At 43.5% G+C, this 288,358-nt stretch overlaps 4 protein-coding genes and 1 long non-coding RNA gene across 21 annotated transcripts; 4 read left to right on the forward strand and 1 right to left on the reverse strand.

The window, feature by feature from the left end:
- Positions 1-31,590: 31,590 nt before the first annotated feature.
- FSD1L (fibronectin type III and SPRY domain containing 1 like) lies at positions 31,591-95,418 on the forward strand. 3 transcript variants are annotated; one of them, XM_084628664.1, is made up of 14 exons: positions 31,591-31,712; positions 39,784-39,879; positions 40,921-41,052; positions 46,706-46,807; positions 51,536-51,558; positions 68,959-69,080; positions 74,405-74,614; positions 75,113-75,211; positions 78,788-78,917; positions 80,995-81,027; positions 86,265-86,365; positions 86,991-87,242; positions 88,433-88,521; positions 90,228-95,418. In XM_084628664.1, the coding sequence occupies exons 1-14, from the start codon at positions 31,698-31,700 to the stop codon at positions 90,348-90,350; spliced, it is 1,527 nt and encodes a 508-aa protein (XP_084484790.1). In that variant the 5' UTR covers positions 31,591-31,697; the 3' UTR covers positions 90,351-95,418. The 3 variants fall into 3 exon arrangements, with proteins under 3 accessions (XP_084484790.1, XP_084484791.1, XP_084484792.1); XM_084628665.1 differs by lacking the exon at positions 80,995-81,027; XM_084628666.1 differs by lacking the exon at positions 80,995-81,027 and having other exon boundaries at positions 86,268-86,365.
- Positions 64,171-99,331, reverse strand: LOC311520834 (uncharacterized protein). Of its 6 annotated transcripts, XR_014711709.1 has the most exons (5): positions 98,091-98,660; positions 97,195-97,435; positions 71,765-71,809; positions 65,649-66,589; positions 64,171-64,695 (listed from the first exon to the last, which is right to left on the reverse strand). XR_014711709.1 is itself a non-coding variant. In XM_084628673.1 (4 exons), exons 1-3 carry the CDS (start codon positions 98,527-98,529, stop codon positions 71,803-71,805), a joined length of 687 nt encoding a protein of 228 aa, XP_084484799.1. In that variant the 5' UTR covers positions 98,530-98,660; the 3' UTR covers positions 65,560-66,589; positions 71,765-71,802. The 6 variants fall into 6 exon arrangements, 2 of the variants coding, with proteins under 2 accessions (XP_084484799.1, XP_084484798.1); XM_084628673.1 differs by lacking the exon at positions 64,171-64,695 and having other exon boundaries at positions 65,560-66,589; XR_014711710.1 differs by lacking the exons at positions 64,171-64,695; positions 65,649-66,589; positions 71,765-71,809 and adding exons at positions 80,627-82,660; positions 96,681-96,764.
- FKTN (fukutin) lies at positions 98,846-180,688 on the forward strand. Of its 8 annotated transcripts, XR_014711706.1 has the most exons (12): positions 99,345-99,455; positions 103,806-103,995; positions 106,701-106,760; positions 114,835-115,038; positions 119,847-120,124; positions 123,443-123,575; positions 125,845-125,974; positions 127,211-127,344; positions 128,486-128,613; positions 133,837-134,291; positions 135,259-135,426; positions 180,523-180,688. XR_014711706.1 is itself a non-coding variant. In XM_084628671.1 (11 exons), exons 2-10 carry the CDS (start codon positions 103,891-103,893, stop codon positions 133,523-133,525), a joined length of 1,254 nt encoding a protein of 417 aa, XP_084484797.1. In that variant the 5' UTR covers positions 99,345-99,455; positions 103,806-103,890; the 3' UTR covers positions 133,526-133,564; positions 133,837-133,968. The 8 variants fall into 8 exon arrangements, 5 of the variants coding, with proteins under 5 accessions (XP_084484795.1, XP_084484797.1, XP_084484793.1 ...); XR_014711707.1 differs by lacking the exon at positions 135,259-135,426; XR_014711708.1 differs by lacking the exon at positions 180,523-180,688 and having other exon boundaries at positions 135,259-141,970.
- Positions 180,689-182,954: 2,266 nt separating this feature from the next.
- On the forward strand, positions 182,955-186,479 carry LOC311520835. The gene is made up of 2 exons (XR_014711713.1): positions 182,955-183,060; positions 186,284-186,479. It is a non-coding gene; the product is annotated as an uncharacterized lncRNA (long non-coding RNA).
- Positions 186,480-221,731: 35,252 nt separating this feature from the next.
- On the forward strand, positions 221,732-271,820 carry TMEM38B (transmembrane protein 38B). 3 transcript variants are annotated; one of them, XM_084629224.1, is made up of 6 exons: positions 221,732-221,883; positions 241,399-241,555; positions 253,290-253,474; positions 262,202-262,289; positions 264,500-264,617; positions 268,926-271,820. In XM_084629224.1, exons 1-6 carry the CDS (start codon positions 221,778-221,780, stop codon positions 269,133-269,135), a joined length of 864 nt encoding a protein of 287 aa, XP_084485350.1. In that variant the 5' UTR covers positions 221,732-221,777; the 3' UTR covers positions 269,136-271,820. The 3 variants fall into 3 exon arrangements, with proteins under 3 accessions (XP_084485350.1, XP_084485349.1, XP_084485351.1); XM_084629223.1 differs by lacking the exon at positions 221,732-221,883 and adding an exon at positions 237,214-237,430; XM_084629225.1 differs by lacking the exon at positions 221,732-221,883 and adding an exon at positions 240,975-241,080.
- The last annotated feature ends 16,538 nt before the right edge of the window (positions 271,821-288,358 follow it).

The following is a 288,358-nucleotide window of genomic DNA, read 5'->3' on the forward strand; positions in this document are numbered from 1 at the left end:
TAGCCACCTGTATTCTCAAGCTACTTTCCTTTATGGATAGATTAGAGAGGGCTGGGGTCTCAACTGTTTTGTTTGTAGCCTGGGATGTGTTCTGGAAAACATTGACAACTGTTAGTGTACCATAGTGCTGCAAAGTTTAACTTCAATGTAGCAAGAGAATGCAACCAAGCCAAAATGATTTTCAGTGACTTTCTAAAATCATGAAAATACTTTCCTATTCACATTAAGCTATTTGACTCAATTTATTTTTTCAATGGATTTAGCCACCTAACATTCTCTTTAAAGAAAGAAATAGCTTTTGAACAATTAAAACCCTTTGGGCAAGTTTTCGCCCCAAAGGGGAAAACATGCAAATTATAATGCTCTGACTATACCTGTTCTCTACAGGAAATTTCAGAGGAATTAGAACAGATGGTTGTCTGGAATTTCCATAGTGAATCAGCGAAAATCCTATAAAAATAGTTGGTAGAAATTCTATTAAAAAAAAACAAATGACCAAGTACTATGGGATCAAAACCTGTTTTGTCTTACTGCTGAAATTGGTTCCAATTGATGTTCAAATAAGCCAAGCAGGATTTGATCCTTTGGTAGATTCTGTAGAAATGTGGATATACCTTAACAGGGAACTAAGACTGCTGCAAGGTTTTAAAGCAGAACCACCACCAGTCTTGAAAACTGAACTGCAATGCTTTAAATAAATTCAAAGAATGCTTTGGTCTCTGAAATATTTGACGGAAGACATAGGTAGATTAAATTACAAGCAGCAAACAATTTAAAACTACCTTAAGGTTGTTTTCTCTGCAGCAGTTAAAGGCAGCACCGACCCCTAGAACAGCAATGCCTGCAGTACAGGTATTAACTTGCACAAGATGAGACAGTGCTTCTCTTGGCAGGTAAAAATGTGTGTTGCTGGGATTTTCAGAAGAGTTTAGGAACGCAATTCCTGTTGATAGTCAGAGGGAGTTCCACGCCTCCTTTGCTCCTAATGCAAAAATACTTCACTTACTATAATGTTGGGATGGGGTAGATCTTTACCAGGAGAGTGAGAGCCCAGGTGTAAGGTAGGGGATCTACTCAGCAGAAAAAGGCCAGAGAGGCAGTCAGCAAGGTCTCTTTGCTGCGGAGTAATATATTTCTAACAAAGCAATGCAAGTTAACATGAGCAGAATAAAAAGAAGCCTCCAACCCTCCTTCCCTGGAACATCTGTGCAAAGAGAGGGGGAAAGAATGGGAGTTTCACCCTTAAATGTACTGTGAGCAGACCAGGCTCTTACTCCACCACATGCTGTCTCCTGGGTGAGTGGTACATTGTAAAGCAAATCTGAGTGGTGCTTGGTTTACAAGAACTCTTGTTTCCTTCCTGCCATTTTGAAGGAAGTTCTCTTTGTAATAGACTCATTAGACCAAGGCTTTGGCTGAGTTACTGAAGTCCTCAAATCACAATTTAAAGACTTCACATTATAGAGAATCCACCATTTACTGTAGTTCAAACACAAGTGCCCTGTGCTGCCAAGGAAGGGGTCTCTGCCAATCTGACCTGGGGAACAATTCCTTCCCAACCCCAAACATGGCAATGAGTTAGACTTCAAATGCTTATCTATTTTACAAGCTGGAAGCCCTAGAAGAGATGAGCTGAGAGAACGGATGGTAAAACGTAGATACACCCGAGCACAGTTATGTCACAAGTGATCCCCTCCTGCACCAAGAAGATTGGGAATCACTAGCTGGCTGGTGGACCTCGCTGAACTGCTCAGGGTCTGAGATGGGTCTCAACCACAGCTCTTTGGCCACAGTAAAGTAGGGAATACATCTTGCTTCAACAGGGCTGTAGGTAATGACCTTGATTTTTAACAGGTAAGGAAACAAGATGACTGGTACATGTTTAATTTTAGGGGTGAGGCGAGGTCTGGGAGAAAATAGGGGAAGGGGAGGCTCTCTGCGAAATAGTACTGCACTTACATTTGCTAACGCTCATTCTTACAGGGTCAGATCTGCAGCTGGTGTAAATGTTGCTCTCAAGACAATGGTGTTTCACTGATGTACAGCAGCTGAGGATCTGGCCCACAGCGCTGTCCACTCCCACACTCAACATGTAGGCTGCAGGTGTTGCCCTCCTGGCTTCACTGTGATTAAAACAAGCATGTCTGTGATCCAGGAGCAGAGAGTGATGGTAGAAAGTCGGTAGCTGGGAAGGGACATGTCTCCAGAACAGCAGTGGATTAGAATGACACATGGCCCAGATCCACAACTTAGCTACCTCCTTCCTCTCCAAAATAGCCTCCAGTTTCCTTCCTCAAAGCCTGAGTAGTGTGTGCCATGCACCCTGGCTAAACTGGGGTTTCACAGCATCCAGCCCCTTCCTGTGTCCACCTTCCCTTCCATAGTTGTGGGCCCCAAGGGGGCAGACTGGACCCAGCATGTGTCTAGGAATCCTACACTGGCAGTAGATGGCAGCCATTAGATGAGTGCTCTGCTGCTTGCTGTCCACTAACTCCTTGGTGCCCACCCCCAGTATTGCAAGGGGCCTGCCTTAATCCTTCCCTGCTACCTAAACAAACCAGTCAACAGGATTTTACTTACTTCTGCAGACCAGATAGGCATTGACAAAAGTTTCCTGGAGCCCTTCACAGCTGAGTTTCATAGGCATAAAGAGGTCAGACCCTTCTTAGTGTCTCAAAGCATATATATATATACTCTTGCAGTTTGGCAAGTGTTGGTTTTCCTCTTTTATGGTCTCTTAGCAAGTAGGCAATAAGGAAGGTGCAGCCGTCTACCAGCAGATTGGCATTATTTTTGTACTGTTTGGATTGTATCACAGAGAGTTACTATATTTGATACCAAAAAAGCAGGGAGTCAAAATCTGTTTGGAAATACTGGTTTTACAGACCAAACATGGCTTAAGTACTTGCAGATGGCGTTGTTACAGTCTTTACCACTACTTCATCCTGGTGCAGGCTTTTCATCCAGATCACGCATACTTCTAATAAGGGGATCAAACCCATGGAGTGTATTAACAATTAATGTTGAATCTTGCTGGTCCATTTACTAAGAAGTGCGCTTCTTTCCAATGGAATGCCACCTCCTTTTGGAATAAAACTAGTTAACGTGATGCTGTTTATTGTTGTCTGAGAACCTGAAATGTGTTGTAATGAAAATTTGTAAATGGTGGAGGGAAGGGAAATTAACAGTTCTGATCTAATATTAGATTTTCTGTGTAAACTGACTGTGGCAGAATACTGATGCAAACTGTATTTTAGTCTAACAAATGTATAGAATTTTTTTATGTATCAGAATAAAGTTTTATAGGAAAGACTTTTGTGTCTATTCTGTTGGCTCATAAGATGCTGTCCCTTACAGGGTGGCTTAGTAGAGAGCGGGACTGGGCTTGATGGGCAGATTTTGGCTCTAGATTAAACTTCCCCTGATGGTATATGTAATAAAGAACTACAATGTGGTCTATCCCCACTTGGATATTAAAATGTGTTAGCCATCATGTTTCTTATATGCACACCTTTTTTTCCTTATATAAGCAGGAAACAAATATGTTCAGATGTCTGTCCAGTTCCTCTCTATCTGAAATAACACGTTTGCAAGCAAATATGCATGAGCATGTTATTCTAATGCCCCCAGGCTTAAAAAGGCATCTCTAATATTAGACCATGCTCCTCATAGTAATACCTCATTACTACCAACAGTAGTACCTAGAGCTCAAAAGATCGGTATTCCATTGTGTTAGGTGCTGTACACGGACAAAGACATGGTCCCCACTCTGAAGATTTTACAATCTAAGGCCCCAGTTCTTCAGTGCTTTATACATGTGCTTAACTTGGAGTCTCATGGCACATTTTTAAGCTCTTTCAGGATCAAAGCCCAAGAGGACAAGTAGCAGAGCAAGGATGGGAGTGCAAAGAGGCAGCATACTTCTGTGGATAGGAAACTGGACTCAGGAGGCCTGCGTTCTCTACTGCAGCCTGCAATGTGACCTTGAGTGAGTCTGTGCCTCCCTTTTCCCATCTGTAAAATAGGGTAATGTTACTTGCCCCCAGAACATGAGTGGGTAGTAAATGGGACACCCACTTTAAGTTATTTGAGATCAGATGAAAGATGTTCTATAAAAGGTAACTTATGAGATCATATCTGAGCACCTCACTGCGGCCTAGTTCAGTGGGATCAGAGAGCTCCCCTCCTTTTTCCCCGCATGATAGCTATAAATTTCCTCTCGTTACTGCCGGTTTCTCAATGGACTATAACAAGCCATGCAGAGCGGTGTTTTCTCCCCGTTATCCTTTATTTCCTGCAAATGCAATGCTTCGGAGGCTTTAATTTAACTGGAAGCTATTGCCAACTCAAACCTTGACGTTAAAGCCATTGTGAAGAATCCCTAAATACAATTAGGAGGCATAAAGGACTGATCAGCCAATCAGAACATTGGACTCCTGCATACAGATGGGGCCTCATGTGGTGGAACTAACTACCCCTAAATTAGTCCATTTTAACTGGGAAATTCCATTTTAAAGTGACACCAAGGGACCAAACATCCTCAGTTATAATGCTGTGTGTGCGTGCGCTGGCAAGCACCAACCGTGTGCTAGGTGTTCTACGGACAGGTGAGACAGCTCTGCCTGCCTGCCACTCCACACAACGCGACCTAGCTTGCCTTTGGGCCTCAGTGCGTTGTAATGTCTCTGATGGTGCCCCAAGGCCACGTCCGTTTGGCTCAGAGTATCTCATTCACAGTTTGTCAGCAATTAAGCTGCTCAGCTTGGCTTCATGGTGGTTACGGCCTGGGACCAGCATGGAACTGCATGCTCACACTGAGGTCATTCGGAACTCAGCTGGCTCCTGTTGAGCTTTGCAGGTGTAAAGACTTCAGGAAAAGGCCCTGAGACCGTCACAGGCCGGCTCCCCATCTGCCTCAACTCCCTCTGTGGCATCGCTGCTCTGAGGCCCCCAGCGCTGCCTTGGGAGCAGCATTGACTCCTTTTTTTTTCTGAACCAAAATTGACTTGCACCTCTGTGGGGAGAGGAAAAGGGAAGGCGTAGAGGATGGGCCTGGGGAGATCTGGACAGGGATAATGGGGATGGGGGTTGGAAGGGAAGAACAAGCTTGGAGACCTGAAATGGAGCTTGACCTGGGATGGCTCAGAGGGAAGCCTGTGATGAGCATGCAAAGAGAATGGGAACCAGCGGGATAGAACTAAGAAGATGAAACCCAGGGAAATAGATGGAAGGGTGGACAGGAACCAGAAGTAGAGGAGAAGGAAGATGGATGAGGTATTAGGTACAAGGAAGAGGAAAATGGTTTAGGGAAAGAATGAGAAGAGGGTAAGGGAAAACCAAGAGAGAGCACCAGGAAAATATTAACAGGAGGGAAAGTGAGAGTATGGAATAGAGAGACGTGAAACGTAGGAGAGGAGAGCACAAGAAATGAAAAAGCAACAACACACACAACTGCGTCATTCTGGAACACACAGAATTCCACAGTCAAGATCGTCAAAGTGCAATAATCAGTGTTTAACCCTGGGTCACATTGTCTGCAAAACAACCCACATGGGACCAGCTCTGGCACTGACAAGTCGAGACTATGGGGCAAAAAGTTTATCCTGACGATTGATTTTACCAATAAACGCATGTTGCAGATTTGGCAATATCAAGACCAAATCTGTACCTCTGGTCTTAAAATCTACAAATATCTGACTCACTAGAGTAGCTCATTAAATGTCCATGTAGTGCTCAGGGTTGCATTTGGTACCCTGACAAGGCATCAAAGGAAAGACAAAAGTATAATTACAAAATAGAAGTCACAGAAATGTAGGGTTGGAGGAAACCTCAAGAGGTCATCTAGTCCAGCCTGTATGCTGGGGAAGATTAAGTATACTTAGACCATCCTTGACAGGTGTTTATCTTGTTCTTAAAAACCTCCATAGTTTTACCTTCTAAAAGAAAGCAGGGATTTATGAACTACCCTAAGAATGAAAATACCCAGCGACTATTGTTCCCCCGGAAAAAAAAACCGTGAACACTTTTCTCTACTAAAGTCAGACGTACAAAGAACTTGTTCCCTGTAGACAAACCCTGGTGAAATTCAGTGTAACAGCCTTGGCAGCAAACCAGCATCATGGCTCTGAGATACCTTTTCTTTTTCCTAGAGTGACTAGCCAAGCCGCGCAATCTGGGTCTGATCCCTTGACTACCCAGGTCAACTGGAGGCTTTTTTCCCTCACTTTGAGTTTATACAGAGCCTTAGGTCTACCTCTCTTTCTAGCTCAGGAGTCTCTCTTTGCTGTAATACCTGAGCACCTCACAATTTTTAATGTGTTTATCTACACAATCCCCCTGTGTGCTGGGGAAACGAGGCACAGAGAGACCAAGGCCCAGAGCCTCAACTGATTGCCATGGGAGTGAGGTGCCTTTGCAGATCTGGGCCTAAGTTACTTGTCCATGGCCATACAGGAAGTCTGTGGCAGAGCGGAGAAGAGCTGATTCACAGGGTAGTGCCCTGTCTGCTGGCCATCCTTGCTGTCTCCCATGTTCTAACTGGGAGGCCTTTAGATTAAAGCCAGAGCATGACTTGGGACCCACATTTGAGCCTGAGATTTGGAGAGAAGCAACCAGACCCATCCCATCCACTTCCATCGCTGACATCAATACCCAATATACATTTTGTTGCCCAGAGTTTTTATTCCTCTAGGACTTTGCATTTAAAGTGGGGACTCTGATGTCTAAAACCTGTCAGAAACGTAATTTAAACAGAAGGGCCTTTTGTCATTATTTCTGGGATTGTGGCTGACTCAGGGCTGTGATTTCATGTCCAAGGCATTCTAGTGTGAAATACCTGTTCAACCATTTATTTGTCTCCTGCCTGATTACTGTCAGTTCGGGTGGCTGGATAAATCAACCCAGAGGGGTCTACCTTATGCTTTATTTAGGGCATGTAAAGCTGTACTGGGCTCAAAGATCTGTCCCAACATTGTATTTTCTTAAATTTTATTGCATTCAAGGTAAACAAGGAACAATTAGATGACAAATGAAGAGTATGAAATACATCAGATGACAGCAATACAAGGAAAGTAGCACTGCGCAGCTAGGTGCTGGTCCATCATGGGGGCTTCTCAGCGCTACGGTTATACAAATGATAACAAGGGGGTGTTTCTTTTTTGCAGTTTTAAAAAGAAGCAAACCCATACTAGAAATGCAGGTCTGAATTATCTGGATTTACACTGCAGCCAACTTGAAAGTGAACCCTGATTGAAAATGGAAGTGATAGTTACACTGTGCAGAAACTGTTTCATTTTTTGTTCACATCTACACTATTGCCAGCTCCATGTGGTCCACGATCATGGATCAAGCTCCCCAGGATCATGAGTTTGGCTTGTCAAACAGCTCGAACATGTGAGGACAACATGCAGGTGTACAGCAAAGAATATTAAGTTTAAATAATTGAGCTTTTCTCGTTCCTTGCCATGCGCATTCGCTCAGTCTGGTTGTCAGTGATGCCGCCAAATCATCTAAAAATGCCGTTTCATATTTTACCACAGTGCAAGCAATTTACAACTTTTTTAGTGCTTCCACACACCGCTGGGCAGTCTTGAAGAAGCATCTTGAACAAAAACTTAAACCTCTAAGTCAAACTAGATGGGAAAGCAGGATAGACGCTATTAGACCATTCCAATATTCATCAGGAGAGATTTACGATGCACTATTGGAAATAAGCCAGGACTTGTCGTATGATCCTTTATTTCGACATGAAGCTGAAACATTGGCTCAGAAAATGATGCAGTTTCAATCTTCATGTTGCACAGTTCTTTGGCATAATATTCTAAATCAAATTAATTTGACTAGCAAAGTTATGCAGAACATAACCATAGACATATCCGAGGCAAAAATGATTTTGAATAAAATGCTGGAATATTTTAAAAAATACCGTTCAGATGAAGGATTTGAAGAAACTGTCAAAGAAGCAACAACAATAGCAGAGGATCTTGATTTTGAACTGACATTTGCACCTCAACAATTCATTCATCCTCAAAAAAAACCAAGACAGTTTTGTTACGAGGCTCGTGATGATCCTATTCTTGATCCAAAAGAAAGGGTTAAAGTTGAATGTTTCTATTGTATTTTGGATGTAGCTGTAACATCCATTGAAGAAAGATTTTATCAGTTGCATGGTCATTGGGAAACTTTTGAATTTTTATATGATATTGGAAATATTAAAAATCAGTTTTCCAAAGATGACCTGAAGCACTGCCAAGACCTGCATTGAGCACTCAGTACTGATAACGCTGCTGACATTGATGGAGTAGAATTGTGTGATGAATTAATAGCGTTATCTGAGCTAATAAGTCCTAAAACTTTCTCCTCCTAAAAGTATTAGAATTTATAGCGAGAAATGATTTTTTCACTCTAAACACTGCTCTAGCATTATGCATTCTTTTAACATTACCAGTATCAGTGGCTTCTGGTAAGCGGAGTTTCTCAAAACTGAAATTACTAAAGAATTATGAGTCCACCGTGTCTCAAAATCATTTGTCAGGACTCGCATGAATTTCAATTGAAAGGACCATTGCAAAAAATTTAGATTTCACTGAATTATTAAAAGACGACACAAGTATAAAAACCAGAAACATTCAGTTGTTATAAATTCTTTTAATTTATGAGAAACTGGGTGCACTGAAAGACGCTAATGTTTTTCATGACAGTGTATAGTTGAACCCAAATTGTTTGTAATTGTGATTTTGTTAAAATTAAAGGAGTACACGAGTAGGAAATTGTTTTATTTCACTAACTACAAATTTTCTGTTTTAATTTTTTTTAAATTTTAAACAGTCAAAAAAACAAAACAAAAAAAAACTGCAAAGTGCAAACGTGTAAAAGCCACAAAAAAAAGGGGGGGGCGGCCAAAAAATGTTTTGCTTGGGACAGCAAAAAACCTAGAGCCGGCCCTGCCCACACCCTCACTTTGCAGGTCATCTTTAAAGGAAAGAGAGGTGGAAGAAGTGACCAAAGGCTCCTTTGCAGAAGCAAAACAGCCAACCTCAAAGAATTCTAAGTTAAAGGGCGTTTACACAATCTCCAGGGTTCACACTTTTCTAACCAGCTCGAACGCATAAGCCTTTGCAGATGGGACTGTAGGGGACATGGAAATGGCACTAAGCAGCAAGACATGACACAACAATATAAGAAGGGGGCTAGAGTAATTGTGGGCAATACAGAGATTTAAGGTGATGGGAGCGGTGCTGATAGGACTCTTGGGTGTCTTACCTTGCAAGAGGCCCTGCAACACCCAGAGCCAATGCTGGAAAAGAAGGGAACTGATGCCAGATCCATGAACAAATGTGTGTGCAAATTGGGCACACAATTACTGCACTAGTGCAGCTAATACAAAGTTACATGTGGAATTACACAAGCAAGTTAAGCTCTCGACTGTACGTGTCTAGTTAGAAAAGCTAGCAGAGTCTTGGGGGTAGCAGTGACAAATATCTTGCAGTGAAATAGTCTGTGGTTTATTTAGAAAAACAGCCCTCCCCTTTGCTGAGTGAGACGGTTAATTGTCCGTACAAAATACCAGCTCCAGTCTCCATCCTGCAACCTATGTACTGCCAGCGTGTGTCAGCCTGAGGGCAAAGCCCATGACAAGGGACGTACAGCATTGTGTTTCTAGAGCTTTGCCGCTTCATCTATTATCATTTCCTTGCTCCTGTAATCACAACATGCAATGATCATAAAAAACCTGGCAGGAATTAAAAATATTCCAACTAAATAGCCAATTAGCCAGCCACTGCTTTGCAACTTGGCCGTGAAATAAATAGCCTTTGGCTAGCAAGGGCAATTGAGAAATAAAATTGGTGCTACGATAAAGTGCCATTCTGAAAAGGTTTCTGAACTACTGAGCCTGGCTCCAGCATAGCATCGCAGAAACACCCCTAAGCACCAAATCCATGTTTCCTAACATATGGACCATGTGTTCATCTAAACAACAGTTAACACACACTAGTAATTCATTTTCCTTGTGGCCCAGATTATCGGTGTGAAGGAAATGGCCGTGCTTATAAAGAAGCAATGTTGTCTCTCAACTACCTTGGCAGGGCATTTACTCAATTTAACATCAATCCGCAAGGCACTCAAATACGCTCCTAGTCCCCTTGGCTTCACTGGAGTTTCACGTTATGCATGTGTGTGCTGTCTCTGCTGGACCTTTGTGCAGAGACATGCAGAGGGAATATGGACACACACTAATGTTTGCATCCACAGCGGATGCACCCTTATTTACTTATACAAGAGTTTCCATGGCCCTGTTAATGTAGCAGCTGGGTGCCCCACATCATTAACATCACAATCTATATGCCTGATGGGCAGCGGTCTCCTTCCCTTACTCCGGCAAAACTCCCACTGACGTGACTGATAGGAGGAAGAGTTTTGTCTGACTGAGGTCTGCAGCATCAGGCGCCACGATGCATCCCGACCCACTAGTGTAAATTAATGTTTTCATGGGGGCTCAGGTAAAAAAAATCAATGTGGCTTTAAACACTTGTTTGTGGGAAGAATACGAGTAGGGTTTTCCCAATTTTAGATTAGCTGATCCTGCCCAAATGAGAGTCAACAACAACAACAAATGTTTGTGGGGTACTACGCAGACTGTCTGTGCTGGGAAGTATAAACCCTACGCTGGCAGTGACAGGGTTAAAGGGAGCTGGAGAGCTCAAATAGCCCATTCTGTGGTACCTGGACGGGAGACAGGTAATGAAGGATTGGCTGCAACAAGGGAGGATCAGACTGGTTGGTTCCTAAAGGAAGGAGTGCAGGGTGATACAAGGGAGATAGAGAGTTGTAGGCTAACGGCTCTGAAGGGAGCCTGCAGTAAGAGGAAAGGCTCTCCTATCGGGAGAGAAGGTCCAGGAGAAGGCCAAGCCCTAAGGCAGACAGCCTGGGGGGAGACTGGGAAAAGGCTCCAACCTGAGGATGGGACTTCAGGGAGAAACCTCATGGCCACCTGGCTGGAGGAAGAGCCAGATGACTAGGGAGATAGCCATGAGAGGCAGTGCTCTGTAAGGAAGCCAGAAAGAACTAAGCCCACTTTTATTTGTTGGGGTTTATTTTGGACTTTGGAGTACCTCAGAAGGGGCAGAACCACAGTGTGACCTAGCTGGAGGGCCACTGTGCAGGCCACTGGAGTCCAGAGGAGAAATGGGGACGAGTTGCTGCAACAGCAGGTCTTGCCACAAGGGGGTGACTCTGAGATGGGAGAAGTCTGAACACTGCCCCTTGGACAGAGTATCACAAAAAGCTTTGAAGTGACTCAAATCTGAATGGCTGTGACCAGACGGATAGATATGGATGTTTAATGTATTGACTTCGAACCCTATGTCAAAAGAATATTAAGGTTGCAAAGTCAACCACTCAAGTTAGGAAGTGCCGGAATTAAGGTGTGCGTGCATTATCATATAGTCTTTAATTACATGATCCCATACTAATTAGTCCCCCTCCCCCCAGGATTGCTTCCTGGAGTTGAAATGAGAAATTACAGAGAAAATCCTGCTCATGCCCTGCAGCCCGGAGCTGGAACATGCTCAGTACTGTCGGCATGTAGGAGATGTGTAGGTGGAGCATCTCAGTGTACACGGACTATTTGGAGACTAGCTGCCAGATTCTACTAAGCCCCTACTGCGTGTGTGCAAATGGCATTTTTCAGAGGCCTTTCATTCTGCCAGACTTGGGTAGACTTTCACAGAGGTGACAAGGGGCAACCTTTTGGAACCATGGTGATCCACCTGTCCTGTCAAATGTCAATTCCTTGCTCTGAAGCATTAGAGGCATTAGAGCATCTCAGCAAAACGGTTGCCAGAATTTAACAAAGCCAAAATAACATCCTTTTCCTTCATCGTGGAAGCAGCTGAACCGTTTTTGCCAGAACTTTCCAACATCATCCTGAGGTAGATATCTGGCATGGATTCTAGCTGCCTGCCTGCCTAACACTCTGGCAGAGTTCTGGACAGTTGAGACAAGGGACTGCTAATGGAATGTACTAGGTAAAGCTGGGAAATACTTTATTTTTACTGAAATTTCTTTTGTCAAAAAGTTCAGATTTGGGTTAGCCAAAACACTTAGTTAATTCATGTCAAATTTGCTGAATTGTTTTGGTCAAATTCTCCTCTGCCCCTCCCCACCCCCTGCCAAAAAAACCCATTATATTCTGATAGAGTCAAAAGTTTTTTGTTTTGAAAATGTCGAAACAAAATGTTTTTAATTTTCAGTTCAAAATAACTACTTCAAAATTTTGTTCAGTTTTAATTTTAAAAGTAAAAGTTTGAAATCAAAATATTTCAAGTCAAAAGAAATGTTTAGTTCAACCCCAAACAAAATTTTTCTGACTTTTTAAAATTTGCAAGAAAACTAAAAAAACGATATTAGCCCAGCTCTAGTGTTATGCAACCTTACCTACAAGAATCTCTGCTAACTTTGCCTATAACGGAATGCACTGAGTGAAATTTATCCCTGTTCAGAGAGCCAGCTCAAGGCCTATGCACAAAATCTCATAATTAAGTGAATTAAAAAAAGAATTCAAATAAAACAAGGAGTTACACTAGCTGATTAATGGGAGTAATGTTAAATATTGTCACCAACTGAAAAGCCTTCAAATTACTCCGTTGCAATTATTTTCATCATGGGTTTTTTTTTTTAATAACTAGGAGTTAGGAATTTTCTAATTGCTGGACTTGCTGGGGTCCATTTCAATGGGTTTGTCCTGTCTGCACGAGCACAAATTGTCTCCAGTAGCAATTCAGCACTTCTCAGGCACGGTTCTGTTTCCTAGCACAAGACGGGGCTTTAGATACCAGCCAGGAAAGACTGAATACTGATAGTGGAGATACAGTGCAAGTAGCCACGGGGATTTGAAGGGACAGACAGAGATGACTTTTCCAATGCTTCTCAAGTGCAGCGGGGCTGGAACAATTTTTATAGTAGAGGTGCTGAGAGCCACTGAACCAAAGTGTAAACCCTGCCTCTACTGGAAACCCCTTCACGACAAGGAGAGCTGTACCGCTTCTCGGTCCCGCGCCGGTGCAGAAGTGATCCATTCATTTCTGCAGACACTGAGGTTTCTTTTTTATAATTCTGTGTCTAACTCTGGCCATGGTGGAGATACCTTTCCAACATTCACTAAGGCAACACCACCTTAGACCTCACACACATTCCAACTAGTAAGTCAGGACACCCTAACTACAGTTCTCCGCAGACCCCGTTACAACTGGTTTACAGCTTCAGGATAGACCAGACCTAACTGGCCCCCATAGCCAGCCGAAAGCCTTGGACTGAGCTGGGTTTTAACATGATCATAAGGACATGGCTGGGCCCCATCTACATGAGCGCATTGGCTGCGCTGGTGGCCTTACTGAGTCTGAAACTACAAGGGGAGGAGTCAACAGCATCCAGTTCTTACCGTGGATGTTCACTCTGAAACCCAATGACATATGTTTAATGCCCTGATTCTGCAAAGAGCTGTGCATGGTCGGAAACCCCTACAGAGCCACACGGACTCCACTGGGAAATTAACTATCTCGAGCTAACTGCGGAATCAGGACCAAAATGTCACTGTTGTCTGATTACTTTAAGACATGCAGTGAATAGGGGTTCCCGGTGCTGTTGGATCTCATTAGTGATGAGAGAGCTGTCAGGGTGCCTAATTCATCCTCCTGGCATTACAAGATTGTTCCTACAGTACATCTCAGTGTTTTGTCCAATCCAGTTTTGAACCTCCCAAGCAATAAGGGAAGTCACAGAACGCTGAGATACTATTCTCTAGACTAACACATTGTCAGGCAGCTGCCTGATATTTTTCCTCACTGAGTTTTCCTTTAAAAAAGAAATTCCTCCTCTTATTCCTGGGTGTACTCCAGGTGCTAAACAAACCACCAAGGGGAGTGGAATAGCAGCTGCTTCTGGAGAGCTGCCACCAGTAGGCTTTCTCCAGAACCAGTTCCTGATTCCACCCTGCTGGCAGTGTTAAGTCATAAGCCCCCAAACTAAATTTAAACACTCGTGAGACTCGCTGTCAGCACTCATGTATTACAGCACCATTGCTGGCAGAGGGTGCCCTGAAAAGAGCAAAAACTTCCCAGAGCACCCGCTGGGGTTGGAAAGGAGGGATGGTGCGGTCCTTCTTTGCCAGCACCACTGCTAACCCCCTGTGCCGCTGATACCATTATTTCAGCACCTGCTCCATTGTTCTAAAGCCACGCGTGGGACCCCTGGACGATGCAGTTAGGTAAGCTTGCTGCATTGCAGTGTCACCTGGAATGCTCAACGCCAAGATTTAGGTTCCAGTTTGTCACAATCAAGTTTCTATTTTTTAAATTTCCTGCACAGTAAATCCCTGAAATCATTAACTGGCCCTATTCCCCCCTCCCATCTCAAAAGAGTCAGATTGTCAATATTTGTTCCCCACTGCCTGTGGTCCGGGCGCCTGACCTGATCCCCATGCCAGATGTGCCAGGGCCTATGAGAGCTGCAAACCATGTTAGCAGATAAGAAGCTTGTCTTTGACTGGCTTAGCCCAAAATCAGGCGAGAAAGCACCACTGTCCCCTCGATGGCTTTGCTGGGACATGACCTGACCCCTGTTTCTGTCCTTGCCTATGTCATTTCCCCTCTGGTTACCTAAATTAACATGCCGATTATTGTGCTCCAAGACGCGGCAAGAAGTTAGCCTTCCAGATCTAGGCTATCTGTCCCCTTTATGCATGAATTAGATTCAATCTAAAACATTTCTGATAGTCCATTAAAGAGTTCTCCATCACCACACTTCTACGGAAACCCAGGAGTCAGTGTGTCCAAGTGTTTATCTTGTACCCTGCTTTCTTCTGCTGTTGAGCTCCGCTTTTGTTTGTGCATCATGCTATCTAAGGATATAGCAAGTTAAAGGCTCAGTCCTTCAGCTGAATGGCTCCTGAGTCAGCCCTGGCCTCTCGCAGGATCAGACCCTAAAGAGGTCCAAAAAAATTACTTTTCTGTGTGCTAAGCCACACGTTGGCACTGCCTCTGCCTTCTCTAAACAGGTGCACTGACAACCTGAGCCCCCCTCACCTTTTTTCTTTTTTTAAACTAGAAAGGAAGTTTAATGGAGATTCTCCAGTACATTCCAATCTGGCAATATACACTGAGCTGACATCTTGATTTCTGCTGCGCATCATACAAACGCTCTAATAGCACTGAAGGGCCACATCTTGCTGGCAACAGACTCAGTGTTTTGTGGAGAAGGGGAGCCACACAAACATACCTGCCTCACCTCAGGCATTTGGCCTCAGACTCAGGTTTTTTGTGGGATTTCTCAGGCTCCAGAAGCAGCTTCCAAAATCCTGTTAAAGGAATATACAGTGGGGAGGGAACAGACACATGGAGTCTGGTTAGGAAGGCTGCAAAGACAAGTCTTGAGACCCAGTGTTGTACAATGACATTTACATATGGAGACTATTTCATTTTCCTGATGGAAAAAAATGCATTTTTTTCATGTCACTCTTTTGGGTCAGATAGTATAAAGGAGCTTCAGGGGCCAGAGTGTGACCCACCAAGATGAAAAATCACAGTCTCTTAAATTTGCCACTGTTAGGCAGATGTCCTCAAAAGCACATGAGCCAACTGTGTATACCGAAGCAGCTGTTACTGCAGTGATCTCACAGCACCCTCTGCTGGACTTTCCACAAAGAGATTTGGAGGCAAAGAATGGCACTAACGATTTCTGGTGAGTAGGAATGAGATGAGATAGTGAAACAATTGGAGAACAAAAGGAGTTATTGTAACACAGGAGAGAACCAAAGGGACATGCTCATAAGTTCAGACTACCATGCTGTGGAAGGCACTCCTTTATCACAGTGATGGGCATAGTCTGAATTCTGGGGTAAACCTGATAACCATTAAAATTGTTTGTTGTACATTTGCAAAATTAGCTAAAGGACAAGCACAAGTTTGTTCATTTGCCCTGTGCCAGGTGATTCCTATTTTTAGAGATACATTTTCCTTATAGTTTAAAGTACAGGGTATAGGGTATAATTATGCCAAGGACAAAAAATGTGTATTCCCCTGATAAGCGGAACCCCTTCATTCACAACTGATGGGTTGTGTGGCTATAATGAAGGCACTGGTATCCAGGACCGACAAAGCTGGTGTTCTCTATGTTGTCTACTCAGTCTATAGAATGGTGCAATTAACAAATGCTTCCTTGTGTGGTTGGCTTTGCAACAGGTGAACCTTTATTTTTCTGAAAGTCTAAGGGGACCCCCAAAACATTCAATAAAACTGGAGTTTTGCAGGCTCAGCCGGGATACACAGTTGCCTGCGATTAGACAGAGACACATTTTGGATAAGAGCGAGTATTTGTATTTTATGATTGTGAGCCAAGAAGGGGCAGTGTGTGAACTGCGCTGCCCCAGGACAAAGTTGTGACACAAACTCACAATTCCTCCCTTGCTGCCCTCTTGCTTAGGGGAGCAAGTGACTTCACCCTTTTCTATGGAGCAGCTTTTTCTTCCATGTGCCCCAATTGGCGATTCTGGGTAGAGGTTAGGGGAACCAGGGTTCCTCATTCTCTTCCCACCGTTTGGCAGAGGTAAAAACCATGTTGTTTTCTCAGATATTCAGTACAATACTTGGGACAGTGACTCTTCAGTAAGAGTCAGTGGTTCCCATTTCAGACAATAGCTCAAGCCCTGAAGTCCACCCCAGTGGCAGGGTTATCCACAGCTTTGGTGTCGCTAAGTTACCGGAGGTTACTCAGTCAGTTTTCATCTCATCTCCAACCTCTTACAGACTTCTCACATAAACTCCCTGTGGCTCTGGTTGGCTGCATTTCCCTGTGCATTTTGCTGTGCTCGGTGGAAGGGACACCCCTATGAGCTCTGGCAGGGATGGGGTTAAAACAGCTCCCCAAATTGCCAGTCTCCTATGCACTCAGCTAGCCAGCAGGTCGAATGGTTGGTGCTGCAAGCAATGAATGTCTGTGCTTCATTAGCAGCAAGCCAGCCAGTTCCTTGCGTTCTGAGGTCTGTAAGCATACAGGCAAGGGCATGCACACTGCAACAGAGCAGGGGCTCTTGCAAAATCCCGTCTTTGGGCACGTCTCTTTTGGGCAGAATTGTAATCTTTGTACTGGGGACTTCCTTTGAGAGAGCCACCCTCTGGCTCAATCATCATCTGGTGTAAATCTGGGTAGCTCCATTAATGGAGTCTTGTCAATTTACACCAGCCAAGCATCTGGCCTGTTTTGTCTTTCAGCTATGTCTGTATGCAGCTTGTTGTATTTATTTCTGCTGGGTATTAACGGTGTAGGACATTGTTATGTTTGCTATGGTTTGCTGTTCCAAGCCTTCTCCGTGGGCCAGATTCGTTCTTTCACAACCATCAACTGCTCTCTAACAGGAATATGGCCCCGTTAGCCTATCGGAATCCCATGTCCGGTCCCCGGTCTCCATACCACCCATGTGACAATTGTGTTCCCAGTAAGTTTTCAGGCCCCAGCCTATAACTCAATAAGTGAGGCTTCACTGCTTGCTGTACTAAACAGAGGGCACATAAGAAGCTTTGAAGTTACAGCACTTGTATATTGGGCGTATTCTACATACATTAACCCATCTGCATCATCCTACTCTTCAGGCCTGTGGTTCTACAGTGCCATCTGCTGAGCTTTTGCAATAATCTGAGTTACTAAAGCTCAACCACCTTCACCAGTTAAAGGTAATGGGTTCAGGTAAGCCAGGCCTCGAAAATCTTTGTTGTTATATTTGAAAGACTCTGATTCAATAGATCAGCTGCAGACAGAATAGCGACCAACGTGCATAATGCAAATAAATGTCCATTCTCACTTTTTTTGACGAGGGTAACAAAACAGTCTGCAGCACAAGACCAGGATTAGAATGTCTTGAGCCTATTAACAGGACAGTGGATAATCCTCATTAAGAAATGGCTTTAGGAAAGCCTGCATTCTCATTGGTTCAATAGCCACAGCCTAATATCCTGGTTAACCACCAGCAGGCACAACCAGTTTGGTACTGAATTAAGTCAGATAAAAGCAGTGCCCCTTCAGCAGCAATTGGGCATTGAAGATGCAGGGTTCCGTTTGTGAAATGTTTAGAGAGCCTTGGATAAAGAGATAGAGATATGCAGATTGCTATTGTTTATTAATAGCAACTTTGTAACATTCCTTGATTTCTAATCAGCGGAAAACACAGCCATGTATACAATGCATTTTTCTAAAAAAATCAAATGTCTATGTTTTTTAAAAAACAATATGGATTACTAACCATGGTCTCTATTTTGCAAGCTTCAGAGTAACAGCCGTATTAGTCTGTATTTGCAAAAAGAAAAGGAGGACTTGTGGCACCTTAGAGACTAACCAATTTATTTGAGCATGAGCTTTCGTGAGCTACAGCTCACTTCATCGGATTCATAAAGTGGAAAATACAGTGAAGATGTTTTTATACACACAGACCATGAAAAAATGGGTGTTTATCACTACAAAAGGCTTTCTCTCCCCCCACCCCACTCTCCTGCTGGTAATACATGGTCTGTGTGTATAAAAACATCCTCACTGTATTTTCCACGTTATGCATCCAATGAAGTGAGCTGTAGCTCACAAAAGCTTATGCTCAAATAAATTGGTTAGTCTCTAAGGTGCCACAAGTCCTCCTTTTCTATTTAGCAAGCAGCTCCCTGCTGGTAAATCTCTGCAGAGATGTCTGCCTGCACAGGATCAGGGCCCATGTTTGCGCTCATCTTTTCCTACCTGCTCCTCCCCCATTGTCGATTTAAATGTAATTTATAACCTTTTTAAAAAAAATCCTTCCCAGAAGTCCTTGCTTCTCTGAGGCAAAGCTCCTCTCCTTTCTCTCACTGCCCTGTTATCTCCTTGTCTCTCCCCTGCTTTTCTCTCTCCTCCCCTATTTGTGTCTCTTCTCCCCTTCTTTTCTCCTGTTTCTGCTCCTGGCTGCAGGGCATTTCAAAAGGTTGTTTTAAAATGAGAAGTGACTGCTCTGCTGGGCTACATGGCTTAAGGCGAAGCCTTCAATGCCGAGGAAACTAGATTCAGAAGTATTTTTTTCAGCATAGGTCAGCTTGTTCCAATATGAACTTCTCCGTCTAAAAGAAGTGGTAGGTTTAAAAATCGTGTTGATTTTCAAAGCAGTCGAGGGGACACAGCTGGATTTGAAGATAGCCTCTATCCTGAGAGAGAGAATTCCTTAGCTATATCACTGGCGCACACAAACCACTTTGGGTTATTACTGTTTTTTGGTGCTTGCGTCACTTTCTAGTCAATTTCCTTCTGAGCCTCTCCAACAGTTGCCTAATGATGCAAGATTTGGGTTGCATACATAGTAACTAGGACGCATGTTTGTGTGTTTAAAAATTGTTTCCTCTAAAGTTTAAACAAGTCTTTGTTGATTGTCAATGGGATTTAGGCTCCTAAGTGCCTAAATCCCATTTGAAAATTATATTTAGGGGTCTAAATCAGCTAGAGGTTGCGACACTGAACACAGCAATGACTAAATACTTTTAAAAACCTGTGCCCCAGTGCACATCCCATTATCGGAGTGAATTCCACAGTCTTTTCAGTATGGGATATGACTCTTTCCTCTGTCCCTCATTTTGGTCTTTGTTACACATTGCATCCAGTTGAGAGGTATGCCCAAAGAGCTTACAAATTTAGCATCTGAGAGAGACAAGAAGTGGATACAACAAAGAGAAAGGGAGGACAAAATAGTCGTGAAATAATCAAATTTGCTGGTTTATTATCATAAGCAGTAGTGACAGCACACCATGCTTAGTCACCTGCTTGGTAGTTGTCACAGCAGAAGTGGTAATTGAATCTAGCGATGTGTGAGCACTACTATCCCTAACTCTCAGCTCACCCAGGACAATCTCTGGATAGCTTTATAGATGACCTGAGAAAACATCACACTGCCTTTTCCTCAAGCAGAATGCCAGAAGGAGATAGATTAATTTAAGACTAATCAAAAGGCTTTTCTGGAACTTCCCCCTTCCTTCACTCTCCTTCCACGAGGAGATTTGGGCACCATGTATACTGTGCAACCTACTGGGTATCCTGTGTCTCATACTTAAAGGTGGTCAATATTGTCATAAAACAGTTCATTCTTGCCTGTGTGAGTGGATCCAGTCTGTTATTTTAAAACCATATAAATGAACAGCCTTCTAGACCTGGTCTTTATTCAATAAAAACTGTGTGCAATAAGCCACTTGCCTTACCAAGCCTCATGTCCCCCCCCCCCACACACACACACACACATGAATTGTTAAGGGCTGGCCCTATCTGTTTTTTTGATGTTGCCAGGCTCTGTGGCATTCCCTACTCAGTGAGGTGTGTGGATGTCACCTACCTCTCCAACACCCAGAAGCATCACTGGCACCATTTCCCAGTAGTCCATGGACTGGTGGGTGCTCTGGTGTTTTTGACTCTGCTCAAAGAAAGAGCACCAATCATAAAAGCTCTTGGTCAGTAAGGCCTTGGCTGGACAGACATAGTTATATGGTGTGACGGGGCAAGGCTGGATGGCTATAGAAAAGTAGTGGGAGATAGATATATTAGCTCCAGTCTAAACAAATCCCTGGTACCAGGTTAAGTGAAATGGAAGCTGCTCCAGGTCAATTAAGACACCTGGGGCCAATTAAGAACTTTCCAGAAGGCAGGGAGAAGGCTAGGTTGATTGGGACACCTGAAGCCAATCAGGGGCTGGCTGAAACGTCAGTCAGGTGAGTGTGCATGTCAGGAGCTGTGGGAGGAAGTTGCGCTGTTGGAGAGGCTGAGTAGTACACACCATATCAGGCACAAGGAAGGAGGCCCTGAGGTAAGGGTGAAGTGGAGCTTGAGGAAGTGAGGGCTGCTGTGGGGGAAGTACCCCAGGGAATTGTACGTGTCATGTTTCTAAAAGGTCAGCTACCATAGCTGATACTATTAGGGTCCCTGGGCTGGAGCCCGGAGTAGAGGGTGGGCCTGGGTGCCTCCCCGCACCTTTGCCCCCTGATTAATCACTAAGACTGGGAGACAACAGATTCTGTGCAAGGAAGGATAACTTCTCCTCACCTCCCTCGCTGGCTTATGATGAAAATGGCTCAGTAGACTGTGACCCTTGTCTCTAGAGAAAGAAGGGTTATGTGGAGGGTCACAGTGAGCCTCTGAGGCTAGCAAAATCCGCCAGGAAACATGGGACCCATGGAGGCAAGGACAGAGCTTTGTCACAATGGGTGCAAGTTTGTTTTAATTCACGCCTTTGTTGCACAATGGGTGCAAGTCTGTGTGGATGCTCCCCTTTTGTAGCAAGGGATCTGATTTCAATTTTGGTTAAGCTGACTGGGTTTTTTTAATAAACTACACCAAAATAAGACACTTTATTTCAAAATAAGGGCTTGTCTCTAGGGAAACTTAGTGAGCAGCAAGCCAGGGTGTGACTGTAGAGCGAACTAGCCTACCAAGCATAAGCTGGTCATGTGGGCTCTACTACTGCAAACTAAAACTTTCCTAAAAAGAAAATGAGTACTTGTGGCACCTTAGAGACTAACCAATTTATTTGAGCATATGGTCAAATAAATTGGTTAGTCTCTAAGGTGCCACAAGTACTCCTTTTCTTTTTGCAAATACAGACTAACACGGCTGTTACTCTGAAACCTAAAACTTTCCTAGTGAGCCCTGACATACTGAAAACAGCAGAAGGTCAAAGCACACTGTGGAATTTCTAATCACAGAATCAATCATAGAATATCAGGGTTGGAAGGGACCTCAGGAGGTCATCTAGTCCAACTCCCTGCTCAAAGCAGGACCAATCCCCAATTTTTGCCCTAGATCCCTAAACAGCCCCCTCAAGGATTGAACTCACAACCCTGGGTTTAGCAAGCAAATGCTCAAACCACTACGGCTTGGTCTACACTACAAACTTACTTCAGTATAACTAAGTCTCTCAGGGGTGTGAAAAATTGACATCCCTGAGTAATGTAGTTATACCAACCTTAACCCCCTTGTGTAGATAGTGCTATGTTGACAGGAGAGCTTCTCGAGCTGACATAGCTACCGCCTTTCAGGCAGGTGGAGTTATTAAACCGACAGGACAGCTCTCTCCCATTGGCTTAGAGCAGTGGTTTTCAAACCATGGAATGGAAGGGACTGGGTCATGGCGACTCTGGTCAGCATTGCTGACCAGGCCATTAAAAGTCCCATCGGTGGTGCTGCCTGGCTAAGGCAGGCTAGTCCCTACATGTTCCGACACCGCACTGTGCCCAGGAAGCGGCCAGCAGCAGGTCCGGCTCCTAGGCAGGAGGGCTACGGGGTTCTGTGTGCTGCCCCGAGCACCAGCTGCACACTCCCATTGGCTGGGAACTGGCCAATGGGAGCTGGGGAGGGGGCGGTGCCTGCGGGTGAGAACCACGCAGAGTGACTTGCATACCTCCATCTAGGAGCTGGACCTGCTGCTGGCTGCTTCCGGGGTCCAGCGTGGTCTGTGGTGTCAGGACAGGCAGGAGGCCTGCCTCTGCACCCCCACTGCGCTATTGTCTGGGAGCCACCTGAGGTAAGCCTGTGCCCCAATCTCCTGCCCCATCCCTGAGCCCCCCCAAAGCCTGAGCCCCTTCATGCACCCCAAACCTCTTATCCCTGGCCCCACCCCAGAATCTGCACCCCCAGCCCAGAGCCCTGACTCCCTCCTGCACCACTGCCCCAGCTCAGAGCCCCCTCCCACACCCTGAACCCCTCATTCCCGGCCCCACCCCGCAGCCTTCACCCCCACATACCAACCCTTTGCCCCAGCCCTGAGCCCCTCCCATACCCCAAACCTCTCATCCCCATCTCCATTGGATTATAAGCATCAACAATTTTCTTCAACTGGATCACCAGAAAAAAAGTTTGAAAACTACTGGCTTACAGGATCTCCACTAGATACGCTACAATCTGTAAATTTGTAGTGTAAACCTGCCTTAAGTCTCCATAGAGACACGCCCTAAGTGTTCACACAAAGACTTACACGGAAAGAACAAGAGGTGTGGATTCAAGCAAGCCCTTTGGGGCAGGGGTTGTCTTTTGTTCTGTGTTTGTACAGCACCTAGCACAATGGGCTCCTGGTTCATGGTTAGGGCTCCTAGGCACTACAATAACACAATAATAAAACAGAAGTAATTAGTTCAGTGCAAGTTTGCAGATAAACCAGCTCTGAATTCTTTCACTTACTCACAGGTGGCTTCTGCTTAACCTGATTGCCACTCACCATAATGTGCAGCTGAGATATAGGGAAGCCCAGTCCTTCACTCTAGACCAGGAACAAGCCCCTAGACTCTGCATACAGAGGAGCAGCTACCTGTTCTAGCTTCCACAGGCTACTTCCCACCATGACCCCTTTGCCATCTCTCTCTCCGTCAGCTGCTCAACACCAGGCCTACCTACACCCTAGTTACACTCACATCCAGAAGCCCAACAGCTGGCTCTCCCATCCTCAGACTGAGGCAGGGAGCTTTTATGTCTTACTCTGGGTCCAGTCAGGGGCTCCTTCTCAGTACCACACCACCCTGAATGCCTCGTTTTGAACTTAAGGGGCTGATAACTCGTAGCAGTGGAACAGGCCTGGCTGTGCCTATAAAGGGCCCACATTCCCTGGTACAGTGGGGATTTCATATGAAATTAGAGAATGAAAAATATGTATTATGGAATACCCGACACCAAAAAGTTTGAAAACCATTTTCTTTGTCCGTGTCCCCTCTCATACTTTAGATTGATTATCCAAACCAGACTCTCTTATACGACAGAATTCTAAAGCAATATTGATCTTTCTTGTTTTCTTTCAGTGTCCACCTTTTTCAGAGATCTTATTTCATTCTATTCTCATTTGAAATCAGCTTCAATAGTTACTATGAAGTTTTTCAAATTGTTCCTGATGGTGAGAGAGAGCGCACTTTTGCAGAAAATGGAAATGCAGAGAGTTTTGATCCATATGCAGTGTATACTCCTTTAGCATGCCATCTCTGGCTCTTCTCGGAAGATCAGAGCAGAGCAGAGCTGTTGAAAGACTTTTTCTCCCCTAATCTTTTTTTTTTGGATTTCTAATTTGTCACTGTGAAAAAAAGAGAATAGGCACAATACTGGAAACATGACCTGGAAGTTTACCTGTCAAGTATTTATCTTTTAGATTTATGTCAGTAGTGGGCAACCTGCGGCCATCCCATGCAGCCCATCAGGGTATTCCGCTGGCAGGCTGCCAGACAGTTTGTTTACTTTTGCATGGCTGCCCACAGCTCCCAGTGGCCACGGTTTGCCATTACAGGCCAATGGGAGCTGTGGGAAGTGGCAGCCAGCACGTCCCTGCGGTCCGCGCTGCTTCCCACAGCTCTCATTGGCTGGGAATAGCGAACCGTGGCCACTGGGAGCTGCGGGTGGCCATGCAAATGTATACAAACTGTCTGATGGCCAGCCAGTGGAATACCTTGATGGGCCACATGCAGCCCGCGAGCCGCAGGTTGCCCACCACTGATTTATGTATATAACACCTATAAAAGGCTCTAAGCTCCCCATAAAGGTATACAGTTTAATCCTCACCTTGAGCATAATTTTGAAGTGGGAAGGCAAGGGCTGGATTATGACATTGTGAGGCCCTAAACTATGTCAAGTGTAAGTGGCCCCACACCATAAAAAGAAAGTATTTATTATTTTCACAAAAAGGACACTGAATATATAAACATGAAAGCTTTATATTTGTGTATATACAAAAGCGAAACTGTAAAAATAGAATAATAATCTTCATTTTCAGCAGCCCTCTCTGTAACAATGGCATCATGAGAGAAATAAATTTTAGACACATTCTTTGAACTAATTGCGCATGTAAGTAAAGTGGAAGTAAACAATACAATATAAAAAATAAAAATAATATAGGAAATAATACAATTTACTAGAATAGTTCTCAGGAAATTTTTCTTTTCTGTTGGGGCATCTAAATTGTGGAATTCCTTGTCTGAATACGCAATGACACTCTTGTATCCTCTATTGACATCTTCTATCCTCTGTCTAAGAGGCAATAGAGGATATAGGATGCAGATCACCCACAAGCTTAAAGCTCAACTATTACTTATATTGATATGAATTACACCCAGGCAATAAGCAAACCATCAGTAAATTGTATGCGGGTTGTATTGTTCCAACAAATTGATTTGTTTTGTTTTTATAGGAGGTTGTGCTTAAATACCTAATATTGATATTAAAATTAGTAGCAGAAAGTTTTTATTGAAACCAATAAAAATAATTGTATATTATAAATATTGAGATGTATATATCTATACAACAAATAATATTTTTATTCATATATATATGCCGAAAACCTGTGTTATTTTACCAGGATATTTCTGTGAAAGTTAGTGCTATTTTGTCTATGTTCTCACATGAAAACAAGAGAGGATATATAATTTTTTTTACACCATGAATAAGGAAAATTATCCTTCTTTGAATAAATGAAAAAACATTTGATTAATTTTGTTAGGGAAATACAAAGTGTATCCAGACTATATATAAAATATATTTACAAATATTTATTCTGATTTAATTTTCGCTACGAAACAATGAATTGTTGGGATTTTTCTTTTGCCATAATATAAAAATACAATGTATTATGCATATGATATGTAATTTATAAGTCTATATAAGAATTTTTACAGAGCATACTACCAATAATAAAATATTATCTTGTGCGCTCCAAACCCCCCGAGCAGAAAATCCCAGTCTTTTCTCTAGGCAGACATCTCTCTTCATGTTCTCTTCTCTATCCTCTGTCTCCCCCAAGACCACTAATAATCTCGAGTAAAAACCTCAGACAAACAGAGTGACAACAGGCTGTATGTGCGAAAGAGAAAGAAAGAATTTACCAGAAAAAAGACTGGTAATCTCGAGACAGGCATTGAGAAAGTGAGAAACACTAGCCTATATTCAAGCAAATATAATGAATATTATAAGCTTTAATAGCCTATAAATCACATATGCACATAGTTTCAAATAACTTGCTCACCAAGTACTCAAAATATTTTGATATATATGTATATCTTAGAATCAGAGAATTATAGAAGATTAGGATTGGAAGAGACCTCAGGAGGTCATCTAGTCCAACCACTTACTCAAAGCAGGACCAACCCCAGCTAAATCATCCCAGCCAGGGCTTTGTCTTCCTTCACTTCTCTCAAAACCCTCTATTTATCCCCTCGTCAGCACTCTCTGATATTTACTGTGAAGGTTCCCAAAACTGACGGAGGGGAGCCAACAAAAATGTATCCTCCTCAAGATCCACTCGACCCAAGTCCATGTGAAGCATGGATAGCGCATGACGCAGAAAGTGGCGTGCGCACTAAAATACACTATTGTCCGTATGTACAGGTCAAAAGGAGAAAGAACACGCTAACATACAAGTATGAGCTACGCAGGACGGCTTCACGACACTGCCATCTCTGACTTCACATTTTTCCCGATTTTATCAGCAGTGAGATTATTTATTTATTTAAATAAACTGTGAGGGCACGGTCATAATTTTACCAGTAGCAGCTGGCCAACAAAACACTGCCTTAGGAGACTGCTAACAGACTTACTTGTAGAAATACTAATTTTACAAGTGCAATTGTCGTTTTTTTTCCCTCAGCCCTGGCCTCCCGCCTGTCAATAATGAACAATTAGTGAAGGGTAAGGGTAGGGTAAGGGTATTTGTGTAGCCAGATGTGTATATTTTTGTCAGATTTGAATGAAAATGTCTATATTTAGAGAGAATCTTTTTTTTCCCATATCGCCTTTATCAACTGATCTTGATAAAATTTTTAATGGATTCTGTTTTTTCTGTTTTAGAGGCCCCTCCTATTGCGATGACCTAAGCTGTAGTTTAGTTAGCTTATACCTTAATCCGGCACTGGCGAAGGCACATGCATCTGATGGTTTGTGCTTGAATTTAGACAAAGCATTCAGACCCTGAGTCGGGGACTGATCAAAAGCCCAATGAAATCAATTACAAGACTCCCTTTGCCTTCAGTGGGCTTTGACCCAGGCCATTTGGACCCCAAACTGTCCCCCTTCCTGGGATTTGGTTTTACTGGTAACTCATAAAAAATAAGGCAATATAAACTTTAGCCTAAGGCTCCTGATTGAGCTTAGGTGTTGCCCTCCAGTGGCCTGCTGTTTGAACTCCTGGATTCCCTCTAGCTCCAGCAAAAAGCAGATTTGATTTTTAAACTCCACTGACTTTTATTATTTGGTTTTGCACTGTTTGGGAAAAAGACGGTTGATAACCCTTGTTATCAGTGATTATGGGCACAATGGATCTACAGATTCAGAGTAACCTTTAAGAAGTTGTGCACAGAAGTGTTAAGTACTGCATTTATTTTTAAACCCATAGTTGTATTATCAGTCTTCGTTCTAACTACAAGATACATAGCTTTATCATTCTTTAGCCTTCATAAAGATATAATGCGCATATACAGTTTAAAATACAAAGTCCCGTTCTAAAGGGCATCATAATTAAGGAGATGAAATACCTGAAGAACACATGGAATGAGAGAAAGCGGCATGTGCAGATCGCTCTGTAACAGTTACAATTATGATGTGTTTCTAAATCTGTTTCATGTTCCCACTAATAGGCTGTGTCCTCAGATGGTGTAAATTAGTGTAAAATGACTTCAGAAGATCTACTCTGATTTGTACCAGCTAAAGCCCTGGCCCGCTAGCTTCAAGAGAGTTCCAGGTTTTGGTCAAAATAGGGTTAATTTTTTTCTGTGTAGGAGTGACAGATTGGCTGACAGAATAGGAGGGTATGTAATACTGAACCAATCAACTGAACTAATCACTGTGCAATGGAACGTCAGTGATAACACCATTTCCTAACAGTGGCATGTGAACTTTTCTGTACAGCAGAGTAGATTGCAACCAGGAATGCAGAAAGTTCATATTTAAGAGAAAAGGGATTGTTGCCGCCTACATTATGAACTGACGCATAACATACAAACTATTTTATACGGTTATACTGTTTTACAGGATGAATGTCCACATTCTGCAGTAAAACAATCTGGGACACTTTGAATGAGCGTATTGTATCTTCACTGCTATTGTTGCAATAAAACAAATCAGGAGAGTGTAGTCAAAGGCACAGATTCTTTGGAACTCATCACTCGAAGTGTGGTGTGTTCAAACAGACTCCAGTTTAAAGATGTTCTTGCTCTCCTTTATATTTCAAATGAGGGTTACATTTTTTTAGGATTACAAAATAAATCAAGAGAAATTAAGTGGAAACAAATGGCTATGTAAACTGGTATGAGCCACCAGACTCTGCAATAAGAAAAAAAGCAAGAGTTGTCTCCAAGACCTTAGTGTTTCATTTTCATGTGCACAGGTTCTTTATCTTTAGGTTACATGAACATAAAGGGACTTATTTTCACAATGTTTGCAGCGTTGTTGTAGCCGTAAGTCCTAGCATATTTGGTGGGTGAGGTAATACCTTTTATTGGACCAACTTCTGTTGCTGACAGATACAAGCTATCGAGCTAAACAGAGCTCTTCTTTGGGTCTCTTTACTTATATGGTGACATGCACAATCACATGGCTAATCTCAATGCAAAATTACTGCTTTTGAATGGGCAACTAGTCAATTGTCTATTAGATTTGCTCAAACTAATATTCTTTTTTGCTCACACGGTCATGGTAATTATGTGCACAGTTGTGTGTGTGTGATTTGGGGGGAAAAACAAAACACAGACCCTCAGAATCATACAATAAAACAGTTCCAGCCCTTGAGAGGCAGCATAGCCTGTTACATGAGGCATGAGGCTGCAATCTAAGAACAGCCAGACTGGGTCAGACCAATGGTCCATTTAGCCCAGTATCCTGTCTTCAGACAATAGCCTCTGCTAGATGCTTCAGAGGGAGTGATCGGAACAGGGCAGTTTATTGGATTATCTGTCCCCTGTCATCCAGGCTCAGCTTCTGGCAGTCAGGGCTTTAGGGAAACCCAGAGTATGGGGCTCCAGCCTTGACTATCTTAGCTAATAGCTATTGATGGATCTATCTTTCATGAATTTATCTGATTCTTTTTTTAACCCAGTTATACTTTTGGACATCACAACATCCCCTGGCAATGAGTTCCACAGATTGACTGTGCACTGTATGAAGAAGTAGTTCCTTGTGTTTTTTTTAACCCTGTTGCCTATTAATTTCATTGGGTGACCCTTGGTTCTTGTGTTATGTGAATGGGTAAATAACACTTCCTTATTCGCTTTTTCCACACCAGTCATGATTTTATAGGCCTCTATCTTAACTCCTGCTAATGCCTCCTATTAGAGTATCAGAGTTGGAAGGGACCTCAGGAGATCATCTAGTCCAACCCCCTGCTCAAAGCAGGCACACTCCCCAATTTTTTTTTTGCCTCAGATCCCTAAATGGCCCCCTCAAGGATTGAACTCACAACCCTGGGTTTAGCAGGCCAAGGCTCAAACCACTGAGCTATCCCTCCCCCTCAGACATCAATTTTCCAAGCTGAATAGTCCCAGTCTTTTTAATCTCCCTTCATATAGAAGTGGTTCCATAGCCTTATCATTTTCAGATTTAGGAGACCTAAACTGTATTTCTGGCTCTGTTGCTTGGTCCTGTGTGACACTGGGCCAGTCATTTCACCTCTCTGTGCCCATTTCCCTTCTCACCCTTTGTCACATATTTATCATTGTAAGCTCTTTGAAGCAGGGCCTGTCTCTTGCTATGTGTTTTTACAGTGTCTAATACAATGGGGTCCTGATCTCACAAATCTTAAACAATACTAATAACAAAAGGGTGTGGAGTTCTACCTCACCAGAGAATTCATTTCCTCCTGTTACTAGGTATCTAGTTTTATAAAATTTCCTTTGAATGCCTGATTGACTCTCATGAAGGTAGGAAGTCCGTAACACTTTAGAAAAATCAATGATACTAAGGAAAAATGGGGGTTCATCCCTAAATAAATAAAGCAAACCGAGGCCAAAATTGGCTTAATAAATCCTGTTTACCTTTAAGTGGTGATGTTGTAGTAGTGAAGGTAGTCCTGGAGAGTTACCATAATGCGGTTTTCTTTTCTTTTACTTTGCAACCAGAGTTTATACTATTATCAATCAATTACATTACAATAATGCCAAAGCCCCAATCAAGAGTGATACGGTCAGATACTCTCAAATACTGTGAATGTTTTTATAGTTATATATTTGTAAAACGTCACTGATGTGAAGAGTTACCACACATTTCAAAAGCTGTATGACACTTTTTATTCTGTGGGTCAGAAGGCTCTGAAGTACTACAAAGCTTGTTTACAAGTATGGCAAACTAAATACATATTAGGTTTAGGGGGAAGATTCCTAATGTGTAAAGTTTGACTGCTGTATACAAGACAAAGCACCAAAGTGGGTGAAAACCTTAGAAAGTGGATACTTATCCTGAAACATTCAGAAATATGGTGATGTTCACAGGTGTACCCACAATTATCATTTCAAAAGCACTGGTAATGTGCTTGAGCCTCTGTCAGGCTCAGGGGCCCAAACTTTTCAAAAGTAATTAGTGATTTTTATGTGTCCAACTTGAGATGCCTTATAAGGGCCTGATTTTCAGAAAGTGCTGAGCACCTGCTCTCTAGAAATGAGGTCCCTTTGAGGCATCCCAGCCGGACATACAGAAATGGAGGCAATCCAAAATCCAGTGTTGCCAACTCTTCTGCTTTTATTGCTAGTCTTGAAATATTTGCTGCTTTTCTTAAAGACCCAGCTCCTGTAGGCATCTCAGTTTTCACTAAAATAAAATTACTTTTTTTTTTTAGCCCTCCTGGATGTGGAAAAAAAGCTTAAAGCCATGAGCCAAGTGTGCCCTACAGGCTCTGAAAGCAAGAGGAAAATAAAATAACTAAAAGTTTAAGATTTTTTTAAAAAATGTCATGATTTGGGGGGCCTGACTCATGATTTCTTTAACACCTTGGAGCTGCTGGCCAGTGAAAATCATTGGTCACTTGTCAACTCAGGCCAGAACAAAAATGGCTTCTGCCCCTGAGGGGGCGGCTATGGCGTGGATACAGACTCCACTGCTGGCCTTTGCCAGGTCAATACACCCTCCACTCCCCTGTGCCGTGGGAATAGCCCAGGCCTGGCTGGGCCTGAGTTTGGTTCCTGCACTGGGCAGAGCATGCGCGCCGGCTGGACGCGAACCGGCGACTCCGGGGCATGTGGGGAAGCCTCGTTCCTTTAGCGTGAGACGCCCGCAGGCCAACCCCCGCCCGAGCCGCCGGTGTGCAGCACGCCCACTACGCAGGCGCCAGGGCTGCAGCTCCTACCTCCATCTCTCTCGCCTTTCCCCTCCCGCCTCGAAGTAGACGTTCCTAGTCACGCAAGGGACCGAGGGAGGGGGGGGAAGGGCGGGGCGCCCTGTCAGACAGGCCCGGGAGGAGGCGGTGCCTGGTCGAGGCGGTGCATCTCTATTGGACGAGCAAGGAATGGGGCGGTGCGTCCTGCCCGGGAAAGGGCGGGCACGTTGGGCGGGGATGGAAGGGGTTTGTGGGGGACAGGACAGCGCAGGCGCAGAGGTGCCGGTCGACGCGCGCTGAGGGTGGGAGAGTCAAGCCTCTCTCCCGCAGACGACTTTCATTAGCGGGTGGGCTGAGCGATAGGGTGTCTTCCGCGCGCGCCTGCCGCAGCCTCGCTATGGATGCCCAGAAAGTGAGTGGGCGCGCGGGAGACTGGTGTGAGGGAGTGTCGCTGGGGGAGAGGGGGGGGCTGGCTCCCGCCCCTCGCGCGTCCCCCCTCCCCGCCCCTCGGGCGGTAACGGGCCGCGCCCACCCTCACGGGGGGGGGCCTCCCCGGCAGGTGTGAGGAGGTAGCGGGAATGGCTGCGGGGAGGCAGGTTGGGGTGACTCGCTCTTTGCCCGAGCCGTGGGGTGGGTCCGGGGGACGCGGCGGGGGTGGGGGGGGCTGTCAGAGGCTTTTGTTCAGCTTTGTTTTGCTGCAAGGCAAAGCTGAGTTGCCGCCGGGGGAAATTGCTGGGTATCGTCGGCGGGCTCGCTGAGCGTGGCGGGGCAGGGCTCGCTTGGGAGCTGCCTTCAGACGAGAGGGCAGCGTTAGGATGCCTGCAGCCGGCTGGGTCCCGTGGGACCTGTTGCTAGAGGCAGGGGGGATGCTGAGGTGGAGTGTAGCTGCCCACTAAACGTAGCTTCCATTAAGTGCGTCTAATCTTCATGTGAGAGGGAACCCATCCTTCTGTCTGTGCGCTCTCCATCTCTCTCTCTCTCCTTTGCCGTTTATTCTAACTTTTGTAGCTTTGGAGGAGGCTTTTTCACAGGGAGGTTGTATGAAAACTGTGTAGTATAGCTGAGAAGAAACTCCCTTGCGACGTACAGGGGAGGAGAGCGGAGCAGCATAGGTGCGCAACAGTTCCTGGGAAGTAGCAGGTTTCCCTAAGGGATTTGCCTGTACTAGTGAGAAAATAGGACAGTGTTTCAGCAGTGGAAGAAAAATTCTTATCAGTAATTTGGTATACTGCAAAATGATCAAGTGTAAGAGAGAGCTACTAGGAAAAAATGCTGGGAAAATAGATGGAAAGCGTTCTGCAATATTGGTCTGATCCCTCCTACGAGAGGGATGTAAAGGGGTTGTAAACCAACAAATGTAAATCTTGAGCTAAACAAAAGACTTAGTATCCTGCTTGTTGGGATGCTAATGGTATGTTATAAAACACCAGTCTGGAATAGATCTCTCTTATTGTGCATTTTGGCCACCAGTAATTAGATTGTTGACATAGGTGAATCCCTCTGTTTACTGTTAATGTGAAACTGCATTGAAGGGGACAAATTAATTATATTTCTTGTATGTTTTTAAAATGTGGCTGTTGGCCCACGTTCCCTTCTGTCTCCTTCCTTGCCTGTCCCCCACCCAATCAAATTATTGACCTGCAGAAAAGTGGTTGGGTTAGGAGACTGCGCCAACAGGAAAAAGTTAGCATCGGCTCTGCAAGTAATCTTGACCCAACTTTGTGGGTCCCTGGCCAGGTATCAGGAAGGATTTTTCCCTGCCTCCTCCTTTAGGATCTCACCTAACTACTGGCAGTAGCCCAGAAACACTGGAACTATTGTTAGCTATGAGTTGTACCTTGATTTTTTGGGGGCTTGAAAAACTTCACACACCTATTGTCTGGATGACTAAGCTTACTACTTTGAAATATGCAGATGAGAAATGCTACCACATAACTGGTTGTTAAGCCAGCTCTGTGGTAGACTCTTGTCGGGGTGCTCTCACGGGGGCCTTTCGGTTGAAGAGGTAAGGGGGTGAACTTCTGTAAGTCTTCCTCATTAAATGTTGTATAAAATTGAACCTCCATCCACCTTTAGTTGCTGGAAGAGAAAAGGAATTATTCTCTTCTCCCCTCCCCCAAGTGGTGGGAGTAGGGGAGAGGGCCTCTGCTATTCTACTGATTCTCCCAGTCTTAAGTAGTGGCTTCTGCTTTACCCTTTTCTGGAGCCTTTTTATTTTGGGTGGTCCTCTCCAGTGCCTGTCTCTGCTAGTCAGAGCTTTTCCAAACAGTAGCATTCACATGATTTCTAAGTTTCACTGCTGCCCCATGGGGTTCTGCATAGTATCCTTGAAACTGACCATAGGTGGTATTAATCTCCCTTCCGTGCTGCTTGGAGAAGCTATGAACAGTAGCAGAAATATTACAGCTATCTTCAGACTTAAAGAGGGCAGTAGCTTGGTTTATGCTTCGTTCACATTTGGAAAGTTACCTTTGAAATCGTAATGTCTTGAAACCTCATTCTTAAATGAAAGGTTTTGCAGAGGCTCAGACTCAGAGCTAGACCCATACTTGCTAGGGCCAAATGAATAACCTTATGTATATTTCATTAATATTTGAGGTGTTCAGTTGCTATGTGAGTGCCATAGAAATGCATATAAATCAAGTGTCATTTAGGAAGGGACATCTTGTGTATCTGTAAACTTACAAAAAATCTTGTCATGTCTATTACTGTATATTTGTAGTGTAGTATGACAGACTTGCTTGTGAAACTTTAGATACACAAAATGTATTGTCTTTTTGTTAATCCCATCTAATGGAATCCGCTTTACGAGTCCTCTCTCTCTCCAGAGTGCTCTGTTCAATGCTATGTCCTCTAGTCTATTACACCACATTCTAATGTCTTCTTTTATGATATTCCACTGTGATGCTTTGGAGTTTCACCTAGACCAGTAAAGTGTCGCCTACAACCTTACCTGCTTCTGTACTGTGCAACTTTGACTCAGAGGCCTGACACCAGCCACCTGTATACAGCACAGTGACCTCACTCTGGCTTCCACCAGCCTGGTTACTCCATGCAGGGTGATACTAACTGCCCCTATGGTCCTGTGTCTACCTAAAACTGTCTCCCATGCAGTGCTCAGCCTTTCTCTAAAGGACCAGCAAATTTGATAAGGTTTTATGAGTGCTACAATGAGAAGACCATACACAGCATCAGCCTGTTAGTTTGACTGTGGATTTTACTCTTTCAGTTTAAAACGCTCCACTGAGATTCCTTATTAACAAAGGGCAGATACTTAAATGATACCAAACAGAAGGAATTGGGATAGAAAAGGTTCCAAATAAACAAAAGTGAAAATATGTTTGTGATAAATGGGGGGGGGGGGAGGGTAGCTCCCTTTTGTGGACACTCAGTTGGCTATGGAATCCCTCTTGGTGGTGGTTCTCTGCTTCCTTTACCTGTAAAGGGTTAACAAGCCCACAAGTAAAAGGAAAGGAGTGGGCACCTGACCAAAAGAACCAATGGGAGGGCTAGAACTTTTTTGTCCCCCCCCCCCCCCCCCCCCCGCATTTTAAAAACAACCCACAACCTTCCCTTTGTCTAGGTGTTGTGATTCTCTGGGGCGAAAAAGGGAACAGGGAGCAGTTATGCAGTGAGAAGCTTAAGCCAGATATGAAAAACCATCAGATAATACCTAGAGATTGCTTATCTGAAACCCCAGATATGTAAGTAAACTAGGGAATGTCTAGAAAAACACGATTAGGTTTATTTATTTGTTTTAGTATTGGCTTGTGGACTCCTCTGTGCTAACCCCAAATACTTTTTGTTTTGCTTTTAACCTTTAAGCTGGACCTCAAGAAGGTTATTCTTGAGGTTTAAATTTTGTAAGTGGGTTTTTTTTTAAATCTAGCAAAAGCCTAAGTTCCAGATGTGTTTTTTTTTTGTTGTTTTTAATAAAATTTACCTTTTTTAAGAACAGGATTGGATTTTTGGTGTCCTAAGATGTTTGTGCATATGTTCTTAAATTAGCTGGTGGCAACAGCTGATTTCCTTTATTTTTCTTTCTCCGCTCTTCCCCGGAGGCGGATGAAAGGGCTTGAGGGTACCTCACAGGAAGGAATTCCGAAGTGTGCCTTTCTGATTTCAAAGGATGTGTGTGTTTTGCATTTGGGTGGTGGCAGCGTCTATGTATCCAAGGTCAGAGAAACTGTAACCTTGGGAGTTTAATACAAGCCTGGAGTAGCCAGTATTAATTTTTAGAATCCTTGCAGGTCCCCACCTTCTGCACTCAAAGTGCCAGAGTGGGGAATCAGCTTTGACAGTGCTTCTAATGCTAAAAGCCAATTTAACAAGCTGGAATCTTTGATTTTTTTCACCATAGTCCATTTTAACAAGTCTTCTAGCAGGGCTGGCTAGGATCCAACTCTGATCTCAAAGTGCTTGATATCTTTGTTTCTTCAGGTGAAGAATGCCAAAATGGCTTGTTTTCTCCATTCATATTCTCAAGGTTCATCCTTGTTTCCAGGGGGCTCAGCTTGCTGTGTCCACCAGAGAGCTGAAGCCATGTGTTTCTGTTTGTTTTGTTGTCTCCTCCTCTTTGATGGCTTTGTTTACATTTTATGTAAATGTACTTCATTGCCTCTCCTTGATCAATTTACATTGGAGACGATACAAGCCAGTGGAGCCACGTTCCTTGGTCTAACACAGGGGGCCTTAAGCCCTACCACATTTTAAAAACATTTCCAGCACATTTATAGTTTTTATATTAACAATACATAATCTCACAAGAATACTAATCGGTGAGTTGCTAGTTTTTCAATGATATATTACAAGACATCCTTTAAATCAATATAATAAGTATGTGGGGTGCACTGAGCTGATTGGGTCAGCTGAGACTCACTGCTACATATCAGAAAGCCCAATGCCATCTTCTCATGAGGGTAGGTTACAGTTTTGCCAATCGCTTCTTGGGTTGGCCTCTTTTTCCTTCTATCTTGATGAGTTGATCTTACCCACATAGTTGTCAGGACTGTGCTTTACACAACCAAACCATTTGAGCCTGCACTCCCTCAATACAAAATGTATCCAATCACATCATGTAACTCATGGGCATTAATGTGCTATTCAGAGGCACTAAATCTAATTCTTAAATTACACTGTAATTAATTTGCTATGAACAGATTGTTAGCATACAATACTAACACATCTAAACCTTATCTTAGGACTTCAGTGACTCCATGAACATGTACTAATTGGGGTACTAAGCCTACTAGCCAGAAGGAAGTACAAAAATGAACGGGCTCACCAATGACATCCAGGACAATGCCTGATAAACACAATGCTTACCTTCTGTGCAATGTTGTTTGAATCCCCTTCTGTGGGGAATTAGCCAAGGGGCTTCCCTGCAACTTGCTTGTTAGGCCATTCTCCGATGGGATGTAAGCCTCTACTTTTGCTTATAGCCAGGTCTACATTAGAAACTTGCATTGGTATAACTATGTTGCCCAGGGCTGTGAAAAATCCATACCCCTGAGCGACACAGTTAAACCAACCTAACCCCTGATGTAGACAGTGCTAATTCTCTCATCAGCATAGCTACTGCCTCTGGGGGAGGTGGACTAACTGTGTCAATGGGTGAAGCCCTCCTGTTGGCATACTAGATCTTCACTGAAGATCTTCAACTGTGCCACAGCAACCTTTTAAGTATAGATTGGTCCTCTGTTTTCCTACAATTCATCTTAATGAAATTATGGACAGCAGAAGAGAGGCTGGAGCTGCCAGCCTTCGGAGATGAGCTGCAGTCTGCTTCATCTTGCATTTTACTATTCATTTGGACGATTATTTGCAAACAAAATACTAGCTGCTGACTTCTAGCTCTTTTTTATTTGAAATTGATGGCTTGGGCCCCAACACCTGCCAAGGAAAGCTACTCACTCCATTAGTGGATTTTTCAGCCTTTACCTTTTTTCACCAATATGAGGAAAAATATATGGTTAGGATTAAAGTTAGCTGAACTTCATGGTATTCCTTCCTGCTTGATGAAACTGAAACTGTAGCCTTGAAAGTTTTATGTACTATTTCTAATAGTCTTGCCGATCCTTGTTTCTCCTCCTGTTCCCTCTCCCCCCATTAGTCCTAACTCTAGGATCATTGGCACAATCTTGTTTATGTTGAGACAACTGTTAGCAAGTAGAAAATGGGAGTGATACATTGTTTGTATTTTAGGAGTGGCTGTGCAAAGGACTTTATTTGAATGTTACCTAGATAGACCTTTGCCTTCAGGTAAATTCAGACTTTATTGTACATGGCTATAAAATGTTTTTCAAACGGCAGAACCAACGGGATCTCATAAATCCAAGTCAAGAGGATTGGGAGTTTTCTGACTCATCCATACTGATGGTTATGCTTATAGGATCTAAGGCTTAGCTGTGGGCTTGTCTGACACAAGCATAATTGCTCCTGGTCAGTAGTGAACCAGAAAGCAGTTGGTAGGATTAGACTGTCTGAGCGAATAACTTAAAAACAACTTTGTCCATAATACTCCTATATAATATTTTAATCAATGGGAAACCTTCTATTCTAAACCAAGTGGTGGAAACATTCATAACAGTAATTTGAGGGAAGTAATGGATCCTGGTACACATCACCATAGCAATTTGACTGTCCTTATTGAAGAGTAATAAAAATTGGAAAGATTTGTCAACTGTATGCAGTTGCACACAATTAACCAGAATAGTATTGCATGACTACCTCATGCCAACTCTTGATAGGTGTAAAGGTAAACTTACCTTCCAATTTCAAGTTTGGAATCTTTTCCTAAGGGCCTTCTGGCAGGAAGCAGGGACTGTAGATAGCTTGCTGATTTTTTTTCCACTGAAACACTGATCAGTGATGTATCTCATTAAAATCCTTAGACTGCAGGTAGGTGGATACTAGTATAATTCAGTTCTTAGTGTTCTCCATAGCTTACCTTTCAATATTCTATTGAACTGGATGTTGGCATACCCTCTAGAGATAGTGGACAGCATCCCACCAGTTTTAGTTACCTGAGTGCTATACCACAAGGTTGATCAGCTGACTTGTTTCTAGGCAGTTACCCAGTTCCAAGTTTTTTTTTTTAAATATTTCTGAGCAACTGGAGAATCATACACACACTTTATTTGTGAGATCAGAAATAATAAATTTTCCTGTGATGAATTTATAGAATGAATTAAGGATGGGACTAGGAAGAAATGTTAGTTTAAACACAGTTGCTTATATACCAACTTCTGTTAACAGCCAAGCCAAAAACACTGAAGTTTTAGCCACGCTTTATACAAATTACATGATCAAATGTGTAAAGGAGTAGAAAAGACTTCTTAAAATAAGGAAAAAGCCATATACCTTGGTGGAACACCTCTTAGATAGCGTTTCTCAATGCGGCAATCGTGGCTGCATGCTGCTACTAGGGGCTTTTTGTGTGTCCCCAGCCTCTCCTGGGTGGTAATATGGGAGGGCGGGGGGATAAAGCAACGGCCCCTCCTAGGGCTGCCCGTAGGGGTTGGGTCCTGTCCCCCTCTGGGGCCACAAATGTTGGAAGAGCAGGCAGGCGGCAGGGCTCGGGTTTCAGATTTGGGGTGGCCAGGCAGTAGACTCCAGCTGTGTGGTGGCGGGCTTCATCCCCTAGCCCCAGGCTCGCCCCCAGCCATTGCTCAGGGCTCCAGTCCCTGGACTCACCGCCACATAATCCCTGACCCTGAGCTGCCTCCCTTCCCACCTCCACATCCAGGGCTTAATTTGTCCCCCAGCTTGCCAGGGCTGAGTAAGTCTGTTGTGAAAAATATTTGTATGTCTGTTAATATCACTTTTCGCTGCCTCCTTGCTAGCTAGCAAGTCTGCTGAAGTGATGGTAACAAAATACAAATATCTGTTTTCACACAGACAGACTTGCTAGTCTTAAAAAAAAAAAAGCAACCACATAAAGCAAAAGAAACAACAAAAAGGGACAAGAATATGCAAAACACATTATTTGTTTCTATTCTGTTGAGGTCTAGTAAAGAACAGAGAAAATTGTACATCATTTTTATTTGAGTCTGCAAAAAACCTACATAAATATGCACATATATGTCCAAATTAACTTGAGGGGAGGAAAAAAATTACAATGAAGTATTTTAGGAAAAATTTGCAGAGCGGCTACCAGCAATAGTTGGTGGCCACACGCTGAGGGCACCAAAAAATTTCTTGTGAGAACCCCTGTCTTAGATCTCACATCTTTGACTGTTTTGGGCCTTCCTGGCTTTAACAAAACGTTGTCGTTTTGAAACAAAACTCTAATTTCACATTAGGACTTGAATCCATGTTTGTATTTGGTGTTGCAGTGGGAAGTGGTGATAGGCAGACAAGGTTTTCATTCAGTAATAAACATTCTTTGGGGTAGCAAACTATTTAAAATTGCTCACAAGATGAATTATATATAATCCTTTTACAAATATTGAATTCGCTTTTGAATTTCTTTGTAATCCCAGGAAGCTCTACAAAGGATTATCTCTACTCTGGCGAACAAAAATGATGAAATCCAGAACTTTATCGACACACTGAGCCATACGTTAAAAGGTGTTCAGGTACATGTGTTAATATCGGCAAATCATTATATTTGCAAATGTGATGAAGTTGAGGGGTGGGAGGTCAGTCAGACTTGGATTATTGATGCTCACTTAAAAATATTCTTGGTGTCTAAAGAGCTGCTATTGACAATTCTTAAAACCAAAAAGGAAAGCTGTTGTGGTGGTTTTTCTGTTTATGGGTGATTTTACTGAAAGTAAAATGCAAGTATAAATTTCAATTCTGAAACTGAAAAATCCCTGTTTTTGTGAAATGCTGAGACTGGACTCAACTATAGGGAAGAGTCTAAATGATTTTGAAACTTCTGCCACCTTGTGTGAAGTGGTAGTTGTGTGTGAACTTTTTTCCTAGTTAAATCCAGATCACATTCTTCTGAAAAGTCAATATTCATGTGGCATGTTGAGATTTCTTTGGTCTGAGCATCAGCACTTGTCTTGCTTTTCAGGTTAGTGCTTTTAAATCAGTAAATTGGAAGATAACAGACTGTCAGACTTGTGTTGTATCTTTACCCCTTCTCTCAGTCTAAAACAAGGATTAATTTTTTTCTAATTTATCTACTGCCTGATGCTTATACCTCTGTGCTCTTTGCTCAGCATTGGTATGTCTGTAACACTGTAAATCTAAAAGCAAGTTTCTTAAGTAGTGGCAAATAAAACCAATTGCTGCTCATAGAACTAGGTAATTACATTTGTGTGTGAGAACTACTAGTTTTTTGTGTGTGAGAGCTTGAGACTCATGACAATGAGAGGTTTGTGCTATTGGATAACTAATGTTTACACATACCTGTGTGCTGTGCAGGATTCTGTTTGTAGCATTGCTGACATAACCAACTGGTGGCCTGTAATATTCTAAATTCTCTAATCTGCTTAAGAGAGGCCTACCATACAAATTGCATCATGACTAGCAAATTTTTATGAGATGGGGTAGCATGACAACATGCAGAGTAATCATTGCAAATTGTAGTTGGGGGGCAGGGGCACTCTAGAAGACTGCATCACTATTCTTGCACAACTGAAACACAGTTACGATTCTCTTCTCAGGCTAATTCTTCTAATGTAATTGCTGAGCTGGATGAGGAATTTGATGGTCTGTATTCTATACTGGATGAGATGAAGGAAAGTATGACCAACAGTATTAAGCAAGAACAAGCTCATAAATCTCAAGAGCTACAGGTAATTACATACATCTGAAAGTTTTTGAAGTACTAAGGATGTAATTCTTGACTAAAACTAGCTAATTTGTCAACGCAAAATGATTTTTGCAGCAAGTATTTATAACAAATGTTTACTCCTAGCTAAGGTGTGTGTTCTATCTTAATTACTTACATGGCTTTCATTGCATAAGTCCCTCAAATTTTTAAATATATTTAACTCACATGGATTTTGAGTATAAGGAAGTGCTGTTCCCCCATTTTACTGATGGAACAGAGAAGCTAAGTGACATGCTGAGGGCCACACAGGCAGATTGTAACAGACCTAGGAATTGAATCCAGGTCTCAAGTCCTAGGCTAGCACCTACTTACTGATCCATACTTCCTCCTCCTTGCTCTTTACACATAAGGAGTTATCTGTCCTCCACTGGAAAAGTATGAGGTACTTGTTGCTACACAGTTCCCAATACTTATGTTTTTCTGAAGTGTTGGATATAAGAACAGGTATTCTACAGTTAAACCCTGTGTAGGGGACTATCTTTGGGAGTGGGAGTGTGATGACATATAAACAAAACAACTGACTTTCTGAACTGGACATCAACTTTGTATCCATGACAAACTATTGGAGAAAATAAAGTGTAGCTTTTGGAAAAATAAACATTGCCATATGTTGCAAGGGACTGTGAATCTTATCTTTTTAATTGCTGTTCCTCTAGTTAAAAAAACAAACAAAAAAAAAAAAAACACAAACCACTAGGAGTAAGGGGAGCATATCCTTTCAGAGCAGGAGGGTGAAGAGAAAAGGTAGACAGACATTTTCACAATAAAGGAAAATAAGAATACCATTCCATCCACATTGGAGTCCTCCTTAAAGCAAATTCAATATTAAACACAATAAGGTTTTTTAAGTCCTAGACAGTTTCTCAGAACAAATTTCCATGGCTCCTTTAGGGGCCTGTTCACTAGTAATATCCATACTCAAAGGCTTGGCAGCTAAACTTGGATTAAATTTCACAAAACAGTTTCCAGAGTACACAGGAAAGAGACATTTTCTGGCTTTATTCTTTAGCACCCCTATGAAATAATAGGGCTGAAAGACCGTTGCGGTCGTTTGCATCTCAATACCCACATCAGCCGCTCAACTTTTGTTCCAGAATTCCTGCAAATAGACTCTGACTAAGGCACTTGATGTGCTTTCTTGTCTTTACTCATTATACTCTTCTAGCTCCCTCATAGCAGTGCTGGTGTTGGAGCTCTGGGACCAAGCCAAGAGGTTTTAACATACAGGTTTTTCCTATATCCTTCTTAAGCAAGAACTGTAAATTTTATACCAAATAGAAGAGCTAGTATTGTCATTTTAGATTTTTTTAGTCTTAAAATAAGTTTAGTTACTGAAGTTCCAGTCAAGAGCCTAATTACATTTATGTAGTGTTTGACTGAGAACAAAGGGTTTTGAAACTGGCCTGGCTGATATTCTTTAGAAAGAGGCAAGTTCTGTATTCTGCAAACTTTTTAGCTTGCTACTCGAGGCTTTTAAGGTCAGAGGCTAACATTTACCCACTGTACAGCATGAGCAGATCTGCTTGGCACTTAACTCTGCCAGAGACTTCCTATAGAACCTTAGGCAAGTCACTTTTCTGTGCCTCAGATTCCTGTCTTAAAAAATGGGGATAATCCTTGTTACTTCACATGTGTGGGTGAAATCACTAATGTTTTTAAGGTGTTCAATATTTTAATGGTTGGGGTGGGGTAGCTGTGGAAGCAAACAGCATGTATACCTAATAGGAGTTCTGGTATTTAATTAGACCAGTGCTTTATTTAGACATGTATCACGTCTGATAGTGGCCAGTACCAGTTGCCTCAAAGGAAGGTGCAAGAAATCCCTAACTGGGCTGTCATTGCTCAGATCATGATCTGAAGCAGGAGGGTTTAAATCCACAGTTATGATCATACCATATAGAAAACTTAATTTAAGGAACTTAATTTCATGACCTAACAGAGGGCTTGACATTCTGAAAGCTTGTCTGTCAGTGTCGTACAGTTGAACCAACAACTGTTACCTGAAACCTATGTATTGTATGACTGCACTGCCACTTCTTGAAATCCGAAGGAAAAAAGAGGGCCCGTGGAATGTTACTGGTGACTGAATACTTGCAGGTTTTGTCAGCTTGCCTTTCAGGGAAGGTTGTTATAGCTACCAGCCCTGGAAATGTTTATTTTCTTAATCTTCAAATTTGATCACCTTCAATGTCTCATGATTCAAGGAATTCCATGGTACTCTTTTGGAGGGGGATGGAGAGGAATTGTGTTTCAGAATAGAACTGCACTTTATGAATCTCCAAAGGCCTACTAAAAGCAGATAAAGGATAATATTGACTATTCTAGATGTACCTTAATTGATAAATCAAATTTTTAGTCAAGACTGCATGCTGGACTCCTTGTTGGCTAACAATGCACTATATAGGTCAACTGTACAAAAGTATAGCTGAAATAATGAAGCTTAGTCTAGGGTAGCAGTTCTCAACTTTAGCAACCTGAGGACCACCACTTTGAAATTTTTCACGGACCCCCCAAGCCCTCCACTCAGCCTAAGGCCCCATCCCACACCTTCCCCTCCCTCTCAGTGCCTCCTGCATGCTGCTGAACAGGTGTTCTCCAGTGTGCAGGAGGTGCTGGGAGGGAGGGGGAGGAGTTGAATTGATCAGCAGAGCCTGTTGACCCCCTGGAGTACCCTCACAGACCCCAGTTTGAGAAACGCTGGTCTAGAGTTTAACTGGGTGTGACTCTTGATTGGAGTTGAGGAAGCAATGTCTCCTAATTTTACTGTCACCAGGAAGTGTTTGTGCTGTATTTACGCAGGCAGTCTTCCTGATACTGTCTGGATTGGAAAACTACCTATTCCATGCCTTTAAATGGGAAGAACTTGTAAGTTGTACAGTCATGTCTGTATAATTAGTAGATTTATAACAAATCTACCAGATATTGTAATGTGAGTGATTTTAATTAACTCTCTAAAGTTGATGTCCTCTCACAAGAATATTGAACTCTTCTATAGGCCCATGCTTATAACTGGAACCCACCCTTTAAAACCTGTGTGAGGCTGGAAGAAACACTACTTATTTGTGGGGCCATCTATCCTAATTACACTTGTTTACAACTGACATGACTCCTTCTGTTCCCAAATACTGATGCATCCATCCAGAATGCTAATGCTAGTGTCTGTCTGCTGTATCTTTGCAAATTGTTTAGAGATGCCCTTAGCTAAACACTGCTATTGAGATATCTGCTTCTATGGCAATATTATGCAATGTTGTGAAGTGTGTATCAAAGCTGATATATCAAGAACAGTCACATGTGGGTCAGTGGACAGAAGCTACATTGACTGGCTTGAGGGAAGTTTGCATTAATTCAGTCAGAAATCACAGAAAATTGATATAAACTTTGAGGTCTCAAACAATCTTTTGCTACTAAAGACAGTTACTTAGATCCTAAACTTTTTTTAAGTCTTACCTAAAAAGTCTAGATGGATTCAACCTCTCACTGAACATCACTCTGCAAAAACTAGTTACATTTATGCAGCATTTGAGATAGGGGTGTAAAATGTTAACTAGTAAGCATTAGGCTTGCTGTTAATTGACCTTAACCGTTAACCCTGGTGGACCAGCTGCAGCTGGCCAGAGGGACCTTGGTTAAAGGTTTATCAGTTAAACAATTAAAATTATATAGTTTTTAAACAGATATTTACATCTCTAGTTTTGAGAACAAAGGGCTTTGAAACTGGCATGAGTGTCACTCTTTAGAAAGAGGCAAGTTTTGTATTGTGCAATTTTTTTGGTTTGCTCCTGGAAGCTATTCAGGGAAGAGACTTACATTTATTTGCTGTACAGTATCAGCAGATCTATTGGGCACTTGCAGTGCTGTATCCCTAGATCTCAAGGGTGAGTAAGCAGCACATTACAGAAAATTGATGCAGATTAAATGACCTACACTGCAACAAGTTGATGGCAGAGCTGGGACAAAACTCATGTCTCCCTTGCCCTACCCTTTGGCCTGCAGTTAAGATATTGTACACAGTACTAAATTACATTTGAAGGGGTATCTCCATAATATTGAACTAAGATTTTTAAAACTGGAAAGCATGGTTCAAGCCATACTGAAAGCTTTTTAACCATATCTGCAACATACACTTTAATTTATTTGGCACACTCTGTAAAATGTTTACAATTTTTAGTATGTTAAGAGCAGTAGACTGCAGTTATACATTCATCGGGCCTTACGGGTGCCATCTAACTAATTATTTGCTCCTTAGTTTCATAGGGCATAGTACACATCCTTAAGTTTCAGCTGTAGAAACTTACTTAGCTAAGACGATGTGTCCTGCCAAGAAGGATGCCAAAACCTTTGGGTGGCAGAGCTGATACTCAGTAACATTTATAGTGCAGCTGGGATGAATGTCCAAATTCTGCTGTTCATACTAGTACTCACTGTTGTGAAACCCTGGCACCCCAATATTCACCACTATCTTGTAATTAGGATATGTTTTGTACAAAATGTGCCTTGTGAGGTATCATTCTAAAAGTCTTCATCTGCTAGACAGTAATATGTCATTGGATTGTATGTGCTATTGTCATATGTGAAGTTATGAAGTTTGGTTATGTAGGTGTTACTGAACCATGTTGTGGAGGTTGAAAACCTCCACAAACAGTCTTTCAGGTAAAACAGTAAAAAGGCCAAACAATATTAATAGCTAATTGAGAAAATGTGCACAAGGATTACCCCCGGAACTGTGTGCAGTAGAAACCTCCTGAGATATCGTTGCACAGTGGGAACTGTTTGACCCAGGTCACAGCAAAAGAGCTTTCCAGCAAGTGGGAAGAAGATATACAAGGGGGATAATGACATGATGGTACCTCTCTCCCTACAACAACACACCTGGAAACACCTGAGAGCTGAGGACTGAACTGGGGGAAGTGATGGTCCCAGGCTAGAGGGATTTTTAGCCTGTGTATGAACCTGGGAAAGCCAAGGCAGCTTGTGCCTTAAGAATCTGCCAGCCTGTTTATCACTCAGGGTGAGAATTTGCTAATTCATATCCTACCTAATTTAGTGTGTTTAAGATCTGTTTGTGGTTTTGTTTATTTACTACGGTAATCTGCTTTGATCTGTTTACCACTTAAAATCTATCTTTTGTAGTTAAACTAGTTTTGTTTGGTCTAAAACCACTACGTGTGGAAGTTATAATTTGGGGCAGAAAGCTGTTGCATATCTCTTTATACATTGAGGGAGAGGGTGAATTTTATGAGCTTATACCGCGCAGTTCCCTGTGCAGCACAAGATGGTATAATTTTGTGTTCACACTCCAGAAGGGGGTGCGTGCCTTAGCAACTGGGAGGTGCTTTAGTTCAGCCTTCCCATGCAGAGCTGATCTCCGCATCTGTGTGTGAAGCTGCAGCTCGGTGTGTCCCTATCTGTGTGTATGATGGTGAAAGAGCAAGCTCAGAGAGCTTGGCAACTTATCACAGCACCACAGTATGAGAGGGAGTCCAGGCCGGTGGGTCAGGCAGGCTCACTTGTACCCCAGTTCCAAGTGGCACCCCGGAGGGAACCTGTCAAAACTATCTTACCAACTCTCCAAATTTTAATATTTGGAACTCTCTCCTGTTTTCTGACCCTAGAATCAACTTAGCCAATGTAGTAATGCCTTGGAGAATTCTGAAGAACTACTAGAATTTGCTGCACGGTCACTGGACATAAAGGACCCTGAGGAATTCTCAAAGGTAGAAAATTAAACTGCTGTGAATAAGGAAAACACAGTTCTGTTTTCTTAACTTGAATGGGATTTTATCATAAATCTGTCATTACAAACCGCTTAGCGTAACAGTAGTGTAAGAGGAGAGGAATCTGGAAAAGGAGCTAGTGCCTCGAGCCATAGTGCCAAGTTGGCTGTTAAAAGGTGAAAAATCAGTAGCTATATTGGTATATTTTCATTCCAAACTACCCTAGTATTGCTTTTTGTTAACTCCTGGTTTTGATGGGTTGTAACCATGACAGCTGCTATAGCCATTTGATTTAACTGCTGTTTAAAATCTTACATTAGCATCTGTAAGCTCCTCAGGGCAGTTTTTACCATATGCCTTGCAGGCCTTCTAATGTCTGGGTTTTTTGTACAAATTTCCAGCCCAATGACAGTCCAGAGACTGTTTGAGTGATTCGGTGTAGCTAATACAAACAATATATGTACGTTACCATTAACAAACTTACAATTGAGTGGGGGAAATGCACCAAGGGAAAGGTAGAGGAGTGGAAACACAATACAACTGGTAAAATGCTGGCAATCCAGTTACTGCAGCTTCAGATCTATTACTAGGATATCCCACATTTGACTTTGTCAATGTCACATACCATATTTGTTTTGTACTAACAATGCAGTGAGCCACATCAAATCCAAAACCCAATTACTTGTATTTTCTGCCATTTTAATTTTCACTTGATAACAAGGATACTGGAAATGTTCTAGTAAATAGGACAATCTTACTCTTAAAGTGACAGTGTGAGTTCTTGCTTTTTCCCTCTTGAAACCTGTTTGTTTAATTTTTTTCCCCGAAGGACTGACAAGTTAAAAGCTAAATATCTATCTAGTACTTAAAATTTAGGGAGCCTAATACATGATGGCTTATGACTTGTCATTTCTTGACATGTTAAAACTGGGTCAGATCTTAAACAGCTCTTGAAGTATTGTACCCAAAGCTATGTTATAGCTAGAGTCAACTGGAAAGCACACAGACTTTATTAATGGAAATCATCTTACACTAATTGTAATGACCATTTCTTTTGGCATTTGGATCACAAAGTCTGCAGTATTCAAGGTACCAAGAACAAGTGTAGTCTGCTAGAATCTAGTATTTGTAACTTGCACTGTTAGCCTGGGCTGTAGTCTCCACTTCAGCTCTCTGTGAGCACAGATTTTCATGAACTGTAGGGCTCTGTTCTGGTCTACATGCTCCCACAGCTATGACAGTGGATTTTTTACTTCATTGAGCTTTAATACTTGGAAGGGGTTGCAGGGGGAGACAAGACTGCCCCTGCCTTTTGAAGTACTCATTTTTAATATTTAAGTACAGAAAAAATGAAGACCTTCTTACTTTTAATTGCAGTATGCAAGAGCTAATACCTTGGAAATCTTTTTATTCAAACTAAACCCTTAGTTTAAAAACCAAAACAAAACCCACTAATGAAATCCCTTGGGAAGTAGGGCTGATTTGTAAGCTTATATTATCCTCACAATGTTCTTTCATACACGCAAAAGCACTTGGCTGCATCTGTTGTGGACACCATTTGTTGTGGACACCATGGTGCGTGCCTTAGCTTATTTTTAGGTTAAAACTGCAATACTATAATTAGGCTTGAGATGAATCCACTTTTTAGGATGTCATGACTATTGGGACTCAGATTTCACTGTAGATACCAATCTTAAGCAACCATCCAAGAGGCTGAGAAACTGCTTGCTTAATGGAAGTATGTTTCTTAAAAAAACAGAATTACAGTCAAATGTGGAGATATTAGTTGAAAAATACAGTAAAAATTGCATACACTAAATTAGTGCATATCTCCATTGTAGGACTGTGCAATGTTGGTACTTGGCTGAATATTAATGTTGAAGCACTGCAGATCTCTACCTGACATAACAGTATACTATCTTTGCAGAACTTATTCTTTTAGCTGTGGAATATTTATCAGTAAAACAGTGCATCAAGACTGATTCTGTGTACAGCAAGTCTCTCCCCATTTTAGAGATGCATCATAGGCAGTGACTTGATGTAAGTGTTGTTAAATGAAATGGGAGCAGTAGAGTTGACTGACAAATATTCCAGCCATTGCAATTTTGTTACATTATACAGGGCACAACTTTTGCATTTATTTTCATGTGTCCATAAAGTAAAAACTTAAGAGGGGAAGATAGCAACCACATGCTATACTATCAGTAATTGGATATTTATACCTACTTGGGAACCATAGTAATGGTCTTAAGTTCTATAGAGAACTTCATTTAAATGTTTCTACTGTCCTGTCTCAGCTGTAGATGGTTGAAGTGACTCACGTCATGTACAGCAGTATGAAGCAGGCTTGGCACTGATTTGCGCTCACTGTCCAGTCAAGAACAGTCAAAGACTTTTCTTGCAAGTTTCCTGTTTAATTTTATACACAAACTGCATTTAAACTGATCAAATGCGTCAAGTCTAAATTTAAATGTCTCTTATGGCCACGCTGATGAATTGATGCAAGTCACTATTTTGACATGTTTCACGTTCCTTGCTGGGTAGAGCCAAATACAGTTTTTGTATGGCTAGCCAGCTAATGAGTCATTCAGCTTTCAATAACATGTAAACCCCATAGTACAGGGGATCTTCTGTTTGTTTTCAGAGTTAATCACTTAATTTGAGAACAGCTATCTCAATGTGGGGGGAGACGTCAAATCCTATTCATGTCTACTGCATTTAAACTATGATTGAGGATGGATTTCTTTTGTCAAAGTGATATTTAGTGAATTAGGCTTCTGTGAATTTTTGAAACAAGCTGAAAAACTTCATCTAAATTGCTCACTGTGAAATTATGACATGGAAAAACCATGAACAGCACTAAAGACCACCATGACTGACAAGGAATGTAGCTAGGAGAAGAGAACTGGATCAACTGCAAATGTCTCCTAGCATAGTCTGCTGAGCCAGCTCATTAGATCAGCAATTCTCATTTCTAAAATGAGATGTTCATCTTCCTTCTCTGTACAGAAAACTACACTGACCTCTTTCAGGTGTTACTTTTTTTTTTTTTTTTTTTTGAAGGGGTAATTGCAGGATTGAGAGCTAAATGTTTGCTTCATTAGAGAAATGACAGGATGGATTCTGGGTCTTCCCTGGAACATTCTTAAATCCTTGTTCTAGGAGAAGTGGTTTGTTTTTTGTTTTCCGTGCCACCCCCCTTCAAAAAGTTGATCCTACCTTTTTAAAGGCACAGCTATGAGGAATTGTAAATAAGAGCTGCTACATAAGACCCTACTAGGGTTGCCAAAGTAGGATCTCCTCCCTTGAGGAATGTCGTTGGTCAAACTCTCTATTTTTAGTATACTTTACACAACAGATATTTAGCAAATAAGGGCACTTAGAATGAAATTCACCTTTGCTCAGAGGGTCCTCTGCAGGTATTCTAAATTGAAGTGAAATTCAGCCTCACTGCTTTTTGTAGGTTTAAATAGTCCAACTATGTACAGCATATTGATATTCATCTAGTACAATTACAATCACCATAAGATCCCTTATGTGATATTGTAGTATAATCTCTTTATTACAAGACTTTCCTATCAAACCAATAATGTCTCCAATGGAAAGATATTTTTATGAAAACATGTTTGTAATTTACAAAAACCTTTCTCTTAGGTTTTGTAAAATACTCTTATGTCCAGAGAAATGGCCTAAGCTTTCTGGTGCTGTTCCTTGAGAGTTAATCCTCCAAAATAAAAATCTCAGTTGAAGGCAACCTCAAACCAACTAGAAACTCTAGGTGAAAGATGAATCCACCCATCTTCTCATTGTTAACTTGTTCAATAACCTTTTTATTCTTAAATGTGACCAGGCCTCCCTGTTTTCAAATGGTAAATTTAAGACTTTGATACCCGTAGATCAGCCATATTGGTTCTGGGTGTACTACAATAATAGCAGGAAGTTGAGTACTTGTGCAACTCCATATATTGGAGCTTCTGAGGAATAGATGGGGAAAATCTACTGTAAAGTAGGATTGAAGAAACAGTACAATAACTTTCAGAGGGAAATTTTCCTTTCCTCTTTGATACCTGTTCTACAAGAAGTTAAGCTTCTGACAGGTTATGGTATGGATAAACACCACTGGCAATAAAACAAGTACTTTACACTATTGATTCAAAAGAGCAGAACCTAAGTAAATGCTGCTGTCTTTGTACTTTTTTCTTTTAAATTTGGAATTATGGATGCAGGAAAGAAATTTAAAGTGATAAACTGGATATCTGCTCTTACACTGGAATCATAGAATATTTGGGTTGGAAGGGACCTCAGGAGGTCATCTAGTCCAACCCCCTGCTCAAAGCAGGACCAGTCCCCAATTTTTGCCCTAGATCCCTCAATAGCCCCCTCAAGGATTGAACTCACAACCCTGGGTTTAGCAGGCCAATGCTCAAACCACTGAGCTATCCCTCCCCCCAAGAAGAAAAAGCCCAGTAATTTGGAGTTGGTTTGGTGTGGCTTTTGAAGTTGATTTGCTCTGATCTGACTTATTACAGCATTTCTAACCATTGTGCATTAACACAAGCTTATGGAAAGAAAAATCTTACATCAAAGTGGTAAAATATTGTTTGGTGTTTGAATCTGAGCTGCATAGCTGTGGGATTCATAATCTAACTCTTCTTGCATGTTACTGCTGTTGAGACTTGCATGGAAGCACTAATTACCTTCTCTCTCTTCTTCCTGATATGCACCAAGGCTGCCAGACAGATCAAAGATAGGTACGGTACAAAACTTCTTGCTTTGTAATTGTTAATATCTTTTCACGGAACTCAAAAGTACAGTCTTAAAGGGGAACAGTCAACTTTCTGATGCTCTTAGGTATTGTTTACAAGAGTATCACAATTGAAAGATTATATACATTATTTGACAGCATTCCATATAGTCAGTTTCTTACTCTCCCCTGTCTAGCTGGTTAACCTTTCTCCTTTTGTGTGAGCCTTTCACACAGCAACAGGAGGAGGGAAATGGGTAACAACCCAGAAAGTGTGGTGAGAAAACCACGTGGACAGACAACTGGGTGTAAAATTTGAAAACATTTTTTACAATCTATTTTTATCAAGTTGACGGTTTCCCTTAAATTCCTAAATATAGGATCCTGACTTAAAAATTTCTGCAGGCTTAATGATCTGTTTTGAGTGTGAGGAGATGCCTTGCAGCTAGAATCTTTTTCTAGCTAAGTTATTCTAGTGTTGACAAAGAATGTCTTTCTGGTGGTATCACCAGTACTGATGCCAGTGGGTTCACTGCCTGCATTAGTGACTTTTTTTTGCCAAGGTGATTTCTTTTTGGATGTGAAGAGTCTCTTCAACACATACTTAAACCAACTTTTTTAGAGTGGAAAACTTCTAATCTGCCAAGTATTTTATGATGAAACAATGTTAAGGTAAGCACATCTTTCTTCTGGACCAGGACAATCCTATTCAAAACATGCCTAGCAAACTCAGGTATATCAGTGGGTCTCAATGGAGACTGGAAGCACTTTTAAAACTTTTAGACACAAGCTGTATTCAGCATGTGGAAGACCAGCCCGACCAAGAGTTTCCAGAATATGTTGCTTCCACTGGCCCAGCAGGTTGGCTGTTGAGTAAAACATTTTCATGAGAACTAACAAGTTAATTGCCAAAGAAAAAAAGCTAGTTTCATGCTGGAATTTGTGTCCAAGGTAAACTCAGTGTTGATTGCTATGGGAAACTAAGCTTTCTATCCAAGCCCAAGCAGAAATAGAGAACCCTTAGTAGAAAGAAATTTAGGAATGGTGGTGGCAGAAGTTTTGTTTAATGTGCTTCAGTTCTTTGAACAGTAGCACGCCTCCGGTTATCCCTTCCAAGCTCATGAAGCTACTCTAGCAGCATTCAGCCACTCTGCTGCAGCCAGTTTGAACAGTGAATCTCTATACAGCTGGTTCTGTTGGCCAGACATGCAGAAGTTTCACAACTAGGTTGTAGTTATGGGAAGTTTCTGCTTGGACAACTTGTAACTATTGACAACACAAGGTTCTGTTAAGGTCAATCAAGCTGTTGTACTTTTGGGGCTTAGTCTGTTGGCTGAGCAGTGATAGCTGTGGGGCTGCTAGTGATGCACGCTGGAAAGTTGGTGATGGGGAAAATTCAAGTACTTCTGACTTAGTTGTGAGCTACAGGGCTATGGTATTGGATATTGAGCTGCTGGTCAAATTAAATCCTATTTTTGACTCTTGGGTACTGCCACTTGGAATTAGTAGTTTTTAGGATTACCAGCAAGCTGTAAAATTCTCTGCAGGAAATGCTACTTTTTTTAAAAAACTTTTGAGGATGTTCCAGTCAGGCTGCAAACTTAGAAAGAATGTAAGTCTAAAAATGGATATGGTCAAGAAGTAAAAACTCAAAACATGGATAACTGACACCACTTCACCATCTGGTCAAGACAAGATAGTTTAAGTACTCCAGTAGCGGGTGTATAATCTCGTTCATTCAGAGATTGTTTGAGAGGCCCCTGTCAGTTTCTGAGATTTAACTATTTCACAGCTATCGCAATCCTGAATAATTTTCATAGAGTCTAAAACTGATGGCTTACAGTTCTAAAATTCCATCTTTAGGAATTCATGTTCTTATAAACATTGATACTTTAGTTCTCTTGTCCTCAAATTGAAGCTGTATTCTCCGATTTCTCTCCACTGTTTAGGAAGGTTGGCATAAAATTAAGTTTAATTAGGTATCTAAGGTTATTGTGGCGTGGGTCAGAGTTGGAATTGATCTTGTAATAGCTCAAAATTTAGTAACCTTTTGAACTGGAATATCTTCCACTTTTGATTTCCACACTATTTTTGGCAATGAAATGGCCACAGTGTGTCTGCTCTTTTCAATGCCAACTACATTGTCCTTTTCCCCTGGCAACCTGTCATCCTCTGTACTCTTTGCTTTCTCCATCAAGTCTCTAGGATCTGTTGCTGCTTTTCCCTCACTGTCTCCACTGCTAAAACCCTTTTTTGTGCTTCATTCACTCTCTATTGTAACTGTAGTTTCAGTAAGACTGGCTCTTTTCATGGGGTGGGTATGGGAAGAAGTGTTGCTCCTGTTCCTTCACAAAAACACTTAAGAATCCAATTTGCTAGCCACTTCTCAGATGTCACAGATCCCTGGGTGTGAATTTGGTAAAAATGCTTCTTTTGTCCAACTTTTGATTTCTGAAACAGCATGTCATTAGTTACTACTTTTCAGAACTTGATTTTTCTTAAGTTTATGTTTTTTAAAAAAGTGGGTAGGATAGAGTGAACATTTGATTTCAGTAGTGCATTTGACAGATGGACAACACTCCAGGGTAATGCTGTACAACTTTGTATGTTATAAGGTGCTAAAGACCTAGCTGGAAGGCACTTAGGCCATGTCTACACTACGAAATTAGGTCTAATTCCTAGAATTTGGTTTTGTAGAAAGCATTTTTATACAGTCAATTGTGTGTGTCCCCACACAAATGCTCTAAGTGCACTTAGTCAGTGGAGTGCGTCCACAGTACCGAGGCAATTGTCGACTTGCGGAGCATTGCACTGTGGGTAGTTATCCCACAGTTCCCACAGTCTCCTCCCCCATTTGAAATCTGGGTAGAAATCTCAATGCTTGATGGGGCAAAAACGTTGTCACGGGTGGTTCTGGGTACATATTGTCAGGCCCCCCTTCTCTCCCTCCCTCCGTGAAAGGAACGGCAGACAATTGTTTCGTGCCTTTTTTCCTGGGTTACCCGTGCAGACGCCATACCATGGCAAGCATGGAGCCCGCTCAGCTCACAGTAACCGTATATCTCCTGGGTGCTGGCAGACACGGTACTGCATTGCTACACAGCAGCCGCTCATTGCCTTTTGGCAGCAGACAGTGCAGTATGACCGTAGTCGTCATCGACATACTCCAGGGGGCTCTTTTAGCTGACCTCGGTGAGGTAGGTCAGGGGCTCTTGGGCAAACATGGGAGTGACTCAGCCAGGTCATTTCCCTTTAAAGTTTCTTCTCATGGGGATTCAGTCCTGCTGGCAGTCCTACTGCACTGTCTTCTAATGAGCAGCCAGGAGATGACAATGGCCAGCAGTCGTACTGCACGGTCTGCTGCTGGCAAGACGTATAAAGATAGATGAAGTGGATCAAAAGAAGAAATAGACCAGATTTGTTTTGTATTCATTTTCTCCTTGCTCCCTCCCTCCGTGAAATCAACAGCCTGCTAAACCCAGGATTTTGAGCCCTATCCTTGAGGGAGCCATTCTGTTTCTCCTTGATGCAAAGTCATCCCCTTCGTTGATTTTAATTCCCTGTAAGCTATGTTGTCAGTCTCCCCTCCCTCCGTCAGAGCAACGGCAGACAATCATTTTGTGCCCTTTTCCCTGGATTGCCCAAGCAGATGCCATAGCACAGCAAGCATGGAGGCCGTTCAGCTCACCGCAGCAGTTATGATCATTGTAAACACCTCATGCATTATCATGCAGTTTATGCAGAACCAGCACCTGAGAAACCAGGCGAGGAGGCGAAGGCAGTGCGGTGATGAGGACATGAACACAGAATTTTCTAAAACTGCGGTCCCCAGCAATTTGGAGATCGTGGTGGGCAGGTTTATGCCGTGCAATGCCGATTGTGGGCCTGGGAAACAAGCACAGAGTGGTGGGACCGTATAGTGTTGCAGGTTTGGGATGATTCCCAGTGGCTCTGAAACTTTCGCATGCGTAAGGGCACTTTTATGGAACATTGTGACTTGCTTTAACCTGCCCCAAAGCGCAAGAATACTAAGATGAGAGCGGCCCTCACAGTTCTCAAGCGAGTAGCAATAGCTCTGTGGAAGCTTGCAACGCCAGACAGCTATCAGTCAGTCGGTAATCCGTTTGGAGTGGACAAATCTACTGTGGGGGTTGCTGTGATGCAAGTAGTCAACGCAATCATTGAGCTGCTGCTATCAAAGGTAGTGATTCTAGGAAACGTGCAGGTCATAGTGGATGTGTTTGCTGCAATGGGATTCCCTAACTGGTGGGGCTATAGACAGAACGCATATCCCTATCTTGGCACCGGACCACCAGGGCAGCCAGTACATAAACCACAAGGGGTACTTTTCAATGGTGCTGTAAGCACTGGTGGATCACAAGGGATGTTTCACCAACATCGACTTGGGATGGTTGGGAAAGGTTCATGACGCTCGCGTCTTCAGGAACTCTGGTCTGTCTAAACGGCTGCAGGAAGGGATTTACTTCCCAGACCAGAAAATAACTGAGGATTGTCATAAATATAAAGGGAAGGGTAAACACCTTTAAAATCCCTCCTGGCCAGAGGGGGGAAAACCCTTTTACCTGTAAAGGGTTAAGAAGCTAGGATAACCTCACTGGCACCTGACCAAAATAACCAATGAGGAGACAAGATACTTTCGAAGCTGGAGCGGGGGAGAAAACACAGGTTCTCTCTGTCTGTGTGATGCTTTTGCCAGGAACAGAAAAGGAATGGAGTCTTAGAACTTAGTAAGTAAGCTAGCTAGATATGCATTAGATTCTGTTTTGTTTAAATGGCTGATAAAATAAGCTGTGCTGAATGGAATGTAGATTCCTGTTTTTGTGTCTTTTGGTAACTTAAAGTTTTGCCTAGAGGGATTTTCTGTTTTGAATCTGAATACCCTGTAAGGTATTTAGCATCCTGACTTTACAGAGGTGATTCTTTTTACCGTTTCTTCTATTAAAAGTCTTCTTTTAAGAACCTGATTGCTTTTTCATAGTTAAGATCCAAGGGTTTGGGTCTGTGTTCACGTATGCAAATTGGTGAGGATTTTTATCAAGCCTTCCCCAGGAAAGGGGGTGTAGGGTTTGGGGAGGATTTTGGGGGAAAGACATTTCCAAGCAGGCTCTTTCCCTGTTATATATTAGACGCTTGGTGGTGGCAGCAATAAAGTCCAAGGGCAAAAGGTAAAATAGTTTGTACCTTGGAGTTGTAACCTAAGCCTATAAAAATAAGCTTAGGGGGTTTTATGCAGATCACCACATCTGTACCCTAGAGTTCAGAGTGGGGAAGGAACCTTGACATGGTGGCAGAGTGGTGGGATTACCTTGAAATCATTTTGAGATCAATTTGAGGTTTTTGTTTTTGTGCTCTTTTTTTTTTGAACAAGAAGCACAGATTTTAAAAGGGAAATTTTTTTTCCTTTGGGCTGCTGGAAAGCAGGTTTTTAGCAGAAAGCAATTAGTTTTGTCTCTGCTTGGGGGCCAGAGCAGAGACAAAAGAGAATTCTTTTATGAGCTGGAGTTTTCTCTACCTAAAGGCAGGGTAGTTAACCTCCTGCAGGGAAATTCACAAGTCTTCACAGACCTGAAGTTCGTGGTGTGTGTGTGTGTGTTTTTTTTTTCTTTTTTTTACCTAAGAGCAGATAGAGGGGTTTTCTGTCTATTTGCCTGGAGACAAAGATGTTAGGTTTTTTTAAGGATTTTTCTGTAGGCTGACAACCACTGTCAGAGAACATAGATATCCAATTACAGCACAACCTATTTTGTTTGACAAGCCAAGTTTTTTGCTTGCTTATTTCTAACTCTTGGGTGTAAAGTTAGTTAAAAACCGAGGCAAACATGACAGAAACCAAGGCACAACACAAATTGGAGTTAACCAGACTGGAGGCAGCGAAAGAGGCAGAAAAAGCCCTAGGGGCTGCCCACAGGAGAGCTATGGAGGCAGAAAAGAACCAAGAGGCTGCTCACAGGAGAGCTATGGAGGAAAAGGAAAAAGAGAGGAATCATGAACTGGAGATGGAGAAGGTAAGGGCTAAGCAGAATCTACTGGATAACCCTAACAATCCTTCCCCAGCAATCCACAAATGGGAGCAGTGATGTCCACAGTATGATGAATCCAGTGATATTGTTGAATATTTTCTCACCTTTGAGACACTGCACTCCATAAAATTCCTGAAGTTCACAAGATGAGCACATTGGTTGCAAAATTGACTGGAAAAGCTCTGGAAATATTCAATAAGATGCCTACTGATGAAGCTTCTGACTATAATAAGTTCAAGGATTTGGTTTTAAAGCAATTTCAAATTACATCTGAAACGTACAGAGTAACATTTTGAACTCTTAAGAGAGCCTGGACTAAGTAATATGGCTTATCTAAACCAGATGAAGGATCTGTTAAATGGGCCCAAGGAAGGGGGGTCACTAGCTTTAATGGAATGTGTGATTTGATAGCTCAGGAGCAATTCCTGAATATGTCCAAAGAGGAAATAAAACCGTGTTTGTGGGATAAGGAAATGGACTCAGCAGAAAGTCTTGCTTCTTATGCTGATCGATACGAGCAGTCCCAGACTGCCAGAGAGGTGGGGCAAGCCAGAACAAAACGGGTGGAGGGAGGAGAGAACAACAACCCTGGTCACAGTTGGAGGGAGGGACACCCTCAGACCACACCCTACTACCAGGGGCAGCCCAAGGCCCCAACTATACACCAAGGAATACACCAGACACCTTATCGTCCTGCCACACCATTCTCCGGCCACCCACCTCGCCCCAGTGATCCGTCGGCTGGACAATGTTTTAAATGTAACGAGCCGGGGCATGTGAGGGCCAACTGCCCCAAGAACCCCAACAGATTACAGTTCATTGCACCGGAGGTCCTCAGGCCCAGATACCTCCCAGATACCCTTGGAGCGGAGGGAAACTGAGTGTGGGCGGGAAGGTCACCGCGTGGAGGGACACTGGAGCACAAGTGTCGGCTATCCATGCTTCCTTAGTGGACCCCAATTGAATTGACCCAGAGATCCAAGTGACAATTCAACCCTTCAAGTCAAACTCTTTCAGTTTGCCTACAGCCAAGTTGCCTGTCCAGTACAAGGGCTGATCAGGAACATGGACTTTTGCAGTCTATGATGATTATCCCATCCCCATGCTGTTGGGGGAAGACTTGGCCAATCATGTGAAGCTAGCCAAGAGGGTGAGAATGGTCACCTGCAGCCAGGCTAAACAAGCCATCACGCCTAGCTCTGTTCCGGAAACTTCTACCAGGACTTGGTCAGAGGTGATGGACCTGGATCCCAGGCCAAGGTCTGCAACAGCAGTAGTGGATCCAGTCCCAGAGACCCAGACAGAGCCAGTCCCGGAACCGGCAGAATAACCAGCACCAGACGCATTGCCAGCACTGAATCCAGTACTTGCAACCCCAACACCAGAGGGCCCCAGCAAACCTGAACCGGCAGCAGCCGATAACCCTACACCAGAGGCTCAGCCGGAGCCTGAACCCCAACATAGTGAACCAGCGGAGAGCGGTTCACAGTCAACAGGAACAGCCCCATCCCCTACATCGCTTCCAGAGGGACCAAGCCTAGGTCCACAATCTAATGAGGAACTGATGTCTCCAGCACCAAGGGAACAGTTCCAGACTGAATAGGAAGCAGAAGAGCGCCTCCAGGGAGCTTGGACGGTGGCATGGAGCAATCCACTGCCTCTCAGCTCTTCTAATCAATCCAGGTTTGTTGTAGAAAGAGGACTTTTTTATATAAGGAAACTCTTCCTGGTGGACACCAGGAAGACTGGCATCCTCAGACAGTTGGTAGTTCCAACTAAGTACCGGGTCAAGCTCTTGAGCTTCGCCCACAATCATCCTAGTGGCCATGCTGGGGTGAACAATACCAAAGACTGTTTTGGGGAGGTCATTCCACTGGGAGGGACTGGGCAAGGATGTTTCTACCTATGTCCAGTCTTGTGAAGTATGCCAAAGAGTGGGAAAACCCCAAGACCAGGTCAAAGCCCCTCTCCAGCCATTCCCCATCATTGAAGTTCCATTTCAGCAAGTAGCTGTGGATATTCTGGGTCCTTTTCCAAAAAAGACACAAGAGGAAAGCAGTACATACTGACTTTCATGGATTTTGCCACCCGATGGCCAGAAGTAGTAGCTCTAAGCAACCTCAGGGCTAAAAGTGTGTGCCAAGCACTAGCAGACATTTTTGCCAGGGTAGGTTGGCCCTCCGACATCCTCACAGATGCAGGAACTAATTTCCTGGCAGGAACTATGGAAAGCCTTTGGGAAGCTCATGGGATAAATCACTTGGTTGCCATTCCTTACCACCATCAAACAAATGGCCTGGTGAAGAAGTTTAATGGAACTTTGGGGGCCATGATACGTAAATGAGCACTCCAGTGATTGGGACCTAGTGTTGCAGCAGTTGCTCTTTGCCTGCAGAGCTGTACCACATCCCAGTTTAGGGTTTTCCCCATTTGAACTTGTATATGGCCATGAGGTTAAGGGGCCATTACAGTTGGTGAAGCAGCAATGGGAGGAGTTTACAGCTTCTCCAGGAACTAACATTCTGGACTTGGTAACCAACCTACAAAACGCCCTCCGAACCTCTCTAGCCCTTGCTAAAGAAAACTTACAGGATGCTCAAAAAGAGCAAAAAGCCTGGTATGATAAACATGCCAGAGAGCGTTCCTTCAAAGTAGGAGACCAGGTCATGGTCTTAAGGGCACTCCAGGCCCATAAAATGGAAGCGTTGTGGGAAGAGCCATTCATGGTCCAGGGGGGCCTGGGAGCTGTTAATTATCTCATAGCATTCCCTACCTCCAACCAAAAGCCTAAGGTGTACCATATTAGTTCTCTAAAGCCCTTTTATTCCAGAGAATTAAAGGTTTGTCAGTTTACAGCCCAGGGAGGAGATGACGCTGAGTGGCCTGAAGGTGTCTACTATGAAGGGAAAAGTGCTAGTGACATGAAGAGGTGAACCTCTCCATGACCCTTGGGCATATGCAGTGACAGTAGATCAAGGAGCTGTGCACTAGCTACGCGCCGATGTTCTCAGCCACCCCAGGACTGACTGAACGGGCATACCACTCCATTGGCACAGGTAATGCTTACCCAATTAAAGTCCAACCTTACCGGGTGTCTCTTCAGGCTAAAACTGCTATAGAACAGGAGATCCAGTATACGTTACAAATGGGGGTAATCTGCTTCTCTGGCAGTGCATAGGCATCTCCAGTGGTTCTAGTTCCCAAATCAGATGGGGAGATACGTTTTTGCGTGGACTACAGTAAGCTACATGCTGTAACTTGCCCAGACAACTATCCAATGCCACACACAGATGAACTATCAGAGAAACTGGGACGGGCCCAGTTCATCTCTACCTTGGACTTAACCAAGGGGTACTGGCAGGTACTGCTAGATGAATCTGCCAAGGAAAGGTCAGCCTTCACCACACGTCAGGCTGTATGAATTTAATGTAATCCCTTTCAGGCTGCGGAATGCACCTGCCGCCTTCCAAAGACTTGTAGATGGTCTCCTAGCAGGATTAGGAGAATATGCCGTTGCCTACCTAGACGATGTGGCCATATTTTCGGATTCCTGGGCAGAACACCTGGAACATCTACAAAAAGTCCTTGAGTGCATAAGGGAGGCAGGACTAACTGTTAAGGCTAAGAAGTGTCAAATAGGCCTAAACAGAGTGACCCACCTTGGACACCAGGTGGGTCAAGGAACTATCAACCTCCTACAGGCCAAAGTGGATGCTATCCAAAAGTGGCCTGTCTCAAAGTCAAAGAAACAGGTCTAATCCTTCTTAGGCTTGGCCGATTATTACAGGTGACTTGTACCACAATACAGCCAAATCGCCGCCCCACTGACAGATCTAACGAAAAAGAAACAGCCAGATGCCTTTCAGTGGACAGAAGAGTGTCGAAGGCCTTTAACCAGCTTAAAGCGACACTCATGTCTGACCCTGTACTAAGGGCCCCAGACTTCGACAAACTGTTCCTAGTAACCAGAGATGCATCCGAGCGTGGTGTGGGAGCAGTTTTAATGCAGGAAGGACCGGATCAAGAATTCCACCCTGTAGTGTTTCTCAGCAAGAAGCTGTCTGAGAGGGAAAGCAACTGGTCAGTCAGTGAAAAAGAATGTTACGCCATTGTCTAAGCTCTGGAAAAGCTGAACGCCCATATGTTTGGGGACGGCATTTCCACCTGCAAACCGATCATGCTGCACTACGGTGGCTTCATACCGCCACGGGAAATAACAAACAACTTATTCGGTGGAGTTTAGCTCTCCAAGATTTTGGTTTTGACATCCAGCACATCTCAGGAGCTTCTAACAAAGTGGCTGATGCACTCTCCCTTGAAAGTTTCCCAGAATCAACTGGTTAAAATAGTCCTTGAGATGTGGAAAATATTGTTAATCTTGGTAGGATATTTAGAGGTGCGGCTGTCTTATTAACTCTGTTTCTTCCTAGAGCTCCAGGAAGAAATCACAGCCAGCGTTTCACCCTATCTGTGATTTTTGGGGGGTGTCATAAATATAAAGGGAAGGGTAAACACCTTTAAAATCCCTCCTGGCCAGAGGAAAAACCCTTTCACCTGTAAAGGGTTAAGAAGCTAGGATAACCTTGCTGGCACCTGACCAAAATGACCAATGAGGAGACAAGATGCTCTCAAAGCTGGGGGGAGGGGGTGAAACAAAGGTTCTCTCTGTGTGGTGCTTTTGCCAGGAACAGAAAAGGAATGGAGTCTTAGAACTTAGTAAGTAAGCTAGTTAGATACGCGTTAGATTCTGTTTTGTTTAAATGGCTGATAAAATAAGCTGTGCTGAATGGGATGTAGATTCCTGTTTTTGTCTTTTTGTAACTTAAGGTTTTGCCTAGAGGGATTCTCTGTTTTGAATCTGATCACCCTGTAAGGTATTTACCATCCTGATTTTACAGAGGTGATTCTTTTACCTTTTCTTCTATTAAAATTCTTCTTTTAAGAACCTGGTTGTTTTTTCACTGTTCTTAAGATCCAGGGGTTTGGGTCTGTGTTCATGTATGCAAATTGGTGAGGATTTTTTCAAGCCTTCCCCAGGAAAGGGGGTGTAGGGTTTGGGGAGGATTTTGGGGGAAAGAAGTTACATATTTGTTAGACGCTTGGTGGTGGCAGCAATAAAGTCCAAGGGCAAAAGGTAAAATAGTTGGTACCTTGGGGGAGTTTTAACCAAAGCCCATAAAAATAAGCTTAGGGGGTTTCATGCAGGTCCCCACATCTGTACCCTAGAGTTCAGAGTGGGGAAGGAACTTTGACAGGGATGCTGAAATGCCTATAGTTACCCTTGGGGACCCAGCCTACCCCTTAATGCCCTGGCTCATGAAGCCGTCAACAGGCACCCTGGACCGTATCATAGAATATCAGGGTTGGAAGGGACCTCAGGAGGTCACCTAGTCCAACCCCCTGCTCAAAGCAGGACCCATCCCCAACTAAATCATCCCACCCAGGGCTTTGTCAAGCCTGACCTTAAAAACTTCTAAGGAAGGAGATTCCACCACCTTCCTAGGCAACGCATTCCAGTGTTTCACCACCCTCCTAGTGAAAAAGTTTTTCCTAATATCCAACCTAAACCTCCCCCACTGCAACTTGAGACCATTACTCCTCATTCTGTCATCTGCTACCACTGAGAACAGTCTAGATCCATCCTCTTTGGAACCCCCTTTCAGGTAGTTGAAAGCAGCTGTCAAATCCCCCCTCATTCTTCTCTTCCACAGACTGAACAATCCCAGTTCCCTTAGCCTCTCCTCATAAGTCATGTGTTCCAGTCCCCTCATCATTTTTGTTGCCCTTCGCTGGACTCTCTCCAATTTATCCACATCCTTCTTGTAGTGTGGGGCCCAAAACTGGACACAGTACTCCAGATGAGGCCTCACCAATGTCGAATAGAGGGGAACGATCACGTCCCTCGATCTGCTGGCAATGCCTCTACTTATACATCCCAAAATGCCATTGGCCTTCTTGGCAACAAGGGCACACTGACTCATATCCAGCTTCTCGTCCACTGTCACCCCTAGGTCCTTTTCTGCAGAACTGCTGACTCGCCATTCGGTCCCTAGTCTGTAGCGGTGCATGGGATTCTTCCGTCCTAAGTGCAGGACCGTAGTAAGAAGCTGTTCAACTATAGGCCGAGCAAGTGCAGAATGGTGGTAGAGTGTGCATTTGGACATTTAAAGGGTTGCTGGCGCAGTTTACTGACTCGCTCAGACCTCAGCGAAACCAATATTCCCACTGTTATTGCTGCTTGCTGTGTGCTCCACAATCTCTGAGAGTAAGGGGGAGACGATTATGGCAGGGTGGCAGTTTGATGCAAATCGCCTGGCCGCTGAATACACGCAGCCAGACACCAGGGCTGTTAGAGCACAGCAGGAAGTACTGCGCGTTAGAGCTTTGAAAACCAGTTTCATGACTGGCCAGGGTTCTGTGTGACACTTCTGTTTGTTTCTCCTTGATGAAAACCCACCCCCTTGGTTGCCTCTAAATTCCCTGTAAGCCCCGCCCCCCCCCCGCTCCCCCTTTTCAATGACAGCTTGCTTGCAAAGGAAATAGTCACTATAATTTTAAAAAAACATGTATTCTTTATTGATTATAAAAATAGGAAGATAGCCCAGGTGGGGTGTGGGAGGAGGGAAGGAAAAGGCCACTTCAAAACTTCTTGAATGATAGCCTTCTGTTGCTTGGGCTGTCCCCTGGGGTGGAGTGGTTGGGTGCCTGGAGTTTCCCCCCTGCGTTCTTGGGCGTCTGGGTGAGGAGGCTATGGAACTTGGGGAGGAGGGAGGGTGGTTAAACAGGGGCTGCAGCGGCAGTCTGTGATCCTGCTGCTGTTCATGAACCTCCAGCAGATGCTGGAGCATGTCCGTTTGATCTCAGAGTAGCCCCAGCATTGCCTCATGCCTCCTCTGATCTTCCTGCCACCACCTCTCTTCACCTTCATTGGCTCCTTTCCTATACTCTGCTATTGTGTCCCTCCACATGTTCTGCTGAGCTCCGTCAGTGCCGAACGACTGCATGAGTTCAAAGAACATTTCATTGTGCATGCATTTTTTTTCGCCACCTTATCTGAGATAGCCTTTGGGATGGAGGAGGGAGGCTTGAAACATTTGCAGCTGCTGGAGGGAGAAAGAGTGAAGTATTTTAAAGGTACATTTTATAGAACAATGGCTATACTCTTCCACGGTGAACAACACTATTCACATTACATAGCACATGTGATTTTTGGTACAAGATTGCATTTTGCATCTTGTGTTAGAGATCACACACGCAGTGCCGGGCAACAGAATTCAGCTTGCAGGTGGCCATGGTAAGCCATAGTCTTTCAGCTTCTGCAACCTTCATAACAGCAGTGCCCTCCTCTCTCATCCCAAGCAAAGCATGTTGAGTTGGCTATTTAGTGCTGCGGTTTTCCTGTTAATGTGCAGCAGCAGAAACCAAACTTAACCCCGCCCCCCAATCCAGTTCTCTAGGATGATTACTTTACCCCTCCCCCCACCGTGTAGCTGATATCAGGGAAATCCCTGCTAGCCAAATGCGAACAGCTCAGTGCTGCGCCGCCCCCAACTGCGTAGCTAACTGCGGGGAGGATTTCTTTTCAGGCACAGGCAAACAGCCAAGTAGGTGCGGCCACCTCTGAATGTCCCCTTAATTAAATTCCCCTATTTCAACCAGGTTACCATGAACGATATCACTCTCCTGAGGATAACCCAGAGAGATCAAGAATGGATGTTGCTTGAATGCCAGCAAACACCTGGACTATATGCTGCCATGCTTTGTTATGCAATGATTCCAGACACCGTGCTGCTGGCCTGCCATGGTAAAATGTCCTACCATGGAGGACTGAATGAGGCTGTCCTCCCCAGAAACCTTTTGCAAAGGCTTTGGGAGTACATCCAGGAGAGCTTCATGGAGATGTCCCTAGAAGATTTCCGCTCCATCCCCAGACACGTTAACAGACTTTTCCAGTAGCTGTACTGGTCACGAATGCATCCCAAGTCCTCAGGGCTACTTAATCATTAAAAAATGCTTGCTTTTATAACATGTATTATATTTAAAAAGGTACACTCACCAGAGGTCCCTTCTCCGGCTTGGTTGGGTTGGGAGGGTATTTCAGTCAGGGTGATGAAAGGATCCTGCCCGTCGGGGAGAACAGTGTGCTGTCCTCAAGCTCATCTTCCCCATCCGCAAAATCCTCAGCCATGACGGAGAGTACCCCATCATCGGAGTCCACGGACAGGGATGGGGTAGTGGTGGTGGCCCCCCTAGAATTGCATGCAGCTCAACGTAGAAGCGGCATGTCTGGGGCTCTGTCCCGGAGCGTCCGTTTGATTCTTTGGTTTTCTGGTATGCTTGTCTGAGCTCCTTAAGTTTCACGTGGCACTGTGTTGCATCCCTGCTGTAGCTTCTGTCCCTCGTGGCCTTGGAGACTTTTTTTTTAAAATGTTTTGGCATTTTGTCTTTTTTGAAACATAGTTCTGATAGCACAGATTCCTCTCCCCATACAGTGATCAGATCCGGTACCTCCCCTTCGGTCCATGCTGGAGCTCTTTTTCGATTCTGGGACTGCATGGTCCCCTGTGCTGATGAGCTCGCCTGGCCAAACAGGAAATGAGATTCAGAAGTTCACAGGGCTTTTCCTGTACACCTGACCAGTGCATCTGAGTTCAGAGTGCTGTCCAGAGCGGTCACAATGGTGCAGTGTAGGATAGCTCCCGGAGGCCAATACCTTTGAATTGTGTCCACACTTACCCTAATTCGAAACAGCAATGTCTATTTCAGCGCTAATCCCCTTGTTGGGGAGTGCAGAAATCTGTTTTAAGAGCCCTTTATGTACAAAAGAAAGAGGCTTCGTTGTGTGGACGGGTGTAGGGTTAATTCGATGTAACGCTGCTAAATCGGACAAACTCGTAGTGTAGACCAGGCCTTGCTCTCCTTTTCCTACTGCCTCCCACTTACATAGACTGGTGATGTTATCATACCCGTGCTGATTCTGGAGCTATGAAGTCAGATCTGAGAGTGAACATGAAAGCTGTTAACTATTTTATGCTCCAGTCTCTACCATGATACTGGTTATATGTACAGTCAAATGTATACAACTAACCTCTCCTCATCCCCTAAATTAGATGAGTAGGGTGGTGCTAATAAAGCATGCTATTTGATTCAGCAGAAAACAGACTTTGTTTCTGAGTCATGTCTAGTACTTTCAAAATGGGAATCTGCATTTTAAAGAGACAACTGGAATTTTCTTCAATGGAAGAGTGAAGGTGCTTTATAGTGAAATCTTTAATGATCTTCTGTAATTGAGGAACAAATTTGTTTTCTACAGTGTTGGTAGCTAGTGCATTTCTAATTATGGATACATAAGTTGATACTTGAGAATCAGATTAAGGCCTTAATTCTTCAATGCCTTGTGTCTTTCATTTGGTCCTGCTTCAAGTCACCCGGGCCTGATGAAATACATCCTAAAATAGTCAAGGAGCTGATTGAGGAGATATGAGCCATTAGTGATTATCTTTGAAAAGTCATGGAAGATGAGAGAGATTCCAGGGAAATGGAAAAGGGGCAAATATAGTGCTAATCTATAAAAAGGAAATAAAGACAACCCAGAGAATTAGTCAGTCATCTTAACTTCTGTACCCAGAAAGATAATGGAGCAAATAATTAAGCAATCATTTTGCAGACACCTAGAAGATAATAAGGTGATAAGTAACAGTCAGTATGGATTTGTCAAGAACAAATCATGTCACCCCAACCTAATAGCTTTCATTGACAGGGTAACAAGCTTTGTGGATGGGTGGGCAGGTGATAGACCCTTTTCATAAACTAGGGAAATACAGCCTAGATGGAGTTACTGTAAGGTGGGTGCATAACTGGTTGGAACACCATTCCCAGAGGGTAGTTATCAGTGGTTCACAGTCGAGCTGGAAGGGCATACAAGTGTGGTCCCACAGGGATCAGCTCCGGGTCCAGTTCTGCTGAATATCCTCTTCAGTGATTTAGATAATGGCATAGAGAATATTCTTATAAAGTTTGTTGATGGTACCAAGTTGGGAGGGGTTGCAAATGCTTTGGAGGATAAGGATTAAAATTCAAAATGATTTGGACAAATTGGAGAAGTGGTCTGAAGTAAATAGGATGAAATTCAGTAAGGACAAATGCAAAGTACTCCAAGTAGGAAGGAACAGTCAGTTGCACACATACAAAATGGGAAATGACTGCCTAGGAAGGAGTACTGCAGAAAGGGATCTGGGAGTCATAATGGATCACAGGCTAAAGGAGTCAACAGTGTAACATTGTTGCAAAAACTGGCAAACATAATTCTGGGATGTATTAGCAGGAGCATTTTAAGCAAGACATGAGAAGTAATTCTTTCCTCTCTACTCTATGCTGATTAGGCTTCAACTGGAGTATTGTGTCCAGTTCTGGGCATTACATTTCAAGAAAAATGTGGACAAATTGGAGACAGTCCAGAGAAGAGCAACAAAAACGATGTAAAGGTCTGGAAAATGTGACCTATGAAGGAAGATTTGGGGGGCGGGAGACTTGGCTTGTTCAGTCTGGAGAAGAGAAGACTGAGAGGGGACATAAGTTTTTTTTCAAGTACATAAAAGGCTATTACAAGGAGGAGGGAGAAAAATTGTTCTCCTTTGCTTCTTGTCCTATCCTCAGAGGTTAAGGAGCTTAAATTGCAGCAAGGGCAGTTTAGGTTGGACATTGCAGGAAAAACTACCCTGACAGAAAGTTAAGCACTGGAATAAATTGCCTAGGGAGGCTGTGGAATCTCTATTGTTGGAGATTCAGAGCAGGTTAGACAAACACCTGTCAGGGATGGTTTAGATAATACTTAGTCTTGCTATGAGTTTAGAGGACCAGACAAGATAACTTCCTGAGATCCCTTCCAGTCCTATGATTCTAGGCTTGTGCAAAGTGGCTGTAAAATGCTACCAGATCAGAATTTTTCACTTTCAGTGGCTATCATTACTGTGTGTACAGGTTTAAATGAATACCCCAGGTACGAAGCCTGGGAGAATCAGGCTTGAAGTCTTTTTAGTCACTTCTAGATTCTTACATGGAGACTCATAATGTCACAGATCAAGTGAGAGGGAGGCACTTGCAACTAACACCAGATCTTTTGAGCAGTGAAACACTTCTTGTAACTTAAACTTCAGAAAACTGGTTAACACCACCATTTTAAAATGTGGGAGCTGATTTTTTTTTCAAATATAATAAGGGAAGAACAGTGCACTCAAACCTGTAGCAACTTCTGAAGTGAATTATAAAAAATCACATGGTTTTGACACACCTCAAAGTTAACTTCCTGAGTATAGAATTTCCAAAATATGAACCACGTTTTCCTAATAAGCCTTTCTTTTCTGTAGAGTCACAATGGCTTCAGCATTCCGCATCTCTTTGAAACCAAAGGTCAGTGATAACATGACTCACTTGATGGTGGACTTCTCTCAGGAAAGGCAGATGCTCCAAGCTTTAAAGTTTTTGCCAGGTAAAATTAAGTCTGTAGTGAATTGAATTTTTATACTATAAGATATCTGGGATAAACAATAGTTTGTTTAATGCGTTTTAATATGTGGATTTTTTTCAGCTATCTTAAACAGTTTCTTCAATATTTACTTGGCAAATATCAGATCTAGATCATCTACTTCATAAAGGTGGTAACACATATAGACCTTTATACAGTATAAGGACCAGTCAACGAAGGTGGGAATGGAACTTGTTCTTTGCTCCCAGACCTGTACTTCACCGTTATAGGTAATTGCCTAAGATCCTTCCTGCACTGGCAAGGTATCAAGTGTTTAACATACTCACAAGCTGAGTCTTGTTTGACATGTTACTCCTTCACATGCAGTTCACAAAATGCCAGGGATATAAGTGTAGAGACAAGAGTGTTCAAGTTCCTCTGACTTCCTTTTTGTACTTCCTTTTAAAAAGATGATCTGATCTTTGATATTAAATATCTGGATTAGATATTAGATTCTCAAAGGTAACAGTCCACTAAACTTGAAATTGCTGATATTTACAGCCTGAGCTCCAACTTAAGGAAGCCTTTCCTTTGGTGTGGGAATTAATAACCACCTTGACACTGTTTCCAGAACTATTAAGCCTCCTGCTGGCAGTCATGGTCCCTTTTGCTATATGATGTGGAGGTAATCTTGGTCCTGTGCTTAGCGTTTGTCTCAAATCACTATCATGGTGCTTAATTGGCAACTCACGATGAGCTGTGCTGAAATTACCATTCAGTCCTTAGCCTCCGGATGAAAATGGTAACTCAGTTATCCTCTTACCCTTTCTAGATAAGGGAGGAAGATTGAAATGCTGCTTGTATACTGTACCTGTTATGTGGGGAGACAAATGGAGGACTTGAGTGACCAGTGCTGTTAGTTTTCAGAGTAGCAGCCGTATTAGTCTGTATTCGCAAAAAGAAAAGGAGGACTTGTGGCACCTTAGAGACTAACCAATTTATTTGAGCATAAGCTTTCGTGAGCTACAGCTCACTTCATCGGATGCACACAGTATGCATCCGATGAAGTGAGCTGTAGCTCACAAAAGCTTATGCTCAAATAAATTGGTTAGTCTCTAAGGTGCCACAAGTCCTCCTTTTCTTTTAACATAATTTTGGTTAGCTACATTCTTGTTCATACAAGATAATCCGGCACTTGGCATTTAAATGTGGAAAGATCAACTGTAAGGATATCACTGGATTTTTTTTTTTTTCCCCTCTCCCTGGTGGATAACTTAAATAGCTTGTAACTATTTGGTATAGAGCTCTGTCACTACTTATAGCAGCACAGATTCTTGTAGGCAAAACTTAAACTGGGTGTTGATTCAGACAGTTTGAAATCCCAAACTTGATGAGGTGGTGATATTTAAATGCCTAGATAATGCTCATCACAATGGTACAGGAGTATCTTACAACTTCTAAAAGTAAACACATGAAAGAATCTCATCTTTCTATCTGGTATATAAGAAGATGCCAAAAATAATGGGTAGAGGTAGGTGCTTCAAAAGTTGCTGGCATGGCCTCTGAATGATAGATGTCTTAGTATTTCTCTCAAACTCTTAACCTGTTGCTGGCTGACTTCTATAATCTTCTCTCCAAATACTACTATATTTCTCTTTAAACCAGTTAGAATTGTTTTTGTGATTCTCTAAGACTTTCATAAATCTTTGTTCTCAATCTCTATACAACTTAGACAGAAATTCCCAAACATTTTGTAAACCACGAGCCCTGCTGGAACATCAAGTCTTATGACTACAACTTGTCCTGTGTTCTATTCAAATAACCCTTGTGAGAAGTGAAAAGCATTTACACTTAAGTTGTGATATTTAAAAATGTTCAGTAACTCTTCAAAATGGCATGCTTGGGAGGCTGGCTGCATGGGATATGTACATAGACTGAAGACTTTCTGCTTCTGCTGGGAAGGCTAATAAAGTATCTCCTCTTGGCAAGTTATAAATGTGCAACACTCTGGCTTAATGCTACCTTCATTTCATGCTATAAGAAGTGAGCTGGAGTGAGTGTTTGCTGCACTCTCAAACTTTCTTTGTTTTGTAACTTCAAGTGGAATATCCTTTTTTCCCCTCATGCTCTGACTAGGGTCCATTTGCATAAAGAGAAACTATACAGTAAAAGCAAAACTTTAAGCTTTTCAGAGATTTGAGAGATGTCTGCTGGTCTTCAATGCAAATAAAAAGAATTACCTAAAATTTCAGTCACTCTGACATGTTTCATGCACTTCATGACACACCTGCTGGGATCATTGAATTATAACTTGCACTCTTCTACTGAAGCGTGCATCACTGTTTTTAAGCATGCTGTAATTTAAGCTGTACTACATCAGCCAAAAGAATGGTGTTTGCTTCACTGATGAAGAGCTTCAGTAAATTCCCCAATAAATGGTCTTGTCTTTCTTCAGTGGTGGTGTCTGTCTCTGACTGACCTTCATTTGAGATATATGGAACAAGCACACTGAACCGGAGACAGGCATAGTGATTAAATAACCAAGTGGTCAGCTCTAAAAAGTGACAGAAAATGGCACCTCCTTACTTGGTAAATGTGCTACTGTTGTGTATTCATACAGGGAAAACTTCATGTTAGAAATCAAAACCAACCTAATGGTACTGAATGTTTGTCACTCTGAAGTATTTACATGAATATAATTTAAATACCTTTTGATGTTAATATTAGACGTCTAACTTCAGCATCTTCAAAAGCTGAAAAAGAATTAATATAAAAGTTCTTATGCTTATCTGCAGATGCTTTTACAATTTTTCTATCTAGAACCTAAAGGGGAATAGGTAGTCAGTGATGACTGGAGAGGAGCATGGCTAGTAGGTAGAATTAAACACGTCAGGGAAGTTGAACTTTCAAATGACTAGGATGTGTGTCCAGCCAGACCAGTGTGACCACACATGGTGTTAATGCTTTCAGACTGCTTTTTTTCGGCACACCTATTGCCAGGCCAAACAAGTTGGGAAAGTATTGGGATCTGAGGTCAGATCCTAATTAGTAGACTGAATGCTTGCTGGTGAACTTGCCTGAAGTTGCAATCTGATCATTTTGGGCAATGTGCCCTCTGAGGATTAAATACACTTAAGTAATTTGTATGCATATGTCTTCATTTAAAATAAAAACATAACAAACTCACTGGGTTTTGACGGGGAGGAGAAATAACCCTGTATTTGCTGGCTTGAATGACAAAGTTCTTACTGCTTAGTCATCCTCACTCTGCAGAGCTGATAGTTAAAAGTGAGCTAAAAATTTCTGCTGCATCCTGTGCATCAACAGAACTGCTTACCAAGTTCCAATTGGCTACATCTGTGAAAACCCAGTGAAAGCAGCAGTGTTACAGATGTAACTTAAGTCACAATTTGAAGACCAAGTATCAGAGGGGTAGCTGTGTTGGATCTGTAAAAGCAGCAGAAGAGTCCTGTGGCACGTCTGTAAGGTGCCACAGGATACTCTGCCAATTTGAAGACCATAGATTCTCAAGATTTAATTGTGGGTCTAAGTTAGACTGAAGAATGTCCAATGATGCTTGAATCAGAACTCAGACTATTTAGAGGGCTGAGTGTTTGGCGGGGGGTGGGAATCACCTTCTTTGTAAACGGAATGTATTTCCACAGAAAGAGGCCTAAACGTGAAACTCCATTAATGCATTTTATGTGACTTGTAAGAGGAATAGCTTGCTGCAAAGTGATAAGCCTCGGGAATAAAATACCTAATGGGGTGTGAACAAGCATACTTCAAAAACTATTTTTAGGACCCCTTTGAAAACTGCCGAAGTTGTTTGAGTATTAGGTAGAGAATGGTTTTCCTTTATAGGCAAAAACAGATTCTTGAACAAGAAACGCATGGATACTACTTTCCTTTCCTGTCAATGTAAATTTGACTCCTAAAGTTCTTGGTTTCAGCTTAGTGATGAAATAAGGTTTTGGTCATGGACTCCAGCTGTAATTAGCTACTCACCTTTTTTGCTTGCTTTATGCATTATTCTATGTTCAGAAAGAAACATATGAATTTTTCTTTGATTAAAATAGACCACTGGTAAGGTTGGGTTTTGTTTTTGGTTTTAAATCCTACTTTGCCTGCTATCCATTAGTATATTACTATCTGTCATGCACCCATCTTCTGATGCCTCTTTCCTGCTCCACGCATGATGTGTGCCTCAGATGTTAATATTTGGGGATATAGATGGGAAAGAGAAATATAGTGAAATTGGTTCAAGTTGTAGAATGTGCCCTGATATGTTTCTTAGGGAGCTGGTGTCATGAGATGCTGAGGGTCTGCAATATGACCCGATATCACACTGGGAGTAAGGAGTGAGTTTTGTTTCTAGTGTAAGGGTAATCAGAAACTTAATGAGTAGGGCTTAGTAAAGGAAGTTGAATTTTTTAATATGGTACTTGAAGGATAGAATGTGAAATCAGTAGATTAAGTTGACATAAGATGATCTGAGAGATTAGAGGACTTGGAGGATAACAATAAAAACACAGTAATTCTGAGTAAACCTTAAATTATGATTATTGCAAACATACTTTCCTCAATGTCCTGGTGGTGAGAAGCTAGTTTGCTTTTTAGCTCTTATCCTTTTGCTTGGATTTTGCTAGAAAATACACTACAGAAAATAAACCATAATCATTGGTAGACTTTTTTGTGTTTTGAATAAAATGTTCACCATCTTGACATATAGATATACACACACTCATTAACTCATTAGTAAATGCTTTGTGTTCAGGTCACTGTCGTATCTGTATATACCTTGTTTTCTCTGGAAATGTTATATTGTAAATCTGTGTAGTGGTGCTTGTATCCAAATATTATAAACCAACCTTTTTTCTAAAGTGATGGAAGCATGCTCTTGCTGCATGATCCTATATCAGGGCTCTAGCTCTGAATGATCTGTAAAAAGATCTAGCTGAAAGAGCCTTAAAACCATGAAACCACAATTGCCAGTCCCTGCCAGCTCTGTTTACTTATTACTGTTTATACAAGGAGGTCAGCCTGACCTGTACTATCAGAAGAACAAAGACGAGAATGGTAGAAGTTAATCCTAGAGCTAATGCATATTTGTTAGCAAAGTGCTAATTTTGTGTTTAATATATTCACTTTACAGGCAGAGTATTTCGTTTAAGTTCCAATTTGTAGATAATTGAGTAAAATCCTTGAAAGGTATGAGTGCTACTGAACCAAAGGCAATTTCTGATTCTTTTGTGTAGATCCAAAGGAACAGACTGCAACACTGGGGTGGCAAACATTTTTTTTCATCAATACTCTAATGTTCTTTTGTTTTTTTTGTTCTTTTGCAGTCCCCAAAGCTCCGGAGATAGACCCAGTAGAGTGTCTGGTAGCTGACAACGCTGTAACAATAGTATGGAGAATGCCAGAAGAAGACAACAAAATTGATCATTTTGTACTGGAATATAGGAAAACTAATTTTGATGGGCTTCCTCGAGTAAAAGATGAAACATGCTGGGAGCTGATAGACTATATTAAGGGCACTGAATATACATTATCTGGTAAAGATTGCTCATTTACCCTCCTTAAAAAGTCTTCTGCTCTTGAGGTGACTCTGAACGCAAACGCTCATTTTTGGTTTTTTTTTTTTGTATATAACAGAATCCTATTAGACACAAGGTGGGTGAGATAATATCACTTATTGGACCTACTTCTCTTGGTGAAAGACTAGCTTTTGAGCTTACACTGAGCTGCTGTTCATGTCTGGGACCAACATGGCTACAACAACACTGCAAACATAGAATGCTCAACTATACAAAACGCTTTCCATTGAGGGGGCATCCTTATTGCAAACAAAAATGCTACTCAGTAAATGAATGTAGCCTCCAGATAACTGGTCAGTTACAGGGCCTTCCTATGCAGACCTGGGTCACCTTGTTTTTAGCTACTAGTCCTCATTATATACTAAATAAACTTTCCTCTTATTTTCTTAATCTAGAATATAAGGAACTAACCACAAAAATTATGTCTAACTTTAAGTGCTTCAAAATTTTTTTCAGGACTGAAATTTGATTCAAAATATATGAACTTTCGGGTAAGAGCTTGCAACAAGGCTGTGGCAGGGGAATACTCTGATCCAATGACTTTGGAGACTAAAGGTAAAATGACATGATAGTCTCGCATGAATGTGTAGAAAACAATATTGTAAACGCTGAGGAGAATTTAGCACTCTTTAGCTAGTCAGGCTAATGGATTTGAAATTCTGGTTCCAGAGAGATGAGGGATTTTAAGCTTAGACCTAGCTCACTAAGCTGTCACCTCTGACCCTGTCAATTTAAAATATTTCTGGAGCCATATGTCCTTTCAGGAAAGTCATGGGTTCTTTTATCCCTTTTTTGTGTTTTGTTTTTAATCAAAATCTTCAACTCCAATATTATGGTGTCAGTTTTCCAGACTGCAGTTTCTCACTTACAGTTGACAGTGAAGGTTTAACTTTTTTTTTAGATTGCATGTGTGGTTTTATTTTTGTTTTGTTTTTTTGTGTGGGTTTTTTCTCTTAGGAGGGTCTTTGAGGGTTTGTCACAACCTCCAGTCTACTTAAATCTAGCTCTTTCTGGAACCTTCAAGGCATTTATTACTAGACCTACAATCTTTTATAGAGAAGAAGAGTTTAAAAGTAGCTTTTCAAGAACTTCATAGCTGTAATTAAGGTGCTCAGTTTTATACTGAGGCATTCTAAAAAAGATGACCAAGTAGATGGTTTTTAGTCTGTTAGACTTAATTCTTATTGAAAACCAAAAAGATCAAACTGATGGGTTGTCAGGGTTCCTTCCCCACTCTGAACTCTAGGGTACAGATGCGAGGACCTGCATGAAAGACCCCCTGAGCTTATTCTTAGCAGCTTAGGTTAAAAACTTCCCCAAGGTACAAACTTTGCCTTGTCCTTGAACCCTATGCTACCACCACCAAGCATGTTAAACAAAGAACAGGGAAAGAGCCCACTTGGAGACGTCTTCCCCCAAAATATCCCCCCAAACCCTACACTCCTTTCCTGGGGAAGGCTTGATAAAAATCCTCACCAATTTGCATACATGAACACAGAGCCAAACCCTTGCATCTTAAGAACAATGAAAAAGCAATCAGATTCTTAGAAGAAGAACTTTAATTAAAGAAAAGGTAAAAGAATCACCTCTGTAAAATCAGGATGGTAAATACCTTACAGATAGTCAGATTCAAAACATAGAGAATCCCTCTAGGCAAAACCTTAAGTTACAAAAAGACACACAAACAGGAATATACATTCCATCCAGCACAGCTTATTTTACCAGCCATTAAACAAAAGGAAATCTAATGCATTTCTAGCTAGATTATGTACTAAGTAACAGAAGTTCTGAGCCTGCATTCCTGATGTGTTCCTGGCAAAAGCATCACACAGACAAACCCTTTGTCGTCTTCCCCCCCCCCCCCCCATCCCGATTTGAAAGTATCTTGTCTCCTCATTGGTCATTTTGGTCAGGTGCCAGTGAGGTTATCCTAGCTTCTTAACCCTTTACAGGTGAAAGGTTTTGCCTCTGGCCAGGAGGGATTTTATAGCACTGTATACAGAAAGGTGGTTACCCTTCCCTTTATTTTTATGACATGGGTATTCTAGTTTGATATGTTGACTGGCTTACCGACCTTTCAGTTTGCTGTTCCTGTCACACTTAAGCATTAAATTGAGGTCCAACAATGGAAAGAAATGCCTTTAAAATATGGTCCGCATTCAAAAAGAAACTAGCTGTATCTGCTTGTGCTTCCTAAACACTTTTTGGAACCTACACCAAATCCCAGAGATCACTGATGGATCTTGAGCATGTGCTCTTATAGCAGCAGGACCTCACCTATTACCTTAGATAATCTATATAAAAGGCTGTTTCACTACTACTATGTAAACTTCAAGAGAAACATCTAAAACAAAGCGGAGGCAATTTTCAGGACTTAATCAGATACAATAGTAGTAATCTTTACAAGAATTTGCTGCAACACAGTGGATATCCTGGAGAGCAGGGGGTTAATTAATTTAGAAAAATTGGCTAATTCATTTTGCTTCTGGTAAGTGCTGCTTCATGATGGATAGCTGCATTTGAACTGTATTGTACTGTCTTTCAATTGAACTCTACTGCAATCTCAACTCTTAAAGCAATTATTTAAAAAATAGGCATATTGAAATGCAAAATGGAAGTCTCTAATGTGTTCTAATTAAGTAGTACCTATTAATATGGCAATCACTGTTAGGCTCCTTCCTTTAGCTTCAGAAGCATAACTCCCAAGAGGCTCAATTATTTTGCTTAGTCAGCAATAACAAAGATGGAACTTGCTTAAATTCCAGTGAGACGTTGGATTCAAAGTATTGGCATAATTTTTTATCTTGGTTTTATATTGGGTAGCATGGGCCTCTGATCTCAATCTGTTTGCATATTGCTGTGGTTCAAGCTTGTGAATTGTGGACCCCTTGATCTTAAACACTTCTCCCTGCAGTAAATATAGTACTTGATGATGATGATGATGATGATAGCAGGACAGTATTCAGAGGAGAGATGAAAATCAAATCACTAAAATGATGGATGCAGCCGGTTGGCTATGTCTATTCTATGCTGTCTTTTTCTCTCCCAGGGTGAAGGATTTGACACTAATTACTACTGAGTCTTCTTTAGTTGCTTACATCCTAATGCCTGCTTTAATCTCTGCAGGTCATTTCGCAGTTCGACTGTCCCTATGTATTTGCTGTTGCTTCAGCTTTATTGTAATCAACAGATTATGACAGTTAAATCTTCATCACAGAAATAGCTTGCAGAAGACAGTGTGATATGGAGTGCAGAAGATGGGTTTAGTTTTTTTGTCACTATCTCTCAAATTATAAATCTTGGAGTATAGAAAGCGTCTCTGATTTAATACTAACATTTTAATTGCTGAGACTCACCGATTTGAAGGTGTTCTGTGTGGCATGGTCCCGAGACTACAGTTGGACTGGCTGGATTTCACTTGTTTATAGTTACAAATGTCAGACCAATTATAAGGCTACATTTTTGTCACAGGTATTTTTAGTAAAAGTCATGGACAGGTCATGGGTGGAAACAAAAATTCATGGCCTGTGACCTGTCCATGAATTTTACTATATACCCCTTACTAAAACTTGGGTGTCTGGGGGCAGCCTGGGGGTTGCTGAGGGGGTGGGGCGGGGGCAGGCTCCCTACCCAGCTCCTGGGAAGTGGTGACCCTAGCTCCATGTGCTGCCTCCACTCTGTCCCAAGCCTCAGTTCTGCAGCTCCCATTGGCTGGGAACTGTGGCGAATGGGAGCTGCTGGGGCAGTGTCTGCAGGCAGAGGCAGCATGTGGACCTAGGAGCTGAGGAAGGGGAGTTCCTGTTGCCCTTCTGGGGAGCTGCCCCCTCCCCAAGCTCCTGCTGCTGTAGTGGGGTGAGGGGAGACCCAAGACTGCCCCAGCAGCAGTCAGTGCGACGGTCCCAAGGGCTGCCAAAGCTGCTCAGGCAGCCCCTGGGCCAGCCGTGCCAGGCTGCTGCAGAAATCGGAGGTCACGGAATCTGACCTCCATGACAAACATGGAGCCTTAACTATAATTACTTGATTTTTTTATAGTGCATTGTTGTCGTCTACTACTCCTAATTTTTTTTCTTGTAGACAGCAGGGGGAAATAATCCATGTGTTTTTTACTCTTTGAAATCTTGTCTTGACCAGCACTTGTCTTCAGTTTGGACAATACATCATCTCATCTGAACCTGAAAGTTGAAGATTCTTATGTTGAGTGGGATCCTACTGGAGGCAAAGGCCAAGAAAACAAAATAAAAGGAAAAGAGAATAAAGGCAGGTGAGAACTTTAACTCTATCTGTAACCTGAAGTCTTAGATTGAATAAGGTTAATATGTTTAGAGTGGCAAACTATTTTAGGGCACTGTTTTTGCTTAAGATACTTAGTATATTAGTTTTGAATTGGCATACCATGAAACGCTGATTCCCTGGACCATAGGGTTGTATTAAAGATTCTTAAATAGGGAGTTGTCAGGTATTCCTGACTTCTTAGACTGTGGACACAGCCCAGGAAGTGAAGGGAGGAAAGTCAGTAGTATTCATAGCTGGCACACTCCTGCCTCTGTGGGAGTTTGCATTACTCCTTATAATCTCCAGTCACTCATCTGGTTGGTGTAACTGTGGACACTGAAGGAAATTTCATCCGGACATTTCTATTTGGAAGAAATGTTGCTGTGATCTAGGATGGGGAAGGCCCAAGAGAAGGATAAGGCATGTAGCCCCACTAAGAGGAGACATTCAAATAAGCCACTTCAAATATCTGATCTGACACACTTAGGTACGGTAGAACCACCAGTTCGAAGAATGACTGAGTCAGTCTTGCTAATATTGTATTGTAGATGGATGGAGTTGGATAAAACAAAAGAAAAATGGCATAAAGAGAACCAATCCATGGCCCTTTTTTGGAAAGAGTAGAGGTGTATTGGCATACCCTGAAAAGCTGTCCTTGACAGACATTTCCATCTCCATAGTCATGCTACATTCTTTGCATCAGTTGTCTGCCAGACTGCTGTTCTCAACCATGGAGGCAGGTTGCTTTCCATGGCATTGTATAAATACCATTTTTTGTTTAAGTACTAGACCAGTGGTTCTCAACCTTTCCAGACTACTGTACCCATTTCAGGAGTCTGATTTTTATCTTGTGTACCCCAATTTCACCTCACTTAACTACTTGTGTACTTTTAAATCTGATTTTGTAAACAAGTGTTACAGCACACTAATATTGAAAAATTGCTTGCTTTCTCATGTTTACCATATAAAATAAATTGATTGGAATATAAATATCATACTTGTATTTCAGCATATAGTACAAACTGGTCATTGTCAGTATGAAATTTTAGTTGGCACTGACTTCGCTAGTGCTCTTTACGTAGCCTGTTGTAAAACTAGGCAAATATCTAGAGTTGCTGTAAGCTCCAGAGATGCACATACCCCTGGTTGAGAACCACTGCTCTAGACTTTCAAGCTTGAGGTCATCTCAAACACACTGGATAAGGGAAAGGGGGAAGAGGCAGAGTCTTGTACTTGAGTAGTCTTGAGTCTATTCATGTATTAGCCTTAATTATATAAGATCTGTCATACCTACAAGTGGTGTATATAGAGGTGTTTTGGCTGCCCTTAACTGCCTGTCAGTTTATCACTGTTGATGAGGCATTCCCCATGACTGTCAGCTGTTTCAACTTCTAAACTTACCATCTTGCATCAGATATGGACAGTAAGGGATGAAATGGGTAACCTGTCAATTAAAAAATGGAATGAACTTCACATAGTAGGATGCAATTCCAGTTTGGGCTGCGTCATGGAACCATAGTTGATGAATGAAGGAGGAAAGGATACTGATATTTCTAAACTATTGTCAGTGAGGTTACCAACATCTTTTGATAGCAAGTTGAGTAAAATATCTGTGAAAGTTAGGTTTCAGAGTAACAGCCGTGTTAGTCTTTATTCGCAAAAAGAAAAGGAGTACTTGTGGCACCTTATGCTCAAATAAATTGGTTAGTCTCTAAGGTGCCACAAGTACTCCTTTTCTTTTTGTGAAAGTTAGAGGGCTGTGCAATAAAGATTGTAGCCTTTACTAAAGATTAAGCTTTACCAGAAGGCCAAATCTAGTTAAATTATCTTTTTCTCTAAATATCATATAAAATCTTACTTAGTCAAGACTTATTTGTATAATTACAAACATCTAATGTGAGACACATTCAGTTACCTAACATTAAAACAATAAATGTCTTCCTGGCTGCTGGTGGTTGCCAGTGGTGTGACCAGTTTTGAAAGGCTGATAAGATTTGTCTCTAAAGCTAATGTGTACAATTTTTAGTAGTAACCTCTTTTAATGATTGCTTATTTCTGTCTGACAGTGGCCAGATTACAGTACTGAAGAACAATACAAGGTGATAACTTACAACTTTTCTAGTTCTAGGATCTAGCCTCTAGCTTTGCTGAAAATTTTCAGAGTTTTTCTTTTTAATACTTGCTCTTTCTCTAGATAAAACATGAGCCTATCCAACAGCCTTCATCAGTAACCAAGACAGTACCTTTTTTTTTTCTGTCTGCTTTTATTTAATGGGTTAGTAATCTAATCTTCATCCATGGGGAAGGTTGATGCAGTCCCCGTTCTCTGGAGAACAGCCTGTTACCCTAAGAGTGGTATATGCCATAACTCCTTTGAATCAAATGGAGCTGTACATGCTCAAGTTTCAATACAATCTAACATTAATTTATATTACCATTGTGCCTAGAAGCCCCAGTCATGGACCAGGACCCCCTTGTACTATGTACTGAACAGACACAGAACAAGACAACCCCTGCCCCAAACAGCTTACAGTCTTTAATTCTTAGTTCTTCAAGTGCTTGTTCATGTCAATTCCAGTCAGGTGTGTGCATGCCATGTGCATGACAGAAGCTAGAGGAAAAAAATCTTCCAGTATCTGTAGATTTGGCCTGGGTACCCCCTGGAGTCACGCCTTCATGGTGCCCAATATAGGGCCCTGCCAACCTCTCTCCTCCTCCCCGCCCCCTCGTTCCGTCTTACCACTTGTGACAGCTAGTCACAAGAAACTCCCTGTTTCTCTTGCCTCAGCAAGCGTGCGTTTGCAATGTTCGTGTATACAGTTAGTGTTAGTTAGTTAGTTAGTGTAATAGTTTTTCTTGTGGGGGGGTCCCCCTGATGTTTTTTGGGGGACACCAGCATATGCATCCGTCTCCAGGCTTTACACAATGCTCGGACTGTGGCAGATTTATGCCGAAAAGTGACCTGCAGACTCCATGCTTGAAGTGTCTTGGTGAGGGGTACCTTCGAGACCATTGCAAAATCTGTAGATGTTTTCACCCCAGCACCCTTAAAGACAGGGAGAAGCACCTCCGAGTGTTACTTATGGAAGCAGCACTTTGGCCTCAGTTGGAACCTGGCGCAGCAGATCCGGCCTCAAGTGCCACATCCTCAGTTTGCAGTGCTCAGCACAGTCAACGTGTGAGCTGGTGCCAAGGAAGGACTCTGCTAGATACCCTCAGCACCACCATGGTTCCATCCACAGGTCCCAGACATCGGTGAGGCACCGTTCCCATTCCCCAGTGCCCCACAAAAGGAAAGGTCGACAGAGGACACTCCCCGACCAGGTCTAAGGACCAGTTGGCCAGCAAGCCCCCATCGGGCACACATTCAGTGGGGACTCCGTTAATTCCTGCCCTGGGACGAGTCCAGTTGAGTCTGGGCCGCACCACTCACTGGCCTACTGCCGCAAGGCGTTATAGCTCCCTTCATGCCAGAGGCGTTTGAGGCAGCAGCAAACCTTTTGGCGCTTACGGCACCACCTTCGCCTCCTAGGCAGGTGAGGTCGCCGGCACCGGTTCCGGGCACCATATATTCTGTGGGCAAACCGGTGGTGATGTCTGCCATAAGACCATCGTCTCCGTCGCATCGGCCTGCAGCACTGGCGACCCATGTAGGGGAGCCACTCCGGTCTCCCAGTTGGCACCGCTCTCCAGCATCAAGGGGCTCCGCTCCTCCGTGGTCATCAGAGACCTCTGTTTGTTTTATGGGATCAAAATAGAAATACACTGTTGCCCAGAATCTCCTGTATCTTCCTCCCCCTTCTCTTTTTCTCTCTCCTCCCCCTTGCACTTCTCATCATGCATACATGTTATAAACTTGACTGCCTGCGAGGTCAGCAGCTTTGGGGAAAAACTGCTCCTGAGATTAGTATATTGTCCTTAATTTTAGTTTCAGGAACCATGCCAAAGAGTAACTTCTTTTTCTGCTACTGCTTCTAGAGACCACCACTACTTGTTCTGTTATCTCTTAGATTTCTGTGCACTGCTCCCTTCATGGACATAAGATTGTTCAACGCATAGAAAAATTCTAGCCAACTCTCGATATTTTTCTCTGCGGAAGGAGCCAGTCACCCTGCCCAGTCTAGCATGTAAGGTAGGCTCTATTCCAGGAGAAGCTATTAGACAAGCTTTCTGGTTCTTCATGCTGGAGGCTTGGGAGAAGCTACTGCCCTACCTTCTGTTCTGGACTGTCTTTCCAAGACCTGCATTCAAATAAAATTTGAAGAAGGCCCAACAGCAAGTGATAAGCTAACAAACTTGATTTGTGCCCATTTTATCCCAGACTTACTCCTCTGATTGGTAGTTTGTGTGAAAAGGACAGCTTAATTTTTTAAAAGTACACTATCTTATTTACTCATTTTTATCCAAGATAGTAAAGGTTACTGTGTGAACTGTTAAAGGCTGTTGGAGTCATGTGTATAAGGTCAAACCATTGGATGAAATGGTCATTTACAGACCACCTTTTTTCAAATAAAGTAGCATATTTTCAAAGTTTGAAGTAACTTGTTCAAAATTGAGTGGAGGAAAAATCCCAACTTGCAAAATGTCTGCTTTTATTATGCTGCCTTTGTCTGTTAAATGAGTCTCTAAATGACCATGTCACTTTCTGCATATCTTGTTGGAAAATCATCTAAAGGAAAATCTAAGCCCTCGCTTCTGATAGACAGAAGCGGATGGCTTCTCAGCAGTGGCGTACATGGAGCAGGATGGAATGTTGCAGTGGATATTTTCCCCTCTGAAAATATGCTTTAATTCTTGGCTTTGCTGTTTTTCATGCTTTCACTTATTTCCTTTTCTTTTGGTAAGTAAACTGCTACTTTTTATTCCTATTTATCACAAGCCTTTAAAATGTTTCAGTTGGCTTGCTTAGAAACTGTTACATGCTGCTTTTAAAGTACCATTATCTTATTTTATACCCTCTTCTTGCAGTATTGTAGCCATGTTGGTCTCAGGATATTAGAGGGACAAGGTTGGTGAGATAATCTTTTATTGGACAAACTTCTGTTGGTGAAACACAGGCCTGAAGAGGTCTGTAGCTCAAAAGATTCTCTTTCACCAATAGAAGTAGGTCCAATAAAAGACTATCCCACCTACCTTGTTCCTCTTTTTGCAAGCAGTTTAGGAGCTGCTATGACATCCTACAATCTGGCAAATTCAAGCCTGCTTCTTAAGGTGTATCTAAATTAGTCAGGTCAGGGGATATGACCAAGTGTATTAGCACAATTTGAGAACACTATTAATCTGTCATGCAAAATGCTATAATTGGTCTCTGAACCGTTAAATGCTGGAACCTTGAGACTATAGGCATGCACTTGAGGAACAAAATTCCATTACTCTGCTATTACACAGAGTGATGTTATAGTTAAAAAAGATGTTGTCATTTCAGTATAGATTAGAAATAATTCATGAGGAAAAAGTGTTAAACTTTTATAAACAGGAATTATTGTGAATTTTCAGAAATAACCAGGGACTTAAACATCATCCTACAGTGTCAGCAACAGAAACACTGCAGTGTTGTGCTAGCAATGAGATACTAACAATTAATTAATTAATTACCTAGCTGTAAAGTCAGTGAAGACAAGGCACAGGTGATCTTTCTAGCATTGTACCTAAACAAGGTGGTCACCATACCCGCCACCACATTCATAGCTGACCTTGCCTAGTTGCGTTGTGGCGTAAACAACAGAACATTGTTTCTGCTAGGATTTTGCAGTGAGATAACTAAGCTGTATTTTCTCGCTGTAAAAACATTTTCTTTTTTTGTGGTGGTGGTGAAGATACAGCCTAAGTCATCTAATCTGAATGAAAAGGAAAACATTGCATTAATAGTGAAAGGTAAACTTTAATCCAAGTTGCCTAACTAAGCAGTCTTTTTTTTTTTTTTTTTTTTTTTTTTTTTTAAAGTTCAATGAAATCTCATTTTCTGTTCAGACTCTCCCTTCTCAAATCTTCACTTTAGGTGAAGATAACCTCCTCAAATGCCCTGTCTAGGCCTGAATTACTAGAGTTGTTGTGGTTTGGGGCTTACCTAAGGAACAGTAAAATGTTTAGTCTAACTAGATTCTTTCTAAAATATTGGTTCCCATCCAACTGATTCCCTCTGTAAAGAGGGATAAAATGCTGTAAACAAAAACAAAATTTTACCCTGTCCTGTTTCTGGAGCACTTTTCTCTTTTGAAGTCTGATTAGAGAACATAGGCCTTCCTTGGTCTTGCTTTAGTACCTGAAAAATGCCCTATGAACCCCACCCCACCTTTTTTTAAAGGTTCTGTTTCATAGGACTTCTGAGTATTTTCACACTACATGTCTGAGAGTAGATATATTAATGAATGTAACAGCCTTAAAAGGCTTCTCCAGTATGGTAATAAGTAGACCATATCTACTCCTCTACATTTTTTTGGTCTGATCATCATTCTTGGGTGGAAGAATATTGCTTTATAAGCTGGTTTTAATGCATTAAAAATTCTTGAGCTGCTGAATCTTAGCAAGCTTTTTCCACCTCCATCATCTATTGTATCTAATATTTACAGAAATACTAGCATCAGGCCCATTATATTCCATAAAAGACTTTAGATCTTCAATATCTCCTTTAAAAGATTCTCTTCAGTGTTACTGTAGCATTGTTTGCCTCTTGGAGTCTTAAACTTCTCTAAAAATATAATAAAGTGCACATAGGATTTATCAATGGGTGTATAGACCTGCTACTTTTTTCTGCAAGCAACTTAAAAATTGCAGTGACATTCTAGGCTGTGTTGTGATGAACATCAACACTTTGTCTCATGCTTCACTATACACCTGAATATCAATAAGTGACCTGCCATGTTCATTATTTGCCATTTTCCAACATCTAAATTTGTTATCAAAACTTTCTAGGTTTCTGCAAGCAATGGGGGGAAACTTATTACCTCTTGCATATAATTTGAATGACAGATGGCTCATTTAAATTCTAAATTTTGATTTTACTCTCCTCCCATTCACTTGTTCAACTTCTCCTGGCTTTCCTCTTCACTACCTCATCTTCATTAAATCTTTTTTGTTTGCTTTTCATCATCTTCCCTCTTAGTCAGCCCTCCTTGTGCATGATCCCTAGCTCACTTATATATAGAAGGGTTTATAGTGCAGCTAATGGCTGGTCCAGCATGCCACTTGAAATTGCAACACAAGCACCTAACACTTCAGGCATGACTCACATAAAATAATCTGTATCCTGCAAGAGAAATAAAACTTCCTGTCCATTATTTGACTGGTCTATAAACTTCCCCATACTGGAGTGCAAATTATTTTATTTCTTTTATAGAAGTGGCACACCATCTCCAAAGAGGACATCTATTAGTTCGAGGTCACCATCGATAAGGGGCAGCAGAGATCGCTTTACTGGTGAATCGTACACAGTGTTGGGTAGGGTGAATTTTTTGCTTTAACTCTTACTTAGTGTTGAGCAAGGGCAGATAGATCTGGGTTTCCATCAGGAGACAATTTGTAGCTTGTAATCCCAAGGTTTTTCTGACAATGACTTCTGCAACCTGGGCTCAGACTGGGATCTGTACGCTAGATTCTCCTTTTCAGATCTGTGCAGAGATCCTTGTGCTCATTCAGGGAGTGAAGATACTTATGTATGCAGGAAATTCTAGCATTTAAGAAGTAGTCTTTTACTGTAAGGCTATCCAAAAGATAGCTAAAATACTTCTGCTAAATGACTTTTCTAATGTGCCAATTGTAATAGCATCAAGGTGCACTTGTTTTGTTAAATTCTGTTAAATTACCTGTTTTTGGTAGAGAGCAGAGAGAGCCTCTCTGTTCCACCTTTACTGAATGTGATGAATATACACAAGGTTTCTAATAGTCTTAAATTTATTGGATTTTGGTCTGTTTCCACTAGGCTCACTGTCTACAACCTCTAAGTCTTTACCTAGTAGTTATTTCTTGAGTAGGCTTCATTGTTTTGCTCAGTGAGAAGTCTATCCTGTACTGCATGCGTCGGCGTAAAGAATAAAAAAACCTCTACATCTGTGGTCTGTTACAGGAGACACTGCTATTGAAAGTGGACAGCACTACTGGGAGGTGAGAGCCCAGAAGGACTGCAAATCCTACAGTGTGGGAGTAGCATATAAAAATCTGGGAAAATTTGATCAACTGGGAAAGACTAACACAAGCTGGTGTATCCATGTCAACAACTGGCTACAAACCACCTTTGCTGCAAAGCACAATAATAAAGCCAAAGCCCTAGATATGACTGTTCCGGACAGAATAGGAGTGTACTGTGACTTTGATGGAGGTAACTTTATATTGTTGTGGACTTCATAGATTGAAATTTAGTAATGGATGGGTATTGCCAAATTGCAGGAGTACATAATACTGTAAATGTTGTGGAAATACATTAGGATTCAACCTTAGTTTACACTAATCTGCCTTTTCATGGTGAGGAGGGAGACCATATTGAGAGAGAGATGAAGGTACTGTACATAACTGTCAAATTACTTAACTCTGATTTTCAAATGGAGCCATGAACACTGGAAACTTTTCTGTAACACAAATTTAAAGTCTGGATATAATGTGTGAGGGGAGACTTCTGAAAAATGGCGAAAACATTCAGCGAATATGGAACTAAGAGAAATAGACCTACACCTTGTCCTACCTCTCACAACTTACTTGATAAATAAGTAGTGAAGGGTTATGAACAGAAAAGTAGTTGTTTAATGGCAATATGTTGTAAATTGCTGTTCCATTTTCAGATACCCAGATGAACTTGGATTAACCAAAAGATGACTTCAGCTATTTCTCAAATGGAAAGAGCAATAAAATAAGACTTAAATACTACCTAGACAACCAGTACTGTGGAAACTGCCACTAGAATAAAACTAAGCTTGGAGGTTACCTGGGCTTACGGCCTTGGGCTTTCTCTTTCCTTGCAAGTTCTGCGAACTGACTTGCATTGCCTTCTCAGTCCTTACTTTGCAATGCTGCCACAGATATTTTGGACAGCTGCTGTTCTTACATCTGTACTGTACTCTTTGGCCACTGACAGTAGGTGGTGACCTTTTCTATGCAATAAGGTAACCAGGCTAACACACAGCTCTGTAAAGAGGGTAGTATTTGATTGATTGTTTGCTGAAATAAGGAAGTGGACTATATGGCACTAATTGAAATTCCTTTTACCTTAGTAAGAGATGTCTTTTTTTTTTTATCAAGTACCAACTCCTCGAAGCAACTCCTAACAATAGCAGGTATAAGAGCTTGTGAACTACACATGTAAAACCCACATCATACAGCTCCAAATTCCAGGAATGAAGAGTAACAAATTTCTTGCTGACATCTGCAGTATGTTGACTGCCTAAGTGGTACCTGTCACTTTGTATCCTCTTTTGGGGCTCCAATTCTTCATTGTTCAGAACAATTTTGGATTTATATCCTCTTGTTAACACCAAGTTTCATATATAATTTTTAAAACTTGGTTTTCTCTTTCAGGTCAGCTCTCATTTTATAATGCAAGTTCAAAGCAGTTGTTATACACCTTCAAAACAAAATTTACCCAACCACTACTACCAGGTTTCATGGTCAGTACCCAATTAACTTCACTTCTATTTTTAGCACTAATATGTTTTGACCTCTGTTTTGGTTGTCTAACACTTGGCATATGGGATTCTTGAGAGCATTTTCTTTGAGAAGCTCTCCTCTTTTGTTTGTGGTAGCCCTTCATTGTGCAGCAGGGGAAGTCTAAGTTTATATCTCAACAGAAGCTTAAAAATCACCATTTCCCTTCTTGCCTACCAAAATCACCAAGCACGCTGTGTATCTAGTTTGGCTCATCCTGCTGCTGCTGCAGCAGAGCACACTTTTCTAGCAGCTGTCAGAGCAGCAGTAGTGGGAGAGGAGCATCCCTGAGCAGCAGTGTGGGAGACGAGACAGGCTGGGGGAACCACATGGGGCAGCAGTTCCAGCTCACATCATGTAAAGGGACATAGCTGGACTTGTCTGGGCTTCTCCTACCAAGCAATCCTCCTTTGGGATTACTATGTCTTGAGCTACAGGACAAGGTTGCTATCTTTGATACAATACTGAAGATTCAAACCCTGCTCAGAATGTGTTGTGGGATTTTGTGGGAGGGAGTTGCACACAATAAAACTTGTTCACTCCTTTTTTTTTTTTTAAAACATGGGTATTACAAAAACATTTAGGTTGCAGTCAAACGCTCAAGATAAGAAATACCAGAAGTGAGGTTGCACACTTTTTTAAACGTTGTAGCATGGGGCACGGGTAACTTGCTGGAGGATTCTCTGCTCCTTGAAGTCTTTAAACTACGATTTGAGGACTTCAATAGCACAGATATAGGTGTGAGGTTTTTTTGCAGGAGTGGTGGGTGAAATTCTGTGGCTTGCGTTGTGCAGGAGGTCAAACTAGATGATCATAATGTCCCTTCTGACCTAAATATCTATGAATCTAGGTTGCACAGGCATCCTTAAATTCTTCCCTCTCATATCATAATGCATATGCACAGTCTCTCAATATATTCTTTTAGGACCTCTGCATTATTCAGTACACAGGGTGGATGCACAAATCGGCAGAATTAAGATCATATGGGCAACCTTTTTATTAGTGCACACCTACTTTTTTGTGTCAAAGTCATTAATGAAAATGTTAAATAAGATTGGTCCCAAAACTGATCCCTGAGGAACATTGCTTAGTAACCTTCCCCCAGTCTGACAGGTCACCTTTCTGTATGACCTAGTGTCCTGACCTTTTAACGTGTTCTATACCCACCTTTCAATTCTCATATTAATCCCCATCTTCTCCCATATGGAACTATGTTAAATGCCTTATTGAAATCCAGGTAGAGTAGATCTGCTGCATTTTCCTTTGTCTGAAAAATCAGTATCTTAGAGATCAGATTGGTCTGGTACAATCTACCTATGTTGTATTTATCCCAATTTCTGGGTCGTTTTTCCTTAAATTCCTGAAAAGAACACACTTCTGATTTCTATGCTTTAACTCCCCTGTCCCCTCTGACTGTCTTCATCAGGACATCACTGTGTACTAGGCAGTGCCTCTCATAGACACTTGAAGGTTATTTTAAGTAGAATACCCACTTCCTACTCTTCAGTCAACATACTGGACAGGGAATCTCCTGAAAGGGACAACTGTAGTTTTAGCATGTGAAGTCATCTTTAATTTGCATTTGAAAATGTGAGTGGAGAGAAAAATGGATTTTACTGGCTTTGAAACATTGACTCACTGTAGATTTGTGTAATGGTTTATCTTCTAGGTCTGGTGTGGCGGACTTGCATTGAGTACTGGACTGCAAGTGCCAAGTGCTGTGAAAATGCTCCAGAAGAGTGAAAATGGATTGAGTGGTTCAGCTACCAGCCTAACCAATGTTACCCAATAATGTGTCTATTTGGATACTATACTCCTGTTTCTGAGTGGGTTTTTCTGTGCAGCTGCTATTTACAGGAGCTTGTGAGCAATGGATTAACTGGCTTTGCTACCCCACTGCTGCTTTAAGGCCTGGGCACCAATAGTGCAAAAGTTCTGGGCTGAAGCATTAGCAGAAATTTACTGTGAATCCAGAAAGCCAGATAGAAAGCGAGACTGACTTTTTTTGATGCTTTGGATGGGGAAGTCGGGAGCTGTAGCTATGTGCTTTTATATTAGACTGAATTTGATTGTATTAGATACTTCATCATTTCAGTATAACTGCACATGGCAGGTATGATCTTAGTTTGAACGGCACTTACTACTATACACTTTTTTCACTCCTTGTTCCCCCACCCTGAAAAGGAGTCCATTTTTCAGGTCCTAAATGGAAGCTTTAAATATGTGACCCTTTGAAGAAACCAGTCCCCCAAATTTCCACACATGGATATGCCATAATGCAAGTTTGAGACTTGAGATGTTCTCCTAGAGTAGCTAATGTCATTTTGATACAGGTTGGCTACCCTCTGGTATTAGTTGAATAAATAGTGTATCATTTTGTGGTGGTCTTTAGTTGTCTAAATGGGCAGTGCTGAATATCCCTTTATAGGCTATTCATAGTTAGAACACGAGCTCAGTAATCCTGCATCACTTTGAAAATGAAGACTTCACATCAATTTTACACCAGTGTTTTCAGAGCATTCCTGATCTTTACTGTGTGAGCCCTCTACTTAGATTATTGGGGAGATATGCATAACAACTTCCCCAATATTACCCTTAATAAGCTTTCAGCTATATTTGATTACTTTTTTTAAAGCATCCAGCTTGGAGTACGGGTAGTGCTTCCATGCTTTCTATATTTAAGTGTCTTGTTTTTAATATGCAGTTTAAATAAGGTTTTGTCCTGTTTCAACCAGATTTATATAATTTAAAGCTTTCTAATGAGTCTGAAGTGTGTACACATGCTGTGGTGGTGGTGATGAGGTGTTTTAAGACTTCAAGAATGCAGCTAAGCTAAAGCTTAAAGTAGACAGCCCAACACTCATTCAATGTTTCACTTATGACATTACATTCATTTTAATGAAGAAAGAGTACCACTAATTTCACTAAATTACATAGTGATCATGCACATTAATGTAGTAGATTAGTTCATCGTACTTAATCTACTATAGGCACTCTTCTTTCAAAAAAGGAAGGCATATGAATATCTCTAAAGTTAGACGGGGCAGCACATTGCTTACTGCTCAACCCCACCTATATCACTTCTAACACAAGTAGATAGTGAATAGTAAAAACTACTCACTAGCAAAACATTGTCTAAATAGAATGAGACTACAAAACTGGAAAGCTACTAGGAGCTTGTATTTTTAAGAGCATAATTTAACTGGATAGGACCACTTTGTATATCTTTGAATGCTCTGGATTTTTTAAAGTTCTGAACCCCCTCAAGCTCTTATTTTTTTAAATGCACCCTCCCATCTGAAAGGCTCCCCAAGCAACTCTTTCCTTACTGCCTGTGATCTCCAGAATGAAATAATTCTGATCGTGCTTATTAGAGGTGGTCACTAAACAATGCTGAGGTTCCTCTTTTCACACCTTTCATGGGACTGAATGTGTCTACTTTTTCCAGCCCTGGAGTTCTTCCCTGAAACAGGACAAAGCATTAAACGGTTACTAGAGCACTGCACCAGCCCTCCTCCGCCCATTTTTATGGTTGCCGCTTCTAGGTTATTTTGTACTCCTTTGTAAAGATTGCTAATCTAGACTGCTTTTTATAAAATCTGTTTATGGTTCTTGTGCTGCTTTGGGAGAGACACATACTGCACTCAATGGTTTTAACAAACAGTAGAATCACTCTTCAGTATAAGGGATTTTGTTTGATACATTGAACAGATTCAGACCCCTCCTACAGCAATTTCATATGGATGTCTGCTCTCCATGTATTTCTCCCCATTGAGGCAACCAGTTGCTAATTGGAGATCTTGGAGAGGATATCTAGTGATCCTAGTCCTTAGCAGCAAACCTTTGCATACAGTAGAAAAATTATTCATGTTAATGGAGAGAGCTAAGAGAAAACATTTTAGTATAAAAGTGTGTTTTGTACTAGTGTTAAATCTATTTTAGCCACTTTTAATCAGTGTTTCCCTTCCTGTTCTAATCCAGGGTCCCACAAAATGACCTGCAGATGATGGACAATATTGTGACCAATTTTTAATTCTCTAATTAGAGGTCTCTTATGGTGCACAGTCACACTAAGACTTTTCTTCAAGCAAAATGCTGGTGGCTGTGTTGAAATGCCTCCCTTCTTGGGAGTTGAACTGAATGATGTAGGGAGGGATGATTTGCACTCTGCACATTCAGTCCCTGGAAACAGACATTCCTCTAAGTTTAGGAGCATTTCAATTCTTCCTCTTGAAGGAAAGTAGAGTGAAGAAATCTCGTGCAGCAACTGTGGAGATCACAGGCAAAATCAGATGTATTTAATCTGTTTTATACATAGTTGAATTTGGCCCATGATCTCCAGTAGTGTTGCACAGCATTTGCTACTCCTTTAAGAAACTGAGGATAAGTGAATTACCTTTTTTGGTATTCAGTTCTATACATGAATTCAACATTTTTTCGTGGCTTCTTTTCCATGCTTATTTTATAATATGGTTATACAAATCTTTTTTGTGTGGGAAGAGGAAGAAAACAGCTTCCAGTATGTTTTCTCTCCTTTGCTGAACTTCTTGTCCAATTTAAATGTACAAAACTGAAAACAATTTCAAATGATTGGCAAAGGGTTTTGTGCTAATTGAGCTCAACAACATCTGAATCTGCTTATCATAGTACTCTGGGACAGTCCATGTTGTCTTGTGAAGCCATCATCCTAATTACTTCATGTTTGGAGAATCAGGTCCTTAATGCAGCAATGTGAGCATTCATAATGTCCAGTGAATTGAGGGAGTTTAGAAGCATGCAGGATGGGGCACAAAATTGATTTTTAGAAGGGAAGAGTAAGCTTTGTTTCTATTTTGAGACTCTTAAGTTGATGGTAGTAAAGGTTAGTTTCTGTTCCTATCTGTCCATCTTTAACTTTTCAATGTGGGGTAGTTAGCTACAGTTCCTGATACCTTGCAGCATACACTTACTTTTACATTAAGTAAAGGAAAACTTAACATGTATAAGGAAAAAACCAGTAACCATTGAATCAAACCCAAAAATTGAGTGCAGATACATAATTTACTTGAACATTTTAGCAAATTGTAAGGAAACCTGCAAGGTACACTTGATTATGCACAAGATGTAGACAGTGGAATTCTTGATTATTTTTTTTCTTAAACTATTATGGTAGCTTACTTTGAAACAAGCTGAAGTATTTAGTACTGTGATTTATGCTGCACAAGGTTTATTTTGATATCCAAGATATAGCTGTTCTAAATAATAACGTATGGGTTATTTTGCCCTTAAAGTTTGAAGTTACTCTGCAGTAGTTAATGCACAAGTGTTGGATTTTTGCTAAGTCCCCTTTTTTTAGTAAATAGAATATGGAGATGAGGAATTGCCTTAAGCGCTTCAGATGTTCGTTCTTGGATTATGGTTTTTGTGGTAACATCTTGCAGATCTTTTTACATTTGTGGAAAGTGCAGGTATATTAATGGTATTGCATAGCATCTTTGGTGCTATTTTTAGGTACAGTGAAAGTACTAGCTGCAGCTTCAGAATGAGTTGACATAGGAAGAATGTATGAATACCCTGAGACTATTTCTGGCAAGCGGATTTTATTGGAGGCTACTCTGCCACTTGATTTGATTGCGCAAATTTGCAACCCTCTTGAATGGTGGTGCTGGCACAGCTCCCATTAGAGCTGTGCTAGATTCTTTGCATGTAGCACAGCGTTTCCAAGTATGTAAGTAATTTAATGGCCTTGCTCATTGTAAAATTCAAGTATTCGGGGGGGGGGAGGGGGAAGGATTGTAGCTAAATTTGAGTTCTCTTGTAAAAATGTGATTTATCTTTTAAATGTATTTCTGCTATTTACATAAGTTTTTGGTTAAGGGACTGCTGTTAGTCTCTGTAAATTACATCTAACAGCGCATAATAAGGGTTTTTTAATATAGTGGTAAACTAAAAAAAAAACATTTGCATAAAAAGGCAGTGGAAGTATGTGAATCTACTGAAGTTTAAGGGTTATTTAATTTTGGAAATGGATAGTTGATAACTTACGTCCATATACGTGCATGCATACCTTAAGTTTGTCTTCTGGTGCAGGATATAAAGGGCAGTAACTGAATTTTCAGTTTAGACTTACTTCCATGGTCTTTCAAAAAGCTTGTAAGTAGGAGAAGTAAGTATGTTCCCTGTGTAACAAGGCTGCAGGAGCATACACATAGGTTTCCTACGTCTTTTCTAAATTATTGATCCTTCACACCTCACACACACAAGGTGAAGAAACTAACTAGTTGCTATAGGGAAAATATTCAGCTTCACAAAAAAAGGTAACACTCTCTACTCTGAGCATAGTACATTATGGATTTTAATCATCTTGGTAGACTAATTCAAGTGTGATCTTCCACCTAAACTCAGATTTTTCCAAACATTTTATTGACTGTTGGAAGGGGAAATCTGGCATTTGTTTTCCCAGCCACTGTGAAACGGGCTTTATGGATATCTGACTATCAAGCAAAGCTTTTCATTTCCCTCCATTGTTTAACACCTCTTTTGCTGCATGTGCCTTTCATAAGTGGAGCTATAATCCATGCTCCTGCTGTGGCATAATGTGAGTGTACTTAGTGATCTTGAATTGTCACACTGATTTTTACTTACAGATTGCACATTGATTTCCATGTACATCACTTTGACAATACCTCAGGTATTCTGTAATCAGTGCTTCATTCCTCATTCTTTGTATAAAGTATCCCAAGATAACAGACCTGTCATAGCAGCACTACAGGGGTGCCTTAGAGCCCACAAAGTATTTTATTTGCTGTGTCTTTAACTCAAACTGTGTATGTCTTACAAACATTTTGTATTAATAAATTAATTTTGAAACAGCTGCATAATACCCTTGTCACAGCATCTTATTTGGGCTGAAATAAGAACTGTGTAGGTTGAAAGATGCTCCTACTTGAGCATTAAGATATTGGTGTGTATTTTACACTGCAAGTATTAGATTAGATCAAAACCAAACCTGTAGAAATTACATGGTCTACTGAACAGAATGAGTGACCATCCTATAGTTACCTTTTTTGAATTCCAGCATTCTACTTCACCTTTTCTCTAGCTCTGTTCAGTCTTAAATACTATTTCTTCAATATATTTTCCTAATGTTTCAAGGTAACCATTAGTTTGAATTAAAAATATGAAACTCACATTCAAAGAGGTACATTCAACACTGTCAAGATAGAGCCTTGTTATAGCTTTAAGAATCTACTTAAATGTCAGGCAAAACTGCACTCTTCATTTAATGTCAGACTGACTTTGTTTTTCAGTAGCATAGCATAAAAGCTGCTGAATACAGTAAATGAGAGCTCTACCCCGAGGGAGGCAGGTCATACCAGTAGTAAGCTGAAGTACTAATGGATCTGTCTCTTACACTCATACAACACTGGATCATAAGTAGTTTCCTACTGTTTTGAGCTGTTAGAACCATGTGGGGCAATACAATGTCAATTCATATCTGCATCTTGGCAAATGCACATTGCAAGTTTTCTCCTGTCACAGAAAGGTTTATCCAGTTCCCCTTCCTATTTTTTAGGTGCCTACTTCACCCATCCTATAAATAGCTGTTAAATAGTTTTTTGGGGGGAGGGAAGACAGACTAAAGGTAGCTAGTCCACCTGATCTATGTCACTTGTATGTTTTTCTCCTTGCCCAACTATTTTTTCCTATTATAGGACTGTAGCCCTAGCCTCTTAGTCCTAGCATTAAAGAGCTTATTATTTACAGACATGAACTTGGGACAATCTCCTAGGTGGCCAAAAAGTGAAGCCCTGCCTGTGCATGCAGTGAATGGGCTGATATGAAATTTAGTTGGAGTACAGTACTAACTTTGCAAGCTTGGCCTTTAACCCCTGCTTTGCCTACACATCCAATGCTGCCAGCTCTTGTATATAGCTGGTGTCACTTCTTAGAGCCCACCTCTCGCAGTGATGGGGTTAGATGAACAGAGCCCTGCACGCAGTGGTGCAAGCAGAAATCATTTCTTGCCAGTACTGCCCTCATGGGAGGGACACAAGGGGGGGCAGGTACATGACCCTCCATGTGATGACTCCCCCACCCAGGGCCACCTTGCTCTCCCCATCCCCTAAGACACCCCACTTACCTGTGTAAAATGATGCTTTGGGCCCCTGGTGCTACTTGTACTTCCAGGTGTCATTGAGGATCCAGCAGGACCCCAAACTGAAAACTTCTTAATGAAAGGAGAATAGGAAGGACAATCACCCCGCTTTCTCTTAACACACTCAGGGCCTCCCTTTTGTACAAACTAAGTCTCTGCCAGCTTACTTTTATCTAAGGGTATGTGGTCAGCAGCGCTTTAAGGTGGTGGTGTAGTTGCGGCACCAGTGCTGGGAGAAAAAAACCCTGCCCCCATGCGGGGAATGACTACCACGTGACTAAAATGCAGGGTGATGGGGGGGGGGGGTTGAGTGCAGTGGGTAAGGGTTGTAGGTCTGGGTGGTGAAGCTATAGGTGTTGGAGGCAGCTGGTGGCAATAAGAACCCAGATGTGGGGGAAAGTGGGTTGGAGGTGACATGGGGGCACAAGGGAAAGTTTTGGGACAAGGACTGCAGGAGGGGGTGAGCATGGTAGTGCTCTGCCTGCATGGCTACAAGCACCTGTATCGCGTCCGCTTCATGCTCCATAATGCTTGGCAGCTGCTCCATGCTTTGGTGCCAGTGATCCGCATTCTGCTGGTGGACCCTCCCTTTCCCTCTCCTGTGCTTTTTGATTTTTCATTAAGGGACTGCTGCATTACTTCAGGCAACATGTCCTCTTTGCTTCTACGTGGCCTCTTCTTAATTCTTTGGAGTCTTTCGGCCAGCGATAACACAGACAGCTGAGATCTCAAGGTTGCATCTGTAAAGGCAAAATGCAACACTTAACAGAGGTAGCACTGTTCACACTAGACAGCATAATGATTTGCCTGTACTTAAAGACAACCACAGTCTACACAATGACAGAATTTGCCCATCCCAAAGCAAGTACACATAATCCACAGGAGCCCCAAAATGGTAAGTACAGGGGCAAGGGCAACTGATTGTTTCCTGGCCATACTGTCCTCTGGGGTTCTGTGCCTTGGTGAGAGCCAACAGCTGCAGGGGGCCCCCATACTGAGCACTGTCCCCACATTTTCCACAGGAGTTTGGCCTGAAAGCTATCTCGCTGCTGAGGGTGACCTGGAAAGCAAGGGAGGGTCTTCTACAATGCAGCTTCCGCCCTGGCCCTTATACAGCTTGCCTGTGTGCAACAATGGTCTCTCTGCCCCTCATGGCACAGTGGCGTGGACATGTTAGCCTGACTGGGACAAGGAGCACAGTAGCTCTTCCAAGGAACCTGTGCAAGCGGCTTGCCCAGCTTCTGCATGAGACCTTTGAAGAGATCACTGAGGCTGCTTACCACGATGTGAGAGAGCACATCAAAGCCCTATTCCACATCTAGGCATGCATGCAGCCTTCGCCCCAAAAGCTCACACCGAACAACTTCCTTCCCAAAAAAAAAAAAAGCTGCTTACGGGGAACCTCCTCTGGTGTTTGTCCTCCCCCAAGCACCAGCCGCTGCAACTGGCTACCTTCCTCCTGGCTTGAGAGCAGCTCCGGGCTGCATGCAGCTAGGGATGTCAAGGTGTCTCCCTCCTCCTCCTCCTGCCTTGTTGACCTGGGCTCTGAAGCATCCATGGTGGTACTTGGAGGGGAAGTGGGGTCACCCTCAAGTATTGCATCCAGCTCTTTGTAGAAACAGCAGGTCAAGGGGGCAGCACTTGAGCAGCTGTTTGCCTTGCAGGCTTTGCAGTAGGCATTCCACAGCTCCTTCACTTTAATCCTGCACTGCAGCCTGTCCTGGTCATGGCCCTTTTCCATCATGTCCCTTGATATCATAATTCCTACAGCTGGGACTGGACAGCTTTCTCCCCCCAAACCCTGATGAGGTCCAGCACCTCGCCATTGTTCCATACCGGGGATTGCCTGGCGGGGGGAGGCATGCTTACTGGGAAAGAGGCGCTGAGAGCACTCCACACCTGGCTGAGCAGACAGGAAGGGGACTTTCAAAACCCCCAGAGAATGTAAAGGGCGGGTCTGAGGACTGGGTACCTGAGGGCAGGGCAGGGGCGTTCAAGGTGATGACCAGAGTGGCTGGAACAGGCAGCGTGGGGCGCTTCTGGAGGCCGCTCAGAGCGCGTTAGCCGGCCAGGGCGCCCTCCCTGGCGCCGCGGGGCTCCAGCCGGGACGCAGCAAGCGTCACGCCTCTCGCCCCGGGGCCTGAGCGGCGCGCTCCAGCCGCGGAGTCCGGGCGCTCGGCGGGGCCTGGCCGGGGGGACGCGGCGTGAGCCCGGCCGCCCGGCGCTGCTTCCGGGCGCTCTGACTCGCAGGCGCAGCCGAGCGCGGGTAAAAAACTCCCGCTTCTTCAGATGCGGCGGCGGCGGCTTACAGACCTTCCGTCCCCGTCCCCGTCCCCCGAGCAGCGCCAGGCGCCGGCGGCCCCACGGGAAGCCTGGTTCAGGGGCCCGCAGGCGTAGGGTGCTCCTACCCGCCTCGAACCAACGGCTGCCCTCCCGCGCCCACCTGCCCCGTCCAGGCTGCGGGCACAGGGGCCGCGGCGTGCGGGGCTCGTTCGAGGGCAAGGTTTCGGAGGGGCCAGCTCGCCCCGGGCCTCCGGCAGGCCGCACGCCCGGCAGGCCCATGGGGCGCCGCCGGCCGAGGCGCGCGGGGCAGCCCGGCCGCACGCGCAGGCAGCCGAGCCCGGCGCGCGACCCAGGGCCCGGCCTGGCGCCTGCGCAGACGACCCCACCGCTCTATCCGCCGCAGGCGGGCACCTTTACGGCCGCTGCAAACCACGCCCCCCTGGCGGACGCAAGCGGCGCGCGGCGGCGGCAGCCAAGGTAACGGGATGGCGGCCTGCAGGGGCTGCCCGAGCCCCCCTGAGGTGGGGGTGGGGCCGGCTCCGGCTCGAGCCCCCCTGGGGTGGGGGTGGGGCCGGCTCCGGCTCCGGCTCCGGCTCGGGTGACTGCAGCCCCGGGGCGGATCCGGCTCTGGTCAGTTGGCGGCGGCTGGGGCCCCCGGTAGCTTCCGCCCCGCTGCGGGAGAAGCCACCCCGGGCTCGCTCCCTCCGGGCCCCGAGCCGGGCTCTGCGGCCTGCCTGGGAGCGAAGCGCCCTCCCAGCAGCCGCCTCCTCCGCCGCTTGCGTGGGGCGAGTCGGGGCGGGCCGCGGGCGTGTCGGCCCATGGCGCGGCTGCAGGCCTGGGCTGCCCCGGCGGGCTGTTAGAAGCGCTGCCTGTCTCCTGAGGGGGGAGCCGCCCAGCCTCTCTGCGGAGACCGGAACGGAACCAAAATAACAGCAGGACTGGGGCCTTCCTATGCTTAGCGCGGCCAGCTGTCTGATCACAGACCCCCCTTCCCCAGCGCCCCGCTGCCCCCACCCTTTCCGAGGCCCCGACCCCGCTCGCTGCCTCCGTCCCTCGCTCTCCCCCCCTCACTTTCCCTGGGCTGGGGCAGGGGGTTTGGGGGTGCAGGCTCTGGGAGGGAGTTTGGGTGTTGGAGGGGGTTCTGACCTGGGGCAGGGGGTTTGGGGTGCATGCTCTGGGAGGGGGGTTGGGTGTTGGAGGGGGTTCTGACCTGGGGCAGGGGGTTTGGGGTGCATGCTCTGGGAGGGGGGTTGGGTGTTGGAGGGGGTTCTGACCTGGGGCAGGGGGTTTGGGGTGCATGCTCTGGGAGGGGGGTTGGGTGTTGGAGGGGGTTCTGACCGGGGGCAGGGGGTTTGGGGGTGCAGGCTCTGGGAGGGGGTTTGGGTGTTGGAGGGGGTTCTGACCTGGGGCAGGGGGTTTGGGGTGCATGCTCTGGGAGGGGGGTTGGGTGTTGGAGGGGGTTCTGACCGGGGGCAGGAGGTTTGGGGGTGCAGGCTCTGGGAGGGGGTTTGGGTGTTGGAGGGGGTTCTGAGCCGGGGCAGGGGGTTTGGGGTGCAGGCTCTGGGAGGGGGTTTGGGTGTTGGAGGGGGTTCTGACCGGGGGCAGGAGGTTTGGGGGTGCAGGCTCTGGGAGGGGGTTTGGGTGTTGGAGGGGGTTCTGACCCGGGGCAGGGGGTTTGGGGTGCAGGCTCTGGGAGGGGGTTTGGGTGTTGGAGGGGGTTCTGACCTGGGGCAGGGGGTTTGGGGGTGCAGGCTCTGGGAGGGGGTTTGGGTGTTGGAGGGGGTTCTGACCCGGGGCAGGGGGTTTGGGGTGCAGGCTCTGGGAGGGAGTTTGGGTGTTGGAGGGGGTTCTGACCCGGGGCAGGGGGTTTGGGGTGCAGGCTCTGGGAGGGGGTTTGGGTGTTGGAGGGGGTTCTGACCTGGGGCAGGGGGTTTGGGGGTGCAGGCTCTGGGAGGGGGTTTGGGTGTTGGAGGGGGTTCTGACCGGGGGCAGGAGGTTTGGGGGTGCAGGCTCTGGGAGGGGGTTTGGGGGTGCAGGCTCTGGGAGGGGGTTTGGGTGTTGGAGGGGGTTCTGACCTGGGGCAGGGGGTTTGGGGTGCATGCTCTGGGAGGGGGTTTGGGTGTTGGAGGGGGTTCTGACCTGGGGCAGGGGGTTTGGGGGTGCAGGATCTGGGAGGGGGTTTGGGTGTTGGAGGGGGTTCTGACCTGGGGCAGGGGGTTTGGGGTGCAGGCTCTAGGAGGGGGTTTGGGTGTTGGAGGGGGTTCTGGCCTGGGGCAGGGGGTTTGGGGGTGCAGGCTCTGGGAGGGAGTTTGGGTGTTTGGGGGTGCAGGCTCTGTGAGGGAGTTTGGGTGTTGGAGGGGGTTCTGACCTGGGGCAGGGGGTTTGGGGGTGCAGGATCTGGGAGGGGGTTTGGGTGTTGGAGGGGGTTCTGACCTGGGGCAGGGGGTTTGGGGTGCAGGCTCTGGGAGGGGGTTTGGGCTGCAGGCACCCACCGGGCGGTACTTATCTCAGACGGGTTCTAGAAGCAGCAGCGGCTCCTGGGCAGCCAGGCGGCTCTGTACACTGCCCCTGCCTGTAAGCATTGCCCCCGCAGCTCCCATTGGCCATGGTTTCCTGTTCCCCGCCAATGGGAGCAGCGGAGTTGGCGCTTGGTGCGGTGCGCAGAGACCCCTCTGGCCGCACCACCTCCTAGGAGCCGCTGGACATGCCAGTCGCTTCCAGGAGCGGCGCGGAACCAAGGCAGGTAGGGTGTCAGCCTTAGCCCTGCTCTGCTGCCGGACTTCTAGCGGCTTAAAGTCTCCAGGATTAGCTTCAGTAGCCTCCGGTGTATCGAGCCCAGTTCCGGGAGACTCCTGGCCAGACCGGGAGGGTTGGGAATCCTAAATATGCTCAACATGCTTTTCAAAGATTAACTGTTCCTCAGAACATAGAACTTAAGGCAAAAAGGGACCATTAGATCATTTCGTCCAGTGCTTTTCCACCTGTCGTTCACGGACTCCTGGGGTCTGCAGACTATGTCTAAGATTTCCAAAGGGGTCTACACCTCCATGTGAAATTTTTTAGGGGTCTGCAAATAAAAAAATGGTTGAAAACCACAAATCTAGTCTGACCACCTCTAGATCACAAGCTACCACCCATACCTGCACAGTAACCGATGACCAAAATGAGACCCAAGTATTACAGTCCACAGGAGACTAGACTGTTATATGCCCCAGGCAGAGAACAGGAGAGTGCACCAATGTCTGAGGCCCCTACAATGGGAGGGATTAAGTGAAATATGGCCGGATAATTTTGGCAAGTGACCCACACACATACTCCGCAGAGGAAGGTGACATCCCTACACCCCCGGGCACTGCTAATCTGATCTGGGGGGAAATTCTTTTCTGACCGCATATATGATGATCAGTTAGACCCTGACTATGTGAGCAAAATCCAGCCAGCCAACCACCTGAGAGAATGCTCAGTGCTACCTCAGAGTCCTAGCCCTCCCTGTCCAGTGTCTGATCTCCCATGATGCTTAAGAAGAATGAGATTTAAAAAAAAAAAAGTCCTCTCAGAATACATTGGGCAGGGAGATTATTTACAACTGTTATAATAAAACTGACATGCTTAAATTACCTAAAACATGGTGAGTAGGTAGAACAGATGAGATTAGAATTTGACTCCCCATCCTGAGCTCAGACCATTGGGCCAACTAGAGAAATCCTTTGCTTATGAAATCAGACGCTGCTGAGTTTGATTGTATGCTGGTGTTAGTGCCAGAATAGAATCCAATTTACAAAGTATCTGAAAACCTTACTAGAGAAGAGCCATAGGTGTTTCCCACCCAGCAGAGAAGTGACAGATTGAACTGGAGTCTCAAACTTTGATACCCTGAATGGTAGTTGCATTCTACTACTAGTGCTAGATTTAAATGTTAGTGTTCAAACTCACTGTGTTTAAAGCTCTGATTTATGTTTGGTTGACTAGCATCATCAGTACTACTCTAAGCTCATTTTATATGGACAGGGAACCATGGAAGCTATTTAGCTAAGGAAGAGCAGGATTGAAGAAAGGAAATGAACCAATGTTATCACTCTGAACAACACAATACATGAGACATAAACAGAGATGTAATCACAGTATAAATGACTGTTCTAGTGTCTGGTGTCTCCTCAAATGCAGGATTTTCTCTCACAGATGAAGTTTCACTGCATTCTCATTAGATGCCCCTATTTCTGGTCAAGTGAAAGAAAAAATAACACACAAAAGAGGAAAACGTTCTCTTTCCTATTAATCAATCCTGGTTTCTTGCTCTGATTGTTTTAGATCTGTTTTTCCTCTTTCTCCCATTATAGTTAAATATTTTAAATAACAAAATGGTCTCAATGCAAACATTGTTCCTCTCCCCAGCCAATGCGTCTTTTTAGGTAGTCTCTCTTATTTAGTTGGCATTTCTTCCCCTTCGGTAGGTGATTGTTTCTTATTAAACATGATAGTTGCGCTTCGATGGTGTTCTCACTCCAGTAGCTTTTCTAGATGTCTTGCTTATATAGTTAGGATTGCATCTAGATTGGCTGTAGTTTGAAGGGGTTTTATTTGTTTAAAATATGTTTTTTCAAAGATAAGACTAGAAACCCAGCAGTTTCACTGATTAGCACCCATTTCATGTGGATTTACACATAATTTGCATTACTCTTTTTTTTCTTCTGTAAGTACTTTATGTTCACACAATTTACTATAGTTTCAATTAGCTTTTCAGAACTGTTATACCTTGGTATTAAAAAGTAGATTTTGTATATATTTTTTTTTTTTTACTTAAACTAAGTGACCTTCCTTTTCTCACAGAAAAGCAAAGAAGTAATACGCAATCTGAAAAGATGAAAAAGACTGACCTGCTTTCAAGTGATAATCAAGTGAGCCCTGAAGACTAATGCAGAGAATTAATAAGAACGTGGTTTTGGCTCTTCTTACCTTGACAAGTTCAGTGTTTCTCCTGTTCCAGTTGTACTATTATAAGTACTACTTATCTCCAAAGGTAAAAAATATCACTTTAAAGACTTGAATTTGCGGGGGGGGATTAAAATAGTACTTATTATGCTCAAGTGCATTAAAAATATTAACTAATTGTTACTCAAAAATCCCTGTGGGATTGACGACTATTACCATAAGATTGACTTGCAAAAGTTAAATACATTACCCAACAGGACACAGTGAGTAGGTACCATAGAAAAAATGAGGTTAGAATGTTACTCTCAATCCTGAGCAACTCTGCCAGCTAGACAAAGACTTTACCAATGAAATCAGACACTGGATTGAATTTCCGCGATTCCAGGTTTTTCTGCACATTCGAACTCGGTCTGGTACATCAAAAGTTTTTTTTAAAACTTCCCAAGTGCATGCACCTTTACTTAACCCAGACTGATGTATGATTCTGTGTTGAAACCTGAGACAGCCTTGAGTTTCTGTAAGGCTGTTTAGGGAAGCAAAAAAGTAAAATGCAATTTGTTGTTTGCAGCATCTTCAACAGATGTGTTAAAATTAAAAGAAGCTACTGTTTCTGCAGAATCAGTCACCTTTAACCTGTCTCTGGGGTTCTATTGTAAAGCTTTCTAGATACCAAATGTAAATTCCTGTAGTTATGATTCTGATTGAGAACCAAGAGGCACATGTGGCTAGATGTAATCTTTCCGTAATGGGAAAATAAAGGCAATAATTAGCTAAGATGGTGCTAGAAGTGAAATCTTGCCTCATGAGGATTACATGGTTTATCTCTAGATTTCAGTACACATAGTACAAGAACTGAAGGCAACAGTATGTCTTCACTTACTCCTTATTTAGAAGGAAAGTCTGTTGGTATCTAATTTCCAGCTTAGCTCTTTTGGTGGGGGAACCCTTATTCAGTCTGAAGTCTTCTTAGTGTTACATGACATTACAGTCTGGCTTCCTCATCTGCTGTCCACAGCAAGGCTGTGAATTAGAAATCATTGTCCTCTAGGTAGCTAGGAATCTGAGGCTTTAACACAAATATTTTCTTATGACACAAATATTTTCCTTCTCAAACTTATCCATTGAGGGTCATATCTTTGACAGGCTGCACCACTGAACCTAAGGTATGACTTTTCCCCAGTGTTCTGGGGCTGCTGGAATTATTTCATCTTCCTTTTTCAGGGTGGATTGATTTAAATCACTGATTTTAATCAACAAATAGGAAACCTTGATTTAAAAAATCAATTTTAATCGTGTTTTGCATTTGTACATTTTAGTATATTGCTTAACTTAAAAGAAGTTATTTAATTTTTATATTTTTTTGTTAGAAAATGGTGAATGATGCATTTCTTGTTCACTAGGTTAATTTTTTACTTGCACTTTGCATCCAGTCCTAGTTGGATGGAAATTCAAATTACATTTAAAATGCAGACAACCAGCATTTTAAATTAAATAAAACTACCTTAAATAGCCTGGATGCATAAGAAAATAATTATCAAAACATATCTTGCCTTTAAAACTAACTGATTTATTAAACGAAGTATTATCTGTAGTTAGTGAATTAAACTTACTGTTTCTGGTTACCATGTCTTCGTTTAACAGTAGTAAATATCATCATCTCACGTTGTTTTTAATCATAGATTGAAAAGCAAGAAAGCTTGTTTTCCTTTTCTAACTCCCAATTATTTTTTTAATTTTGAGTGCACTGAACTTGCTGAACAAACTGAAATGAAGGAAATATTCTCGCTGCAACCGCAGAAGAGGCTACTGCTCTCAAAAGCTGGTTTAGCACTTCAACATAATCTGATTTCAGATCCTCAGCCAGTGACTTCCACGAGTTCAGTAATTTGACTTTCTTTAATACTTTGGCAGCAAACACAGAATCATAGAATAGCAGGGTTGGAAGGGACCTCAAGAGGTCATCTAGTCCAACCCCCTGCTTAAAGCAGGACCAAGCCCCAACTAAAACATCCCAGCCAGGGCTTTGTCAAGTCTGACCTTAAAAACATCTAAGGAAGGAGATTCCACCACCTCCCTAGGTAACGCATTCCAGTGTTTCACCACCCTCCTAGTGAAAAAGTTTTTCCTAATATCCAACCTAAACCTCCCCCACTGCAACTTGAGACCATTGCTCCTTGTTCTGTCATCTGCTACCACTGAGAACAGTCTAGATCCATCTCTTTGGAACCCCCTTTCAGGTAGTTGAAAGCAGCTATCAAATTCCCCCTCATTCTTCTCTTCCGCAGACTAAACAATCCCAGTTCCCTCAGCCTCTTCTCATAAGTCATTGTTCCAGTCCCCTAAATGTACTGCTTAATATTATTTTTTGTATTTAATTTAAATGATTTTAATAGATTATAATAAGTTTAGGCCTAAACACAGGTTGTTATCCAAAATGTAATTTTAAATAGGTTTATTTTTTAAAATAAACCTATATTTAATTTACATTTTAAAAAATCGTTTTGTTTATTCTTACCCACCCTGTCCTTTTTTCTTTTACTAATTGTCCTATTGACTTGGAAACGTAAGGCTAGATCCAACAGTCCTTGCATGGTCCTTCTAAATATATTAAGTGAATATTCCTGGGCATGATTTTTACTTCATGTAACATATATAAGTGACTTAAAACTGCAATCCTTGAAATGTAAAGTGTTTGTGAAAAAGATATGTACAATTTCCTTTTATAAATCTAAACAAAACCACCATTTGGGACATCTTAGGTTTCAAAATATCTTTTGTCCTTGTTCTTGCTAGAATGGAGCTGTTTTTTCAAAAGTTAAAGGAAGCCAGTCAGGACAAGACGGCATACAATGGGTATGTACAATGTTATTTATTTATACAGCATCCGTGTAAGTATCAATAAACTCTTATAGAATTGCAAATTATGGGTCCTCTTCTGCATCTAGTTTAGTCATTGGGAATTTTGTTGTTTTAAATGGAAGCAGCCTTGATCTTACCGCCCTGAGCATGACCATTAAAGTAAAGGGGATTTCTGAGTGCTCGGCTGTCTCAGGATCATGCACCTGTTTCTAGAGTGGAACTTAGGCTTGTAGTGGTGGCATCAGTATAACAAAATAGTTTAGATACAGGAAGTGAAGAATAACTTATCCTATTAAAACAGCAGGGACAAGTTAGATAAGCAGCATGTAATTTAACCTGATTAGAATTGGGCCAAGACACTAACACAGAAACTGGAAATCTTTAATTTACCTTTTTTAAAAGTGAATTTAGTGTTTGTGAAAGGTATCAGATTGACGGATTTGAACACTGAAAGTCTTCTGAAGTCTTCTGTTTATCAATAGAATACACTTGGGCATGCTAATGGGAGTGCAGTGCGAGCTTCCCCAAGCTCCTGTGCCCCCATCTATAATATATTGGTTTCAAAACCTTTTCAGTTGGAACGGTTTAAATTGTTCGTTCAACTCTGTTTGACGCTTAATATAATGGTGCTTCAGGGCTCAGAGGGAAGTCATTTTCCATGTCTATTCAATCCTTGGCCCCTTTTGATGAGACAACCAGCACAGGTCACAGTTTGAGCCAATTGTGACAATTTCATGATGTAAACTTCTCTCTCATCAGAATTGGACTCAGGCCACATACTGACAAAACAGTCCGGCATGGTTGAACCTACCAGGAGCAAAAAGCCCCCGCTGACACAGACTCTGGGGATCATTAGAGCATACAAACTGTCATGCCAAATTATCTACCTTTTAGGAAATAGTTTATTTTAACTACAGTTCATAATCCTGTGTATATGCTACAGTACAGTAAGACTCTCAGTAGCCTTCATGAAGAATCCAAAATCGAATATTTAAAAAGAGTTGATAGCAAGTGTGGAATTATGCAATTATTTGTATTTGGATTTTTGTCCAGAGTCCTTGCCATTGCTGGTTAAATTTTATACCAGAAATGTTTGTATCCATGTTCACCTTTCAAAAATCTGGGTAAAGTAAAAAATGCCTTCTGTTGGATCACCATACAGTGTAATACTTATGTGTACCAGATGATGCCTTTGTCAGGTGAGCAACATCACAAAGCATTTGAAGACATTGGTTGAAATTCCCTATTTTTGAAACAGAGGTATTAAGCTAGGTTTGTGGGTTTGGGGACCTTGGAGATTCTTTTGTCTGTGTAGTCCTTAAGACACTTTTCCACCTTTTAAGAAACATTGCTGCAGAATCTGGCTTTGTCTTTCCTTGTCTGATGCAGAAGTTCTGATCCATGCCTTTGTGTCCTTCCAAACTGAATATTGAAATGCTTTGCTTATTGGAATCCAGCTTGTTTAATACGCTGCAACTGGCACAAAATCACCAGCTAAAATTTTTACTGGCAGATAGTTACATTACATAATACTGCACACTCTTCCAAGTTGTTTGACCTTGTTTTGCTTGCTGTCATTCTAGCATCATGTTAGTTGTTTATGCTGACTTATAAAGCTCTTCACAAACAGGGGGCAAAGTTACCTTTCTGGGTCTTATTACTACTTCAATATCGAGATATGTTTTGGTTGGCTGCTTTTTTTAGGGCTTAATCCTGCAGGCTGTTGAGCACTGCTGAAAGAAGCTCAGAGAGCCAAAGTTGTGATGCTTATGCTTGGTATTTGTTCAGAACCTGCTTAGAAAAGTGGGTTGTGAACAAATCTCTGTGCCTGCAATGAACACCACACTGATGGTTATGGAGAAAAGTGGATGTAAGGGGGAAACTGTGTAGGGTTGTCAACTTTGTAATCACACAAAACTGAATATCCTTGCCCCGCCCCTTCCCTGTGGCTCCGCCTCTTGGCCTGCCCCATCCCCGAGACCCCACCCCAGGGTGCGAGAGGGGGCTCCAGGCTGGGGCAGGAGTTGGTGTGTGGGAGGGGAGTGAGGGCTCCAGCTGGGGGTGCGGGCTCTGGAATGGGGATGAGGGGTTTGGGGTTCAGGCTAGGGGGGGTGGAGCCGAGGGATTTGGAATGTGGGAGGGGGCTGCGGGTTGAGACAGGGGGTTAGGGTATGGGAGAGGGTACGGGCTTTGGGCTGGGGGTGCGGACTCTGGGGTGGGGCCAGAAATGAGGGCTTCTGCTTTTCGGGGGTGGCTCAGGGCTGGGCCAGAGGGTTGGGGCACAGGCTTACCTTGGGCGGCTCCCGGTCAGCGGCACAGAGGGGCCAGGGGAGACTCCCTGCCTGTCCTGGCTCCGCACTGAGCCCCGGAAGTGGCCAGCAGGTCTGGTTCCTAGGTGGGGGGGCCAGGATGCTCCGCGCACTACTCTCACAAGTAGGCACCGCATTCTTTTCTCCCCCGCCCGGCCAATGGGAGTGTGGAGCGGGTGCTCAGGGCGGGGGCAGTGTGCGGAACCCCGTGCCCACCCCTGCAGGCGCCAGACCTGCTGGCCACTTCCAGGACGCAGTGTGGTGCCAGGACAGGTAGATACTAGCCTGCCTTAGCCCTGCAGCACCGCCAGCTGGACTTTTAACGGCCCAGTCAGCGGTGCTGACCAGAGCCACCAGGGTCCCTTTTCGACTGAGCGTTCTGGTCAAAAACCAGATGCCTGGCAACCTTAAGAATGTGCCCTGGCTGTGTCCTTTGGTTTAAATACGGTCCTGCGCTTGCAGGCGATGTGCATAGTAGTCATTTTAAAGATGTTTAGGTACTGCCAGCCAGGTGTAATGGCTACTCTGGTATGTTCAAGAGCTGTATTTGGGGAAAGTCAAAGCAGGGGCAGCTGCGAGGACTGCCTTCTTACACAGAATATGTGATGATTCTAAGAAGTGGCATTTCTCATAGCCAGCTACTGAGTGCTTTGTGAGATGTACTGGACGTGATGTTCTTTCTGGCTCAACAGCCTGCAGGAATAGTGCCCTTGTAGCTTTTACTTTACTTTACTTGGATTGTTAGTAACAAAGCAGAATACTTATCCTGCTGGTGGCTCATTGCAGTTGTTTCTCAGCTTTCATCCTGCAGGATAAAGCCCTAAATTATTCAACTTCTCTGAATACCTGAAAATTCTTGACTTCAGGACTATCGCCCGCTACTTCTTGTTTAAGTCTAGGGTGACAAGATGTCCCAATTTTATAGGGACAGTCCCGATTTTGGGGTTTTTTTCTTATATAAGCTCCTATTATGCCCCACCCCCGTCCCAATTTTTCACACTTGCTGTCTGGTCACCCTATTTAAGTCTAAACTTGAAGAGCATTTCCTCTGTAAACGGTGGCTGTAAAAATGACACCTTCCTTTTCCCACAGATTTATTCCCTGATATTCAGAGGCAAATCTGCTCACTTTAATGACAAAAGTAATACTTTTACTACTTTACCTTCCTAGTAGTTGTGTTGGCTCTGCAGAGCTCACGGGGGGAATGGATTTCATCCCTTCTTGTGAAACTCCTATAGAACTGGTGCATAAATTCAATTTGCTGAGCTGTATTCTGTTGTCACTTACACTTGTGCATCCCTGTTAAAGCCAGTCGTGTTCTAGAGGTGGCAGAATATGGCCCACAGATATATATTATTGGACACAATGTATGACCCAAACAAAACCATAGCTTGACATTCAAATGCCAGGTTCAGACTGCAGGGTGGTAGTTGGAGGGTGGGGCAAAGTCTCTTGACGGAACACATTTGATCTGGAATCACTGAGGTATGATGAACATGCAATCCTGCCATGCCATTTTTACATTCACTTTTCAGAGTAGAACTGCACATTAAGGCATTTGCTTGTAATTGATTTAATCCATCCTGCAGTGTTAAATTAGATGAACTTTTAATCGTTGTCACAGTACAATAAATTGCTGTAAATGTTTGTTGATTTTTCATCTTCCATGGAGATGTGAATGTATCTAATTGAAAGAATACCTGTGTATGAGTCAAGCTAACAAATCACCCACCTAGAGACTGGATAATCTTGCTGAAGCATCTAGTCCTTACAGTACCTTTTTTATACTTAAACACATCAGAGTGGTCTAGACGAAACAAAGAGTGCATTACATATATGCTTGTCTGAACAATGCTCATTTTGTACATACCAGAAACCATTGATGGCATGAATTGTGCAGTTCCCCTTAATGGAGTGACCAAATGTCCCAGTTTGCTGAGGATACTCTTGAAATCCACCTGCTAATACTTCTCCCTTGTCCCTCAAAAATAAATAAGCAAAAATTCCTGATTAGATTTTGCCAGTTTCACAGCAAAAGACACTGTGCTACCATGAGCATGTTTTATGATCAAAGATAGTTTCCTTCACTCTTCTTGTCGTTTCATCATTTGTAAAATAGGATAAGAATATATATCTGTTTCTGTCATATTGATGAGAATTAATTAGTTAATACATGTATAGTGCTTTGAAGACCTAAAGTGGTGAATACATGCTAATCATTATTATGGCATAAAGTATCTACTAAGTGTAATAATAAACTCCTCTCCTCCCAAATTTGAATGACCGTTTTGTAAGATGACTAGCTCACATGATTATATAATCCTGTTGACTGGGATTTTTTAAAAGTAGTCTTGTAAAGAATTTTAATTCTAATTCGTATGAATATCACAATTTGTGCTTTCAGGAAAATAATATATTTTTGTTAACTTATTTCAAAAGTGAAAAAAGCCAGTACATTTCACTAAACCCACAATTTACTCTTAATTTTGCTGCTATTGTCTAACGATCATTGTCTCAAAAGCTAGTCTGGCCCTACTTTTTCCAGTAGAGGGCTCTGCTGTACAGCAAGAACTGCACTGGCCAGAAACACTGAACCCAATATGTGAGCTTAGAGTTCTTAAAAATATATGGACATGAGAGCGCCTATATGTCCACATAAGGACTACATCATACACATGCTATTGCACATAAAGTATAGCCAATCAGTGAAGGATTTTAAATGTGTGTCACGGGACAACCCTGTTGTTTTATGTACAGTAACTCCTCACTTAACGTGTATTTATGTTCCTGAAAAATGCAACTTTAAGCGAAACAATGTTAAGTGAATCCAGTTTCCCCGTAAGAATTAATGTGAATGTGGGGTGGGTAGGTTCCAGGGAAATTTTTTTTTTGCCAGACAAGACTCTCTCTCTCTCTCTCTCTCTATATATATATATATACACACACACACACAGTATAAGTTTTAAACAAACAATTTAATACTGTACACAGCGATGATGGTTGTGAAGCTTGGTTGAGGGGGTGGAGTCAGAGGGTGGGATATTTCCCAGGGAAGGCCTTACTGCTAAATGATGAACTAGCAATTAGCTGAGCCCTCAAGGGTTAACTCATTGCTGTTAATGTAGCCTCACGCTCTACAAGGCAGCAGGAATGGAGGGAGGGGAGACAGCATGGCAGACAGAGACACACGCCTTGTGTGTGAGAGAGAGAGAGATGCGCATTTCCCCTTTAAGTACACTGACACCACTCTTAAGTACACTAAGGGTATGTCTACACTACGAAATTAGGTCGAATTTATAGAAGTCGGTTTTTTAGAAATTGGTTTTATATATTCGAGTGTGTGTGTCCCCACACAAAATGCTCTAAGTGCATTAACTCGGCGGAGCGCTTCCACAGTACCGAGGCTAGAGTCGACTTCTGGAGCGTTGCACTGTGGGTAGCTATCCCACAGTTCCCGCAGTCTCCGCTGCCCGTTGGAATTCTGGGTTGAGATCCCAATGCCTGATAGGGCTAAAACTTTGTCGTGGGTGGTTCTGGGTACATATCGTCAGGCCCCCGTTCCCTCCCTCCCTCCGTGAAAGCAAGGGCAGACAATCATTTCGCTCCTTTTTTCCTGAGTTACTTGTGCAGACGCCATACCACGGCAAGCATGGAGCCCGCTCAGCTCACTGTCACCGTATGTCTCCTGGGTGCTGGCAGACACGGTACTGCATTGCCACACAGCAGCAGCAACCCACTGCCTTGTGGCAGCAAACAGTGCAATAGGACTGGTAGCCGTCATCGTCATGTCTGAGGTGCTCCTAGGTCGCCTGTGTGAGGTCGATCAGGAGCGCCTGGGCAGACATGGGCGCAGGGACTAAATTTGGAGTGACTTGATCAGGTCATTCTGTTTAGTCCTGTAGTCAGTCCTATTGGACCATCTTATGGTGAGCAGGCAGGCGATACGGATTGCTAGCAGTCCTATTGCATCATTTTCTGCCAGGCAGGCAAGAGATGAGGATGGCTAGCAGTCCTATTGTACCATCTTCTGCCGTGCAGCCATGAGATGTGGATGGCATGCAGTCCTTCTGCACCGTCTGCTGCCAGCCAAAGATCTAAAAGATAGATGGAGTGTATCAAAACAAGAAATAGACCAGATTTGTTTTGTACTCATTTGCAAACCTCCCCCGCTCCCTGTCTAGGGAACTCATTCCTCTAGGTCACACTGCAGTCACTCACAGAGAAGGTGCAGCAAGGTAAATCTAGCCATGTATCAATCAGAGGCGAGACTAACCTCCTTGTTCCAATAAGAACAATAACTTAGGTGCACCATTTCTTATTGGAACCCACCGTGAAGTCCTGCCTGAAATAGTCCTTGATGTAAAGCCACCCTCTTTGTTGATTTTAACGCCCTGTAAGCCAACCCTGTAAGCCGTGTTGTCAGTTGTCCCTCCCTGCGTCAGAGCAACGGCAAACAATCGTGCATCTGAGTTGAGAGTGCTGTCCAGAGCAGTCACAATGGAGCACTCTAGGATAGCTCCTGGAGGCCAATACTGTCGAATTGTGTCCACAGTATCCCAAACTCGACCCGGCAAGGCTGATTTAAGCGCTAATCCACTTGTCGGGGTGGAGTAAGGAAATCGATTTTAAGAGCCCTTTAAGTCGAAATAAAGGGCTTCATCGTGTGGACGGGTGCAGGTTTACATCGATTTAACGCTGCTAAATTCGACCTAAAGTCCTAGTGTAGACCAGGGCTAAATTGTTAAGTTAATCAGCAAGCTGAGACCCATGGCAGCTGCTGCCAGGAAGCTCCCTCCGTCCTGAGCCCTGTCGTGTCTCCCCCCGCTCTATGGAGATGGAGTAAACAGCAGGGAGGGGGACACCCTGACATTAGCCCCCCTCTCCTCCTCCTTCCCCTCTGCCCCCCAAGCAAGCAGGAGGCTCTGGAGAGCAGCTCCAAGGCAGAGGGTGGGAGCAGCACATGGCAGTTGGGGGAGGGACAGCTGAACTGCCAGCAATTGATAGCCTGCTTGGCAGCTGCTGCACAGAGAACTTAGGGGAGCAGGGAGCTGATGGGGGGCTGCCGGTCCACCCTGGTTCCAAGCCCCCACCAGCTAGCTCCAACGGGCTGCTCTTCCGGCAAGCAGTGGACAAAGCAGGTGGCTGCCAAACCACGTTATAAGGGAGCATTGCACAACTTTAAACGAGCATGTTCCCTAATTGTTAAGCAACGTAACAATGAAACAACGTTAACCAGGATGACTTTAAGTGAGGAGTTACTGTACACACTTCACTCTGTAAACTCCTTTGACTCTATCAGGTTTCAGAGTAACAGCCGTGTTAGTCTGTATTCGCAAAAAGAAAAGGAGTACTTGTGGCACCTTAGAGACTAACCAATTTATTTGAGCATGAGCTTTCGTGAGCTACAGCTCACTTCATCGATGAAGTGAGCTGTAGCTCACGAAAAAGAAAAGGAGTACTTGTGGCACCTTAGAGACTAACCAATTTATTTGAGCATGAGCTTTCGTGAGCTACAGCTCACTTCATCGATGAAGTGAGCTGTAGCTCACGAAAGCTCATGCTCAAATAAATTGGTTAGTCTCTAAGGTGCCACAAGTACTCCTTTTCTTCTATCAGGTTTGGTGCTTATTCCACTTTCTGTTCCCATTGCAGAAGTCTTATTGGGAGAGATCAAGTCCTAATGGATTCATAATTTTAAAAGGTTAACTTTTACACACTGGTAGGGTGATCTGATTCTTATTTTTTGCTCTTCCAAACAGCACGTGATTAAGAAATTCCTTGGTTTAGTGTCCAGTCACAATGTACCAGTGTATCTCATTGATCCTTTGGTTCTGGGATTAATTCATAAAGACTTTGAACAGCTCAGCAGCTCTTCTGATGGCATGAGCCCAGAATGCAAGTATTTCTGTGTTCCACGGGATTTCACCACATTTGCACTACTGGATAAAACATGGAAACATGAAGTAAGATTTTCTCCCTTTTCAGTTTTGTCTGCTGTAATGCACCCAGCCATTACAGGATTAATGGTTGAACAGAACATACTTAAAGACTTCCAGGTTTAAAGTTCATGATGTGGAACTGGTCTAAAGGTGGTGGTGTACCTAAATTTTATTTTATTTTTATTTTATTTTATTTTATTTTATTTTATTTTGAAACCTCTTGAGGTAAAGGGAAGTCATGCAACAGTCTGTTCAAGATGCAAGGCACATGGCAGGGAGGTCCCTAGGAGAGAGTAGCTTCTGCCAACTCTCTTTAAGGAAGCTCAGATAAAATGTTTCAATGGCTGTTTCAGTGAATTGAGAATTCATCAGGTAGCCCAAAGATAGTTGGGTCACAGTCCACAACATACATAGACTGAGGTGAGAGGGGACCAACTTTCAGAAGGAAGAGAGGGAGAGATCTGTAAGAAAGGGAGAAGAAAAAGAAATAGAAACTTACCATACATATAGCCATAGTAAATTCTGAGTAGTATCCATTGCAGAGGTAGCAGAGCTGTTAATGTGCATTGATATGATTGTTTCATAATGTACAGCAACCGTATATTGATGCATGTTTGGTACCTTGTCATTTACTTTTTATATTATAAGACTTTAACTAAACTCTTTCTGACAGAAAAAGCTGGGGCTTTATGATAAAAAGAAAAGCTAGATGTACGAAATTACTGTATTCTGGAAATGTGTATTATTTGATTAACTAGCACAAGATGTATGAACATGACTTCGATAAAAATCTAAATAATTTTATTTAAGAAAGGAGAAAAATATGTGAGACAGGCAGATGTAAAACTCTTACTCAAACACAGTGAAAAGTGGTGGCATTTTGGGCCTGAGTAAGGAAGGTCAGCTGTATTTCTTTCTTTCTCTTTGCCAATGCTAATTTTAGCTTACAGAAACTGAGTATGGGGCCATGAGTCAGCACACTATTCTAGATTTCCCTCTTTGATGCCATCTGTAAAAGGGGAGCTTACAGTTCTGGATTTGCTGTTGAAAAGAGCTGTTTAAGTCTTGAGAGATCTTCTTCTTCTCTTTAGTCATCATCTTATTCCGCTCCCTTTGGAATATGTTAAAGCTGATTGGCTTCATGTAACTCTAGAAATTTAGTCTAACGTTTATGCAGATCATAAAAGGAGGATTTGCAACAGTCAAGTCATGATATAATCCAGGGATAAATAAGGATGTCAGAAGAGCCAGAATTCATCCCTACATTGAACCTGAGAGTGATCCAAAGCTAAAGACAAGGTGATGTGGGAGGAAACAAGTAAATTCAAAGTCAAGGACTTTCTCAAGGTTTCAGCATTGGATGCAAAGTAAAGGTCCGAGTTAAGGAAAGTAATAGCGAGACAATGGGAAAAAGAGGACTTTTTACTCTGTAGAAGGACTACAGTCTTTGAAGCATTCGGTTTTAGAGGAAGTTATGATCTCGCTGGGGCGGATATGGTTGAGACAGGCAAAGATAGATGGGACACAAAAGGGTCAGAGAGTGAATGGAGAAAGCTGAAGGATGAAGTGATGATCATGATTTAATCTAGCAGTGAAATTATCTAGTCTCTTCACAAAGCAAAGACTATCTGGAGTCATAACAAACACATGACAGATGTTAGTCACACATCTGTCATGTGTATCAGAACAAACACATGACAGATGTTAGTCACATTGGTTAATGCACTTCAGGAAGTCACTTGGATACTACAGTGATGACCATTGTATAACAACCTGGAGCTGCAGCTAGCCAGAGATGTCAAGAGTAACAAGAAGGGTTTCTTCAGGTATGTTGGTAACAAGAAGAAAGCCAAGGAATGTGTGGGCCCCTTACTGAATGAGGGAGGCAACCTAGTGACAGAGGATGTGGAGAAAGCTAATGTATTCAATGCTTTTTTTGCCTCTGTCTTCACTAACAAGGTCAGCTCCCAGACTGCTGCCCTGGGCATCACAAAATGGGGAAGAGATGGCCAGCCCTCTGTGGAGATAGAGGTGGTTAGGGACTATTTAGAAAGGCTGGACGTGCACAAGTCCATGGGGCCGGACGAGTTGCATCCGAGAGTGCTGAAGGAGTTGGCGGCTGTGATTGCAGAGCCATTGGCCATTATCTTTGAAAACTCGTGGCAAACCGGGGAAGTCCCGGATGACTGGAAAAAGGCTAATGTAGTGCCAATCTTTAAAAAAGGGAAGAAGGAGGATCCTGGGAACTACAGGCCAGTCAGCCTCACCTCAGTCCCTGGAAAAATCATGGAGCAGGTCCTCAAAGAATCAATCCTGAAGCACTTGCATGAGAGGAAAGTGATCAGGAACAGCCAGCATGGATTCACCAAGGGAAGGTCATGCCTGACTAATCTAATCGCCTTTTATGATGAGATTACTGGTTCTGTGGATGAAGGGAAAGCAGCGGATGTATTGTTTCTTGACTTTAGCAAAGCTTTTGACACGGTCTCCCACAGTATTCTTGTCAGCAAGTTAAGGAAGTATGGGCTGGATGAATGCACTACAAGGTGGGTAGAAAGCTGGCTAGATTGTCGGGCTCAACGGGTAGTGATCAATGGCTCCATATCTAGTTGGCAGCCGGTATCAAGTGGAGTACCCCAAGGGTCGGTCCTGGGGCCGGTTTTGTTCAATATCTTCATAAATGATCTGGAGGATGGTGTGGATTGCACTCTCAGCAAATTTGCGGATGATACTAAACTGGGAGGAGTGGTAGATACGCTGGAGGGGAGGGATAGGATACAGAAAGACCTAGACAAATTGGAGGATTGGGCCAAAAGAAATCTGATGAGGTTCAATAAGGATAAGTGCAGGGTCCTGCACTTGGGACGGAAGAACCCAATGCACAGCTACAGACTAGGGACCGAATGGCTAGGCAGCAGTTCTGCGGAAAAGGACCTAGGGGTGACAGTGGACGAGAAGCTGGATATGAGTCAGCAGTGTGCCCTTGTTGCCAAGAAGGCCAATGGCATTTTGGGATGTATAAGTAGGGGCATAGCGAGCAGATCGAGGGACGTGATCGTTCCCCTCTATTCGACATTGGTGAGGCCTCATCTGGAGTACTGTGTCCAGTTTTGGGCCCCACACTTCAAGAAGGATGTGGATAAATTGGAGAGAGTCCAGCGAAGGGCAACAAAAATGATTAGGGGACTGGAACACATGACTTATGAGGAGAGGCTGAGGGAGCTGGGATTGTTTAGCCTGCAGAAGAGAAGAATGAGGGGGGATTTGATAGCTGCTTTCAACTACCTGAAAGGGGGTTCCAAAGAGGATAGCTCTAGGCTGTTCTCAATGGTAGCAGATGACAGAACGAGGAGTAATGGTCTCAAGTTGCAGTGTGGGAGGTTTAGGTTGGATATTAGGAAAAACTTTTTCACTAAGAGGGTGGTGAAACACTGGAATGCGTTACCTAGGGAGGTGGTAGAATCTCCTTAGAGGTTTTTAAGGTCAGGCTTGACAAAGCCCTGGCTGGGATGATTTAACTGGGAATTGGTCCTGCTTTGAGCAGGGGGTTGGACTAGATGACCTCCTGAGGTCCCTTCCAACCCTGATATTCTATGATTCTATGAACCTATGTAGACTAGATTATGAAGAGAATGAAACACTGAACATTTTGAAATGTTGGTAGTGGATGGAAAGATGTGAAATCTCTACATGTGTGGTTTGTTTGTGTGTGGTTTAATGGCTAAAGAGGTAGGATTCAAACAAGAAGAGAAGAATACCAGGGAGCTGAGTGCTTGCATAAGGTATCAGAAAGGGTACAGTGTTGCATAGTAGAATCTGTAAAGTAGCACAGAGGTTGGCAGCTTCAGTGTAAACATTTATAATCATTCCTGTGAAAAATCTGTGCGTATATATTTATACAGTGGCAGTTTTCTTCGAACATTTTGTGGGAGTTGGATTTAAGTAAGGGCTTGTCTACATGAACATTTAGTTCGCAGCAAGTTGGGCTGTGACTCTACCCTGCACGAGCCTGCCGTGTGCTGTCAATCTGCACTCTGCTGACGCACATTAACAGTTCGTCCTTTTTGAAATGGGACTAATCAAAGTGCATTAACGAACTGCTAATGCATGTCAGCAGGATCCACACTGAGGGTGTGCTGCAGGCTAGTGCAGAGTAGATTCACACCCCAGCTTGCTGCAAACTAAGGGCTTGTCTACACATAGAACGTTTTAGTGAAGAAGCTATTCTGCTGTCGGGAGAGCTTCTCCTTTTGACATAGTTCATCCATCTCCGCAAAAGGCGGTAGGTATGTCAACAGGAGAAGCCTTCCTGTCAAAGTAGCGCTGTCTACGCGGGGGGTTAGGTCCGTATAACTGCTTCGCTCAGGGGTGTGGATTTTTCACACCTCTGAGTGACGTAGTTATACCAATGTGTATAGTGTATACCTGGTCTTAAACATTCAAGCCCTAAGTAGTGGAATAGGTGTCATATCCCAGTTTTTATTGTATGCTTACAGGGCTTTCACCAAAAGAGGGAACTCATCATATGGTTTCATTGTGCGCTACAAAACTGGGAGAAATGGGGACATTTAAAAAAAAAAGCTTAACCTGTTTATTTTTGTATTGCTGTGATTAAGGTAGGTGAAGTGAAAACAAATAGAAAACGAAAATGTGCATAGACAGTTACCATCCTTTTAAGGTTTAGGAGAAATTCTGGAATAGGTAGGGCCTGATTCTGATCTAAGTTGTATGTTGTAAATCAGGAGTCATGTAAGTTCATGAAGAATTGGCCCTTAGTGCTGAAGTCTTGTTTTTGTCCTTTTCACAGAAAGTGTTGTTTCTCTGATGTTTAGGTGAGCTTGTTGAGAGCTGCTGAAAAAATGGGGTTCCAGTGGCTAAAGATACAGAACAAAGACCCCCGTTTGGAAGGGATGGATGACCTCTCTGGGATTGAAATTCCCTTCCACTATATCTTCAAACTGGCAGCTCATGCCATCCACCTGGTGGTCTTTTATGAGAGGAGTGGTAACTATGTCTGGCATGGCCCATTGCGGCTGAAACAAAACATAGACAGAAAGTTTGTGCCTTTTCGAAAGCTACACTTTGGTCACTACCCTGGAGCTTACAACAAGTAAGTAATAAATGGAGGACAACAAGGAGGATTTAAGTCTATTATAGCACGTTAAATACTACCACTTTGTCTTAAAATCAGTAATTCACGGGTCTATAGAGCAAGTTATGAAATTCATCTCGTGTTCACTAAAATGCAGGTGAATCAAAAGTTTAAGGTGACAGATCCCGTGATATTAATAGTAAAACAAGTATTTTCCCCAATTTACAGATGGAGAAATTGAGACACAGAGAGGTTAAGTGGCTTAACCTGGGCGTGAGAGATCCAGTAATGGGCCAACCCAGTATTGATTTGTGGTAGGATATTTTGATTTCCAAAGAGGTATAGTAGCACATCTTGCCAGCAGATAATTGAATGACTCTGCTTGTCAGCTTATGTCTGAAATATTTTGAAGTAAATATATGTCAGGCAAGATAGGGATTGTCATATTAGCAATATCTGATATTAAAGAAGTGTAACCGCAATATCTGATATTAGTAACCTCTTTCCGTACGTTTTGTATTATGCTACAGAGCCAAAACTTGGTCAGAAAACTTCATATGTGACACTCTCAGCATTGAGAAAAGGGGAGACTACATTTGCAACAAAGGACTGTGTAACAGTACCTAGTGTAGGGGCAAGCAAACTTTTTGGCCTGAGGGCCACATTGGGTTTCCAAATTCTATGGAGGGCCTCTCTAAACAGCCAGGCGTGGCCCGGCCCCCCCCCCCCCAAGACTCCTGCCCCATCCAACCCCCTGTTCCCTGACTGCCCCCTGGGACCCCTACCCCATTCACCCCTCCCTGTCCCCTGACCGCCCCTGAACCCCCACCCCTCCAACCCCTCCTCTCATTCCTGACTGCCCCTCCCCCCCAGGACCCCTACCCCATCCAACCACCCCTTCTCCCTGTCCCCTCACTGCCCCTGGAACCCCTGCTCCTGACTGCCCCCCGCCGCCCCATCCAACCCCCACTCTCCTTCCTGACTGCCCCCAGGACCCATGCCCACATTCAACCCCCCTGTTCCCCGCCATCTGACCACCCTGACCCGTATCTACACCCCCACCCCCTGACCACCACTCCAAACTTTCCAACTCCTCCGGCCCCTTACCGCGTTGCTTGGAGCACCGGTGGCTGACGGCGCTGCAGCCGCGCCGTCCAGAGGACCAGCACAGGCAGCCACACCGCCCAGCCACGCCACCACGCAGAGTCAGCCACACCACCACGCAGCACAGAGCATCAGGTCAGGCCGTGGCTCTGCAGCTGTGCTGCCCAGCAAGAGCTTGCAGCCCCACCGCCCAGAGCATTGCACCAGCGGTGCAGTGAGCTGAGGCTGCGGGGTACGGGGGACAGCAGGGGCTCAGGGGCCGGGCAGGAGGGTCCTGTGGGCTGGACGTGGCTCACGGACCGTAGTTTGCCCACCTCTGACCCAGTGACTAAAGTGGAAGGATATTGAAGAGAGACCTCTTTTATGCCAGCATAGCTGGGTCAGAAATGCATTTGAACCCATTGCATGAAACCCCTCCCCCATATTGGTGCATGTAAATAAGGGAACCCATATTTATACACAACTGTGGGGTTTTGCTGGTGCAGTAGATTTAGGTCCACTTATTTAGTTGCTTATATATGGACTATTGAAAACCAGTGGTTTTGCAGGCCTGCTTACCTCAGAAATGACCAACTGGAATTTTACCAAAAGCCTCCCACCAAAAATAAAATTTTGAACGAGCACAAGCAGTTTCAGCCAGAATAGGAATAGTAACGTATTATCTGCTTCTGCACCATTGAAAGCAATGGGAGTGTTGCTATTTACTTAAATGGAACCGTGATCAAGCCTATAGTGCTTTTATATTCAATGCACTTCACAAATATTAATCCTCACAACACCACATCAGGTAGGAAGTACTTGTATTCTCACTGTACAGATTGGGAAGCTGAAGCAGCCAGGTTAAGTGAATTGCCTTGGTAGATGTGCAAAGTCTGTGTCAGATCTGGGATGAATTGTTTGTCCCCAGTCTTGTGCTTAAACTGTGCTTCTCTTCCATTTTTAAAGTTACTGTAAGTGACTGAAATAGGAACTTGACATGAAAGTGCCTCTGCTAAAATTGGTCAAAAACAGGTGGCCTGGCTCTGAACTTCTCCAGATTTCCAGGGTGATCAGATCTGGAGTTTGAGGGTGGGTTTTGAGAGAGAATTGACTTCACATTTGCTGTACTGTGACTTTATTTATTTTTTTCATTATAGGGGCCTAATTCTTTCATTCACTTCAGTAAACATGGTAAAATAGTAGTGTCAGAAATAATTAGAATAAGGTTATAATAAGGGAAGGTTAAAAAAAGGAGGGTGGGAGTCCACAGAGAGTAACATCCGTGGGACAGGCCTTTGGGAAACTGATAAAGAGCTCAGTAATGGTTGACTGGAACTCTTGTAACTTGACTCTTTGCGTCTCAATTTCTCTTTCTATCTTTCCTTCTATTTTTGCCTTCCCTGAGCAATGTGTACTTTTGTATTGTAAGCCCAGCCTTCTAAGCCACAACTAGGCTGCTTTCACTTATGCAGTGTTTCAGTAGCATATGAAAAATGGCAAATCTACGCACTTGCTGCAGTCTTGGGGAAGCAAGATGCATACAGCCTGACTGTGAGAATAATATTCCTGCAGTCTACTTGAAATTGTCACAACAACCAGAACAGAACAAACACTTGTAGTTTAAAAAAAAAAAAAAAGGAAAACACATTGATTTATTTTTGCTAAGAATTACTGAGTTACTAAACGTCCCCTCTATACCTTGGACTCTTGTATTTATTATATGCATAAACATTTAAAATCCAGGACATTAACTATCAAATGTCATTCAACATTTCAGTTGTCATGAAGGCCTAAACTATTGTTAAATTATTAATATGAGCCAAGACTTTCAAAATAGGGGCTAATATTAGACTCCTAAATCCATATTTAGGCAACTGAATAAATGGCCTCGTTTTTCAAATGCTCTGAACAAACAGCAGCTCCCAGTTAACTCAGTGTGAGCTGCTGGGTATTTGGCACATTTGAAAAATAAGGTGATTTATTCAGTTGTCTAAATATGGATTTAGGAGTCTAATATTAGCTCCTATTTTGAAAATCTTTGCCTAGGAGAGTAGCTTGTAGATTTTGTTGCACCCAAGAGGTTCTGGTTTCGTGTAATCAGATGTAATACATTTGGATATATGTAGCAACCGCTCAAGTGCTCAACATGTTTTAGATCTTTATAACCTGGGCCAGAGATAGGAGGTGGCGTTTGATTAGTCACAGATGATGCATTCTTGGCCAGGATAATATAATGTCTTTCTTTCACTGCAGGCCAGAAGTACTACAACTTTCCATTGATGACTTAAAAGTTCAGATTCCAAAAAATCTGTCCCAATTTCTAGAGGAGATGTCACACTCTAGGTTTCTTGAATGTAGGTACAGAGAAGCTCGGGCTTTCTTTCAGGTGAGTGGTAATCAGGAAATGTAAAGTAGATTTCCACTCATACACCACCATCCTGCAAAAACGTAGGTATGTGTTTGACTTGAATGGGTCTACTCATAGGCTTAAAATTAAACTCTTGCCTAAATGCAGCATGGTGGCCTTCGTTCTCACAAAGTAAAGAAACTAATTTTTTTAAAAAATTGAGCGTATAACTAGAACTTTTTTCTATGAATAACTAAAGTTGTTTCATCTGTTTAGTTCTATTCTGGGTGCATTTGTCTCTGCATTTGAAATCATATGGAGAATAGATAAATGATAATATATAAATTTGCACACACTTTAAGACCCCTCTACTCTGTCAGAGTTGTATAAAGTATCCGTAGTGTAAATAAGAGTCCCAATTTTCTGGTAATTTTTTTATTTTGGTCACAGTAGGATTGACCATGCATTACAGCACATTTGTGGTATTATACTTAAATTTGCAAGTATATTCATTCAAAATCCCCTTTTTCAGGGGCTTGTAACTTTTGAAGTGATTGATTGGGCTGAATCTTTTTAAAGCTTGTTCAGAGCAAAGAAAAGAAAAAAGTTTTGTTTTGGAGAGTTGATACCAGAGTTATCCAAGTATGGGATAGAGACTTTTTGTTGTTAAGATGCTTTTTGTGCTCTGATAACTTGAAAATGCACTGCTGCTCTTAAATGACTGTGCCTCAACTGAAATTAGTGTAAACTTGTAACTTCACTACACAATTTTAACACTTGGTGGCACCAAACAAGTTGTAAAAAATGTGCTAAAAATAACCACAGTGAGCCCAATTCTGTCCCCAGTTGGTATCCATAAGAGTTTTGTAATTGACTTTAGTGAGAGTGGGATCAGGCTCAATGTGCGTTATTGTTGAAAAGTTGTAAGCATTGCAGAGGTTTAATCACAGCATTTACATATTTTGTTTCTTTAATATATATATTCATCTTTTTGGTTTTGGTGTGGATCATTCCAGTAGTATGTTAATACTGACTTTTACATTTTATCAGTTTGGAAAAGATAACAAAGAGGATGGTTTATCACAGGGGTTCTCAACCTTTTTCTATCTGAGGCCCCCCTCGACATGCTATAAAAACTCCATGGCCCCTTGGGGGTGGAGGGGCTTCGGGGAGGGGCCTTGGGTATAGGCGTATTTTTACTTCTGTTTGGTGGGGGGGGGGAAGGGGCCAGCAGTGCTCGAAACACCTCTGCATGGTGGGGTCCAGGGAGGAAATGCCACCTCCACCCCTTGACTCACCTCAGTAGGCCACCCAGCCTGTCTGGGTTGGGGGGCAGGTGCAACCCAAAATTATAACTCAAAGTTGGGGGGCTTAGCTCAAAAAGTTTGAAAACAGCTTAGCGTCCAGGGACGGGGTAGCTAGGGGCTGTGTGCACACAGGGTGGCTGTGGGTACAGGGAGGGGGCGGCTAGGGGCTGTGTGCAGACAGGAAGTAGCTTAGATGCAGGGATGGGGATAGCTGAGTCTGTGTGCAGGCAGGAGATAGCTCAGGATGCAGGGAGAGGGGTACTAGGGGCTGTGTGCTGGGAGGACTCCCCTGCAGTCCCTGTTCCACAAGGGGTCAGCCAGCCACAGAGCTGGGTCTCTCCACCTTGGGGGACTCTTACCGGTTGCCTCTGCTGGAGCAAATCGCTGAGGAGCAGCTTCAACTTGGGGCACCAGCAAGAGAGGAAGGAACGCTGCTGCTGCCTACTACATGGCGCTTGCCAGAGCAGCAGCTGCCCCGCACTGCCCAGCTCCAGCTTCCACCTGCAACGTGGCCAAGGGGCAGGGAGAGGAGATGTGGGGGGTGAGGTGCAGAGCTGCCCCTGGGACTGTCATAATCTAGTGCTGCAGTTTGGGGTGTGTGGAGGGTGGGGGAATGCCCTCCATGTCCCCAGCTCTGCTTCTGCCTCACAGGGAGCATCAGGGCTCTAGGCTTCAGTCCGTCTTCAGCCCCATGCGGTGCGCCAGGAATCAGGGCTTTAGTTGCGTGGCCCCATAGCCCCCTTGAAAGGGCTCACGGACCCCCAGGGGGCCACGAACCCCCGACTGAGAACCGCTGGTTTCTTGTATAGGCATTTAAATTTTACTTTTCTCATTTCACCATTTGTATTGCCAAACAGCCACAAGATGGCGGTATGGACAGTGTCCAGCGACTAATCAAAGTCTTGAAAAAAATTGCCTTTTTTTTTTTTTAAACTAAGAACATTTTCAAAATGAAGGTGCATTTATGTCTGAAAGTAGTTTAATATTCCTTATCCCTTTAGCTGTACCCTGATGATGCCTCTCTTGATGCAGTGGAGTTTAGGAGAAAAGCAAAAGCATTGCTGCATCTGGCTGCCCTGACATTAAATAACTTAGGGGTGAGGTTCTGGCTGAGCAGTGGAACGTGCCTTGGTAAAGTATTTGAGCTTATATCGTATTGCTTTTCAAACTCATTGAAGCCCCTTTCGAAATCTGAAACATTTAATCCTGTTTAGTTCCAGTGCTGGTGGCTGAGGTTGACAGCTGAATGCTTCAGGTTAGTAGGTGGTATCTGGTAGGTGTGTGAAGCAGGAGTCCAGTACATTAGCACAGATAAAATAACTTCACTACTAAGTCAAAATGAGGAATTCACAAATTACAATAAAATAAAGCAGTATTTGTTTTATTTCCAAGATTCCTTTCAGAAGCCACTTAGAGCCCAGCCATTTGAGATGCTGGGCATGCTTCATATGAAATGTTGAGCGTTTCCATTTAAGTCAGTAGTACGTCAGTACATTGATCACCTCTCAGGAAACTCTTAGCAGTTTGCAGGACCAGGTCACTAATAATAATTTGTAAAGGTACTTGAAAGAAAATGCAGAGGAATCTTACTTCTCAGTTATCTTTTATTTTAGATGCAGATTTTCCTCCATCCCACACAAACTTGGTGTTTAATGTGATAAATTATTTATAAAACTTCAGTAGAGGGGGAACCATATGGTAACCTATTGACTGTATCAAGGTTGAAAGCAATATCTCAAATTCATTATTGGTGAAAGAGAATGTTAAATTCCAAAGTAGATTATAGCCATAGATTTAATAATTCTTGTTAGCATTTCATTAAATGTTAGGGTTTATTTTTGCCTTTAAATGGAGTATTATTTTAGTGATGTGCAGTTCCCTATGATGTGGCTTAAACAAAAAGGGGGAGGAGGGAAGCATGTCTGGGCTTCTAGTCTCACCATTTCCCAACAGCAGTGGGTAGGCAGTTTACATCCCAGAAATACCTAGTATTTGAAATGAAGTAATCCATTTTTAAAAATAGAATTGTGACTCCATAAATATTACATAAAGGGCTCAGATCAGGAATGGTTTTCTTTTAAAAATGTAAGTTAGAAAACATACCTTTAGGAGAGATTGAGGGATTGTTATTTAAGTGGTGATAGGGCCCCTTCACAATCCTAACTTTTCCAGGGGAGACAGCTGGGCCACAAGTGGAGTAGCTCCCTATGCTCCTCCTCTTCCAATCTAGGTGTCTCTGTGGGGGGCAGCTGAGTGGCTTCCCTCAAAGAGATCTCAGCTAGTGGCACATGAAACTTCATTCTTACTTTGTTTCAGCTCTAGCTGTGTATTCACCATGTCTCTGATTTCATTTTTTCTCCATTTTAGGCTGGTATAGACAGTGCAGTATTATTCCTTATAGCAAAGATGTGGATTTGGGGGTCTTCATACAAGACTATAGATCTGATATTATTCCAGCATTTCAGAAGGCAGGACTATCACTGAAGCACAAGTTTGGCAAGGTTAGTAGGTAACAAATCTGAACTGTGAACCTAACCTTCATTATAACATTTTCTCAAGGTTCTGGTTGTCTGAAGGTGTTTAAAAACAGTTTTCATAAGAGAGGATCTCGTAAGCCTTGATCCTGCAAATGTTTGTGCACATTTAATTTACCCATGTGTAAACTTACTGACTTCATGCACTTTCTGGGCTAGGGAAACACCTTTCATAATGGAATCCTGATCCTGCCTCTGAATTCTATTCTGTATATACTGTTATATTAAAGGGGTTTCTAATTGTGTTTTAGTGTCACTAGAGAACCTTAAATAAGAAGGTGAATTGTGTTCTGTTGCTATTGATTTGGCCTGCTTATAGGGGTGTCATTCTGCATAGACTAGTGCTTACAGCTGGCAGGGGCTGGAAGGGCTGCAAGAGAAGTACCTCAGGATGCCCATCAGAAACCCCCAGAGGGTTCAAGAAACAGCATTGTTAGACTCCAAAGAGTCAATGGCTACAGTGCAGGGTCACAAGGGTGGAGTGAAGAGACAAAATCACAGGTCTTGGACAGAGATGCGGAAGACCTTCGAGTTTAAAAAAAACATTGTTAATTAAATATAATTATAAGTGTTTTATCAGGGGCTGTATACAACCCCTATGCCAGTGTCTGATCTCACAAACAATCTTAGTTTAGCTTGGATCCAGGAGATTCATCATTAACTGGTGCTAATGGACTTACGAAACTAAAAGGAAGGAACGTTAAAAAGTAATTCATTGAGGTTATTCTGCTCTTTTATGTGAGAATCCATCTCCTTCTCAAATTGAAGACAGTTTTGCATTTTGAGTTCTAATAAAATACTCCTGCTGTGAGATCTGGCTAAAGAAATGTGGTTACACTTGCATTGTTGCAAATCTGTATACAGGATAGAGCTATGGAAACTGGTCTTCTGTGGTCTTAGAGAGGGCTTGTTAAAGGGTTTCCTTGGTGACCAGATTCTTTTTATCTTTTTACCCTTCATGTGTTCCCCACTGAGGGGGACACCCGAGATTGTAACAAGGCAATTACTCCCCTGTAACATGTCAGCACAAATAAATCACAGGCAACCTCTTACTGTTTTTTTCCTGATTGTATTATGAGTATATGAGGTGTATTTGACTGTCTCACAGGTAGAAGACAGCTTGGAACTATCCTTTCAGGGAGAAGATGGTGTGAAACTTGATATTTTTTTCTTCTATGAAGACGATGACCACATATGGAATGGAGGAACTCAAGCCAAATCGGGCAAGAAATTTAAGTATGAATTCATTTCAAACCTATAGAAGGGAAAACTAGTTGAACAAGTTGTTACCGCATTAGATGCTGTTATTAAATACTATGTGTTATGTAATAGCAATGTTTTAGAAATAGTAGTTGACATTTAGCTTTATCCTCCAAGCAAGAAGGTGCTTCAGGAAGAGAAGAATTTGTAGAGATTTTGCACAGTGAGGGCTGGAGAAATGGGAAGAGAGAAGTGAGCTGTAGTTCACAAAAGCTTATGCTCAAATAAATTGGTTAGTCTCTAAGGTGCCACAAGTACTCCTTTTCTTTTTGCGAATACAGACTAACACGGCTGCTACTCTGAAAAGTGATGTTTAAGTATCTTGTCAAATTGTTTTTATATTCAGCATTGTCAGCAGGCCCTTTTGAAAATCTGCAGTAGCCTTGGAATCTAATCGTTAAACAGATGTCATCTGGACTAAGACCAGCACTAGTTCAATAAAAATGGAAAAGGGGAATCAAGCCTACCATTTTTTTCTTTCAAGTGCTCGTTTTTATTTATTTTGTAGCACTGAGGGTTCAGTCATCTATCTGTGTGATTAGAGATTATGGCACGGGGGCTCACATGTCCCTTGCAAAATAACCCAACTCATTGAGATTCTTCTGTAATGGTCCACAACAGTACGTTTCACAATAGCATTTCTGCAGTGATATGAGCCCTTACTATCAAATGCCTTTGATGTTTTTTAAAGTATGTTCCTGTTATGAAAGTGGCTTAGGAAACATGGAACCCCATTTACAGCATCTTGCTCTTTTCTGTATCAAATATGCAGGTAAATGTAGATTTAAGCATGCAGGTTAAGTTCATGGAGGTTAGCGAGGAGGGTCAGGGAGGCAACCCATTGCTCTGGGTATCCCTAAACCTCTGACTGCCAGAAGCTAGGACTGAATGACATGGGATGGATGACTCAATAATTGCCATGTTCTGTTCATTCCCTCTGAAGCATATGGTGGTGACCACTGTCGGGAACAGGATACTGGGCTAGATGGATCATTGGGTCTGACCCAGTATGGTCATTCTTATATAAACAGTCAGCCGCGCAAACTCAGCCTGGGTTCTGAGAGTTAGACTGAGTTCTTTCCATCTGATACCTCATCTCCAGTGATAAAGGTGGTGCGGGCCAAAAGTTGTGCTGTACCTATGTTGTGACATCCAGTTCCTTGTCAAAAGAGCTGATATTCTCTTCCAAAATTATATATGTGCACCAGTCATTAGGAGCATGAAAGCAGTGTTTTTTCTCCCTGCACAAGGCAGAATGCCTCCCATGTGTGAGAATGGATGTTGGCTTTGAATTCATGCTCCAGTGTTGTGCCCAAGGTGCTGCACTCTTGGATATGGTACAGATGTTCCAGCTTTCACAGATGAAGACAAAAATATGATTGTTCTAATCCTTTTTTTGCTTTTTAAGCAGAATTGGAGAGAGGCTGGTGTGGAAGTTTGGTCTGTGATAGGTGTGGTTAGAAAGAAGTCAATATAATGAAAACGTTAAATCCTAAAGAGGTGCTTTCTAGGTGTAGTAAACTATATCTAATATATACCAAAAAGAGGCATGGAAATTAGTCCTCTTGATCAGTAACAGAATGTACCTGTTTAGAATGTCTTAACCTAGCTTCCATTGTATTAAATACCTTCTCAAAAGGAGAGAGATACAAGGGGAGATTTTTTTTATTTTTATTTTAGTTTATTTATTTATTTATTTGCCGTTAAACCTTATTATTAACTACTCTTGACTTTAAAGGCTGTGATACCCACCACCATTAGGTGCTTTCACTTTGTTCTTTCAAAATGATTGTGAAACGTGGGAGGAAATGGGGTTGGTCAACCAAGACAGAAGTTATTCTGTTTAAGTCATGCTAGAATCTAATTCTTCAGCTTGGAGTGAATTTCTAAGAGTTGTTATCACCTTAAAAACAGAGCTGTACAAGGCTGCGGATGGGAGAGTTTCTAAACATCAAAGTGAGAACTAATAGAGTTTAGAAGCTATAGAGTTACTGCTGCAGAAATTAGAAGCTCTATCATAAGTACATACAGAGCTCGCATTTAACTTTTTATTTTGTTGTATCTCTAAGTGACCTTGACTAGGTCTGAGCCACTGGAACTCTATGGTCATACATTAAATGATCTCTGAATTGACTGTTCTTCAAGAATAAGTGGTGGTGATACAGTCAAACCTCAGAGTTATGGACACCTTGGGAATGGAGGTTGTGTGTAACTCTGAAATGTTTGTAACTCTGAACAAAGCGCAGTTTGGGCTCCAAATCCAACAGCTGACACTCCAAGCAGCAACTGAGCTCCCTTCTCAGCCCCGGCATGAGTTTGCAAGCTTGGCCCCTTCAGCCAGGGGCATGTGTGTGTGTGTGAGAGAGAAAATAGCATGTCCCCCCTCCCAGCTGGGGGTGGGGGTAAAAACAGCTCATCTCCCTCCTGGCAGGGAGGGGAAAAAGCTGTGTGGACCCCAGCGCTGCTCCTGCTCTGCTGGCTCCAGCTGCCTTGGTCTGGCAGCCCTAGCATCTTGCTGTAAGTGGCTGCCCTGCTGGTGGGGATGGGGTGGGGACAGGCAGCCCAGATGTGCCTACCTTTAAGATGCAATACAGGCACAGTACAGTACTTTTTTTTTTTCCCCCCTTTCTCTCTGCTGCTGCCTGATTGGTTACTTCCAGTTTCACATGGTGTCCAGTCCAGAACTCTGGTGTTCATATCTTTGAGGTTCTACTGTACCAGAATTTCTATGGTTGGGAGTGAATACTGCAGAATTTAGAAGCTCTGAAGTTACTGTGGTATAGCAACAACTTAATATTTCACGGTAGAAACAATAAGATATATTAGATTTAAATCAACCAACTGAACAAACAAATCACATTGGGAAATTAACAAAAAACTTAGCATTAGGGTAAATAATATTAGTATAGGAACACTATGAATTTCCTCATTTTCAAACATTAATTTAGTAAAATTTTATTGGAACAATTGTAGTTGTATAATTATTTACAACTATAAGTATTTTAACAACGTTTTTGCCTCTGAATTATAAGGACAGTGCAGCTGGTTGAGCAGCAGTGACTTTTATACTGGCATTTGAGAGACTCTTAATTTGACAGGTTTCAGAGTAGCAGAGTAGGCCGTGTTAGTCTGTATTCGCAAAAAGAACAGGAGGACTTGTAGCACCTTAGAGACTAACAAATTTATTTGAGCATAAGCTTTCGTGAGCTACAGCTCACTTCATTGGATGCATTCAGTGGAAAATACAGTGGGGAGATTTATATACATAGAGAACATGAAACAATGGGTGTTACCATACACACTGTAACCAGAGTGATCACTTAAGGATCACTTAATTTGACAGTCAGCATAGGAGTGTTGTGCCTTAACTAGTGTGTACTAAGGCTTGTTGCAGACTTCTTTTAGGGAACTGGTATGATCAGATAGTGTCATTTTTACCACACAGAGTAAATGCCCAGTGTAGAATGCTCACCAGTTATTTACATCATACTAGAATTGATCTTGATGCTTTACAGTCATGAATAAAAGTAGGGTCCCTACTCCAAGAAATGCATAATTTGAATAGCCAAAATATAGATTAAGGATATGGGAAAGGAAAGCAAAGTATCTGAGCAGTTATATTTGGCACATGTTGTTTTAATTTTTTAGAATTGTAGCTATTTTTCATGTAGTCATATTTTGTTCTTGGGGAGCTGGTTTCCTAACTTCCACAAGAGATGCCTTGAATAGACAGTTTTGTGAGTATGGCCCCAATCGTGCAAACACATATATTGTGATTAACTTTATGCACATGATACTCCTGGAGGAATTCTGCACCAAAAAATTAAACATTCTGCGCACACTATTTTAAAATTCTGAAAGATTCTGCATATTTTATTTGTCAAAATAACACAATATAATCACACCAGTTTCAATTATTTTGGTAAATTATTTCAAAATACCTATCAGCAAGTATGTCTGTAACAATATAGAAAACAAAAAGCCCTGCACCTCCCCCCCCCACCCCATGGCCCTGCGCCTCCACTCCCATTCAGCCCCTGGCCCAGTCTGTCCTCCCCCACTAGCCTTTATGGGCCCCTGTCTGATCCCCAGCAGCCCCATGCTGTCTGTCTCCCCATATCCCCTGTCTCCTGGCCTGGCCCAACAGGTGCTCTGAAGAAGGCACTGCAGGCTCTTTCTCTTCCCTATCCTAGCTGGGACTGGCTGGGAGCAGCTGCTGTGTTCTGATGCTACAGCGCCCTCTGGTGGGCAAAAGGTGGAACTGTAGCAACTCTTCAACAGACGCTTTTTTCTGCAAAAAAATTAAAATAAAATATGCGCGGCACATGTGCTGTTTCTGGGGCTGCTTGACTACTATTTGTCCAGGTCAGCTTGTAGGGTTACAGTCTAACCCGAAGTAACTTAATCATAGAACATCAGGATTGGAAGGGACCTCAGGAGGTCATCTAGTCCAACCCCCTGCTCAAAGCAGGACCGATCCCCAATTTTTGCCCCAGATCCCTAAATGGCCCCCTCAAGGATTGAACTCACAACCCTGGGTTTAGCAGGCCAATGCTCAAACCACTGAGCTATCCTTCCCCTCCTCCCTTGTCCTGGGTTTGCATCACAAGTCAGTGACAAAGTTGGAAGTAGATCCTAGGCTCCGTGGTCTGTATCTTCTCCATTGGATCACCTGGGCATTGCTGGTATGTCTCATTCTACCACAGGTGTGAGAAGAGGGAGGGGCATTCTGCATAGGTCTGGCAACTCGTATTACTTCAGTGCCCCATGGCAGGTTTGGTTTTCTTTGTGATTTTTATTTTTAAGGGCATTGCACCTGCAGAGAAGCAATCAGGGAGAGCATATTGAGCATGTAGCCATAATAAAACTCCAGCTTCAAAGCACTTGACAACCATTAACTAGTTAATCCTCACAACATCTCTGTAAGGTAAATAAGTCAATATTATCCTTATTTCACAGATAGGAAACAGAAGTGGGGAGGTTAAGTGACTTGCCCAAAATCATGCAGCCATTCGTGGGCAGGGAAGGAATTGAAATGAAGATGTCCCTGACTCTGTCTTATGCTCTGGCCACAATACACAATCTGTACTCCTTCATAATTTTAAAAATCAAATGTTGTAGTGGCTTCCAAGGTTTTGTTTACTGAATATCATACCTATATTTGAGTCTTAACTATTGTGTTCTCTTATTGTAACATAGGTACCTGTTTCCTAAGTTTACACTGTGTTGGACTGAGTTTGTAGAACTCAAGGTACATGTGCCTTGTGAAACCCTCCAATATGTCGAAGCCAACTATGGCAAGGACTGGAAGGTACCTGTGAAGATGTGGGACTGGAAAAGCTCTCCATCCAATGTGCAGTCCAATGGGATGTGGCCTGTTGATGAATGGGATGATGTCATTCAAGTCTACTGATCACATGGATGTAACCAGGATTTGTTTGGTACCACTGGACCTATCCATGCCTAATTTCCCTAACCCCAAGATGTTGAGATCAGTTTTCATCCACTTCCTAAGGAGATCTTGAATCTTTTTTGGCATAATAGGTGGTGTGTGTACTACTCACGACACTTACATCTGGCATTCTCTGTGACAGCTAAAGGAAGAGAATGAAGGAAGTATGTGTGAACTGAGAAGACTATCTGAGAGGAAAGAGGTACAAAAGAAGTGTAAGAAAGATTGAAGTGGGGATATAGGTAGGAAAAATTAAACTTGAACCCAGACCAAATGGCTCAGTATGCTTTGTCTTGTGGGGGGAAGGATGTCATTTGCTTAGAAATTCAGCACTGAAATACTAGAGTGGTGGGCACCATAGAAATACCTTACATAGATAGATAGATACATTGATCTAAAGCATCCCCAGTGGTTGTGGCAGTCAGTCTGACTTCAGAGGTCACTGGAATGTTGTCCAGTTACTCAGAGCAGGAGTCACTGCTTTGTGAAGGGGCACAGCTAAGATAGGGATACAAAGGCAGCCCTGGATGAAAAGGTAGGATAAGACACTGAAGAGTCCTATCCACATCAGAGGAGGTGTGGGCTTTCCTAATATGCCCTTGGGAAACCCTGAACTTGGGGCTCAGTTAAAAGTAGAGACGTTTTCTATTAACCACTTTATGTAGATATGTCAAGGAATGCTATCCACGCTTTGTTTTTTTAACATGGAGCCATATGCTACAGGGGGACACTTTGTATAAAAGGAGAGTCCAGAATTCTGATCTTTGATGCTCTAAACCATGGGTCTCAAGTAACCTGGGAGTTGTAAACAGATTTTATAGGGTCATAATCACCCTCCCTTTTTTTAGAGTTAGATAGGAGCAGAGTCCTGAAACTTCTTTATTGTTATTGTAACCTGGGGTCATAATATGGACGAGGTTGAGAATCACTACCCTCATCTTTTAAGTGTAAATCCCAAGCTGTTAATTTGTATACAGCTGCCAACTCCTTCCTCAGATTTACAGTAGTGTAATCTAAAGGGTCGTGTGTCACTGGATATAAAAATCTCTCAGCTGTATCTCCTTTCATTACTACTTGCATTTTTGGTCAGTACAGTAAACTGTTTTTTGTTTTGGGGAGGGATTGCTGAATAATAGCTTCTGTTTGAACCTGTGCTTGAATCCGTTTAGCGAGATGGATCTAGAGTATTCCTAAAGTGAAGTCAGTGAAGCTAAATGACCCTGATTTGTTCGGCTCCTTCTCAGTGGGCAAGTCGAGCTCTGAGGTTGTTAATCAAATATGAATACCACATGTACCAGCACTGACCCTGGAGCACTCATGGTGCCAATGTCAAGTAGGTAAGCAATTTGATGCTTTCATATCTGTGTATAATAAGGCTGTACTCCAGATTTCTTTCCTTGAGCATGACGGTTATCTACAAGTCACGGCTTTTTTGTCAGTTACTGGCGACAGATAGGACAAATCTTAGTTTTGTATTCAGTTGATGCAGATACCTGAAAAATTCAGTATTTATGTATCCAAGTTAGTACAGTTTTGAGTAGCTAACACAGCTGCATCTGAGTGACTGTTTTACTGCTGTACCATTCCAGGTGCACTCTGGGGCTTCCCTGGTATTTACAGAGTGCGTGACACACTTTATTCCTGCCAACCCTCCTAATTCCAGAACTCTCCTGCCACTGAATACTACAGTAAATAACTCAGAATTTGTCCAGTACTTTAAAAAATGGATTTGTCACATCCTTAATTACTACTGGCTTTTTAAACACTACAAAAACATCAATATTTTTTTGCCAAATTGGGGAGGGGAAGAGGTTAAATCCTAGTAATGTTTTTACTTGATGAGGTGAAGCACTGAGTCTGTGAAGGGATGAGTTTTCAGGTGGTACTTCTTGCATTCTTTTTTGTTGTTACATATGACCTAAAGCCAATCTCCTTTTGATGGTTGTATTATTCAGAGCTCTGTGTTATGCAGCACTATGTTATTAAATACGGTACAGTTGCTCTCTGTTTTTACAATGTGATAGAGCTTTGGAATGGAAAGATAAGATAGTGTCAGGATAGAAAATGTGCAATCCTGTCACAAGTTTGTGATTTTATATTTGTAAATGGAAAGGCTAGAAGCAAAAACAAAAATACTCATCCCCTAAGCAGAAGAGAATGTTTTAAATATCTGACTACAATACTGTATATGTGTGTGTGTTTAACTTATTGTCCAGGCTGTTAAAATACTTTTCTTCTGAAGAGAAAAAGATATTCTTTAACACTGACTAAGGCCATGTCTACACTACCACTTGTGTCACTCGGTGTGAAAAAACCACCCCCATGAGCAACATAAGTTTCACTGGCCTAAGCGGTAGTGTGAACGTTGCTATGTCGGCGGAGAGCTTTACCTGATGACATCGCTACTGCCACTCATTGAGGGAGTTTTATTATGTCTCTGGGAGAGCTCTCTTCCATTGGCAGAGAGCAGCTAGGCGAGCACTCTGAGGCCATGTCTACACTATGAAACTAGGTCGAATTTATAGAATTCGATTTTGTAGAAAGCGTTTTTATACAGTCAATTGTGGGTGTCCCCACACAAATGCTCTAAATGCATTTAGTCGGCGGAGTGCGTCCATAGTACCGAGGCAACCATCGACTTCTGGAACGTTGCACTGTGGGTAGCTATCCCACAGTTCCCGCAGTCTCCGCTGCCCATTTGAATTCTGGGTAGAAATCCCCATGCCTGATAGGGCAAAAACATTGTCACAGGTGGTTCTGGGTATATATCGTCAGGCCCCCCTCCTTCCCTCCACGAAAGCAACGGCAGACAATCGTTTCGTGCCTTTTTTCCTGGGTTACCTGTGCAGACGCCATACCACGGCAAGCATGGAGCCCGCTCAGCTCACAGTAACCGTATGTCTCCTGGGTGCTGGCAGACGTGGTACTGTATTGCTACACAGCAGCCGCTCATTGCCTTTTGGCAGCAGACAGTGCAGTATGACTGGTAGCCATCGTCGCCGTACTCCAGGGTGCTCTTTTAGCTGACCTTGGTGAGGTCGTTGGGGCGCCTGGGCAAACATGGGAGTGTCTCAGCCAGTTCATTTCCCTTTTAAGTTTTGTCTCATGGGGATTCAGTCCTGCTGGCAGTCCTACTGCACCGTCTTCTAATGAGCAGCCAGGAGACGACGATGGCCAGCAGTCATACTGCACCATCTTCTGCCGAGCACCCAGGACAGGACGATGGCCAGCAGTCGTACTGCACCGTCTGCTGCCGGCAAGATGTATAAAGATAGATGAAGTGGATCAAAAGAAGAAATAGACCAGATTTGTTTTGTATTCATTTTCTCCTTTCTCCCTCCCTCCCTCCGTGAAATCAACGGCTTGCTAAACCCAGGATTTTGAGTTCTATCCTTGAGGGGGCCATTCTGTTTCTCCTTGATGCAAAGCCACCCCTTCTGTTGATTTTAATTCCCTGTAAGCCATGTTGTCAGTCTCCCCTCCCTCCGTCAGAGCAACGGCAGACAGTCATTTCGCTCCCTTTTCCCTGGATTGCCCGAGCAGACACCATAGCACAGCAAGCATGGAGCCCATTCAGCTCACCGCAGCAGTAATGACCATTGTAAACACCTCGCTCGTTATCGTGCAATTTATGCAGAACCAGCACCTGAGAAACCAGGCGAGGAGGCGACAGCAGTGTGGTGATGAGGACATGAACGCAGAATTTTCTAAAACTGCGGTCCCTAGCAGTTTGGAGATCATGGTGTTACTGGGGCAGGCTCATGCCATGGAACGCTGATTTTGGGCCCAGGAAACAAGCACAGAGTGGTGAGACTGCATAGAGTTGCAGGTTTGGGATGATGCCCAGTGGCTCCGAAACTTTCGCATATGTAAGGGCACTTTTATGGAACTTTGTGACTTGCTTTCCCCTGCCCTGAAGCGCAAGAATACCAAGATGAGAGCAGCCCTCATAGTTCACAAGCGAGTAGCAATAGCCCTGTGGAAGCTTGCAACGCCAGACAGCTACCGGTCAGTCGGTAATCAATTTGGAGTGGGCAAATCTACTGTGGGGGTTGCTGTGATGCAAGTCGTCAATGCAATCATTGAGCTGCTGATATCAAGGGTAGTGACCCTGGGAAATGTGCAGGTCATAGTGGATGGCTTTGCTGCAATGGGATTCCCTAACGGTGGTGGGGCTGTAGACGGAACCCATATCCCTATCTTGGTACCGGACCACCAGGGCAGCCAGTACATAAACCACAAGGGGTACTTTTCAATGGCGCTGCAAGCACTGGTGGATCACAAGGGATGTTTCACGAACATCGACGTGGGATGTCCGGGAAAGGTTCATGACGCTCGCGTTGTCAGGAACTCTGGTCTGTTTAAATGGCTGCAGGAAGGGAATTACTTGCCAGACCAGAGAATAACTGTTGGGGATGTTGAAATGCCTATAGTTATTCTTGGGGACCCAGCATGCCCTGGCTCATGAAGCCGTACACAGGCACCCTGGACAGTAGTAAGGAGCTGTTCAACTATAGGCTGAGCAAGTGCAGAATGGTGGTAGTGTGTGCATTTGGACGTTTAAAGGGTCGCTGGCGCAGTTTACTGACACGCTCAGACTTCAGCGAAACCAATATTCGCATTGTTATTACTGCTTGCTGTGTGCTCCACAATCTCTGTGAGAGTAAGGGGAAGACGATTATGGTAGGGTGGCAGGTTGATGCAAATCGCCTGGCCGCTGAATACGCGCAGCCAGACACTACGGCAGTTAGAAGAGCACAGCAGGAAGTGCTGGACATCAGAGAAGCTTTGAAAACCAGTTTCATGACTGGCCAGGGTACTGTGTGACACTTCTGTTTGTTTCTTCTTGATGAAAACCCACCCCCTTGGTTGCCTCTAAATTCCCTGTAAGCCCCCCGCTCCGCTCCCCTTCAATCATAGCTTGCTTGCAAAGGAAATAAAGTCACTATCGTTCAAAAAACATGTATTCTTTATTAATTGATTATAAAAATAGGGAAATAACTGACATGGTAGCCCAGGTGGGGTGTGGGAGGAGGGTAGGAGGGAAGGAAAAGGCCACTTCAAAACTTCTTGAATGACAGCCTTCAGTTGCTTGGGCTGTCCACTGGGGTGGAGTGGTTAGGTGCCCAGAGCCTCCCCCCGCGTTCTTGGGCGTCTCGGTGAGACGGCTATGGAACTTGGGGAGGAGAGAGGGCGGTTAAACAGGGGCTGCAGCAGCAGTCTGTGATCCTGCTGCTGTTTCTGAACCTCCACCAGATGCCGGAGCATGTCCATTTTATCCCGCAGTAGCCCCGGCGTTGCCTCATGCTTCCTCTGATCTTCCTGCCGCCACCTCTCCTCACGTTCATCGGCCACTTTCCTATACTCTGCTATTGTGTCCCTCTACACATTCTGCTGAGCTCTGTCAGTGCTGGACAACTGCATGAGCTCAGAGAACATTTCAGTGTGCGTACATTTTTTCCACTGCCTTATCTGAGATAGCCTTTGGGACGGAGGAGGGAGGCTTGAAACATTTGCAGCTGCTGGAGGAAAAAAAAGGAGTGAAGTATTTTAAAGTACATTTTACAGAACAATGGCTATACTCTTTCACGGTGAACAACACTATTCACGTTACATAGCACATGTGATTTTGATATAAGGTCGCATTTTGCATCTTATATTGCCTGCGGCTTTCGTGCTAGAGATCACACACGCAGTGCCGGGCAACAGAATTCGGCTTGCAGGCAGCCACGGTAAGCCATAGTCTTTCGGTTTCTGCAACCTTCATAACAGCAGCGCCCTCCTCTCCCATACCAAGCAAAGCACGTTGAGTTGGCTGTTTAGTGCTGCGGTTTTCCTGTTAAGGTGCAGCAGCAGAAACCAAACTAAACCCCCGCACCCCCCATCCAAATTCTCTGGGATGATCGCTTTACCCCTCTCCCCACTGCGTGGCTGGTATCAGGGAAGATCCCTGCTAGTCAAATGCAAACAGCTCAGCGCCAGTGCCCCTTCCCCCCCAACCGCATGGCTAACTGCGGGGAGGATTTCTTTTCAGGCACAGGCAAACAGCCCAGTAGGAACGGCCACTTCTGAATGTCCCCTTAAGTAAATTCCCCTATTTCAATCAGGTTACCATGAACGATATCACTCTCCTGAGGATAACCCAGAGAGATCAAGAATGGATGTTGCTTGAATGCCAGCAAACACCGCGACCATACGCTGCCAGGCTTTTTCATGCAATTATACCAGATTACTTGCTACTAGCATCGTGTGGTAAAGTATCCTACAATGGAGGACAGAATAAGGCTGCTCTCCCCAGAAACCTTTTGCAAAGGCTTTTAGAGTACCTCCAGGAGAGCTTCATGGAGATGTCCCTGGAGGATTTCCGCTCCACCCCCAGACACGTTAACAGACTTTTCCAGTAGCTGTACTGGCCACAAATGCATCCCAAGTCCTCAGGGCTACTTAATCATTAAAAAATGCTTGCTTTTATAACATGTATTATATTTAAAAAGGTACACTCACCAGAGGTCCCTTCTCCGGCTTGGTTGGGTTGGGAGGGTATTTCAGTCAGAGTGATGAAAAGATCCTGGCTGTCGGGGAGAACGGTGTGCTGTGTGCTCTCCTCAAGCTCGTCCTCCTCTTCTTCAACTTCCCCGTCCACAAAATCCTCAGCCGTGGTGGAGAGTACCTCATCATTGGAGTCCACGGACAGGGATGGGGTAGTGGTGGTGGGCCCCCCCCTAGAATTGAATGCAGCTCAACGTAGAAGCGGCATGTCTGGGGCTCTGTCCCGGAGCGTCTGTTTGATTCTTTGGTTTTCTGGTACACTTGTCTGAGCTCCTTAAGTTTCATGCGGTACTGTGTTGCGTCCCTGCTGTAGCCTTTGTCCCTCATGGCCTCGGAGATTTTTTGAAATGTTTTGGCATTTTGTCTTTTGAAACATAGTTCTGATAACACGGATTCCTCTCCCCATACAGCGATCAGATCCGGTACCTCCTGTTCGGTCCATGCTGGAGCTCTTTTTCGATTCTGGGACTGCATGGTCCCCTGTGCTGATGAGCTCACCTGGCCAAACAGGAAATGAGATTCAGAAGTTCCCGGGGCTTTCCTGTACACCTGGCCAGTGCATCTGAGTTCAGAGTGCTGTCCAGAACGGTCACAATGGTGCAGTGTGGGATAGCTCCCGGAGGCCAATACCTTCGAATTGCGTCCACACTTACCCTAATTCGAAACGGCGATGTCGATTTCAGCGCTAATCCCCTCGTTGGGGAGGAGTATGGAAATCAGTTTTAAGAGCCCTTTTTGTAAAAAAAAAAAATGGCTTCGTTGTGTGCAGGGTTAATTCGATGTAACGCTGCTAAATCCGACATAAACTCATAGTGTAGACCAGGCCTTACAGTGGTGCAGCTGCATTGATACAGCTGTGCTGCTGTAACCTCGCTAGTGTAGACATGGCCTGAATGAATGAGTTTAATTTTCTACTCAGTCTGCTAATGTACAATTACGTTTTGTTATCTAGGACAGCATTTTTAACATACGGTTCAGTGTTACTATTTACTGTGGAATAATTTGAAGAGGAATGTTTTTGATCTTTGTTTTTCTAAATTCTTTATTGTTTACCTTATGCTTTTATTTTTAATAAACTCTGTGAAAACAATGTTGTTGTTTGTACAAAATACCAGAAATTATTTACTGTATCTGAGAAATAGGTGATACTATTATTATTGGATTAGATTCTCCCTTTACTTACACTGGTACAATCCCATTGACTTCACTGTGGTTGCACAGGTGTAAGTGAGGGAAAAATTTTTGCCAGCTTCCCAGCTCCTGCTGCAAACCTTTCTGACATTCACTGATTTATTTACCCACTCTTGCCAAGTAAAATGTGAGTAGCTTTCACTTACCTGCGTTGCTTTCTTTCTGTAGTTGCTATGCCCACATAAGATTGCAGAGGGGCAATAGCAAGCGTAACAGATTCCTCACATCTGTCAGAAATTTGGTAGCTTTTTAGCGATATCTACACACTTTGTTCTACCTATAGAACTCTCCTGGTCTGCTTTCTTTACTTGTTAGCCTATTTTTTGCTTCCAGCAATATAAAATCTAAACTTATTACAACAGATGCCACATGGTGAAACAACATAAGGAAAGAGGCAGAAGATTCTTGAAGAACCACGAGCAGAACCAAAAGCAGCAAGCAAATATACTAGGGCAGGTTTGAACCCAGGATGTAGTTGCATCCATTTTGCAGAATATTCCTAGGGGAAATAGGAATAGCTTATTGCAGCTTCCACTTCAGAAAATGGTTCCTCTGATGATAGATCAGATGATGTCTTCAACAGACACACAGTAAGATAGAAAAGTAGAAAATTAATGGTACATTATACTCACACTGGAATCATTTCCTGCTGCCTTATCCTGGCTTACCCTATCATGCTGGAGATGAGTTGTAGCTGTGCTCCGATCACCCCACATGGTGTGTTGCTCTTGCTGTCACTTAAGCTTGACAACCAGAGCCAGCGTGATAAAATTAATTCCTTGATACTGGAAGTCACATTTTCTGATGTTAGTGCTCTATGCAAATGCCAAATGCAGATCTTGGACTACTGTGTAATAGTATTGATCATCACTTCTGAGTAAATGGCAGACTTAAAAATCTGCATTTATTCTGTTATAAAGCACTGAATTGTGAGGGTGGCACACACAATCTAATCCCAGATGCATTTTTGATTTTGCAGATTTGTTCTTTTTTGTCCTCCTAACTAAAAATCCCACCTTATTTTTGAAAATGAAAATTTTTGTAGGCTGCAGGGTTTGGTTCTGATCTCACTACAACAGTGTGAGTGCTTAATCCTGCAAGGTGCCAAGTACTCTGGCCCTGATCCAGGAAAACATTTATGCACAGTTTAACTTTAAACATATGAATAGTCCTGTTGAAGACATTGTAACCTGGTGGGATTCTTGGACAAGAAACAGGTGGGGGGGGGGGTTGTTAACTGTGCAAGGCCATGCATCCTGAGAGCTCACACCAGTCTGTGCTACTTAGAAGTCATTAGTAGGTTACTGATATTGGGTTGAAAATATAGATAAAATGAGATATAGAAATAATGTGCAGAAGTTGATAAATACAAGGAAAATCACAATTTATCTTTTAAAATATTTAAGTAAATTTAACTGTTGCGCCTGTTAGGGTATGTCTACACTACGGAATAAGGTCGAATTTATAGAAGTCGGTTTTTTAGAAATCGGTTTTATATATTCGAGTGTGTGTGTCCCCACACAAAATGCTCTAAGTGCATTAACTCGGCGGAGCGCTTCCACAGTACCGAGGCTAGAGTCAACTTCCGGAGCGTTGCACTGTGGGTAGCTATCCCACAGTTCCCGCAGTCTCCGCTGCCCATTGGAATTCTGGGTTGAGATCCCAATGCCTGATGGGGCTAAAACATTGTCGCGGGTGGTTCTGGGTACATATCGTCAGGCCCCCGTTCCCTCCCTCCCTCCGTGAAAGCAAGGGCAGACAATCATTTCGAGCCTTTTTTCCTGAGTTACCTGTGCAGACGCCATACCACGGCAAGCATGGAGCCCGCTCAGGTAACCGTCACCCTATGTCTCCTGGGTGCTGGCAGATGCGGTACAGCTTTGCTGCACAGTAGCAGCAACCCATTGCCTTCTGGCAGCAGACGGTGCAATACGACTGGTAGTCATCCTCGTCGTGTCCGAGGTGCTCCTGGCCACGTCGGCTGGGAGCGCCTGGGCAGACATGGGCGCAGGGACTAAATTTGGAGTGACTTGACCAGGTCATTCTCTTTAGTCCTGCAGTCAGTCCTATTGAACCGTCTTACGGTGAGCGGGCAGGCGATACGGACTGCTAGCAGTCGTACTGTACCATCTTCTGCCAGGCAGGCAAGAGATGAGGATTGCTAGTAGTCATATTGTACCATCTTCTGCCAGGCAGGCAAGAGATGAGGATGGCTAGCAGTCGTACTGTACCATCTTCTGCCGAGCAGCCATGAGATGTAGATGGCATGCAGTCCTTCTGCACCGTCTGCTGCCAGCCAAAGATGTAAAAGATAGATGGAGTGGGTCAGAACAAGAAATAGACCAGATTTGTTTTGTACTCATTTGCCTCCTCCCCTGTCTAGGGGACTCATTCCTCTAGGTCACACTGCAGTCACTCACAGAGAAGGTGCAGCGAGGTAAATCTAGCCATGTATCAATCAGAGGCCAGGCTAACCTCCTTGTTCCAATAAGAACGATAACTTAGGTGCACCATTTCTTATTGGAACCCTCCGTGAAGTCCTGCCTGAAATACTCTTTGATGTACAGGCACCCCCTTTGTTGATTTTAGCTCCCTGAAGCCAACCCTGTAAGCCGTGTCGTCAGTCGCCCCTCCCTCCGTCAGAGCAACGGCAGACAATCGTTCCGCGCCTTTTTTCTGTGCGGACGCCATACCAAGGCAAGCATGGAGGCCGATCAGCTCACTTTGGCAATTAGGAGCACATTAAACACCACACGCATTATCCAGCAGTATATGCAGCACCAGAACTTGGCAAAGCGATACCGGGCGAGGCGGCGACGTCAGCGCGTTCACGTGAGTGATCAGGACATGGACACAGATTTCTCTGAAAGCATGGGCCCTGCCAATGCATGCATCATGGTGCTAATGGGGCAGGTTCATGCTGTGGAACGCCGATTCTGGGCTCGGGAAACAAGCACAGACTGGTGGGACCGCATAGTGTTGCAGGTCTGGGACGATTCCCAGTGGCTGCGAAACTTTCGCATGCGTAAGGGCACTTTCATGGAACTTTGTGACTTGCTTTTCCCTGCCCTGAGGCGCATGAATACCAAGATGAGAGCAGCCCTCACAGTTGAGAAGCGAGTGGCGATAGCTCTGTGGAAGCTTGCAACGCCAGACAGCTACCGGTCAGTTGGGAATCAATTTGGAGTGGGCAAATCTACTGTGGGGGCTGCTGTGATGCAAGTAGCCCACGCAATCAAAGATCTGCTGATATCAAGGGTAGTGACCCTGGGAAATGTGCAGGTCATAGTGGATGGCTTTGCTGCAATGGGATTCCCTAACTGTGGTGGGGCTATAGACGGAACCCATATCCCTATCTTGGCACCGGAGCACCAAGCCGCTGAGTACATAAACCGCAAGGGGTACTTTTCGATAGTGCTGCAAGCTCTGGTGGATCACAAGGGACGTTTCACCAACATCAACGTGGGATGGCCGGGAAAGGTACATGACGCTCGCATCTTCAGGAACTCTGGTCTGTTTCAAAAGCTGCAGGAAGGGACTTTATTCCCAGACCAGAAAATAACTGTTGGGGATGTTGAAATGCCTATATGTATCCTTGGGGACCCAGCCTACCCCTTAATGCCATGGCTCATGAAGCCGTACACAGGCAGCCTGGACAGTAGTCAGGAGCTGTTCAACTACAGGCTGAGCAAGTGCAGAATGGTGGTAGAATGTGCATTTGGACGTTTAAAGGCGCGCTGGCGCAGTTTACTGACTCGCTTAGACCTCAGCGAAACCAATATTCCCATTGTTACTACTGCTTGCTGTGTGCTCCACAATATCTGTGAGAGTAAGGGGGAAGACGTTTATGGCGGGGTGGGAGGTTGAGGCAAATCGCCTGGCTGCTGGTTACGCGCAGCCAGACACCAGGGCGGTTAGAAGAGCACAGGAGGGCGCGGTACGCATCAGAGAAGCTTTGAAAACCAGTTTCATGACTGGCCAGGCTACGGTGTGAAAGTTCTGTTTGTTTCTCCTTGATGAAACCCCCCGCCCCTTGGTTCACTCTGCTTCCCTGTAAGCTAACCACCCTCCCCTCCTCCCTTCGATCACCGCTTGCAGAGGCAATAAAGTCATTGTTGCTTCACATTCATGCATTCTTTATTCATTCATCACACAAATAGGGGGATGACTACCAAGGTAGCCCAGGAGGGGTGGTGGAGGAGGGAAGGAAAATGCCACACAGCACTTTAAAAGTTTACAACTTTAAAATTTATTGAATGACAGCCTTCTTTTTTTTGGGCAATCCTCTGTGGTGGAGTGGCTGGTTGGCCGGAGGCCCCCCCACCGCGTTCTTGGGCGTCTGGGTGTGGAGGCTATGGAACTTGGGGAGGAGGGCGGTTGGTTACAGAGGGGCAGCAGTGGCAGTCTGTGCTCCAGCTGCCTTTGCTGCAGCTCAACCATACACTGGAGCATACTGGTTTGGTCCTGCAGCAGCCTCAGCATTGAATCCTGCCTCCTCTCATCACGCTGCCGCCACATTTGAGCTTCAGCCCTGTCTTCAGCCCGCCACTTACTCTCTTCAGCCCGCCACCTCTCCTCCCAGTCATTTTGTGCTTTCCTGCACTCTGACATTATTTGCCTCCACGCATTCGTCTGTGCTCTGTCAGTGTGGAAGGACAGCATGAGCTCAGAGAACATTTCATCGCGAGTGCGTTTTTTTTTCTTTCTAAGCTTCACTAGCCTCTGGGAAGGAGAAGATCCTGTGATCATTGAAACACATGCAGCTGGTGGAGGAAAAAAAAAGGGACAGCGGTCTTTAAAAAGACACATTTTATAAAACAGTGGCTACACTCTTTCAGGATAAACCTTGCTGTTAACATTACATACATAGCACATGTGCTTTCGTTACAAGGTCGCATTTTGCCTCCTCCCACCGCGTGACTACCCCCTCAACCTTCCCCCCTCCCTGTGGCTAACAGCGGGGAACATTTCTGTTTAGCCACAGGCAAACAGCCCAGCAGGAATGGGCTCCTCTGAGTGTCCCCTGAAGAAAAGCACTCTATTTCAACCAGGTGACCATGAATTATATCTCACTCTCCTGAGGATAACACAGAGAGATAAAGAACGGATGTTGTTTGAATGCCAGCAAACATACACTGCAATGCTTTGTTCTACAATGATTCCCGAGTACGTGTTACTGGCCTGGAGTGGTAAAGTGTCCTACCATGAAGGACGCAATAAGGCTGCCCTCCCCAGAAACCTTTTGCAAAGGCTTTAGGACTACATCTAGGAGAACCGCAAATGCCAGGGCAAAGTAATCCTTTCACATGCTTGCTTTTAAACCATGTATAGTATTTTAAAAGGTACACTCACCAGAGGTCCCTTCTCCACCTGCTGGGTCCAGGAGGCAGCCTTGGGTGGGTTCGGGGGGTACTGGCTCCAGGTCTAGGGTGAGAAACAGTTCCTGGCTGTCGGGAAAACCGGTTTCTCCGCTTGCTTGCTGTGAGCTATCTACAACCTCCTCCTCATCATCATCTTCTTCGTCCCCAAAACCTGCTTCCGTATTGCCTCCATCTCCATTGAAGGAGTCAAACAACACGGCTGGGGTAGTGGTGGCTGAACCCCCTAAAATGGCATGCAGCTCATCATAGAAGCGGCATGTTTGGGGCTCTGACCCAGAGCGGCTGTTCGCCTCTCTGGTTTTCTGGTAAGCTTGCCTCAGCTCCTTCAGTTTCACGTGGCACTGCTTCGGGTCCCTGTTATGGCCTCTGTCCTTCATGCCCTGGGAGATTTTCACAAAGGTTTTGGCATTTCGAAAACTGGAACGGAGTTCTGATAGCACGGATTCCTCTCCCCAAACAGCGATCAGATCCCGTACCTCCCGTTCGGTCCATGCTGGAGCTCTTTTGCGATTCTGGGACTCCATCATGGTCACCTGTGCTGATGAGCTCTGCATGGTCACCTGCAGCTTGCCACGCTGGCCAAACAGGAAATGAGATTCAAAAGTTTGCGGTTCTTTTCCTGTCTACCTGGCCAGTGCATCTGAGTTGAGAGTGCTGTCCAGAGCGGTCATAATGGAGCACTCTGGGATAGCTCCCGGAGGCCAATACCATCGAATTGTGTCCACAGTACCCCAAATTCGAGCCGGCAACGTCGATTTAAGCGCTAATCCACTTGTCAGGGGTGGAGTAAGGAAATCGATTTTAAGAGCCCTTTAAGTCGAAATAAAGGGCTTCATTGTGTAGACGGGTGCAGGTTTACATCGATTTAACGCTGCTAAATTCGACCTAAAGTCCTAGTGTAGACCAGGGCTTAGTATCCATGGAGACTGAAGCCTGTTTCGGTAGGGCTGTCCTGCAGTCATTGTTTAGTTAGGACTCCTACTACCCATCTCTGGACAAGTAGACATTTGCTTGTTAGTCACCAAGTATGGAATCCATATGGACAATCTCTTGGAGAAGAAAGCCAGTTGCTTACCTTACAGTAAGTGTGGTTCTTTGAGATGTATTGTCCACCTAGATTACCACTCTTCTTCCTGGTCACAATGGAGTCCTTCTACGGGAGTCTGTATTGGCAATGGAACTGAGGGATGGTTGGGCTCACTCTGCCCTTTGTGCCCTCATGAAAAGGACCTGGGGATTACAGTGGATGAGAAGCTGGATATGAGTCCGCAGTGTGCCCTTGTTGCCAAGAAGGCCAACGGCATATTGGGCTGTATTAGTAGGAGCATTGCCAGCAGATCGAGGGAAGTGATTATTCCCCTCTTTTCGGCACTGGAGAGGTCACACCTGGAGTATTGCATCCAGTTTTGGTCCTCCCACTAGAGAAGGGATGTGAACAAATTGGAGAAAGTCCAGCGGAGGGCAACAAAAACTGTTAGGGGGCTGGGGCACACGACTTACAAGGAGAGGCTGAGAGAACTGGGGTTATTTAGTCTGCAGAAGAGAAGAGTGAGGGAATTTGATAGCAGCCTTCAACTACCTGAAGTGGGGGTTCCAAAGAGGATGGAACTTTGCTGTTCTGAGTGGTGGCAGATGACAGAACAAGAAGCAATGGTCTCAAGTTGCAGTGGGGAGGTCTAGGTTGGATATTAGGAAACACTATTTCACTAAGAGGGTGGTGGAGCACTGGAATGGGTTACATAGGGAGGTGGTGGAATCTCCATCCTTAGAGATTAAGGCCCTGCTTGACAAAGCCTTGGCTGGGATGATTAGTTGGTGCTGGTCCTGCTTTGAGCTGGAGGTTGGACTAGATGACCTCCTGAGGTCTCTTCCAACCCTAATATTCTATGATTCTATGTGGGGGAGCATAAGGATCTCTGGCAAAGGCACGGCACCAACAAACACTGCTGGCCAAAATCATCCAGTGTCACACACATGGGGCCCTGGAATCTGTGTGGACCCCACATCTCAAAAACACAGTTACTGTGGGGTAAGTAACTGTTCTTTTCTGTTCCTGGCACTGCAGTGTGACTTTCGGCAAGTCAAGTCACGTCACCTCGCTCTGCCTCAGTTTCCCCTCCCACCTTTTCTCTGTCTTGTCTATTAAGATTGTAAACTCTTCAGGGCAGGGATTATCTCTGACTGTGTTTGTATGATGTTTAGCACAATGGAGCCCATATCTCAGGTGTGGTCTCTAGGTGTTGCAATAATACATAAAACTAATAATGTCAAAACCTATTTGAGAAACTTGATCCAAGGTTTAAAAAATTACAGTTATAATTTGCATAATTAAGGCAGGAATACCTGAGTATTCAAGTGCTTCAGATTTCAGCCATGTCTAATCCATATGCCATGGTCGCCTCCACTGTGAGCACCATGTCACTGATGGATGCATGACTATCTGATGTTGGTGATTCCAATATGAAATTCTAAATGTGTGTGTTCAGTGAGTCAACTGCTAAGAAAATGGGAAAAATCTTGTGTATAAATTCATTTTTAAAAGATTTCTCTTAAGAACTGCCACACTCAGGAATCTACAAATACTACAGGCTAAATTTTCAAACAGGGGCACCTTCGGTTTCCTTACACTGTAAGGGCAGCTTCTCCTTTTTGCTGATCTCATGAGTACTTAGCTTCTTGTGTTAGAAAATTAATCCCTAAATATCAAATCGGGATTTAAGAGGGAAGAAATGAAAACCAAGAGCAGCAAGCAACAATAGTAAATCTGTTTGAAACGTGTTTCGAAGATACAGGAGTAAAAACTAACCACAGATTTCTGGGGTGCAAGTGCTCCACTGGGAGAGAGCCACAGACCACTGGGGTCCAGGCATTGGACTAAAAGGGAACTTTTCCACTCCAAAACCTTACATGGTGTTAGCTGGCCAGGGTTTGCTGTTAACTACACTGATCTCATTCTATTGCGGTCTTAGGCTGGTCATTCTGGTTTCAGTAGATCCACAGCATGGTTAGTCTCCATCTACGGTTAGGGAGAAATCTGAAGGGAGCCTGATAAATCTGAATAGATGACATTAGGAGTATATGGAGTATAAGGAATGCCTTCTAGATACTCCAATGAAATTGCATCAGAGCAAAGCGCACAATCACAAGCTAACACTAAGCACATAGCTAATGGATTTTGGTACTAAAGTCCATGGGAGTTTTCCATTGTCTTCAGTGGACTTTGGATAAGGTCCTTAGGACTGTTTGATACTGACTGGAATGCTAAAAGTCTGAAGCTGTCCCTCCAGTGCCCAGCTCTCTTCCCTTCTCCCTGACTCAGCCGTTAGCGTTGCTGTTGCTACAAAAATAAACTGAACAGCCCCTTTTCCCACAAATAAGCTAATTAATGCTGCTTTTGGCTTTTTTAGCCAGTCACCTCCGGCCAGGGAAGTCAAGACTCTTGAGTGTAGCTATAGTGCAATAGAATTGCTGTTTGACTTTTGTAGCCTCTCATCTTGAACTGACATTACACCCCACTTATCACTCTGTGTGTCAGGAGCCATATCTCAGCCTCTGGCATGGCAGCAGCAGTGTCTCTGGATGAAAAGTCTGCATGTTTACTCTTCGGGCGGTTATAATCGTCCTCCATTGTCAGCATTCAGGCTTGGTCGCCCGTTAGTAACAACCTTCCCAGCTGCACTGAAAGAGGGAGTACTGAGCAAACACTGCATGGGTGAGCCGATTAAAAAGGTGCCAGCCGCTGGAGACAAGAGCAAGCCCGAAATATTTATTTCGGGAAGCCATTATGTGCGGGTGGGTCTCAGCTTGGCTCTATGACTGATCAGACATATGGTGCCTGATCTCCTGGGGAATCTGTTTTTCTTTATTTGTAAACATTGGTGCCTTGACAATTATTTTTCTACATCCTTCTCAGCCTTAGCCATAGAGAAAACATGCAGAAAGCCTAAGGGCTTGTTTACACACCATAATTGCCCTCCTTCAACTCAACCAGTATAAAGTGGTACAATGCCCCTAGCTGAATGCGGGTATACTGGTATAGCTGTTCCCATATGGGGAAGGGAATAAGCTATGCCAATATAAAACACCTTTATGCTGGTATAACTGCATCTGCACTCAGGGTTGTATCAATGTGATTGTATTGGTAAAAAAACCACTCTTACCAGAATAGTTTAGACTGGTCCAAATCTGTGTATTAGGCCAGAGCTAAAAGTAAGAACAAAGTTTCAAGTCGGGGTTTTTTTTTTTGGTACATCCATTCTTCTACCTATCGTCACATGGGCCTATTTATTGTGCAGCCACAGAATCCACTGTGCTCAAGAATCTGAGGCTATGCAATAGCCATTCAAACCAACTGAATAATTTAGCTCTCAGATCTATGCATCAAAAGAAAATCTACAGTTGTGTGATTTATAATCCTAGGAAGGACAGAGAGGAGGAGCCTGGGTAGAATGTTGGCTGGGAATCTGATCTCTGTTTTATTCCTGACTGTCAGTCGTTCATACTATGATCTCGGTCAAGTCACATAACCTGCCGGGCTTCAGTTTATGACCGACTTGTAAAATAGGACTTTCCTGCCTTGCATGTGTATTGGAAGGCTTTATTCACTGTTTGTAAAGTGCTTTGGGATACTCTGATGGAAGATGATGCAGAAGAGAAAAATACTCCTATTGGCAGAACGCACTGGCAGTGTTAGGTACCAAAGTTTAACTAACATTAAAACATAAGGGGAAGCTGTGAAGTGGAGAGATAAAATGTACTTATTGTATTTTCTGGTCCATTAGGATCTTCCCAAAGCAAAATTCACTAGTCCTATGACAAGGGTGAGTGTAGCAATGATGGCTGAAGTTACTCATGTCGTATGTCCATAGGTGACTTTGAATAGGTCTGGTTAGAAAAATTTAGAATAGCTTGAAATATTGATGACAAATGATGACATCCATGTAATAAAAACCTGTCTGCTAGAATCTGGACCAAGATCAGCAGCTCATGATTTACAATCAGACGTGCCCACAGTTGATTTAGAAGAGAAAGGTCATCTTCCTTAAGTGGGCAATGTTCTGGATGATGTCCTGTGTTTTCAGTGTTCACAAACAGGTGTGTGTATCTCCTGGAAACTCCATTACTCTGCTGCAGGCTATGGTTATTCTGTCCTCCTCCGGCCTAAAGGAAATGTTCTTGAAATAGCTTTAATAACACAGGAGGCTGGGAGACAAGCTTATGCCTGGTATCACTTCTCTGAAGTCTGTCATACATTTGTGCTTGTGTATTTAGCAGACCTCCTACGACTGTGTCCTGAGCCAGTAGTGAGAGAGAGTAGACTGGCCTGTATTCTCTTTATACGTTCATTTCCTTCAGGCAATGTATTGAGCCATAATTGACAGGTAGCTGCCATTATTACAATTGTCTCTTTTGTTTATCCAACTGGGCACTTGGAAACTCCCCTAACTAAGGAACAGATTTGGCCACCCTTATGTTGAGTCATGCCTGACTCTGTGGTTAGTCCTGCTTATTCCAGTGGAACTACTCAGGCCCTGATTAGAGAGGGAGTCTTCTGCCGAGACAAGTTGTTCGGGTTGTTCCGGGGTTGAGCCCTCCCTTGGGAGGCGCTGGGCGCTTTCATCAGCAGCTATGGGGCTCTCAACGCTACTCTGGCCACACAGCCTTCAGGACAGGTCAGTTTGTCATTTCACTTCTCCGCTTGGAAAAGACCAATGGGGAGGAACGGGACAAGGGACAAATGTTTTTCTCTGGGTGCTGTTGTTGCCACCTCAGGATCAGGGCACTGCCCCCGTTCCGGTTGTCTGAAATCAGGATAATCCACTGAATGCTGCATCTCTGGGACTAGTCCAGAGTCCATTGAATGCATGGGGGAGGGGGAGGTCAGTGGCGGATTAGCCACTGGGCCTATGGGGCCCGTGCCCAGGGGCTCTGGCCAGGTGAGGGGCCCTGGAGCCCTGGGCAGGCAGGAAAAGCCCCCACGCCCTGACCCTGCTCCCTGGCAGCAGCGCTGGGTGGGCAGGCTGGCACCGTGGTGGGGGAAGCACCTCCTCAACCCCACTATTTGGCAGCTGGATGTGGGAAACCCCCGTGCCCCTGACCCCACTTCCTGGCAGCCAGGTGGGGGCAGCAGGGGAAGCCCAAGTGTCCCCCATCCCCAGCAGCAGCTGGGAGGCAGTGGGGAAGTCCCAGTGCTCCCAGACCCTGTCCCCAGCAGTAGTCGGGGAGTGGCAGGGAAGCCCCCAGCACCCCCCGTTCCTGGCAGAAGCTGGGGAGCAGCAGGGGAAGCCCCACCACTGGGACCCCCACTGCAGCCCCAGGACTGGAGGAGGTCTCGTTTCCTGCTGCATCCTCAGGGATGGGGGGAACAGAGCTTCTCTGGCCTTGGGGCTGCAGTGGAGGGGACCCTGAGTGGAACAGGGGTGGGGCCCAGGGGAAGGGGCAGAAAGGGGTGGGGTCACATGTGGAGGGGGCGGGACCACAGGTGGAAGGGGTGGGGAGGGCCCCCCATTTGCTCTGGCCCAGGGCCCTAGGAAACCTTAATCCACCTCGGGGGGATTGTCTTACTATTGATATCAGTGGGGTTTGTTATTCGGAGGGGGATAGGGAACAGCCACTGCACAACACTGGAATGTGATAGAAGGAAAGAGCAATAAAGAAAACAGGAGGCAGGAAGACCTCTCCTATTCCTGGCTGGGAGAGTGTGTGTGTGGGGGGGGGGAAGGGGATAGGGGGTGGGGGTAAAGCTATGAGCATGGGGGTTTCCTTTAGACGATTTCCAAAGTTGGGGGAGGGAGGTTATAGCAAAACCCCTGGCTGTTTCCCTAAGCAGGAGTCACAACACAGCATCTTGCAAACACCTGCTTGGCTTTGTGTGAGGGGGGAAGGGAAGGGCTGCAAGGGGCTCAGAAATCCCCGGGGTCTGTATGTTAAAGATGGGATTTACTTTTTGGAGGGGGAGCAGTAAAACGAGAGAGAGAAACAGCCCTCTGCTGGTGCAAACTGGTGCAGTGCTGGTGACTTCATAGTGACTTATATCAGCTGTATTTTTAAGCAAGAACAACATGTTTCTATCCTTTCAGATAATCTGAATCCTAGCAATAATTCAAACAATGAGAGAGCGAACAAGAGAGACTGGGTGATTCCAGGATATTCTCCCCCAGGCACGAGGCTCCCAATCTGTGTACCGTCCCTGGATAGTTGGGACACAAGCAGGGGGCTTTATTTATAGAAAAATTCATGGGGGTGGGCATGCTTGGTGAGTGGGAAATGAGTTGTGATAAGCTCTTTGACTGTATTTTATTTTACTGAGGTTCTTAACAAATAATCTTTCTGCAATGGGAACAGTCCTTATCAGGCTAATGCAGATTGTCTGAAATCCTTATCTCCATGGGCCAGTTAGCTGGAGTGATCTCCTTTTCACAATGAATAGGGAATGGAGAGCCAAGCACAAGCCCTCCCCTCCTGCCTTCCAGTCAGTGCCATTTACTGGCGATGAACCAAATGTCTCTGATTTCCAACCTCATAAATAACATAAGGCCTTCAGAACTGAACTGTCCTCGATTGCTGAGCAGTTGTTCAGCAGCGCAAACAAATGGAGCGGGAGAGACAGGAGGGTGCTCTCTACGGGGTGTCCTTTTCGATAAAAGAAACAAGCGACACATCAGGTTAGTTACAGGAACAACATCCGTTTCCCCCCACCCGCTTGCTACACCACACACCACCATTCTAGTCACTTATGTCTATCGGACACTGTCCACAATAGCCCTGAGGTTAAATGTGTTTCCTTGTCATGGCAATTGCTCCATAGCTCTGCTGGGTGCTGGACCAAGCAGCCACAGTTGTTTGCAGGACTGGGAGGATGGGGGGAAGAAGGGGGTTGAGATTTATGGTGAGAAATGTACCTGCTGCTCAAGTGAAGCTTTTCTTTCCTTTCTCGCTCATTTTGTTTTTCCAGGGAGGTCGACTTTGTGTACCTGGGGAATGGATGGCAGATAAAGAGATCTGAAAGCTCCCCAGGGCACAGAGTCATGGAGAAAGAGTGATGGTGAATGACATCCGATGAAGTGAGCTGTAGCTCACGAAAGCTTATGCTCAAATTATTGGTTAGTCTCTAAGGTGCCACTAGTACTCCTGTTCTTTTTTGCGAATACAGACTAACACGGCTGCTACTCTGAAACCGGTGAATGAAAGGAAGTTTTATTAACCCACAGCAAAGTTCAGGGTAACATCTGAAAGGATCTGCCTGTGGGAATATGGGATGGAGACAACAGATGCTGCTGTGTGTCCATTTAGCAGCATGATTGTTCTCAGTGAAAATGTTCTTTCTCCCAGGGACATCATGAGAAGCCAGACACTTAGGGCTTCTAGCACCTCATTCCATGGGCAGCAGTGTAGTCAAGTTGGGAGAGACCTGGCCTGGGACTGAGAATGTCTGGGTTCTATTCCTGCCTCTTTCACTTACCTGATGTATGACCTTGGCAAGTTACTTCACCTCTTAATGCCTCTGTTTCCTATTTCTGTGTGTTGTCTATTTAGTTTTTAAGCTCTTTGGGAGTGGGGTCATTCTTTATGTTTATGTACGTGCCTTACACAATGGGGTCTCAAGACACTAATAAAATAAATGATAATAATAGAGTGGTCCCATGAATTCCAGTGGAACTATCCCTGGAGTCAGGTAGTATTTTGTGTTAGGGCCAGACTGTGATACCCTCCTTCTAAAGATATCTGGACAAAGTCAAAAGCGGCAAGGGTGATAAGGAGAACTATGTCAATAGCAGAGCTGGATACAGCCACTTAATATGGATACAGAGCTGAACTCTCCTGAAGTTCAGGAGTGTTTGGATCCAGGGATTTCGTGTAGCTTCTTCTAGAGATCCGGACCAGCTGCTACATTGGATTTGAATCTGAGTTATACCAAAGTTTAGGGGTGACTTTTTGTCTTTATGAGCATTTGTCTGACACCCCCCATCCCCACCCACAGTGGTATCTGGGCATTTACAAGGTGTATTAGAGTCCTAGATTGTGAGTCCTGAAGAGGGACCATTATGATCCTCTTGTCTGTCCCCCTGCACGGCACAGGCCAGAGAATTTCCCCTGGTGACTGTGTGGGGTTTAGGTTTGAACTCGTCAATCAGGATAAGATTGGACCCATGGGTTTCTGCAGCAGAGTGCTCGAAGATAGAGAGCCAGCTGGTGTAAGTGGCCATAGCTCCACTGAAGCTCACTTACAGCAGCGGGAGATCTGGCCCAGAGATCCTATCTAGAAAAAGATGCTAACGGCAGTTTCCCACCCCCTCGTTATTTTTCATTTTGCCTTAAAAAAGAAGGAAAGCTCCCCTCCCTGTTACAGGAATTGGAGAAAAATAAAACAGGCAGAACATCTTCCTTCTGTTGACGCTCTGTCTATTTCACAGATCATTCTGCATCATGCCTTATTCACACTTACTGGTATTAAAATATTGAGAGCCATGGAGGAGAAAAAATAAATCACACTTAACATTTGTTTGGGTGACAATTGTGGATGGCTGCTTGCAGCCCAGCCTTCTGATACCCCAAGGCAGACAGCCGTGGTGGGTGAATGTGGTCCGGGGGCACCAGCATGTCAGGACCTAGTTGGGTGTGTGGCCCTGTAAGTAAAGGCTCACAAATTAGTCCCGGCTGATTATAAAGGGGAATCTTTTATGTTGGATTGAACAAAAAAAAGTCCTTTTCTTCTGGGGAATCCAGCTTCTGTTTGCCAGAATGGTTCATGGTCTCTCGGGGCTGCCAGGGTTGACAAAGTGTACTCAAAGCAAGGGAAAGATGTCCAGTTCATTCCTGCTTTAGCCAGAGCCTTTCTTAATGATATGCTGTTCTGCAATCCAGATTTTTCTCCTGGTTGCTGAGAGAGGCCAGCACACACTGCCTGGTATCTTCCCTGGTCCAGAGAGCAGCCTCCCCAAAGCACTCTGCCTTTAAACTATTGATTAAAAGAACCCTCCCTAGCCCTGGAGTCTGCCTCAGTCCCTCAACATCAGCTCTGCAGCGAGGACAGACGCGTGGGATTAAATTCGGGCTCTATTGAGGTCAATAGTAGAGCTCCAGTCACTTCAGCAGGGTCAGGTGTTCACCTGTGATTACCTTCTATTTAGAGCCTAATACAAAGCCCATTGGAGGTCAATGGAAAGACTCTTATTGACTGCATTGGGCTATGGCCCAGGCCCTGGGTAAGAAAGATTTACCTTTTTATCTTTTTAATACAGGGGCCCGACACACCAAGCTACACAGATGTTGCCAACGTGTTTTTTAAAAAGTTAGTGACAAGGCAGCCAGATTAATTACAATCTGCCTGGTGTAAAGCTTTGAAGTGGATTTGGGATTTTACCCATGTCCTTTGTCAGTTTCTGATTTGGTGGGAAGTTGCTACACAATATGGCACCATTTCTCTCCTTTCTCCCGGGTTATGCAGAGTTTTTCCTCCTCTCCTTTCAGTGAAAATCCTTTGATTGTTCAACATCACCTGTGGGAATGTCTTGTACTGCCTAGTTTTTTCGAATGTTGGAGTAAAAACAGTTTCTCTCCATGTGTGTCTGTCCTCTGACACTGGTTACCCAGTTCTCTGGATGTGTAATGTGCTTTGTAGAACTCCCAATTTCTGCCTCATTTCTCTGGTCATTGATTCATGTAGTTGTTCAAAGCCTGTCCTAGCTCTGCGTATTCCACTGGCGTGAGGTACTCTGCTAGACTCTGATCACTCTATGCAGCTAGATTTAGATATGCTCTTCCCAGTAATTTCTATATAAGTGCTTGTGACGATCTGGTGAATCTGTCTATGGACACCTTATGAATTCTGGCTAATGTCATGAAGTTATGAAATTGTATCAGGGACTGCCTCTGTGCAGATGTGGAATACACCATTTGTGAGGCTGTAGCATGTCTTTAGACCTTTATTAGTTGCCTGTTGAGGACGAAGCACCTTGCAACAATGGAGGACATATAAACTCCAGGGAAGACTCATGCAGAAAGATAGGAAGCTTTGGGCACAGTCCACCTGCCCCACCCTCCAAAGAATAGTACATCATGAGATGATGTTCAGTGCAAACTATTTTTCCATTAAATCAAGAATATTTTTGTCCTTGTAGCATCCCTGTCTATAGCATCACTCATGGATATAGTGTCATTGTTTTTCTTTTCCCTACTGTCCTGTGATTTTGCTTTAGCATTTATCATCCTGTGCCATGTGTGCTATTCTGTACGGTATAGGTTTTTATACCGCTCATATCACTTGCATCTTCCAGTAGTTCATTAAGCGATGTGACTCTTATGTGACATATGTGGTTTATTCTTTTCCTCTTGGGCATTGGTGGGAGATTGTAGGGGCAGTGTAGGGTTTTCACCTTTTTGTTCCCTTTTCAAAGTCAAATTTCTGTTTTGCTGAGAGGCTCACAATCTTCTCTGGGAGCAAGTTCCGGATTCAATGGCCAAGTCCCTGAAAGTGCTCTAACTACTGTGCACTCTGGAGGTTGAGAGTTGCGTTGTTTCGGTGGATCACAGCTGTTATGGGAGGTTATGATCATGCAAGATTGTAAAATAATCCTCTAGCAAACAGCAGCCAATCCCGTGGATGGCTTTGAAGATGGGGACCAAAATCTTGACTGTGACCCAGTATTGGATGTAGAGTGGCTGAAGGCAGCAAAGTGAGGGCACACACCCTCATTGGATGGTGACGATATATCGGTGGTGGGTTATTCAAAGTGTTTCCTTCTACCCACTTGCATTGCCTCAGGCCTTCCTAGTTTCCCCTTCAGCCCATTGCTGATCTCAGCAAAGCCTGCCTGAATAGCTGTGGCATGGTGCTGTTTCTGTAGGAGGTGACTGTGCGATAGAGTGGGAAGCTTCATCTGCGTGTTGCTGGCATTTTAGTCCATGTTGTTTCGTTATCTCCCTTCATGGCTAGGTTGAACAAGATGCAGGCTGTTCCCAAGGCTGTGTGCCATAGAGCCAGGAGTGAAGGAACTTCACAGCTGCAGAAGCATGTTTACAGTGAAGGGTGGAGTGGATCTGGGGCCATATACCACTGCCCCCCACTGATATTCTCCTCTGCCCCTTCTCTGTGGAGTAAGCTGGCATGGCCCCCACCCAAGGATGCTTTCGCTAATTTGATGTACAGATCTTCTGCCACTGGCCAGTTGGGTTCAGGGTTGAGATGGCTACTACATGGTTTACTCTGCCCTCTTTAGCACTGGCCACTTACAAACTTGGGTAAGACTGGTGGACACTAGTTCTTGCACATGCTGGGCATCTCGGTCTGAATTATCTTCTAGGCAACTCTTGTTGGCTAATCTAACATTATAAATCACCCAAATGGAAACCAACGAGGAGCGATGCAAGTTGGCCCTTTTCAGAAACTGATGACCCTTCCTGATAACGCTAACTGGCCCCGCTTTCACTTTAGCTTCCTTAAAACTAATCGAGACAGTTCAATTAAAGGCTATGTACACATGAAGCAGCATGTCTCTAAAATCCCCTTCCTCCCCACCTTGAAGATCCCAGTAGAGAGCTAGCCAGTGCTGCAGGTGCAATCTCTCTGCGGGGTGGTGAGAGCAATGAATAGTAAGGTTTTTAGCTCAAGCACACTAAGGCTGTTTAGCAGCCATTGGATAATCCCCTTTTAATCAGATTATGTAAATTCCTACTTCAACACCCCCCAGCTCTCATCCCCCACTCTCCAAGGTGCAAAACAAAATAGCTGCTCTAAAAGGAAAATTTGAACTGCAAAAAGGCAGGCAGCTCTGCTAAAAGCGTGGTGACACCCAGTCCATTTAGGGATGGGCTAGCTTTAAGGGAGCAGTAGAGTCATGCTTTGTTTGTGTGTGGCAAAGCATTCCTGGCTGGCAAAGCATTAAGAAGGCAGTGAATCAAAGGCCAGGTCTGTGCACTGTCCGTGTATCAGCACTTGTCTGAGGAACAGGTCGAGGAGGCAGTTACTTGACATCCCTGTGGCTTTGTGCTTGGCTCAGGGACTCTACTTCAGCATAACGAGCTCAGACACACTCCAAGCTCAAGCGAAGCAGGGGATGTTTGATTTTCCATCCCTCCTTTTTTTTAAAGACTCATTCAAGGTTCAAGCCTCTAGTGGCCATATCTGAAAGGTTCTGCCACTCACAATAGGGTTATGATTTGAGGACCAATGACCAAACTTTTGTTCTTCAGTTTCAAGATGATTAAGCAAGACAACAAGGGGCCAAATGATCAAAAATGGCCATTTAAAGTACATATGCAAAATCTGTATGCATTATGTCATCAGAGTCTGTCTGTGCCATGCTATTAGAACTGACATTTTTACTCCAAAAACTCATTTGCATGCACCAAAGAGCTAATAGCAACCTATGTTCTGGTTTGCACCACAGGATTAGCCACTCTGTGCATGCATATGGCCTTTTGGGGGGTTGGCATCACAAACAGCGTAATTTTCAAATTTTAGAATCTGTACTTTTGGAGGCAAGTACTGGAAACTTGGTTCAAGGAGTGTTCCTCATTTGTGTTCCAAGGAACAAAGGTGTTATGTTTCTACACAGGTGACTGTCCTTTCGAACTATCAGAATGGGAAGCTGAGGCAGATGGGAATGGTCAGGCTTCAGCCAGAAGCAGAAGTTCGTTGTTCTGTGTGCCACCATTTAGAGCTACCCAGAAAGCTGGGCTGACATGTTCTGTGTAACCTTCTTTGGTTAGAGCAGGTAGTTTTGTTCATAACAAAGACAGAGGTTGTCTTTCCTACGGCAGATGCAACATACCAGCAGTGAGGTTTTCCAGTAGAGCTAGTTCAGTTACAATAACTCCTCACTTAAAGTCGTCCCGGTTAACATTGTTTCATTATTAGGTTGCTGATCTATTAGAGAACATACTCGTTCAAAGTCACGCAAAGTTCCTTTATAAGGTTGTTTGGCTCACTCTGCTCCACCCGCCCGCCCAGCACTCCTGCCAGAGAGCAGGGTCGGGGCGCTGGGGCTTATCCCACTCTGCCCACCCGCATTCCAGCTGGGGAGCAGGCAAGCCCCCGACCCACCTCCCTGGTAGGAGCATTGGATGGGCAGAGTGGGGCAAGCCCCCACACCCCAACCCCACTATGCCCCGCCTCAACCAAGCTTCACAATCATCATTGTTGAGTACAGTATTAAATAGTTTGTTTAAAATTATTTAAAACTTGTACAGTGTATGTATATAACTTCTTTTGTCTGGCAAAAAAAATTTCCCTGGAACCTAACCCCCACATTTACATTAATTCTTATGGGGAAATTGGATTTGCTTAACATCGTTTCGCTTAAAGTAGCATTTTTCAGGAACATAACTACAAGGTTAAGCGAGGAGTTACTGTACTCAATATGTGTTAGCAGAATTTGTCTTTTCTTTCTGTTAACCTATAAACGAAGCGTGGCACTCATCTCTTGGGTGTTGTTGGTAACAAAAATATTTGGGCCCCAAGGTTTGTTCATGAACCAGTGGAGTTATGCTTTTGAGAATGCGATATTCAGAATTTGCTGTTTGATTCTGGATTTTTTTGTTCTGTGTTTTTACAGCGCACTGCACAATGGAGTTCTGGTCCATGACTAGAACTTGTAGGCATTATCACGGTGATACAAACGATAGTAAAAACTCCCCTCCCAAAATCTGTGCAAACAAAATGTGGCTGCATGAAAGTCTGGAAAGCCTGCTCTTCAGAGCAGATTCAAATCAGCATTTCGGAGAGAGGAGCATATACTCGTTTGCAATATTCAAAGCATTCAGCTAGCCTTCCAAAGTCATTATGAAAATGCACCAGCCAGGACTTGCCTACCCTTCCCAGAATGGCCAAAATGAAACTAATGATACATTACTAATGAAACATTCTCCTGTTCAAAAACTGTATTCATCCCGTCGATGGCTGAGTAGACTTTTGCAGGGCTGGTTTGAAGTAGACACTAAAATGGCTTTTTGTAGAATAAACACTAGTGTTCTCATTTAATGGTAGCAACAGGATAAGCTTTATTTGAGGGCAGTAGTGGTGGGTAAATTAAAAATATAACTAGCCCAGATCCTAAACTGGTGTAATTTGGTGCAGCTTCATTGTAGTCCATGAAGCTATATCAATTTACACCAGCAGAGGATCTGACCCCTATTTATTTATAAACATAGAGGTTTAGAATAACAGCAACATCTCCCCATCCACACTGTAACATTAATCCCTAGAAGTATGTGAGTAAGAAAAAAAAGTTTATGGTAAATCTTTAGCAGTGAAATAAGAAAACTCTGCATTGTGAGTAAGAAAAGCTAGCATCCTCTGGTGTCTGACCGGAAGAGTTAGTATCTCCCTGAAGAACAATACATGAAATTTTACTGAGTAGAGAAACCTCTTTGGATTTCTTGGACATGATTTTTATATAGGGGGAGGTCCTTGGTACTAAAGTATGGGTTCTCCTAACCACTCCAGGTTGTAATAAAAGCAGTATATAAGTGCCCATGTGTCGTCATCCCTCTGCCAAATGGCAGCAGATTCCAGGGTCTTGGAAGTCAGTTTGCCATTGGAGGAGAAATCCATGGCACAGTCTGTGTATTTTATTAATGTAATAAATACACATTATTTTTATGTGGGCACATATGCCAGTCCTAGAACAGAAGTGGTCACAAACAGCCCACATTCAACCCTTCTTTCAGGAATCTCAGCCAAACAGCCATGCACCGTTCCCAGGGAGCAAATCTGCACCAAGGATAGACTCTAGTTAAAGGGATTAGTCATAGAGTTTAATGCCAGAAGACACCACCAGATGATAGAGTCTGACCTCCTGCATACCACAGGGGCTAAACTCCACCCCGCTACCCGTGTATTAAGCCCAGGAATTTGGATAAGTCTAAATTATTACAATCCTCCGGAGACTAAACTGTTGTGTTTACCCAGGCAGCAAATAGCAGGGATTCATGTGCACCAACGCCTGAGATACAGAGCAAACTCCCTTGCTGTTTGCAACGACTTTCCTGAAAGAACCTGTGCTACAAAAGCAAATGTCAGGACAGCATGGCTTCACACTCTGCACCTTGCTCAAGCACCGAGGAAGAGAACCCGTAAGACTCTAGCAGTGCCACATGCTGACTCCCACCCATAACAGTATTCTTGTCGCTAGTCGTACTCCAAGCATGTTAAAAAGTTGGGGAAGCGTCATTACCCTTATTTTACAGAGGAGTAAAACAGGCACATGAAGGTTAAATGACTTGTCCATGTTCACACAATGGTAGAACTGGAAATAGAATCCAGGTCTCCTGGTACCCCGTCCTCTGTGTTAACGGACCACTCTTACTTCCCTAAGGCAGGTGCTTCTCAGGGTCATAACTGATATGAAAGGTGGCTGCGGAGTTTTACAACAAGACTTCCATTGCAGGTGATTATTTTTCCCTGTTAAGTTCCTTTTCCTTCAGTCACATTGCACACAAACTTGAGGCTGACGACTGAACTGTGTTCTGTACATTGGAGTAAATTGGCTCTGCTGACTCTTGGAAGCAAATGATTCATTACCCCATTGGGGTATATGGAAAGCGGGAGTGGGCTTGCTCTCTCTCTTGGATTGAGGGTGTGGGCAGTCCTGAAGGAGGAAGCTGGGGGTCATAGGCCTTCATTAAACTATGTCAACCCAGTGTCAATTTCTTTGCTCAGAAAGCCAAACCCCAGCCAGGAGTTTATATATAGTGTGGACTGGTTGGGAATTGCGCTTGCTCGTACAAGCTTCATGAGATAGCCATCTCCTGACAAAAATGGATGCAAAACTCTGGTTTTAGGACAAGGTGTTATTCTGATGCATTTAATTTATTTTCCCTTTATTCTTCCTTGCTTTCAAGAAGTCCTTTCATGTCTAGATACTTTGTGATAAAGTGCAGATTAGCTTCTTGTTTTTTCTCCTCCTCCCCCAAGACTAGTGTAAAAGAAACATCAAGTCCCCAGTTTCTTCCCCAGCGAAACATTTCCATCTAGTCAATCAGCGAGTTTCAGCATTAAAAGGGAAGCACTTGGCTTCTGGAATTAAGTTGAAAGTATGCCAACAAAGCCAAGTATTGCCCCTCCCCCCATTGGGAGTGTTTTGTTACCACTAATAAGACATTCAAAAGGTTACAAACACCTTCAGATGACAGAAGTTTAATATTACAGTGCAGCTCGTATGGGAACCTCAAGGAGCCTCTCTAACTAACTGTATTCAAGCTCTACGGATTAACACTTTTTTTTAAAAGAGACAAAGTGGGTGAAGTAATAACTTTTATTGGACCAACTTCTGTTGGTGAAAGAGACAAGCTTTCGAACAGATGTGTATAATTGTTTCTTATTGTTCCCATGTGTAGTATGGTGATAAAACACACACATACATAAGAATGCATACACATGCTCCTCCGTCAGTCACTTCCATGTGCATTTCTGTCCTCAGGTCCAAATGTGGGATCCAAAGAGGGGGAAAGTACTTTAAGCCGGGGGCCATTCTCTGAAGCCTAAGCTCAGTTTTCACTCAGTCCATACACAGGCAAACCTCTCATTGGCTTCAAGAGAATCCCATCACTTTCAACAAGAGCTTTCCTTGAGTAAGAAGGGACTCAAGATTTGGCCTAGCAGGAGATATAGACAGACATAGCCGTCGTTTTCTCATTTCTGATCCATGTGTTATGTCTGTGTGTGCTCCTGTACACATGCTTCTGCTCCCCCTGAAGTCAACAGGAGTTGTCACTGACTGTGGTGGTAGCCAAATGATGCCTTTATGCTACAACATGAATAGTACACAGTAGCATAAGCCAAGAACAGATTTGCTTTCTTTCAGATGCCTGGTTATTCCCCTTGGCAGTTTCAGAGCATGTAATTTAAATGCTGACATGGCAAATGGACACAAGGAACCTCATTCATGTGATGACATCCACACCCAGATGTCACATGTATGGGCTTGCCTTCTTTGAAGTATCTATGTCCATCCTCTTATCTTCTGCTCTATGGACCACATGTACACTTATGCCACTGTATAATGATTAAGAATAAAATACGAGCTGTTGTTGCATCTGGTGTACCTGTCACCCTTAGCAGCAGTATCTTAACATGCTGAACAGCTGACCATAATGTATCTATCAGAGCTTTAGAACAGTGAAAATGATGAACATCTTGCCAGAGCTTTACCTCAAATAATAGGACAAGACCGAACATCACAAGTGGAAACAGGAAAGTTGGTCAAAGTGGATACGACACTGGACCAGGGCACAGGAGTTCTGTATTCAGTTCTGCAACAACCTCCTGTGAGACCATAGGGCAAATCTTTGTGCCTCAGTTCCCCATCTGTGAAATGGGATAATCAGTCTTCTTTCCTCTCACCCTTTGTCTATCTCATCTACTTAGACAATAAGTTTCTCAGGGTAGGGACTGTCTCTTACTATGTAGATGTACAGCGCCTAGCACAATTCAGCCCTGAACTCAGTTGGGGCCATTACATGCTACCATAGTACAAATAACATACAGAATTCCATAGTCAGGATGGCTAGTTACAAAAATATTCTGGGCTTCACTGACATTTCATAAGTGGGGGGCACACAATTAACATACTGATTCTGACCATCACAAATGGGAGGAAACATAAAGGTCAGAAACTAGGATAGTTTAAAATGGACAAGGATTGTTCTGAGGATGTTGAGGAAGCACCAAAGGGCCTGTTGTTTTTTGTTTTGTTTGTTTTTTAGTTAAAAAAAAATTCTGCAGATAACTCATGACAATTTGAAGAGTTAAAGGTACATGGTGGATTATAACGTCAATAACACAGATCCACTGAGAACTCCTAGGACGTGAAAGAGGGCACTTTGGGTCTGTAGGAATTATTTTGCTTTCTTTATTAACCATGTGGTTAAATGCACAGCGAAGGTGTCCTTTCTGAGAATAGTCAGTCATTCCACAGAAGGGACTCTAAGACTTTGCAAAAAGAAAAGGAGGACTTGTGGCACCTTAGAGACTAACCCATTTATTTGAGCATGAGCTTTCGTGAGCTACAGCTCACTTCATTGGATGCATACCGTGGAAACTGCAGCAGACTTTCCACGGTATGCATCCGATGAAGTGAGCTGTAGCTCACGAAAGCTCATGCTCAAATAAATTGGTTAGTCTGTAAGGTGCCACAAGTCCTCCTTTTCTTTTTGCGAATACAGACTAACACGGCTGTTACTCTGAAATAAGACTTTGCAGACTGCTTATCAGTAAGCTATTCAGGGAATTCTGCTCTGCTCCAGTGCTGATATCAGCAGCAAGGAGAAGTAAATGAAGAAGAAACTGAGCAAGTCCAGTTGGGATTATTAGTGCCAAGCACAGTGAGTGCAATAGAAAGCTTAATAAAGATAGTGAGCACAGACACTTATTTACACTAACCTTAAAAGCAATCTGTCAGTGTGAAAGTACCTTAAAGTAGGTGTAAAATGTAATGACCCAGTGCTATCACATTAACCTTTTTTGTGACTCTATACCTCTTTGCATTAATTAGTGAGAGAGCTACCCATGTTATGCAAATAATCATGGATAATAGTGGGTGAAATTCTGAACCCCATTGAAGTCTAAATCAAGAAGCTATGAATTGTAGAAAATTTATTAGAGAAGCAAAGGAACACAAGGAGAACACTCTCACCAACAGAGTTAAGGACAATAAGGAGGAGTTTTGAAAGTATAACAGGAACAAAAAGAATCCTAACAATGGTATTGGTCCCTCACCAGATGGAAATGGTAGAATTATCAGTAATAATGTAGAAAAGGCAGAAGTGTTCAGCAAACATTTCTGTTCTGTATTTGGGGACAAAACAGATGATAGGTTTCAGAGTAACAGCCGTGTTAGTCTGTATTCGCAAAAAGAACAGGAGGACTTGTGGCACCTTAGAGACTAACCAATTTATTTGAGCATCAGCTTTCGTGAGCTACAGCTCACTTCATCGGATGTCTCTAAGGTGCCACAAGTCCTCCTTTTCTTTTTGCGAAAACAGATGATGTAATCATAACATATTATAGTACTTTCTGTTCAACTAGTATCTCGGGAAGATGTTAAAAAGCAGTTTCAAAATTAGACATCTTTAAAACAGTGGGTCCAGATCATTTGCATCTACGAATTTTAAAAAGAGCTGGCTAAGGAACTCACTGGACCGTTAATGTTGATTTTCAAAATTAAGAAACAGTGAGGAAGTTTAAGAAGACTGGAAGAAAACGAATGTTGTGCCAATATTTTAAAAGGGTAAACGAGATGACTTGGGTAATTATAGGCCTGTCAGTTTGACATTGAACCCTGGGCAAGATAATGGAATGGCTGACACAGGACTCGATTAATAAAGAATTAAAAGAGTAATGTAATTAATGCCAATCAACATGGGCTGATGAAAAATAGATCCTATCAAACTAACTTGATATCTTTTTTTGATGAGGTTACAAGAGTTGGGCAAATAGAAATGCCCCTGTTGTGTTTTGAGTTTCCTCCCAAAATTTTTCTAATTGAGAAGACTGAATTACAGTTACTGGGCTGTAATGTGCAAAGTGACAGCTGGAGACAGACTGCATCACAAAAAGGCACTGAATATGTGTATATCATTTTGCTATGTGTTTGTACAGCACCTAGCACAATGGAGCCCCGAACTGGTTCCGGCCTCTAGCTGCTACCACAATAGAAATGTTAAATCATAATGACTTCACCCAGTAGGACTGACAGGCGTGTTTTAGAATTCTGTCAGAATTCCAAACAAAGGTGGTTGTTCCTTATAGAGCAACACCTAATTCTAAACTATGGGCAAGGGTTTGGAGTATGGTGTGTTTCAGGATCTGATCAAGGGGGGAGATTTCACTTTTAGTACCATGAGAGACCACGTTTCTGCCACCCATTAGGTACAGTGGGAGAGCCAGTTCCTCAGTGGGGGTAACTCCACTGAAGGCCGTGGCCAGCTGGGGATCTTGCCCAGCATATTTAACACAGGAAGAAGAGACGAACTGCGGATGGGCATCCAAGGTAAATCCTCCCCTCGGGTAAAAGTGACATTGGCACATGGGGAGGGGGTTCCTTTGCGAGTTGGAGACAGAATTCTTCTCCCAGGACAAAGAACAGGAGGACTTGTGGCACCTTAGAGACTAACCAATTTATTTGAGCATAAGCTTTCGTGAGCTACAGCTCACTTCATCGGATGCATTCAGTGGAGCAAGCTGTAGCTCACGAAAGCTCATGCTCGAATAAATTGGTTAGTCTCTAAGGTGCCACAAGTCCTCCTGTTCTTTTTGCGGATACAGACTAACACGGCTGTTACTCTGAAACATCGCAGGACAGGGAGCTGCTGCATGGTGGCCACTACAGCCTCTCAGTCAAGACCCCAGCCTGGGTGTCTCCTGACTAAAAGTTCTTTCCACTGTCCAGCAGGGAGGGGCATCAAGACAGAGATTGTGGGGCTTCCTAGGCAGATGGGAGATACCCCTGTGATGCTGCACTCCATATGTTTTATGGAAATACGTTTATAAGTGTGAATATGATGTAACGGGGATATGCTTCATGCGAAGGGTCTCTTGTAAGGTATCATTATAAAGCTTATAATCTACTGAGTGTGGTCATCCTATTTGTATAAATGTATCACTCTTGTATCTGAAACTAGAAATGTGTAGCATAACTCTGAGGTCCTATTGTAATTATGCAAAGTGTGGGCCATTAATTGTGGTTTGGATTCTTGATGGCTCCCATTGACTAGGACAATTGACTGTAGATGGCTCTGTTTACCTGCAAGCCTCCGCTGCATACCTGCAGGCCAGTCCTGGAGGATTGGAGACTAGGGGTCTCCCAGGACATGTGAACATGTCACCTGGTACTGAAATCCACCTTTCACCTGGTGCTTTTCCATTTAGAAGGAGGGGTGGGAACCCAGAGAGAGACAAAGGATTCCCGCCTTGTGACCTGCTGAGCAGTTCTTGGTTAAAGTCTGTAGCTTTTGGGGGTGTGGACCAGACCTGGGTCTGTATTGCAGCAGGCTAGCATGTCTGGCTCAACAAGGCAGGGTTCTGGAGTCTCAGGCTGGCAGGGAAAATGGGCTCGGAGGCAAATTCACCACATCAGGTGACAGTCTCAAGGGGGTCTCTGTGACCGAACTTGTCACAACCCTAGAGGACACTGGAAGGAGAAGACTTGCTACCTGCCTCAAAGACAACAGCAGGTAGGCTGGCTGGCTTTCTGCACGCTCTGTTTTGTGGCTGGGTTACGGAGGCATGGGCCTGCTAGGTGCTTGGAAAAGGAGAGGTTTTGCCCTTGGAGAGTCCTAGCAAAAGACATGATGTACGGAGCTCCCTGCGGATGCCCCCATCAGGCAAACCCCGCTCCAAGGGCAAGGATTTCTCAAGGTGCCAATGCTCTCAGGCCCTTCAGTGTAGCCAACCTGCAAGCTAGGCCTGGAGTAGTGGTGCGTGGTGTTACTTGCGGGGAGAGACCACGTGTTTAAGGCAGGGTGCAGAGGCTATATGTTTGAGGCAGGGTGCAGAGCTATATGTTTGAGGCTGGGCACATGTATTGGTGCTTGGGCAGCTTTAACTTTCTCATTTCTGATTTCAAACTTTGTCTTCGGGGTTGGGGGGATGCAGTGGGATGGCCCAGTCATGGGATCATGGTTACAGCTGGAGACGGCCTGATGCCCCACACCCTCTCTGCTCTGCTAACTGCTTCAGCCATGGTTGCTCCCTCTTTCCTTCTCCTGCTCCTGCCTTTGGACCTTCCTTTCTGTTATTTCCTGTGCAGGGAATGACCTCTTAGCCCTGGTGCACCAGGCCCTCCCACCACCTTTCCTCACACAAATCCCTCCGAGAGACTCCCTCCCTTTGCAAGTCTCACAACCACTAATCTACAAAGTCTGTGCCTCTCTTTATGGCCCTGATTGTGTGAACTCAGGAGGGTTGGTGGACCCCTGCCCCTGCACTGAGCCCACTGACATCAGCGACACTCCACACGTGAAGGGGAGCGCCCATCCCTATGCGCTTGCAGGATTGGGGTTATAGGTGGTAAATTCCCTAAGGCAAGGATGAACTGGCACCTGGGCTGTTCCTACTGAAGTCAAGGGCAAAATCCCTGTTGACTGCAATGGGAGCAGGATCTGACTGTTTATTTTTTGTTCTGTGTTGATAAATAATAGAACAAGAAGAATTAATATTAGTCCATGCAGCCCGCACCCTGCCATGGCAGACACACTCCCGCCAGTACATTTTCCAGGGTTTGTCTGGCCTGGTTTTGAAAATCCTGAGCAATGAGGATTCTAAGCAACCACGGATAACAGCTTCTCTCTCCTCCCCGTTTTGGAATGGCATCGACCGTTCCCCATCCATTGTGAACTGGCTGGAGTGACTCATTGGATGCTGTGGGTAAATAATGATTTGGAGGAAGTTACACAGAAGAGATGCATTCTGTGACTGTCCAATGTAAATTACATGGAAATTAGGCTCTGTGAGGCCAAAGGCCCCTGTGGAATAGGGCTGTTAGTTAACATAACACTTGTGCTAAATGAAGCGGTTGACACAGCTTTCAGAGTGTAGCGCTGCTTTTAATTTACTGTGCAAAGGGGCTGAAGGTCCACGTTAGCTCTTTGGGGAGAGAACTGCAGCAGCAAGGGTCTGTGATTTGTTCTTCCCCGAGAAAACAATGTCCCTCCAGAGAGGGTTTGTTAATGGTGTAGGGCACAATCTGATGACATAAAACACTAGCAAATTCTGTAAAGTCCAGAAGGACAGAGGTGAAGACAAACCCTTCCAGCCTTCGATACCTCGATTCAGGGCAGGCTCCTTAGCGCCCAGTTCAGGACAGCATGTAAGCTTGTGCTTAACTTCATGTCCCGTTGACTTTAATGGGACTTAAGCATGTGCTTAAAGTTAAGTGCTGTGCTGAACAGGGATGTTTCTCTGAACTGGGTCTAAGGGAGGTTATTCTTCAGCGTCCCCATGAGTTCAATCTCTCATTCCCCCTCAGTCTTTTCTCCCTCACAAAAGTGGTCAACCTTCCCTTCCCTGCCCTCTTTAGTCAGTGTGCTTAGAGATCAGCAAGCTCCATGATCCATGTCCATCCAACCTGGGAAAAATATCCAGGTTACTGCTCTTGAAAGCCAGTGCTGTTTACTTTAAACATAAAGCATGGTATTTTGCAAACCAGGCCAAGCTCCTGACCAATGTTTCCTCTAATTTTTGACAGGCCGTGTGCGCAAAAAATTTCTTCTCTGCAAATTGTTGTGCTTCTGTGCCAATTTTTGTGCGTGCGGTGTTTCGCCGTGTGCGCGGGGTTTAGGATCTGTGTGCATTCGCACTGCTTAGAGGGAACACTGCTCCTGGCCCCTTGGATGCCATGTGAGAGCAGCATAGGAGACTTGGATATTTTGGGCAAGGGTACCCTGTACTGGTCTGCTGCAATGTGTCTGGCCAATCTGAGAGCTTTAGTGGGTCCGAACAGAGTCCCACCTAGTTCTCCTTGGTCAGAAGACTGGTTGCTGCAATGTGACACTTGAGAAGAGGATGTGGGGATGGTCCTCCATGGCTTAGCCCTAAGTGGAAGGAACTGGATATTGGTAAGATGGGAGACTGCATGGCTCAAAGGATTGGTGATGTGCTATCCAGTTTCTCAGCTGCAGGGCAAAATCAATTTGAATCCAGCCCTGTCTGTAGTGACTGAATCTGAGGGCTGTTCAGTGGCCCTGTATTTTACAAATAAATAATCTGTGGCCAATCATATGCAGATATACGCACTGCTCACCTCACAGTCATGCGGCAGCAGGGTAGAACTCCTGACCTTCTGCTTCAAAAACAAGAGCCTTTTATGCCTGAACAAAAGATAAAGGGCTGTGAGCTCTGGTAGAACCAAGGTGTGACGAAGTGGGGATTTCCCCTTGTTATGTTGTATGTGAGTTTTTCTGTTTAGCCTTTGTGTGTTTTACTGTTTTGCGTGAATACTTTGTGTGCCTCAGTTTCCCTCTGTGCTGCACCAATACCTCAGTGGTGGGAATAGGGATGTGTGACTTTGACTGAGACCTCTGGGGCAGGTGAAGCTGCTCCAGTTGCCTGCACATATGCTATGACCGGTACCCTTCATAACCTGAGACCCAGGAGGGCGATGCAACCAGGTGACGACCAGGTGACTCTTTGCCTGGGAAACGAGACAAAGAGAAGGAGGAGGAGCAACGGGGGTATCTGAGGTTGGGTCACTGGAAGCTGGCAGTCTGCTTGCGGGGACTGGAAGAGGGGGAGTCCAGGCCACCTGGCCCAGGACTCCCCAAGATGGACTTGGCTGAATGTCACTGTTTTCTGTTGCACGCTGTGTTCCTGTTGACTAATAAACCTTCCGTTTTACCAGCTGGCTGAGAGTCACGTCTGACTGCAGAGTTGGGGTGCAGGGCCCTCTGGCTTCCCCAGGAGCCCCGCATGGGCAAACTCGCTGTGGGAAGCACACGGTGTGGAAGGGGATGGTGAATGCTCCGAGGTCAGACCCAAGAAGGTTGAAGCTGTGTAAGCTTCTTGCCCTGGAGACAGTCTGCTCAGAGAGAGGAGGCTCCCCCAGAGTCCTGGCTGGCTTTGTAGGGAGTAGTTCAAGAGCATTGCCCTGGTGACTCTGTGACACAAGGTTCATATCCCCTGATGGCTGAAACCTCTAGCAGGCAACATGATGCTGTGCACACCTATTTGAACAGCTCTGGCATTCTATCCAGGAGAAGGTAGCGGTCACACAAACAACAGATACCCATTCCTTCTGTGTGGAATGAGATAGGTGGTCTCTGCCCAGCTGCTAATGAACAGGTGTCCACCGTGCAAGATCTATAGACACTAACTGGCATTTTTGTTGGCAGCTTCAACAGGGCAGCCAAGGACCAATTGGACCGCAGTTATGTTGCCCTCCATCCCGAGAGCTGATCTCTCTGAATCAGACTGGTGGGGCAGTGTGGGGAAGCTGGGATTTCAGTTGCCCCAGGCTGTGCCTGTCTTGTGAGTAATGGAAGGTGTTGGCTGTGAGTCTGTAGTTCAGGCTGACTTTTGAACTTAGAGCAGAGAGTCAATCTCTTTGTCATGTATAAAGAATCCAGCATATGCTCCCTAAACTCACAGTCTTTGGCTGCAGAATGAATCTTCTGAGAATATAAGTAAATCTGTTAATTAGTTTTTGAATTAAAATTTATTTTAAAATGAGCAGAGGATTATAGAACATAAGCATGGCCATACTGGGTCAGACCAAAGTATCCGGTCTTCCGACAGTGGCCAGTGCCAGGTGCACCAGAGGGAAAGAACAGAACAGGGTAATTATCCAATGATCCACCCCCTGCGTTCCACTCCCAGGTTCTGGCAGTCAGAGGTTAGGGACACTCAGAGCATGGGGTTGCAACCCTGCCCATCCTGGCTAATAGCCATTGATGGACCCGTCCTCCAGGAACTTATCAAATCTATTTTTTAAACTCTGCTATAGTTTTGGTCTTCACAACATTGGTCTCTGCCGGCACCACTTTGGCACTTTGCACAAGCACTGAGTGTACTAAAACAATTAAGAAAATAAAATTCTTGCTAAGTTCTGCCCAAGCAATGCCCTGTCCAGCGTTCCCCAAAGTGCAGCCAGACCCTGCTTAAATCTTTATGGCTGGTAGCTGCTGTTTCACCTCCAGCAGCATGGCTCATCCTCGCAGAGAAAGGAGAGGGTGTTTAGGGTAGAGAGAAAAGGCAGGGCAGAGAGAATCTCCTGGGAGATGCAAAACAAGCTCCCTGGATTGCTAGGACCAGTGGTGACACGCGCCAGACAAAGGAGCTGGCATTCTATAAATGCGGCAGCCAGCATCAGCAATTGGCTGATTGCAGCGAGAGCAGCCTCTCTGTCCAGGGTCTGGGAGAGCAAAGAGAAAGGAGGGGAAATCATCCTATTCTGCTGGAAGTTCACTGGCTGAACCAGGTTTCAAGAGCAGCAAGCACCTGTGTTTGGGAAAGTAAGTGACAATGGCATTCTGCTTAGCTAGTCATTTGGGGGTTTGTATGTTTGCATTGCAACTTTCCTGGGTGTGCACAAGTTTGCCGTCAGGTATACACAGCAAACTGTATCCTCTAAGAAGGAATTCCTGAATTCCTTTTGCCATCAGCTGCGTCTTTCTTTATAATGACTCTCCTGTGTCCTGTCTCTGTAAAGCTAATAAAAAAGCAACATATCAGACCAGCTGAAGTGCTATGAAAACTGCTACTTACAGGTTACTGAATTCAACCAAAAAGAGACACTTGTGTTGCACTCCTTATGTGACTATATTTTTCAGGCTATCGAAAATTTGCTAAAACTTGGCAATAAAAATCTCAAGCAAGGAGCAAATATTTGCTGCTTTTGATCATTTTAAAAAAAAACGGAGTGAGGATATTTAAAAATGATATGAAATCTAAACAAACTTTTTAAAACGTTGGCTTCTGTGATTTTATAACCCAACACTGTGGGCCTAATTCTGTGTTGCTCTACTCCCTGTGCAGTCATTTCCACCAGTGCAAAGAGGGTGTAGAATGGCACTGGATCAGAATTGACACTCGTTTTACATGGGTGTAAATGACTGCACAGCAAATAAAGCCCTTTGATTTCAGAAATAAAACGAATATAACTCGATAGCATGGTCTAATGGCTTTGAACATTTAAAAACAAAGCTTTTAGAAAGCCTAAAGTAGCCAGCTTGTTATGCATATTTGTGCAGTAGATTGTGTGTAAATAATGTGTATTTAAATACTATGAATATCAATAGATAAAGATATACAGAGAGAGCTTTAAATTCTAGATTCACACATATACATTTAAAAAATCCGTATTCCATCACTACTCCTTTATCCTGTAGTCTATGGTATACTGTGTGTGTGATAGATATGTGAATGAATTTCATTTAATGGAACAGTTCCCTAGGAGGAAAGATTTAGGTTTTTCCCCCCTTCCAGTCTATCTGAGAAAAATAATATCAATAACACTCTTAAGAAACAATATAAATAGCACTTAAAAAAAAAAAGGCTTCTTAAATTGCTTCTTACCTGCTAGTCTACAGTGGTTCCAAATTTCATGTTCAGGTCTATTGCACAAAGCTATGTTTGACTAAGGAAATGAATAAATAATAGAAAGAACATGTTTCTAAAATAAATTGTCAAAACTTCCATAGGAGCAGGATTAGACCCAGGATTGTGTATGCTAGATCCTTTCTCTAAAGATTTGTGTTTCTTTTTTGTTCTTAAAATTCCAATATATAAACAGCTTTCTCTTTTCCGATTAAAGTGGTTGCAACACGAATACCTAAACAAATAAAGGCAGTGTTAACAAAGCGTATATCCCAGCAGAAATGCCATTACTAGGGAATATGCACAGCCAGCAGAGTGTGATCAGAACAACATTGTTCTGACCACACTCACCCTGAATTGTGTAGACTTAATCCTGATCTCACTCGCACCGTTGGAGATGAGTGCTCCATTAAAGTCAATGGAATTACACTGCAGTGAGATCAGGATTGGGCCCTTTGTCTCCTGGTAGTTTTCATCTTCATATAGAAAGGTGGGATTTGCCAAAGTGGATCAGTTTCTTAGTGATGATGGGGAGCAATAACTTTACTTAAACACAGCAGGCCAAATTAATTCCTGGGGTAACTCCATGCAAGCCAGTAAAGCTGCACCACGTATGATTTTATCCCCTTGTGTTTGGAAGTTCATATGTGCTGAATACACACAATATGATACATATACAGGGTCCAGTCCTGCTCTCACTGAAGTCAAAGGAAGGCTGCTCTTTTGCTGAGGTCTTAGATCCAGAACACATCATCCCTGCTTCCTTCTCAACATGGCTCAGATTTCTTCTGTCACTAAGAAAGGGGAGGACTCTCCTCACATGCAAGGCAGATCTAGGTGGTTCAAGCAAACGGGTACCCTTCCAATAATAAGTTTTCCCCGTCAGAATTGTGGCAACAGATGCACAAGCAGAGAGATACGGCCAGATACAGCAGTTGTCATGAGTTGGCGGTATAACTGAAGGGTGGTCTTAGAGCAGAGGTTCATCCACAACCCTAACCCTCAAGAATTCCTATAGGATTCACATAGTGCTTGGATTTTCTTTCTGATCAGGAAAGCCTGGACCGTGACACTTGTATATGATATTTGGGAAATGAATTTGACAGAGGGTCTGTGCTTTAAAGAAAACCATTTGTACCAGGGATCCATGCCGTGGCCTGTTAAGGGTCAGTTACCTCTGCCTTCCAGGATAGGGGAGCAGCACAATGGCAAAAGGGCAAGAAAATATTTTACAGACAATAATTTCTGACACTAATGTGGGCTTAATGAATACAGAGCCCAGGTGTTTATCTTTAACTAATGTTGCTTTATAAATAGCAGTGAAACAAAGGCCATCATACCCATGCAAATCTGTCAGCCCTTGCTCACACCAAACTCCCACTGGAGCCGAGGAGAATCTTGCTTGAGAAAGGACTGTGGGGTCTGGCTTTATAGAAATATAAGTGCAGCGAAACAAAGGAGGGCAAAGAATGTTCCTAATGAGCGAGCAATGGGAAAAGGACAAGGGCAAAGAGGTCTGTTTGTCCATGTGCAAGGGAATTTAAATCTCATTGGCTTTAATTGAAATGTTTAAATTCACATTTTGCTGAGAGGAGAACAGACCCTCTATGCTCTGCCATGTGCATATAGGCTCAAAGCTGGTAGATCTACCGGCCTAACTTTCGAAAAGTGACTCCTGATTTTAGGTGCCTCAATTTTTAGGTGCCCAACGTGAGACCTCCTGAAGAGAGAGAGAGAGTGCTAAACATCCACCCTCTGAAAATCAGGCCCCTTAAAGGGGTCTCAAATTGGAGCACCCAAAATCACGCGTCACTTTTGAAAAATTCCAGCCATATTTCTCAGTAAGTGTTAGATCTGACTAGGCTGAAAAGCAACACTGAATCATGTTAAACATGCCTTGTCGAAATGTGCGATGGAGTTGTAGCCATGTTGGTCCTAGTATATTAGAGACACAAGGTGGGTGAGGAAACGTCTTTCACTAGACCAACAGCTTCTCTCTCTTACCACCAGAAGTTCTAAATATAATGGCTATATGAATATTCTACAGTAGTATCCCCAGAAGACTGTAATACTAATCGAAGCATGTGGGTTTTAGGCCATTGCTTTAGAACACTCTAGTTCTCTTTTAAAAAGGACTTGTTTCTAGTCTGAGCGTTCCAGGAAACCCTGGCTTCAGAGGGGAAGGTTCCTGGGATCCGAGATTTCACAGGATAAATTTTGTCACGGGTTTGTAAACATTCAAAATCTCTGCCTTGGCTGCTTTGTTTCGTCTTTTGTATTCTCCACAGTGTTGTGCTTTCAGATATTCCACAGTGACATGGCCACAATGGTGGAGGTATGTGGCTTGAGAGTACAAAAGAGCCCCCAGTTAATTCAGACCGTTTATTTTCCCCTTTTGCGTGTATTTATTAAAGTTCATTAAAGGTGGTCGCTGTAACTGTTAAACACAAGAAATATTGATTATTGTTCTGGTTCCTACAGGCCCCTAACAAGATCAGGGCCTATTGTTCTAAGTGCTGTACAAACGCACAATAAGAGACAATTCCTGTCTTAAAGAGCTTACCACTGAACTAGACAAGACAGGCCAAGGAGGAGAAGAAAATGGAGGCACAAGGAGATGAAGGAATTTGCCCAAGGCCACACCCCAGAGGTAGTGGTAAACCTGGGAATAGGACCCAGGTTTCTTGATCCCTAATCCAAGGCTCTATCCACTAGACATCACTGCCTCTTTTTTATCTTCTTGCCTTTAAATCTGATATCCTTGCAAGGGGAACTCCTGGCACATGGCTCCTGGAGAATCCACTCTCTATAGGAGACACAAGGAGCTATGGACAGGTAGTGGGGGTGGTGACATGGGTGGTTATTCCTACATTGGTGAGCATTAGGCCCAAAAGCCTACTGTCCATATTCTGCTTTCAGTTTAGCTAATTCAGTCCAGTCCCAGGGGAACTCAGACTCGTTTCTACTGGGTTTTCTACCAGGGCTTCAAAAGACCCAGGGTGTTAGTGCTGGCCAGTTTAATATCTTGTGACATCCATGCCAAATCTTCCCTTCCCTGCTGGCTTGAGTTCCACAGCCCAGTGCTACCATGAAATTGAAGGGAGAAACAATGGGTTTCCTCTTTCTCCTTTGTTCCGCATTGCACTAATGCACACTGAACAAAACTCAGCACAAAGTGTTTCTCTGGGGCTCTTTGGCCTCTGTTTTAAATCAACCCGGCAAGTATCTGCCTGGATTGTGAAGCAGGCTCCATCTTGTGTTTCATTTCCTGTTATTCAGGGGCTGAGGGGACTCAGAAAACCTCACTGTGAAATATTAAATAGCGAGTGTTAACATGCTAGTGGGCCTCCCGGTTGGAAAAACAGGGCTGCGCTGTGGGTGTATTCTTGAGGGGCCCGATCCTTGATGTCAATGGGAGTGTTGATTGAGCAAGGATTTCAGGATTGGGACCAAGGGGCCACATTCATCCCTGGTGTAATTCCACGGAGGTCAAAGGTGTTAGACATGGGATAGATTTAGTCCAAGATATTTGCTTATAACCAGCCTGTTAGTAATTACTGAGTCCCAGCCTCCATTGCAGACCCGTTCGCCCCCCCCCACCCATTAATCGCAGCTTCAACAGCCATTCGCTTTGGACTATCCGAGCAGAAATGTCGTTTTGTGCTGGGAATTCCCGCTGCCGTTTCTGCCTGAACACCCATTGAGGGTGTTTAATGCTTGTGCGTAGAGAGGCTGTGAGAGCTGCTGCTATTGAGAAAGAGATCTTCATCTATTCTCCACATTGTGTAACTTGTATGGCTACATCTGAACCCGCGTGAATTTTTTTCTGAGGAGGTGGATGGGGTAACGAGTTGCTTCTGATACTTGTTTGCTTGAGGTTTATTCTCATTGCTGCAGTTTAACTGCTCTGTGAGTGACCCACAGTTTGGCTGGGAGGGGTTATATTTAATCTGCATGGCTTGGTTGAACTCTAATTCTGTGAATACAGCTCTCATGTCGCGAACCAGCATCTGTCACATGATTTTGGGTCTTGCTTGCCTGATCCAAGGGAAATGAGCCAAATTCTGTTCTCAGTTACAGTGATTTAAATCCAGAATAACACCACCAATGAAGTAACTCTGGATTTATACCTCTGAGAGCAGAATTTGTTCTCTTGGATCTAAACTGGCATTTGCCTGGTTCTTTTTCAGCTTAGGTGAATGTAGGACTTTTTGTCTGTGTCTGGCGGAGATGAACTGAAAGAGTTTAATGATGAAGCCATACCTGCAGATTAGTGCAATGTATATTCCTGTATTATAAATGTAAAAAATAGTGGTTTGACACCGAATCGCAATGAATAAGTAGCTGTACAAGAAACAAACAGCCGGTGGATGATAAAAGTTCCATATACTGTATCAGAGAAAAATAAATAATACAGCACTTAGATGTGTAATATTAGCATAAATCAGAAGCGGCAAATAGTTTGAAAGCAAGGTGGGGAGCAGGGAAGGAAGCACTGATGCAGCTGAAACATAAGGCAGATCATTCCTTGGTATGCTGGCCGCTTTGCAGTGTTAGATGTAGGGGACACAGAATGCCTTAAGAGATATCTTGTATGTGGCAGTAGAAGAACGAGCTAAAAGAAAGAAATGGACCAGAGTTGTGGTTGGTTTCTGAGACAGTAGAATTACTGCTGTGTCGCACTAGGTTGATTGTAACTGGGGAGATCTCTGTCCCAAACCCTGAGTAGATATCGACTCTGTAAAAAGGATTCACGGGGGGCGGGAGTGTGGTGTTTGCTGATCTTGAACAAATGTCAGGGATGCAGTGGTACATTTTTAATATGTCACACAGGAGCTGGACTGATAAAGACAGCTGTTTGCTTACAGGACTTGTGTTCACAAATCCGGTATTGTCCTCCACTGAAAAAAGAGAGGGGAGCCAAAGAAAGAATGATGGGAAGGAGTGGGCAGTGCTCATCTTTCCAAAAATAACACCCCTGCCATGATGGGATCAAATACTTGGAGGGATTTGCTGAAGTGAGGCCAGTGATCTATTCTAAACCATTCTCCTGGAGCATTTCTCTCAGTGCTATAAGTAAACCCCAGGAAAAGAGGCCGTTGGTCAGTATTTGCACTCTGGATTTAAAGTAGGCGTTAAACAGACTCAGAACTATTACAATGCACATGCCACTATTGAAGTCCAGACTGTAATGGGTGCCATTGCCACTAATAAAATAAACAGCCCAGCCCTGGAGAGTTGCCATGTATCTGCTTTCACACAAGAATAAACTTCTCTTTCAGCAAAGCAACCAGCATAAGCTGCACATGATTATAATAAGCAGCTGCGAGGAAGACCTCGTTAAAAAGAGAAAGCATAAGCATCCAGGCAACTTCTGTACCAAATCAGGGATGAGGATGGGGAACATGATGTACAAAGTCAGCGCAATACCCAGACTTCTGCAGTGTTTTGGCAAGTAAAGTACAAACTAGCTCTTTTAAATGGGTTCAAGAGATAAATGAAATATACGTTCTGTTGTGCAACCGTAAGGTAAGAAACCAGCAGCATGAAATGAATGAGAGAAGATTCCCTGCAGGAACAATCCAGTAGGACCCAACATTTCTGCTTTTTGTTTTTTTAAGAGAGACAAGGGTGTTTTGGTGAGATCATTCTACCCTCTGGTAAAACACAGTTTAGAAAAATCAGGTCTTGATAGCAGCTGCGAAATTATAACAAAATACAAATGTTCTAGGACCTGACTGAATATAACTGAAGATACCAAAGCAGAGCTGGGGATTAGCCATGAGAACATATTTAAAAAATGGAAGGATGCATATTCAGTGAAGAGCTCAGGGGATTTTGCATCTCTGTTCAATGCTTTCATGTCCAACGCATTAAGATTGAAAGCTCTATGGTCAGGGACTATATAACACTGTATATATGTACAGTGCCTAATGCAATTGGGCATCAATCTCTGACTGGCCTTCTAAGCACTACTGTAAAATAAATCATAGTAATGCTGACAGTATTTTCCTGATGGTTTGGTATTTAGGGTGCTGGATCAGGACTTAGAAGATCTGGTTTTGAACTCCCAGTTCTGCCACAGACTTCCTGTGTGAACTTGTGCAAGTCACATAATGTTTGCCTTCCAGCCCCTGCTCAAACCATGCGCTTCATAAATGAAAAGATGATGATGATCGCCTAGCAAAGACTGTGCAGTGAGGGGATGAAATCGGTGGATAATTCTGAGCTACGGATGTGAAGGGCAGTGGGGAAGGAATACTTAGTCTAGAAAAAAAAGAAGGGCGGTGTAAATCACTGAGCAGCAGAAGGGTCTAAGCGCCTAATGGTGGATACAAATCAACTTAGGGTAGGATTTTCAGAAGAGCTCAGCATTGGCCTAACTCTGCCGCCAGTGACATCAATAGGAGCAGAGTCCGGCCTATGATGCGTACTTTGTGAAATCCTATCTGTGAACCACATTTAAATACTATAGAATGCAAATTACTTTAGGCTCACTGTAAGGCCGTATTGGTCTGGAAATTGGGCTCTATACTCTGTGTAGCCTGCGATATAAGCTGGTTAAAGCTAGGAAAGCTACATTTTAGCTGAAAACTCAGATTTTTTGTCACAGTTTCCCCTGCAGAGCCCAGTGCAGTAGCATTTATAGCAGACTCACCAACACTGAGCGGTGAAAATAAAACCAGAGTTAGTATCTTTCCATTGAGCGTTTACAGCTTTTCCACGTTGCTTTTCCCTACCCCTTGAGCCCCGACTGTTCTAGTGATGAGCACACATCCCGTTGCTGAAAAGTCCTTACTTCCAGCAACAAGAGATTAACGTGGATTGGAAGGAGAAGCAGACCACTGCTTCCCTGAAGGGTTGTACTAACATATTCTACAGTCTCAGTCATAATTAGACAATGCTACAATGCACTAGTGCTTTTTCCTTAGGGGGAGTATTTCTCATGGTGATTGGTAGATGTCAGGGGCCAATCCTTGGGGCCAGCTGGGCTTTGCTTGGTTTAGGACCCAGGGTGGAGGTGGGCAGCAGTGGTTGTATGCCATATTTATCCCTTTTTGCCCTATTCAGAGGTTGGACTCCGGGTGGTTTGGCCCCAAGCACAATTCAGAGCAATTTCAGGGCTAGTGTAACTTGTGTCAGCTGGTAATGGTCCCCAGAGGGGCAGTTATGCTGTCTTGGGATTGTCAGAATGCTGCTGCTCTCTGGCCATGTCCCCTCCCCAGTAGACCTCCTGCGCTGGGCTCTGTGAGGAGCAGTGGTGCGGCACTTCCTCTATGCTACCTGGGGATTCCTTCGTGCCAGAAGAGCCCTTAGATGTCTGGATAAGCCAGCTTTGCAACCCCTTGGGGTGCCATAAAGGCACTGTCTGGGGGAAGTCAGGATCTGTCTCTACGTGTGCTCCTTCCTAATCCTCTGACAATACAAAGCTAGTTCTCTATATCCCACTGCAGTTACTGTGTTTGAGATCGTAGTGTGGGCAGGGAGTGGGACACAGGGGTTACGGTTAATCCATAGTTGGGAATGGCAATCCATCAGCCAGGGCAGGGATACATTTCAAATCGCTAGCAACACTCTCATCTCCCATGGAATAATAGCATTATACAGCCTGAAGGCAGGTCTGAGGCCTCTAACTTCCCCTTATGGTCCTCTTTGCTTTTCAGAGCCTTGAGCATGACCAGAAAGATCTTCACCAACACCAGGGAGCGGTGGAGGCAACAAAACGTCAACAGCGCCTTTGCCAAGCTGAGGAAGCTCATCCCCACCCACCCTCCGGACAAAAAACTGAGCAAGAACGAGACACTCCGCTTGGCCATGAGGTACATCAACTTCCTTGTCAAGATCCTGGGGGAGCAGGGCCTGCCTCAGGCAGGAGTGACTGCCCGGGGGAGTATACTGGGGCTGTTCCAACAAGCCCCACATTTGCAGAGCATGGAGGAACTGACTCTGATTGAAGACTGTGGAGTCCCTTCTCCGGGCACAAGCAGCAACATCGCAGAGTGCTGGTCAGAGTCGTCGTCTCCCTAGCAGGGCAGTGAGTGATGCAGTCCTGGTGTTAGTTTGATCGTCCCCTTTGCATAACGTGTGGATTGTTTGCCTCTGTACAGTATTTATCTATTTATATCTATTACTGTTGCATTAAATATATTTTTATTTAAAAGGAAAGGAGGTGGAAGGAGGACAATGGCTTGGATGACTAGGGAGTGGGACTCTTGGGAATTTGCAAGGATTCAATGTAGTGATTTCACAGATTTATGGAAAAAATCAAAGCCAAGAGGGGACCAGTATGATCTGAGCCCCTGTATAACAGAGGCCATAGAATTTCATCCAGTGAGAGCTGCAGTGGAAGAGATTATTCTTCCTTGCTACATAAGGCTTGTGGCTTAGCTAGTGTGTTTCACTTAAACAATATCCAGCCTCGACTGAAAGGTTCCAAGCGATGGAGCATTTACCACATCCCTTGGTCAGCAGTTCCAAGCTAAGAGTTTACATCTTATTTCTGTATTGAATTTTTCTAACATGTAGCTTCCAGCTGCTGGATCTTGCTTTGCCTTTGTCTGTTAGACTGAAGGGCTCTCTAACATCAGAATGAAGCACAAATGAGAATATAAAAAACCAGCCACCAAGAAATTAAAACAGAAATGCCAGCTATGTTGAAAGAAGAAATGTTATGGGCGAAGTTTCAGCAGATGCAGTGGAGAGAGTCCATCAGCAAATCTATACCCAGCTGTGGGAGCACTGGGGCGGAGGAACTGGCCGTCCTCATTCTGGCTCCATTCAAAATCCACAGAGAGGCTGCTCCTCCGACCTTCCATGGCAGGACTTAAAGGGCCAGGAGGTAGCCTTATGTACATGAATCCCCTGGCCCAGCAAAGGCCCCTGTATGCAAACCTCTAGGCAAATTCCACACCAACTGCAGACCACGCCAAACAAGAGCAGGAAGCGGGGACTCTGTGAAGCTATTGCTGGCCAGAATACAGGCCCGCATGAGTCCAGATTTTTCAGCAAATATGTGTGCCCATTTGGCACGCTTCCAGTGGTTCTCAAACGATGGGGTGGGCCTCCCAAGGGGGGCACGGGAATGTGTCAAGGAATGTGGGCACTCTGGTTGTGTGGGTTTGGTTTTTTTATGCACTCTGGGCTCTGACTGTCAGTCCCGCGTGGCTGGGGCTCGTGCAGAAGCCGGGAAGCAGGGATAAAGGGAACAGGCAGAGCCTTGCCACCCCCCTCAATCCCTCACTGGAAGGCAGCCGGGGCTTGAGCTCTCCTTCCCCCCTCCTCAATCCCTCACCGAGGCAGCCTGGGCTCAGGCTGTCCTTTCCCCGCACCCCCAATCCCTCACCTGGATGTGGTGGGGCTCTGACTGTCAGTCGGCGTGGCTGTAGCAACGCAGAAGTAAGGGTGGCAATGGGGCGCTAAGTCTGCTGTGAATGGTGATATTGATGCATCTGATGAAGTGGGCTGTAGCTAACGAAAGCTTAATGCTCAAATACATTTGTTTGTCTCTAAGGTGCCACAAGTCCTCCTTTTCTTTTTGCGAATACAGACTAACACGGCTGCTCCTCTGAAACTTTTCACATTGCCACCCTCACTTCTGTGCTGGTACTGGCTGGGCACCTGGCCAGCAGCTGCTGCTCTCCGCTCTGCCTTTAGAGCTGGGTGGTGGTATATGTACCGGGGGGGACCCATAAACCACTACAGACATGAAGAAGGGGGGCCCAATCAAATAAGTTTGAGAACCACTGCTGTAGGGAATACCTAAATTATATAGCAGATACTGAGATGGTAACATTTAAGTATCTCAGGCAATTGTCAGGTGTTTAAGGATGACCACGTGGAGTGGGAGAGCAATTGCACTGTAGAGTGTTGCTCACCAATCAGTTCATTTGAGTATCGGAGTTGCCCTCCTGTGTCAGCAAAGATCTGAACAGCTCGGAGGTGTTAAAAAATCAACTTGAACAGCAGGTAGAAAGTCTAGGGATTCAAATGTAAAGGGTTTCTGGGTCAAATCCTGCTCCTGCTGCAGTCACTGACAAAACGCCCGTTGAGTTCACAGAGATCGGGAGGTGGCACGCATATCTGAGATTGAAGTACATTCATTATGGTTCAACAAGAGGAAGTGACCCGTGCTCTGCCAGATCTCCTTGGCTGCTTCTGCCTCCTAGTGAGAAGATGAGCCGTCTTCAGAAACTGTAGTTAGGGCTTTGAATGCATTACATTGCTTGCAACATTTACGCTCGTAGCACAGGGAATCTGTCACCCGATGATCAGTTTCCTATCAGAATCACACACACCTAACATACAAACATTTCCACATTCCCTATATATTCATTTGTCTCAGGGGAGCTGACAAGGAAAAGATTTGGCCCAGGCATGGTTTTTTGCTGATCTGAACACTTACGAAGACTAAAGTTTGTCAAAAACATTTCAGCTGTGGCTCTGTGATTGCTGCTGTATTGCACAGTGGAGCTAGTAGAAACATTTCAAATACTGACAAAAAAATTTTAGTGAACAATTAATTTTATTTTTCAAAGAGCTCTGGTTTCCAGCCTAGTTACTCCTAGATTTTGGCGCTTTGAGGACATGAAATGAGTGAAGTGGAAACATCTGAGTGGAAACACGCCAAGAGTCTTTTTCATGATCTGTGAAGTTCATGCTTTATCCTTTCCTATGCCCACTTGAATGTGGCTACTTGGATTGATATTGTCTATTCTAGGCATAGGCTCAAATGTAACGGGCTAGCTTCTCATCCTGGGTATCTGCTGGCTTCGATGGAGTTACACCAAGGATTTGGCCAAATAGGTGTAAACATTTACATGTGAGGATTGTTGGCGCTATTCTTTCCATCAGCCCATTGCTATCATTGGAAATGTTTTCTCATCAGCAAAGCAAGTCAAAACAGATCCATTCTTTGAGCTGAGTATTGTTGTCAAGGAAAGGGAAGAAAGCCTAGCAATTAAGTAATGTGAAATGCTTGTTATTTATATATTGAAAACTTTTCTTATTTTTGGTTCAAATGTTTTTTGTTCTCTTTTCATTTAGGATCTCCTACTCGGAGGTACAGCATGTGTGTGACTAGATTTATCTACCAAAGATTTGTTTGTCAGGTCTTCTCTTCGTTTTTTGTGATTTCTTATCTGTATGGCTGTGAACAAATATGGTGTAACTGATCACATTTTGTTGTATACAGTGTTATTTAACTGCTAATATATTCAAAATAAATTATTTAAGAAACTAACCTTTTTATCTTTCTAAACTTTACTCTTAAATTCAAAAAACATCTGGCAGGGGATATCAAATAGTAAAGCAGAATGAATTATAACACCAGGACCATTTTCATGTTTGTCACTGACACGCTGCTTCTGATTCTTCAGAATAGTTTACCGGCAATGCTTAGAAGTTAGAGATGGTCCAAAAAACCAAGGACAAAACCAAACCACGTCCCTATATTTTTTTGGAAAATGTTCTTACTTTTTTTTGGTCAACGTTTCATCAAAGTGTCAATGTTTGAAAAATTATGGCCAGCTCTTTGGTTGATCAAAAAGTTGTAGATCAGTGTTGCAAAAATGTTAATTTTCCCCCCAAAATTTCACAATTCAAAAGACTGGGACCCAGTTGTGGATTTTGAACACCCCAACAGACTGCGATGTTCAGATAGGGGCCACTTGCCATGTTCTTATTGGGATCCAGGTTTGAATTTCAAATATCCCCAAAGCTCAGTGATGCTTAGAATCCAGATTTCAGAGTAACAGCCGTGTTAGTCTGTATTCGCAAAAAGAAAAGGAGTACTTGTGGCACCTTAGAGACTAACCAGTTTATTTGAGCATAAGCTCAAATGCATCCGATGAAGTGAGCTGTAGCTCACGAAAGCTTATGCTCAAATAAATTGGTTAGTCTCTAAGGTGCCACGAGTACTCCTTTTCTTTTTAGAATCCAGAGTTTGTTTCTGGCCCATGCCTGTTCCCAAAAGGTTGGTTTTACAATCTAGTCCCCAGTGGTTGTTGGATGGGGTCTAGGAAGGCCAGTGGTGACAATGCTGTGGTGAAAAGATGGGAAGAGGGTCTCCTGTCACTTGGAGATGGGGCTCATGCCTGCTCTGGGACTCATTCCAACTATAGGAATGGAGGCTCTGAGAACTTGGGTCTGTTAACTTCAATGGGAGATTTGCTTGAAAAAAGCGTGATCGGGCCAAAGGGCTCTGGAGGAAGAAAATCTGGGGCCTGAATCTCATTTACACTCATGCCCCTTAAAATCACCAGTGTGGGGTAAAGCAGCCTCAGTGTCAGGAGAATAAGACCTGTAGTTTTAAGGCCCCTGCAGAGCTTCCCACTGGACACCAACAATTTCTGTAAAGCGGGGCTGTGTGACACAGTGTGTGTGTGACCTGCGCAAGGCATGGCTGATACCAGTCAGCTCTGTGTTCTTGGGGAACCAAGGTGCAACACCTGAACATAGCCATTATATGAACAACATACCCTCATATCTCAATGTCTGTACTTTGACCCGTTAACCTTTTACTCCCAATCAGGGATATTGCAAATTATGTATTCCTTACGTCATCTGATCTTAAATCGAACTTTGCACCCCTTGATAATCTGTACCTTATTCCCTGATAACCAGAAACTTCTAAGCTTAAACTCTGTACCATTTCTTTTATTTTAACATCATCTTAATAAAATTATTAAATCTAGCCTGTCTGACTCATGAAAGACAACCCCCCCCCCCCCCAGCCTCTGTTTAAACCAAAACCCATCAGAGAAAAACACTTGCAGAGAGCAGGGCAGGGCATTGGGATACACACCCAGACCCCTCCTGACACGGGTGACAAGATTAAGACATCTCCATTAGCATACAGAATGAAGAACAGAGACAACTCCCCTAGCCTCATCTGCATGAAAGATGGGACAGGGAGTCATCTCAATTTGCATACAGAATGGACAACAGAGAACCACACTGAACTTGGGGACCAGAAAAGCAGGGTCTCTAAGGTGCCACAAGTACTCCTTTTCTTACGGCATCATGGGAATCTCTGCTCCAGATGTTAATGAACCTACGCCTGCACACACCCAGCTCAGTAATTAACAGACCAATTCTAGAAATAAATCCTTGATTGATATCCAAAATATTGAAGCAGCCTAGTTGTATTGTGAGCTCCCTGGAAGAAAACACCACCCATAGCCAAGAGTGATCAGCTCCTATTGTCTAGCCTAAAGAAAACCCTTGAGTCATCAGTTTACCTATAAACAAATCTAGTGTTCTCCCTTGAACCGTTGTATTTTTTCTACAAAAACCCTTACCTATGCCCAAGTAAGTGTTCTGATGCTTAGATCCAAACTACACATCAGTTCCACTGGGACTCCATCTCCTGACTGATGGTGCTGGGGGCTCTGCCTGTCTCCAGCACTCAGGACCCTGAGCTACCACCATCACCTGGGAACGCCGACCAGTTCAAGCCTCATGGAGTGGGTGAGATCCCCCTCTTCTCTCTCACTGTTTTCCTTTCTACCTCAGGTATTAACCTTTAATAATGTATGTTATGTTGGTTTAGCCCTCCTTGTGTAGTTATCACTATTATTCAATAAATAACTTTCATGGTTAGGCTGGTTGCTTCTCTCTCTCACTCTCTCTGAACTTTACTCTTTTGTGTTTTTAGCTTCCCCCATTTACTCTGCAGCAACGCTTCTTTTACCTAAGCTAAAGATCCCTGGGGTGCCCAAAAATACTGTGGGGTTTGCTCATCAAATGGGTTACTACCAGTACAATTGTGACGTGAACGTGGGATAGGGATGTGTTAAACCTGTGGCTCAGACCACTGAGTACAGGGACAGATAAGGGGATCAGCTTGAGAGTGCTGATTGACCCGGTCCACTCAGACTTGCCCGGTTTGTTTGTGTGTGTGTTCGTGTACGTTCATCTAGTTCTAGGGTTGGAGGAACCCAGTCCTGGGGAACGTAGGTCCTGCAGGATAGCTCCATTGGGAGGGGACCTGCAGAAGGAAGGAGTAGAGCTCCATATGAACACAGAAGTGACATAAGCAGCACATTAATAGAATTACAGAATCCCCCTCTCCCCTGCCCCAGAAGAGTAACCCAAGTAAATGAATATGCCCCAAAGTAATGGGCACATCTGGTAACATGGCACAGAGGAGATTAAACACTTTTGGTGGGGAGGGAAGGAAGCATGCCCTGCCATGTGGAAAGCATCTGTAGTTAAGACCAATTAAGGAGGCATCTCTTGGCAGCAACCAAAATAACTGGATGGAAAGTAGAGAAGGAAGGAGCATCTCAACGCTCTCCTTGTTGCAAAAAGGTAGGATTGTTTGCTTCCACCCAGCACAAATGGAGACTGATGTAGCCTAGCTTGATGTCTTCACAAAACAGACATTCTCAGTGCTGTACATATATACCTAGTGCTGAACCCTCTAATGGGTGTCCATTGGAACCAAAATGTGAAGTACATTAACAGGAGTAAAAAGAAAAGGAGGACTTGTGGCACCTTAGAGACTAGCCAATTTATTTGAGCATAAGCTTTCGTGAGCTACAGCTCACTTCATCGGATGCATACCGTGGAAACTGCAGCAGACTTTATATATACACAGAGAATATGAAACAATACCTCCTCCCACCCCACTCTCCTGCTGGTAATAGCTCATCCAAACTGACCACTCTCCAAGTTTAAATCCAAGTTAAACCAGAACATCTGTGGGGGGGGGGGGGTAGGAAAAAACAAGAGGACACAGGCTACCTTGCATAATGACTTAGCCACTCCCAGTCTCTATTTAAGCCTAAATTAATAGTATCCAATTTGCAAATGAATTCCAATTCAGCAGTTTCTCGCTGGAGTCTGGATTTGAAGTTTTTTTGTTTTAAGATAGCGACCTTCATGTCTGTGATTGCGTGACCAGAGAGATTGAAGTGTTCTCCGACTGGTTTATGAATGTTATAATTCTTGACATCTGATTTGTGTCCATTTATTCTTTTACGTAGAGACTGTCCAGTTTGACCAATGTACATGGCAGAGGGGCATTGCTGGCACATGATGGCATATATCACATTGGTGGATGTGCAGGTGAACGAGCCTCTGATAGTGTGGCTGATGTTATTAGGCCCTGTGATGGTGTCCCCTGAATAGATATGTGGACACAGTTGGCAACGGGCTTTGTTGCAAGGATAAGTTCCTGGGTTAGTGGTTCTGTTGTGTGGTATGTGGTTGTTGGTGAGTATTTGCTTCAGGGTGCGGGGCTGTCTGTAGGCAAGGACTGGCCTGTCTCCCAAGATTTGTGAGAGTGCTGGGTCATCCTTTAGGATAGGTTGTAGATCCTTAATAATGCGTTGGAGGGGTTTTAGTTGGGGGCTGAAGGTGACGGCTAGTGGCGTTCTGTTATTTTCTTTGTTAGGCCTGTCCTGTAGTAGGTAACTTCTGGGAACTCTTCTGGCTCTATCAATCTGTTTCTTTACTTCTGCAGGTGGGTATTGTAGTTGTAAGAAAGCTTGACAGAGATCTTGTAGGTGTTTGTCTCTGTCTGAGGGGTTGGAGCAAATGCGGTTGTATCGCAGAGCTTGGCTGTAGACGATGGATCGTGTGGTGTGGTCAGGGTGAAAGCTGGAGGCATGCAGGTAGGAATAGCGGTCAGTAGGTTTCCGGTATAGGGTGGTGTTTATGTGACCATTGTTTATTAGCACTGTAGTGTCCAGAAAGTGGATCTCTTGTGTGGACTGGACCAGGCTGAGGTTGGTGGTGGGATGGAAATTGTTGAAATCATGGTGGAATTCCTCAAGGGCTTCTTTTCCATGGGTCCAGATGATGAAGATGTCATCAATATAGCGCAAGTAGAGTAGGGGCTTTAGGGGACGAGAGCTGAGGAAGCGTTGTTCTAAATCATCCATAAAAATGTTGGCATACTGTGGGGCCATGCGGGTACCCATAGCAGTGCCGCTGATCTGAAGGTATACATTGTCCCCAAATGTGAAATAGTTATGGGTAAGGACAAAGTCACAAAGTTCAGCCACCAGGTTAGCCGTGACATTATCGGGGATAGTGTTCTTGACGGCTTGTAGTCTATCTTTGTGTGGAATGTTGGTGTAGAGGGCTTCTCCAGCCATAGCGGCCAGGATGGTGTTATCAGGAAGATCACCGATGGATTGAAGTTTCCTCAGGAAGTCAGTGGTGTCTCGAAGGTAGCTGGGAGTGCTGGTAGCGTAGGGCCTGAGGAGGGAGTCTACATAGCCAGACAATCCTGCTGTCAGGGTGCCAATGCCTGAGATGATGGGGCGCCCAGGATTTCCAGGTTTATGGATCTTGGGTAGTAGATAGAATATCCCAGGTCGGGGTTCCAGGGGTATGTCTGTGTGGATTTGATCTTGTGCTTTTTCAGGAAGTTTCTTGAGCAAATGCTGTAGTTGCTTTTGGTAACTCTCAGTGGGATCATAGGGTAATGGCTTGTAGAAACTCGTGTTGGAGAGCTGCCAAGCAGCCTCTTGTTCATATTCCGACCTATTCATGATGACGACAGCACCTCCTTTGTCAGCCTTTTTGATTATGATGTCAGAGTTGTTTCTGAGGCTGTGGATGGCATTGCGTTCCGCATGGCTGAGGTTATGGGGCAAGTGATGCTGCTTTTCCACAATTTCAGCCCGTGCACGTCGGCGGAAGCACTCTATGTAGAAGTCCAGTCTGCTGTTTCGACCTTCAGGAGGAGTCCACCTAGAATCCCTCTTTCTGTAGTGTTGGTAGGGAGACCTCTGTGGATTAGTATGCTGTTCAGAGGTATTTTGGAAATATTCCTTGAGTCGGAGATGTCGAAAATAGGATTCTAGGTCACCACAGAACTGTATCATGTTTGAGGGGGTGGAGGGGCAGAAGGAAATGGCTGGAAATGCCCACCTGATGATCACTTTAGATAAGCTATTACCAGCAGGACAGTGGGGTGGGAGGAGGTATTGTTTCATATTCTCTGTGTATATATAAAGTCTGCTGCAGTTTCCACGGTATGCATCCGATGAAGTGAGCTGTAGCTCACGAAAGCTTATGCTCAAATAAATTGGTTAGTCTCTAAGGTGCCACAAGTACTCCTTTTCTTTTTGCGAATACAGACTAACACGGCTGTTACTCTGAAACCTGTCATTAACAGGAGTGTGGCCCACTATTCCAGAGCAAGCTTGAGTTGTTCTCTTAGAAAGGTGGATGTTAGCAGGTAGCATAGTGGATACCTTTCTGCTACCCGAGTCCCTAAGGGACTGCCTATATTGCAATGAAAGACCTGCAGCGTGGGCATGGCAGGTCCTGGTCATATGGTTGCCAAACCTCCAGGATTAATCTTTAATTAAAGATGATGTCATATGATGAAAACTCCAGGAATACATCCAACCAAAATTGGCAACTCTACCTGGCCAGCTGACTTGTGGGGATCTCAGAGCCCGGTCTCCTGCCTGAGCCCAAATGTCTACATTGCAATTTTATAGCCCTACAGCCTGAGCCCCACAAGCCTGAGTCACCTGACCTAGGCTCTGAGACTTGTTGCCAAGGATTTTTTAATTGTAGTGTAGACCTACCCTTAGAGACCTGGTGCCACAAAGATTGCACCCCAACCATTACCACAGGTACTAAATTGGGACCAGAAGATTCTTAACACATACACCACTAAGGGAAATGCAAACATACAAAAACAAATACCAATAGAGTGCAGCACACTGGTAGATAAGGTGATGTGATCGGGCACACCCTTCCTGTACGCCCCCCTTGTGGCCTTTTCTGGCCCTGCAGTTGTGTTGTGCTCAACACCCTTCAAGTTCTTTCAATCAATTGTCCAGTCTTAGGTTGGTTCAGAACATGTACCCTCTTCATGGGGTCTGATTTATTAAGTGGTTCTACAAAGTATAAATCCCTTTGTTAGTCGCTCCAGGTCACCCCACTCTAGGTCCATATAAGAGTCCTAGTCAGCTCTCACCCTGGTTCAGGAGATGCCCCAAACTGGGGTTGTGCTTCAAATGGTCATTCCCTCAATACAGGAGTTCCCAGCTCTTCCCTTGAAGCCAGGCTGTGAGTTCACCCATCCCTCTGTCTCTCCTTAAGCAAGAGGCCCCAGCTCTTCTCCTTAGAAACATAAGAAAGGCCACATTGGGTCAGACCAATGTTCCATCTAGCCCACTATCCTGTCTTCCGACAGTGGCCAGGGCCAGGTGCTTTAGAAGAAATGAACAGAACAGGGCAATTTTGAGTGATTTATCCCCTGTCATCCAGTCCCAGCTTCTAGCAGTCAGAGGTTTAGGGACACCTACAATCCTTGGAGCTGGGTTGTAATTTAGCCAGCTGTAGGTTCTTAGTCAGCTTCTCCCTCCACTGGCCCCTTTTCCCCAGGTAGTCCCCAGGCTGAGAGGGTTCAGCAGGCCAGCCTTCTCCTGTTGGTGTTTGCCCAACTGTGAGGGAGGAGGCAGCATTTATGCTCATCCCTTCCCCTAACTCATCCGTAATTGGTTGGGTGAGAAGAGAGCCTTGCCTAGCCCTTTCAGCCAGGCTTCTGGCTCTGGGCCCTTAAAGACACAGTGACAGGATTTCCTCCTGAGCACCACTCATTCCCAGTACCTCTTCATCCCTATCAATATCTCCTATGTCTTGTGTATATAGATTGTGTCTTTCAAAATCACAAAGGGCCACCCCACATGATGGGGGCATGGGCTGACGGCTCACCATTTTACACTTAAGGAGGCAGACTACCTCGTCACAGGTGGTCAGTCCATTTTAACGCCCTAGCTCTGGCTGCTCACCATTGTCTCAATACTGACCTACCTCTGAATATAGAGTGCTTGTATCATAGCAGTTAGAGGTCAGAAGAGCTAGCTATGGGAAGAATTATATTGCCACTGTGGGGTGTTTAGTTAAAGTGCCCATCTAGTAAAGAAAAACTGTTGGCTACCAGCCCCAGTGGTGCCTAACGCATGGTTTAAGGAGAAGGCTAGTCTTGTGATAAAGGCATTGGACTGGGATTCAGGAGATGTGGTTCAATTCCTGGCTCTGCCATAGACTTACTGGGTGACTCTGAGCAAGTCACTCCCTCTCTGGGCCTCAATTCCCCATCTGTAAAGGAAGCAGGGTAATACTTCCTTTGTCATATCTATTTAGGCAGTAAGCTCTTCAGAAGAAGAATGGTCTCTTACTACATCTATACAGAGCACAGTGAGGCATCCAAGAGCTTATGGGCCTCTAGACACTATTGTTCTCTTACAAGAAAGCTATCTGGGCCATCTCCTCCCAGGGCAGAATTGTTCCCGGCAATCCAGTTCTTTCAGTAACGGCCTCCGGATTTGGCCCTAGGATTCTATTTTTCACCTCTGTGTTTGATAAACATCCCAGTTCTTCATGTAGCACGTTTAGAATGTGAATGACTTGTACCGATAATGTCCCCATTTTTATAATCATTGGATCCTTTGTACAAAATTCTAGTGCAATGGTACAAAACAGTACAGCTTGCAACAGTGACATTGCAGGGTTTGGGGTAATTGCTGTAGAATAGTGTTCTATTTTCTTTTGCTAAAGGAGACATACTAGGTTACAGCCTGATCCAAAGCCCACTGAATGCATTAGAAAGTCGCCCATTGACTTTAGAGCAGGCTCTAGAATTCATTTTGGGCACGCCTCTGTATTATTGATGTTAGTGGGAGTTTTGCTATTGACTTCAGTGACTGCAGGAACAAGCCACTGGCTAAGAGAGAAAGCCAGGTTACCAGTCAATATGCAAGGGGCAATAATTAATCATAGATCTGCAATCAGGTAAATAGCAACAGATAGAAATGCTCTTTACTGGCTGAAATATGGAAAGTAGGTCCTTGCTCTCTTCATGCAACAGCCTCCATGGTAGTGGAGATTTAGTGGCATGTTGTTTGCCATGCTTAGCACAGGGTCTCTGCAACAGCTCTGTTAGCTATGCTGACTCTGAACACCATGAGAGGAACATGAACTGAGCAGTGTAAGTGTGTGTAGGGCGGGGGGGAATCAGTGGATTTCTTATCCTGCTGGATTTGATTAAAAAAAGGCTATCAAAGGCACGATCGGAAAAGGTTATTGTGAGAAAGAGTGCAGTGTAGCAACGGCAACACAATTGTCAGTCTCTGATTTTAGGCTATGGTGATGGATCCTGGTACTGAATAGGTACTACAACTGGACACCAATAAGGATCCTTGAATGATATTTAAAGGGACAATATTTAGCTTGCTGGGAAACTCCAGAAACCACTGACCGGGAAAAGACTGATGCTGGTCTAATATGTTTCAGGGAACTATTTGAAAGATGGTTAATAAGTCATTCATATGCATTTAAAATTGCTCCCTACGAAATTTTTTAGACATAAGGGAATTGCCTGAGATGACCAAGTGAAAACAGGGGTGAGCAATGCACGACTGACTTTTGTTCTTTGAAGGCTAAGTGAGAAAGGACAGGGGGAGAATGGACAGCTTAACTGCTGACCTGTCGGTCAGAGGTCACTTTAAAGTCACATCCTTAAATCTTTAAAGCCAGAGATAAAGCAACAGACTCTAAATCCATCGGTTTTCATTGCTGTAATTGTACTTTTAAAGCAGCAGGTGCAAAGGGAAGAATCAAAGGGGGGAATGGTTCAAAGAATCAACTCTAATAAATATTAGGTTCACGTAAGGTACATATTTCTATGTTTCGCTCAAACACAGAAATAACAGATACTTTTGTTGATTTATCAGTATGTTATGGCTTGATGTTGGCCTACCTCTGCTTCCATTCAAGTCAATGGTAAAACTCCAGTCGGAGCAGAGTTAGGCCAATGCTGAGCAGTTCTGAAAATCCCACCCTTCATGTATGAATATACATCCCAGCTACACATGCTTTAGTCTGATGACAGGGATTATAAACCACATAGTTGATTAAGGCAGGATTCTTGGAGCCCAAGGCTCCTGGATTCAAGTTTTGCGGGGTCTTCCTACAGAGGGACCACAGATTCATAGATTCCAAGGCCAGAAGGGACCATTGTGATCAGCTAGTGTGACCTCCTGCACAGCATAGGCCATAGACCTGCCCTGGGTTAATTCCTGTTTGAACTAGAGCATAGCTTTGAGCAAGACATCTGTGATGGGGTGGCTAAACCACACACTGGAGAGTTAAAGGTGCAGGAACAAGTCTGGGCCTGGGAAGCCCCGCCCCACCAGTCTACGGGGCATGCTCCAGTTGGAGAAAGGACTTTAAAGGGTGTCTCTTCAGCACAGCAGGATAGCGGGAGGAGAGAGGCAGGCCTGCACTCACCGCTGCAGAGGGACTACGCCAGGAAGGATTCCCAGAGGGAGCTCTGCTTCACAGAGCTGACATTCTACCCAGCTGCGACCCGTGGACCAGTTCACTGGGGACAACCGCCAGCCACAACATGCTCCAAGGGGTGGGGCAGAGACACAGGAAGAGACCCAGGCGACAGCGTTAGCCGGACTGCAGGAGTATGGTGCTCAAGAGGGCCCCTGGGTCACAACCTGGTGGAGTGGGAGGGCCTGGGTTCCCCTACCCCATAATTGCCAGGCGGGGCTGCTACCATGGGCTGCAATCACTAGGCATGGAGGCTCTCCCCACTCACCATGTCTTATCTTGATCTTAAAAATGTCCAGCAATGGAGACTCCATCACAACCCTTCATAGGCTCCAAGAATGTGCCAGCCATGGGGTGGGAGCAGCATTACACCTCATGAGGGGTTCTCCCTAGCCAAGCCCCATTGCCAAGGAGGGGCATGGCAGGGGAAATCATTGCTCATGATTAAGGGCCTGATTCAAAGCTTAATGAAATTAACGGAAGTCTTCCTGTAGACATCAGCGGCCTTGCATTAGATAGTCAACATGTATAACATTTGTTATTCACCCACCAAAATCCACAAAGAAATCAACTTTAAAATCGTGGTACAGGCCAAGCAAGGCAAAGAAAGTCATAGTCACAGGGGAAATGTGTACCATGCTTATCATAGAATCATAGAATATCAGGATTGGAAGGGACCTCAGGAGGTCATCTAGTCCAACCCCCTGCTCAAAGCCAGACCAACCCCCAATTAAATCATCCCAGCCAGGGCTTTGTCAAGTTTGATCTTAAAAACCTCAAAGGAAGTAGATTCCACCACCTCCCTAGGCAATACATTCCCGTGCTTCACCACCCTCCTAGTGAAAAAGTTTTTCCTAAAATCCAACCTAAACCTCCCCCACTGCAACTTGAGACCATTACTCCTCATTCTGTCATCTGCTACCACTGAGAACAGTCTAGATCCATCCTCTTTGGAACCCCCTTTCAGGTAGTTGAAAGCAGCTGTCAAATCCCCCCTCATTCTTCTCTACTGCAGACTAAACAATCCCAATTCCTTCAGCCTCTCCTCAGAAGTCATGTGTTCCAGTCCCCTAATCATTTTTGTTGCCCTCCGCTGGACTCTATCCAACTTTTCCACAGCCTTCTTGTAGTGTGGGGCCCAAAACTAGACACAGTACTCCAGATGAGGCCTCACCAATGTCAAATAGAGGGGAACGATCACGTCCCTCGATCTGCTGGCAATGCCCAAACCTATATAGCCCAAAATGCCATTGGCCTTCCGCTTCAGTGGGTAGGTTCTCCACTGAATGTGTAACTCCTGTTATTACTGACTAGAAAAGGGAAGCCTTAAGAAGAATGTTGAGTTAGTGTGTGTCTCAGAACCGGAGAGAACAGCTGACACTTTATTATCCTTCCCTGGAATCTCCTTACTTGATCACTTAGAGAACTGGCCATTTACTAGGTGGATGACACCTGGAAATGGCTTTTAGACCAGGGCTAGTGTGGATGGTCACCAAATTCCCCCACAAATCCACACTTCCAGAAACACTCACGGCTCTCGGTCCTGGCTCCCCTCGTTTCGCTGCCTAACCATTGTTCTGGGAAACAGCAAGGTTCTGGAGTAGGGAATATGAGTTGCTGTGAGACAGGCAAAGAGGGAAGAAATTGGGTGGGGAGTGGCGTCAGAACAGGTAGGTATGTGAGGTGAGGACCAACAGTGTTAGGCAGGTAGAAGACTGTTCTTCAGAGGGGGCAAGGGAGACAGACTGATCAGAAAGGGGGGAAGGGGTGAGGGTGTCTGAGCACACTCAAAGAAGACAGGGCAGGCTGTGGAACTAGTATTCACCTCCTCAGGAGATGAGTGGCTCTCGCGTAAGAGGACTTAACTTTGGTGCTGTACTTAAATGTGCTTTTCATCTGCAAAGTCCCTTCTTTATTAGACAACCCAATACTTGTCTCACGAGAGTTGTACGGGGCACTAGAGTGTAGTTTGGAGATGAACCTGGGCAGTTCTGACCCTAGCGTACTGTAAGTGACTCTACAGGTGAAAGAAAGCATAGAGTCAAATAAGTAAAAATCTTCAATGAAATCAAACTGTACCATAGTATCTCTATGGATAGAAATTCCACGCTTGAATAATATGAGTATAACAGCAGGAATATACTACTGACCACCTGACCAGGATGGTGACGGGGACTGTGAAATGCACAGAGAGATGCTACAAAAACAGCAAATGCAATAGGAATAATAATGGGGGATTTCAGCTAGCCTAATAGTGGCTTGGAACATGTCACCTCAGGATGGAACGCAGAGATAAAATTTCTAGCCACCACGAAATGTCTGTTTCTTGGAGAAGCTGGTCCTGGAATCCACAAGGGGAGAGACAATTCTTGATTTAGTCCTAAGCGGTGCACTGAATCTGGTCCAAGCGGTGAATATAGCTGAACTGCTCAGTAATAGCAACCTTAGTGAAATTAAATATAACATCCTTCTGGGAGGGAAAATACCAAAGAAACCCGCCACAGTAACATTTAACTTTGAAAAGGGGAACTACACAAAAATGAGGAAGCTAGTTAGCTGGAAATTAAAATGAACAATCACAAGAATGAAATGCCTCCAAGCTGCATGGAAACTATTTAAAAACACCATAATAGTGGTTCAAACTAAATGCACACCCCAAATAAAAACCTAAGAGGAAGCAGACCATAAAAATGCCAGCCTGGCTAAACAGCAGGGTAAAAGAGGTCATTCGAGGCAAAAAGGCAAATTTTCCATTGACTTGGCTGAGACTAGAGATGGGCCAACATGAAGCATTGCACAGACCCTCTCATGGGGGCATCTATTTCAGCCCTTTCCTCTGAATTACACCATGGCTCAGTGGCGGAGTTCATAGGGAGGTGGGGGGGAAGCTCAGAGGAATTAGGTTTATGTATGGTGCCTTTTCAACCATATTATGCAATTGACAAAAGGGGGTGTATGACACATGTTTTCACACAGGGCTGGAAAATGAGCCTACCCTGCCCTCACATGGCAGCGACAGCTCCTGTCCCCCAGGGCTGGACCCAGCTTCCAGCTCTGGGCATTGTGACCTGGGGCCACCATTCAGGTTTGTCCTGGCTGCCCCTCCTTCTTGAAGAAGGCGCAGCTGGGCCAAATTGGAGTGAGTGGTGAATGTGTTGCAACATGGATCACAGTGCCAGGTCACCGCGTGCACCATGTCACAATGCCTGGAGTCGGGATCTAGGCCTAGCCACGCGGGACAGGAACTACTGCTGCTGGGTGAATGCAGGTTCGCTCTCCAGCCCACTGCCAATAACCAATCAACCTTTTCCCTCTCTGCGCATCGCAGTTGGCTTTGTCCCGACTGTGACTGCTTTCGTTATTCCTAAGTGAGCTGCAGTACATGAGTGGTCAGTTGCCGAGGCTTTTAAATGGATCCAGTTGAAAAATGAAACCCAGCTGGTATGTTTGCCATGGGAAATGCTAGTCTCAGGGGGGAAATGCCACTCTGCAGACATGCACCATGCAAATTCGTGCCCTAACTCCAGCTTTTGGAAAAGGTTTCCACAAAGGTTACCACAGTATTCTTGTCAGCAAGTTAAAGAAGTATGGGCTGGATGAATGCACTACAAGGTGGGTAGAAAGTTGGCTAGATTGTCGGGCTCAATGGGTAGTGATCAATGGCTCCATGTCTAGTTGGCAGCCGGTATCTAGCAGAGTGCCCCAAGGGTCGGTCCGGGGCCGGTTTTGTTCAATATCTTCATTAATGATCTGGAGAATGGTGTGGATTGCACCCTCAGCAAGTTTGCGGATGACACTAAGCTGGGAGGAGAGGTAGATACGCTGGAGGGTAGGGATAGGATACAGAGGGACCTAGACAAATTGGAGGATTGGGCCAAAAGAAATCTGATGAGGTTCAACAAGGACAAGTGCAGAGTCTTGCACTTAGGACTGAAGAATCCAATGCATGGCTACAGACTAGGGACTGAATGGCTCGGCAGCAGTTCTGCAGAGAAGGACCTAGGGGTGACAGTGGACGAGAAGCTGGGTATGAGTCAACAGTGTGCCCTTGTTGCCAAGAAGGCCAATGGCATTTTGGGGTGTATAAGTAGGGGCATTGCCAGCAGATCGAGGGTCGTGATCATTCCCCTCTATTCGACATTGGTGAGGCCTCATCTGGAGTACTGTGTCCAGCTTTGGGCCCCACACTACAAGAAGGATGTGGAGAAATTGGAGAGAGTCCAGCGAAGGGCAACAAAAATGATTAGGGGTCTGGAACATATGACTTATGAGGAGAGGCTGAGGGAACTGGGATTGTTTAGTCTACGGAAGAGAAGAATGAGGGGGGATTTGATAGCTGCTTTTAACTACCTGAAAGGTGGATCCAAAGAGGATGGATTTAGACTATTCTCAGTGATAGCAGATGACAGGACAAGGAGTAATGGTCTCAAGTTGCAGTGGGGGAGGTTTAGGTTGGATATTAGGAAAAACTTTTTCACTAGGAGGGTGGTGAAGCACTGGAATGCGTTACCTAGGGAGGTGGTGGAATCCCCTTCCTTAGAAGTTTTTAAGGTCAGGCTTGACAAAGCCCTGGCTGGGATGATTTAGTTGGGATTGGTCCTGCTCTGGGCAGGGGGTTGGACTAGATGACCTCCAGAGGTCCCTTCCAATCCTGATATTCTATGATTCTATGAACCAGTGACTTTAGACGGCAAATAGTGAAGTGGAATTTTAACGAGCTGAATATCAGACCAGATCAAACATCCTGCTTTTTTCTGCCACTGGAAACCTGGATCAAAGTCAGCCTGACAATCATAATTCGTATGCTTAGCCATGAACATGTTGTTTTTTTCAACATAACTTATTTCTATTTCAGATTAAGGAAAAGGAATAAATAAAGAATGAATATAAAGCCTCCGGGAAAGAGAGACAGAGAGAACACCTGGTGACACATTCTGTGTAGGAACTGTCATACCGAAACGGAAGCTGCCCCTGCTCTACAGTCCCCAGAACATGGAATTGAGACATCATGTTTCAGTTACAGAGCTAAGTATACCGCAGTTAATTAAATAACTGAGCTCCGAGGACTTGAGCCAAAGCCTCCGATTGACTTCAATGGTCTTTGATTTAGGCCCCAGCAATCAAGGTGGGCCAGCAACGAAACAAAATATTAATCAAGTATCATAATTGAAATATCCAAATTCATCTAATACTTCATTTGGAAAATATATTTGTGACTTAATTGCCCTTCTCAATAATCAAATAACTGAAGAAATATTTGTCAAAAATGTATTAAAAATAAAATTCCTCAGATAAATGTGATTAGTATTATTTAGCCTGCTCTTCACAACATGTAGAACTGAACTGAAGTTGGCATCTCTTCTCTAGGAAGCATCAGGTTGGAGTCAGCCCGATAACTGTAGGCCGAATTCTGACATTCTTATTAAGTCTAAAGTCTCGATGAAGTCAAGGGCTGAGATTTTTCATAAGTGACTAGTGATCTTAGGTGCCTACCCTGAGACACTTGGACAGTCTGATTTTCAGAAGGTGAGTGCTCAGCACTTTGTAAAGGTCAAATCCCTGTAACATATTTACATTTCAGCTTGGGCCCTCAGAAATGTAGATACCCAAAAATCACTAAAACCTTTGCCGGTGATTTCAGTGTTCTGAGAACATTCCCCTCCAAGCAAAGTCAGAGAGGAGAGAATTAAGCAGGGTGCTGTGGGAATCATGTCAATCAATTTATATCATGGCTGTATGTAGCAAACCTGGGTGACTAAGCAAACAGCTCATGTTTCCAACATCATCATAAACCTTTGCACCAAATTTGAAGGGTACAGAACTGATTTCTTACGCCCACCAACTACCTCTTGCATGGAACTGAATCTTTCTGCCCTTTTGTCTTTTTTTTATATGTGTTTTCCAAATGATGAAAAATGAAAAGATGGGCAATTAAAACACTGTTAGGATGGAAATGTAATATATGAACTGGAACCATAAACTCACTGAACATTAAATCCCACCAAATGAGGGTAGATCCATCCCCATCATCGTATCCACTCATTATACTCCACACCTGAACATAGCCATTATATGGACAACATACCCCCATAGCTCAATGTCTGTACTTTGACCGGTTAAACTTTTACCCCCAATCAGGGAGATTGCAGATTATGTATTCCTTACGCCACCCGTTCCTAAACCGAATTTCGCACCCCTTGATAATCTGTACCTTATTCCCTGATAACCAGAAACTTCTATGCTTAAACTCTGTGCCGTTTTCTTTTTACTTCAATATTATCTTAATAAAATTATTAAATCTGTAAAAACCTAGCATTCCCCCAGGTTTAGAAATGCAAACCAGCCACAAAACCAGCAAAATATTAACAGCCAATGGGCCTTGTTCCTACTATATTTCTTATCAGTCTCCTGCAGAGACTCTAAAACTGTTATCTCAATAGACCAGATTACTGGGCTGATCGCCTCTCCATGGAGAGCAGGAATCAAAGGACATTTCCCACTGTCAGCACACTGCACATTCCCAGTCCAGATAAATCAATTAATGGGATGCAGGGCTGATTCTTTCTTTCTTTCTTTCTTTCTTTCTTTCTTTCTTTCTTTCTTTCTTTCTTTCTTTCTTTCTTTCTTTCTTTCTTTCTCCCCTCCCCCAGTTCCAAGTTTTAATACCATCTAAGAGTCCTTAGTCAGAAGAGGACTTGCTGGCAATGCAGGTGCAGGTTTTCAGAAACTCCACACAACAGCAATAACACCCCCTTCTGCCCTCCTCAGGGCTTCTCTTTGTGAAACACTTTTTCTTTTCTTTTCTTTTCAAATGTACAACCCCTGCAGCTAATCTGATTATGCTAATTTGTACTTCATGAACCCAAACACTGCAACAAGATCCAGGGAGGGTGCGCTGGGCTGGGCTGCAGGGATGATGGTGGTGGGGACGGGAGGAGGGGAGGGACAATGAGTTCAAGTTAGTTATCAAAAAAAGACTCTTCTGTATTGTTGGACAAAGCGCACTCTGGGAAACCCACGCAGCTCTTGACAATTTAGAGTGTTCGAAACTGGCCTGCGCTATTGAGCAGAAAGGGCAGCACTGTGAATATACAATGAGGGGCACAATGAAAAGTCTGTTTCCTGTTGAAAGTTGTTTTTCTTTTTCAATAACTAATCCTGCCCAGAACCTAGTAACTGAAGTATTGCACACCAATTGCTAGTCGGGTGGTAGCTGACTGTGACATTAGACATCTTCTAAATGTAACCGGCCTCATTGGTCCTACTGGTTGGACACTACATTAAATCCACTTAAAATTTGGCAGTTTGTGGTTTGTGGCCACACAACAGCTCAGTGGTTTGAGCATTGGCCTGCTAAACCCAGGGTTGTGAGTTCAGTCCTCAAGGGGGCCATTTAGGGATCTGGGGCAAACATTGGGGACTGGTCCTGCTTTGAGCAGGGGGTTGGACTAGATGATCTCCTGAGGTCCCTTCCAACCTTGATATTCTATGATTCAACAGTTTTAAACAATATTATAACCACGATTGAGCTCTATGAGGCATAGCGTCTCCAAAGTAGTTTTGCCTCCCCAAGTTTTCATGACAATAATAATAAGCGCTTGATTTGGTTTGACAACTTTTGAACAAAGAATGACTTAAGAGGTTAAGTAACACAGATGTAGAATTAAAGTAATCACTGCTGGCATTGCTTTGTGACGTTTGCTGTATGGCATTGTGTCCATACGGAATGACTTTGGGCTAGTTCCTCAGCTGGTGTGACTAGGCGTAACTCGATCATTATACCAGCTTGGGTCCTCGCCCATTGTGGTGTCATAAAATGGAACTGAGATGTTTATTTTGCAATTGGAAACTCTTTAGAGTAGGGACTTTGTCTCCATACATCTGTATTAAAGCACCATCTGCACATACCACACTTTATAAATGATAGGAATCATAATGGGGCTTTTCAGCAAGAGATGGGCCTGAACCAACCCTTCCAAACTGGTGAAGTTTGAGACCAATTTCTACCTGCAAAGAGTGTGTATCTTTCATTTTCCAAAGACAGATGAATTGATTTTAAATGCTCCATTCATAGTCAATGTATCAGTCTCAGTCCCACGCCCTGTGTCCCACTAAAATTCAGATGGTTCCTTTCTTGGCTATAACTCCTCTCTCTACATGCAATTTCTTTGCAGTAGTTGCAAGAGGAAAGGGAAATTGAGAGAATTTATGTGCTCTGTGTTCCACCTTAACAACAATCACATCCGGTCTAGTACAGAGTGGCATCATTACAGGGTTAGTTCACCCGCATGGCATGAAGCAGAATATTCAGGGGTATCATTTTATGAAAGCAAACAGAGGAGGAAAGGTGAGTTCCTTAAAGCTAATGCTTTATGTGTTCTCACATTAAACTAAACTTCAGTGGGTGCTGTGATAAATGAAGGTGGCGGGTAGCTCCCTTTTATGGACATCCAGCCAGCCAGTAGCTATAAAATCCCTCTTAGTAGCTGTTCTCTAATTGCTCTACCTGTGAAGGGTTAAAAAGTCTCACTGCTATCCATAGGTAAAAGGAAGTGAGTGGGCACCTGGCCAAAAGAGCCAATGGAAAGGCTAGAACTTTTTAAAATTGAAAGAAGGCTCCCCTTTTGTCTGTCTGTTATTGATCTCTTGGGGAGAGGCGGACAGGGCAGAGCTATGCTGTAAGAAGCTTGGGTCAGGTGTGAAAAAATCATCAGTATTATACCTAGAAACTACTCATTTAAAACCCCCGATATGTAAGTGACTCAGGAAATGTCTAGGGAGACGTGATTAGGTTTATTCCTTTTATTTCTTTATGGCTTGTGGATTCCTCTGTGCTAACCCCAGGTGCTTTTGTTTTGCTTGTAACCTTTGAGCTGGACCTCAAGAAAGCTATTCAGGGTGCTTAATCCTTATAGTTGCTCTTTTAAAATCTAGCAATAGCCTGAATTCCCAGATATATTTTCTTTCCTTTTTTTTTTAAATAAAATTTACCTTTTTTAAAGAACAGGATTGGATGTTTGTGTCTTAAGAGGTTTGTGCAGATGTTGTTTAATTAGCTGGTGGCAACAGCTGAGTTCTTTCTTTCTTTTTTTTTCTTTCTCAGCTCTTCCCTGGAACGGCGGGTGAAAGGGCTTGAGGGTACCCCACAGGAAGGAATTCCCAAGTGCGCCTTCCTGGGCTCTCAAGGGGGTTCTGCACTTGGGTGGTGGCAGGATCTACCCATCCAAGGTCAGAGAAAAGCTGTAACCGTGGGAGTTTAATACAAGCCTGGAGTGGCCAGTATTAATTTTTAGAATCCTTGCGGGCCCCCACCTTCTGCACTCGAAGTGCCAGAGTGGGGAATCAGCCTTGACAGGTGCTTTAAATTCACATTGTTTCAGAGGAGGGATGATAATTTATACAGCAATATTTAACAATATTAGCTCCAGCAGAGCAGTGAGTAGGCAATGGAAAAACCCCCCACACAAGTGAAATAGGATTAACAGGTTAAGTTCAACCATAAAGAGTTTATTGTTTAGATTTGCTGCATAGTAACTGGCATCTCTCTGATGTGAGGGAAAAATACACAAAGCAAGTTATGTTTATAATATACATACAAATGTCTCTGAGTCTCTATCTGATACGAACCAAAACAAATGCTGGTTGTATGAGCTATGTTTGTGTTGTACATAAATATATCTGTTTAGAGAAGCTGTGCTAAATCTAAGACAATCAGCAGTTTCAAATCCCGTGGTAATTTACCTCTCCCAACCCATCCAGCGGCAGAGTAGTAGGGGGTTGTTTGGTGGAATGGTGACATACCCAATAAATCAGGCTTTTTGTCGGTCCTGGCATTTGACATTCACTGGTATGCTATGAAAAATAAAAAGGCAGCTGTAAACCTGTCTTAATTAACAATTATTTAACCTATAGCAGCCACAGCCTGGCCTGAATGTTCCATCTTGTATGAGCTGAGAGAGGAAATTTGTATTTCTACTTTAAACAGAAGAGCGTGTTTTCAGGGCTGTGCCGGTGGTTGTTTTACGGTCTCATTATGAATGTGTACAGTACTTTGCTCTGAACTTACCATGATTTGAATCATAACAAAGCTTAGGTGTTGATTAGAGCCGGTCAACTCTTGTTTGCAGTTGAGGGTGCTACAAACATCTCCTCCTTGGGGGTTACCATGAAAACAGGGACAGAGCCTTACACTGAGGTGCAGGAGGTGGGCGAGCTCATGGGGTGACACGTAGAAGGGGGAGACTTGGTTGGGATGTTAATGCGAGGGGCAAGAGGGGAATAAGAGGAGAAGGAAGACACTGAGGGGCTGCAGAAGGACTCAGGAGAGAAGAGGCTGAAGAGGGAATGTGGACCCTGGGTGAGGCAAAGGGGGGGATGCCAGGAAAGCATAAAGATGCACAGAGGAATGTGTAGGCATAGGAGGGGGCTTGAGGGTGCATGGGAATGAGGGGGGTCTGGGAAGAAGCCAAGAGGGGAGCAGGCGAATGTGGGGGGCTCAAGAGGAGGCTGAGGGAGGTACAGGAAATGTGGGGGTGAGTGGAAGGAGGCTGAGGCGAGTGCAGGGGATTGTAGGGACACAGGAGGAGGCTGAGGGGGTACAGAGGAATGTGGGGGTACAAGAGGAGGCTGAGGTACAGGCAGGGGAATGTGGGGGTGTGGAAAAAGGCTGAGGGAGAAGGGAAATGGGGCAGAGGAGGAGGATGTTGGGGTGTAGGTGAATGTGGGGTCACTGGAGGACACTGAGGGAGGGGTAGGGAAATGTGGGGGTGCAGTAGGAGGCTGAGGGAGGGGCAGGGGAATGTGGGGCACAGGATGAGGCTGAAAGTTGGCCGGGGAAGGTGGAGGTGCAGGAGGAGTCTGAGGGAGGGATAGGGGAATGTGGGGGCATGGGAGGAGTCTGAGGGAGGGGCAGGGGAATGTAGGGGTACAGGGGGAGACTGAGGGAAGGGCAGGGGAATGGGGGTGTGGGAGGAGGTTGAGCGGGTACAGGGGAATGTGGGGACACAGGAGGGAGCTGAGGGAGGAGCAGGAGAATGTGGGGTGCAGGATGAGGCTGAGGGAGGGCCAGGGGAATATGTGGGTGCAGGAGGAGGCTGAGGTAGAGGCAGGGAAATGGGGGCATGGGAGGAGGCTGAGGAAGGGAAAACATTATCTCTGTGGCTTTTAAAAACACTTGTGAAAATTTTAAATTGTTTAAAGGTGGGGAAAATACTTTTAAGAGGGAGAAATATTCTTTCTTAAAAAATCTTGTCAGGATATAATTAACATTTGATGTAGGGTTTCATTGTAAAGCCTCTTTGTAGTATGATTTGAAACTCTCGTTGATTAGACTGTGAGCTCTTTGGGGCAGGGACTTTCTTGGCACAGTTTGTCCATTACACACTGTGGCATTATTGGATTAAAATATGACCATATAGATCATTGTTGCAACTACTGTTATATATTTGCAGCAAATATTGTACAAAGGTTGTCGAGTCAGGTATCTATGAAAAGGTTTGATTTGCTGGTTATGCTTATGCTATCTGTATGCATATATCATTTTTGTATTTGAAGTTAAATATTGGCTCTATACTTGGATTTCAAATGTTTGCTCCTGGGGTAACACCCACAAGGTAACACCCAGCACATCTTGGAGGGACTATTTGAATTAATGACAGGTTTCAGAGTAGCAGCCGTGTTGTCTGTATCTGCAAAAAGAACAGGAGGACTTGTGGCACCTTAGAGACGAACACATTTATTTGAGCATAAGCTTTTGGGAGCTACAGCTCACTTCATCGGATGCATACTGTGGATCCGATGAAGTGAGCTGTAGCTCACAAAAGCTTATGCTCAAATAAATGTGTTAGTCTCTAAGGTGCCACAAGTCCTCCTTTTCTTTTTATTTGAATTAAGCGGCTCATGAAGAAACACTTGGTTGACTATGGACCATGGGAGACGCCCATCTACACTGAGTGGACTGTCATGTAAAGTAGTGTCTGACTGGAGTGTAAGTAATGGCTTCCTGCAATGACTGAGGGAAATAGGGCATGAACATGTGACTTGCCCATGTGACTCCAAACTCCATCTTGTTGCTGTAATTTTCCACAGTAAGAACAATGGACTGCCCTCCACATGGCAAAAGCTACAAAAGGCCCTGGAAACACCTCCACTTGGTCTTCAATCCTGCTTCTTACCTCTGGAGGAACTTTGCTACAAACTGAAGCTCTGAACAATGGACTGAATGACCCATCCAAGCTGTGGATGTACTCCAGAGACTTGACTTAGGTCAGCAGTTTATTCCATCACTGCTACAAACCCTGAGACAAGAACTTTGCCATTACTGTATGTAATTGATTCCTTTAACCAATTTTAACTCACAGCTTTCTTTTTTATAAATAAACCTTTAGATTTTAATTAATAAGAATTGGCTGTAGCATGTATTTGGGTAAGCTCTGGAATATTCAATAACCTGGGCGGTAATGTGTCTGATCCTTTGGGATTGGTAGAACCTTTTCTTTTATATGATGAAATAAGATTTACAGAGATCTTCATCATATTTGACGTGGGTACCTGGATGGAGGCCTGAGGCTGGATCACTGTAAGGGAACTGTGTTGTTTGGACTTCTGAGTCACCAGTAAGGTAATAAAGAAGCTGTTTTATGCTGGTAATCTAAGTACTGGAATATCCACCAGCTTTATGGGGATTGCCTGCCCCATTCTTTGCAGTTCACCCTAATTGAGTGACCACAGCTGACTCCCCACTAGGACCCCTGGTCACACACCCCCCTCGTGGTGTATAAATATAAACACTCACTGTGTGTTTTAGGTTTGTGGGACTTTCTTCACTCACCTGGTTGTAGGGATTAAAGGTCCCAGCATGGAAGAGGTGACACTCTCAAGGTTAGTAGATATGAACGGAGGTGAGGAAGAAGGTGGTGTTTCCAACACAGCAGCCCTATATTGTTAGCACCGTATCAAGGGGATCCACTCAGCGACACTGTGTTGGGCTGGGAGGAATCATTTTAAATCTATATCTGGGCTCCACCAGCATCCTGTGTGCACGTGCATACGTGCTTTGATCTGAACTGACCTTGGGGTTTGAATTGCCTTTCTTATTCTCAGCAAATTTGCGGATGATACTAAACTGGGAGGAGTGGTAGATACGCTGGAGGGGAGGGATAGGATACAGAAGGACCTAGACCAATTGGAAGATTGGGCCAAAAGGAATCTGATGAGGTTCAATAAGGATAAGTGCAGGGTCCTGCACTTAGGACGGAAGAACCCAATGCACAGCTACAGACTAGGGACCGAATGGCTAGGCAGCAGTTCTGCAGAAAAGGACCTAGGGGTGACAGTGGACGAGAAGCTGGATATGAGTCAGCAGTGTGCCCTTGTTGCCAAGAAGGCCAATGGCATTTTGGGATGTATAAGTAGGGGCATAGCGAGCAGATCGAGGGACGTGATCGTTCCCCTCTATTCGACATTGGTGAGGCCTCATCTGGAGTACTGTGTCCAGTTTTGGGCCCCACACTTCAAGAAGGATGTGGATAAATTGGAGAGAGTCCAGCGAAGGGCAACAAAAATGATTAGGGGACTGGAACACATGAGTTATGAGGAGAGGCTGAGGGAGCTGGGATTGTTTAGCCTGCAGAAGAGAAGAATGAGGGGGGATTTGATAGCTGCTTTCAACTACCTGAAAGGGGGTTCCAAAGAGGATGGCTCTAGACTGTTCTCAATGGTAGCAGATGACAGAACGAGGAGTAATGGTCTAAAGTTGCAGTGGGGGAGGTTTAGATTGGATATTAGGAAAAACTTTTTCACTAAGAGGGTGGTGAAACACTGGAATGCGTTACCTAGGGAGGTGGTAGAATCTCCTTCCTTAGAGGTTTTTAAGGTCAGGCTTGACAAAGCCCTGGCTGGGATGATTTAACTGGGAATTGGTCCTGCTTTGAGCAGGGGGTTGGACTAGATGACCTTCTGGGGTCCCTTCCAACCCTGATATTCTATGATTCTATGATTCTATGATTCTCAGTGAACTAGTTTTTCAAAGGTCTGGCACTGGATCCCTGTATTCTACCATCTGATCTTTTCTTGAGCAGATTTCTTGAGCAGATTATGAACTGGGAAAATCCCATGTTCTGCCTTATTACCCTTCGTTTTTAGGGGTTACTTTATCCACTCTCTTTAGGAAATCCACTCTCTCAATTTTAACACCTGAGCCTTTATTTGATCAGTTAAGGATCCTAGAAGTAGATTTAGAGCTGACACTCTGGGGGATAATACATATCGAGAGAGGTGAGACAGGAGCTGGTGTTCCTATATACAACCCATATACTTCACTGCTGCACTCTACCAGAGACCAAACACAATGGAGGAGACTTTGACTATGGAGTGTGGTAGGAGTTGAAGGTTGTATGAGATCCCCACTTACGATGCAGGTGTGACCCAGATGGCCCCGTGTGTGTTTCTGTTTGAGATGCATGAGGAAATCCTATTTCTCAACTTCATGGGCTGACCCCTGGTTTATTCAGCTGGGACCATACCACAAACTCGACACACATACCGGGGGGTACGTTATGACAGGGGTCGGATTGATGCTGGCCTTGGCTGCTTCACTTTCCCATGTTCTTACTCTACGGTTCCCTGAACACATTCAGGCATCCCACTGTTTCTCAGTCCGTAGGGCTCCAGGCAAAAAGCACCTACTGGTACCCAATTCGTAGGGCTCAGGGTGTAACTAACCTGGTCAATTTAAGTGCCCACACCATTTCCCAATACATAGGACTCCAGGTGTATACTACTTCTACAGGTGTGCAGAACCTTTTACCAGTGAAAGAGCCCTACACAGTAATATCCTACATCACCTCTATTTCCTAATAGTCACCAAAAACAGAATGCACACGCTATACATACAATGCTCACCACTCCCAGTAAGACAGACTAACTTCTCTTGATGGCCAGTCAGGATCAGGTCCACCTGGGGGACTCCAGTTTCTGCATGATGTCATTGGCACAGGGTTGAGGTCTGGCAGATCTGATCTTTGGGGCTCTGTCCTGGAGTTGGTTCCCAAAGAACTTCCTTTTGGACCCCAGTTTATATAGTGAAATTTGAGTCCTTTTTTAGCTATACCTTAACCAATTGTTATACGAAAATTTTACTAACCAGTCCTAACGGTGTAACAAAATTCTCTAACCAATCCTACCCCACCACCTTAATTAATTTACACCTAGCAATTATGTAACGGACAGAAACAATTAAAGAACCAGATAGAGACCATACAGACAAACCATAGGGAACTGGGGACCATAATGACAAAACAATAAAGAAATGAGGATTTCACAACCACAACTATTGCTAAGTGATTTCTTGACAGACAGAATGCTATCAAACTAAGTTTTCTTTAACCAGCTTAGGATCTGTTTCTTTATCTGGTGATCGTGGGGGCCATTAGGACGGGGGTCTCCTTCTTAACAGCCTGATCGTACATTGTTTTAATGTAATGTAGATGGAATGTGAGGATGTGACTTCCTGCTTCTCAGCTAATGGCTGCTGCTCGGCTGCTCTTTTAATCTGGCTGCAGACAAAGGCCTTAGGCTTTAGGCCTTACAATATGGCTTCAGACAAAGGCCTGATCTTTGCACTACCAGGCAACCTATTCTGTGACTCTTTAAAGCACTGAAGCAAATAAGTGCTTGGACAGAAAACTGCAAGGAGACAGGGGAATGTGACCTGCAGGAGGAAGCGAGGGGAGGAACAGGAGGGAAGCTTGGCAGTGATGGGGAAATGTGAGGTGGAGCAGGGAGAGTAGGGATGTAGTGAATGTGGGATGCAGCAGTAGACTGAGGGCAGTGCAGAGGAATGTGAGAAGCAGAAGAGACAATGAGTGGGACACATGGGGAGACTGTGGAATGGAAATGTGAGGATCAGAAAGGCTGTGGATGGGGAATGTGGGGTGCAGAAGTGATTGAGGGGGAGAGTAGAATGTGAATTGCAGGAGGAGACTGGGTGATGGGGAATGAGGAAAGAGACTATGGGAGTTGAAAGGGGGAGACTGAGTGGATGCAGGGGGATAGCTGATGGTAGAGAGGAGAATGTGAGGGGAAATATGGGAACAGATGAATGTAGGGGGCATGTGGAGGACAGACGGCTGTGTGGGAGCCTGTAGGGAGAATGCAAATGAGGCAGGAGACTGTGTATGGAGGGGAGGGGAGGGAGGGAGACAATAGATAGATGAGAGGATGGTGGAGGCTAGATTGGTAGCTCCCTGCACACCAGGGAATAGGTGTGGGTAAGAAGCTGGTGGAACTCCTATGGTTTTGAATGTGTATCAAGGTTATATTTGACCTTGGAATGACTGCACACAGATTGGGGGTTGGGAGGCTTCTTCATAAAGGCACAAAAATCAAACCAAAAAACGCAACACTTTTTGAATATTTGTAATGCCATGGTTTTTGGGGATCTGACATGGGATGTATTTGAATGTTTGGGGATGAATCTTGAGTATTCTCCTCCTTGGTTGCTTCCCTGAGACATCCTCCCCAAACTCCAGCTCGGTGTCTGTAGGACTGTGATGGGATGCATGAGCTCCACACTGGTGAACTGAGGGTTAAGGAGCAGCTCTGGGTCCAAGAAGGCCCTGCCCAGCTGCACCTGCTGGGCATGCTCACAGTGGAGGCAGGGCTCGAAAGGGAGCAGCTCAGTTCAACCTAGCCTAAGCTCCTGCAGAGATGCTGCTGGGGCTCCAGGTGGCTGGGACCAAGCCACTGCAGGCCCTTCATCCACAGGGCCATGACTGATAGAGGAAAACCCTTCGGAGCATGAACAGAGAGAACTCCAGGGGGAATCCAGACACAGACCAGTGGCGTCAGCGAAACGGAAACTGGGATAGGAAGCAGCCTAAGGAGCAGACATGGAGAGCTCTGGCTGCACAGTGGAACCATTACTCACAGGGTCCTGGATCGGAACCCGGTGAAACAGGGAAGGCTTGAGTTCCCCTACCCACCAGCCATTGACTCTTGCCATTGGGTGACACAGCTGTTGACTCTTGCTGCTGGGCCCTGTTGCCAGGTTCGTACTTCAACCCCCGACAAGGATCCCAGACATGAAAGGTTAAATAAGTATATCCAATTTTCACTAGCAACTTTACTAGAAAAGAAGCAACCGGTCCGTTTTACCATGGGATACATTCTCCACCATGAGGTCTGAAATTAAGACCTTGGTGTATGTCTCCAGCCTCCTTTGTAAGATCTGGAGAGTCACAGGATGATGGTGTCTGTCTTTTAAACTGCCACTTTCTGTTGTGATGGGGTGGGGGATTTGGGGATATGCTGTCACAAAGTCAACATGCATGTGGACACCTTTCTCAAAGTCCCATTTTCCTTCAGAAAGGGAAATTACAGCTGTCCAACTATTTCTTAGGCACATGTCAGGGATGGTCAGTGAAGTGCAGGTGTCTCAGGCTGGTGCTCTGGGGAGTTGTTCGTGAATTCCATACTCATGCAATAAAGCTGAATGTTTTGCCGTGCTGATGAGTGTGCTCCTCTCCTCCCCCAGTTTCTGTTAGGTCTGAGGAGGTAAAGGCGTCTGATTCCCACTCCCCCTTGCATTGTGAAGTTTATCTAAAAGTGCTGCCGGCCTACCATTAGGCCTGCACCTCTACCATCTTCAGCACCTTTCTTTTTCCTCATTCCACACCAGGGGAGTCATCAGCCCTCTTAGTGGTTGCATATCAGGTGGAAGGCTGGATATGATTAATTTCAGGTATATGCTCTTCATCTGTCATCGTCTAATTACTCTTGAAGTATCTTTGATCTCTGGAAAGTCTGTGGCCAGTTGCTGTTTTTTCTAGATCAGATTCCAATCCAGCACTAGCACTGACCATGTCTTGCTCATGTCTGATTTATTTTTAGTGAAGTAATTTTTTCCACGATGAGATGAAGAGCCCGCCTGCTGCACTCCTTGCTTTTCAGTAACAACTTGATTAGGAAACACTGGACACTGGTAGAGTCTCCGGCTCACTCTCTCTCTCGTTGCCTCAGAAGCAAACCTTTTTTAAAATTGTCAGTACACATCCAGCATCCAGCTCCTTCTCTTACACCTCCAGGAAGTAAGAGAACTGGTTGCCACACTCATTTTGATGTTTCATTTAAAAACTGTTCCCAGACCATAAAGTCAGGCATGGCCCACTACTGTCTTTAGAGCCCTGAAAATCTGCTGATATCTGCTTTATATCCGCCAATCATGTCTGCGGATTGCGGATTGGATGCAGATACAAATTTTGTACCTGTGCAGGGCTCTAATCACCTTTGGCATCTGGGTCTCCCTCATTCCACAAGAGAGGGAATCATTAGTATAGCATGCTGAAGGCCCCTCTCCAAAGGAACATCCAAAGGAACTGTATAACAATGTAATGAGTACTTTTAAAGTGGCTTCCTAAATGTACCTGTTGCCATTTTCTCTCCCTCCCCCGTGCCACATGCAAGCTAGTTTGAATTGCTTTTGCGTCTCAGAAATGAACCTGATGCCACTCCGTGGGAAAGAAGCAGTACTACAAGGAATGAAGTAACCTAGAAAGGATATTTCTTTCTATAGTCAGTGACTGGAAGAAGCATGGTGTCAAGTATCGGGGGTAGCCGTGTTAGTCTGTATCCACAAAAACAACAAGAAGTCCAGTGGCACCTTAAAGACGAACAGATTTATTTGAGCATAAGTTTTCGTGGGTAAAAACCGCACTTCTTCAGATGCATGGAGTTAAAGTTACAGATGCAGACATAAATATACTGACACATGACGAGATGGGTCGCTATTTGTCCCGATATTTTGCTTCGGTGCCACTCCGGCTTTTCTTTTTTTGGGGGGGGCGGCAAAAAACCTAGAGCCGGCCCGGGTGGGGGTGAGCCTGTGGCTGCCCCCCCATGTGTCCCGATATTTTGTTCTTGTCAACTGGTCACCCTACATGTAATTAACATCCTATAAAACATGATCAGGTGTTATTTGATGGATACAGCTGTGCAGATGTATCACAGTTCATTTAATGGACGAAAAAAATTACATTTTAACTCATTACTGCCTTAGGACAGCAATGCAATTTACTAACTTCCTACTGAATCACACTGTACCTGAAGATTTGCTAAGCAAAATTCTACAGTGGAAAATGACCTATGATTTCCATTTTTATAAGGCACGTCAAAATATATTAACAATTTGAGCGTCAACAGCTTTTCCCGAGAAGCGATCTTCATATTAATAGTTGTATAGAGAGAGTAAGGATGATCATGTGATTATGACATTGGCCTGGAACTGAGATTTAGGAGATCTGGGTTCAGTTCACAGTTCTGCCACAGACTGGCTGTTTGTCATTGGTCCAGTCATTTAATCTCTCCATGCCTCCGTTTCCTATCTGTAAACTTGGGGAAATAGTATTTCCCTCCTTTTTCCAGTCCTGTCTATTTACACTATAAGTTCCTTGGAGGTGGAGACTGTCCCTCACTATGCATATGTATAGTGTCTGGCACAATGGAGTCCTGATTCAGACATAAGCATAATACAAATATAACAATGATAAGAGTTTTCCAAAATTCTCTTCTAGTAACAGGGATAATCAAAAAGCAGCTTAGTTACAACTCTAGCTTCCTTTAATTTAAGAATATCACTACAGAGACCAACTGGGTGAATTTTTTATATAACACTTATAGCAAGAAGCAAAGCAAGTGGGCTCACTGTTGGGGTGCAGGATGATTGAGCAGCTGCTGGAAGGAACTGGAATGTTTGTGATGGATGAGGTCAGGAGAGTATGGGCAGCGAGAAGTGGGGTTAGACTGGTTCTCACTTGAGCGTGTCCTTTGAATGGTGCAGTTCCTCCCCTACACAGGTTGCTTCTGGAACCTCAAGCCTTCCATCACCTGGATCTCATCTCTGTTGCTGGAATTATTCCACAGCTCATCCCTCATAGTTAATGAATATACCCTGGTCCAAGAACCTTTGCTCCGCTTGCTATGTTTACTGAAAAAATTCCTGAAGCAAAGTCTAGATCACAAAATTGAACAGCCTGCCTCCTATTTTAAAATTCCCACTGACCCTTGCTGGGTTGGAGGGATGTTGTATGCACCTATCACACACCCTTGCCCTGACATTAAGGCAAGGGTATCTAGTCAGGACCAGGAGAAGCTGGGGAAATACCCCTCAGCTCATGGAATACCCAGCCATCCAACTAAATCTCTTCTTGTTCCTCTACCATGGCCTTCAACAGGCATCATACCTCTGTGTACCACTTAACCAATCACCTCACAGCACAGCCCATCCTTTATACCTTATTCATCACCTACTCCCCTCCCACAGTGTACAATTTACATCACAAACATTAAAATCTTTGTCCTTCTGTCCTGGGAAGGATGGGAAGTATGGCAGAGCATGGTGAGCCCTTTAAGGTCAGGTCCTGTTAAAATGGGGGAGATTACTGGCCCCTTTAATAGAATGGGATTTTGGAAAATGTAGTTTCTCAAGAGTGAAGTGTACTCCTGGATCACCTGATCAAAAGGGAATCATGTGTTGAGTGTACTCGGGCCATATAAAAGCGGAGGGGTGATATTGTTGGAGAAGGATTTAGGAAGTGCTTGGTGGCAAGAAGCCCAAAAACCAGGGGAACAAGAAACTGCCTAAAAGGTTCTGTCAAGAGAGGAAAAAGAAGCATGAAACTCAGGAAGCTGTGGAAAGTGTGTGAGAAGGAAGGTCATAGAAGGCAGCTGAGGGGGGTGCAACAAGAAGGAAAAGGCCTGAGGCAATGTATCATTAGCAGGACTGCCAACCCCAGGTGTTCAAAAATCACAATTCAGGCCCCAAAATGGAATGGGATTTACAAAAATAAAAAATAAAAAAGCCAAACATATTTTGGTTCTGTTTATTTGGTGTCTGAGCCCTTTGGGTGCACTCAGCTCACATTTTCAAGCTTTTCTCTGCATCCCTGAGGGCTAGAAACTTACTTTTGTTTTTTAAATGAAAGTTGAGCTTCTCATGTAATTATTTTGCAAAAGCAGACAATTTAGGGATCTGTATGGAGCAGGAGCTTTAAGTAAAACATTGTATATCATGAGACTTGTGATAAAATCATGGGAGTTAGTCACATGGCACTAGAAGGAGCTGGAGGACTGGTGGGTTTACCAATTTATTCTGGGGCTTCAGGGAGCGGGCTTGCAAGCAGGGCAAGAGAGAGGACGTCCCCCCATATATCATCAGTGTAAGGAACTGCTTAGTTAGCTTGGAGGCTATTTATGGTTGTGAGCCCTGAAAGGGAAAGGACTATACCTGAGGTTTGGCTGGAGGGCTAAACCCTAACAAGCCACATTATCTGCCCAGCGGGGGGGGGGGGGGAGATTACAGACCCCCACAAAGGTAGAGGGCAACTGAGGTGCAGATATGTGATCAGATGCTTGGGAGATGTAAGGATTTCATTAAAAGGATCAACAATAAAGGTTCACCCTTGCTCTCGGAAGTGATATGGTGATAGAACAGCAGTCTGGTGTATGCCTTCTGTCTTGGAAGGGAGCATGATATCTTGCTTATTGTACTTTACTTATTTCTGACCATATAGGGATTTTCTCGTTAAACTCTGACATTATTTGACAAGATTCAACTATTGTTTTCCTTAAGGTAACTCCATTGACTTCAGTGTTTCGGATGTATGTTCACTGAAGATGCAGTTCAAGTAACTTCTCTGTAGTTTTGGGCTCAGAAAAACACAAAGTAGAGAGAAACAGTGACGTGTACTGGTGTAAACAGAATCAATTCCCACAGACTTCAATAGTCTTCAATAATCCTGCTTACTCCAGTGCTGAAATTTGTTCCAAATTCAGTATCAGTTAAAGTGGTATGTCTTCAATGGGGAGATTACCTCCTATGCTTTCAGGATGGATTGTCATTTAATATATCTACATCCTCTCTAATTTCGAATCCTATAGGATTCAAGCAGTTTTGTTAAAGGCTGGGATATTTTAGCTTTATGTAGTCACTTATTTATTAAGCACAGAGCTTACTCAGTCCCATACAAAACACAAGCATTAAGCCAAAGACCAAATACCTTAAGATTCTTTGGTGGAAAGCAAAAAATGAAAAAAATAATTGAGTGGCTGTGCACATGGAGGGAATCTTAAGTCTTGCTCCAAACGACTCCGAGTGGCATGAATTGCCAAATGACTTGTTAGTAACAGGTAACTTCACACAAGCATCATTAATGTCATTTTCTGGAATGAAGAGAGAATATTGGCTAAACATACAACCTAACTTTTTAGGCTCTATTTACATTTTTAAAAATTGAGTGTAAAAAATGACACCTTAAGCAGTATAACCATCTGGTTTTGAGGCAGATCTGCATGAATTTAGCCAATACAGCTATAGCAAAATGAGCCAGGTTTTTTCTGGCTCCTGTAGCATGATCAGCAGAACTGTCTAAGTGCTGATATCTTTGTCCCTATGACTCGTGATGGTGGGTGAGATGGACAGAAGCCAGCTTGACTCTTGGAGCCCAGGCTGAGTTTGGGGGGTGTCAGTTAGAAATGTTTTTTTTTAAATAATAAATGGAGCATATGTGTGCCCTGATCCTTCAGTCACATATGTATGGTTTGACCCTTGGGTCTGCGAGGATCTGAACGCGGATTAAGGCCTCACAGTGGAAGCAGTGTGGGAGAGGAGCATATTTGTTGTCACCTTGGACAGGCTAACACAACAGAAATAAATCAAGTGCACATAACTTGAGATCACTTCTTTGAAGCACCTTTTTTGTAAATGTGCTTAGATTTTAAAGGGTCAAAACATTAGGCAAGGCTGCTAAAAGAAAAACCACCCAGTACCTTCTGTTGCTGTGCATATGTGGAGGGAGAGGTAGTAGTAATGTAAATAAACTTTTAGTATAGGGTGAGCAGGAAAGCTTTGTTACACAGGGCAGAGAACTCTCCGGTTCCTCTAACCACTTGATATTTTCTGGTAGAACTTCAAGAGGTTTTTCTAAAGTGATGTAGGACTCAAGACCTGTGATTAAAGCAAAAGCTGTTTAAGGAATTTACAGTGTTCATCTCAGTACAGGTCTTCAAATCCCCATTCACCCAATAGAACCTCACCTCCAATCCTCATACCAGTTCCTAATCCCCTGCACCCATCAGATTCCCTCACGCCCCATACACCTAAAGGTCCCTAATCTCCCTGCCAACCCCCTAGTGCCCAGACAGGTCCCAAATACTCCCCATATCCACACTGGTTCTTAATCCATGCCATAGATACACTCCTTCGCATAACCATAAAGTTCCCTCATCCCCCTACCAACCCTCCTCCTTCCCATTCAGGTCCCTAACTCCCCACATACTGGTTCTGTAATTCCCCCAAGCAGATGTTCCCCCCGGCCCCCCTAATCCCTGCCTTGAGCAGCCCAGCCCCATCAGTACCTGAGCCCTCCCATGGCCATACAGATAATAACTCCCCACATGCCTAGGGCCGCTCCCTGACCCCCCAGCAACCCCGCCCAGCAAGACCCGCCCCCTACAGCTCCCCGCCCCCTCCTCCGCCCCCAGCAGCCCCCCTCCCCCAGCAAGTCCCGCCCCCTGCAGCTCCCGCCCCCTCCTCCGCCCCCAGCAGCCCCCCCTCCCCCAGCAAGTCCCGCCCCCTGCAGCTCCCCGCCCCCTCCTCCGCCCCCAGCAGCCCCCCCTCCCCCAGCAAGTCCCGCCCCCTGCAGCTCCCCGCCCCCTCCTCCGCCCCCAGCAGCCCCCCCAGCAAGTCCCGCCCCCTGCAGCTCCCCGCCCCCTCCTCCGCCCCCAGCAGCCCCCCCTCCCCCAGCAAGTCCCGCCCCCTGCAGCTCCCCGCCCTCCTCCGCCCCTAGCAGCCCCCCTCCCCCAGCAAGTCCCGCCCCCTGCAGCTCCCCGGCCCCTCCTCCGCCCCCAGCAGCCCCCCTCCCCCAGCAAGTCCCGCCCCCTGCAGCTCCCCGCCCCCTCCTCCGCCCCCAGCAGCCCCCCCTCCCCCAGCAAGTCCCGCCCCCTGCAGCTCCCCGCCCCCTCCTCCGCCCCTAGCAGCCCCCCCTCCCCCAGCAAGTCCCGCCCCCTGCAGCTCCCCGCCCCCTCCTCCGCCCCCAGCAGCCCCCCTCCCCCAGCAAGTCCCGCCCCCTGCAGCTCCCCGCCCCTCCTCCGCCCCCAGCAGCCCCCCCTCCCCCAGCAAGTCCCGCCCCCTGCAGCTCCCCGCCCCCTCCTCCGCCCCCAGCAGCCCCCCCTCCCCCAGCAAGTCCCGCCCCCTGCAGCTCCCCGCCCTCCTCCGCCCCTAGCAGCCCCCCCTCCCCCAGCAAGTCCCGCCCCCTGCAGCTCCCCGCCCCCTCCTCCGCCCCCAGCAGCCCCCCCTCCCCCAGCAAGTCCCGCCCCCTGCAGCTCCCCGCCCCCTCCTCCGCCCCTAGCAGCCCCCCCTCCCCCAGCAAGTCCCGCCCCCTGCAGCTCCCCGCCCCCTCCTCCACCCCAGCAGCCCCCCCTCCCCCAGCAAGTCCCGCCCCCTGCAGCTCCCCGCCCTCCTCCGCCCCTAGCAGCCCCCCCTCCCCCAGCAAGTCCCGCCCCCTGCAGCTCCCCGCCCCCTCCTCCGCCCCCAGCAGCCCCCCCTCCCCCAGCAAGTCCCGCCCCCTGCAGCTCCCCGCCCCCTCCTCCGCCCCTAGCAGCCCCCCCTCCCCCAGCAAGTCCCGCCCCCTGCAGCTCCCCGCCCCCTCCTCCGCCCCCAGCAGCCCCCCCTCCCCCAGCAAGTCCCGCCCCCTGCAGCTCCCCGCCCCCTCCTCCGCCCCCAGCAGCCCCCCCTCCCCCAGCAAGTCCCGCCCCCTGCAGCTCCCCGCCCTCCTCCGCCCCTAGCAGCCCCCCCTCCCCCAGCAAGTCCCGCCCCCTGCAGCTCCCCGCCCCCTCCTCCGCCCCCAGCAGCCCCCCCTCCCCCAGCAAGTCCCGCCCCCTGCAGCTCCCCGCCCCCTCCTCCGCCCCTAGCAGCCCCCCCTCCCCCAGCAAGTCCCGCCCCCTGCAGCTCCCCGCCCCCTCCTCCGCCCCCAGCAGCCCCCCTCCCCCAGCAAGTCCCGCCCCCTGCAGCTCCCCGCCCCCTCCTCCGCCCCCAGCAGCCCCCCCTCCCCCAGCAAGTCCCGCCCCCCGGGCTGGTCCCTCCAATTAACACTCAGCGCCCTCCCTTCTCCCGCCCCCCAGCTGTGGGGGCGGCGCGCGGGCCGGGCCAGGCCGAGGAGCCGCCGCCATCATGGAGCTGGGGCAGGTGCCGCTGCGCTTCTCCCGCCTGCCCATGTTCCCCTTCTTCGACGCGGCGCATTACCTGGCCTCCGTCATGGCGCTGAAGGAGCAGCGGGGTGAGCCCCGCCCCCGCCCCCGCCCCGTGCCGGGTCCCTGGGCCCCCCCGCCGCGCCCCAACCGCCGCGCCCGTCCCCGCCGGGAGCCCCGGGCGGCCCCCCCGCCCCGTCAGGCGGGACCCCCCGGCGGGACACGGCTGCCCAGCAGGGCCGGGGGCGGGACCCCCCGGCGGCCTCCCGCAACCCGCGGGGCGGGGGGTATAGGGTAACCCCCCCCATCTGTCTGCAGCAGCGTCGGCCCCGGGCTTTGGGGGGCGGTGCGCGGGGGCCCCCCACATCCACTTCTCCCCCCCCCCGTCCAGCCTGCCCCCCCCCGCGCGCCCTTTGCTGGGCGCTTCTCCCCGCCCCCCCCCCCGGCCGCCGGCCGCTCGCGGCCCCTGCCCTCGCGCTTCACGGGTGCTTACCGTGTCTGTCTTGACATGTTCTGTTGCCCATTTAAGTTCTAACTTTGTGAGTCCCCCCCCCCCCCCCGCCCATGATTTGTCTTTGCTGTGAACATTTAAATAGATAGAAATGGGGGGGGGGGGATGGTTAAACCCATAATGTTGCACAACCGCCAGTTCTCTCCCGAAGCTTTAGGTTTCTCATGTCTGTTCCAATACAATTTCTAGTGGCCTCTGTCCTGTCTAACTTAGTGGCAAATTAGGGGAAAACTTTCTGTAAAAAACTTTGAAATGAGTGCCCCTCAAGCAGGAAGACCCAAATGTTCTGTAGGGATTTGTAGGGATAAGTCTCTTGTTATTGACTTTATATTTGTGCACTTCAAGTCAGGTGATTGGGCTCTTGCTGCTATTCTTTTACCTAAAATTATAGTGCTCATCCTTTTATCTAGGTGCCTTTTGACAGTTTTGAAATATACAACCATGAAGAACCCCTTCATTAATCAGCATATTCCCAACAAATAGCAATAAATCAGCAACAAAAGGCACATAGTTATGATCTCCTACCAATGCCATGCCTTCCCATTTTCTCAAGCTAGGGAAAATAAATGGACAAATAGTCCAGTAACTTGCTGGTTGAAAGCCTTGCTATTGGTGCTTGATTTTTTTTTTTTCTGCATGGCTTTGGACAGAAGGGATGAGGTGGTTGAAGTTCCTTGGAAATTCAAAACATAGCATTTTTTGAAGGATTGAACAAAGATGGGCCCAGAAACTCTCCAGAGTCAACATGACACTTGGACATGTAGAAGCTAATTCAACTGTTATAAGAGTAAATCCTCCCCTGCTATGGAAAGCTGTGTTGTAGCATTTCCAACATTTTTCTTCTGCATATGAGTTGGGGCAATATTTGGAAAGTCTGTGGTGGAGTGCAAGCTCTGTGGGGCTTGTTGTGCACTATTGGATTTGGGGCTATTAACTAGCCTTCACCTCTCATAGAGTTGAGTCAAGTGTTGTATAGATTAATCCAGCCTTGAGACTGGAATAACTACTGTAGAGTGACTTCAAAGATTGGGAAAGTTCCTCTGCCCCAGAGTAACTTCCCTATATCTGGGTCTTTGGCAGTTCATGACTGTTTTATCAGACTTAGGCAGATTTAGGAAGACCATTGCATTGCTCTGTTTACTTCACATTTGGAAGGCTGTTTGCTACCAGAAGGGCTAGACGCTTTATTTTTGTTTAAAAAGCTTATTCTGCAATAACTGATGAGTAAATTCACCAAGAGAAGTTTTACTGTTTGCCATTAGCATGTGCATTTGCCAAGGCTTGCTTATTACTAACAATGTGTCCAACAATATTTGAAATTGATCTAGGTAAAATAAGTGGAAAAAATCTAAACAAGACTATAAATATATGCAGTGTCAGTTATTTGCGTAATATCAAAGTGTGGTAGGCAGATGCATTAAAAATACCTAAACCACACATTTCTGTCTTCCACAGATACTAATCTATGCTGATTACTCTAATAGTAATGTTAATAGCTTTCTTTTTTTAGTAAACCTCTTGCTTCTCCTGCTAGATTGTAACATCTCTGTGTAAGCCAATTGTGGTAGTAAATTCCCTACTGTAAAAGTGATTGTGATGTCACAAATATTGGCTTATGACATTAAAGGAACAAGCAGTTTAAAAGTGAGAAATCTCCTATGTATAGATAACGGAGAAGATGTTGCATTACTTTCAAGTTCCAAATTCCTCTGAACTTCGGAATTGGGTCCAAATTGGAGATGGACATTAGTGAAGAAAGGACCTACTTCTCTCCCCCTCTTATGGCACATCTTCAGTATGGCTTGAGTAAAATGTTGCATTTTAGAAAGTTTGCTTTAGTGGCAGCAGTTTCCTAGCTCTGGCTAGAGCTGGACAAATAATTCGTAACTACTCATTTGACATATTTTTATCTTTCTGTTTTGACAGGCTTGAACAGAGCTTGATTTTAAAAAATAATTACTATTTAGAACTAGAAGATTTATTCACTGAAATTCAGCTTGATCTGTTACTCGTTTGCAAGCAGTTCATTGTGGCTAGTTGATATTGAAAGTTTAAGCTGTTGAGTAAATTGGGTACTTTGGTCTTAGGGTATATTTTTGTTCCCTGATTGTAATTTTTTGTCTGACTTGCTTTTCTTTCGCATGCCTCACTTTAGTATCTGTGCATCTCACATACATAATGAAATACCCACATTTTACAGATGGATGATCTGATTCAATGATTAAAGATTGGTGCAAGGTCACACAGGAAGTATGTGAAGAGCCAGAAATAGAGCCCCAATCTCCTGTGTCCTCCGTCCACTACTTTAAATACAAGAAGATTTTAGAATCTTCCTATTTTAGAATCAGGTTTCTGGTAGGAACACTTATGTATACATATTCAAAATTTATTTTCCATTAATACTCTCCAGTATTTGCTTAATTTTTTTGTTGCTTCTACACGTACTCCTATCAGCAAACTACAATGCTGTAAATGACCATAGAATCGGTTTGAGCATACATTGTATTCACTTAGAAATTTCAATTAAAATACATAAATTTGTGTTTGTAGTATTTATCTTGGTTTAAGTATAGCTCATTTTCTAATTTGAGCATGGAATTAGTAATTTTTTTTGTGGGGAAAGGGGCATTGAGCGCCCCCCCCCAAAAGAACTGAAACATAAATATTGAAGTTGTGAATGGGTCAAAATTATTCCAGCTGTAACTCAGTCAGTAGACTTGCAGTATATGTGGTGTCCCATCGTGTCACAGCATAGTCAGTCAGCAGCCTGCATTTAGCATCCTATTTTATTACATTGAGGGTTTACCGCATTCTTTTTAGAAAATGACTTTACTTTTTTGAAATGCTTTCTTTGTTTTCACAACTTAAACTTTGGACCATCTGTATTATGTAGGACTCCAAATTTATTCTTTTTCTAAGTACTCTGTAGGGATAATTTGTGGAAACTGTACCTTTTATTAGTAATGGCATGGTTACCTGTTAAAGTATGAGCTTTTTTTAAGAGAAAAAAACTTCTTTACTATACTTTTGATACACTTTATGACATAAGAAACATTTTCTTTAAATTGTGAAGGGAAATTTGGTGTTCACGAGTGAGGTACTGGTGCCACTTGTTAGTCATATTTAATGTAGAGTTTTTTTATTTATAGGATTCTCCACATAAACTGATGTTTTTTCAGGAGAATTATAGAATCCTTGGCATAGGGTTTTGATAAGTGAATCTGATCCTTTTTTTTTTTTTTAGTGCTAAGTTGTTATTGTTAGTAACTATATTCTTACTGATATGGAAACTAAGTAATCTTGAATAGTGTTTAAAAGTATTTTATTTTAAAAGGGTTTTTTATTTCACCCTTTAGGTGTATAACCAAGACAAGCATGGTGTGTGATATTAATCATTAATTTTGTAGGTTGGAGGAGGACAGTGAGGAAGAAGTGACAGGGGAGAGCATTGAAAAGCAGGGCTTTGTCGCACTTTTTTACAAGAATAGTTATTTAATGTCAAACATTTTTTTTTTTTAAAAACCAACAGAAAACTTGTATTCCGCATCAGCCTCTGCTTTTGAAACCTAAACTTCACCCCTAAACTACAGTATTTGCAGACTAGTTGGTTTTGCTCAAATCACATTCTGCATGATTTCATGATGCCTCATTAGCGTTAAAGGATGCTTCATGGGACAAACATAAATGACAGTTAATTTGTAAGTGAATGACCTACTTAAAATTGAATTTCTGTGTTTTTGAAGGTTTTATTCCACCCATAATGTTGTTAGCAATAGTAATGCTAAAGGACAGTTAGCATTGAAGCAACAAGCTTTCTAGCTATGTCAGCACTATAGCAAGAAAACAATGATTGAATTGCAAAACACCAGTGTTTAGAGCCCAGAGACTTTTAATGATGCCTAGCATAATCTTTGCTGGGCTACCTTTATAGTTGTGATTTGTTTGTGATACTTAAACTTTTTATTGCTTAGTGCAGAGATTCCCGAACTTTGATCTCTGCTGGCTTTTGGGGAGCAGGTTGGTCATGTGATGATACAGTATTTAGTTTCCAGCTGCTTTGCTGTCGTCAAAGATTGCTAAGAAGAGCTGAAGTATGAAAAAGCAGGTGGAAACAGGGAAGAAGCAGTCAGTTTATCTACCCCTACTAGGGACTGCTGCTGTGGACGAGGAGGAGACTAAATAGGAGCCATCCTTAGGCCTGGTCTGCAATACATGGTTAGGTCGATGTAAGCTGCCTTGTGTTCTCTTAGCTGTACAAGTGTCTTCGCTTAAATTTGACTCCCGCCTGTGTAAGTGCCTCGCTACGCCAATTTAGTGACACCACCTATCTGAGTGGTGAAGAGTCATGGTTAATGTAATTAGGTTGCCGTAGTGTCCGTGTAGACACTACACTGCTTACATTGACTGTTACTAGCCTTCAGGAGCCATTCCACAATGCCCCACGCTGACAAGATAATCGATACAAGCGGTCCTGGTGAGGATGCGCAGTGCTGACACAAGGAGCCAAGTGTGAGCGCGCACAAGTGATTTAATAACTGTGGTGGCTGTATTCTGATGTAAGTTAGGTTGACATAATTTGGTGAAACTGCCCAACCAGGTTCACAGCCACGGAGGGTACCTAGTCAACATGATGGAGCCGTACTGTGACAGGGAGAGGCTGGTACTGGCCGTGTGTGGCCAGTGGGAGAAGGGAGAAGATCCCCTGGTGGGTCTCTTCCCTGAGACAGGAGCCAGCGCCTTGCTGGAATCAGTTCCCCTCTCTGACCAGCTAACCCCTGCCCAGCAGGCAGGGATCAGAGAGATGCTGCATTCCTACCAACAGCTGTTTTCCAACTGGCCTGGGCTCACTAAGAGCTGGAGCTGTCCACTGTTCAGAGATGGGAGCTGGCCCTCCCATCAGGTGTGCCCCCTTCAGAGTAGCTGGGAACACAGCCCAGGCCCTGGCGGCAGAGGTCAGAGACATGCTGGCTTTAGGGATGATGCAGCCATCCACTAGCCTTGGGGGGCCTCTCCTGTGGTTCTGGACCTCAGGCCACAAAGAATCGGATCAACCCATTTTTCCTATTGGAAGCTCAATGCCATCACACTATGCTGTGTTCCTGTCGACTAATAAACCTTCTCTTTTACTGGCTGGCTGAAAGTCACGTCTGACTGTGGAGTTGTGGTGCTGGGCCCTCTGGCTTCCCCAGGAGCCCCACCTGGGTGGACTCGCTGTGGGAAGTGCACAGTGTGGAAGGGGATGCTGAATGCTCCGAGGTCAGACCCAGGAAGGTCGAAACTGTGTAAGCTGCTTGCCCTGGTGATAGTATGCTCAGAGAGAGGAGGCATGCTCCCCCAGAGTCCTGACTGGCTTCCTACGGAGCAGTTCCAGAGCATCGCCCTGATGACTCTGTGACACACAAGTGATTTAATAACTGCGTTGGCTGTATGCTGACGTAAGTTAGGTTGACATAATTTTTGTCGACATGGCCCTAGTCTGTATCTATACTAAGGAACCTAAATATTAGTGGATTTTTTTTGACAGTATTGGTGAGAGCCCTAATGTAAATATGATTCCAGCAGCATCTGGAGTCTTAAGCACTGTGTTGTTAATTAATACAGCATCTAAGCAGTTCTTAATTAACACATGATAAAAATACAAGAAACTCCTGAAAATTTGGTTGCATTAGGATTCTATTGGTGTTACTACTGGGAAGCTTTTGCTGAAGATTCCTAGTGTGGACATCGCCTTTAGGACTGGAACGCACCGTCACCAGTGTGGAGAAGTTATGTCGTGGGGCTTGTCTACACTCGCAACCTTAAAGCGCTGCCATAGCAGCGCTTTAATGTGGCTTGTATAGTCACGGCACAGCGCTGGGGGAGAGCTCTAAAAAAACCACCTCCATGGTGGGCGTAGCTACCAGCATGACTATCAGCTTTGGTGCACTGTCTATTCTGGCACGCTACAGCACTGAAACTTGTGTTTTTTCACACCCATGAGCGAGAAAGTTGCAGCTCTGTAACGTGCCAGTGTAGACAAGCCCATGGAGAATGCAGCCAGTTGTCAGGGAAGCGCATGGAGGGGGTTGGGAAAGAGGAACAAAAGAGGGAGTGTGATTAACTTCTTAAACAAAAAAACCCGCAAACAAACACACACACACTTACTGCATTAAATAGCTAGAAATACCCTCAAATGTTTTTTGCCCTCCTGTTGCTATTAGAAAGCCTGCCAAACAGAAAACTGAGAATATAGGAGAGACAGTGAATTAGATTACTTGGAAAATGCTGTCAGAAATGCACAGAGTAAACTAGAAAAAATAAAAATGTTTCTCTAAGCTTTCAGGTATAATCTTATTTGTTTACAGTAACAAATAGCACGTACAGTTTTTTGTCAGAAATGTGATTTATTTTGGTGATGCCCCCACTGCACCTCAAAACCGATTGCTGCTGCCTACTGCAGGCAGTCTTACTGTATAGGGTTGTTCTGTTGAGTTTTTATTCATTACCTCTATCACTGTGTCTAGGTGCAGGTACAAAATATAAAAAAACTTTCCCTTCCAGCCCAGGAATGAGAAAAGGAGCCTCAGCTACTAAACTCTGATCTGTTTGACAGCTTAGGGGGTCATCTCTTAGATCTTTTATACATCTACTATAATGCATCTTCTATCTATATCTGAGTTTACACCAGGCCTAGACAGTACTGTTGAACACCTGATCCTGTGTCTGAGGGAGATTGCTAGCTCTTATCCATGCCCCTATCTGGCTAAAACTGACGTGGTGATGGTAGGTTGAAGAGAGCTATTGGAAGATATGCCAAGGATTATTGCTACACCTATGTTTGAGAGGATGTGCCTGCCACTTGTGAAGTGGTGTTACTGCATCCCCAGTACTGTTAGATGATCATATGGCAGCAGTGTCCAAGAATGCTTCTTTACTGTCTGCACCTGGCTGGAAAACTCAGGTTTTTTGGATGTGGACCCTGTTATCTTGATACGTACTTTTGTCACTCCAAGACTGGGTAAGTACAATACATTCTGCATGGGGCTGTAACTTTAATCAGTCCAGAAACTAAGACTAGTGCAGAATGCAGCAGTCTGCCTATTAAATGGTACTTCCCAGTTGCAGCACATGATACCTGTACTCAGTGATTTACATGGGATACCTTTTGGTTTCCTGATTGAATTTTAAATGTTGTGTTTGAACTATAAAGCCCTCAATAGCTTGGGAACTTGCTGCTTGAGATACTGCCTCTCTCCTTGTGCCATATTGCCACAGCTGTGAATAGTGGGCATGTGCTAGGTGGATTCTCCTTAATTTAAGAGGTGGAGCATGGTTAAAAGAGATGGTAGTGTATTCTCTGTGAGGGTCCCTCAGCTCTGTAATAGATTCCTTTCCTCAATCTAAATAGCCATTTGTTCTGATGTGAAGGGCATGCTGCAAGGTTAATCTATTTGTACCTTTTAATGCAGGGGGAGGGAAATAGTTTTGTTGGAGGTTTAGTCCTGTTGGCTGGCAGAGGGGTAAGCTGCTGTTTAATTTATTTCTGGTTTTGTAATGTATTTGGGGGGGCAGGGCAAGAGCTCTGGATAGGTGCCCCTTTTATTATCATAGAAATCCAAATAAATATTTAAAAAACCTAAACTACCCCATATTCTGCATGTCTTCCCCTCCTGTATGTGAATCCTCATTTTATAATATGGGATCTGGATCTAATGACCCTTTTATACACTTCACATGTGTCATTAAGTGAACCTGATTGTTCACCCAGATCATTATCTCCTTTGTTAACCTTGTCAATTACAATTAAACTTAATTAACTGCAACTTTAATGCCCAAAGCACTGATAATAGTATTCAAGCTGAATAGATATCCTCTGATTTTGAACATTAATAATTATTGCAGTGTTGTAAAAACAAATCATGCAATACATATTAAATCTTTAGTCTGTATTTTGTGTTTAAATTTGAAACTCCAAGAAACTAGTTGGTGTCAGTTTTGTAAACTTGGCTTTTGTGCTGGAGTTCAGATATAAAAACTGACTTTACTGGATATTTGCTTGTATCTATGATTAGAAATACCGCCTTTTATGAATATTCCAATTAAGTGAATATAGTAAGGGCTGTGTGTTGCCTTTGATCCACTTGTGCATTTTTTGATATCCATAGGGGTCTTCTCATCGTTCAAGGATAGTTTAAAAAGGATCATTAGAGGGCATCTTTATCTTCTGAATTTCAGTTGCTTGTAATAACCTGTGGGCTGGAAATGTACTTTTTCTCTTAGTATAACTCTTCTCTCTCCCTTTGGCAACCATTCCTTTTCCTATGCTTAGAGCAGAGATTAAATTTAATATTGCTTGCTTTCTTGTTTGTACATCTCTAGGGACACTTTCACTTTACCAAATGACAGGTTTCAGAGTAGCAGCCATGTTAGTCTGTATCCGCAAAAAGAACAGGAGTACTTGTGGCACAAATTTATTAGAGCATAAGCTTTTGTGAGCTACAGCTCACTTCATTCGATGCATAGAATGGAACGTATAGTAAGAAGATATATATACATTTTTTTTCTCCTGCTGATAGCTCATCTTAATTAGCCTCTTACAGTTTGTGTGGCAACTTCCACCATGTGTGTATGTCTCTCTTCTTACTATATGTTCCATTCTATACATCCGATGAAGTGGGCTGTAGCCCACGAAAGCTTATGCTAAAATAAATTTGTTAGTCTCTAAGGTGCCACAAGTACTCCTGTTCACTTTACCAAATGTAGTTTAGGGCTTACAAGAGGAGGAAGGGGAAAAACAAAACTTGATTTTAATTCAAAAATATTTAGAAGCTGCAATGGAAATTGTAGACTGATTTAAAAAGGTAAAATGTGGAAGGAAGTTGTGGTAATTGGGATGGGTTGGACCCCCTTTCTGGGATGACAGCTGATGTACTGGGGTTTCACTGAGCCCCTTCTGATCCACCAGCCTGGATTCCCTCTCTCTGTTGTGTTGAATTAGGCTCTCCGGTCTCTTGCAGCATGCACACACAGTTAGGGCCACACACAGCTGCAGACATAGACTGAAGTGAGCTCTGTGAGAGGATTCACCAAGCACTCACATGCACACCCCCTTTGGGGAATAAACCCAAAATAAAGCGGTCTTGCGCTGTATAGAAAGATCTGTACAGGGCAAGCTCATAAAAATTCCCCGTCTCCCTCAATGTGAAGAGAGAGATGCACAACTTCTTGCCCCCACCCAGTTAAAAATTGCACAAACTGGGTTTAATAAACAGAACAAATTTATTAACTATAAAAGGCAGATTTTAAGTGATTATAAGGGATAACAAACAGAACAAAGCAGATTACTGAGCAAATATAAGAAAACATGCATACTAAGCTTAAGATCATAGAGACTGGCTCACTGATGAAGTGAGCTGTAGCTCACGAAAGCTTATGCTCTAATAAATTGGTTAGTCTCTAAGGTGCCACAAGTACTCCTTTTCTTTTTGCGAATACAGACTAACACGGCTGTTACTCTGAAACCTGGTTTCAAGAAGTCATTTTTCACCCTAAATGTTATTTTAGGCAAGTTGCAGAGTTTCTGTAGCTTGGAGTTCCAGTTATTTCTTCTTACAGACTGGACCCCTTTCTCAATCTGTACTCACCCCTCCCTTTCCCCTCAGGTTAGTTCCTTTGTCCCTTCATCCCTTCAGGTACTTTCAGCAGTCCTTCTTGGGTAGGCAGTGGAGGAGAGTCTAGATTAACCCCCTCGCCAGCCTTAAAAAGGATTTACCTAAGGTGGGAAACTTTTGTTTAATCCCCATCCCTCTACAGGGGAAAAGCACCAGCAGTGTTCAAGGTGGTATTTTGGTCAGGTGATCTTATCACCTGACCTTGCAGTGTCAAAGCAACTGTGAAACCAGATTTATTTGCAGTGTCCACAGGAAGGAACTCCAGGCAGATGGGAGATCCACATCTTCAAAGACTCATTGTCTTTTTCTAATGGCCCAGTAAGTCTGATTGCTTACTGTCTGGTCGGCGTTTCCCCAAGTACACACAGTTGTAATTGTTATATAGTCAGTATTCCTAACTTTAAATACAGAAATGATACATGCATACAAATTGGATATTCATAGTAAATCATAACCTTTCCAATGATATCTTACACGAGTCATCTTGCATAAAGTATATCTTAGTTATGCCATATTCATATCATAGCCATATTTCTATAAAGAATATGGGGTGTAACGTTAGTCATTTCATCTGTCCAGTTCAGCAAAGCAATGTTTTGAATAGTAACTTGAAAGTACGTTTGAATCCTGACCATCTGAGACTTGCTGAGAGTGAGATTAGTCTCCCCCTCATCCCAAAAATATACTCTCTTCTTCCTCTCTCCCTCCCATCCCCCAGTAGTCAGATACACATTTAAGTTGGATCACCCTCTGAAAAATGTCAGAACAGTGTTAGTCTCCCATATCCCTGCAGACAAATTATGTACATATAGTTGCATGGAAAGCAATTTTAAAACTGTCTCCATGAATGCTCATGCATCTGTATAGGGAAGATTTCAGGATCTGAAGGTGGGATTAAATTTTTGCCTCCCTTCTCTACAAACTAGGAAAGGGGGGGAGAATACTTTAGTGTGTAATAGGGGGCAGTAGTCCCAACATTTCAGTCTGAGAGAGTGCAGTGCATGAATGCCCTTAACTTGATTACAAAAATGGGACAGGATGGGAGTGATTGTTTTTGTCATTTTAGGGCTAATGTGACTAAACCAAGGTGTGAGCTGGCAATGCTTCAAAGTAGAATTGATAAAAATCCATAAGTCTTTCTAGCAATCAAAAAGTTATTTTATCACATCCGTAGATATGCAGGGTGCTTATCTCCATACACGTGTTGATCCTTTTAATCAAAGATGCTTTCATCATTTTCCCTGTTAGTTACATACTTGCAATATCAAGAATTTCCATTAAGCCCAGTAGCCATATCTGGAGTATTTCTCAAACTACTGTCCTTAGGCTGGCTGCCATTATGATACAGAATATAGCTGTCAGAACTGGATTATTGACCTGGGAACCATCTCTCACTCAGGAGTTGTAGTAATCAGAGTAATTTATTGTTTCATAATCTGGGACTAATAATCAAGAGTTTAACACTGTCTACTGATATACATTTAAGCCTTTTTTTAAATACAAAACTAGGCAAAGCCATTATAGAGCAAAAGTACAATAATAAGAGTAAATCCAATATCCATAAATGAATGGAGCTAGGCTGTTATCAGTGGTGGCAGATGACAGAACAAGAAGTAATGGTCTCAAGTTGCGGTGGGGGAAGTCTAGGTTGGATAGTAGGAAACACTATTTCATTAGGAGGGTGGTGTGAAGCATTGGAATGAGTTACCTAGGGAGGTGGTGGAATCTCCATCCTTAGAGGTTTTCAAGGCCTGGCTTGACAAAGCCCTGGCTGGGATGATTTAGTGGGTGTTGCCCCTGCTTTGAGCAGGGGATTGGACTAGATGACCTCCTGAGGTCTCTTCCAACCCTAATAGTCTATGATTCTATCAGCTGAATCTCTTGTTATGATGTGTAGACCTGCTGTGGGTATGAGTTCATACCAAATGAGCTCTATTTTTAAGGAGAAACAAATTTATGGTCTGGGCAATATCAGTGTTTAAAGCAAGTATTCCAAAACTGACCACAGATTTACGTGGTGGATGTTTTCTAGGTGCAGGATGTAGGGCAAGTATAGCCGTCTTCAGAAAAAAGAATGAGGAGTACTTGTGGCATCTTAGAGACTAATACATTTATTTGGGCATAAGCTTTCTTGGGCTAAAACCCACTTCATTAGATGCATGCAGTGGAAAATACAGTAGGAAGATGTATATGTACAGAGAACTTGAAAAAATGGGTGTTGCCATACCAACTCTAACAAGACTAATCAATTAAAGTGGGCTATTATCAGCAGGAGGAAAAAAAACGTTTGTACTGATAATCAGGATGGCCCATTTCAAACAGTTGACAAGAAGGTGTGAGTAGCAGTAGTGGAAAAATTAGCATGGGGAAATAGTTTTTAATTTGTGTAATGACTCATCCACTCCGTCTTTATTCAAGCCTAATTTAATGGTGTCCAGTTTGCAAATTAATTCCAGTTCTGCAGTTTCTCGTTGGAGTCTGTTTTTTAAGTTTTTTTGGTTGAAGAATTGCGACTTTTAGGTCTGTAATTGAGTGTCCAGGGCAGTTGAAGTGTTCTCCAACTGGTTTTTGAATGTTATAATTCTTGGTGTCTGATTTGCGTCCATTTAGTCTTTTGTGTAGAGACTGTCCAGTTTGGCCAATGTACATGGCAGAGGGGCATTGCTGGCACATGATGGCATATATCGGTAGGTGTGCAGGTGAACGAGCCCCTGATGATGTGGCTGATGTGATTAGGTTCTATAATGGTATCCCTTGAATAGATATGTGGACACAGTTGGCAACGGGCTTTGTTGCAAGGATAGGTTCCTGGGTTAGTGTTTTTGTTGTGTGGTGTGTGGTTGCTGGTGAGTATTTGCTTCAGGCTGGGGGGGCTGTCTGTATGCAAGGACTGGCCTGTCTACCAAGATCTGTGAGAGTGAGGGATAGGTTGTAGATCCTTGATGATGTGCTGGAGAGGTTTGAGTTGGGGGCTGAAGGTGATGGCTGGTGGCATTCTGTTACTTTCTTTGTTGGGCCTGTCCTGTAGTAGGTGACTTCTGGGTACTCTTCTGGCTCTGTCAATCTGTTCCTTCACTTCAGCAGGTGGGTATTATAGTTTTAAGAACACTTGATAGCGATCTTGTGTTTGTCTTTGTCTGAGGGATTGGAGCAAATGCAGTCACATCTTCGAGCTTGGCTGTAGGTGATGGATCATATGATGTGGTTTGGATGAAAGCTGAAGGCATGTAGATAAGTATAGCGGTCAGTAGGTTTCCGGTATAGGGTGGTGGTTATGTGACCATCACTTATTAGCACTGTAGTGTCCAGGAAGTGGATCTCTTGTGTGGACTGGTCCAGGCTGAGGTTGATGGTGGGGTGGAAATTGTTGAAATCATGGTGGAATTCCTCAAGGGCTTCTTTTCCATGGGTCCAGATGATGAAGATGTCATCAATGTAGCGCAAGTAGAGTAGGAGCGTCACTACATTGATGACATCTTCATCATCTAGATCCATGGAAAAGAAGCCCTTGAGGAATTCCTCCATGATTTCTAGTGCATGCCATGAATTCTAACAGTACAAGAAATACTAGTTCAGACAAACTGTTCTGTAGTCTCCTATACAAATGAAGCTTTGTTTCCCTCAGGGTTTTAGGAAAGTTTGGGAGTAAATGACTTCGAAAGTGCGAAATTATGTAGTAGGGTGGAGAGGATTCCATCGCTGCTTCTTTTTCTGTTGAATGTAGCTATCATTTTTCCCTCTCCAGGCCTCCTTTATTCCAAATGTACTTTTAGGTTAGATGCCGTTCTGAACAAACTGTTGTATGGTAGGTTGTGTTTATCAGATCACTTTCATTGTTGAAGTGTGAACACCTGTCACTGCAGCTGATCTTTCTGCTTTGTCTTGTCGCATGTTTTTTCTTCTCTGCAACCTTTTTGTCTTTTCCACTTTGCCTTTTTTTTCTCCCTCTCCCTGCTGCTTATTTTGCTTCGGGATGTCTGTAGGATCAGCAACTAAAAGTGCATCTCTGTCAGTTTCTCATTGCAGTTCATGCTGTCTTGAAAGTGATATAGCTAGCTGGTGGTCTGTCACCCGTTGTGCATCTATATAGGCTGCAGGCAGACAACTGGTTGGGAAGAGTGATTTGGTGTTAACTATATGTGTGTAGACTTGGCAGACACTAGCTCTGTGTTTGTGAGAATGGGGGGAGATTGGTGAATGCTTTCTAGGGTTTACTTGAGCTAAAGGCTGTGAATTTAATGGGGCTTATGGGAGCAAAATAGGTTTCACATGCTGTTTTATGCTTTGGAAGTGGCAGACCCTAAGAACAGAAGAACCACCATACTGGATCAGACCAATGATCCATCTAGCTCAGTATCCTGTCTTCTGACAGTGGCAAGTGCCAGGTGCTTCAGAGGGAATGAACAGAACAGGCAAACATTGAGTGATCCATCTCCTGTTGTCCATTCTCAGCATCTGCAGTCAGAGTCTAGGGACACCTAGAGCATGGGGTTGCAGCCCTGCCAGCGTGGCTAATACCCATTGATGGACCTATCCTCCATGAACACCTAAGTTAATGTGCTTTGGAGTACGTCTACAGTACAAAATTATTTAGAAATTATTCTATTCGAATTTTTGGAAGCTATTTTATACATTCAGTCTTCTGTGTCCCCACTAAAGCACGTGAATTCAGCAGATTGCGTCCGGAGTACCAAGGCTAGCATTGAATGTCAGAGCGGTGCACTGTGGGTAGCTATCCCACAGTTCCTGCAGTCCCCGCCGCCCATTGAAATTCTGGGTTAAGCTCCCAGTGCATGATGGGGCAAAATCATTCTTGCGGGTGTTTCTGGGTGTGTGTCGTCAGAAAGCTACGGCAGACAATCGTTTTGCACCTTTTTGGCGTGCAGACACCATACTGCTTTCAGCAGATGGTGCACCGCTGCTCTCCTGCTACTATGAGTCCACCTCTCCAACTCAGCTGTGCTCGGCCATCGTGAGCCGAGCAGCACAGCTTCTGTCACCAACTCTGCTCTCCCGCTATTGCTACGCTTCCGAGCTTCTCCATGTTGTCTGTCCTGGGCTCCCACCTCCATGAAAGCCACACAAGACAACCCTTTTCAGCCGTTGTTTGGCTACTGTGAACCGAACAGCACAGCTTCTGCTGCCACTCTGCTCTCCTATGTTTCACGCCCTTTTTCCAGGATTACCCGTGCAGGCGCCATAGCCATGGAGCCCGATCAGATCTCCGCTGCAGTTTTGACCATTGTAAATACCTTGCGCATTATCCAGCAGTATGTGCAGTACCTGCAAAACCGGGCGAGGAATCGACGACAGCGCCATTACTATACTGATGAGGACATGGACACAGACGTTTCTAGAAGCACGGCATGCGGCGATTGGGAGATCATGGTGCTGTTGGGCCAGGTTCATGCTGTGGAATGCCGATTCTGGGCCCGGGAAACAAACGCAGACTGGTGGGACCACATGGTGTTGCAGGTATGGGATGATTCCCAGTGACTGAGAAACTTTCGTATGCATAGGGCCACTTTCATGGAACTTAGTGACTTGCTGTCCCCTGCCCTGGAGCGCAAAGACACTAAAACGAGAGCAGCCCTCACAGTTGAGAAGCAAATGGCCATAGCCCTGTGGAAGCTTGCAACGCGCAACAGCTAGCCAGACAACAGGGTGATTAGAAGAGCGCAGCAGGGCGTGCTGCACATCAGAGAAGCTTTGAAAGCCAGTTTCATGACTGGCCAGGGTACGGTGTGAGAGTTGTTTGTTTCTCTTAGTTACCCGCATATATATATATATAAAGGAAATAAAGTCACAATTGTTTAAAAACCATTCTTTATTATTTGTTGCATAAAACATTGAGAGAAATCAGAAGCTAGATGGGGGAGGGGGAGTATTGGTTTAGGGGGGTGGAGGAGGAGGGAAGGACAAGTCCAGAAACCAAATCAAAATTTAGGATATGCCAGCTTTCTGCTGCTTGTGCAATCCTCTGGGGTTGACTGTGTGGGTCCCCGTATCCTGCCCCCACCATGTTCTTGGGCGTCTGGGTGAGGAGGCTATGGAACTTGGGGAGGAGGGAGGGTGGTTATTCAGGGGCTGCAGGGCAGTCTGTGGTCTTGCTGCCTTTCCTGCATTAGATCCACCATACGGCGGAGCATGTCAGTTTGTTCCCGCATGAGCTTGACCATAGCATCCTGCCTGCTCTCATCACAAGCGTCCCTGCTGTCTTCGTATTCATGTAACGCTTTAAGCGACTCCGCAATTGTTTGCCTCCACGCATTCAACTGGGCCCTATCAGTGCAGGAGGACTGCATGAGCCCAGCAAACATGTTCTCCGAAGTTCATTTTTTCCGCCTTCTAATCTGGACCAGCCCCTGGGACGGAGTGGATAGGGGCCGCATTGAAACATTTGCACCTGCTGCAGGAGGAGAAAAAGGGAGAGTAGTATTTTAAAAGATACATATTAGAGAACAAAGGGGACACTGTTTCTCAGTGAAACAGGCAATTCATAGTACACAGCACATATTCTTTCTGTACAAGGTCTCATTTTGCCTCCTATACTGAAGTGCCTACCACTTTGGTGTGAGTAAGCCATCACATGCGCCAGGCAACAGAATTCAGCTTGCAGGCAGCGGCCACGCAACAGAATTCAGCTTGCAGGCAGCCCGTGGGCTCTCTGGGAAGATTGCTTCACACAACACCCTGCCCCCCCCCCCCCCACTGCGGGGCTCTGATGACGGTCTGAGCAGGGATGAGCCCTGTAAACTAAACGTGAACAGCCCAGCATGGCTGGGTTTCCCCCCACTGCATGGCTCCGATCAAGCTCTCACTCACCAGAAGTGCCTTCTCCAGGGTCATGGTCTGGGAGCATGCTTTGGGAGTAGGGGGAGGCTATTGGCTCCAGCGTTAAGAATAGTTCCTAGCTAGGGGGCAGAACTGATTCTCCACTTGCCATCTGTGCACTGTTGTTGTCCTCTTCCTCTTCGTCCTCCAAAAACTCACCCTCCTCGCTCCGTGCTACTCTCCTCCCCCCCACCCCCTTGCAAGTGTCCACGGGACAATGGTGGGGTAGTGGTGTCGTCACCCCCCCACCCCCCCCCGTAATTGCTTGCAGCTCGTGGTAGAAGCGGCATGTATGGGGCTGTGACCCAGAGCCCCCGTTCACCTCCCTGGCTTTTTAGTATGCTTGCCTGAGCTCCTTGATTGATGTATGACACTGTTCTGTGTCCCTGGAGTAGCCTCTTTCTGTCATGGCCCTGGAGATTTTAGCATATGTAGTTGCATTCCTTTTTTCAGAGCGTAGTCTGCCATAACAGATACATCTCCCCAATATGCAGTGAGATCCAGTACCTCCTGTTCGGACCATGCTGGAGCTCGTCCACAAATCCGGGACTGCATGGTTGCCTGTGATGGTGGACTGTGCTGATGGTCACCTGTGCTGATGGTGACCAAACAGGAAATTCAAAAGTTCCCGGGGCTTTTACTACCTACCTGGCTAGTCGTCGGCGTTCAGAGCGTTGTCCAGAGCGGTCACAAGGGAGCATTCTGGGATAGCCCCTGGAGGCTGGTTTGGTCGTGTGGACGGAACCAGTTTTATTTAGAGGTAACTCGGCTAATTCCACATACTGTAGTCCAGGCCTTAGTGTCTTGTTTCAGCAGGCATTCTTGATGCTTCAAGATCTGCCTTGCACTTTGGTGCTGGGTAACTTTTTTGTCTTGTCATACACCCATTGTCTTCAGGGCGCATAAAGGATGCTGCTCATGGCTTTGAATTATGACAGTGAACTATATCTGTGAAGCAACCATGTTGGTGGTTGTGGTATCTCCCTTTAGTAGACCGTGTTGTGCAGGAATGTTACATTTGCTTGCAAATGTCATCTTAGCCACTAAAGAAATGTATGCAGTCATCATAAGAGGTTCCTAATTGCTTTTATGATGTCTGGATTAAACTAGTATGTCTGGCTCTGTGAGGTTTGAAGACATATCAGACTTTTTTATGTTTGACCTGGCAAGAGGGCAAATTAAGTTTAATTTTGTTTCCATTGAAGCTGCTCGTAGAACCAATCTAGGTCATCATAAAAGGAGGCATAAAGTTATTTAGTTTAGTCGTGACAAGAATTCAATGAGGAATTAATGAATGGCCTATTTTACCTAGGCAATTTGGTGACATGATGCCAAATGATATTCAGTGTAGTTAAGTGCAGGGTGGTTCATGTTGAAAGTAATAATTTGAACTAATCTCAGTAATAAGCTCTAAATGAGCTCTAGCTACTCATGAAAAAAGATCTTTGTCACTGTGAATAGTCCAGTGAAAACATCTGCACCATGCTCAGCAGGAGGCAGAAAAACAGGCAATGTTAGGTTGTATTAAGTGATTATAGTATATATTGAAAATATTCAGATCCAATTATATAAATTACTGGTGTGTATTGTTCAGTTCTGGTCACCTCATTTTAAAAAGTATATAATTAGAACTGGTTGAAAATGCAAAACCGTGTCAAGATTTGAAATGTCATCAAAATGTAACTTTGGAAAATTTGGCCAGCTCTAGATATATCAGAAATACAAAGGGTCTGGGAGGGAGAGGCAGGAATGACAATGATTAGAGGCATTGCAAGGTTTCTCAGTTTTAAACTATATAGTTCATAGACGAGATGAATGCGAGGATATCAGATATAAAAGAATAAATGACGTATAAAAGGGCAGTCATTTTTATCCATTATAATAGAATAAGGGGACACACAAAAGGCTTTGAAAGATTTTAAACTGACTAAACCCCTTTTATGCAACATCGAATTAACCTATGGAACTTGTGGATGCAAGATGCTTGTGAAGCCAAGGATTAGCTATTAAAATGAATAGTAACATCCAGAGTAATGTTAAATAGGGTAAATATTTTTAAGGGTTAACTTTTCTTTCACCTTTCCCTGAAACATCTGTTACTAGCCACTGAAAGACTAGATATCAGGCGAGATGGATCACAGGACTTAATATACTAGGTCAGTCCAGTGTTACTGTAAGTGTCTCAATTTTCTGTTTCATTTGCACGGTGAAGATACTACCCCTTGTAAAGTGCTTTGGGATCTTCTTGTGAAAGGCACTGCTGAGTACAGTACAGAGCTTTGTTATTGCTGGTAGGTTTCATAGCAATATTTTGACAATCAAGGTCTCATGCACAGGTGTTTCTCTTTTCCTGATCTTTCCTTAGCAGGTTTGCCTTTTGGAGGGGATTGATGTGTAGAATTTTGCAGCATTGTTCATAATATTACCTGCTATTCAGTGCTTATCTTCAATGATGTGTAAGCTTATCAAACAAACCAAGCCCGTGTCAAAATTATTTGAATGTTACTGATATTTTTAAAAAGTTTTAAAATTTGGTATGTTTGATACCTTCTTACTTGTCTTTTACAAATGTCATTTTCAGGTTGCCTTTTTACTTTGTTTTATTTCAGGAGCAGTGGAAGTGTCACGCCAGAGTCCGATTGCATGTTGGTTTAGTGCAATGCTTTACTGCTTTGGTGGGTCTGTTCTGTCTTCCTTGATGCTTGCAGAGCCTCCTGTAGGGTTCCTTGCAAACAGCACTAATGTCTTCCTGGCATCTTCAGTCTGGTAAGCATGCACACGAGTATAAAATAAGTACATTTGTTTTTAGTATTAGTAAAATCATACTTGTATTGTGTGCACACTTATAAAGTGTCGTGTCTATGCAACTGCTAGAGCGCCACCGATAGTAAGCGACAGTGTGGTAACGGTAGCAAAAATCCTCCCTAGGTACAAAATCCCTGCTGTGGACACAGTCAGAGAGGCTTCAGAGTTAACGCTGATTGGAATTAATGGAAGCATCTTGCCTCTCTTGAGGGGGCAAGATTATCTTTCTTTCTCTGTCTTTGGAAGGCCCTCTCATGTAGGGCCATTAATTTGACTTAGGCGTTTTCTTTTTATTATTGGCAAGTGGGTCAGTGGATAAGTCAGTCTCTTCAAAGTTTTGTAAAGAAACTAGAGGGGTAAGTTTGTCCAAAGCAGTGTTTATTATCATTACTTTTAAGAAGTAAGCTAATTTCTAGAAAGATGAGACATGAGGCCTGTCTATGTTTAAAGGATTTTGAGGTAGCTATTGGACATCCAGATTAAACCAAGAGGTAGGTGCTTTCTGCTGCTAGAAAGTAGGGTTTGCTGGGACTGATTTCATCCCCTCTCCTTCAGCTTGTGCGTCCTGGCAGTGATCTGCTTTGTTTACTGCCAGATCCCAGCTTGACTTTATGAAACTAACAGGAGACGTGAGTCATTTTGGGAACGAAGGTGAGGGAAAAATTTACATGGACATCGGCAGCAAGTTTAATGGGAAGGCAGATAAGAAAGAGGCTGTGAATTGGCTTGCTGCGGGAAAGGGTTAGGTTCCAGAGCTTGGGATTGAAGGGTGAAGGAGATCTTGTTTTGTTCCTAAGGGTCTGTCAATGCTGCAAAAAAGTATTAACTCAGGTTAGCTTGCTCGGATTAAAATAGCATTGAAGACATGGAAAATTAGGTTTTAATTTGGTTAACAGCTCAAATTAAAGCCTATAGGGAAGTCTGGGGTTGAATTTAAGCTGCTAACTCAAGTTAAAAGCAGAGTTGCTGTGTCTTACTGCTATTTTAACCCAAGTTCATTAATGAGAGTTAGCTAACCAAAGTTAAGAATGTACCTTTTATTTGTGGTATACCCAAAGAGTGGCTGCTGGGAGGAAGGCAGAGTTCCAGCAGAGAGGGGAGAGCAGAGGATGTATTCTTCTTTAGTATTTCAGTTCAGAACCTGATTCCTCAGTTTTCCAATAGTTAACCTATATTGTATATCTAAATTGCTATGAGATGCATCGTTATCAGATATGGGGTTTGAACCATTTTGTTGCTGAGGAATGCAGACCTTACTGGACCACTTTCAAGAAAGAAAAAAAAAAAGTATCCTTTTACTTGTTTGGATTTTTGCAAAAGCTAAACCTTAACTTACAGCATCAATTTCTGTTCCTTAAAAACCTCTACCCCAATATAACTCGGTCCTCAGGAGACAAAAATATCTCACCACGTTATAGGTGAGACAGTGTTATATCGAACTTGCTTCCCCCCCCCGTTCCTTGTTCCCTGACCGCCCCCTCCAGAGACCCCCTACTCAACCCCCCTGCTCCCTGTCCCCTGACTGCTCCGATCCCTATCCACACCCCTGCCCCCTGACAGGCACTCACCGGCAGTGGCGGGAAGCAGAGCAACATGGCCCGAGCCTGCTCCACCCTGCTACCTCCCATCCATGGTGCTCCGCTTCCCACCGCTAGTGGGTGCGGGGGTTGGGGAAAGGATGCCCCCTGTACTCACCGGCGGCGGGAAGCGGAGCACTGTGGCTGGGAGCTGGAGGAGTGGAGAGGGCTGGGGCCAGGCTACTCTGCTTCTGCCGGTGAGTGCAGGGGGGGATCCCTTCTCCCAAGCCCCCTCCCCCAAGCAACATAGCTGGGGCTGGGCTGAGGGAAGCGGAGCGGGCTGCTCCTGGCCCCCTGCTAATCCCCTGGGCCACTCTGGGACTGCGGGGCCCCCAAAAGTGACCCCCCACAGTTCCTGCCTCCCAGACCGGGAGTGGAGGAGAGCCCCTGACCCAACCCCCCCGGCCCGGCACCCTTAACACGCTGCTCAGAGCAGCATGTCGGAGCTTTACTGCGTTGCACGCGAACCTGCGTTATATCGGGTCGCGTTATATCTGGGTAGAGGTGTAGTTGACATTGCAGACAATCAGCAAAATACACTTAATCTTCTGGGGATCTAATGCAAGTTTCATTTAAACTTTGGAACAAGAAATGGATTGGAACCTTTCACAAATTATAAAATGGCACTAGTTACTTTAAATGGCACTGACCCCCTCCCCACCCCCCCCAGTTGGTAAGGCAACTTCCATCTTTTCATGTGCTATAATATATGTTCTGCTTACTGTATTTTTCACTCCATGCATCTGATGAAGTGGGTTTTAGCCCATGAAAGCTTATGCCCAAATAAATTTTTAGTCTTCAAGGTGCCACAAGGACTCCTAGTTTTTGCTGATACAGACTAACATGGCTACCCCTCTGAAACCTTTAAGAAAAGTGCACTTTCTAAATGTATTTTTTTTTTAAACAAAACTTGGAAAGCACAATATTTGTATATGGAAATGATAAACTGCTACTGGACAGCAAAAATTTAAATCCTAATCCTATTTTCTGGAGAACTTGAAAAACTTGTGACTATTTAGAGTCTGATTTAATTAACATGGTCTGGCTACTTCACAACCAAAGAGCCAGATGACCCTTGGAATCAATTTAATGGGGTTTGTGTTGGCTTCTGAGACTTTTTTGTTTTGTTTACCCTTGGCTTTCTTTAATTACCATACGATGTAGTGAAACTTTGTCCCATATACCTACTTGTGGTAAATGAGGCTTTTTAAAAGCAAAATCATCCAAAGCACAGGACTTGGTGGTGATGGGGGACTTCAACTACCCAGACATCTGTTGGGAACATAATACAGCAGGGCACAGATTGTCCAAGTTCTTGGAATGTATTGGAGGTAACTTTTTATTTCAGAAGATGGAGAAAGCAACAAGGGGAGAGATTGTTCTAGATTTGATTTTGACAAATAGGGAGGAACTGGTTGAGAATTTGAAAGTGGAAGGCAGTTTAGCAGATTATGAAATGGTAGACTTCATGATCCTAAGGAATGGTAGGAGGGAAAACAGCACAATAAAGATAATGGATTTCAAGAAGGCAGACTTTTGCAAACTTGGAGTTGGTAGTTAAGATTGCATGGGAAGCAAGTTCAAGGGGAAAACAGTTTGAGAGAGTTGGCCCTTTTCAGAGAGACAGTTTGCTCTTGTGCCCTTAGCAATGTCTCACTGCGTAGAAAAGGAAGTCTGGCAAGAGACCACCCTGGCTTAGCCAGGAGATCTTCAATGATCTGAAACTCAAAAAGAGTCCAACAAAAAGTGGAAACAAGGTCAAATTACAAAATCAGAATAAAAACAAATAATGCATGTATGTAGGGACAAAATTAGAAAGGCCAAGGCACAAAATGAGATTAAACAAGCTAGAGACATAAAGGATAACAAGAAATTATTGTACAATACATTAAAAGCAAGAGGAAAACCAAGGACAGAGCAGGCCCATTACTCAATGAGAAGGGAAACAGAAAATGTGGAAATGGCAGAAGTGCTAAATGACATTTTTGTTTTTTTTCACCAAAAAGGTTGGTTAGCGATTGGACATCTAACATTGTGAATGCCAGTGAAAATGAGGTATCATCAGAGGCTAAAATAGGGAAAGAACAAGTTAAAAATTACTTAGACAAGTTAGATGTCTTCAAGTCACCAGAGCCTGATGAAATACATCCTAGAATACTCAAGGAGCTGACTGAGGAGATATTTGAGCCATTAGCGATTATCTTTGAAAAGTTACGGAAGACAGGAGAGATTCCAGAGGACTGGAAAAGGGCAAATACAGGAAATAAGAACAACCTGAGGAATTACAGACCAGTCAGATGAACTTCTTTACCCAGAAAGATAATGGAGTAAATAATTAAGCAATCACTTTGCAGACAGCTAGAAGATAATAGAGTGATAAGTAACCGGCAGCATGGATTCGTCAAGAACAAATTATGGCAAACCAACCTAATAGTTTTCTTTTACAGGATAACAAGCTTTGTGGATGAGGGAAGTGGTATTTGTGATATCTTGACTTTAGTAAGTCTTTAGATACTGTCTCACATGACCTTCGCATAAACAAATTGGGAAATACAACCGAGGCGAAATTACTATAAAGCGGGTGCATAACTGGTTGGAAAACCATTCACAGAGAGTAGTTATCAGACGTTCACAGTGAAGCTGGAAGGGCATATCAAGTGAGGTCCCACAGGGACCAGTTCTGGGTCCGGTTCTGTTTAATATCTTCTTCAATGATTTCAATAATAGCATAGAGAGAACACTTACAAAGTTTTGTGGATGTTACCAAGCTGGGAAGGGTTGCAAGTGCTTTGGCGAATAGGATTATAACTCAAAGTGACCTGGACAAACTGGAGAAGTGATATGAAGGAAATAGGATGAAATTCAATAAGGACAGTTGCAGAGAACTCCACTTAGGAAGGAACAATCAGTTGCACACATACAAAATGGGAAATAACTGCCTACGAAGGAGTACTGCGGAAAGGGATCTGGGGGTCATAGCGGACCACAAGCTAAATATTAGTCAACGGTGAACACTGTTGCGCCCCCCCCCCCCCCAAAAAAAAAAAAGCGAACATCATTCTGGGATGTATTAGCAGGACTGTTGTAAATAAGACATGAGAAGTAATTCTTCCACTCTACTCCGTGCTGATTAGGCCTCAGCTGGAGTATTGTGTCCAGTTCTGGGCACCACATTTCAGGAAAGATGTGGACAAATTGGAGGAAGTCCAGAGAAGAGCAACAAAAATTATTAAAGGTCTAGAAAACATGATATATGAGGGAAGATTGAAAACATTGGGTTTGTTTAGTCTGGAGAAGAGAAGACTGAGAGGGGATATAAGTTTTCAAGTCCATAATAGATTGTTACAAGGACGAGGGAGATGAATTGTTCTCCTTAACCTCTGAGGATAGGACAAGAAGCAATGGACTTAAATTGAAGCAAGGGCGGTTTAGGTTGTGGTTGGACATTAGGAAAAACTTCCTAACTGTCAGGGTAGTTAAGCACTGAAATAGATTGCCTAGGGAGGTTGTGGAATCTCCATCTGTCAAGGTTCCTTCCCCACCCTGAACTCTAGGGTACAGATGTGGGGACGTGCATGAAAACCTCCTAAGCTTACTTTTACCAGCTTAGGTTAAAACTTCCCCAAGGTACAAACTATTTTACCTTTTGCCCTTGTACTTTATCGCTGCCACTACCAAATGTCTAACCGGTATATTACTGGGAAAGAGTCCGTTTGGAAATGTCTTTCCCCTGAAAATCCTCTCAACCCTTACACCATCTTTCCTGGGGAAGGCTTGATAAAAATCCTCACCAATTTGCATACGTGAACACAGACCCAAACCCTTGGATCTTAAGAACAATGAAAAAGCAATCAGATTCTTAAAAGAAGAATTTCAATAGAAGAAAAAGTAAAAAAGAATCACTTCTGTAAAATCAGGATGGTAAATACCTTACAGGGTAATCAGATTCAAAACATAGAGAATCCCTCTAGGCAAAACCTTAAGTTACAAAAAGACACAAAAACAGGAATCTACATCCCATTCCGCACAGTTTATTTTCTCAGCCATTTAAAGGAATCGGAATCTAACACATACCTAGCTAGATTACTTACTAAGTTCTAAGACTCCACTCCTGTTCTGTCCCCGGCAAAAGCATCACAGAGAGAGAGAGGCTTTGTTTCTCCCTCCCCCCAGCTTTTGAAAGTATCTTGTCTCCTCATTGGTCATTTTGGTCAGGTGTCAGCGAGGTTATCCTAGCTTCTTAACCCATTACAGGTGAAAGGGTTTTTCCTCTGTCCAGGAGGGATTTTAAAGGTGTTTACCCTTCCCTTTATGACGTCATCCTTGGAGATTTTTAAGAGCAGGTTAGGCAAACACCTGTCAGTGATAGTCTAGATAATACTTAGTCCTGCCATGAGTGCAGGGAACTGGACTAGACCTCTTGAGGTCTCTTCCAGTCCTATGATTCTATTTTATGCTCGTTTTGTTAAATGAAATGAGTTTTCATTGACATACTCAGGTGGAAGAGATGAAAACTACTTTCTGAATGTAGTCTTGTAACAGTTGTTACCGTATATACTCGTTCATAAGCCGAATATTTTTGGTAAAGTGACGCATCAAAGAGCAGGGGTCGGCTTAAACAGGTTTACACCAAAATTTGATGATTTTAAACTCTGTGGAATCATTGAATTAAATATCTAATACATTGTCGTTTTGTTTACCTGGAGTGTGTGCAGGCATGGAGCCCCTCAGCTGCCTGTGGCTGCGGTTCGCTGTTCCCAGCCAATGGGAGCTGCAGGAAGTGGCAACATCCAGGCCCGCTAGCGGTTTACCCTAATGGGCCAGGAGCCAAAGTTTGCCAGCCCCTGAAATATAGGGTCGGCTTATGAAAGGGTCATACAGGTTTTTACTATTTTTACCTATCCATCTTGGGGGGTTGGCTTATAAACGAATGGGCTAATGAACGAGTATATACTGTAGTTTAATTTCCTTTAAAATATATTTTCTGAACAAAACTTCAAACTCACAAATCCCTACTTAGAATTTACTTTTAGAAACTGGTTACAAGAAAGTTAACTATTTAATTTCTTTAAGGACACAGTCTCCTTGAAATCTAGTCAATTATAAAATACTAAACAGTATCAGGTACTAGGTCTCCCCTCAGTCCTCCTACTGGCTTTATAATTGCAGCCTGTTATAAAATAACATTTTTATTTTAAAAAATTCATACTCTTGCTGAATGAGATGCATAAAGGACAGATTCCTGTTTGAGTGCATCCAGGGAAAACAGTAAAATGGTATGCAAACTGGAAAGAAATAGATAAATGTATATTCTGTAATCTTGAGTGTTACATGTGACTAGAATAGGTATACCTTTTTCACAAATGACTTTTTTTATGTTGACAATGCACCAAAAGATGTGAAAGAGCAAAGACAACAGTATATAAACCAAATGTACTGTTAAAACAGACTTAAGTGAAAATGGTGTGTATTGCTCATGACTCAGTACAAACATTATGAAACCTTTAGAACTATTAGTTATGTAAAAAACCTGTCATTCTTGCTCACTACTAGAACTTTACATTGACTTATTATATGATTCCTATTTGGTCTTAAAGTAAAATAAAGCAGAATTCATACCTTAATATATAAACTGGTAATGTGACACTTTGTTTTCTCTATCTGGTAATTCAGGATCAATAACATTTTAAAACATTATGTGGCATAGCAACATCTACTGGTAGCTGTTGGTAGTTGCATAAAATAGTAGTGTTTGGAGGATAGTAGAAAATAACAAGAAGTAGAGAACTGTGGATGATTCTGCCATTGTTCCACAGAATGCTATGCACGGTCTAGTTTTTCAATAAACTATTTTATTCTGTTTTTGATATTGAAAATGTAAATACTATGCTTCATAATTACAGCACGAACACGAAACACCTAAAACTGGTAAAATCCATTTAGATTTCCCCACAATTTATGGGCTTTTTAATAACTTCCATTAATAAGTTAGTTATTAAGCAGGCTGAGTAGTACAAAAATATTAAGGCAAATTAATCCCTTGGAGTAGAGAGGTGAAATTCCATTTACTGCAACACCTGCTTACAAAAGAATTAATTTTGTCCAGTGTAGATACTGTCACTCTACAGTAGTATTATATGAAGGAACCACTAGCATGGGAGAATGCTGTGAAAGTAAAGGTTAGCAATTCAATATTCAGCTACAAAATACTTTGCATATGTAGTTTGTAATTATTACACTGATCACTTACAAATGGCATAGTGAAACAAAATATTAAAATGTTCCCTTGGGCTGGATGGAGGAAACCATGAATTTTTATAAAATGGATTAAAAATACCTATAACACTTGCAATAGGTAGTGCTTGGCTTATTCATTAACAAATTCTTAAACATACGCACATACATGCAGATCAAGTGTCACTGAATTATTAATTTGATTTTAAAAAGATAACCATTTTGTGAAACTGAAGACTAATCTGAGCAGAACTCCTTGATTTTCAGTTGTTCATTGACCATTTAACATTCTTAACTTCAGTATTTTAGTTCAGTTGTGATTTTTATTTTGCATGACTGACCATAGTGGCATGCAGAGTTGCAGCCTTTTGCAGAACGCTTCAGGTTAAAAAAAGCCTTAGTACTGGATCGAACTCTTACCCCCAATATGTGACTACAATTTACCAATGGCCAGAGTTAATATATTCAATATCCAGAGATTTAATTGGCTATTGTAAATAGCAGTCGCACCATACAATCTGCCAGGTTTCAGAGTAGCAGCCGTGTTAGTCTGTATCTGCAAAAAGAAAAGGAGGACTTGTGGCACCTTAGAGATGAACAAATTTATTTGAGCATAAGCTTTCGTGAGCTACAGCTCACTTAATCAGATGCATGCAGTGGAAAATACAGTAGGGAGACTTTATATACACAGAGAGCATGAAACAGTGGGTATTACCATACACGCTGTAATGAGAGTGATCATGTAAGGTGAGCTATTACCAGCAGGGGGGAGAGGGGGTAGGGGGAAAAAATCCAAAACCTTTTTGTAGTGATAATCAAGGTGGGCCATTTCCAGCAGTTGACAAGAACGTGTGAGGAACAGTGGGCCGGGGGGGAATAAACATGGGGAAATAGTTTTACTTTGTGTAATGACACATCCACTCCCAGTCTTCATTCAAGCCTAAGTCAATGGTGTCCAGTTTGCAAATTAGTTCCAGTTCAGCAGTCTCTCATTGGAGTCTGTTTCTGAAGTTGTTTTTGTTGAAGAATTGCCACTTTTAGGTCTGTAATCGAGTGAGCAGAGAGATTGAAGTGTTCTCCGACTGATTTTTGAATGCTATAATTCTTGACATCTGATTTGTGTCCATTTAGTCTTTTACGTAGAGACTGTTCAGTTTGGCCGATGTAAATGGCAGAGGGGCATTGCTGGCACATGATGGCATATATCACATTGGTAGATGTGCAGGTGAACGCGCCTCTGATAGTGTGGCTGATGTGATTAGGCCCTATGATGGTGCCCCCTGAATAGATATGTGGACACAGTTGGCAACGGGCTTTGTTGCAAGGATAGGTTCCTGGGTTAGTGGTTCTGTTGTGTGGTATGTGGTTGTTGGTGAGTATTTGCTTCAGGTTGGGGGGCTGTCTGTATGCAAGGACTGGCCTGTCTCCCAAGATCTGTGAGAGTGATGGGTCATCCTTCAGGATAGGTTGTAGATCCTTGATGATGATCAGACGTCAGGAATTATAACATTCAAAAACTAGTTGGAGAACTCTTCAGTCTCTCTGGTCACTCGATTACAGACCTTTAAAAGTTGCAATTCTTCAACTTCCCCCGTTCCTCACACGTTCTTGTCAACTCGAAATGGCCCACCTTAATTATCACTACAAAAGGTTTTTTTCCTCTCTCTCTCTCTCTCTCTCTCTCCTGCTGGTAATAGCTCACGTTACCTGATCACTCTCGTTACAGTGTGTATGGTAACACCCATTGTTTCATGCTCTCTGTGTATATAAAATTTCCCCACTATATTTTCCACTGCATGCATCTGATGAAGTGAGCTGTAGCTCACGAAAGCTTATGCTCAAATAAATTTGTTCGTTTCTAAGGTGCCACAAGTCCTCCCTTTCTTTTTGCGCATACAATCTGCATCCACACTGTCATGCACTGATGCATGATCAGTCTGTCTTATATACCATGGAACAATTAAGTTCAATAATTGCTTTCATATATAAGAGGGGGGGAAACAGATCACTAGTCAGTGCAAAAGAAAAAAGTGGATGCGGATGTGCTCTTATTTGAACAGTAATCACACAGTAGTGCAACTAGTGACATCTGTTGCACATAAGAAATAGGTTATTGTGCAGATGAAATCATACAAATTATTTTACTCAGTCCTTTCACGTCTCATTTTTAAAGGTTTAGATTATGCTAAAGTATCCTCAATCCTATGTTGCTATTCAGATATATTCAGTGATTGCATACAGTCACAGTCATAATTATTGAATCCAGAACTTCAATTCTGTTGTTTGGGAAAGGGCTTCTACTCTTGCACTGGAGGAAGGCATTCAAAACTATAGGGGGCAGATCCAGATTTTTTGAATATGTGCCTCAACAGTTTCAACTTCCCCGTCACTATTTCCTCCCTTTTATTCCTCCTCTTCTCCCTCTTGGGATTTCAAGGACATGGGTTTAATTCCTGCAAAGACCTAGATCCGCTCCTCTGCCAGCAAGTACCGAGCACAGCTTTCATATGGCATTTTGTCTTCAGAATAGTCACAGGCAATGGTACTGGAATCCTATTTCATAAGTCTCAAGAAATAGGAAGATGTGATAGATCTTAGGCTTTGCAAGGAGGGTGCTTACTCCTTTCAGGGCCTAGCCAAAAGACTCGCTCCCCAGAAGAACTGAGTAGGGACAAAACGGAGTTCCACACACCAACTGTTTCTTGTCCTATTGTGTTGGAGCAGCTATACTGATTTCCAAGGGGCTAGGGCTGGGCTAAGGGTCTGCAGTTCACGTCCAGTACATGATTCCCCATCTTGAGCAGCAATGAAACTGTAAAGACTGATTTAAGTATACAGTCCACAACAATAGTGCACTCAGTTTAAGGCACTGGACCTATGACTGTGAATCAAACCCAGTTAAATAAAAAAAAGGGTAGTATAATCTAAAAATGAAAAGGCTATGAAAATAAAAGATATAAGATTTTTGTTACAATTTTGGTATTGTTATAAAAAGTAAATTGTTTGAACGTGAGTGTCCGTGAATTGTTAAAACATGAGACTACAAAGGACCATCTTGAAGTCCAGTCCACTTGGGGTGGAAATGGCAAGTGGGGTGAAAGAGCCCATTTTGGATAAATTGGAGTCATGGCTGTAGAGTCCTTAAATTTGGAACACTGCATACCAGCGTTCTTCTTTTAAAGAAAACAACACCAGTTTGCTTAGCCCCATAATCTGAAAGTCCAAAAAGTTAAAAGCACTACTCACTGTAAGAAGTGAAATGTATTTGAAAATAGCTTTAAATCACAACTGGTATTGACTTTAACAAGGAATGGCAGTCTTGCTAAAGTTATATAATTTTGTGTCACTGGCAGCATGAGAGCCCTGTGTCTAAATATAAGTGAATTCCCATTCTGCTCCAATACTGTTTTAACAATCCAAAGAAGCTCAAATGTTTATACAAAGTTTACTTTTTTTAAACAATAAACCAACATTTAAGCTGGATAGCAACTTAAGAGAGGAATCTTGGTGATCTATAAGCTTAAAGAAATGTGTTCCATTCCAAGAATGGGTTCAATTTGTTTTATTGTACTTTAAGGAAGCCTTGATAAACAATTTATGATGTTTGGGAATATATATTTTGTGTAATGACCTTATTTTAGGTGCTCAAATATCAGGTGATGGGTGCAGTATAAATACCCAGAAAGAGATTTAATGAGGTAAATTCTAAAAAGGGAATATTCTAATTTTCAGTTTGGACCTAAACCACTAAAAGATATATGGAGTATAGGGATAATATTAAAGAACTCTTAGTTATACTCCAAAATTTATTTTTAAAAGCTGTTTTAGGAGTGTAACTTTGTTGCCAAGAGATTTTTAAATAGAAATTTTCTTCTAAATTTCAGGTATCTTGTATTTTTTTGTCCACATGACATAGTCTACCGATGCTTTTCCTTTCTGCCTCTTCGACTGATGGTTGCAGGAATGAAAGAAGTGACAAGGACTTGGAAAGTAACAGCTGGAATTGCACATGCAAACAGTCACTACAAAAATGCCTGGCTTATCATGGTAGCTGTTGGCTGGGCCAGAGGTAATGTGTAAAATCTCTTGTTCTGATGAATTGTGAAGTTTTAAAGTGGTGGTTAAATTGTGAACCATGATCTACTGTGTGGGAGTGGTAGCCTTAAATTCAGACTGTTATCCCTTGAGGAGGGAAAGTCTGTGTGTCTGTGCAGCAATTTCTCTGGTTAGATGAGGGATGGCATTGACTGGCTTTGGAGGGAACCGTGTCTAGCCCTTAGGAAGGAAGAAGCCTGTACTCATGTAAGTATCTTTAGGATTTGCTGGTTGATGACAAAAGGAATCAACAAGGCTACTATATAACTTGATCGTTATAATCATTAACTTTCCAATGGAACTGTTCTTACAGAAGTTGCGGTTCTATATAGCAGGATTGTTACTTTTCTAATTTTTTTGTATGTCCCAATACTTTAATCAGATAAAATTCCTCTAGTGTGTTCAATCTCATCTAATCGAGTTGTCTCCTAAATTAAATAAGTACAACATATTATATCTAGAAATGTATTGTGCACTTCAGAGCAGCAGTGTTTGCTTTACTTTTGTACTTTATATCCCACTACAGTAGGCATCACTGGCTCAGCTCTGACTTTACTTTTTTAGCTCTGCATTATAGTTTATTTCCACTCTGCTTGGGAGCCCACAGACACGTTAACAAAAGTAATTCTAACTTGTGTTGGGTTTCTTATAGAATTTACTGAACAGAGAGAGTGCCACATTCTTCTTATGCCTTATTTCCTCTACACTCTCACACACATACTTCTAGTAATCTTTGATTGTTTTCCCTATAATGGAAGTCTTCTAGATTTTATTTTGGGATGTGTGGACGCGCGCTTGCTCTCTCCCTCATATGTATATGCCTATATATAAATTGCCATCTGTGATCCTGGAAGAAAATGGATTCTCATAAGAATGGCCATAATGGGTCAGACCAGTCGTCCTTCTAGCCCAGTGTCCTGTCTTCTGACATTGGCCACTGTCAGATGCTTCAGAGGCAATGAACAGACCAGGGCAATTAGTGACTGCTCCATCCCCTATTTTCCACTCCCAGTGTCTGGCAGTTAGAGGCTTAAAACACGCAGAGCCTGGGGTTTCATCCCTGACCATTTTGGCTAATATCCATAGATGGACCTATCCTCAGTGAACTTACCTAATTCTTTTTTGAACCCAGTTACAGTTTTGGCCTTCACAATATCCCCTGGCAGCAAGTTCCATAGCTTGACTCTGCATTGTGTGATGTAGAACTTCCTTGTTTGTTTGTTTTTAAACCTGCTGCCTATTAATTTCATTGGGTGACCCCGGGTTCTTGTTCTATGTGAAGGGGTAAATAACACTTCCTTATTCACTTTCTCTGCACCAGTCACGGTTTTATAGACCTCTATCATATCCATCCTTAATCATCTCTTTTCCATGCTGAAAAGTCCCAGTCTTATTAATCTCTCCTCATATGGAAGTTGTTCCATACCCTTAATTTTTGTTGCCATTCTCTGTACCTATTCCAATTCTAATATATCTTTTTTGAGATGGGGTGACTAGAACTGCACACAGTATTCAAGGTGTAGCATATCATGGATTTATATAGTGTTACGCTTTTTGTCATCTTCTCTATCCCTTTCCTAATGGTTCCTAACATTCTGTTAGCTTTTTTGAGTGTCGCTGCACACTGAGCGGATGTTTTCAAAGAACTATCTACGAAGACTCCAGGATCTCTTCCTTGAGTGGTAACAGCTAATTTAGACCCTATCATTTTGTATGCATAGTTGGGATTATGTTTTCCAATGTGCATTACTTTGCATTTATCAACACTGAATTTCATCTGCCATTTTGTTGCCCAGTCACCCAGTTTTGTAAGAACCTTTTGTAACTATTTGTAGTCTGCTTTGGACTTAATTATCCGAATAATTTTGTATCAACTGCAAATTTTACCACCTCCCTGTTTACCCCCTTTTCCAGATCATTTGTGAATACGTTGAACAGCACTGGGCCCAATACAGACTCCTGGGGGATCCCACTATTTACTTCTCTCCATTCTGAAAACTAACCATTTATTTCTTCCCTTTGTTTCCTGTCTTTAACCAGTTACCGATCCATGACAGGACCTTCCCTCTTATCCCATGACTGCTTACTTTGCTTAAAAGCCTTTGGAGGGGCCTTGTCAAAGACTTTCTGAAAGTTCAAAACCCACTGGATCCCCCTTGTCCACATGTTCGTTTGACCCTTTCAAAAATTCTAATTGAGTAGTGAGGCATGATTTCCCTTTACAAAAGCCATGTTGGCTCTTCCCTAACAAATTATGTTCATCTATGTGTCTGGTAATTCTGTTCTTTACTATGCTTTCAACCAGTTTGCCTGGTACTGAAGTTAGGCCTGTAATTGCGAGGATTGTCTCTGGAGCACTGTTCCCTCTAAGCTGTGCACACGTGCGTGCGAACACAGATCCTAAACCCCATGTGCATGGTGAAACACCATGCCCACAAAATTGCACAGAAGAAATTTTTTGCACGCATGGCCTGTCAAAAATTAGAGGGAACATTGCTCTGGACCCTTTTTAAAAAATTGACATCACATTAGCTATTCTCCAGTCATCTGGTACAGAAGCTGATTTAAATGATAGATTACATACCACGGTTTAGGTTTCAGAGTAGCAGTCATGTTAGTCTGTATCCACAAAAAGAAAAGGAGTACTTGTGGCACCTTAGAAACTAACAAATTTGAGCATAAGCTTTCAAGATCTTATGCTCAAATTTGTTAGTCTCTAAGGTGCCAGAAGTCCTGCTTTTCTTTATACCACAGTTAGTAGCACTGCAATTTCATATTTGAGTTCCTTCAGAACTAATCAGTAAATACCATCTGGTCCTGGTGACTTATTACTGTTTAATTTTTCAGTTTGGTCCAAAACCAATTCTATAGATACCTCAATCTGGGACAGTTCCTCAGATTGGTCACCTACAAAGAAGAGCTCAGGAGTGGGACTCTCCCACACATCCTCTGCAGTGAAGACCAATGCAAAGAATTCATGTAGCTTTTCTGTAATGGCCTTGTCTTCCTTTAGCACCTCGATCGTCCAGTGGCTTCACTGATTGATTGTTTGGCTGACTTGTTTCTGATCGTACTTAAAAAAACTAACAACAAAAAATATTTTATCTTTTGCTAGTAGCTCTTCAAAATCTTTTTTGGTCTGCCCAATTATACTTCCACACTTGATTTGCCAGAGTTTATGCTCATTTCTATTTTCCTCAGTAGGATTTGACTTCAAATTTTTAAAGCATGCCTTTTTGCCTCTAATCTCTCTTAATCTGTTTAGCCATAGTGGCACTTTTTTGGTCACCTTACTATTTTTTTTTTTAATTAGGGGTATACATTTAATTTGAGCCTCTATTATAGTGTCTTGAACAAGTTTCCATGCAGCTTGCAGGCATTTTTTACTCTTGCGAATGTACCTTTTAATTTCTGTGTAACTAGCTTCCTCATTTTTGTGTAGTTCCTCTTTCCCTTGAAGTTAAATGCTACTGTAGTGGGCTTCTTTGATATTTTTCCCTCCCACAGGATGTTAAATTTGAATATATTATGGTTGCTATTACTGAATGGTTCAGCTATATTCACCTCTTGGATCAGATTGTGTGCTTCACTTAGGGCTAAATAAAGAATTGTCTCTCCCCTTGTGGGTTTCAGGACTAGCTGCTCCAAGAAGCAGTCATTAATGGTGTCTACAAACTTGATCTCAGCATCCCATCTTGAGGTGACATGTATTCAGTCAGTATGGATATAGTTGAGATCTCCCATTATTACTGAGTTTTGTATTCTTGTAGCCTCTGTAATCGCTCTGAGCATTTCACAGTCACTATCGCTTTCCTGAGCAGATAGTCAGTAATATATTCCTACTGTTATTATTCAAGCATGAAATTTGTATCCATAGAGATTCTATGGTACTCTTTGCTTTAAGATTTTTAGTATATTTGATTCTATGCTTGCTTTCACATACAGTGCCACTCCCCCACCTGTATAGCCTACATTTTCATTCCTATATATTTTGCACCCTGGTATTACTGTGTCCCATTGATTATCCTCATTTCACCAAGTTTCTGTGATGCCTATTATATCAATATCCTCATTTAATACCAGGTACTCAAGGTCACCCATCTTAGCATTTGTATAAGAGTACTTATAAAATTTGTCATTTTTTTAATTGTCTGCCATTATGTGATGTAATTGAATGGGACTGTCTCTCAATTGACTGCTTCTTTTCAATTCCTACCTGTGCTTTGTCAACTTCTGTCCTCTACTCTTTACTGGGATAGAGAATCCCTGTGACTAGAGCCTCCCTACAGGATGGTTCCATCTGAGCTGCATGCTCCTCCATACCTGTCAGCTTTCCCCAGTCTTTAGTTCAAAACCTCCTCAACAACATTTTTAATTTTACAAGCCAGCAATCTGGTTCTGTTTTAGTTTGGGTGGAGTCCACCCTTCCTGAATAGGCTTCTCCTTTCCAAAAAGGTTCTCCAGTTTTTATAAACCTCAAACCCTCCTCCCTGCACCCTCTCCCACACTGAATCTTTGTTTCCTGTTAGACAAGAATACAGTGTCTAAATTGTCAAGTGACAAATGACTTCGGTGTCTAAGCTTTGTGTACTCAACTTCAGGCACCTTAACGGGGCCTGATTTTCAGATGGCGGCTGCTTGGCAATCAGGTCTCTTTAAGGCGTTAGGGTCACCCGTGTCACTAATCACGACTGAAAGTTTTAGACTATGTTCAAATCTGTACTTTAGGGGTCAGATCCTGCCCCCATTAAATAAAGGGAGTTTGCAGAGCCATAGGAGGAGCACACTGAACTGTGAGGGCTTGTCTACACTCAGGGTGGATTTGATTTAAATCACAAGTCAGGAAGACTCGATTTAATCATGGATTTCTACATAAAAGTGCACTCTTATTAGTTGTTATAACCTTAATATATAGTCTTCACAACTCAGAGATGGGTGTAGGTTTCATTTTTAGAAGCTACACACGATACATTTTTAAAGTGATTTATTTTGAAAACTTTTCAGATTAGTTTTACAGCTATATCAGAAAATGAAGGATTGTTTGGTTATTTCATTTACCAAAGGTAATTGAAGCAGATTTTTATGAAGTCATTGGGAGGTGAACGATCTCCAGTTCAACAGGTTAATCGTTAATATTTGGAGGATTTTCTTGCCATGCTGTATTGGGAGGAGAACATCACCAGACAGATATTTAAATTGTTTTATTTAACTAAAACAACAATGTTATGTATTCTGGATGTTTTTCTTCAACAGAAAACATTTTTATAATATAAAGTTTTATAAAATCAGGTTTGTTTTTGTTAAAATTGTTTTTAACTAAAATAGTTAAATGAAACTTTTTTAAAAAAACAAAACAAAAAATCAACTGTCTGCCAGGTCAGCATGAGAAACTTAAAATATTGGCTTCTGCAGCTAACTCTGTCTTCTTCACCTCCATTTTCCTGTTTGTTCATAATCTGGAAAAGAAAAACAAGCTTTCCTGCTTTTTCAGGTCCAAAACTATTTCTCAATTTGGAATGAATTAGTTCAAAGGAAGAAAATATTCTTTCTACACCGGCAGAAGAAGCTACTGCTGTTAAAAGTGAGATTATCACGTCAACAGTCTCTGAATCCAAGTGCTGAAGTGACTTCCACCAGTTCACTGGTGTGACTTTCTTTAAAACATCGTCAGCAAACATATATTTCTTGAATGGTTCACCCTTAGCTCTGAAGTTTATTACAGTTGGCATTATGGAGGGATGATTGCTGGATGTCCATGTCCTAGGCAACTCCTCTTCTTCAGCAGTTAAGGTTTGACCTTGGTACCAAGTATTGAGAATTTTTGCAAGAAAATAAGCTGGAGATAGTGCTTGTCCCATTTGTTTTTTTAAATGCTTGTAATTTAACTCTGTCTTTGCATATTTCTCTTTTTAAAATGTCACTCAGTTCCTTCCAAATTTCAGCAGCATCAGCAATAAAACAGCTATTTCCCTGCGTTTTGTTCGAGGCTACAGAAATAGGCTTCATGGTACTCAGCATGTGTTCAACATTTCTCTTAAGCCTGCTGTTGAGATCTTTGGCTGTGACAGGGCCATCTATTTTTTTCACAGTTTTGTTCACACACTGTCATCAGATTAGGTCAGTTCTTGATACAGTGCTCAAAACAGTCCACTACTGAGTTCCATCACACGTCTTGAGAGAGTTGGCTTGGTTCCTCCCACTTTTTTCAGAGCACTTGCTGCAAAGTGGTTGTTACGGAAGTATTTTGCACTTTCAACATTAGCCTTTATTACTGTAACACTGAAGTCTTTGGCTGGGAAGTGCATCAAATGAGCACTGCGACCGTATGTTAGCTTGGGACTCTCTTCACTCTTCTTTAAATAATTTCTTCTTATCTTGGATACATTTGCAGCATTGTCCGTGACCAAGCTGCGTTGTAGACATTTGAATTTTTTTTCAGTTTGTTATAGCTTTTATTGTTGCTTCCTGTAAGTATTCTGCTGTGTGTGCATTTCCTGTTGTATCAATTGTTTCTGGAAGAAAGACCTTCCCTTTGTCTGTTGTCACACAAGCACATACAACAGGATCATTGTGGACATTGCTCCACCCATCAAGACTCAGGTTAACTCTAGACCTTTTGCACACTGCTCAATTTCTCTTTCATACACTTTATCCAGAAATGTGCCTGCAACATCCGCTCTGTTGGGTGCACTGTATCCTGGTCTTAATGCCTGAACCATGTAAATGAAGTGTGGGTTTTCAATCATACGGAGAGGAGAGTTTGTTGCATAAACCGGGCAATTTCTTCATCTTTTTGTAATCTGCTGGTTCTTATCACAAACTTATCTATGGTTTTCTCTGGATGATGGTTCTTTTTTCTTTTTGCTACAGGTGATATACTGTGGCTCAGTGACATACATGATGTGACTGAAACACTGTCATTGGCAGATAACTCTGAAACTATAGAAAATGATGGTGATCTTGAAGGTGGATAGTCTTCAGAATCCTGTACATTGAGGATGGATTCTCCTAAACAAAATAAGTCAATGCAGTTGTTTGTTTATTATTACCATACTGCTCATTGAATAATCCTCATTGCATTCACTGACACTCAGCACTACTTTAAAGATGAAATTGTAAAAGGAAGATCTGCCTATTTCAGCTATTTATTTTTTTATCACAACTGCATCTAAAATGCTAGTACCATAGAGTAACAACTATATTTGTTGCTCAAACATGAGAATTCAAGAATAGTCCAGAAGGAAGACAGGCAGTCCTTAAGAAAGAAGTATGAAATAAAGAAGTTTACCAACCTGAAGATCCTGCATGTTCAGATCCTTTCATCATCTTCAGTGCAACTTCCTCCTGAGAAGGAACACTTCTCATGATGTTGTTTCATTCGGGCCTTGCATGTCTTCGTTGCACTGTTTGCATTTTGCACGCATGCCTGTCTTACTCACAGGTAGAGGAACTTCATTAAAATATTCCCAAACTGGGTCTCTTTTACGGCCTGCTGCCATTGTAGGTTTTCCCTTCTAGTGAGAGAATGGTATGGTAGATCAATGAAGGCTACACTCAGAAAGACCTCAAGACTTCTGGAATATGCTGCTCAAACAGTTTCACTTTTGTTTCTACTGTCTGTCCCTCCCTTCTCACATTTATCTCCAGACTTCTTGTCCAGATCTATTCTGCCCCTAACAATCTTCTATTCATTGAACTTTTTAAAACTTTGCACTTTTACAGAGAGATAAGGGATTGACTCTGTGTACACAAATTTGCAGAGGGACAATAGGGCTGTGGTCTGTTATTTCTCACCTTTATTTATTTATTTTATTTTATTTAAAAACGTTTTTGCTGTTAACAAGCATGTTATCTCTGGCGACACAAATCCACAGTTTGAGAACCGCAAAACTAAGCATCTCTGATGGTATCTTCTAGACTGAGCACTGAGTCCCATTGGGTAGATAGAAAGATTAACCTAAATAAGCTATACAGAAGCCCCTGGACCCCATAAGATTGGGTCCCTAATCCATGAACTATTGGAACTCATTTACAAAACTTTTTTTAAACATTATGTGAATATATTGTCTCATACTATTTGAGCATAAGCTTTCGTGAGCTACAGCTCACTTCATCCACAGTATGCATCCGATGAAGTGAGCTGTAGCTCACGAAAGCTTATGCTCAGATAAATTGGTTAGTCTCTAAGGTGCCACAAGTCCTCCTTTTCTTTTTGCGAATACAGACTAACACGGCTGTTACTCTGAAACCTGTCTCATACTATAGAATTAGAATTTATAATCCCTATTCCATGATGAGATATCTTTGAGCTATAATGTATCTTAATTAAAACTATCTTTAGATTGCTTTTTTCCTCAAAAAGCATTTTATCAAAAAAATCAGATTATTTTATTTTATTTTTTTAAGTCATTGATTTTTATCCACCCTGTCTACACTACACAGCTTTTAGTGACATGGCTGTATTGCTACAGCCGTGCCACTAAACGTCGGGCAGTGTAGCTGCTGTTTGTCGGCTCTCCTGCCAACAGCACACTGTTCACACTGGTACTTGTCGCGGCAAACCTTTTGTCTTTCGGGGGAGGGGCGGGTGTTTAATGGCTCTGAAAGACAAAGTTTTGTCGTTCAATTGCCGTTGTAGACATGGCCTTAGTCACTAAGAGACTATACCATTGAGACCTGTTATAATTTATTGGATTTTCAGGAGCTGGTGGTGGCTTAATCTCTAACTTTGAGCAGTTGGTGAGAGGTGTTTGGAAACCTGAAAGCAATGAACTTCTGAAGATGTCCTAGTAAGTTTGTGTAAACCTTTGTAGAACTGGAATAATTGTAATAACTTTGTTCTCTTCGGCTCCTGCTTTCAAATACCTACATGAGTAATTTTTGTGGTGCAGCGTTTATAAACAGGTGCTAGTAGACTGCTTATAAATTCAAAGTAAGTGGGTCCAAATCTTTACTATGTGATGGCTGGCTTGACTTATGTGGAACGAGGAGTTAGTCTAAATGATTTCCTCATGAATAATTGTCTTCACTACAAAATTACCACAGAATTGGAACTAATTGGTAAACGTGTTGGCAACTTGTGCAAAGAGGACAATCATTTGAATGGGCAAGAAAAATTAACCACCTCTGCCAGAGCTCTGGTTCATCCAAGGCAGAAATGAAGTACATTGTGGCAGGGTAATGTGAGTGGAAACTTACATTCCTGCATGTGCTGGTACACAGTCTGAAGGTAGTTAGATGACTTTAGGACTGTCATTCTAGTGGATATATTCTACCAACGCTAAATACTTTAAAAAAGAAAAAACAGTTGCACTCTTCTGAACACACATGCAAGCCATCTGTTAAATATATAGCATTAAAAAACATCAACACATGTCTCTGGTGCATTGCAAGATAGAAGATGCTACTTGAGTTTCAGGTTTCAATTCTTTGTCTCGCAGAAGCTAAATTGGGAGTATTACATAGCACTCAGTTTAGCTTCTGCAAGAGAGAGAATTTGAATTGGCTGGCAGGCCACAGACTACTGCTGTAAAGGGAGATAAGCTCATAGGGGATATAAAATGCCCACTTTGCCCTCCCATGTGACTTCCCAGCTGGTTTCTGTGGAAATGATTATTTCAAAACCAGCGTTATGACTTTTGATGTGATAAACATTTAGGGATGCTGGTTTCATGTAACTGCCCTGGGTAGTAAAGAATGACAGAAGAGAAATACAAAAATTATGAGCAGCACTATTTCCAAAAGGAAGGATTGTGAGGCTTATGGTGTCAGCTGCACCTAAATACTTCAAACTCAGTGAAACAAGTAAATTCTGCTAGTTTAAAATACTGCAGTCACTTTCTTTAAAAAAGTGCTAGCTGAAGGAAGAATGAGTTTTAAATGTTAATTGTGGTATTGCATCTAGTCTCATGAAGGGTAAAAGCTGAGATGGCAAGATGCCAGAACAGAGAGGTGTTGGACACAGATCACTGTCCTCACATCCTGAAATTATTTTGGTTAAAAATTCCCTTGACAATTTTTTTCAAATGTTCTTCTTTGGTTGTAAAGCTAAATGCATGAATCTAATTAAAGGTGTGATAAGAAATGAAACTTGACGAATCCCAAATCGTAAGAATATACAAGTAGAGTTATACTACTGGCTTCCTGATCAGCCTCTTATAAAGTGCTCAAATGTCACAGCGGTCTAAGATTTAGACAAGCAGTTTCTTGACACCTTGAATGATTGGTTCTTAGAACAGCTTGTTCTAGAGCACAATGAGGAGAGCTTATTCTTAACGCAGTCCCAAGTAACACATAGGAGTTGACTGAAGTAATAATTTAAGTTGAATCACTAAGTAATAGCAAAAAGCAAAGGAGGACTTGTGGCATCTTGGAGACTAACAAATTGATTTGAGCATAAGCTTTCGTGAGCTACAGCTCACTTCATCGGATGTGAGCTGTAGCTCACGAAAGCTTATGCTCAAATAAATTTGTTAGTCTCCAAGGTGCCACAAGTCCTCCTTTGCTTTTTGCGAATATAGACTAACATGGCTGCTACTCTGAAACCTGTCACTAAGTAATAGTAACTACAGTAAAATTAAGCTGAAATTCCTCAGGGGGAAGAAAATATCACACAATGATTAGAGGTGTGGCAAAAACTTCCATAAGAAAACTGAGTGTAAATATTGGCACAGTTTAATTTAGAGGTGACTAATAAAGGGATATATCAGATGCATAAATTAAATAATAGTATGGAGAAGACAAATTGGGTGGTGGTCTTTAAATTCAGGAACAAAGATCTAAGAAATTAAAAGCTTGCAAACTAAAAACTAATAGATGTATACAAAACATGTAATTAGCCTGTGAACATGTTGCCGTATTGTTACCACAAGCTTTTTATCATTTACTTTCAGCCAAGCAAATATTGTAGTTATATTTTTGTATGCGGAGGTATTCTATCAGCATAGGAGGGGGAGGAGAGAAAATCCACACGCTTGTCTTTATTTTGTTTGGTTTCCAGCCCTGTAAAAGTGACTCTGGTAGGTGCAGTACTCTTCACATTGCAACATGCCCAGAACCTACCAATAGCAAGACACAACCTTATGTTCTTTTATACCACCTTTCTAGTGGTCACAAAGGTAAGAATTTGGAAATGTATAATTATTTAAACATATGCAATACAGCAATATTTTTCACTGTACTTTCTAAAGTAAGATGTATGTTGTTGAATATTTCTCTTTATACCTGCCACCAGAATTCTAATTTCAGTTTTCTTCTTCTGGAGAGATCTGGTCAAACTCAATTGGTGAAAATGGCATAGCTCAATTGAAGTCAGCGGAGCTACCCCAATACCAGTGGAGGCTCTGACCCCCATGAGCCTTAAGTAACTCTTTCATATCTGAAGCAGACTGACAGGAAGCTCTTTGCACTGTGACCTTTGCTAGTTGTATTAAAAGAATATTTCAGGAATTTGGCACAGGGAGTTGATATTTCAAGTTACTAAATTATTTGAGAGAAAGATACAATTAAGACACAACAGGTTGTCTTGCCAACCTGTTAATACATGTAGAGCAAAAATGAACTGCAGCCAAAGGCCAAGGGTTTCTAGTCAACGAATACATTTGTTTATAAGTGAATAGAACATGCTCTGTTTGTCTTCATGCTGTTTTTTAAAAGTTTTGGTTTTGGACACATCTTTCAACTATATAGAAAATAATGGTGAAGGAGAAGAGAAAAATAATATGAAAAGTGTTTACTATCTCTTTGTTTATAAAAAGTGGATATGTATATCCACACACATGCATGTGTACACATGTGAGATATATGCACACTTATTGTTCTTCCCTTTAATCTTCTTATGGTTGAACTCAAATCTATCATGTTCTGCATTTATCTTCTCCCAAAAAGCTGGGCTATATTCAGGACTGTGTTAACCTTAAAAAAGGCAAAGTTGGAATCTCAGTGTCGTCTGAGCTGTAACAATCTTGAAGGTTGCCACTCTGTTCTTGAGGAGATGTTAAAATACTGGGTGAACTGTAGAGGAGGGTTTAAAAAGAACTGCCTGCCTCCCACAAAGCATCCCTAAAACGTTATGTTTCTAAAATCTGACTAAGATATTGGGTCCCCTGGGTGCTACGGTAATGCAAGTAATCATCATTAATGCTTCAGACTTATCTTTTCTTAAAACACCTAAACATCAGAGGCGCTCAGGATACAAGGGATGTGGTGTTAGGAGATAGTTAGGTGTGGGGAGGGGGTCTGCAGCCTCAGACTCCCTGTACTACTGAAGCCCAAGGTATGGTGACACACAGCTTTGTGGCACCAGTTCTGCATTGGTGACTTGTTAGGAGCTTGAAGTCAGCTAGTAACTAATGCACTGCTAGACTGACACAGTTCATGCAAGTCTGACACACAGACTTATGAAGTAGTGTCTTGCTTTCCAGACACTTCTGAAACCTCTCTCAGAATCAGGGTACTACTCTGGTCTTTAGTGTTGGGTTATAAATACCATATTGGGTCTATTAAGCAGGTCCGTTTCCCCCAGTCCTGGAGGAAGTTCTCCCAATAAGTTGGTTTTAATGTGGGAGTTTTTTAGGATACATGCTACCTAAATCAGTGATGTCCAACCTTTACAGCTTGGGGGCAATTCAAGGTCAAGGGGCCACAAACAACACTCTGGGGCAGATTCTTTCCTTCCTTCTGATCTGCTCAAGTAGTATAAAGGGAGTGGAATTCAGCCACAGGCCCCTCTGAGGATTTACCCCAATGCCTGGAGTCTTCAGTGGTGTAGAACCAACATAGCCTTTTTCCCCACAGCCTCTGGTACAGTAGGTGTGTTGGGAGCAGGCAGGGGAGGAATGGCTGAACCTTAGGATGAAAACTACAACCAGGAACTAATATTCGTGCTGGAACAAATATTTATGAAGAGTCTGTATTAGCATTTAAAAATCTTATTAGTTAAGATGTTAATTAGTTGCCAATTAGCACAGAACGAGACTAATAATTCAAGTCTAGACAAGGCCCTAGAGTATTTTACAGTAACTTTATTGCTTTGTTTTATACATGTCACTTTTTTAAAGATACTTCATTTCAATGGTTAAGATAAAGTTGGAATTTTAGTAGTTTATATTACACCTTTATATGCGAATACGTGTGGTCACATATCTATATCTAACAGGCTAGAAAATGCTTGCTTATGTAGGCAGAATAGACTGAAATGTATGGAAGGTTTGAAGTATTATTCTGGAGATGTGCCAAGGTCAGAAGAGAACTAGAAATGTGGTTCTCCTTAGACTTCTAATTAGGGCCTGACCCAACAAAGCTTTACTTCAATGAACAGTCTCCTCTTAGTGTGAGATTTTTCAGATTTGGACCCATAAATTGGAAAAAGGCTACAGGTAAATAATTCATCCTTTGTGGCTAATTGTGGCTAGAAACATCTATCCATAATGAGTTTTAATATAGCAAGGCTTTTGTGCAGATTTTGGTTTTATGTTACTATGAGTGAAATAATTCTTGCAATGCACTGAAAATTGTAAAGAAGTCTACCAGGCCACTGACTTTTTCCTCTGTCAACAGAGAGCTTCTGTTTTATCTTTCTCATTGGCTTACTCTTCATGCATTTATTAAGCTTAGTTTATTTTCTGTGTGTACACTTAGACTGAAATGCAATGAATAAACCTAAGTTGAAATAAAATCATAGGACTGGAAGGGACCCTGAGAGAGCACCTAGTTCAGTCCCCTGCACTCATGGTAGGAAAGTATTATCTAGACCAGGGATGGGCAAACTTTTTGGCCCGAGGGCTACATCTGGGTGGGGAAATTGCATGCCGGGCCCTGAATGTAGGGCTGGGGCAGGGGTGTGGGAGGGGGTGCAGTGTGCAGGAAGGTGCTCAGGGCAAGGGGGTTGGGGCAGAGGAGGGGTGCGGAGTGTATGAGGGGGCTCAGGACAGTGGTGCAGGAGGGAGTGTGGAGTGCGGCAGGGAGTTCAGGGCAGTGGGTTGGGGTGCAGGAGGGGTGTGTCAGGGGGCTCGGGCACAGGAGAGGTGTGGGGTGCGGAAGGGGGCTCGGGTGCAGGAGGGGGTTGGGGTGTAGGCTGTGGCCTGGCACCGCTTACCTGGAGCAGCTCTGGGGTGGCAGTGACACGCACCGGGGCCAGGGCAGGCTTCCTGCCAGCCCCGGCCCCACGCCACTCCCAGAGGTGGCCAGCACCACAGCCCTGGGGGCGGGCACGGTGGCAGAGGGCTCTGCATGCTGCCCTCGCCCGAAGCACCCAGTGGCCGTGGTTCTCTATTCCTGGCCAATGGGCGCTGCGATGGGCAATGTCTACAGGCGAGGGCAGCACACAGAGCCCTCTGCCCCTTCCTCTCCCAGGGGCTGCAGGGGAGTGGTGCGGGGCCCACAGCTCCACAGGGGTGGCAATCCCATGGGCTGGATCCAAAGCCCTGATGGGCCGTAGTTTGCCCACCCCGATCTAGACCATCTCTCACAGGTGTTTGTCTAACCTGCTCTTAAAAATCTCCAATGATGGAGATTCCACAACCTCCCTAGGCAATTTTTTCCTAATCTCCAACCTAAACTGCCCTTGCTGCAATTTAAGCCCATTGCTTCTTGTCCTATCTTCAAAAGTTAAGGATAGCAATTTATCTCCCTCCTCCTTGTAACAACATTTGATGTACTTGAAAACTGTTATCATGTCCCCCCTCTCTTCTCTTCTCTAGACTAAACAAACCCAATTTTTTTTTTCAATCTTCCCTTGTAGGTCATGTTTTCTAGACCTGTAATAACTTATGATGATCTTCTCTGGACTTCCTCCAATTTGTCCACATCTTTCCTCAAATAAGGCACTCAGAACTGGACACAATACTCCAGTTGAGGCCTAATCAGCATAGAGTAGAGTGGAAGAATTACTTCTCGTTTCTTGCTTACAACCCTCCTGCTAATACATCCCAGAATGATGTTTGCTTTTTTTGCAACAGTGTTACACTTTTAGGATTGTTTACTTCTATTTTTAGTTGAAATGCAGTTATTTTCGACAAAGATTTGCACCAGAGGCTAGAAATGCCCTATATTTATAACATGTAAAATACAACACTGTCTTCAAATTAGGGATATACAGAATTCAGAGTTCTGAAAGCTTAGAGATGGTCTGCATAAACTTGCACCAGAATAAATAAGTTTCATATATATCTTTTGTTATTTCAGTGCAGGTCTTTGTGATTTAGCAGATGAGTGTAATGTAAAATTGACATAGGGTGCTTCTGTTAGAGGAGTGTCCACATGCAGACTTGTGCTGAAATAACAGAAGTGTGAATTAAAACTGGTTTAGGTATTTCAGTGTGTGCTTTTGTGTGCGGACCAGCCCATATGTGCTGATTCTTCTTAAATAGTCTTTTTATTTGGAGAGCTAAGGCTTTCTAACTTAAATTTGACCACTTTCTTTATAGGTAACCATGATGTTGACACAATCTGCAGTTTCTCCATTTGCTCCTTTTGAGTCTGTGCTGGGCCGTATACTCTTTGGTTGGCAACAAACTCCATCTAAAGTAAAGGGTGAGGCCAGAGTATCTTCCAACGGAACCTCTTCAGTCTGTGACCGTTCTGCTGGAGAGGCCAGTGAAAGCATTAAGAAAAGACAGGCAAAGAAAACAGAATAAGTGGCCAAAAAATTATCTTGTTACATGTGACCGTAACACTTAGAAACATTTCTATTTCAAATGATGGGGAAAAGAAAACAGGATGTAAGGAAATACATGTGACAGACTGGCAGCAGTGATGAGCTTTGTGCACTGCTGCCATGAAGCATTTAAAGTATATTTTGTAAATTGTAATTCAAATGTTGGGAATGTGTGTATCATGGTAGACCTTTCTAACTTAAATGGTACTAAATAAGATTTTATAGTGATGATGATTTTATTAAATGAGAGATTTATTGTGATTTTGTTTTTATATTTATGAAAAACTAACTTTTAAATGTAACCCCCCTGAAGTTAGTAACAAAATGACAATCAGATTTGACTATTTTTTTCTTTATAGTTTATTTTTGCATATATTTTCTGTTTTGATTCTTGTTTTTCAGCTGAATAAAATGGATAGTTACACACAGTAGCATATTCCAAGGTATGAAAGGCTTGTGTAGTCGTGTTCAATTGAGCAATGGAGTTAGAGTAAAATTTTACCAAACGTTCACATTGCGTGAATAAAAAATTAACATTGTAAATAGTTTGCACTGCAAAACTGTGGAAATGTGCCAAAAACAAGGCCTTTGTTCCCTAGAAAAAAATGTGAATTACTATTATAATTCATGTTGCACTGATCTTGATTCTTAGTCACAACTAGAGAATATTTTTCATTTTCTACTTTCCAGAATAAAAGTAAATTCTCTTGCACTTTAAAAAAAAAAAGAAAAAAAAAAAGATATTTGGCAAATAGAAAATTTTCAGTACTAATGTTTATCCAGCTAACTCACTTTGATACTGTCAGCTGAAAACTTTTGATTTATGTTTGCTGTTCTGTAGGCAGTAAATCCGACAGTAACGTAATATTACTGTTGTTAAATTGTTAATGTGCATTTATATTGAAGCATATGGTTTTTAGTATTTCTTCCATTTTCATTTTGCTGTGACTGGATGTGTTCTAGCATGGCATCTTATCCCAAATATCTAACCTCTTCTCCTGCTTTCTAAGGTAGACCGTCATTGTGAAAGAAGAATTACATGTTGCAAGAAATACCCATTTTCCCAATCCAGAATGTTTATCACCTTAACCTTCTCCGCGGCTGTAGGGTAAATACATGGATGTCGCCTCCTCCCATGCTCTTGCCTTTTCTGCACTAGTGTTTCTATTAAAGTCTCCCATCATTTTGCTGCTACCGGTTAAGCTGCACCAATGGTAGCAATGGCAACAGCACTGATGCCAAACCTGTGTGTTCATACCTCTATCATTTAATCCTGTTTAGATTAGGGGCATATGATGTGGTGATAAAAATACTTGTGCCCTGTCTATTCTACCACTTATGCTGGCACTAGGATGGGTGGAGCAGTTAGTTGCTGATGGTAATGAGTAAGAGTACTCCTAGTGTAAGATGCGCTGTAATTGTCCATCAGCTTTTGCTGAAATGCCTCTTCCTGTTCCTTGCATATGTTGCACACCAGTTGGGTAACTCATTTCTAGCAGCTATTGTCTTAGTGAAAGTCTCTCAATTCTAGACGGTGGAATTAGCGTTTCAGAGATGTTGCATTTTGTGAGTGGCATCTTTCATTTGGCCTGTCATCATTTTGTCAAAACTGTTTTCTTCTATCAACACCAGTCTGCAAAAGCCTAACTTTTGTCTGACCGTGAGCACTTTTGAAGCATTTCTATAGTTAAATTAAACCAGTTATCTCCATGTGAAAATGGCAAAAGGGAAAGAAAATGTACATTTCTCCTCAGACTGTAGTTCAGCTCTGAAAAATGATTGTGGGTAAACAGTTATCCAAGTTGCTGAGGGGTCAGATCTAAAATCTGCAAATGAAATTCCAGTTGCAAGGTAGACTTCTGAATTTGAGATAATCTGAGTTCGGATATATGCAAATGTGGCACCTTATTCAACAAACCTCTGATATGGAAATAAAGATGCAGATAGAATGCCATGATGCTACTTCAAGTCTCTTCTCAGATAAGAACCCAACTTTATAGTAAGCCTTAGATTTTAGGCAGTATCCAGGTAACTGGCCATGTATTTCAGGTCTTATTAACTAAAACGACAACCTACTTCACCATGGAAACAAACACATGAAATCCAGCTCATCATTGGGTAAAAGTCGTATGAGTCTAGTGCCTAAAGGACAAAATAATGTCAGATTCTTGCCTTATAACCTTGGGGCTCAGTTTGTTTTTCAGTAATAAGTGGTAGGAGCATTGAATCTCCTCATACCAGAATATTAAGTACCCATATGATTTTAGGTTCTACAGGGCTATTTGTGTGCCATTAAAAGTAACTACTAATTACCTAGTTAACAGGCAGCTAAAAATGAGAGACCAGTAACTGCAGTACTTCCTGCACATGTAAAACTTTCAGGTAACTCTTACATCCCTAAGAAATGTATTAAGATTGAGAACAAGTGTTCAAATACTTCATAGTCCTAGACTTGGCACAGTGGGTATGAGACGCTTTTTTCCCCCAGGTGACTATTGTACTACTGTGAAATACTGGCCAATATCTGGCTATTTTTAGCCCAAATGGACATGTGAAAATATGTTTAGAATTACTTTAAGTTTACAGTAATTTGAAGCAGAAAATGTGGTGTGTTTATATTCAGTGTGGATTTATAAAAATTACATTAATAAAATAAGTGGAAACAGTTGTTTTTCCTGATTTTTCTTATTTAGATGTTTTAGACAAATATAAGAACATAAAATCCAAAGCCTGTAATGTTACTTTCAAATAGAAATGCAGTATAATATTTCTGAAAAACTTAATAAATTGTGTTCCCATTCCAGGGGAACTTTGAAACCTCTTCATATTAAAATACTTTAGAGAATGATCTTGCAGGACAGATTTCTAAAAGAACTCTACATACAACAGCTTCCATTCTACCTAAATGAAAATCTGGCCACTCCAAAAATGCCCAATATCCAGCAGCTCCCATTGTTCTCAGGTTCTGGATGCTGAGCACTCTTGAAAATCTGGCTATAATTGTTGGTGCATAGCACTCCTGAAGAATCTGACCCTTGCTGCGAAAGCTGCATTACCATGTGTTGATACTGAATAACAAGAACAATTTTTCAGTTTCTTGGAAGAACTTATACTGGAGCCACAACAGCAGAAAGAACATTACTCCTACACTCAAGATTTTTTCAATTTGTCAGCTCTGGTTTTTAATGTAAAAAGGTGTCTACCTGCATGTCCTTCAGTTTACTGATCATCTGTTTCATTCGTTAATCTTTCAAATCTGATATCTTCTTGTGTCATAGTCAAGTAATTTTTCAACAGTCCTGGAAAAGTTAATTTGGGGATACTTTGCTTTATAAATACTCACCCAAATCCCATCCCTCTTAGGTGTGGATTGGTTCAGGTAAGTATCCCCTTCTTTAGCTGTTATCCCTAATGTACCTTTGCTAAATGCTTCTCTGCAAGGTCGGACACTGTATTCAATGTAATTGCTGTGCTGGCTAGATTCAGGATCAAGTATTCTCGATTAGCCAGATCCAGCACAAGGGCCATATATGAATTACTTCCTGTCTTTCATTTGTCAGATTGTTTCCTTAAATGTATCTTTTTGCTAATACAAACTAAGGCTGTGATCTGCATGGGAGTCCCACTGACTTCTGAGGTTCTGTGTGGGCGGAGGGATCAGCCTGCATGGATCAGATTGCAGAATCGAGGCCTAAATTGACAATAGAAGAAAGTTATAGAGTAATATCAAGGCTTGGGTGAAGTGATTCACATAAACGTAACAAAACAGAACCATTGCTCAAAACTTGGACCCAAATGCTTTTTTGAAGATTATACATTTTTCCTTTTTGTACTCTTTCCAGTACTACGACGTTTTTGGACTGAAGTGGAAATAGTGAAAGCCCACAAGAAAAGCAGCTGCTGCTTTTAATTTGGCTAAAACGAGAAACTAGTGGGAAAGACATATATGTGATCTCTCAAGAATTCCAGCCTCTCTTACCAGGTTAAGTAGGTGTGAATAATCTAGATTTTTATACTGTACTCATCACCGTGCTATATAAATAGAACCCCTGAGTCTTGCCCATTACTAATATCTAAATACAAATTCAAGGTTTTTGAACAACAATTGAAGCTGGAGAGTAAAATAAATCCCTCTAACTAGATTCTAAAAAAAACCAAAGAATGGCCACCAGCAAAAGTAGCATTTAATAGAATAACAATCAGAAAATTTGATGTAAAACAAAATGCTTGGAATTATTTGTGTTCATAAAATGGCCACTACAGACAGGCAAAGACCTTTATTGCAAGCCTACCCACAGCAAGGATAAGGGAACACCCATCAAAAGGTAGGTACCATCATGAGGGTAAATTGTTTAAAGTGATGTACAGAAGGAACACACAGATATTCTCAAGAATAGTATGTTCCCACTCCTGTATTCTGCTTTGAAAATGGATCTTGTGGCTTTTGTGAACAAACGCATATTAGAAGAATGTAGGCTGCATAGAACAGCATCTCAGAAACACAGCCAGCATCCTAACCTAGCTCTCTGCTTCCACCAAGTCTGATGTGTTTACAGCTTCTTTGGAGAGACCAGCAGATGAGCTGCGAACCTTGCAAAGAAGGTCAAGACTGTTTTTTACTTGAGGGAATCACGAATTCAGAGAATGTTCTATGATCAGAGAAGCCATTCATTAAGTCATAAACCTAACAATTACTTGTACTGGAATTCTTAATGTTGGAAACCCAATTCCAGTGGCACTTGGTACTTTTAAAAGGCCTCCAAAAATGAAATGGTGCATAGATTTTCATGGGAGTTGGTTGAAAATCAGGTAAGTAACTGGGAAGAATTTACTACCATAAGATGGTGCACTGTGGTACATTTTGTCAAACAAAGAGAATTTCTTTGTAAAAAGGCCAAATTTTGTCCAAGATGCTGGTGGAACTCCTATTTGATGTGTGTGGTTCCTGTCCGTATAGTATCTATGTGCCTTCCAAGTATTTAAAAATAGAAATCTTCCTTCTCAGGTTATGGAAATCATTAGTTTGGTCAACAGGGTTCTTGTTTGCATGTGAGAAGGAAATATTGAGGGAAGCCAAATCCAAGGAGTTTTGCATTTCTTCTGAAAGCATTTAGTTCCATGGTTGCTCTCATCTCTTGCAGAAGTGAGTTCCATAGTCTAGGTCCTGCTCCTGCAAGAGCTTTACCTTCTGAATGTACAAGCCTCCCCTTATTGGCCATTAGTTCAATTGTTCCAGTGGAAGATTGGCTGCAAGTGGGGAAGGGTTTTCTTACGTAGCTAGGTCCTATCCTGTGAAAGACTTTGAACAGCAGAGGAGCGTTCTTGAACTGGTATTCAGATGTCATAGAATCATAGAATATCAGGGTTGGAAGGGACCCCAGAAGGTCATCTAGTCCAACCCCCTGCTCAAAGCAGGACCAATTCCCAGTTAAATCATCCCAGCCAGGGCTTTGTCAAGCCTGACCTTAAAAACCTCTAAGGAAGGAGATTCTACCACCTCCCTAGGTAACGCATTCCAGTGTTTCACCACCCTCTTAGTGAAAAAGTTTTTCCTAATATCCAATCTAAACCTCCCCCACTGCAACTTGCAACTCCTCGTTCTGTCATCTGCTACCATTGAGAACAGTCTAGAGCCATCCTCTTTGGAACCCCCTTTCAGGTAGTTGAAAGCAGCTATCAGATCCCCCCTCATTCTTCTCTTCTGCAGGCTAAACAATCCCAGCTCCCTCAGCCTCTCCTCATAAGTCATGTGTTCCAGTCCCCTAATCATTTTTGTTGCCCTTCGCTGGACTCTCTCCAATTTATCCACATCCTTCTTGAAGTGTGGGGCCCAAAACTGGACACAGTACTCCAGATGAGGCCTCACCAATGTCGAATAGAGGGGAATGATCACGTCCCTCGATCTGCTCGCTATGCCCCTACTTATACATCCCAAAATGCCATTGGCCTTCTTGGCAACAAGGGCACACTGCTGACTCATATCCAGCTTCTCGTCCACTGTCACCCCTAGGTCCTTTTCTGCAGAAAATGTCAAGCCAATGACTAGAAGAGCATTCTGAGGCGATGTATTCTCACAGACCTGTGTTGCTGAGCAGATGGGCTGCTGTGTTTTGTACTAGCTTTCAGGCTCCGTGGCTTCAATCCTATTTATTAGGATGGTATTTAATGTATTTTTAGCACTCTCTAATGTGAGGTAGCAGCTGGAAATGAAGAGAGCCAGCACCATGTGATCTGCCAGTTCACAGTGGATCCACCAAGTGCTCCATGGGCCACAGTTTAGGAACCAGTGAATCCATCAGCAGATACCTGCAGAGTTTCATGCCCTTATGTGGGAAATGCATGAAGGCATAACAGATGGTCCAATGAGTTTTTAACCATAGATGAGCTTTTAAAAAACCATTTAGCCCATTTAATACGTCTTCCATTTTCCTACTCCTATCCATTTCCACTGTTATCTATTTAGTTTTATTTCTTCTTTTGAGTTATAACCTTACAGTTCATAGCTGTGCCATCCTCCTTGTAGAATTTGATGTCTTTATAGGTATAGCTTTTCTTATGAACTCTTTTGGGGTCTGGATTTGGACTTAAGTCTGACAATGCATGGAAAAATATGGGGATTGGCCTGAACCAAAATCTGGACCTGAATTTTGTGGAAGTTCCCTTCCCTCAAAATTTTAGGGGTGGGTTTCACAACCCAAGGCTTTGATTTCAGCTAGCACAGATATAGGACCTAGGGTTCTGATCCAGACCAATATTGGTTCTGATCGTGGAATCTAAACTTCAGTTCACATGTTTGTATCTGGGTTTTGGTTCCAGGCTATCTCTTTAAATGAAATCCCCTAAATAAAACCTAATGTCAGATTTGGGTGCCCAGTCCTTACTTAAACTAAACATCTGTTGATCTCAAATGGGCGTTTTCCCTGAGTAAGGACTTCCAGAGAAGTCCCCTAATTTTGATAAGCTGAACAAACCAGAAAGACATTGGGATTTAAAAAAAAAAAGTTGTCTTTTCTTCTTGAATAAGACACAGATATTAAACAGTGAAAGTTTTATTGAATGAAGAATCTAGAAGATATGAATAAATGCTAAATGGTCACTCAAGATAGCCACTAAAAAGTAGACAACAAACAAAGCTACTCATTTTACCGACAGAAGTTACCATATGAAGCTAGATGAAACAGGCACATCAAAACTGCAATTTGCTGTATGAGCAATCTCTCTCCTTGAATGCAAACTATACAGAGCAGAAGGAAAGCAAGGTTCGGGCCAAAGTGAAACAAGTTGAAAGCATGCAAGGAATGAGGACAAAGAAAGATAAACAGCTACTGAAACTGCCGATAGACATGTTTCACTTCAGTATTGGCATGCTCCCCATGTAAGAGGGGGAACCCAGAAGGTGTGATCAGGAACAAACTAAGACCATGGACCCTAATGCTTGTCACACAGTCTCATCCCTACTGACCTAGATGAAGATGCTACACTTCTTGTTTAATGTGAATCTGGTCGGTGCAAATGTTCGTGAAATGAACACATCAAAATATTATGAGGAAAAGCAACAATTAAGGAGGTCAAGCAGGGTAAGACCCCTGGGGAGAAATTTTCAGTGTGATGTGCAGGAATGCAATCAGCATATCACATTACTAATAAGATGTGTTTTCAAAAATCCCCTCCATCATGCTGAATTTTTTACCCCCTGGTGTTAAGAACCAGGCTGCAATGACTTAAAAAATGGATTTGTGCTTGACATGCTTACTAATATACAGGAAGCAGAAAACCAGCTTAAATAATGCCCATGGAATGAAATGTATCCCTGTGCAAAGTGCTAGCCAGCATCACATAACTCCTTGAAGCCAGAGGAAAATGAAAGTGCTCAGCACTTCTAGAAATGAGGCCATCAACCTCTTTGTTCTGTCTTCTTACCTGTGAAATGGGTGTCATTCTTTTTCACCTCACAGGGGCTTTGTGTAGCTTAATGAATTGTTTGTGAAATGCTTTCAGATCCTGACATGAAAGGTACTATTAGAAATGTGAAGTATTAATACAGCTAGTCCAATATTTTTCACCAAGACCTTTTTTCAACAAAGTGGATTTCTGACCAAAACAAAACTTTTTGCAAAAAAAAGCTGCAATTGGATTTTTTCCCCTCAATAAAACAGTTTTACTGAAAAAAATTCACTTTTGATTTTTGAAAACTTTTAAAAAATACTGATTTTTTGGAATGAAAAATAGCTTTAGAAGATAGTTATTTGGTTTGATTTTTGCATCCAAAACCAAGAAGATACTGTGTGAGACTTGGGGGAGGGGGGAGAATCAATTAAAAAAATATCATGGAAAAATTGGTATTTTCAACCAGCTCTAATGATTACATTGAATGCTTTTGATTAGGGCTGGTAGAAAATTGTTTGTTATGAAACTGTTTTACAGTTAAAAATTGGGTTTTTAATTGAACTATCTGCTTTCTGTGGAAAATTGATTTCTTTTGACAAATAATAAATTTGTGTTTCAAACTAAATATTTTGGTTCTTGATTTTTTTTGCTATAAATTCAAAATTTTGTGAAATTTCAGTGAAAATGTTTATCAAAATATTCTGCAGGTAAGAAACACAAAAATCCATTTTCTGACCAGCTAATTTTGATTACATTGGCAATATTACTGATGGCTTGAATTAAACAAAATCCTTTAACTGCATTCTGATTTTTAAAATATTACATGACTTACATGAAAACAAAGGTAGTAACTACACAGTTAGGCAGCAAAAAGCTCCACCACCACAGTAAAAACAAGTGAATGGAGCATCACTGCCAGGAACATAATGGAGTATGGTATTTTTATCCTTAAGGCTTATTTACAGCAGTAAGTCAAAACTCCCTATTGAGCATGGCAGCAAGGTCCATACAGCCAGTTAGTGTGCAGCAGACTTGGGCGATGTAGCTCGTGCTCCAGCTAGCCACACGCTTTGTCTCCATCTAGAGAAGCCCCTAGTATTTTATAAATTATTTTGCCCGTATTCCTTCTCATCCTAATCCGATGCTAAAGTAGAATATGTGGATCTGAATCCAGCACAATCAGGTTTTCACAGTTTTAATCAATGCCTGGGAGTTGATGTTATACAGTTGTGCATATTAATCTCCTGATCCTTTTCACTGTGCAAGAGTGGCAGCAATCTGACTCCTGAGCAGGAGGAAGAGGCTAGTGGTTTAAACCAGACGTGTTTGAAAGACCAATTGGAAGTGAAATGTGAAGGTTGTTGGCTATACAGCACCACGACCTCAAGCCACAAACAGGTATGAAGTAAGCAGCAACCACAGTGCAAGCTTCTGCCCCAATAATGTGCCTTTACAACAACCTGAAAGGATCATCTGTAGGGTGAGACTGAAGGTAGGTTAGTCATCTTGTCTATTCAATTCTTGGTGCCTCTGTAGACAGTGCTGACTGGTGACCATTGTGACTGTGCTTTGAGATCTGAACAGCTGTCCACTGGAAATTAGACTAACATGATCAACTCTTTTTTTACATAGACCCATGAACAACCTGCAGATTATAATAACTTTAAGTTGCTACTGATCTGGGGCCCAATCCGTCTTCCATTGGAATCAGTGGGGGCCATTACATTCTGTGGGAGCTGGCTCAGTTATGTGGTCTGGATTCAAACTGGAGAAAAGCTCTAAGCCATCCAGTCTCCTATGGAACTGTAACCTTCTGGTGCCTATTAAGAGCTGCCCATTTCAGTCCATACCAAGAAAAATAGGAAAATGGTTCATTGTATAGAATCTAAACTGTAAATTGTACTCCTACATTTCTGTATCTTACTGATATCTTTTGACTGTTTAGTTGCACTTGATTTGTAGATATGCAGTAGTTTCTCTGGCTAAAAGCTTCTCAAAATCCTCTTCTTTCCAAGACATTAATTTACTATTTTTATGTACAGTATAAGCAGTAGGGCACTTAAATATAAAACATTGACACTGGGCCCCAGTACTGTAGTTTGCAGAAGAACATTGACAGTGCGGCTGAATTCTTTGTAGAGCTTGCTCTGCAAATTCTTGCAACAGTTGCTCAGGCTTTTTGCCAATGGCATTACAGTACTAAACCACAAAAAAAGCCCAGGGTTACATTCTCTGCTGGTGTGACCCATTGGCTTAATAGTTTATGCTAGCAAAGAATTTGGTCCCCTGTTATCAGATTATATTTAAGATGTGTCTTAAAACTATGAAAGGTAAAAAAATCAAAGCAAAAGATGAATCTCCCTCTTAATCATGTTCTTTAGTGTCTAGGCATTGTGCTGCACTGAAGACCTCAGACATACCAAAGCTCAGTGGGGTTTTAATGTGAACACTAAAGGTGAGATTTTCAAAGACATCTAAGGGATTTCAATACCCAGTCCTCCATTGGGTGTCCATCCAAACCCCTTAGGAAGCTTTGGAAATCTCAGACTGAAGCTCTAATCCTGAACGCATCCCATAAGGTGCTGAGCACCTTCTGCTCCTGGTGAATTGACAGCGCTCAGCACCTTGCAGGATCTGGCCCAAAGTATGTATGTACATGCCTCTTTTATTGTACTAGTTTATAAGGGGAGCCAGCTCATGCATGTGTGCGAAGCCATTAGAGGCTATTGTGTAAATGCACATTTTAGGCATTTTTGAAGCCTTTATTTCTCCAGTGAGTCGTCTTTACGAAACAGAATGTAACTGCTCAAACATTCTACTTGGAGCTTTTCCAACATATACCTACAAGCCCATATGGGCATGCTGGGGCTCCAGCTGGAGGAAAGGCCCTGCTGCAGTGACTCCTGGCTCCATATCTTGCTGCCTGTAGCGATCGAAAGGAAGATTTTTCGAAGGTACAAATTGAAATCAGATTCCCAGTTCCCATTGGCCTGGATCAAAGTTGGGTGCCTGACTCTCTTTGGAAATCATCTCTTTTACTATATGATATAAAGGCCTACCACTCTGTGCCCTGGCACCTGAGCCATACTGCTGTCATTCTCTCAACCCATGCCCTCTCAACCTCCTGTGTGGCATTTGTATCTCAGCTCACTTCCCTTGGGGGTTCCTCGCTAGACCACTTTGGAAGAGGAGCTGAGGATTTGTTTCATGCACAGCTAGTAACTTGCATATCTGAAGGGGGTGAAGGACTTGCAGCTTGGCTCTGGGTTGCCCTGTGTGTTTGTATATTTTAATTTCAACTCCCTATGTTCCATTCACTCTGAGCCCCATAGTTGGAGCATTCCAGTGGGGTGAATAATTTTGTGAATTCTGCTCCTGCTATTGAGTTCAATGGGAGTTAAGAGAGCTTGATTTGGGTTTTCAGAGCCTCAACAGTTCTGCCATAGTGTATGTTTCCCCACCATCATGTTGAGCATTCCTAGTACAATGCTGCAGGCCATGTGTATTAGACAGTGAGATGTACTCGAGCATTGGCTTAAAGGGAGAGGAAGATGTAATGGACTTGATCCTGCCACCCTTCCCCCATGTTAGCAGTCTCACTGAAGTCAATGGGGGCAATTCCATGAATCAGGACTATTGGCATGAGGAAGGGCTGGAGAGCAGTGCTGCTATGTGGAAAGTCATAACGTCTCCCAAGTAAAGCTGGGCAGCAAACGGGTTTCCTGTCCTGCAAGAATTTTTGAGATTTTGAACATTTTTCCTGACCTGCATTGGGACAAGACGTCAAAATCTTGAAATCCTTTGTGAACTCAAAATAAAATAGATTGGGTCAACTGAAATGGTTCTTTTCAATCATTTTGAACCGTTTTTGTTTTGATTTTTGACTCCCCCCCTTTTTTTTTTTACATTTTGTAATAAGTTAACTTAGATTTTGCAGTGAAACGTTTCAACCCAAAATAGGAGCTTTCATTCCAAAAATGTCAGAATGACCATTTTGAATCTTTTTTTTTCAAAAAAAATTTCAAAATGGGAAATTCATCAAAACCCTTTCCCACAAACGGTTTTAGTTGAGATGAATCAAGATTTCCCAACAACAAAAAATCCCTTTTGTCAAAAAATTCCCAACCAGTTGTAGCCTTTCGTGTATATTTTACATTTAGTAACTCGAGAGATGCTGCTGATTTACTAATATTATTAAAGACAGTAGGCCAAATTTATCCCTGGTGTATCTCCAGTTGAGCTAATGGAGGAATTTGCTTCTGTACGTTGAGGAAAAATGATGAAATCTATTAAGCCTATATAATAATACATAATTATAAAAAATCATAGTACTGTAGTGACTCAACTCCAAGTCACAAAAAGAACCGTCATCCTCTTATCTATGCGTGCCTGAAAGGAATGGGGGCACTTGTTCTGCCCATATTAAGTATTACAACTTTTTTTCTTTGTGCATTAATATTGACCTGACCAATATAATACACAATAAACATCATTTTAACAGGGTAGGTGTTGTGTATAAAGGCATTTATGGACAGTATTCGCTTCGACACTTTGTATTTTTATCGAAGTAAACAGTCTGATTTTCATGACATTTTACACACACAGATCTTAGAATGAACTAGGATAACCGTTTATAGCTGGGACGCTTTAGGGGTTCTGGGCACGGGGTTGTCGCAGCCTGCCCTGTAACCCTGGATGCTTCTGAGCTTTGCAGCTTTGGCTCAAACCCCCAACACCGGCAGCCTGCTTACAGCAGTGACCTCCCCCTGGAGCCTAGTTTCTCTTGCTCTGTGTTGGATCCTGGCTAAGGACTGGCCAGCCATGCTGGAAGATTGACTGTGGTAAGAAAACTACTCTGCACAAAAGAACTCTAGTTTCCTCGGTTAGGTGATAGTCTTATAAGCATACAGTAACTCCTCACTTAACGTTGTAGTTCTGTTCCTGAAAAATGCAACTTTAAGTGAAACAATGTTAAGTGAATCCAATTTCCCCATGAGAATTAGTATAAATGGGGGGCAGGGGTGTTAGGTTTCAAGGAAATTTTTTTCACCAGACAAAAGACACACTCTCTATCACACAGACACACACACTATACGTTTTTACAGTAATTTAAAACAATGTAATACTGTACTCACCGAGGATTGTGAAGCTTGGTTGAGGCAGGACTTAGCGGGGTGGAGTTCAGGGGCTTGCACCGCTCTGCCTCCTGGTGCTCCTGCCGGGGTGCAGGGTTGGAGCATGGGGCTTGCCCTGTTCCACCCACCTGATGCTCCTACCGGGGAGTGAGGTTGGGGGCTTGCCTGCTCCCCGGCAGGAGCACCAGGTGGGCAGAACGGGGCAAGCCCCCGCGCCCTGACCCCACTCCCTGGCAGGAGCACCAGGCGAGCAGAGCTAGCCAAACAACCTTATAAAGGAACTCTGCATGACTTTAAATTAGTATGTTTTCTAATAGATCAGCAACCTAATAACAAAACAACGTTAACTGGGACGATTTTAAGTGAGGAGTTACTGTATTTTTTAGTTTTTTGTTTGTAATGATTTCGATCCCAGTTCCTTCTACTTGGGATCATTTAAATATCTGTCCTCTGTTAATAAACTTCATCTTGTTTTATTGCACAACCATCTCAGTGAGGTATTACAAACTGTAGAGTAAAATCCTCAGCCAAGCTAACAGGCGGATGCTGCGTACTGTGTATCTAAAGGAGAAGCAAACTTGATAAGGTTTTGTGAGTGCTACAATGAGGAGGGCTGAGCACTTCATGGGAGACAGTTTTGGGTAGACACAGGACCAGAGGGGCAGTGAGTATCACCCTGCATGGAGTAACCAGGCTGGTGGAAGGCAGGGTGGGGTCACTGTGCTCTGAGCAGGCTGCTGGTGTCAGGCCTCTGAGCCAAAGCTGCACAGCACAGAAGCACCCAAGGTTACACAACTCCTTCCTGGTCTGGTTGAACCCCAGAGCACCACAATAGCCCTTAGTTGGTATTGTTTTTTGTCTTTGGGGTTGTTAAATTAATTCTCAAAAATGGAACCATATGGGAGCCCTCCACTGTTGAAAATTATCATTGGGAAAAACATCGTGTGGCTATTGCTAGTTTTAGATCATCAATCCCTCACCCTAGAAGGTGGTAATATATAGAGAGAATAGCCGGTGTGAGAAAATACACACACCGTAACCCAGTCTCTAATTGTTCACATGCAGCTTGAGTGCACATAATTACCACATCTATGTTCATAAAAAGGAATATACCTATGCAGACTTGAGCACATTTTTCATTGTCTGAGCATGGACTTAAGCTGCTGCTGGAAAGTTTGGCCCCAAATACCAGATCCGTATTGTAAAAGAGAGTGAGCTCAAATCCCACGCAAGTATAATTTTATTAAACTTTGTATATATTCTTTCCTTTGATGTGATCAAAGATGAATTCATGCTTATTCTTATCTCTTTATTAAAGTGAAGTGCAAACCAACTTAGACTTCAGTGGAGCAATGCCAAAGTGCATCAGCTGATGATCTCAGCTAAAGTATTTAGGAAAACCATTTTGTCTGTTTTTTCCCTGAACCAGGAACGGGTGAAATCCCTATAGCAAGAGAAGCTCTTAAATGATGCGGAATAGAAGTCTGACGTTCAACTTCGCACATTTAAGATGTCTGTTGCATTGCTACGCAACAAGCAAAGCAGAAAGTCTCAACAACCAAAGAGAGATGCTGGTTGATTTTAAAGCTCTTTTCACCATTGATTTCAATGAGGAGTTCGGCATAAAAATTGATGGCTCAGTGTTAGTGCCTATCTCATTTAGCAGCAAACATGCATTTCACGATCATCTATTTGTGCCACAGCAATTTCCTCTGGAAAGACAATGGGCCAGACTCTGCTCTAATGACAGGTTTCAGAGTAGCAGCTGGGTTAGTCTGTATTCGCAAAAAAGAAAAGGAGGCCTTGTGGCACCTTAGAGACTAACCAATTTATTTGAACATAAGTTTTCATGAGCTACAGCTCACTTCAGCGGATGCATGGCAATAGCTCACCTTACCTGATCACTCTTGTTACAGTGTGTATGGTAACACCCATTGTTTCATGTTCTCTGTGTATATAAATCTCCCCACTGTATTTCCTACGGCATGCATCCGATGAAGTGAGCTGTAGCTCACGAAAGCTCAGGCTCAAATAAATGGGTTTGTCTCTAGGGGGGCACAAGTCCTCCTTTTCACTCTGCTCTAAGTTACCCTTCTGGAATAGAGTTCTAGAATTTAAAGGGAAATGACCCCCCTTTTTAAAGGGATTCTTGTACCATCCTTGAACTATATCCGTTCTGTTGATCTATCTGACAGTTAAAAAAGAAACACACATCCCTCAGTTTTATAGGCCCAGTGTAGCATTGGATCAGCTGCGCATTCACGCACAATCCCATTGACTTCAGTGGTACTCCATTCAGGTGCAGATGAATGCACTAGCAGCTCTGGATGAAGGATTAGGGCCATAGAAAGGAGAGAGTCTATAGACCTTCACAGTGATTTTTATTCAGTCTCATCCCTATTAAATTCCACAGGATTTTTCCCATAAGGATTACACCCATGCAGCCCTCATGGATTTCAATGGGATAGCTCTGGTATGACAGAGAATTTGGCCAAGTGTGCATGTTGATAATTGCCTTGTCTGAACCCACTTGCATATGCCAATTGTGACCCCCTAAATGGCAATATTATGTAGACATCCGGCCCACTTCGCTGTGTCTTCATATGTATAATATGTGCCAGGGATGAAGTGCAGCGTTTGGGAAGTTCCAGTGGTAACTCGAGCGATCTTGGATGGCTTCTGTCAAAAGGAATTAGTATTTCAGCAGCTCCTTGGCCACTTCCAAGATGGTATTTAAATAGCTAACTTCCTTACAGATCAACTGTTCTTGTTGAGGAGGAGCAAGTCCCTGTTTTTAAAGCAAAATAATGATCAGTCTTCCACTTTGCCTGAAAGCTTTTAGTTCAATTAATTTAAAGTAATAAAAATGCACACCTTCCTACTTTTCTATCTGCCCCTATTTATAGCATTCAAGTGCTGGAAAATATGTGACAGAGGCCAGGGAGGGGGAACAGGTTTAAGATTTTAAGATCCAATATTTTGTTCTGCATAGGGCTGAGCTGCTGTTGGTGAAAATATCTGAAAGAAAAACAAAGGGGCAGCATAGGGAGGAAACCCATGTGGTGCATGTAGGGCACAATTTTTTAACAGAGTGGGTGACTGACCATAGGAAGAAACTATCTAAGGCTATCGTGGATCTCCAGCTCCTAAAGGGTTCAAATCGAGACTGGATGCCTTACTGGAAGAGTGCTTTTAGACATGATGAAATTCTATTGGCTGTGTACACCGGAGGGTCAGACCAGGAGATCTGATGGACCCTTCTGTCTTAAAATCTGTGTCAGGAGAAACAGAGTGCTGTATTATGTAAAAGAGAGAGTCCCACGATAAATGGAGACGTTTTTGGCCCAACTCAACAACCCTTATTCACACTGCTTAGTATTTATTCATGTGAGTAGTCCCATTGTAACGGAGTATGTACGACTCCACATCAGTAAGAACTGTTCAGCATAAGCAAAGGTTGCAAAATCATCCCCTCTGGACTGGAGACACACACACACACGCACACCACCCACGCTTTTCCTTGAGCACCACAACCTACAGGGCCTAATCCCCGTGCAGCAGCGGCCCAGCTGAGCTGTGCTGAGTGCAGACCCACTGGTTTCTGGCAGGTCTGTACTTGGCACAGCCAGGGCTACCCCGGCATCACAGCTGTTTCTACTCATGCTGGCTCCATGAGAGCGAGCACCAACGTGTACACGAGCAGGGGACTTGCACCCCGAGCTCCTAGTGCAGACACAGCCTGAGAGCACAGCTGTCACTTTACATCCAATCGCTGAGTGGTGAAATTGATATCTGCACCTGGCAAATGTGAACAATTGCCCCCAAAGTTGGTGTCTCTTTGGGTCAAATATTTGTGCTACGGATAAAAAGCATTATATAATATCTAGGTGGTATTTCTGCAAGGAAACCCTATTGCTACAGTATGTTACAAGTGTAACATTATACTGTGATAAGGACACACTGCTACTATAGATGACTGGAGACAGCCGCATTCTGGGACACGTTCCTTTCATTCCAGTGCTGTTTCCCTTGATGGTTATGCCTAATGATGATCCCATTCGGTAAGTAAACAGGAGGTTGGATCCACAGCTAATGTAAGCTGGCATAGCTCCTTTGAAGCCAATGGAGCCAAGCTGATTTACACCAACTGGGAATCCTTCCAAGGGGCCATTTCAAAATCTCTGGCACTTGGGCTACCAACTCTGATCCCCACGGCCCAATCCTCCTCCCATTAAAGTAAGTGGCAAAACTCCCATTGGCTTCAACAGAAGTAGGCCCTGTGTCATTACTGTTCAATCAGCTCTCGGAATCAGTTTAGTCTCTGCAGCATGCAGGTATCTGTCAGATGTTATTCTGTTGCCTGTTACCCTCAAGTTTCCTTTCCTTTCCTTCTGCTGTGCTATTGGAAATTATTTCTTTCATCCTCACTGTTTTAAACTCCACCAAGACCTATTGAAATGCCTCAATAAATTCTATGTAAATATTGCAAATATCTTACGCCTCCTGCTTTTCATCTACCCTGCCCGCTTCCCCACTCCCTTTCTAGCAATTTTTGGTTGAAATTGGCCTTGAGCTGCAAAGTTTGGATCAGTATACAGATCCAATCCTCCCAAGGGTGTGCAGAGCTTGATTCTGGTTGAAGCAATTATAGAGATAAGGGGCCAGTTGTGAAATGTTAGGCCAGACCAAAACTTTCTCAAGAAGTGTTTGGATCCATTTTAGAGGTAGCAGCCTGCAGGAAAATTCAGGTCTAGACTGTGCTGCAGAACTTTTCTAGAGCTTGCCACATTCAAATCTGCAATTCTGGTTCAGAGCCATCTTTCCTTTCTAGTAACTACTGGTAAATGAGCTTAAAATGTGTTTAAATCACAAGGCTCATATATAATTCAAATGACAGACTGGATGATCCCAGAGAGAAAATGGTCAGAATACCTTCTGTATCACTGTTGTCAGTTTGGTTTGCATGTGTAGACGAATGCATTCACTTTAGTTACTAATTACATACACTGTTTGACTGTTAGAAGAGGCTTTGACTCTGCATCCTTATGTTTGAAATGAGAATAAAGCATGTGTGTGTACATGTGTATAAAAATATAAATATAAAAAACAGGGTATTTGTCTTAACATTCTAAAAAGAAACGCCCTGTGTTTCTCTGTGCTCTGTTTAAAATACAGTTGAGATTTATTTGATAATACTGGTGTCCCTGATAACTGAATCTGGGCTATTGCCCATAGACTGTGATATTTGATTTCTAGGCAAACTGCATACATAAATATTGTGATTTATTTTTCAAACTACATATACACACTTTATTGTGTTAGTCTCCACAAACACTTTATGGCTACTGTTCATCACCAAATTGAATATATGAGGCCATCTATATTGCAAAACCTGGCAGGTCATGTTTTTTGGCTGGCTCCCCACTGGGCTGAGCCAGTCACCACAAACTTGGCTAAGCTATGCATAACTGCATGCAAGTATTTAACAGAGAATGTCAGAGAGTTCATAAAGATTCCCTCTTCTCCCAACACCCAGAAGTACAAACTGACATTTGATTCAGATGATTGTTGTGAACTTCTTTCCTTTTGAGGCTACAGAAATTTGTTTCTGAGGCAGGGAGTCAATCCACCCGAAGGTCTGCACACCTGTTTTCCAAACACAGAAAGGATCCATATTTAAAGTAAATACACCTTTGTCAAGGCGGGACTTGTATGCTGTCCACAAATAATTTTAAGAACTTCTGTGCCACTGTCGTTCCATGTGTGTCTCCAGCTGTTGCACAGCTGGCTTGGTCTCAGTCTATGGTTACCAATAATGATAGTAAGAAGCTTCAAAGGAAATCTTTTGAAATCTCCAGATATAATCTGCAATCTTTGCTAATTTAGTGCTGTCACTTTAAAAGTGTGGACTACCCTGCCACCAACCAACCAACCAAAAAATCCTTTACAACAGTTCTGATCATCTGAAGGAGAAGAACCTGCCTTCATTGGAGTCTCTGGAAGATACTTCTGGAAACTGGGGCTTGGGATCTCACCCGTGTTTCTCTTTGCAAAGGAATGTATGTGTCCTATGGCTATCCCTGTGATTGAAAAGTTGGAGCAGGAGGCCAGAGATGAGCAGTTGTTCTGCGCACCACAGCTCCTATTCAGGTATTTTGACAAGGAGTGGCACCATTGATTG

This window comes from Lepidochelys olivacea (assembly GCF_965140295.1).
Source record: "Lepidochelys olivacea isolate rLepOli2 genome assembly, chromosome: 5".
Classification (NCBI taxonomy): Eukaryota; Metazoa; Chordata; order Testudines; family Cheloniidae; genus Lepidochelys; species Lepidochelys olivacea.

Coding starts and splice junctions, on each gene's coding strand:
- FSD1L (XM_084628664.1), top strand. Junction 74,615..75,112: donor CACTGAATATACATTATCTG/GTAAAGATTGCT, acceptor AATTTTTTTCAG/GACTGAAATTTGATTCAAAA. Junction 75,212..78,787: donor AATGACTTTGGAGACTAAAG/GTAAAATGACAT, acceptor TGTCTTGACCAG/CACTTGTCTTCAGTTTGGAC.
- LOC311520834 (XM_084628672.1), bottom strand. CDS start 98,529: ATGGAACAATGGCGAGGTGCTGGACCTCATCAGGGTTTGGGGGGAGAA. Junction 97,436..98,090: donor AACACCAGAGGAGGTTCCCC/GTAAGCAGCTTT, acceptor TTGCCTTTACAG/ATGCAACCTTGAGATCTCAG.
- FKTN (XM_084628669.1), top strand. CDS start 103,891: ATGCAGAGAATTAATAAGAACGTGGTTTTGGCTCTTCTTACCTTGACA. Junction 120,125..123,442: donor TACCCTGGAGCTTACAACAA/GTAAGTAATAAA, acceptor CTTTCACTGCAG/GCCAGAAGTACTACAACTTT. Junction 127,345..128,485: donor TGAAGCACAAGTTTGGCAAG/GTTAGTAGGTAA, acceptor ACTGTCTCACAG/GTAGAAGACAGCTTGGAACT.
- TMEM38B (XM_084629223.1), top strand. CDS start 237,322: ATGCGGCGATTGGGAGATCATGGTGCTGTTGGGCCAGGTTCATGCTGT. Junction 253,475..262,201: donor AGCTGTTGGCTGGGCCAGAG/GTAATGTGTAAA, acceptor TTGGATTTTCAG/GAGCTGGTGGTGGCTTAATC. Junction 264,618..268,925: donor CCTTTCTAGTGGTCACAAAG/GTAAGAATTTGG, acceptor CTTTCTTTATAG/GTAACCATGATGTTGACACA.